The 254,696-nt window shown below is 40.4% G+C and overlaps 3 protein-coding genes across 11 annotated transcripts; 1 reads left to right on the top strand and 2 right to left on the bottom strand.

Annotated features, from left to right (window-relative positions):
* The first annotated feature begins 5,474 nt into the window (after positions 1-5,474).
* On the top strand, positions 5,475-98,162 carry LOC130161174 (guanine nucleotide exchange factor VAV3). 2 transcript variants are annotated; one of them, XM_056364229.1, is made up of 28 exons: positions 5,475-5,945; positions 20,038-20,154; positions 46,068-46,126; positions 46,328-46,393; positions 49,131-49,239; positions 49,910-50,011; positions 51,684-51,752; positions 52,313-52,416; positions 53,127-53,226; positions 53,552-53,647; positions 58,137-58,205; positions 59,098-59,184; positions 59,274-59,359; positions 60,134-60,266; positions 64,277-64,386; positions 70,190-70,291; positions 72,198-72,289; positions 74,310-74,332; positions 75,387-75,405; positions 78,049-78,179; positions 80,802-80,867; positions 81,541-81,575; positions 81,908-82,024; positions 84,614-84,701; positions 85,444-85,573; positions 90,256-90,336; positions 92,418-92,569; positions 93,930-98,162. In XM_056364229.1, the coding sequence occupies exons 1-28, from the start codon at positions 5,739-5,741 to the stop codon at positions 93,972-93,974; spliced, it is 2,595 nt and encodes an 864-aa protein (XP_056220204.1). In that variant the 5' UTR covers positions 5,475-5,738; the 3' UTR covers positions 93,975-98,162. The 2 variants fall into 2 exon arrangements, with proteins under 2 accessions (XP_056220204.1, XP_056220205.1); XM_056364230.1 differs by lacking the exon at positions 90,256-90,336 and having other exon boundaries at positions 5,476-5,945.
* A 27,054-nt stretch (positions 98,163-125,216) lies between these two features.
* On the bottom strand, positions 125,217-229,537 carry ntng1a (netrin g1a). Of its 8 annotated transcripts, none has more exons than XM_056364816.1 (8): positions 229,194-229,537; positions 218,086-218,768; positions 180,548-181,191; positions 155,602-155,774; positions 143,397-143,423; positions 136,193-136,360; positions 133,561-133,695; positions 125,217-126,952 (listed from the first exon to the last, which is right to left on the bottom strand). In XM_056364816.1, the coding sequence occupies exons 2-8, from the start codon at positions 218,332-218,334 to the stop codon at positions 126,699-126,701; spliced, it is 1,650 nt and encodes a 549-aa protein (XP_056220791.1). In that variant the 5' UTR covers positions 218,335-218,768; positions 229,194-229,537; the 3' UTR covers positions 125,217-126,698. The 8 variants fall into 8 exon arrangements, with proteins under 8 accessions (XP_056220791.1, XP_056220795.1, XP_056220796.1 ...); XM_056364820.1 differs by lacking the exons at positions 133,561-133,695; positions 136,193-136,360; positions 229,194-229,537 and adding exons at positions 137,984-138,043; positions 139,061-139,105; positions 226,611-227,381; XM_056364821.1 differs by lacking the exons at positions 133,561-133,695; positions 136,193-136,360; positions 229,194-229,537 and adding exons at positions 137,984-138,040; positions 139,061-139,105; positions 226,611-227,381.
* Positions 229,538-238,294: 8,757 nt separating this feature from the next.
* On the bottom strand, positions 238,295-241,278 carry prmt6 (protein arginine methyltransferase 6). Its single transcript, XM_056364951.1, has one exon. It carries the CDS (start codon positions 241,089-241,091, stop codon positions 240,036-240,038), a length of 1,056 nt encoding a protein of 351 aa, XP_056220926.1. The 5' UTR covers positions 241,092-241,278; the 3' UTR covers positions 238,295-240,035.
* Between the last annotated feature and the right edge of the window lie 13,418 nt (positions 241,279-254,696).

Here is a 254,696-nt window from a genome sequence, read left to right as displayed (position 1 = left end):
TTGTGGCCAAAACCACAGACACGAATGGATATTGAACCTCAGCCTTCTTTTATCCATGAATTTGCTCTTAATGGATTCTACTGAAACACCAGAGGGCAAATTACTATACGATATAAAAGTCTCCAGGTCATTTTGATCTGTCATGCTCTGTCTGTATGCCTTCCACTCCACTGCCTCCATCCGGACAGTTCTCCAGCTGCGCCCCTCCACTGTTCCAACTCTGATGAAACCCTGCAAGGCCTGGCCAATCACCACTTAACCCAGGCCTCTCATGGGTATCCCAGGCCATTGATTTCTCCTCTGGCCTCCTAAACCAGCAAAATAGAGTGCTAAGGGTAGGGTCAGACAATCAATAGCAGTTAGAAAACGATGAACAAAAGCTGCTTTGGTCATTTTCAGTGTTGCATCTGGGTTGTGGTTGTAGAATTCAAACTGGGAGAAGACTGAAGATATTTGCTGTATTTGTTCCAATGTCCTGCTCTACCAAATGTATTTACCAAATTGTACACCAATAGCAGAAAGTGTCTTGATTGGCATTACTGAATGGAAAATATTATCTTGGAGGTAGAAATCTTCAATTCAGGGTCTCTTAATGAAAAAAAAATTCCATTGAAATAAATGTATATACATGAGGTCAGAGATACAGATAAAAGAATCTGCAGGAAACAGCTGCTTTCTCTGCAGGGAGATAACATGCCCTTCACAGAGAGGAGAACAGAACTGCACAAATAGATCAGCCACTGTCACCAGATCAAGTGACACAATGAGCAGAGTGAAGCTCTGTAAATTACAGCTTGGCAGAGCAGCAGGAAGATATTGATGGAGTGCAGACAATGTGCCAGTGCCCATGAATTCAGGGGTCTGCTGAGCTTTGTGGGCTTTGATCATGTGGCAGGACACTGGGAGGGGGGGTGGAGGGGATGCCACTCTTTTATTTGATGCCAAAACTTGCCAAGTAACAGTATGTAACAAGGAGGCCATGCATGTTGACCTGCTCTCAGTGCTGTGGTTTCTTTCTGAACTCTAACATGTTCAGGTAACTCTTACAGGGATCATTTTCAGATTTTATCATTTTTAGCACCATGGCTCTAAAGACCCATCATTTTGATCCAGACTGAAACAGCTAAGTAACCATCGCAATGAATATTTGTCTACGAAATTCATGGTCCCCTGAGGATGAATTGTACTGCCCTTGACTTTTTCTCTCACGCCAACATTTTCTCATTTGTGGTTTTGTGTGAAATGTCTCAATAACTATTCAAATGGATTGCTGTTTGTGTGGTTCAGTCATTCACATCCCCCTCTTTGTTAGCTTTGTCACTGTGAAAATATTAGTATACTGATGTTAACATTTAGCTTAGCACTGCCCTCAGTAACCCCACAGAGTAGCCAGCAGGCCTGAAAGCTTTTACACTGTGTCCCAAATATATTTCCTTTGTGCACTGCATTGTGGAAGAGTATTGTGCATCACCAGCATACTATCTTCTTTCACTTTTCTAATGTGATCACATTATATCCTGTATTTAAAACCTGCTGGGAGTTGGTGTGTGATATGAATATAAGACACTGCCTTTGTCTTAAGTAAAATTCTTCAGAACATTTCTACAGAACATTTAGCTCCATCACTTGAAACACCAGAAGTCTTCCTGTTGTTTTACTGATTGGTGCTCCCCCATAAATCAATGTATCAATGGCTTCCATATTGGCTATAACCCCTTACATGTTATTATGGTGATCCAAGTAATATGGGAACATCAACGTTTGGTAATTACTCATATTCCAGGTGTTGACCTTTGAGCCCTATGAAGTAAGAAATGTTTGGAGTGAGTAAAACTAAAAAATTATAAATTTAGGGGTTCTGGTGCCATGGTCTGTAACGAGCCATTATATTTGATACTGTCATCATTTCCAATGTAAACCTAAATTCTACTACATGTACTTTATCATTCATAATTTTGGATGGAACTATTCACATCAATTCTTCTTCATGTTCAAATAGTTATTGTGAAAACACAATACTTTAACTTTAACACAGGCACATAAATGGAAGTAGTACAAACAATTTTCATTGGACATGGCTGCAGCGCTTTTAGGCTTACAAAAATCTTAATCTTCTATTTAACATCTTTTCAAAATTCTTCTCAGGATTTAGTTTAATAGACATGTTTGGGATATATTTACATACATTTAAATCTTTTGACCTTTTTTCAGTTGTTCCTTTTTTTCTTCAATGACCCAGTCTTATTTAATCATTTTAATAAAATGCTGTGAGAGTAAAAAAAAAATCTGGAAGTAAGATCACATCTGCCATATGTGTACAGACACAATCATGCTGTTTCTTGGAAGCTAATGTTGTTACCTTTCAATGCTGGTCAAAATCCATATGAAATAACCTAGAAATAGGCAAATCATTAATCTGTGTGCTGATCGAGACCTAAAGGTAATTACAGCATCTTTTGATGCAACAGTCCCCTTCAGATAATCTACCTTTTGGCAATTTCGTGTAAAAGCTGTTTTATAAAGAATTGAGAGTGCTGTTTCCCAATGGTATGACTGCAACTGAGCGGTTCATGTATATTTTGTTTGATAATGGCTCCACCACAGAGGAGCTATGATAAACCATCTTCAGTTTGTGTGTGTGTGTGTGTGTGTGTGTGTGTGTGTGTGTGCATGTTTCACCTAAGCCCCTGTACAGTATTAATCAGAGGAATGCTGATAATTACCTGGCTGTGTGGCCGTCCTTCCAGCCTGGGAGAGGAAGCTGAAACAGGAGAAGGGTGCTAAGAGGTGTGCCAGCATCCGGCCGATAGCCACCTCTCCTGTCATCTGTGCTATGCCAGCAATGGCATCCAGTGTACAGCCAGTGGAAGACAAAGCTGGATGCTCACAAGTCAACTTCGTCATCAGTCCTCATCTGCATACACTGTCGAGTCAAGGCAAGTTATTATATTGTGTGAAATCATAACAGCAGTTATCTCAGGGCACCTTTCATATAGAGCAGGTCTAGACTGTACTCTTCATGATATTATTTACAGAGACCCTGGAGGACACCTGCAGAAAGCAAGATAGGGGAGACAGCAGGAAGCACAGAATTACAGCATAGAAAGAAGAAGCTAGTTAGTAACGCACATTTTTATGGGATCTGAATGGGTACAGATGGAGAGGAGGAGGAGAGAGGAGCTCAGTGTATCATGGGAAGTCCCACGGTAGTCGAGGCCTGTAGCAGCATAACTAGGGGATAAACAAAAGAGTAGAAATGTTGCCATTACTTCTCTTCTGACATCCATCCAAATCTTCTGAACGAATATGAAGAAAAGAATCAGAGATAAAGAAGTGAGATGCAGAGAGAGTGAGGATCACAGAAGTATTTATAACTGCACATGCAGGAGACTAATCTTTACAGTATTGTTTGCACAGGCCTATGTGTTCAGTCACTGTATGTAAATGCACTCAAGGTGATTCATTCACATACATTCTGTGTATATGGTGAGATTCTTTCTCTGCAAATCTTATAGTGTGTGGATCTCATTTCCTTCTATAAAATTCAATTGATCAGGAAGGTGTTTAGTTCTCTTTCCTGCACATTCATACAGCTTCATATAACACTGTTAATGTGATTACCAGTGCATTTCTGGCCTGTAGTTATATTCATTTTCATTGGATTCCTCATCCCTGTCTTCATTATGCATTGTAGAGGTGCACTCTACTGCTTTTCATCCATGTCTTTAGAGTACTCACTGCAGTCTTCTGCTCTCATTTTGTGGATCTACTGGACCAGCTGGAGCTTAATTGTCTTGCTTAAGAGCAACTTGACAGTGACTGAGGAAATAGTTCAGTCTTTGCCAAGTTGTCACAGCCAGGCTGTGTGTTTGGGCACATAAGAAACTATAATACCCCACCTCCTTTCCATTCCCATTACTGAGCTGTATGAAACATTTAATTCACTGCCTATTACGTCCAACCAGAGAAGCCAGCGTGTATCTGAACCAGAAGACAGTTTCCTCATTTCACCCACACAGTAGCAATAAAAGATAAACCCAGTGTCAGTTAGACCATATATTGGCTCAGTTGTGCTCTCACAGAGATGATAAGCAGGTTTATGCATTTACAAGATTAATGTGTTAGAAATGTTAATGCATTGCTCTTTTTAGAAAAAAAATTACATGGTTGTCTCTCTTTTTGGGATTAGCACATTTGTGTAAAAATAAAAAAAAATTCTGCCATTAACGTAAAAACATTTGTCTCAAACCATAAAAGCAAACCAGTCTGAGTTATTCATTTACAGTAACAATCACATGTGTGTTGCTTCTACATTAGACAAAAATTGAATATTGATACTGTTGCATGGAAGTTGTAAAAACAGAAGTTGTGTTTTCAATCTCCAGAGGTAACAGCGGTTGAAGCTAGATATGGTTTTATTAGACAGAGCAAAGAGACCCAACTGGTGTTTAAAAAAAGGGACAGGAAGCGCAGAAGGTGATAATATTACTTTGAAGGAGACAATTTGTGAGACCACTGCTGGGCTGACACAGAGGAGGAAGAGGAAGCAGCCAAAGGGGACTGACTGAATGTATATAAGAGTGTTAACATATGAAAACATTCTGACACTGAATCATAAAGGACAATTAATGGCCTTTCTGTATCATTGTGTACTTTGACTGAACAGAAACACACTTTGTTTTTAAACTAGCACTATTAAATCCTACTGCACCAAAACCTCTTGAGCATTGAGTGTCTTTAACATATTCAACAGAAGCAGATAACACACATCTGCTTTTACAGGAGACACACCGTTTCCTGCCCAAACTAATAATTCACTCATGCAGAAACCCAGGCTGCATCACTGAACAAGAACATGCAGCCATTCATGAATATATAAATAACAAAGCAATCACACATTTTGGCCTATACATATTAAAGGTATCAGATTACTTATCTAAGGTGTTGATGCTGTTGATCACATATTTCTGGAATTATTCCTTACATATCCCAGAAGATATGTGGAAAATTATACAGGACTTAGTAAGATCTACTTCATACACTCATTTCAACCTAATGACTACTGTCAGATGAAAGTTGGACAGAAAGATGCACTTATTTGGTTTGTTTAATCCCTCATTGACAAGTTTTATCACTATACTCTGTGTAGCTGGGATATTTTCGTACAGAGAAGAGCCCGGACATCATACATGATAAAACTGTCTGTAAAAAATGATAATTTATAATAGTTAATTAACACTCTTTTATGTTTTGAAGTAGTAAATATTAGCTTCAGTGAAGTTAGCTGTCTATATCTTGGTATTTCTTTTACTGTTATTTCATACAGCAGCCAGCCTATGGGTGGCAAGCAGAGGAGGTGAAGAACGGGGCGAGGGGGAGGGAAGAGAGAGAGATGCAGAGAGAGGGAGCATGTGAGTGAGTGTGTGTGTATGTGTGTGTGTGTGTGTGTGTGAGTGAGAGAGAGAGAGAGAGAGAGAGAGAGAGAGAGAGAGAGAGAGAGAGGAATAGTGCAGGGTGCGCTCCATCCACAGCTTCAGTACACCGGACTGTCATCCTTGGAGCGGCTGCTGTGTCTACACAAGCTCTCTGTTCCTTTCCATCGGGTTTCACAGTCAGCGGATGTAACATGGACACTGTTTGAGACGCACTGTCGAGCCTTCAGCTGTTTCCCTTGCTCAAACAAAACAAAACAAAACAAAACAAATTATCTCAAAGCTCGTCCTGCTGAAGGCACAATAATGATGGAGTATTGGAGGCAATGCGCGCTGTGGTTAATAAACTGCAAGGTGCTTCCAGCTAACCACCGTGTTACATGGGAGTCTGCACAGGTATTTGACTTGGCCCAAACCCTCCGGGATGGAGTCCTCCTGTGCCATCTGCTCAACAACCTGAGAGCTCAGTCCATCAACCTAAAGGAAATCAACCTCAGACCGCAAATGTCACAGGTAAGACACTAATGTAGCCTACACATCCCCTATGTCTGTTACTCGCTTCGTCGCCAAACTACATCTTAGCCCCGATGTAGAGAGCGCAACCAGGCCTCGTTAGAATTATGCCAGTTTAAAGTTTTCTTGCATCTCGGGGGAAATGTTTTTAGGTGGTAGAACATCACCGAATCTTTTTGTGAATGAGAATAATTATGTATCAAATTCGGTGTGATATAATCCACAATTTAACACTTGGTCTTTAGAAAATTTCAACTTTTTAAAATCTCCGTTACACCGCTCGCTACCGCCCCCATCGTGTATTCTCTTGGCGGATAACCGTCCAAATAAGAAGTCCCAACAAATGATAATAGTTTAAATTTTTGTCACTCAAGTCCATGCTTGTGTGTGTAATGTATGCCGAAGGGTATAACTGTTCCTTACCACTATGCTGAGCTCGTTATTGTTGCTTTGTGACTTATGCATTTCTGTGAGTGAGAAAGGAAACTTTAAACTGCAAGAATCAGACGGAATTTTGAAGCTACAGAGCTGGACCAACTTAGTGTTATAAAAGTTACATTAGGAGTGGAAATGTCTGAAATCTGACTTCTTCTAATTCTGTTAGTTCATTTTGTAATATCAGCTACTTGTAATAACTGTTACTCATACACAATGTTGGTCAACACTGAACGGTTAAGCTATGTACTCAGGGCTCCTCAATCTGCCCTCTATAGGTGATGTAGACGTAGTGGAGAAGGTGAAGTGACAACAAAGGTTTGTTATGAACAGAGAAGTTGATTTATCTCATAGAAATAACAGCATGCATAAAACTCAGGTATTTTATTATAATACCTTCTTATCGAGCAATCCAAGCAAATAATGTAGGTTATTTGTTTGGCTTCCCTAGATAGATAGATAGATAGATAGATAGATAGATAGATAGATAGGTAAAGAGCTGTGGCCACGTGGCTCCTGTTTGTCAGATACCATCTGCTTCAATAACAAGACAGCCAGAGCCAGGACCAGATTAATATTCGCCTTCATAACAGTGAATCTAGGTGTCTGGCTCAGTGACAACACAGAGTGAGGTAGACCCTACCTACTGCGCCTGCAGACCTGCTGTAGAATAATTAGACTGTACCAGTAACACACAGACACACACACGCACACACAGACTACAGTACATTATTCTGTAATGGAGGCCCTAATGCTCTCATCTGATCCAAAACAGGTGATTAAGCCTTGAATATCAGTCCTGTGTTGTAGCTACTGTACAACTGATGGAGAGGGGGCTCAGGCTGGCTTCCTGGAAAACACACCCCAAACTCAATGTCACTGTGGCACAGTCAATATGATATGTTATTATCGCTCTTTCACAGTCAAAATGGGTATCCGCTGTTCGACTTGAGCACGCAGGTCAAGTGGACAAATTTAAAAAAGCATTGAGGATTCTAATGTCGTCAGTGGAAGTGGAAATCAACTGTCTCAGGATCCGTTTACTCGGAGATTTCAGAGAAAACTAGATTGGGTCTGTAAGAGGAGCTGATCTGCCCATTTACTGTTAGAAGTTACAGCAGAACCAATACAATTACTGATAAAGAGACATCAATAGTTCAGTGTTTGCTTTCAGCCATGACATAATGACATACAGCAGAGTTGCCATGTGTAGCAGGGTGTTGAACCTTACATATGCTCAGAGCCTGGCCTGGCCCAGACTGGGTTATTTATAGGCAGAGTTTGTTTTATGCTTGGCTGGATAACTTACTCACACTGAGCCGGGGATAAAACTATATTCAGAGGCAAATTAGCATTAGCAGTAAGCTCAGGCACAGCATCATATATCTACAAAGTACATGTGAGCATATGCTGTACACAAGTGCTACTTACAGTGATATTTTCTTGTAACTAGAATGTTTTTAACTGCATTTCCCATGAACCATCTTCCTATTAAATATTGTGTGTGGTGGGAAATGTTTTTCTTTTCAAATTTTGAGGTTTTTAGGTGGTTCCCATTTCTTTAGCCATCCAACCATGGTGGTCAAACTGTTCATGAAAACCAGCTTCTGCACTTTGTCTTTTTTATTGCAAAAAAACCCCAGAGATGAAGTGCATCACTTCCTGTTCACCCGAGGATAACTGAGAAAAACCTACTGGAATCTGCCTATAAGAGCAGTTACTGGTTTGATAAGTAGTTTCAAAATAAACATGTATCAATTTTGTGAATGATTACTTTCAATATTTACAGTGTCAGTAGATCACGACGCTTGTCTTCGCCTTTCACACACATTCACACTGTGTGACGCTTGATACCACCTCCCTGTATGAGCACATCACCGATAGACCCCCCCCCAAAAAAAAGGAAAAAAAAAAAGGTAAATTTACATAACTGAGGGTGGAGTTGCTTTCCCCTCTGCATAATTCATGAGGGCCGTGGCAGCTACTTTATCATTGGCCAGCATTAACACATGGGACGCCACTGTGGCCTCACCCATGGGACCCATGAGATGGAAAGACAAAGGCAGTGAAGGGACAGGGCTACAAAGAGCCTGTCTCGAGTCTCTGTGGACATAAAGGGCCCTGAAGGGTTAGTCCGCTGTGCTGCAGTTAGCTGCGTAATTAAAGCACATATGCATTAGAAGCTTTTGAGGGTTCACATGTGTGATGTTGGCTGTTTCTCATTCTGCAACAATAACTGTGTTGGTGATTTGTATGGGCTGCAGAGTGCGACACTTCTGTTTAGGAATGGACTCCTATTTGTATGCAGGAAGAAATAGCAGTAAAACGATAAGATTAAGTAGTTGGGATCAGTCTATTTACTGATGAAATGAGTTGATCTGAGCTGTAGCCCTCCCTCTGGTGAAAGATGAACAATGATGCAACAACAATGAGCAATTATTGGATTGGACAGCCCATGTTTACTCTGTGCATGCATGCATGAAATTGTGAAGTTTACAAGGTTTAAGATGAAGAGTTCAGATTTCCAGGTAAAAAAAAAAAAGACCATCTTTGATCATTGTTTTACAGTCCTGTAATGAACCAATTACATAGTCTAGACACAGCTCAACCACAGCAACTGCTGTGTTTTGCTTTTCTACCAGAAAAAAACACAACATAATCAGTGGGGTTTTTTTTTTTTGTCCCTGCCTGTCAAAATCAGGGGTCTAGCATAAGAGGAACTATTGACTACTTGTCAAAAATGAAGCATGCACTCTGTCCATCCTTCTGCTCCTTGAAATATTTGGGTTGATGTTGTGCTGAAACTCAGTTCTTAGAGAGAAGACTGCACATATGTTCCAAACACTGCTTGAAGAAGCATTTAGCTCCTTGAATGGGTGTTTTTCTTCCTCTCTGATGCTGCTAGCAAAAGGGTACGCTAACAACAAATTAGCTATCAGACAAGCAGAGTGTGAAAGAATGACTGAAGCAACATGCAGCTATCGATCCATCCATTTTCACACATACAGCTTAAATGTGTAAAAGTGAACTTGGGTTGTGGGTCAGTTTTATTATGAATTGAAAGGAAAAGGGAGGATTACAAGCTGCAGATTCAGAATGAGAACAGCAGCTGAAAACTTCTCTCATAGACCGACCAACCGTGAGCCTCAACATGCACAGGAAATCAGGAAATGGAATAGAGGAAGGAAGTGAAACTAAACATGCGCTTGATCAAGCTCAGACTAAAGCACTGAAATGTCACACACAATGAAGAGAAAAGCCGTCTCTCTCTTCTCATATAACCCCCCCCAACACACACACACACACACACACACACACACACACACACACACTCACACACTTTGGTCTTCATAGAGTCAGCTTTCAGAGAATTTAAGGCCCATTCCTCATTTTTTGAAAGTGAAAGTGAGGGAAAACAGAGCATGAGTAAGACTCAGGTCTAATTTTAACGAGCGTCAAGTGTCAGACAGTTGTTCACAAATTAACAGAGAACGTCAATACACAGAAAAAATGAGATTCTACACCAACATGGAGATGCCATGAAGACTTCATTAACAAAGTTATTAATGAATTAATGTAAAGAGTTATATCACTGCTGATACATGATGAGATTGATCTTGTATGCTTGAGCGTATTTAAATCCACATAGATGAAAAGCTGTCATCATGTGAGAAGATGACAGCAACATCATAGTGAAGATGGCATACAACTTTCACTACTTTTTATTATTTAGCTTCTGCACAATGAATAATGAAAGTGATGGTTAGAGGAGGATTTTTAATGATGGGGTTTCACAGGTTTGCAGCAGGTTAGACTTCAATTCACAAACTGACCTGAATGAAACCTCAGCGAGCGTATTACATTTGTACATACAGTGCACACAGAGAATACTGTTATGAATTATACATGGTATATGTATATTTTATCAAGCAGAGACTAAAGTTCTGTGATGTCAAAGAGTGAAGAGAAAAGCTGGTTTCACACAGTGAACTCTCCATACAGCCAGCTTCAAAGGCTCCACTCTTCACTCACAAAGACAAAAGTTAGAAAGAGATAGCGTGGGAGAATGAGAAAGACTGAGAGTACTTATTCTGCACAAGCCTAAAGCAAATCAAGATGTTCTCTCTCTAAGTCATATGGACTCAGGCAACAGGGTTTTGAACCTGCACCTACATAAAAGATTGTGATTCAGTGTAAAAAGTCTCGAATGCTATCTCGTAAAATGCTACTTTCAGGGCAAATTTTAAGGGCAGAGTTTGGGCTCAGATTAGTGTTAAAGCATATTCTAAATGAATTAAATATAGGATTGTCATAGTCACTGAAATTTAAAGTAGTTGATAATAAGCGAAAGTAAGGTCAAAGATAAGTGAGGTGTAACCACATTAAATAAGTGTGTGTGAGTGTGTGTGTGAGTGTGTTTCACCTTCATCAACACTGATGCTTGAGTTATAAACTTAGCATAATGTTCCAACTTGTGGTCTGCTGATCAGCTAATTTAACACTCAGCTGTCCTTCCAGGTGTAAATCAGCCTCAGATTAGGTGTTGGAAGCATAAAAAGCTTCCCCTTTAATCCAGAAAACAAAGTTAATTATTCACTTTTAGAGCAGGTGTCAAAAAAACTAAGTCCAGAATCAGTAAAGGAACAAACACTGACACCACATTTTTTTTTTTTTACATTAAACCATTGTTTTAGAAGTCTGTGGTTTGTTTTATAACTAATTAGTGAAACTAATTAATATAAGAACATAAAAAGAACTTTTTATGGATGTGACTACCATGTACAAGAATGCAATTTTTTGTAAAACTTTTATATTCAAGTGGATGTGACCTTCTAAATTCTAGAGGATGAAGCTATTTTGTTTCTCTGGAATCATATATTGTAATAATATATTATTATCCAAACATTTTCATAGGAGCATGATTTTGCTGCTGTTTCCTTTTTTGTTTTTATTGTTCATCTTATGGAAATGTTCCCTCCTTAGTTGTTTCTATGGGAATAATAAGGCACAAAGAATTACTGTTCATTTCATCAGTTACCATTCTTCATACCATCACTTAATACATTTAATATTGCACATACTTCAAATTGCATGTAATAGTGTGCAGTGTGTGAGTGTTCGGACACAGCTTGTGAGTCTCCTCATGACTACCCCTGGGCTGCTGTTGCTTGGCTGCTCTCGTGGACTCGTTTTGAAGAAAGGATTGCACCTGTCAGTGTGCAAACACCACATTACTGCAGCCATGCATGCCATGTCGACGCGAGGCACCGCAGCCCCTGTTTCCAGTGCAGTGTGATGCAGTTGCACTGGTTCGTTCCGCCGTGTCATCACGATGACATGCATATTCACATGCTGCTTCATGTACACTGACATGGATGCAGATATTTGCAAAGACAAGATTTATGTTGCACCTCACTCGTGCAGGTACACGTGCAGAGTGCACTGACCTTTCATTTCGTCACCAAGGTAACCAAGCCAGAACCACAGCCAATTGGTAAAGGCTCTGCTCCAGTGCACATTAAAGTATAGATAATGTATATGCTGATTTTATTAGGTGATATTCAGTGGTGGAGAATGTACCTGAAATCAATGTTTATTATGTTACTAAATTCTGGTGTGGAGGGTTGAGTTAATCACTGCTGAGTGCTCTGAAAACTCTGAGAAATTCAATACTGTCTATTGTCTTCACTGGCAAACTATCATCATCATCATCATGAGTGGCATTTTAAGTGTAGTCAGGGACTTGCCCACACAAGAGGAGACCTCTCAGCATACAGTATAATTATGAAAACAGTAACATCAACAAATGATAATTGCAGCCCCCTTTTTAGCCTGATGTAAATGTCAAGATGCTTTGTGGAAGACAGTGAGCAGTCATGAGTTGTACATATGTATCCAGATGATACCAACCTACAACCATGGTCCTAGCCAGCAGCAGTGTTTGTGCAACCTTTTTCTGTCTGGCTCGCTGTAGTGGAAACCTGGAGCCAAGCGAGGTGGATAGCACTATATCAGACTCTACAGAGTTCTAAATATAAGAATTCCTAAAACCTCTTGATGAAACATTGATGAACCTGTGTGTACATAAGATACATAGATTTTTGCGTTTGTGCATGTGTGAGGACCCAGTAGGGGTATAGCTAAAGATTGTTGAACCCATGTCTTATCCAGCAGGGACAGTTATGTATAAGGTGTCCTGTGCTGAGCTACTCAAGGTGGAAGTGATGGATGACTGTTGTCCACTGGAAATGGGAATATCCTTATTTGTATAATGGAGACAGAGAGGGAAGAAGTAAGAGACCATACAAAGAGTGTTGGGATACAAGGGATACGACCATGTATAGGCTTATACACTATGCTGTTGGTATTATTATATAGAGATTGACAGTACACTGGGACTTTTTTGCCAAGACAATTGACAAACTTGTAATTTATCATCTTAAATATCGAAGCACTAATATTGTGTCAGCCTTCTAAAACCCAAATTATTCAAACCTCACATCTGAGTGGGTACAGACACACACACAGAATCACACACACACACACACACACAGAAACACGAACACACACACACAGAAACACACACACACACACACACACACATACACACACACACACACACACACACACACAAAAGTCAGACAGCGGTTGACCAGCCTCTGTTAAGCAGCGCAGCAGAGCATTATTCACACTTTTTTAACATAAATCCAGAAGGTAGAAAATCAGGAGGAATGGAGGGAGGAGGAAGAGGAGGAAGAGGAGGAGGGATGCTGTCTGCTCAGCATTCATGCTTCACTGTTTTTGTATTCATACATGTGTCTACATTTTATTTAGTGCTTCACTCAATTTATGTGATTTCAACTCTCCAGTCACCAGGACTCTTTACCACCCTCAAGCCTTACACCCCTAATAAAGCGTCTTTTGAGCTGAATCCCCCTAATCTGTGTTGCTGTAGCCAGGAGGATTCATATCTCACACTGTAACACTAATTCAATTCCCTTGTCTAGTGGGGGGGTGGAGTAAGCTTTGCGTATATCTGGGGGTCATTGGGGTTAAAACCAGGATTTAATGGAAAATGGCTGCAGAGACACTTATTGGTGTTGTGGGGGAGGTACAGAGGTGGAATGGTGGGGGTGGAGGGAGTTATCCCTCATAGCCTTATTGTCATTCCATGAGAGAAAGTGAGCAGCATGCAGAACTATATGCATTTGTCTCTTACTGTGTAAAAACTGCTCAGACGTGGTTGGATGCCAGGATTTTTCATTTTAAATGTCACTACAGCTGATCAGCCAGTTTGGTGTTATTAACTTTCATTCATGTTAATGTTGTCAGATGACTTTGAAAACCAGACTGTGTCTTTTTTCTAACCAGATGGCTGTGATGCGGTTTTGTTGTTTGTCAATGCAAAGATGAGGAAGAGGAAGAGATTTAGCAGTCTTATCAAACCTGTGCTTGGACAACATGACCAGCAGCTCTTGGAGTAGATTATCTTTAAGTATCTGATGGTACTTTAACTTCATGAGAGGATATGGCCACACACGTCTGCTGCATAGACATGGCCAATTCTGTTGTATAAAATTTGAAGGACTACTTACACATTTTGAGAAATAGTCTTTCTGGTGGAGAGATAGATGAGAATAATATGACTCTAATATCTGTCTCTTAATGAATAAGAGGCTACAGCCAGCAGCTGGTTAGCTTAGCTTGGCTAGCCCGGCTCTGTCCTGAGGTAGTAAAATCTGCCTACCACTTCCTCTAAAGTTCCCTAATTAACACATTGTATCGTTTGTGTTTAATCTGTTCAAATTGACAGTGTAAAAACAGTTGGCTGTTTTATTGAGAGTAGAGAAACAAGAAAAAGTCTGGCAGTTTTATTTTCAAATTCAGCTCAGTGACACTACCCATCTCATTGCAACTAGAATTTTACAAGTGCCTGTAATCCACAACTGCCAGTTTGTTCTTTTCTGTTTCATTCCTGCAAATTTAAGATTTCTGATAGTTTTATGCCAACAAATCAGGTTATGCTTGTAGTCTTGCAGGCAGAGAAAGAACTTACCATTTGAACTAGCTTTAATAGTTTTTTTGAGAGCAGGACAACAAGCTGCAAACACAATACTGTCATGTTGTCATGCATGCAGCAGACTGCATGAAATATAGAACTGGGTGATAAATATCTGCGGGTTTGTCACGTGTGAGTGACATCTTTCACACAGTTTTATTTCATTGATTTAAGTGGAGTACAGTGTGAAATGATCAGCATAAGCACCTCATAGAGCTGTCTCCTGGAAACACAGGGAAGTGACCAGTGAGTCAAACTCCTGAAAAAAAAAACATGTCACCTACTAGCAGAGGATATTCAGTATGTGACTGGAAAAAGTGACTGGAAACACCATCTGCTCTGTCATTGTTTTATAGTCTTGTGCAGTTGTAGACCAAGTGTGTGGGTTATCATGCCTTAAACCAGAGAAACAACAGTATGAAATCTGTTACTATAGTATAAAAAGCTGTTGAAGGCTGCGTTATGTTGACAGCCTTTCATCAATAAAAGTACTCTGTCTGGCCAGGCTGTCCGCTGTGATGACCCCAACCTCAGACTGAGAGAGAGCATTGGTTTCATCAATGTCAGCAGACCTTCGCCTATGTTCCACCTCCCATTTCCTGGTTCCACAGCTGACAAAAGCTCCAACATGACATTGATGTTACCTGATCTCTTGAATTGCAATATGTCACCCACTGGTTATGACATGTCACTTACACTAGACTAAATATCTCAGTGGTGTTAAACAGCAGCGGTTTGAATGTAACATACATACTACTGTATGTCTTATTAGCATTCTCTTCCTTTACATTGCTTCTGCATTGTTCCTTTCAGTAGTTTTCCTCTTTGCTCTCCCACACTGCTATGACTAAGCACATGAAAGAGACAGACAAACAGACAAACAGATAGCTTTTAAACACCAAATTAGATTCTTTGCACAGGCCTTGGTTCCCTCTGCTTGAGACTCTTCCATTTGATTGCCATTAATTAATGCTCAGAAAGGTTTACACAGTGAGACAGCCAAACTCTGGCTGTGTTTCACTGCATAGATCTATGAGAGAACAAGAACAGGATTTCATTAAGCTCCACAGTACACACGGGGGTCATAAAAAGCTCCAGCTTGTTGCTATGGAGCTTTGACTTGGATACTTGATACTTATTGTGGATACAGAGCACGACCTGGCTCATATCAAAAAGCACAGCAGTCAGATGGCTTGTTTTAAAGAAATATTTTTTTCCATACATTCCAGATGGTTGGTCTTAGTGATGAAGTGCACTGGTGGGAGTTTAAATCCTCCACACACTGTTCTTGTATAAAATATGCAGTTTTATCTAAACTGAGTCTGTGTGTGTTTGGAGCTTCCTGCTGGGATGGTGCAGCACAATCTCTCCTTAATTCCTTATTCTACACAATTAGGTTATTTGCAGGTTTCGCTCAAATGCAGAAATAGGAACACTAACATTGGTGGTTATGTTAACCTTGGCTTTGATACAGTTTCACTTGGTACATTCACTGCAAGGCTGCAACTAACAATTATTTTCATTATCAATTAATGGACTAATTATTTTCTTGATTTAATAGATTGATTGTTAATTTTGTCTATAAAACGTCATAAAATAGTGAAAAATGTGTGTTGTAATTTCGCACTGGCAGTCCAACCAACAGTCTAAAACTTACAGATATCAGTTTACAGTCACCTGTCACAGAATAGCATAAAATCATCACATCTGAGAAGCTGGAACCAGCAAATCTAAACAATTATTTAATGAATGAAATAGTTGTTGATTCATTTTCTGTTGCTTGACTGAATGATTGATAATTTCTGCAGCTCTAATTTACAGTATAATTGGCCAGTATTCATTTTTTCTTAAACACATAACTTAAATATACAAGTTTGATAAGGACCCTTTAAATGAGTTGGATATTTTATAGTTGTCTGCACTAGTGAAGAAACTATGTAATGGTGACATTAATTACCTCAAACGTATCTGCACCTTAATAATTACCAGATGACAACACACATCTTTCTATGAAAAGCTAATCTTGGCCAATATATCATTTGGTGCTGTGTGTATATGTAATCATCAAATTCAGAACTTATCGTGCCACTACCAGCTTGTCTTAGAGCTTTCAACCACATCTGATGGTCTTCCTCAGCTGGTGAAACTGTTTTCTCATTGTCCTATGTTTGTCAGTATTCATCACCTCAGCTTTGAGCCTTCAGCAAAGGATTGATTCGGGGAGTCAGGGACATTCGTGCTGGGATTGCGCTGCTGTCTGCATATGAAACATGATATTACCACCAGTAGCAGGTTATCTTATCTTAGCTTAGCATAAAGACTGGAAACAGGACAAAACAGCTTTCCTGGCTCTGTCCAAAGGTAACAAAATCCATCCAACATCACCTCTAAAGCTCTGTAAATGAGATATAATTAATTAACACTTATGTCCTATATTTTTTTTTGTTTAATCTGTCTTTAAAACAAAAGACTCTCATTTTTACATTTCAGAGATCAAAATAAGAAAATATGTTTTAATAAGTGAACTTTAAAGGTGCATTCCGTAGAAACAGTCAGCAGTAACAGTTTGACATACATATTACGTGTCAATTTTAGTAATGACCTGTATAACCTCATCATACAACCATAGTGCATACACATGCTCACTCAAACACATGCTCAAAAACACACATTAGGCCATTGACTTTGTTAGCCTCCAAGGGTCAGTAGTGCAGGAGGAAAGCTGACAGTGGAGCAGTTAGTGGCTTCCTCATGCTGCTACAATTCCCCCTCTACTGTCTCCAGCTCAGCGCAGCAGAGACACTGTCTTTCATATATGCTGTGTGAAGCTGCTTCCCTCAGATAATATACTGAGGTCCTTTGGGACTCTGCAGAGACTCCAGGCAGACAAGATGTGCTCGTGTGATAAAAGAAAGTGATGTGTACAAGTGTAAACATTCAATATTATTCACTCGCTGCTCACTCACTGCTTTACGCTGCCTCTTATCTGGAGCTCCCTGGCTGGGGGCTTTTCTCTTGTGAAACCATCTGTGAAGCCTAATTCAATTGGAATGGAGAAGCATTTCATATTTGATGCATGGACATGAGCCGTGCAGACAAATCAGATCTTGCCTTGGACCATGAGGGTGAAGGTGTGTTATGAATAACAGAATAAGTTTGCCTGCTTTGCTTCCTCTCCTCAGTTTGTTTTTCAAGATGACACTGACTGAATTATTGTCCCATAGGTTGTCAAACATGATTACAATCAGGCCTCTGAGTCCGCACTCCACATGTTAACATTATGGCATGGAAAGCTACTCTTTTTAAGGAACAGGAAACGACTAATGAAATCGGCTCGCTGTAAAGCAGTTAGCCAATAAGAAAAAGAAGAAGAAGGAGAGCGTGATGATGAAGCATTGCTAAATGAAAACTTATCTCTGGAGAAGGTCAGATAGCAAGTGCTGTAGATGCAGGAACTAAACTAAATGCCATGTCGAGTTGCAGAGACAATATGACAGAAGACATTTAACAGCAAGTCTTCAGAACAGCGGCATTCCTCCTGTGATCTTCCCATTCAACTAAAACTTAAATAGTTGGATAAAATAATGTGATTTTCCAAACATCTAATTAGTATATCCTTCCTGTTTGGCTGTAAATTTAACAGCGAGCACTCTTAAAGTGCTTTTTCTTGCATGTTGCATCTTAGTTCTCCTCTGTATGCACTGTGTATTTCGTGCAGTTTCACTTGTCTTTGAGCATGTTAAATGTTGGTTACTCGTGCTGACGCAGTCACAATGTGTCTCACTACTCAAACGCACAGACCACAACCACACAGTTGGTCGTTGCCTTCTTGTTGGCTATCTCCTTACTCTGCAAGTAAGTATTGGCACTGATGTAACCTTGCACCAGCGTCTCTTTGCATGAGGCCACATTTCTCATGATTACAACAATCTGCTTGTTACATTAACATTAACTACTGCAGACATTTGCATGCTGGGGTAAAGGAAATGCTGCATCTGTCTAACAATAATCAACTCAAATACACATTTACAGATGAGGTCATCTTTTAAACCTGATCCCAGCTCTGTGGTGCACAGCGATGTGGCAAAACACATCACTTCCTGACACATCTCTTTCATCAGCATCCTCTTTTGTTCCATCCTGTATCAACTACAGGAAGGCTAATGGGCGTAAGCTACAGATACTGCATATTGGCTAACTGCCGTATGTTGACACCTTCCTCTTCCCTCCCTGCCAGCTGTCTTACACTCTTCATACAGACAGACAACCACCTCAGAAAACCTTACCTAATGCTGTGGCTTTATTTCTCAGTTTGTTTTGTGGGTGTTCCTGGGCAGTTTTCAGAGCATAATTTGGATAAATAGTTTCTGGATGAAGTCCCATGAAGATCATTAGCTTAAGGTTTTGGCTGCAGCCAAGGTGTTCTCAGTAAATGACCTTCTTTATTAGAGGAGTTACTTTATTGATAGTTTTTTACCGATTTGGCACCAGACAGTGTCGACAAAGACCCTTTTTAATGTCCGTGTGTTTGCCTGAACTGAACTGCTATGCTTTTATGCTGCTAAATTCAGTGTTACCACAACACCTGTCTCTGAGCCTGACTAACAGAACACAGTGGGAGTGAATCACAGTAAGACTGTGTTGAAAAACTGCAAATATCAGGACATAGATATTAAAAGGAAGTTTGATGTGAGTCCCTCAGCCCTTCTTGCAGTTCCTGTAAAAGTGGGTTAAACTTTGTTTTGAATGTTGGATGTGCCCAACTTGTTCTCTGTCATCTTATTTAGGTCTTCCGGTAAATCCTTTTTATATTGTCATAATTTAATTAATTTAATAATTAAATCATTTAATTTTATTTAAGTTTTTTTTTAAAGTTTAAAAGTTAATATTAGACTTCAACAGTTTGAATTAGACAAATCAACTTTCAGTTATTTAAATACAATGGGGGTTTTTTGTACAAAGTTTGTCACAGTTCCTCCACTGCAGCTCAACACAAACACAAGGAAAAAATGTAGAAAAAACACAAACTCTGGAAGATGCCCACTTGATTTCACTTATCAACACGGACGAACCCTCCTCTTAGCGCAGAGCGAGGACTGGATTTTGTCGCCTGTCACATTAGAGAGAAATCTTTTAATGTCCAGTATGAGCCACAGTCATAGATCTGTGTTTTGATTGCATTACTGTAGCGGTGACATCATACTGTATCAGTAGGATTAGACAAAATCTCTGCCTTTCTCTCTCTTCTTCTCCTAATTAGCCACCACTCCACTGGCCTATTTCTACAGGAAATACATCATATTAATGACCCAAGATGCTCTCATGGTGCCTATAAACACGGATTCATCCATCTTTCAGAGCTGTGGTCCTCCAGTGTCCTCAGCTGCACGGCCTGATTAGACAGCCAGAGAGAAAGCCAGCAGGCAGAATAGAGAAGCAGAAACACAGTCTAACCCATTCAGTGACTTTTAAGTCACTTCATTCCTTGAAAAGGAAAATGAAAGATAAAAACACATCCTATCATTCATGCATTTGGTACTATCTAGGCATTTCTATGATTCACTCACAGATGAACCCTTTATGTCCTCTTTAACACAGTTCCTGTGCCTGAAGAATATCAGGACTTTCCTGGCAGCGTGCAGCGAGACCTTCGGCATGAAGAAGAGCGAGCTGTTTGAGGCCTTTGACCTTTTTGACGTCAGGGACTTTGGAAAGGTAAGGCAGGACTTCTCAGTCACATGCAAAGAGATGGAGGCTTACTTCTTGCCTGCATCCACCCTCACTGTGTGTGTCAGCTGTCCCTCGAGAATGAACTGAATTAGTTGAGTGCGCTTTTACACCTACTTGTCTTTGTGTCTCAGTTATGGAACTTAGTTGAAATTATTTATAAGTTCTTTGTGGCATTGCAGGTGCTAACAAACACTGACTGAGGCCACAATGAAGCTTTCTTCAGACTCCTAAACTCTAAGCTGAAGCTGAAGTCAGCAACATGACCCAGCAGTTTAATTGCTTCCCCTCATTACAGTGAAAATGCCTCAGCATGACTTTTACGAGGGGTTAAAAGTCTGGCCTCGGGTTCATTACTTTGATAGGATTCTCAGTCTTTCTTTGTAGTGCTGTGAAAGTGTCTTTGGCTCTTTGACAGCCCTGGTGCTGCTCTCGTCAAGTCCCCAGGAGGTTTAATTAGAGACTGCAGTCTTGAGCTGAGAGAGGGTGCCCCCGGACCCTGGAGCTCATGTGAGGCGTTTATGAGACGACATGGTCGTGTTCTTCAGCTTAAAATGTGTGATTTGTGTCAGTGAGGAAGAAACATAGCAAGACAAAGAGTCATAATTATTGATTAGTTGTCATCACCCTCCACTGAAATGGCATTAAGAGCATCATGGAGAGTTGAAACCATACCCATAATTATAGTGATATCATTAATATTATAATCAGATTAAATCAAAGACCACCTCTATGATGTTAATCAGCCCTATAGTAAGCAAATTAGTGATATCAAGTCCATGATATCAGAAGTGAAACACAAAAACTGTGACAACTGTTTTCCAATAAAAAGAAACAATGCACTTGTTTTAGTTTGGTACTTACAAATGTCAGCATTTTGATGTGGTTATTATTAGAGAACAAAGCTGTCATCACAAAAATCACTTCATATGAAGAAATGTACTAAAAGTATTAATTAAATAATTAATTAATGTAAATCGCCAAATGGAGAGATGATGGAAAGTTATGTTTATCCAGTACTGGTTGTTTTTTCTCAGAAATCAATTCTTCTTCGCTGCTTTAAAACAATAGCCTACACAGGAAGTTGCCAACTGGTGTTTTAGAGTGTAACATTAGCCATTAGCAAAATGTCAGCAATTTCCCAGCAATAAAAAGGTAACTTCTACTGTATGCAAGGCTTTAATTTGTAGGGGTGGCAATAGTGTTAGGACAACTAATGTAAGAAGTATTGTTTATTTTGTTTTATATGTTTCACGCTCTATGACAGCCAAGTTAACTAATCAAAGAAAGATGCGATGTTATTCATGTATCTGTTCATATTTTACAAAGGGTTTAACCTGGGTCATGTCATACAGCAATGACTCCGGACTGTTGTTGAAAGACATGTAATGTAAGATGCTGTCTTGGACAATACCAACCATCCTCTCAACAACATTCTGGCAGGACAGAGAAGCAGCTACAGCTGCAGCCAACGTCTCATTTCACTGCGCTGCAGAACAGAGCGGTTCAGGAGGTCCCCCTGCCATCAGGCTGTATAACACCTCAGCCAAAGGAAGTGGCTCATGAACTGGACTAATTTAACCAAAAATTTTTATGATTTATTATTTTCTTTTATTACTATTATTATTATTATTATTTCTAATGAGCTGCTGGACACCTGAATTTCCCCTAGTGGATATATAAAGTATCTATCTATCTATTTATAACAGCAATCATATCACATACAGAGTTAGTAGTATACAGCTGGTTATTAATGCAATGGCATTGGATGGGTACTCAGCCTCAGCTGATACATAAGTTCAGTTATCAGAATCCTTATTAGAAAGGAAAAGATGGTATCGGAACAACTCTAATGGAAAGAAAACCTCTAACTTCCCCTTTCATGGAAAACCTGCAGGTCAGGGAGCAACACTTCTCTACCAGAGAAACGTTATGAAAGATCACTATTTGTGCAATGAAAACCTGTGACACTGAGGTGCAGTTGTACATCATCACTCTGACAGTCTGAACTTCACAATGACAAATGTTTGGAAGTAAAACCATCTCCTTACTTGACTGGACTTTTAATTGATCACAACATCATCAACAAAAACATCTGTATGTCTGCAGTGCAGGTTGACTTCTGATAATGCTGCTGTTTATGTTCTCATTATTGAAAATGTAACTTGACTAATTGGTCAATAGCCTCTGAAAAATATTCACTTAATGAAGGCTTTGACTTACAAAAGATATGTTAATACTGTCTCCCAGATGAACACATTAGTGATGCAATATGCAAGAAAAAAAGCCACTTTCACTGTAGATTATGAAAAAATAAAGAATATATAAGGATCCTAAGAGTAGAGATGGGAAATGAAAAGGGCTTTAGATATGGTCAACAGCTCATTTTTATCCCCACTTCAATGTTCGTTTTCGCTGGCGTGCTGAGCTGAATTAAGACGCAGAGAGAATTAAGTCATCTATTCATTAAGTCATCTATAATTAAAACACACTTGGACCGCTGGCAAGTTTCTTTATTCACCCTCTTAGGGAAATATTTTCACAGAAAATCTACAGAGGAACTAACAGAGGCTTGCTGAATTATGATATGCATGTACAAATCTTTGGCCTTACTGTTTGGAAAACAAAAAATGTTAGTTAGATTTGCTTATCATTAGGATTTTGTGTTCCTGTGCTTCAAATTGTATCCCCTGTATGCATTTTAAAGAACAGGGGGTTCTATAGACTAAAGCTACTACTGTAACAAAAGACCTTGATTGATCTGGCTGATAGATTTCCCAATCACTCGAATCTACAACAGCATCAACAACATTTTGTTAGATATAGACACAGATATACAGTATATAGATATATACTAAGCTAAGCTAACGGCTGCCGGTTGTAGCTTCATGTTTAGCAGACATGTAGCATTGCTCTTCTATCTTCATGTAACACTCGGCTAGAAAGCGAATAATTCAGCAGAATATTTCCCCTTAACCAATCTGTTTTTAGAATGTTACACTTAATAAGGCTTTAAACAGTAAATTATCTCCAATAGCTCAGAGCATGACATGTCACTAAATGGCTTAATGTCAGTCCTTGATAACTGGGTGAGGTTAAATTTATTTGCCCAGTTAGTTCCCCGCATTCCCCTCAACACTTTCAGATGAGATGAGAAAGTTTTATTTCAACCTTTAAGCACAGACTAGTTTTCAGTTTTTCTGATGTCCAATTTCATCCTCATTTTCCCCCTGTGCTTTCAGCTCGCTCGGGCTGAACACTGTGATGACTCTCCTGAGTGAATCCCACATTGCCCAGAGTGAATTTAACATCTCTGAAATTAGACAGCAAGCAGGCCCCGTAATCCTCGCTTGGCTGGCTCTGCAGAGGCTAATGGAGTGAGGAGAGGAGGGAATGGGCGAAGCTGCCACTCACCTGCAGTCCCAATGTTTTGTTTTGTATTTTTTTGGTGTTTTAAAAATAGGCGCTGGACTACTACTGAATAAAACATCAGACAGACATGCCTGTTTGTTTTAGGGTTTGTGTGGTAGTTTTCATAGAGTCTGTGTGAGGAAACAGGCTGGATATCTTGCTCTGGGCTTCAGCAGTTGTGCTGTGTAATCTATAGGTATTTCCCTGCCTGCTGCTGTTTTCAGCTGAACTCACCCCACACAGCCTTTAGCATCCAGCCTGAGAATTCTTGAACCTTATAAGCTGGGGAGATGGAAGAGTCCTTAGAAAACATTATTAAGAGTCAAAAGAAGACTTGAAAGCGTGTGTGTTTGTGTGATAACATTAATACATCTGACAAACAGCTTTTGGCTTGTTGGTGCTCTTGGATTGAAAATGTGGCTGCACAGAGCCGCGATACAGAAATACACTGACAAATACAGCAGGTCTGTGTGTAGCCCTTTCCCCTCAGTGCAGGAACATCTGGTTTGCACATCTGTCTTGTAGACACACAGTGGGTTGTGGGTTCTGTAGGGAGAAGAGAAACTTGGCTTCACAGGCCGTTCGCTCACACTGATACACACCTGACAGAGAGAGGGGAAGGTTGAAAGAGCAGCAGAGTTACTGGTGTCAACATCAGTCGTGTCAAGGAAGATGCTGAGAGCCACAATATCCTCTTGCTGTTTCAAGTGTGTGTGTTTTTTTTTGTTTTTTTTTTACCTGCAAGATTTTTTTCACCATCGGATGCAATGGAGAAATTCTGAGCACTAAAGTCATGGTATTGTGTGTCTGTTGTTATAAACACTGATACACACTGCAGCACTGCGGTGGAAAGCCTGCATGCAAACAAACAACGCTAAGAAAAACGTACCATGACATAACAGAAGTGGCACCATAAAGCTGCATTTTATCATCAGACACAGAGGTATAAATTAGTATTTTTTATTCTGTGAGCAAAATGTTTTAGAACTACAAATATGGCTTCCATATGTAGGCATTTATTCAACTGCATCAACTGAACCAAGGCAGTAGTGTAAATAGGCCTCCAGAAAATTATAGGTAATGTTCCAGAGACATTGATGAATAGCAAATGTGTTTTCTGAGCAGAACACATCAAAGCATCTGTCAGTCTTCAGTCTTTGGATAAAAAGTGTATTCTTTAAAACATTTTAAACATGTATTCTTCTGTTAAAAAATCATGTATCCTTGGTTGTAACGTGATTGAAAATACATCATTCTTGAGAGTGAGTGACTAACTGTCTCACTTCTATTTTATTGCTGATTCCAGTCCTATCAGCTAGTTTCAAAATAGAGACAAAGTGCTGACAGGAGCCTGCTTTACTCAGAGTCACATGAGGGACAGTTGCTTAATTCTTGGGAAAAAAATGATTGTCACAGACTGACGGAGTAAATAATTCAGCCAGAGTAGTGCAGTGTGCTGTTCTTTTCATTCAGTCAGTTGTTTCAACCCTCAGTCATTCTTAACTCATTCAACAGTGTATTAGATGGAAAATACACAATGCAGCTAATATAATGAAGCAAATTCAGATAATTATGCAGAATTTACTTTTATCATTAATATAAAAAAGAAATAGTGACAGCATCATGTTTTTTAGCAGCATAGAAGAGAAGATTGATACTGCTCTTCAAAAATATTCATTTTACAATGGCATGAAACAGAGATGAGGAACAAATGATCACATCAGAGAAGTTAGAATGGGAATTTTTCATTACACTTAGACTTAGAAATTGGCAATTACTTGTCAAACTATTGATTAAAATAAATTTCAGTTATTTTGTGAAATTGCAAAATTGTTATTTTTGCATTTTTCAGCTTTATATGTAATATTATATACTCAATTTAACATGAAAACTATGAGTCAAGACCCAACTTCAAATCTCAGACACAAAACAATGGATGAGTGATGAACACTCTGGGCTTCATGTGGGTTGATTGCTATATGGTTAAATGACCTAAGGTCAGTCGCTCTGTAGACTATGCAAATTTTGCTGCTCTGCAACTTCCTCTTAATGTGCCAGAAGATGCCACACCTGAATGTGTTTAACCGTATAATATGTAAATAACCTGGCAATAAAAGATTGATGGATCATGCTCTTGTTTTTGCTGCTGCATCCTATTCTGTTCATCCATTTGCAATGACATCACCACATGTTTAGTGCAGCTACTATGCTACATTTTCATGGTCTCTAAAGTCCTACCACCACTTGAATCTACACACATTTTGAAATGGTCGACCTCTACACCAGGTCAGACCTCAGCAAACAAAGAAAGCATCAACTCAACCCCAGCGGGATGTACTCTATTACCATCTTCTAACACTGGTTCTCCTGGGTTTTTAGGTGGATGAAGATGCTGATTATGTTTTTTTTATGGTGGGGGGTAGAAAACAACAGACTGGGGGAGGGGAAGTCAAAGGAAGGAGACAGACAGAGAGGGTTTATTGATTGGTGTCTTCCTCCTCAGTTGACTGTGATAAATTTAACTAAAACCCACTAAAGGCTGATACAACCCCCACCCACCCCCCACCCGACCCAAACTCCCTATCATCTCTCCCTCTCTGCCTCTTCCCTTTGTCCTTCAGCCGTGCTCTCTCCAGCAGATCTGTGTGGTCAGATATCAAATGTCTGCTACGTGCTAATGGACACTTGGCGTGTATCTCTGCACTGCATGGCTAAACTGCATTAGCAGTGGTTTTTAAAAGCTGCCATAAGGGCTACTGCAGTGTGTTGGGTCATCAATACATTGGGCTGAATGTGGCCTTTATTAAAAATCACATATTGGCCCATCACTGACCCCCCACCTCTGAATATGATAGAGGTTCTTTCTAGATGATCAAGTGGTTAACCATAGGAACCTGGCAATGGTCTGAATGGTCTCGTTTATGAGGTCTGAACCCATCTAGAATCTATCTATCTATCTATCTATCTATCTATCTATCTATCTATCTATCTATCTATCTATCTATATCTATCTATCTATCTATCTATCTATCTATCTATCTATCTATCTATCTATCTATCTCTCTATCTATCCTGATACAGAACACAAAACAATGCCAAGGAAACAGTGAAATTATGCTTTTGTGGTGGTGTTTTGTGGCTGTCAGAAACCCTTATTGGTCAAAATTGTTTTTTTTGCTACATAGAACTAGTTAGATTTTATTGGCAGGCAGCTGTAGAACAGACCTCTCTCTGGTCTCTGAAATTTTGAACAAAAAATGAAGGTAATCTGGTTCACCTTCTCTGCCTTTAGAAGTCTTTACAGGTCTGTGTAGTTGGCAGTGTAGTTAGCTGAAGTAAATATTTATGGGCATTAATACAGAGGTGTCATCTGCAATCATGTGTAGTTTGACACAGGAAGTCACAATATGACTATGGAGAGCTCAGATATTTCAGGGTCAACACACAGGGTGTTGGAGTGTGCAGTCCACCCTGACGTTCATTAGAAGCAGAAGGCGATGGAAGTAGAATCTACGTCTTTTTCGCTGTAATGCAATAAATTTTTTTTTTTGCAGTTTTGCAAGTTTTTTTACTGCTTTGCTGACTATGCATTAATAATATAATCAAAATAATTATATTGTTTAAAAAAAATTGTGTTTAATCACCTGGACTCCCTACTGATAATATCATTAATATTTGGGCTGGACTGTATTGAGATATTACATTTTGGATATCTGAGAAAGCCTAGTGGAGAACTTTCCTCTGTCTGGTTGTGGTCTTTTTGTGCTGTGTCTGAAAAAAGCTTCCCATGCTTCATTTACTTTCACTTACAATTCATGGAGTTAAAATCATCTCCAGAACAATTTGATGCTACTGAAAGCTCTGTAGATAATTCATGGTCTCCCATTGACTGACTGCATGATAGCTACTTCCACTGGAATCACACTCACCCTCATATCGACAGGATTTCATCAAGCGTGAATGTACACACACACACACACACACACACACACACACACACACACACACACACATGCAAAAACTGGCTTGCAGACGATAGCTCTGCCAGAGCTCTCGCTGCCTCTCTGCTTGCCAGCTGTAGAGATGCATGGTGTCTTTGATTGTTTCATGGTGTTGGAGAGAAACTTCTTTGATGATTGCAGACATCTGTTTGATCCCTGTGTGAGCCTGCTGGATGTCTTAGCTGTGGCAATGTCACCTGATGGCGAGGAGGGGGTTCTTTAGGGGTATTTCATCTCCACCCTTAAGCCTCACTGGTCTGCTTGTTACTGTTTACTGACAGCTAACATTCGCTTCACATACTGGCAGCACAAGCTGAATCCTGGAGGTCTCTTTTCAAAGCTTCAAAGGTCATATTTAAAAGTTTAATATTGAAGTTTTGATAACTCTATTCACCAGCTGTCTGTCATTTACATTTGATGACAAAAGCATATTTGGCAAAGTGTAAATAGTATAGACACAAACATTCAGAGATGCATATCGAACAGGTAACAGCCCTGAGTTTCTTTTTTGTTCCAGCTTGCAGAATTAATATTAATTATAACAGCTGACTACAATTGCAGGCAGTTTAGCTGGTGAAATTAGCATTTACTGCCATAAACATTTACTTCAGCTTATCCAAATTGTGATTTTCAAATAACAATCATTAATCCCCAGAACTTGTTTGAACATATGGGTAAAATTGAGAGCAGTGTAAAGCTGTGTTCACGTCATCAGAGTTACTGCAATTACCAGTTTCACACTTACAAATAGTGTTAACATTAACATCCAAGTTATAATTACCACTGGGACATCTATATATTAATAACATATTTGACGCCTGGAATCTGCAGAAACAAGTGAGAAGCAGTAGCACAAGAGGACTCACAGCTGCCACCCTGAGTTGTCTGATGACTCCTAAGTTGTAAACATCATCACCTTTGCTCCTACATGATGTGAACACAGCAACGTTCAGATATGCTTTCACTTCACTCACCATGTTGCTGGTGAGTGAAGTGAAAGCATATCTGAACGGACCGTCTGTATGGGCCACAAAGCATATGCTCATACATGAGTGAGGCATTCATCTCATCTTTTGTTGGTAACAAGGAGCTGATTTCAGACCATGTGGATGTTTTCTCTGTCATTTCCAGGTCTGAAACATTTAAGTGAACGGCCCACAGATTCAGGCTAAAGCCCCTGTGTCAAAGCACCTGTCGCTGTGAAGGCAGAGAGAGGACTGACAGACTGGGAAAATAAATTAAGATGAGAATTGAAGCATTTGGCAGGAACCTCTATATGACAAGCCCTAAACAGTTTATTGGAAAGAAACTGAAATTAGAGAAACATTGGCACCAGCTTGGCTTGAGGGAGGGAGAGGCTACCAGTCACCTCCACCATGTGTTTCCTATCGTCATACAAAAGGTGGAACAATTCTCCTGACATCGCTTCTCTGACATTTAAAATGCCACATGGACCTTTTAAATGCGAATGAGGGAATAAGATGTTTTCATATGTGTGTGTGTGCTAGCGTGTGGGCGTGCGTGTGTGTGTGTGTATGTGTGTGTGTGTTAGCAGTGACTCCCCTGAGGACTGACTCATCTGAAGTTTCAGTAAGCAGCAGGAAACAGGAAGAGGAAATGGTCACAGCAGAGCCCCTTTGGAGCTTCTGTGTATGAGTGTGTGGATATATTTGAATTTAGTTTCAGGTGTAATGGTGCATTTTCTCCAGTGTGTCTGTAGATGCAACTCAGACAGATGTGCTCCACTCCCACTCATGAAGTTCAAATCAAAACTCCCCTGGTGTGTTGTATTTCTAACCGAGGCCTCATGGGGCCAACAAGTCTGGCAAGAGCTGCATTGTGTGTGTGTATGTGTGTGTGTGCAAGTGTGTGTGTGACCAAGACAATTGGACTTCCCCTAAATTTCCTAAGTTTGCCTCTGTGTCGTCCTGTCAGGGACTCTATCAAATGCCTACTTTTCCTGTGACCGGGCTCCGGCCCCTGGAAGTGGAAGTTTGTTTGTGTATGTGCATTCCAACTGGAAAGCTTGTTGGGGGGGAAATTTATATGCTCGCTGCTTTTTGCTGTGCTGTGGTATGTGTGTGTGTGTGTGTGTGTGTGTGTGTGTGTGTGTGTGTGTGTGTGTGTGTGTAATTGCCCCATACCTGTTCAAAGGGAGCCTCCCATTGAGTGTGTAACACACAACCACAGCAGGTAGCCTCACTGTATATATACAGTGTATGTGTGTAGCCTCACAATATGACTAAATTTAAAGACTTGATGACTTTTGCAAACAGCACAAATATTGGATATATTTTTATGTCTTCCCCTCGCAATTCTTCCTAATGCATTTTTTATTATTGTACATGTATGTAACTCTCATTTGAGTTGCTCTGCAAACACATCACCCTGTTGATTGGCAGTATTCAGTAAACAGTGTGAGGTTGACAGTAATTCCGCTCGCAGGGTCCTCAGTGTGAAGCTTTGAATATCAGGCTGTTGCAGGGTATTGAGGTTACCTGGCCATGAAAACATGCCAGGTATTTATAGGCCACCGCTGAGTCTGGGCCAGCCAGAGAGCATGTGAAGCTAAGCCACTGTGGTCAGGATCAAAGACTACCAAGACAGAAGTGCAGGTCTACAAACCAGCCCTCCTCCCCTCGCTGTCCCACTTTCTGACAGCCTTTTTCTTTAGCTTCACTACTGAACGCTTTGCTACCTGGAACTACAGGGGAAAGACACACATCTTACTGTGACTTAAGGATACAGAACAGGTTTAGACTGATGTAGCATGATACTAGAGTAGAAGTGTGATCAGCTTAGTGAAGAAACTGTTTGATATAAAAGCAAATATATCAGCTTATTGAAGCAGGGGTGGGCAGTAATGAAGTACATTTACTTGAGTAATGTATTTAAGTATATTCTCCAAATATCTGTACTTTACTTGAGTATTATTTCTTGTGGAAACTTCTGACTTTTACTCCACTACACTTAAAAGACAAATATTGTACTTTTGACTCCACTAGATTTAAGTACTCCTTACTTTGAAGCAGCTTTTAGTAAGTGGAATTAATTTTATTTTATTTGTTGTTTGTATGTTTCAGAGTCATTAGGTTTTGTAAATACACCTCGGAACAATACATCAGTGTGTTGGAAAAATTCAAAAATGTACTTTTGAATACTTAAGTATTTTTAAAAGCAAGTACTCTAGTACTTCAACTCCAATAAAAATTTGACTGAACAACTTTTGGTGTAATATTTAACCAGGATTATCTATACTTTGACTCAAGTAATGGAGTTGTGTACTTTGTGCACATCTGACTATAGGTTTGTTGTCAGTGTTTTTGAAATAGCATGGCACTGGGTTGGCACTGGGAGTACAGGATTTGTGTTCATTTATGGTCTGAATGCTTTTTTAGATGCTTTTCCATCCTGACAAGAAGAAAACATTGGGGCTCCAAAAGTTTCTAAGTATAAGGAAACAAGACTAAATGACTACAGCCATGCTGTGAGGCATATGGTTTGAGCTAAATGCTAACATCATCATGCCACAGCGACAGTGCTAACATGCTGATGTTTAGCTAACATGCTGATGTTTAGCTAACATGCTGATGTTTAGCTGTTTTAGGCTGAATCCGAATGCACCCCTCCAGACTTGCAGACTTCTGTTATATGTATAGTGACATGTTCACTGTCATCACGTCACGTCTGTGCGGCTGCTGGATCTTGGGGGATGAACTCGGATGAGTGTGCGCTGTGAGACGGGACTTAAAGACCTCATGTGTTTCCATGGAGATGAACTGAAATCAGTAAATTCAGGTTATTCAACCTGTTCATATTTTACATATTCAATATAAAACCATACTACATTATTTATTTTACATCATTACATTCATATCACTATTGATTGCAACCTCTGCAGTCAATCTGGAGTTCTACAGAAATTCCACTTGAGGTCAAAGCCCAGACATTGGGATTCGACCATAATGTTACTTGCTCACCATTTTGTTTAGCCTGGTGCTAGATGAAAAGTCAGAGGGTAAATTAAAATGTATCCTGCAGGGACCTTGAATATCTTCAGCAAATTTCACAGTAATCCATCAGCTAAATGAAAAGTAAGGTGATCAAAGTCAGTGGGATTTAACCTGGGGAACATGAATGTCTGGACGGAATTTCATGGCAAATTAATCCAATAGATTTTGAGATATTTCAGTTTGGATCAACTGACAGCCGTGATAGAGACATGCTAGCATTGCTACAAATATTCTGTTCCACTAGCTTCAGTTAAAAAATGTTAGCCTCCAACACATCAGAAAAGTCATTCACAAGTATTGGACTGTAGAAACAGACCAGTGAAACGTTGCTCTGCAGCTCAGACATAAAGAGTCAAGCAGTAAAGCTGATCCTTCTTACACACGACTGTAAGAGGTGCATTTAGATTCAGAACATGAATTGCCCACGGTCAGTATTCTCTTCCAGATGGACAGCCATGCAGGGAGATGAAATAATGTTCAGATTCTGCATGTTCATTTCCTTCTTCTCCTTGCCCGAGGACAGTTTCCTTTGGGCACCTGCTGGCTTCATCCAAAAGGAGAAGAGTGAGGGAGATTTTATTTTCAACAAGTACACTCCCTGTCACTGACACATCTTAAAAAACTTTCCTCTAAACCTTTCATGAGCTGCCGGAGGCAGCATCTGTCATCTCACCAACATATATCAGCTAACAGCAACGAATGGGATTTCACAGGGACATTTATGTTCTTCTGATCTCGCTGAGATGTTTTGCTGTAATATAAAGATCCTGCAGAAGCCACGCAGACGACTGTATGTATGTCAACGATGCTTTTTCCAGATGCTCAAGGCTCCAACTATCAGGGGGGTTGGGGTCTTTTCTCTCTATTGCTTCCCAGAGGTGGAGGTGGCGTGGGTGGATGCGCCATCATTCAAAGTGGGGGCGATTCTAAAAGCTAATCTCCATCCTCCACAGTGCGCAGAAAATCTGATCCGAACTCACAATATACCAACTGCTGTGTGTTATATAATATCCAAAAAGAAGCGGTTTTGCTGAAATCACATGGACAGTTGGGGAACAAGTTTGAATTCATGAATTAGATGAAATAATACATGGTGGAGGAAGCTGTGTGATTCATCTTGCTCGGAGAGCTGTGGTTTGGTTTCGAGTTTGAAACTGATGGGGATTACAGCAGTACAATATTTATCACTTTTTGGTTCAGTTAATGAGAAATAATCCACAAATGGTAGCTATACACTGGATTGTTGACATGGAAATAAGGCTGGGTCAGAGATTATAATTTAGTCTTCATTTTATCTTCAAAACAGACAGTGGAGGTGTTCTCCAGTACAGCTACATGTTGTATAACAAATCAAAATCCTACACTTTACCCACTGGATCAGGATTTTTCTGAACAGCTTAGATCAGTAGCATAAATTACATGTGTTGTAACAACAACAGTATACTGTGGTATACAACAAGTACAGTCAAGATCATTCTCTACGCATGCATGTACCGCTATTAACGTACACAAAAACTTCAGTAGTAAAACATTAATAGCAGACAAGAGTGAACAGTGTGTAAATAGTTTCATGGACACACTCATGATGGAACATTGTGAAACGACTTCGAATGTCTCTCTTCAGACACAATCTTTAATGGCAGATAATGTGTGTTATTCATTTCAGCTTGTCTCCTCAGAGAAGTGTCGATCAATACTAATCTCTTCATCTACTCTGATGTGTGATATTGAACCTTATGATGCAGTATTGTTGTCTGGTATGATCCTCTGAACTTAATATGAGTGTTAATTAGGGCTGGGACGATTATCCGACATAATCGACGTTGTCAATTATAAAAATGATTCACCGTGGAATTTTAGTTTCGACGCGTCGTGTAAAACCACACAGGGTAAATGTTCATAGAACAAAACCAGAACTTTCTAATGGGACCGTTTATATCCATCGTCTTTGGTTTACCCGGATACAAGCGCAGCGCACGGACTGGGACAACGCGGTGACGTAATTGAAGTCATTGACTACGTGAATGATTTGCGTCTGTGTAATCTATTTGAACAACATGGCGGCGTCTACCAGCAGTACGACAGAGCGTGTGGAGCAAAAAAAAAGGCTCGCACATGGTCCTCCAAAGTTTGGGAATACTTTAATCTTGACACCTAATAGTCTGCAGACTCTGTGTGTGTTGGATGGGGCAAATTGTTATATTAAATGACTAACTGGAAAATAATTGCAATAAAATTACTGTTAGGTTAATAAAAAAAATAATCGTTAGATTACTCGAATAATCGAAAAAATAATCGCTAGATTAATCGTTTAAAGAATAATCGTTTGGGACAGCCCTAGTGTTAATTAGAGGGTAGAGTTAGAATCTGCCCATGGCGACTAAACTATGGTTAAGGTATGATAACTAGAAAACACTTGGTGAGGATTAGTGTAGTGAAGGTTAGGCAACTAAAGACTCAATGGCTTAACCAAAATGAATGGAAATTGTTGCTATTGTGGCAAATGTGAACGTTGATTGTGAGTCTGACAGAAAAGCAAACTCTGCATGAAAATCAGCGCACACCCTGCCGGTACAGTCATCTTACACTTCCATCTACCATTCACTCCTACTGAAGTGCGAACAACGGACAAATTCAGACACATTTCCTCTTTCAGTGTGATCTCCAGCAGCTCCAGTCTTGAATCCCACAGGTCAGCGTTTAGCCTAGTTCTCTGTCGGCCATTAGAAACACTTTGAAAATGGAGAAGTTAACATTCCAGCTTTTTAGGACATTATCACATTACCAGCCTGTAACATCTGTAACATCATTTTCATCCACTGCAGTTACATTTTGTTGAACAGAAACATAATGTGACAGCACCTTCACCTGATGCCTCACTTCACATACAGGGCACTGTATGACAGCGCAGGGACCTAAATTGTCAAGTGTGGACTGGCCCAATATCGATGTAAATCCTAGACTGGGCTGCAGGATTAGTTGGGACAAATTGTGCATGAACATCTGGTCGAAGAAGTCATATAGAGATAAGGTTTTCACTGCTGTTCCGACAGTCAGTTTCCATGTCCATGCAGCCAAACAGTCACCTTAAAGGTTTTTTTTAATATAAAGCAGATCAGGACTTCTTTACGTTTGTGATGTCACAACAAAAGTGCTTGCCAGCCATGCCCCAAGCCCAGCCCACGCGGACCCACTATGCAGAGAAATTACTTATTATTACTAGAGCTCCAGAGAGAAGCTTGAGATAAGAGATGTAAGACTACATTGAGATGGGTTCTGGTACTTAAAACCACAAATATATCTTCCTATGGATCACCACTTCAAATAAAACACTGGAATAGTGTTAAATATGGAACCAAAGTCTCAGGATATTTGTGTTGCCCTTTACTGCAATACAAACAGCAGCTATAAAAACATGTTTTTGTTTGTGGTTACTCTAAGCTGTTGTAATGGAACATAATGCTTCTAAAGTGCCATGTTTTACTCTTGAGAACTACGATAACAAGATTACACACAGCCACATGATTAATGTGCAGGATCTGCACAGTGAGACTGAAACAGTGTGTATTTAATTCTTCATGATTATAATGGCAACTCCTAAGGGTAATCTAGATGAAGCTAACCCACTTACGCCACATATATATATGACAAGCTGGCTATTTGTGGCTAGAGCTACGGATCCAGAAGCGGGAAATACATTTGTTGCATTATAGCGGGACAGTGGTTGGATTGGCCATGTCTGAGTAGAATGCTTGCTTGCTGCTGTTTCAGAGTTTTGGATTTCGTCACTTGGTTTTGATGTGCCATGTCCTGTATATCAACAGCATTTCCCACACTTACCATTACTTACATCAGAATTTTAGCGCAGCGAAAGATGATCAACATCAATGAGTGGACCCTCTTTTTTGCTGCAGCTCTTATTCATCTACTGATGAGTAGCTTTTGACATATGAATCCTGCATAGAGCATCTGTAATACACTAAACCAGATAATAAAAATAGACCAATAAAAGCTAATCAAGATGACTTCAAATTTAAAACCACATACTAGACTGACAGCCAGGACTTAATTTATTTTCCAGACTTTTAATATCTGGAGCCAGTGATACAGATGTCATTCTGTTTACCTTTTTTCTATGGAGATCTGGATTTATGGCACCATCTCTGTGAGTGTTTGCCGGTTATGGCGCTGGTCAACGCTATAATCCAGAAGGCGATAAAATGGTTGACATGTAAACTAACGTGATGAATAGTGGTGCGAGGTGCAACAAGATGGATAGCACTGCTTCAGCCTTTGTTTACCTATAGCCGGTGTGGTTGTAAATCAAACACAGCATAACCAAAGATGTTCTCTGTGTCTTATATTGGCCAGAAATCCACTACATTGGGGCTGCGGGATACCATAATTGATGAGGCACTTTGCTACTTGTAAGAGTTTTATCTAAATGTACTAGAGAATATTGTTTCTCACAGAAAGTGATGGAAACTTTTCTGTTTTTCATATATTTTATGTGAAAACCAGTGCAACATTAATTCCCTGAATGAGGTGCAGTCTCCCTCCTGAATGCTTGTCAGGCTTGGCTCTGGAGCACTTTGGACCTGCTGGCTTTTCTATCCTTCCAACCAGTTAATTACATTCACCCGGTGTCCCTGGTGTAAATCAGGTCCTGATTAGATGACTGCAGTAAGAACTAAAGAAGAACTAAATTCAAACTGCTTCACTGTCAGAAAGAAGAAACACAATAATTCATCCTTGACATATTTTACAGAATGTTTTTCCAGTTAGAGATGTCCTTTATTTATATTTTAGAGAATTAATGTTAAGGCTGTGGATATTTTTACCTTTGTTGACAGTAGTAACACCACTTCATAGTTTCAGCACTTGCAGTCAGTCCCCTCCTGTGAATCTTAGGGTCCCACAGGGTGGGACAGGGTTGGCTAAAACTGAAGCGTAGGGGTCCATGACTGACACAGCGGCATCAAAGGCTCTGGAGGAAAAAAAATCCAGAGGAATGTCCATATGGATTTTCACTGACCGCCTCAGGACATCGTTTACAATGCAGACAGCCCACTCAAACTTGCTCTTACACTTGGTTATGGTTTTGGCAAGTCTTTCAAGTCTGGGCTCCCCTCATGAGACCACGAGGAGCTGAAATCTCAATATCCTGGTAACTTCACTTCAGCAGTAGACTCTTAAAAGCAGAGTTTATATTTTGGAGTGAAAGACCCCTTGGGGAGACTAGTTTTCCCCATTTGCTTCATTTCATCCTCAGTTAACTGCAGGATAGTGTTTCGGTGGCGAGGGAATGAGATCGTCATGTCAACATGATGAAACAATGGAGATTGTGTTGTAGATTGGTTCAGGAGTGGGTGGAGAGTGGAGGTTATGTCTTTAGCATAGCTGCTACAATGGATTCAATGATAATAACAGCAGTGAACACAGTAGCTCTGGGATGCTTCATGCTATCTCTGTGTGGAGGATCCTCCTCAGTTATCAGCAGCTGAATTTAAGGAAGGTCCACCATTAAAAACAAATCAGTCTGTGACTGTTGTAAAACGCTGAGGTTCTTACAAGCCACATGCACAGATGTGTTCCGTTTAAAGTTGCAAACAGCTGCTTTTCTGTATGTGAACAACATGGTTCACTACAATGTGAATACAAATTTAATGAAAACAGTCAGTAATGCAAAGATTTGGATGAAAATTGGATTATACAAATGCGGAACAATCACCATTTTACCATCCATACTGCAGTTTGGTATAATTACTTGGAGAGACTGATCTGCAACATAATCAGCAGCTAATTTTCTTCCAGTGTTTCTCCCCAGTTTCTTTTGTACTCTCCTGAAAAAATATTGGAAACTGTCCCTGCAGTATGAGAACTCTGTCCACTGTAAACTACTGGGTGACGTTTTTGAAGAAAAAAAGTCAGGTTGAAAGTCATTTTAAACTGGTCTATTAAAGGTTCACTTCTCCAATTTTATCAGGATCAAATTAGGGCTGTCCCAAACGATTATTCTTTAAACGATTAATATAGCGATTATTTTTTCGATTATTCGATTAATCTAACGATTATTTTTTTTATTAACCTAACAGTAATTTTATTGCAATTATTTTCCGGTTAGTCATTTAATATAACAATTTGCCCCGTCCAACACACACACACTGCACCAGGGTGCTTCCTCTTTATGTGTTCGTGCATGACTGTCGTGCTACAGTAATATGCCAGATGCACTTTGCAGAGTCTGCAGACTACCACACTGTTGGTGTCAAGATTAAAGTATTCCCAAACTTTGGAGGACCGTGTGCGAGCCTTTTTTGCCGCGTGTTGCTCCACATGCTCCGTCGTACCGCTGGTAGACGCCGCCATGTTGTTCAAATAGATTACACAGATGCAAATCATTCACGAAGTCAATGACTTACATCACTGCGTTGTCCCAGCCCTTGCGCTGCGCTTGTATCCGGGTAAACCAAAGACGATGGATATAAACGGTCCCATTAGAAAGTTCCGGTTTTGTTCTATGAACATTTACCCTGTGTGGTTTTACACGACGCGTCGACACTAAAATTCCATGTCGAATAATTTTTACAATCGACAGCCATGATTACGTCGGATAATCGTCCCAGCCCTAGATCAAATTACTTGTCAGAAAGAGTACTCTTCAGAACTGTATGATGTCTTCTTTGGCTTCTCTGACTTCTAGATTTCTCTAACATATGTTTTCATGATTATTTCATCTACTGATCATTTTCTAGAACAACTGATTCACTGTTTGGTCTATAAAATGTCAGTTACAATTCCCTAAAACCCAAGTGATCATTAAATCAACACTCCCAAACCCAAATATATTCAGTTCATTCTCACAAAAGACAAAAAAGACACAAATCTTCATAGTTAAGAAACTTGAATGAGACTACTATCAACTAACAAATTAATCGACTTATTATTTTAGCTCTACTTCTTAAAAATGTGTTATTTAATTACACCAATAAATACCCTTTATGATATACCCATTGTGTGATAATGGGTAAAAGTGAAGAAGAAATTTGTTTTTGTTACTTTTATTCATGCACAAATCCATGTGAAAGCCACAGTGGTAAACTCTTACTTTACTGTGTGTATGTCACTTACTGTACATTTATGAGGCTTCTCGTGTGTGTACAGCAGAGACATGTGAATGTGTGTGTTGGTATGACTGACAGTGTACTGCTGGTCAGTTGTGAGCAGCCTGCTGATTCAGACAGTGTGAAATTCAGCTGGAGTTACCTCACCTGTCAGCAAAGTGAGGATCTGGCAGATCAGATGCGTTTGTGCATCAAGGCCCTGAGCTGCGTGGGAGCATCAGTATGCTTGTTGAGTGTTTGTGTGTGTGTGTGTGTATTTCTGTCAGCGTGTTAAAACCGTGCAAATGTGTGATCACTGGGATGATCTGCTCGCCTATTAATGTGAACATGAAACAGGATTTCGAGGATCTGCTTTGATTACTGGGGAGGGTGGTAATGCATGTGTGGGTGTGTGTGTGTGTGTGTGAGTATGTGTGTCCTGAGGGGCTGTAGTCTGTGCAGGTTGATGTGATTCACAAGGACAGCCAGGATGACCTTGCTTTTGACCTTACACTGTTGAGATGGAGCTATTTGAAGGGAGAAAGGATTTTGCACAGACTCACAGCTCATTCTGTGGTTAACTTTCCCTCTGGAGCATGTGAACTGAACTGAGATGAACTTCAGTCCAAGAGATGGAGTAAGAGTGTGACATGGTTAGAGGAGGACTAGGAGTATCCTCAGTTTCTAGAGGGTTTTGTTCCAGCATTTGTGCATGAACATGATTTTTAAAACACCAGGAATCTCAGCAGCTGTTGAGTCATTTCTGTTGACTGCCAAAGCTTTTAAACCTTACAAAATGTAATTTGTTCATTTTGTCCAGAAAAAGTCTGTCTTATCACTCAGTTATCAGCAGGTAGTTTGGGATATATTTCAGTCTTATTACTGTAATAGGCAGTTTCATCCATGAGCAAAAAAACCCAGAAGAACCCAAAGCTGCCTCTTCAAATGAAAATGTTTCTGGTTTTACTAATAGAGGTCGACAAGCGGTCAAACAGATGCCACATTAATAGCAGAATTAATCAGTCATTGTTGCTTGTGGAGCAAAGTTTCAGATCAATATCAGTATATTCAAATTGATATCTCCAGGTATAGGCAAAGAGGGGTAGGACTTTCTCTTTACTATGCATTTTATTTATTTTTTAAGAGTTAATAACATTCCTGAAGTTGTACGATTTCAGACTGTTTTGTCTTCTCTCCATAATCATCTATTATATATTTCAGCCACTCATAATACGGCTCCATTTACATTTGGTGTTACCATGTGATCTGTACCAGGGCTTTAACCTGGTGGGACAGACCACCTTCAGATGTAGTCTGGATTATCAGATTGCTTTCTGTTGATAGTGCTCTGCATTTACATTACTAGACTCCCTGTATGGATTATTTTTTGTTGTGTTCTGTTGTGTTTTTGTTGTCTGACAACTGAACAAGCCTAAAATAATAATTTGACTGCACCACATAAATACTCCCCGTTAAGCTGCTGCACTGAAATGTCACTCAAATCACTATTTTATGACCATGAAGTTGTCTGTCAAAAGAAACATAAACACATAGGCGACAGAGTTCAATTTTTTCCGTCCACACTAAGACACTTTGCCTGGATGAGTGTTTTCAGATTTAGCTATGGTAGGGTGGACGTGTTCTCAGTTAAACAGTGTCTTGTAGGAAGTTGTCTCTGCTGTCTTCACCATATGCATGAGTGTAGAAATAATGCATGTAAAGCAGTGTTTGATGAGGAGAGTGCTGGACTAAATGATGCAGGCAATGAAGACTGAGGAGAAATGGCAAACGTGTGCTGCATTCCAATCAGCTGTACGTCTCTATATCCAAACACACTAATTATGTATTATGGGCGTTAATGAGCCATGGCACTGATTGCCAAACATTAGCTAGTCACTCTCTCAGAGCCAATCAGGCTTTTACTGGCTCCTCTCGATGTGGACTGAATTTAACACTCCGGCTTCATCTGTCAAATAAACACACACAAGCGTGCTCACATTCATGTGTGTATGCATATATGCAGAAGGAACAATAATCAATCTCATGTGCAGCAACAGACGCACAGGAAACACAGGAAACAAGCTAATATCAATTAGCACACACTCTCTGTCACACACAGACACACACACACACACACACACTCTATTGTGTATTTTTACGTAAATGTGTGTTTTGGGGAGGTGGCTGTTCGATATTCACGTCCTTTTTTTCCAAACTGTTTCAACAGCAGAGTGTTTGATGGGAAAAGTGTTTGAGAGAAGAGCCTTTTGCTTTTCTGCCTGAAATACAAACATGATTCCAGTGACTCGCGTTTCTGCTTTCATAAATGTTTTATTAACTGTTGCCTGTAAAAATGAGCAGCAGAAGCGTTAAAAGGTTTGTGGAAAAACAACTTGTGGATTGATATATATTTGAAATAAAAAAAACACATTTGCTGGCAAAAACAAGTAGGACTGAACTGAATTAATCGAAATATTATCAAAATCGCAATATGGCCAAGTGCAATGTCCAATTTGCAGGAGCCTTTTTTTGGTAACGGTAATACTTGTCACAACATACCATAAATGAAGCATTATGGTGCTACAGAGATTCCTCCATCATACAAATCATATTGTCCAGACATAAAGGAACATGCTTGTTTGGTACAAGCCCCAACAAAAATCACCATCACCAAGATCATCATCATTTTAAGATTTTTTTCAGTGAAAATAAAATGCGAAAATAACCAATACAGCTGAAATCATGACTAATATTGTAATATCTGGCAAAATAATTTCAAAATGATTTGTTTTGCACAAGCCTTACAACAAGGCTTTATAATTTTCTGTAGGTGTTTTCAGGCTCCCATCAAACCACAGCAAAAACCAAATTACAACTTTTAGTTTCTTGGAACAAAGTTAAACAGAATGGAACGTTTTGAATTTTACACCCTCAAACTCATCCTCTTAGAGACAGTCTCTGGTCTATGTGCAGAAAACAAACTAAAGCAGTAAACATAAATTGTTCCAAGTACAACATGCAAGGTGTAAAGACTCTCCAACACTGTAAGTACTGCAATTTTTGAAATAACGGTTCTAAAGCAGTCGAGCAGGAGAATCCTCTGAAGTAACAGTGAAGGCTGCAGATGATGGTAGCACTGTCTGAAGGTCCTTTCACAGCTGCGTGTTTGGTGTGGTCGGATCAACCCCTCGAGGGTTTTCCTCCTGGTTTATCTCACATGTGGTGGTGAGAAAACCTCGAAGGCAGTGTTCGCCAAACAGCTGATCCCTGGTCCGTCTCATGTCATCTCTTCAAATGAAATCTGGAGTAGTGTGTTTTCAAAGTGTCTGGGGAGTGATGTAATGATCAGATATGTGACCTGCCCGATTTTTTTTATTTTTCCATAAACCTACATCTCTATAGAAGACCATTATTTTATTTTTTGTTGAGAAAAGCAGCAATTAGCAGCGTTGTAGCTATAAATGACAGCATTTAATGCATTTCATTTCAGATTCACAACCCCCCCTCTAACAAGATTATAGTCATTTTTAGGCTGCAGTTAAGTTTGTTTTCCAGTGAGCAGCAGCAGTTATGCACCAATGTCAGCACTGATTTCGGAATCAGTCAGTGGGTAGATGACCTCAATTACAATTTTGTAAACGGGAATGAAGTGCTCCTTCTCTTGGCTTGAAAGGCAGAGTCTTTAAACACAAAAAATGTATGTGTTCCGCTGGATTACCTAACTGATCTCTATTTTTAGCTGATAATCAGTGATCAGTGATTTGGAGAAAAAAGAGAGAAAAGAAAATGAGCCAGAGAAAGGAGGAGTAAAAGCAGAGTGCAGAAAACTGGGACAGCACGCTGGGTTGTGTGTGAAACCAGTGAGACCGTTGCCACGTTACAAATCTAAAATGCACCAGCCATTTTCCGGCCTCTGCCATAAGAAATGGTGAAGGATAAATACAGAGGAGGTAATCAGTGGGTTTGCATGTTGATAGCAGAACCATTCTCTTCTTGAAGCTCAAATTGTGTCATCTCTACATCTTTACCTGTTGTTCACGGTCCAATAATGGTGAGCACCTGATTTTATGTCTGTTATCTGTGAGAGAGTTTCAGCATCCTGCAATATAATTACTACATCAAAGGTGTTTCCAAGTATGAAATTATGATGATGAAAATCTAAATAGCTGATTTTTTTTCCCTTGACCTTCTGTCAGTATACAAATAGGTACCTGAAAGCAGACACATTGCTCCTGACATTAACCAGAACACACACAATCACAGCACACACACACACTGTGTACTTGTCTCCCTTTCATCTGGGCAGACACATCCCTCATCCTGCTTTAATTGCTCTGGTGTGAATCATTAGATCCAGCGCTGCAGCCGTGGTCAGACAGGTTTATTAGCCTCCATCACAGACCAGGTTCAGTCCCCCAGCACCACCACTTATCTTCGACACGGCTGCTGAGCCTTTGACCTCAGCTTTCTGTCACTGGACACCACTGGACACCAGATCTGTGGATTCTTAGATGTTGCGACTGGGCTCTTTTTGCTATTTCAGCCTCAGTCTGTGATTTTGGCTGATGACACAGTTGCTCACTGCAGCTTTGAAGAACAGATACTGTACCAGTCTTGCTCTGGAGTCCTTGTGACAGCTGAATCATGATGTATTTTTAAAGCCTTGCATAACACAGCTCTAAGAACAGTAGTAATCATCGATATTTTTGTTTTGCTGAAGTTTTCCAGCTAAAATTAAGTGTACTGCCTCTTGGAATTTCAACCTCTCATTTTCTTTGTGCACATTTTCTTGACATTTCTATTATTAGGGGTGCGGCCGGTGAGGGATGTAATACATGTGAGTCTTCTTGGCTGTGTGCAGATGGTCAGTTTTGTTGCGGATGTGTGTGACTAATGTATTCACTGAAGCCAAAAAGCGCAACACAACACGACTCGTCCCCAAAAACGCCTGCCAGCTACGACTGGAAAACCTCCAAATCTCTGTTCAGCACGCAGCGAATCCTCAGCTTTTGGACATGTTGTACCTGCCAACTGGCCTCCGGATGTCATGCCCTTCATTCATTAGTGGAGAGAGTGCACCATCAACTCTGTCTAACAACTGTGTCAGGATTAATAATTGGAGGGAGGATGGTTCTGTGTGAAATATCTGAGAATACACCCAGTAAAAAGATGAGTCACTTTCAGTGCATCCATCTGTGTCTGTGTTTGGACTGCAGCACTGACAACGACAACATATACAGCACACACTGTATATGTTGAGGTAACAGTTAATGTAAGGTTGACATGTTGTAAAAGCATTTTTTAGTTGTCTAATCACTGAATGAATGTGGTGCAAAAAGATCACAAATAGTCCCCACAGTTATGCTAAAAAAACTGCCAGAAGTCTGAATCTGTGTTTCCCTCTTCCTCGCTGCTTGCTGAAGGGCACACTGACAGCACAGGTGGCTGAACCTCCAGGCGCCTGCTTCAGGACCTGAACTTGTGCTCGGCTAAGTGTTTGACAGCTCTGAATAAACTCTATAGGTGTTAGTTTTACTTCTTGTTTCTAATGTATCATGGAAAAAAAAAAGTTTCCATTATGTGCAGCAACTCGTGCAACTCCTTTAAGGGACACTCCTTCTGAAGAAACTAAAGGTTTTGTTTGAGAATTGAAAGATGAGTGTAGAATTCAGCCTCTCAGTGTCCAGCCACAATAATCCAGATAAGAGAAGATCCCAGTGAATCAAAATGTTGCTCATATAAGTCGCCTCCAAAACTCAAAGCAATAAGCTTAAGAAGCAACAGAGAGCTTGACATATATTTTTCTTCAAAAATGAAACAAAAAACAAACAAACTTTCAATTTGTGTTTTATTCACAGTTGATAATTAAGCTAAATGGAATTATTTATTAGCTCTCATTAAGTATTTGATATCTGGGCACTTGAGGAAATAGGGTAGAGTTGTCGAAGCACGATAACAAATTTTATCATTATTTTTTATTTCCTATACTGATTGAAATGTGTAGGTCTGAAACTCCAGCACTGTTGAGCTGCTCACCACTAATATTTCCCTGTGACGATTTAGTTTGATGCTTTGATTTGTGTTTCCTGGCGTCAGTAATGCGACGCCGCCTCTGATGTGTCTGATCTCTGCCATTTAAAAAAGCCTTGCCAAAGTCAGACTTTGACATACGTGAAAATTCATTGTCCTTCTTTTTTTTTGTTGATGGATGATATGTGGGTTGATTGATTACACATCGTGCCATTGATCAATACTTGTCTGCTTATCAGTAGAGACCCCTTTAATACTGATGCTAAAAACAGTTTAAGTCCATCAGTCTTCAGCATTGTGCACTGGGCAAACATGAATTTTACATCAGTGACACTGTGCATCACGTTATTAGTCCCAGAGGTGTACTGTAGAGTTTAGAGTTGAAAGGATGTCAGCAGAAACAACCATGTCTCTGCTTTGCATGTCCTTTGTTGTCTACTGTTTATTCTATTTACTGGTGGGGGAAGGTAAATGCCAGTTGTGTGACCAGTATTGATCTGTGAGAGCTCACACTCCGGGGCAGACGTTATCTATGTTAAATCAGTGTTTGTGTGAATGTGAGAGTGCAGGCATGTTGTCCCCCGCATGTCCGTGTGTGATGTCAGTGATTACAGTACATGACCCACAAAAAGAGGTTCATGTGCTGTTTGCCAGGTTTCAAAACGTGAATGATCAGAGCTGCCTGCTGAGCTTTGACTCAGGTGATAAAGCCGTCTTGAGCAGGTGAGTTCAGCTGTGATTAGTCAAGCAGGTCACACGCACTCTTGCAGAGTCAAGGGCACTGGCAGGACTGAGCACAGCAGCGTGAAATTACTTGTCATACTAATAGCAATCATGTCACCCCACGAGGGCACGCGGTTTACTCCACAGCACGATTGATGACGGATCAGGTCATGTGTCTCTGGCCTGCTGTTACCGTACTGCTAACTGTTGACTGTGTCAGATGAGGGAGTTCTTATACAGCAACAACACAGTTCCCCTCTCATTCAACACCCCGCTCATTGTTTCCTTTTACTTGTTTATGGATGTTAAATCATAGCAAATGGATACTGATATTATTATATATTATTTCTTATATTTTATGACATATTTTGGCTTTTGCATCTTGGTTATCTCTGGAATGTAACATTGTGTGACTGTTATTACACACATACAGTTACAGTGTGTGTCAATAAGTGTTGGAGTGTTTGAGAATGCTGCCCTCATGTGATTCCACTTGGAAATGCAGCATACTCTACCGACAAACTGATATCAGTCACAAGTCTCCTCAGCTTTTCAGGCTGTGTATGTTGTGATACTGTCAAATATATTGATAAATAATAATATCCTTCTTTCCATTGCAGGTTATGGACACACTCTCTAAACTTTCCCACACAGTGATTGCACAACAGACTGGAATCAGGTGTGTTTCATGAAGTAACACAATACAATGTAATCTTTTAAGAGAGATGAAAAAATGTTGTATTATTATCTTTGAATAAACAATAAAATGCGACACATTATGTTGCAGTATTATATAACACAATACAACATGTATCTTATGGCAGGTTATAGGTTATAAAACAAGGTCTAACACAAAATGCTTTTTGTTTTCCCTTTAAAGGCCTTTTCCAACAGAGGAAAGTGTTGAAGATGATGATATCTACAACCACCTGGAGGATCTCATAGAGTATGTCTCCTGTCCTCTCCTCTCCTCTCCTCTCCTCTCCTCTCCTCTCCTCTCCTCTAGTCTACTCTACTCCCCTCTTACAGGGTTTTCATAAAGAACTTAATTTTTAAAAAGTTATTTGTTAATTTCGTTACCCTGCCACTTAAAAATCTACAGGCTGTTGTGGGCACAGGCAACATTTGTTCCTTGGATCTTGACTGAAAGACAGCCACCCCCTCCAAGGCTCCCAGCATGCACTCGTCCCCCTCTTTTCTTAGTCACCTACAAGTTGTGTGGGCTTGTGGCTTGATCATGTTTTCACACCCTATTCCCTGTACACTGATGAAAGTGTGGCTGATTTAAACCCTGTTTGAACTTGAGTAACCTGTTTTAGGGCATCAGATTAACCTGATTTAACCTTTGTCGGATGCTTAACCTTATTGCCTTTACCTTAACATATAATGACAACCAACCAGTTTATGAGTGATATTTTTATTTTATCAAAACGACAAATAATCCATTTAATTTAAAAGTGACGAGGAGCTAAATCATAACATTACATAATCCTCCCACACTGCAAAAAGGACTCTTGACACACGATGCCATGCTTTTCATCTATGAAAAACTGAATCTGAATCTGCCAATAATCTAATATCTATTCATAGCATTTGCTCACCAAAACATGACAGACATTCAGGTTAACTTCTTCCTCCTGTCAGCCAGCATTGCTGCCTTGTGATTAATAAGGCTTATATTTGTATATTGCAGCCTACACTGAGTCAAAAGTCACTTCTTGGATTTAAGAACAGTGTTACTGTAGGGTGTGTTGTGATGTAAGTCAGCAGAGAGAGATAATCTTCCAGTTCAAATAGGTTTTGGAGGCCTTGCTTTGACATGGTGCTCTGGTCTATGTTTAGTGCTGCCAGCTCCTAGAGTGGGAAGCGGCTCAGGAGTCAGCAGTGACAGTGGAAACCAGCAGCCTGACAGCAGCCAGCTGCCGATGGAAGTGGCAGCTTGGATCACACTGAACAGAGCTGTCTTCAGCTCTCAGCTCCCATCTGCTCAGTGATGGCTAAATGGACAGAACATGTACAGAAACACACCTATCCACCCAGGAGAAGAGCTTCCCTCCCATTTATCAGTGTAATTTATCCATGTCCATTCTGAGCCGACTGTCTCAACTCTATCTAACACTAAAAATCATGACATGAAATTAACGTTTTCAGGCTCATTATGTGTTTAACAGAGCAAATGTGATGAGTCAGATGAAGAGTAAATTCTTTAGATGACCTGACATGCCTCTCTTCAGTCTGTCATGAGCTTAAAACTGCTTCTTGATGTCCTGAGAAAATCAAATCAGTGGGTACATGCATTGTGGCAGCTTGATGCTCCATAGAAGCCTGTGAAATTTTGTTAAATGTGGAAATTTTTATTTAATGTCATTTCCTACTGCATATTAACAGACCAATGAGCATAAGAGAAAGTTGGAAAACCATGTAACCATGTAAAATTTGTCTCTGTTATTCACTATAAACAAACAATCAAATCAAACGATCTATCAGTCAAATGAGACCTCACAGGACTCATGTTTTATTCACAGAACTAAAGTGAATCAGTGAATCTGTTGCAACAGAGGAGCAGCAGAATGAAGCTTAAAGGCACATAAATACATATATAATGATAACCCCAGTGTTAAAACAGAAAACAGGCTTAGGATCTGCTTTCACTCTCAAAATGACTCACCTCTGACACCGTTTATGTGCATCTGTGATGTTTCATATGCTGGCCTCAGGTCACACCTCCTTCCTGTCCCGCGTTGTGAGATCATGAGGTGGGAAACGAAGGAAAAAAGAATAATATAGATAAAAACCACACTCTTTTGGAAATGTAAACAAACAAAACCGGCTGCTAGGCTGTAACTACTCCAACCCACACAATAACAGCTGTGTGGTTTCATATTTGATGGCTGGGGTTGGTAAGTCGCCGCAAATCGTACATCTCTCATTCTCCATATGTAAAAAGTGCAGTTTCCTGTACTGCATGAATATATCATTTAAAGATACTAAACAATGAGTTGAAGTTTTCTTCTGATTGTCTCTCAGTGGAGCAAATATTTTACCAGGAACATTTGGATCCTTTTACAGTCAACAGTATTTTTCTTACCAACCTCATATCGTCAGCCTTTTGTTATTTATACTGGACATGGTTCAGAGGCATCCTTTCAGACTTGTGTGTGTCGGGGTCCGTATGCAGGAGTTTTGTCCTGCCTGCACAGTCAGTGGTCAACCCCCACCCTCACCTCACCCTCTATTCCTCACCCTAATAAACCCAAACACCGCACAAAACTTGGTCCTTCAGATATTCTGTGTTCCTTTGGGGTAGAGTTGGTTCTATGGTACGCACACACACACACACACACACACACACACACTGACATGTCATGTTAGCAGAGTTGCTAAGGTACAGTAATTGGCTCAGATGTGAGCAGTCAGAACAAGGCCTGTGGCGTTACACATAAAAGTCTTTGCTTGTGTGTGTGTTCCTGAGCCACTTTCACAGCTATGGATTAAATGTTGTCCCTGACTAACAAGATTTGTAGCATAGTATTAAAATCTATGTCAGTCAAACCAGAGGTTTGTGTGTTTTTGTGTGAAGCTTTCGTGTGGTTGTCCTGAAGAGACTCACTGTAAAACTCGTGATCAAACAGTTGTGGGGGGCCATGTAATGTCACTAACGTGTTCTGTCATGTGTGCTGCAGTGAGAACGAGGTGGAGGATGAGGAGGATCTGTACGACTGCGTGTATGATGATGGAGATGGTGGGGAGATCTATGAGGACCTGATGAAGACTGAAGCCATCCCCCCTCCGGTTAGTCCTCTTCTCTGCTCCTTGATACAGGTGTCAACAGTTTGATACCTGAGTTAAAGAAAGTTCAACATTTTGGGAAATTTGCATATTTGCTTTTTTGCAAATCAAGCTTAAATCAAATGTATCAAGCATTTTTCTAAAATGTCAAACTGGCATTTTACTGTGAGTGTATCTGTGCATCAAAGTCATGAAAAAATTCAGTATCAACCTTGATATTCAAAGTATCTGTGACTTTGAACTGCTGATTAAATCTATATATATATATATATATATATATATATATATATATATATATATATATATACTGTATGTTTTTAATAAACTGTTCTTCAATATTTCTTCTCCCTTAATTGCACATTAAATAAATACAGTTCACAAAAATCTTGCTCATATTGAAACCTGCAGATGCTCTGAATTTTTTAACTTAGTAATTCCAGAAGGTAATTATGTTTTTACGCACATTATATCTGCTTTGTTTCATAAAAAGTGATGGTACCTCACAGCTGGTAGACAATCCAACCAGAGTGTGTGAATCTCAGACTTTTTTCAAAGGGTTGTACTGACAACATCTGGTTAACGACTCTACAGTTTGTCAGCCCACAGCGCTGACACATAGTAACAGGAGTGTGTGTGTGTGTGTGTCTGTGTGTGTGTGTGTGTGTGTGTGTAGGCGTTTCACAAGCAGGCGGAGATCGACATCAGGAGCTGCTGTTTAACAGAGATCAAGCAGACAGAGGAGAAATACACTGAGACCCTGGAGTCTATAGAAAAGGTACTGACTGACCTGTGGGACATTTCCTTGTGTGGATGAACCAACAGACTGAGGCTGAATAAGTATTGGAGTTAATGAATCTAATCTTATTCTCATTTATTTCAGTAGATGATTTTTTGTGCTGTTATCAACTGATGTCACATGGGAACATGTGAAAGTGCTGTATGCTGTAATAACAGCACCTGTATTTATCAAACTCGTAAATACTAAAAGTGGTGCTGAGCTATAAGACACATTCATCACCTGACTACATCTGCCATGTTGTTCGTTCTTTAAATTCATTACAGTTCATTCAGTGAAATGTTACTGTGCAAGAAAATTACACAACAACAAATGATGATGATGATGAAGATGAAGATTATTGTTATTATTATTATTATTATTATTATTAACAGACAGCATGGGCGCGTTCTGGTCTGTTTCTGTCAGATCCTTTCATTTCAAAAGTCAGAAAAACAGTTATTTGTGTGGCAGAAGAATAGTATATTTTTCATATTTTTTTCATATTCATTTTTTCCTGTCAACACTAATTATCTCACAACCCTTCAGATTAATTTTAAAGCCCCATAAATTAGTCCCCACCCCTGCTGAATTTGTTTGATCAAGTGGGTCCTCAGCACATATATCTGCAGTGTGAGTGTGGTGTGTTTAGAAGCAGGAATTTTTTTTTAAATGACTACAGTACTAATATCATTACAAAAACTACTCTGAATGAAGTTAGGAACATGATGTGTTTTTTCAGCTAATGACAGAATTAATTGTGTGCCAACAAACAGAGCTGGTTGAAATGATAATCAGTAATGTTACTCATCGCAATAATAACTATGCAGCTAATTTCAGTGTTAGGAAAAATACAAATTACTTAGTCAAAATGTTATTTCCCCTCCATATCTGACAGAGACTAAATTGTTCTTAATTCTCCGAGCTGACGAGAGCCAACAGTCAACTGCAGTTGATCAAAAAGGAAAGAAAAGTTTGATTTCATGCAGTAAAATGATGACAACAGTGGCCTCCTGATCACCTGCAGTATGAGAAACTGTAATCACCAGCTTTTGGGTGTAATGGGAAAAATAATGAGTAGTGTTACAAATCTGGGCTCTCGCAGAGAAATGAGGGGAAGGATGAATTTTTATTTTTGGAATTAGTGTTAGGTGATGAGTGATCTCTGCACTGCTTAGAACAAACTGCACCAAAAGACCAAAACTCTGAGGAAAGCCCCTTTGTCGTGGATGTTTTCCACCTTATCCTGCACTTTTACAGGACTGTGGGAGGCTCGCCGGCTCTTGCCCCCCCCCAGCCACAGCTACTTGTCTTCGCCCTCTTGTGTATGCTCACGTCTGGAAAAAGACCTTGCCTGATTTCCCAGCGGAGTGTCTCAGTAGATGACTTTCGATATGAAGTGGATGGTGGAATTTAGTTTGTGCTTGCCCGATCCTCTGAGATGTAGAGGTGACTATGCGGCAGCAGGTTTCTGAGAGGAAATCATTAAATTGCAAACTCTGAAAATGAGATTATTGTCGTGACCCAGACAGTCCTCCTTGTTTTTGCTGACTGCAGCTCTTTGCAACTAGGCCCCCTATAATATAACGGCCTCTCGCAAAATGACTTTCCCACTCTCACTCCAGAGGGACGAGCCTCATTCTTTTGCATTCTCTCTTTCTTTCCTCTGCAGCACTTTATGACGCCCCTCACCACGTTTTTCTCCACGGTTGAAATGGAGGAGGTGTTTGTGAATATCCCGGTAAGTCACTATCTCATGCTGGAGTAGTAATAATCCAACTTGCCGGTCAACTGGGGGTCACTGTTTGTTTACTGACTGTGAAAAAAAAAATCTATTTTTAATACACAAACTGAAACACAGCTGTTCATACATCTTTAAATGTGCATTCATTTCACTGATTGAGGAAAAAAAACGTTGTCGTTATACTGTATGCTGTCCAGGTTCACCATTAACTAATAATATTTAGTTAATGCTTAGTTTCAGATGAAAGTAGAGCTCGTTTTGAACATCTTTTCATACAAAACAAGACATTTATTATTTTATAGACCAAACAATTAGTGGATTAAAGGAGAGGTTCATATTCTTTCTAGTCTGTCTGAAACAATAGTCAGGTGTGCATATGAACATTAACACAAGTTTATCTTTGACATTAAAAGATCACTTCCTAAAGGACATAGTCTCTTTATGAGTAGAATTTAGAAGTAATTTCTAAACTTAAGATGAAGCTTTTTTAATTAATTTCCTCTGTTAGTATGAGCACCTGAATGAAATAGTAATGCTTGTTTGCTGATGTGTTTCAGGAGCTGGTTAAAGTTCACAAATGTTTACTACTGGAAATCCAAGACTCAGTCCATCACAGAAGTGCCCAGAACCTTTACCAGATCTTCATCACTTTCAAAGAGAGGTGCAGTATTCACTTCATAACCTCTCCTTCTTTTCTGTTTATTCTCTTCCGCTATAACCGTGACCCCCTGAAACAGGCCTACATACACTTACTTGTCTTTGCTCAAACTCTATTGATCGGCTTCAGACTGTGTAGAACTCAGCTGCTAGGCTTTTACCCAGGACGAGAGGCGTGACCACTTCACTCCTGTTTCAGCTTCTTTACACTTTCTCTCAGTATGTCTTAGAAAGGATTTTAAGATCGTATTGATCACTCTTAAGACTCTTCACTGCCTTTCTCCCAGTTCCAGCGCCAAACCTTTTAGTGCCATATGAGCCAGTGCGTAGTCTGAGATCCTCAGGCAGAGGTCTTTTATCTGGAGACCCGGCTGAAAACTAAAGGGGACAGAGTGTTTGCAGTGTTTGCAGGAAATCAGGCTGGCCGAGTCAATGACATCTGTTAAATCCCTTCTTAAAACATTCTTTTATTGGAGAGCTTAGCCTGACTATTTGAGTTTTTACTTTATGTAATTTGTCTTTGTATTCATTTTAAATCCTGATTTTGGTTTATTTTACTGCCTGTTGTTGCTCTAATTTGAGTTTTGAAAATTGTACAAGGCTGGCGGGGATTTTGTGATGTCATGTTCATGTTAAGAATAATACAATATAATGCAATGTTCAGCTAAATTGTTCACAATTTGCTGTTTGCTATGTTCAATGTGTCTGTTCCAGGTTATTGATCTATGGGAAATACTGCAGCCATGTGGAGACAGCCATCGCCACTCTGGATAACATCAGCAAAGACAGAGAGGACGTACGCATGAAGCTAGAGGTACAAGCTTCATTTTTGTTAGTTAGAAATTATCAATAAATTATAATTCACTGCAACAATGACAAGTGCTCATTTCTCAACATCTCAGAGTGGTCAGAGAACGCCCTCAGGTGGTGACCTGTGGCAATGCAGATGATGTAAAGTTTCCAATGAAGCTTTAGTAGTTTGCTCCTTCATAGTCCTGTCAGCCCTGAAAAAACAGCTCTGAGTCTTTAAGGAGAAACTGGACAAATGCTGTCACTGACTGAATTTCTTCATGAGTATATATACCTATATAATTTAAAAGATAATCTATTGATTTGCTGTATTTGCTATATCTGTACAGGAATGTTCAAAGAGAGCCAACTATGGCAAGTTCACACTAAGAGATCTGCTGGTGGTTCCTATGCAGCGAGTCTTGAAGTACCACCTTCTCCTGCAGGTAAAGTGCTCTAATATTTTCATCTCTCTTACATCTTTTTGCTGTATTTATGTGAATAAAGAGCAAAACATCATGTTTTTTCAAGTTTGAACAGCGCTACAGTAATATTAATACTAGATTTTAAATTTACAAAATGAAAAATCACGCTTTCGACTGTTTGTGCTATAAAAAAAAGGCTACTTTGCATGTAGGGTAAGGACAGTTTGATACAAGATGCATAGGAAGTCAGTCAATCAAACAGCACTCCTGGAGCCTCATGTACAAAGCCTTGCGTTGACTTTATACTGAAACATTGCATACGCACAAAGCTGGGAAGCTGCACATGCACCAAAAAATTCAGATGTATGAAACCGAAATAATTACAGAAAACAAACGAAGTGGGAGAGTGTGGCGGAGGGTGTTAATGTAGTTGGATCCTGACATGTTTTGCACCAGAATGGGGTATTCTTCTTGTGCATTATGCACGTTCTCTTGATTGAAAAGTATTTGGTTTATTTCACATGCTACTTACATCCACCATACACTATTTTTGACACACTCTACACATAAGTTCATTAATGGAAGTAAATAACAAGGGCTTGTCAGAAAGCATGGATTCTCTTATTTAAGAGGAAAACAGAAAACAGTAAGTCTGTAGCTCAAACCACTGAGGAGTAATGACTCTCTAAAGACAATGTGATATTTTGGGGCATATGCGCTCAGGGGAGTTGATTTTAAATTAATTTAACATTAATTACTTATTAAGAAAACACTCATCTTGCACCCTGTCAACTTGTAGCCTGTTCCCAACCATGTGGTTTGTTAGAATAAATGACTCATGGGTTGATCCAGGCCACAATTTTAGTAAGTTGGATTTGTGGATCACGTATTTGCACAAATTCATCCTCTGATGGTGCCTTAATAGCAATGTGTGTGCAGTCGATCGCTCCACTTCAGGTTCTTGGTGAAAACATAAACATATGGCGGTGTCTTTTCTATTGTCTACTCTATATAAATGACCTCTACCCGCCATCACTGCATCTTAGTACAAAACCTTCGATGGAAAGTATCTGAGTATTATTGCTCAAGCACATACGTGATACTATGTTTAATCAATGAATAAAATATGATGCTGATATAGATTAAACTACCCAATAGGATATAAAGTAGTTCAAATCAGCTACACATCGATCAGCTTCAACACTGAAAAGTCGCTTACATGTTAATGCAATATTTATCCAATATTCCAACATATACATAATAATAAATCACATATAACAAGGGGTGATTCAGCATAATGAGTACTTTTAGTTTTGATATTTTAAGTATATTTTGCTGATAATACTGCACTGTACTACTGTACTGTGGTATTACTTCTTTTAGGATCTCAGTGCTTCTTCCACCACTATGCATAACCAGCTGTGTAATATGTTGTCTCTGCTGATCTATCACCATATATTTCCACAAAAAGTCATCTGTTTGTGATGTCAGTTACTGTCATTGTAAATGATGAAAGCCGGACACAAACCAAAACTTAAAAGTCTTCACTGTCTTTGTAGATGACTGTCAGTAAGTGACAGAGCCCCATCAGGGAGTTTTTGGTTCATTAAAGGCTCCATCATTGCCAGACAGACTTCATGAGTGAGATGACTTCCTGTCACTGCCCCAGACCTGCAGCGGAGGCGCTGTTGTCCATGTTTCAGTCCTCCCTCTGCCTTTGTCCTTCAGGCTCTGAAGCTCCTCTCGTTTATTTCTGTCGCTTCTTTATGAATGTCAGTCTGAAATGACCCACACATAATTGTCATCTGATCGACACAATCAGGGGGGAGGAGAAAGAAAATAGATAAAGTGAAGTGGGGACTGAAAGAGAGAGAGAGAGACAGATGGAGAGGTGAAGTATTTTTGAGAGTGTAGAGCTGCACTGAGGCTGCTGAAACAAAGTGAGGGAGAAGTTACTCATGTGTCTCTTTGTGTCACATTTTAATGGTCTATGTGATAAATCTAGAATCAGCTACATTTAAAATTCTCTGATTTTAGATTTGTGATGTATTCATGATTTCAATTTGAATTTAAAATTGTTGTTAAATAGAACAAGTATGCTCAATTTAACTAAAGCTACCTTAAGTAAATGATGCGTTTGTATGTGTGTGTCGTCACACACACACACACACAGACACAGACACAGACACACACAGACACACTCCTGTTACTATGTAACACTCATCTCGCAGGAAGTAACATGTTGAAGGTGGTGTTTGTACAGTTCAGTAATTTGTGTGTGTGTGTGTGTGTGTGTGTGTGTGTGTGTGTGTGTGTGTGTGTGTGATAAGTGGGTGCGGAAATGACAGGAACACAACTGCCTCTATTTTATTTTATTTTCCACCAATGAGTGCAGGGTGGTGTGATTCAGGAGGTCTTAATTTGGAAGAAAAGAAGCCAAAAAAAAAATTAAAATGGTAATTTCAAGCAGGTGTCAAATACTTAATTAAATGTGATTCATTTGTTGAGTTCACAAGTTCAGATGAGAAAAAAAACATACCCTATTCAAGTTGCTCAGATTCAGATGGGTCATTTTTGTATCTAAAAACATAAGATAAAAAATACAAAACTGAATCATTACAAGCTGAATTTGTGAAAAGCATTAAAATGTTATGTGAAATTTCACAACTTGAAATTATCCTCTGGAAATTTTAAAAAGTGGGATTAAAACCACTCACATTCACATACCGTAGATGGTTTTCAAAGTAAATTTCATTTCTGCAGGTTCAATGATAGAGAGTAGTATTGGGTAGTTTTTAAATTTTCAGTTGGTTTTAAAATCAAAATGAATAAGGCCTTTCTTTACTTCCATAGATTTACACCTGTTTGTGAGGCACAACTTTGGTTTGCGGCAGAGCGTTTGCTGTATATTTTATCTGTGAATTTTAATGAATGAGGGATGCATGTCCACAGCAGGTTTAATAGAACAATATGCCTTGATGTAGAAGCCATGTGTGTTGTGGTCTTTCATTTACAGTTTCACAGCATTTGCTTGCTTTGTTAAGGCAGATGAGGCAAGGCAAATGAGCTGATTGTGACAGAGTCTTCCATAAAAAGGCTTAAATTAGGCTCTCTGAAAGCCTCTGATCCTACCCCCTAATGTTTGCATTAAACACAAATGTCCCACCAAAAGAAAGAAAGTGTAAAAACAAAGAGATTCTGTTGTGTCAACATGCGCCGAGATCCTTGCAGAACAGCCGGGTAATAGCTAGCTGCACTGAATAAAGCATCTGCAGGGTTACATTCCCACATGGTGACAGCCAGACTCCGTACGACTAATGTCTTGTCATTTTCTCTCGCTCCCCGAGAACCTCTCTCTTGCCGTTTCTTTCTTTGCGTCTTTTTTTGTCATCAATCTTTCTCCCTCTTTCTTCCTCACTGCCGCTCATCATTTCTCTTCCCTCCCTGAACCCACAGCAACACGTTTCCCTCGACGAGTCAATCGTGTATGGCCCAGCTATCAGCGTGACCACTCCCTTCCTCTGTATCTCTGTGGATGTGTGGGGGTGGGAGCGAGGCTGGAAAAATAGGACTCTGTCGTCTTGCAAGTGATAATAATGCCCAGGTTGAGCTTGACTGACACCAGGGATTTGAGTAGTGCCAAGCAGACATATATATCTCCCTTAGCGCCTCAGTGTGTATGTGTGTATATTGGACTCTGTGTTTGTGTGTACGTGTATGGGTCTGGGTTGTTTGTATGGACCTGTATGAAGGACATGCATGGCATCCTTCCTTATCCTCCAGTGCTGAGGTCTAGATGTCTTGTTTACGCTGCAGCCAGATATTGGCAAGCAATTTCAGATACACATGCGCACACACACACCTGCAATAGATGAGTGCGCAAACACACCCACACACAACACAACAAACACAATATCTGATTTACTTCAGGACAGGATTCGTTTCGTAGTCACCTTCTTTCATTTCATATCTTGAGCCACAGCTTTATGTTTTCATGTGTGTGGGATGTGGACTTACTGTATGTTGGAGCAGGGTAACAATGCTCATGCATGTTGTTTGTCTGTGATTGACAGATAGCCTTCTATTCATCTATACATACTGTCACTGTCTATATGCAACTAGTTTGGAACAGCATGTTTTGAAGGACATATAATGTCATTGTGTTGGGTTTTTTTATGTAATGAGGAAATGTTCACTTACATATTTGCCAATTACAAATACGTTGATCAGTAAAATGTTCACAATGTGTTTATTTTCCACTAGTATATCTGATTTTGCAGTACAAAATCCACTTGTAGTGACTCGAGAATTATTAAACTGTTTTATGGTTCTGTTTAGACTCTTGGTTAAGGTCAGGGCACGATCCTGCTCTGGTTTGATACAGTACTACTCCTTAAACTATATAAAATACTAAAAACATTAAAACATAAAACATGTGCAGCTCAGTATGAAAGAAGTGTTACCTTAGGAAACGCTTATATTTTGTGTGTGATTTGGTTCTGTCCAATAGGAGCTGGTGAAACACACTCATGATGTCACAGACAAGAGCAATCTGCGGATGGCTCTGGACGCCATGAAGGTACATTTTATATCAACCAACAATGTAACCTTTATATACGTCTTGTGTGTATCCCAGCAGATATTTCCAAAGGCACTGGAGCAGTGGGATAATGCAGATGGTTTACTAATGTGTAAATTTCCCAGTATCTGCAACAACAGAGCTTCATTGTCCTTTCTCTTCAAAAAGTGAAGCAGCTGAGGGACATTTGGGAAAACAGAGATCCAATAAAAAAACAAACAAAAAAAAAAAAAAAAAATGGAGACAATCTTTTATTTATCTGCAGTTTATTATAAACCATGACAGTCAGAATCATTAACATTTGTGTCATTTTCACCAGAGTCCAACTGATATATTGGTTGGCCGATTTTATTGGACAGTATTGGCCTATCACAGATATATCAGTATCGTTGTATATATCCTCCGATATGTGCTGAAGTGAATACTTTTATTAAGAAGCTACATATAAATAAATGAATCTTCCACTGAATGCAGCATATATATATATATATATATATATATATATATATATAACTCTGAAAGGCTTTTCAGTTGAAAGCTGAGAGCCTTGTTTTTAGTCAAGTTGGGTTTTTATTTCACTGTAGCCCCATATGATATACAGTTGGAATATGCATGCGCACATCAGCAATGGTTAAAACCTTTGCATGTAAAGGAAAAAAGCAGAAATTGTACTACTAAGTAATACAGGGGTTCCTCTCTGTGGACAGCTGAGGAAATCATAGTGCACGTGGTAGGTAAAAAAAGAAATGAAAGAAAAGTACTTGCTGCTGCACTTAAGCATGTAATAAACAAAGTAATTTATAGCAATTCAAAGCTTCTGAAGGTAAATATGTGTTTATCTAAATGGAATTACACTAAAAGGAAAGACTGTGTTTTTGGGATGTGTTTACAGGACTTGGCTCAGTATGTTAACGAAGTGAAGCGAGACAATGAGACGTTGAGAGAAATAGATCAATATCAAAGATCCATCGAAAACCTGGTAAGCCACACCAGTCTTCCAGATAATGACTTCGCAAATGTTTTTTATCGCTGTGAGATCACCGTCTTTCATTTTCTCCTTTTCTGCAGAATCAGTCGCTGAGTAACTACGGGAGACCCAAAGGTGACGGGGAGGTACGGGTGGCCTCGGTAGACAAACGAGCTAAACAGGACAGGTGAGATGTCAGGATGACACGCTGGTCGACTAAATGACTGAGTGACTGATGGCAGTTTAACTTGAATCAGGTGCTGTGCTTGGAAAACTACTCGCGTGTGTGTCACTTCAGGCCAAAGTGTGTTGTGAATTACATCACAATCAGTCAGCTGATGTCCTTGTTGTGAAGGATGTCCAGAATAACAACCAGCCAGTTGTACATTTTGTAGCAATTTTTGTTATCTCACTGATAAATTAAACTACATTTGCAAACATTTTTGTGTGTCAGGTACAAGTTTATCTTTCTGAAGCTGCACTGCAACTTTTTCATCAGAGAAAAAAATGCATTGTTAGTCTCATCCTTCTTGTCTAGGATTTTGTTGGCCGTACACTTGTCACCCACCTTGATGAGCTGTCGACTGTATCTTAAAACAGCTGCCTTTAGCTTGAGGCAAATATCTGTGAAGCTGGCACTGGAACTGGAGAAGCAGAGTTTTCTGACACACAGAATAAGACTAAAAATGTCCTAAACCTTGTTAAAAGTCCAGTGTCAGGTAACAAGGGTTTTAAATTATGACCACACAGAGTTCCAGACAAAAACTGGCTCATGTTATATAATGATGATAATATAATAATCAGTTTTATAGCCATTACTGTATCAGAACAAATGCATATCGCAACCTTAAGTTTTAGAGGATGCATCTAAAACAATGTTAGTGACACAGTGATTTCCAGAGTAACATGGTGCATCATGTTTTCTTTCAATGACTTTGACATTATGTGGTTGGAACCGCAGGCACATCTTCCTGTTCGATGCTGCAGTGATCGTTTGTAAGCGGCGGGGAGACAACTACGAGATGAAAGAAGTGATTGACCTGCACCTCTTCAAGGTCACCAACAACCCCACGTCGGACAAGGAGAATCGAAAGGTCTGCACACACACAGACACACACACACACACACACACACACACACACACAGATAGAACTGTTATTGCAACATAACTGTCGCTGTTTTTAGACTGGGTTTAATCTGATGGTCTGTTGCCTGAGTGCACACTTACAGTTATACATTTGGGAAGAAACAGTGGTTCAACCTCTGTAAAGCTACCAAATAGATTACGACTGCAACTTACATTTATTTTCATTATCAATTATTCTGCCAATTATTTACTTGATCAATTTATTTGTCATTTTGTCTATAAAATACTTTAAAAATAGGAAAATGCCTGTTATAATTTCCTACAACCCAAATAGCTAATTTTATTCAACCAACAGCCCAAAACACAAAGATATTTAGTTTGCCATCATATATTGCACATTGTATTATTGTGTGGTTTGAAAATTTTTACAAAATGCATATTATAATTTCCCAAAGCCCAAGATGACAAAATGAAATTGCTTGTTTTGTCCAAAACCAAAAGATTTTATGTTTAAAGAAAACCACATAATTTGTGGATCTGGAACCAGTGAATTCTTCACATTTTTGCTTAAAAAAGAAAATTAATCATATACCAAAATAGCTGCAAATTAATTTTCTTTTGATGAATTTACTAATTGCTTCAGCGCTACAATTTGCTTTTTTCCCTGCAGACATTTTGACTTTAAAGAACAAGTGTAACTAACAACTTTAATGATGGCTGTTTCCTGGGTAACTCAGAAGCTTCACAGATGTTGCTCTGTCTGTTATATTAAGCTACATCAGTGAAGGGACCTGGAACTGGCAGCTCTGCAGCCATTATCAGTAATTCTTGTCGGTTACACCTGGTCTTTACAGGTCAAAGTGACCACTGTAGGAAAGCTTTACTCTTAAAGAGATTGTTAGCAGTGTTTCCTGCACACAGAGTCGGTATATATATAGTCTAGAAAGTCAGATTATTGAAAGTCAATATAGTAGAACATCTCCGTCTGGATCCTCCCAGACTGCACATGAGTAGGTCTCCCAGGTGAAATATTGGCACAGTCATTTTGGTTTTTTGGCAGCAGCACATTTCTTTGTGAACATTGTGAACAACCCAATTCCAATTGTGGCATGACCACAGTGATGATGTTTTAACTCAGACAGGCAAAAACAAAAGCTTCAATTAAACCAAGCTGAAAAGGAACCAAACTGCCAGTCTCGGACACAGACAGTATATCACTCACATTTGCACAAAATATTGAAACACATTTTTCTGTCTTTGTCCATTTCAACAATGAAAACATTGGCCTTCAATTTTAATCAACTGAACAAAAAATATTATTGTTGCATTAATTCTAAAATTGTTTATTTTTATAGTCAACACCTCTACATTATCTCAGCTGAGAGGAAACAGATTCACTCCTCTAATTTTATTGTTCTTACTTACATCACTGATGCTTTGATTTCACAGTTTGAGTCAGTTCACTTACTGAAAAAGAAAATATGTCTTCAACAGTTAACTTTTAATTTTATGGTGTGTTAACACCACTATCAAAAAGCAATAACCAACTTCAGGCTGTGATTGGCAGCATCTTTAACAGCTAAAACAGCTTTTGATGACATTTAATTTCACCCAGGGCTCTTTGCTGTGTGGAGTCCATCCTAATAGGATTAGAATGGTGTAGCGAGCAGGGTCTGCTTTATCACATACAGCATGTCAAAGTGATGAAATAATAATAAATAATATACAGTATATGATAAAGTGATAACAGAACTTACTCATTAACATGCTGTGAAATCAAAACAACAAAACAAGCATCTCATATATCATCCAATCAGCTATAATGGTGGGAAGTTTTGCACTGTTGCATTCATTATTGCCTCTTTATGACTGACTCAGCAAACCTCAGAAACCATGTTGGACTCCTGACAAACCAATTAACAGCACTACTTCAGCATAATGAGCAGCCATAACAATCTGTCATAACTGCAGTGTCATAAAATTAAAGAGAAAAATTGATTTGACTTGCTTTATTTTATAAACATCTGTACTAACCTCTACGTCCCACTGCTGCCTTTGTGCTCTGCATCCTCTCATGTGCTGCTATAATGAACTAGGTGCAAAACTTTTCTGGCTCACAACACAAACAACAAAGTAATCAACAGAAAAGAGTCTTAAATAATTTGGTGCATTCTTGTTCTAGCACATGTTTTACGTTGTCTTGTTCATTTACCAGCATCGTACTGAAACAGTGGCAGACTAGAACAGTCTGCCTCCTCCCAGATGGTGTTATCATTAAACCTTGTGTTGGGCCTGATGACACACACACACACACACACACACACACACACACACACATACATACACACACAGAGGCGCACACAAACACACACACAGTGAATACTAAGTGCCAAGTGGTGAAAATATTGCCAATCATAATGAGGAATGATACCTAAGGCGTGCCAGGAAACAATGATCTGGGTAATAATGATGTTGTAAATAGCAGACATTAGTAGGCTTAGACCCATATGGGCTGTTAGAGTTATTTTTTTTAACATTGCTGTCAAATCACCACCACTCTCCTCTGACATGATAGATATGATGCAGTTTGTTTGATGACATATTTATTATGGAAATGCCAAAGATTACAATGGCTGTCTGAAGGCAGCAGCAATACAAGGAAGTAATGTGATCACATTTACATGCAAGTCACCTGGAGGAAAAAAACAAATCGTTTCTAAAGTGATGGACACATCCATGCAGCAGTAAGAAGCTTTTGTCTGACTGGTGTCATTATACTGAAGCCAGTTTCATGCTGTAGCTGTTTGAGCCTTTGCAACAGAGCCTTTTTGCTGTTTCCAGCTAAAAGAAAAGCATTAAAAAGATAATCTACAAAATCTGCACAACACCAGACTGCAGATGCACAATGTTAGTGACTACCTAGAGAACATGTGGAACATTTAGCAATTGAACAACCAGATATTTCCTTCAGGAGTTGGTAGAGATGAAAAGCAGAGCTTAAAGACCGGGAACATTGGCCAGAGCCACAGCCCCAAGTGAATGATAATGTTGCTCAGTGTCTGTTCGATGTGTAAATAAGTAGCTGTATGCTAACAAGCTCACCATCATTAACTTAAAAGGTGATAATATGTGATGTGTTCACAGATTGTTTCAACTTTTCCCAAGTAGCCAAAAATCCAGTTATTGAAGACTTCATGTTGATAATTTTTCTGAAATAACCCAGGTTCCCACATGGTGAAAGACGTATAAAACTGTATTTTTGGAAGATCAGCAAATAAATATGTTACATTATCGCTCTGAATTTGTGATCCTTCTAAATTCTAGAGATAATCTAGGCAAGAAAGACCTGAACTGACAGAAACAAAGACAAACACTTCCTCCCTGTGTACAAATTGGTAGCTAGACGATATCTTTGCTAAGCGTAAGCCTCTGTGTCCACTGGGAATGCCTCTGTGGAGTGCTGCTCTCCTTTTCTCTTTTCTCTCAGTGGAAAAGATGAGCTGCTCTGCTTCCCTGACAGCACCGTGAGCTTGGCATGTTTTCAGCCTTCAGAGCTGAGTGCTAGAAGTTTAAAACCACAACTAGGGGCCATAAAAAGTACGTCTCACTAGCATCTGTTTGATACAGGGGCTAATATACTAATATTTAGGCTTTGAAGTGGGTGATGGTGGGTGATTACAAGCCCACTCACTCCTTGGGTCTGTGCATGCTGTCAGATGCCCAGCAGTTCGATGGCACAGCTACCTCACACTCGTTTCCTCTTCTCCTTCATGCTCTTCCTCTCTGTTTTGTCTCTGTCTGTCAGTTCTGCCGCCCTCCAACCCTTCAGCCTTTGTGTTTACACTCCCTGAGGCGTCCCTCTTTCATTTTGCATCTCTTTGTCTCCATCTGTCTCTCTGCATCCTGTTTCGCTCAGCTCCTTCCACCTCCTGCTCCGTTTGTCGTCACTCGGTTTGTTTATTCACTGTTGTTGTACTTTCTGTTTCAAACGTGTGTGTTTTTTTTTTCCTGTTGCAGTGGTCCTATGGATTCTACCTCACTCACAACCAGGGACAGAGTGGCTTTGAATTCTTCTTCAAGACCAAAGAGTTGAAAAAGAAGTGGCTGGAGCAGTTTGGCATGGCCATGTGAGTGTGTGTTTTCTGTGTATGTGTGTGTCTGTTCTTGTGCGACAGTGTGATAAGAGTGTGTGCCTCTTTCTGTCAGCTACATTTTGTCACAGCATCAAAACGTGACACATGAACACCTGTTCTTCAGGTCGGGCCACATGATGATTTATGACATACGACACCGTGACGCAAAGATGAGCAGATAAAGAGATGCACTAACTTTAACATGGAAAAATGCACATTGAAACATATATACTGTACATGTATATATATATATATATATATATATATATATATTTATATATATATTTATAAACTTTCAAACTCACACATGAGGAGGTAAAATTTCAAGTGTACAGAATCCAGTACTTTATACACAGAAGACACCTGGTTACATTTAATTTAAGTATCAGATGTGTGCATTTAATGTGAATCACCCAGTCATCATCGTGAACTGGATCCAAATTCACCTCAGGTGACAAATTAGTGCCAAGAGTGACAAATGGAATGTTCGTATTTTGTAGAGCAAACAGTGACTGATCATCCCTCCGTTACACTACAGACCTTACTGCCTCTGACAGCACATAGCTTCATAGGGCAAAGTTTCATTTGTGTAGAACTATAGAAGCAGATATAGTTGGATATCAAACTATAGCTACTGAAGTCAAAAACACAATTTGTAGGAAATAGGAGAAAAGTGTATAAACAATGAATGGGTATAAGATACAGTATGTGGACAGTTAGGTGAACAGTAGGGGGCAGGAGTTAGGCAGGACTCTTCTCCATCGCAAAGCATGAAATAAAGCTGCAATTCGAATCACTTTATTAATACAGACCAAGCAGAGCTCATGAATCTGAGGGAGAGAGACACAGGCAGCTTGTACAATAATGACAATGTTTCCACTACATACATTGAGTGTCGCTACTGAAATTTCACATGGTTCATTAATATTCACGATATAGTGGACTTTCTGCACTGTGTGCAGTTGACTGGGGCTGGTGTGGAATGAAGGTGACCCTACCACACACCCACTCACACATACATGCACTCACAGGGACACCACCGTTTTGGAGTCCAGTAGAGTTTCCTGAGTGCGTGTGCAGCAGCTGCACAATTCATTTGGGAGAAGCGGCATGCGGCAACAAGGCGGACCTCCCTACCTCTGCTAACAGGAAATCTTTTACTTCACTAACATCTTTGGAGTAGGCAGTAGAAATATAACAGAAGGACCTGAACTGAGTTAAACAAAGTGAATGTTTCCAAATGTCCATGGTCAATAGACTGTTACAAGCCGAGCTACATGGTTACCAGTCCAGCCTGTCCCTATTCTGTATACCTGACCACGTGTACCTGCACATTTAACATTAATTAGATTGGGATCTAATTAAACAGACACTACCTAACCTTGTGCAAACATTGCACCTTTGTTAGTCCGGCACCCCGTTTGATCAGGATAGGAATAAAATTTGTTTGTTTGTGCACCTTGTGCATACAAAATACACATCTGTGCTCAAAACATTTTTGAAAAATTAAATATTGAAGGCTTAGGCATAGACCTGTTGTGTCAGTACCTCATTAATGCCCAGATGACTCTGAAGCGGTCTCATTCATCTGTACAGAAAAAACAAACATCTGTGCTTCATTATTTCTCGAGTTATCACGGGTTATTTATCTGACGTGTGAACCTTCGGGAAGTGTAAAATAATAAGCCTGCAGACTGGAGGTGTGGAGTTTAAAATATGTGTGCATTAACCCAGGCGCATCAGGGTCTAATAAAAGATACAATTTGCATCATGGAAAATGTAGGATACAGTTGCGTGACCCATGCAAGGGACTAAAAGTTAGGATTTCTTCCCCTCTGCTGGTTGGTTTCTGACCAGTATTTTTTAAATGTCTCTCAGCTCTTCCAAAGTTTGAAAATTCAATACTAAATTGCTGGGTTAATCCTTTAATGTGAAACCCAGGGTCATTGTAATAGGGAAATAGTGGAACTAAGGTACCAGTGCCCCAGCATAGGGAGGGCCCTCTCAAAGCCTGTAATTAAAAGAGTGTTTATATCTGTAATTTTTCCTTCTTACTGTTAATTAGGATGGACAAAAATAATTTCTATTCAAACATGGTAATTGCACTGATGCTGGTGGTGAGGACTTCATGAACACTGAAGCTATCATGTCACTCAAAAAAAAGTAATATCAGAAAGAGAAAAAAAACAAACTATCATGTGGAAAGCAGCTGAGACAAAAGTTCCTGTGAACACAGCTTGCTAGCAGAATTTCAGTATCATTTAAAAGGGGTATCTAACATGGCCAGCTAATATTATAACAGTTTCCATGCTGATAAATGAAGCTGCGTTGTCTTCAGTTTGGGAAACAGCCACAGAGAGTGAATCAGCTGCACCTCCATCATCACCATCTGTTCATGTTACTCAGGATGTGAAGGCCCAGTGAGCTCAAAAAGGTGTTAGTATAAGTCATTTAAAACCGTCAGCACATCTACAAGTAGTCTGTTTAATTGTACATTGTACATTTTGTACAAAACTCTTACAATGTTAAGAAGCTTGTAATACACAAATAATACATTTTGAAACATGATTAGTTCACTGTCATGTTTTGAGCTTTACAGATGAAAAGAAACCTGAATCATTATTTAAAATGACTCCTGTATTAAGACCAGCCAATCAGAGTGATAGCTCTCAGTTTTATTTATTCTCAGTCTGTCTGCTTTCTTGTGCCTTTAGATTTTTAACATTTTATTCTGCTGCTTCTCTGTTGCAACAGTCTGAGCTGCACTTGTTGGAAACTTATCACCTTAATTCTGCAAATAAAACATGATTCCTGTGAAGTCTTTTACTATGAAATATACTAGTCTTTTCTGAATTCAGGAGCCACAGTTAGATGGCTTTTCACCTTTTTCTTACACTCAAGGTAACAAAGACCTAAAAAAAAAACATGAGAGAAATTATGTTAAACCTCACAGTGAATCTTCACACTCAGAAATATGTTGAGACCTCAAACAGCACAGACTACTTGAAAGTACTTTAAAATACTTTAGTACTGATTATTAATACTAATAATAATATAATTTTGTGCTACGATCCTGTCAATATCATTTACATTTTCCATGGTCAAAATATTAATGTAAAGCCTAAGACACAACATTTAGACCAAACTCCAAACCCAAAATAACAATAATCAGCACCATTGAAGTGTGTTCAATGCGTGTCAGTGGAGTGATTTCAGATTTAAATCTTCTTAGAGACAGAAACCAAAGTCCTCCCAGTCCTCCTGGGTCTCCTTTAGTCCGCCATGAGAGGGTTGTTGGACACCTGACTGCCAGCCTCGGCATCAACAATTAGTTAAGAGCAGTGGGACTCTCAAGCAGGTGCAATTATAGTGAAAACACAGAAATAAAAATTAGGAAAAAAAAGAGTAATGAATAGAAAATAAATCTGTGAATCATTTTCAAAGCAGCGGGCTTTGACAGGAAGTGAAGAGGAGGATTAGAGATGAAGCTTGGTGTGATGAGAAACTGAGAAAACAGGAGCTTTGGTTGATTTACGTTTGGGTCTGAATTAACAACCTGCGAGAATATAGAGGCATTGCCAAATAATCACTTGCTCCCACAGTGCTTCCAAGTAGCTGATCTGGGAACAGTTGTTTTCTCATGTGCCACCTTTATTTCCAAACCACCCACTGTTTGCTGCTTGACTACGATCCAGCAGCCGCGAGGGCCTGGTACTGCTCTGCATGCAGGAAGCGAGAAATTTCAACTCCAGACAAACTGTTGCTTCAGTAGCAGTGAGTGAACGCTCCCTCCCTGAAGGTCAGAGGAAAACTTTAAATTAAGTCACATCATTGTATTTCTGAATTTTAAGTCCTTAAAATTCAAGCGGCTGCCTCTGTGGACGGTCAACGCTCCAACAATACACAAAGTGGACCTAGACGAGGCCAGTCACTCTCAAACAGAAAGAAAAAGTAAGCTCAGGGTTGTTTTTTATTTAACACACCACAGCGACATATCCACTATCTTTCATTGTGATTATTTTTTGATTTATTATGGTGAAAGTGGACCCTTTTTCTTCTTAAATGCAGATATATTGATTGACCCCAGTTCCAGAGGAGAGGACACCACTGAGGCTCTCGTCTGTTTTACCTTGATGGTCCTATTTTCCCGAGTTGTAGCCCTTCACTTTGACTAATTATTTCTCGTTCTCAGAAGTAGCACCTGCGCGTATTGAGCATAAAGCTTATGTAACGGTGTCATCATGTCTCGTTACTGCAGCACTGAAAACAAAGGAAGACCTCTAAAAATTTGAAATAAACACACCGTTGTGCTACAGGCAAACTTGGACGAATTCATCCTTTCTTTTTTTTTCTTGCACACACGCACACACACATAGAGAGACACACACATATGCATCCATGTCCCAAGGGGCCATGAACACCTCTTGTGTTCACTTCAAGCAGACCTTGCCTGTCTACTTGCAATTCTCTCCCTCCCACTTCAAAGAGCTGTATCAGTGAAATGTTTCTGTAGCCATGAAAAAGTTTGTTGGCTGTAATTATAAGTCAGCGTTAGTTTTTTTTTTTTTTGCTTAGAAATGAACATTTTTAGAAAAAAGCAAAGCTGTTTAACACCGAAACAAAGCGGACAGCAAGAACAAATTCATTTTCATTTGCTGATTTGGACAACCAGAGTTTCTTATACAGTTTGGTCAAACTAATGATGTAAACCCAAACTGTTAATGTAGTGTAGAACTCCGCACGTTATAACTTTGAGTGTTGAGCCCTAGATACAGTATGTCCCTTTGCACATTTAATTGTGTGGAGCCTTCAGTGTTTACATGATGGAGCTGACCTGAACCATCATGTAACAATATTTCATTTCTTATCTTACCATAAACATGATTGATCATCATTTCATCACATGGTAATGCAGGTAGAGACTAAGTTGAAAACTCTGGTGCGTTCAAGGACACTCTGACACTTGAAGTTTAGCTGCCAAATATTTAATGCAAGAAACAAGCAGATCTGCATTATTCCCTTGACAGGTTTGATTTTCACACATCATGGTTCATGAATGCTAAACCTTTTTGGCAGCTTTCTCTCAAATCCTGGATGTCAGAGCACCCTCAATTGATATATATGTTATTAATTGATGCTTTAAGCCTCTCTTCTGATTGGCTGAGTGATGGAATAAAAATATGTCAGGTAAACAAACTAACCAAATCCTGCAAGGTTGGATAGGGGTCTGGGTGGGTCCGGCTTGGGACATTGCTGAGAGAGGTGACTGCTTTGTTGTGACATCACAAAGTTACAGAAGTCCTGACGGCTTGTTTTAAGGCTCAGTTTCTGAATACAGGCTGTGTGCATTTCTCTGTGGACTGAGCGCTTTGATCATTTCACAGTATTAATATTAATTGATAAAGAACCTAGATCTGTTTTATAATCAAAAAAGACATGAAAATCTCACTTTATACAATATGGGACCTTTAAAAGTGTTTGGAGTGTGATGGACCAAGATGTTTCAGGTCTCTGATTGTTGATATTTAGGATCTTTGTATATAGGCAGAGTTTTTCCTGGTGGTAGGCACTCAGGCTCTTGGTGCCGTTCTTTCCTAGGACCTGGATGGTGAAAACAATCAGACTTGTGCAGTTTCTTCTTAGTACACTGAAATATGCTTGGCATTGCTTCCAGGTCAGAAGGAAGATTGTTACGTTTATTTGTTTGTTTACTTCCATGCCTGAAATGATCAATGTTTGTGCTTTGGATTGAGATTTTTCAGTGATCGATGTTTGGTGTGTGCTATGTCTTGTTTAGATCCAACATTCGTCCTGAGGATGCCAGTAACAACTTCCATGAGTTTCGTATGCACACCTTTGACCGAATCACCTCCTGTAACTCCTGCCACATGCTCCTGAGGTAAGAGGCCAGTTATTACTCACACACAAACACACACACAAACACACACACAAACACATACACACACACACACACACACACACACACACACACACACACACACACATAGGAAGAAGCTCAAAATCTCTTCAAGGCTGTCGTCAGACATAAAGACTGAGGACGAGATGTGGACTCTTTCCCTTCAAGCAACTGTCAGGACTCCTTTGAAAGCCCTCCGCTCCTCCTATTCCTCTCCAGTGTACCCTGACAATCTATTCGTCACTTTCCCTTCGCTCCTCTCTTCCTCTGCCCATGTGCCTTAGTTACACAAAGTTTCTTTAGAATTTTCTGAATGGTATCGATACCCAGAGGACCGTGCCTCATGGTCCTTCTCACAGCAGGTTTCACCTACGAGGACGGTGAAGAAAAATGTCTGTCACACTTCAGCACTTATTCAAGGCGAAGGATGGGGAAAAGGGACAAGATTATTGCACTGTGAATATACAGAGCCAGACACTGAGCTCACCAGCATTTTCTTGGGATAAGATTTGAGAAAATCAAGAATAAAGCAGTGCAATTTTTCATTACCTTCTTCAGGTTGTTTCTATTTTCTTGATTATTTCTCAGGCTTGTCTTTGAGTAGCCATTGTTCATATGTACTATTTCATTACGGCTATTCTCCTACTTCTGCAGCACATGAAGGACAATGAAACTGAAACTCAGCCTCTTATCTAACAGGCATTAGATCTCTGTTGACTTAACTGATATTTTAAGTTGTGTATGAAATTATGTTGTAAAAGTTTAAAAATCTCTTGGAAGAAAGGTATGATTTTCTGTGTACACCCTGTCTTGTGTTCTATATTGCTGTTATGAGGACATTGCATGCGTGAAAATGCATTATGGCTAAGGAAAATGTACAACTTATGATATATATTACAACTAATTCTTGTGATTTTTATGATAGTGGTGTATCCCGGTAGGTTACAATGATTCAAATGCATGGTTTCTGACTCCGTCCTCCAATGCAACTTACACTGTAGTTCTGAACTGGACAAAAAAACAATAATATACCAGCATGTTAACTCCATGCTAGTTTTCTCAGAGAGGTTAAAGAGACAATTAGCAGGGGGGCAGAGCAAAGCAGCCTTTTTTTTTCATTTCAATTTAATAAGGGCCTTTGAGATGGTTGTGTAAATGAAAAACAGAGTCACACACTGCTGTTCTGTGTGCATGTGTGTGTATGCCTGATTATTTTATACCAGAATTTTTTTCTTTGCAATATTTATTAGATATTAGTTGATAGAGTTTTTTGGTCTTGAATAGCTCAAAGTAAAACTTGTTAGAATTAACACCTCCCTACCACACCCATTAAGCTCTGATAGAAAATGTTGAATTCTGTTCTAATGCTGCCAAGGTGGAACATCCTGGATTTGAATTCAGTCTAGGACCTTTATTTGCACTGAAGCTAAAATAACTAAATAGCCACAGATGAAATGTTAAATGATCACAAAAGTTATTATTATTCACCCAGAAGGGGACAAGAATGTCATAGCCAACATAGCCAAATTTCATAGCCATCCACCCAGTCATTGTCTGGACATTACAGTCTAAACCACAAATGTCAACCTCATGATGACAAAAGAAGAAGTCCGGGGATCACCACAGTGATGAAGACTGTCTGTACAAAATGTCAAGGCAATACCACTAATGTGGCTAAAAACTGAACAGTACAACACAGTACCTTAAAATCAGGTTTACAAACTGTGATCCTGCTAAAACCGTCCCTGCACAACACTAAATCTTTAGACTGCCCCTCAAAATGCAGCTTTGAACCGTATGTTTCCATTAGCCTTGCAGTAATTTTGCAGTTCTCTATATTGATGTATTGCCACTACTGTCCTGATTTTTCCTCATGTTCTGTCTTCAGGGGCATCTTTAACCAGGGCTACCTGTGCTCCAAGTGTGGTCTAGGTGCTCATAAAGAATGCCTTGGCCGCTTTGGCTGCTGTGGAAAAACAGGTAACACACCACTGCTATACACAAAAATATCACCCAGTTCAGTCTTCAAAGTTATGACACACAGCCTCATCCTGTCTGCAACAATCCTGCACTTCAGTTTGTCACAGAGAGACATTAAATCTAATTGTATGAACACAACTGCACTTTTATGGCAGTGTGAACATAATGACAGATGACACATAATGGTACATAAACCCTAATGTATGAGTGTCTCGTGTGACTTATTATGGGTATGGGGGAGATTTGTTGCGCTGTGATTTAGAAAATCTGCACAGTGACATTCTGAAAAAGGAAGTGGAAAAAATGGAACTGTGGGAATCGGGGTTTGCTCAAAATAGATTAGAACTGAATACGTGCTCTTATGTCTGCAGACCAAGGTCACCCATGTATTCGATCAGCATTGCAGATATTCATTCACACGCTCCCACACTTCCTTGGGTGGTTTTGACAGTTCACAGCACCTTAAAGGCAATGTCACTCTGTACCATTGCACGGATCCCCAAAGCTTAATAGCAGTTTTACTGAGGAGTTTTAAGAAACTACTGACTTTTTTATTATGCCCCTGTTGTGTATCTGTCATTCAGCTCCCTGTGCAGGAGCACTGACAGTTCTGAAAGAAATGGAGGGAAAACTTCAGATGTGTTGAATGAAAAAGGGGCTTTCAGAAACCAGCTCCGCATGTCCTCTGCGTGTGTTTGTGCGTGTGTTTGTGCGCGCGTGTGTGTGTGTGTGTGTTTGAGAGAGAGAGCGTGAGGAAGTGAGAAAACTAAAGTCACACTTTTTGTTTGTGAAAGTTCTTTTAGGTCTTGAAAGCGCATGCTTGTGTCATATAGCACTAAAATTCTGCACAATGATAAAACCAAAGCAAGCATGCTGGTTTTACTGTTACAACCTGCATACACTATACCGCACTATAACACTGCGTGTCACAGCTGCGTGTGTGTGCTTGTATTCCCCATGGCAAGCTGCCAGCTCCTGTTGGACATGGCATCTGTCATGGTGCTATCAGGTCGCAGAGGCAATAACACCACTGCCAGGCCCACCTGGGCACAGCGTGTACCTGAGTAGATTTGGGCGACACCGGCAGCAGGAGAGTGTGGAGTTGTTAAGACCGGGATGTCGGTTTGAATTCCCCCACTCGTTTCTCCACACTGTATTCATCCTCTGCAGGAACAGGAAGATGTGTGAGGGGTGACTATTTAAGTAACATACTTAAGTACAATTATTTCTGAAACAGGGCCAAGTAGCCAACATTTACATTTATATTTACTGATTGGCTTTTATCCAAAGAGAGTATAATAGTTGACATTTTAGTTTGTTACTTCCTTTGTGTTTACACCTCTTTTTGCTGGTTTAAAGCTCAGAAAGCCACCATCATTATAGCAGCATCACAGTATAGGTTTATGTACGTGTGTGTGTGTGTGTGTGTGTGTGTGTGTGTGTGTGTGTGTGTGTGCATGTGTGTCAGAGATAAGCCATTGTTTACCTGCATTTGTCTCTGTTATCAGCTCCCTTGCTGTGTGTTTTTGTAACAGGTCAATGTTCACTTGAGGAACAGTAGGCCTGCTGTGTGTGTGTGTGTGTGTGTGTGTGTGTGTGTGTGTGTGTGTGTGTGTGTGTAGAGGTACTGTAGGTATGGTGCATATATTTGTGGCTTTCTGGCAGCTAGTGTGTGTGTGATGTGACTTTACGCAGGTATGTGTGTGGTTTTGTAATTGTTCTGTTTGCACAGGTACAGGAGTGTGTGTGTGTGTGTCTAGGGGGTGTAACCCGTTCCTCAGGGAGCCAATGAAAGAAACTGGTGGAGCAAAAACCTCAGGTCTGCCCCCCTCCCTCTCCACCCCCTGCCTCGTTACCTCCTCTATCCCTGCTGTCAGGTAGTGGCAGCGCAGCAAAACAAAGCGAACCACGGTCAGACACGAGCGTCCGCCTTCTCCACTAATGAGGGAGTGTTTGTGCAAGTGTTTGCGTGCACCCGCTAACCCGTCATTCACTATGCCTGTTCTCAAACTTCTTTCAGATCCTGGCTCCGTCAGAACTCAGGTGAGCTGCTGCTGTGTGTGTGTGTGTGTGTGTGTGTGTGTGTGTGTGTGTGTGTGTGTGTGTGTGTACTGTCTGTCTGTGTCTTCTGTTTGCCTCCTCTCCAAAGCTTTGCTGCACTTTGAAAACTGGTCTCTCCTGCAGCTATTTGCCAAAGAGTCTCTGACTCCGATTGACTTGACTTGCTGCAGCCCACCTGATGCCGGAAATGAGACTGTTTTTGCAGGTTCACCCTGAGCTGTGTGCTGTTTCTGAAACTGATGTGCGATCTACAGCTACAGTATCCCCAAACTGGAAATTACACTGGGCTACAACAATTTACTTAAGTGTTATTTCAGTAACTGTGGCTGAAATTGCACAATGCACAGTGACTTTTTGACACCACTGTATAGAAAACTTTTATGCAAAAATTCCATCTCAACAGCAAAAACACAAAACTGGGGTAAAATTTAGAAGAGTCCATATTGCATTATTGCCCTGAATAATTTTTTTGGTGTCAGGTACTGTGAAAAGTGCTACACACAAACTCAAAATGCAAAGTCCAAACTTTTGTGAAACTGCAGAAACATGTTCTGCTCTGCTGCAGTGCTCACCAAATGTGTGAATGATTACATTGTGTTGTATTGTTGTGACTGGTAGAAGCAGTTGTACAATTCTATTGTACTATTCCGTGTAGAAACATGCAGTTCTCCATCCTCACCAAGATGTTTAAAAAAAGAGTGCCAGTGAGTTTTCAGATGTTCTGTCGTATCGTGTCTCTGCATGTGGTCTGTGTACTGGAGATCGCAGGCCGGTGGTAAAATATTAATCTTGTGTGTGGTATATCCACTGCATTAGGGGTGTTTGAACATGTTCACTTCACTGCAACAGGCTAATAATTCATTTAGTAGGATATGAGCTAGAAGAGTAGCTTGGAGGTTGCACTGACTTGTGTTTTGGTATGTTTAAACCATGCACTTTCTCCATGGCAGTGATTTGTGTGTGCCACTGCACTCGTGTTTGTGTCTGCATGCCCATTGATGTGTCTGAGTGTCACTTTCTCTGTTTATTTTTTCAGGGCAAAGCTCGAGATCCAGGTGAGAAATTCAGAACACAACACCACACCAGACGTACGCTTCATCCTCTCCTCCTCCTCTGTTGTCTCTTTTCTCCCGTTGTCAATGTAAGACTGCTGCTCCCAAGACAAGTTACGAGTCTGGCATTTTATCCTGGCACACTGTGTGTCATTTTAAAAAACTGGCCCCTGCAAAAAAAAGTCCCAAATGTGACCAATTGTGGAATTGGTATTTTTTCTTACACTTAACACTTTTACATTTCTTCTTTCTTGTTAACTGTCTAATTAGCTAAATATTATAATTATAATCATCTCAAAAATAATTTAAACTATTACATCCTTTTAGGGCTTTAAATAACACAACTAACACTGTTAAAAATTAGTGAAGATGCCCCTCACACATTCGAAGGTGATGTCTTCACCTCACTTGTTTTGTTTTGAAGAGTCCAAAACACAAAGTGTTCATTTTATAATGATGTTCATTATAGGTTGTAACAATGATGACATTCATTATCTGTTGATTGACATTTTGCCTTAGTCCTGCACCTTTTGCATCTTTACACCTTTGTAACAGGATTATTATCAGATCCATCTCTTGTTATTGTGGTACTTTCATGAGATACAGTTTTCTCTGATTGTGCACATTTCGTGTATTAGCCCTGCACACATACCTGATATGAACAAGATCAAGCAGGAAAAGTGTTACATTTTCCTCTATCATGTTGTAGGTTTACATGAATTGCAGCTGTCATGGGGTCATATTTTCTTTTCCCGGTGTCAGAAGTAACCTTGCTTAATAGGAGAGAATGGCGTACCTGGTAGTTATTAACTGGTTTTATCAGTGCAGCCGAGACGCAATCTGTTATTATGAAAGGCTCATGTTAGCAGTTTTAGTTGAATGAAGCCAAAAGCAGAGCACATAAAATAGGTAAGTTACCAGGAGTGTGTAGAAATGCAGTAAATGTAGCTTTTGTATTCCTGCCTCTATCCCTCTATTGCTTTCTGTCTCTCAGTCTTTCTCCAAGAGAATATGACAAACATACAGCATGACCGTATGTGTGTGTGTGTGTGTGTGTGTGTGTGTGTGTGTGTGTGTGTGTGTGTGTGTGTGTGTGTGGCTACACCACAACAAAGGCCTTTAATCTCCCATAAACCTGGCTTCAACACTAATTTCTCCGCCCCTCCATCCATTATTCTGCAGAAAATCATTTCTGACTGAAGACGCATTAAAATCAATAGGCATTTGATTGCCCCAGCGCTTGGCGTTTCAAAATATTTCGACGCTGCTCTCTTTGTCTGTTTTCAAAGGTGCACTAACACACGGCTTGTCCTTGTGTGGATAGGAATGCAATTCATGCTCCCAAGACTCAATTCTCCATGGCCCTGTGTCTTTAGAAGTCCTATTCAGGCAAGCCAGCACACGTCAGGCTGCCTCAGTGCTACAGTGCTGGAACAGACCCTGAAAGAGAAGCAAGGCACATATAGATGTATTAACTTTCAATACAGTGCTGTTGACTTCTCTATTATTTCGTTTTAGCTTCACCATTGCCTTCTTGCTCTCACTTGAATTTCTTTTTCTCTCATTGTATTCCTGCACAACTCTATCACCATGCACTGCAGATAAAGATATGGACAGTTCATTTGATTATGTTGTGCATATGAGATACGAAGCCAGTATTTGTTTGGCATGGGTAGGTGCTTCATAACAGATGTATTACGATTCAATTTCAGTGATTTCTTGGTGAATAATGGGATGTTGTAAATCAGATCGAGGTCATTCCAGTAAACAAGTTCAGTTGGTTTAAAATGTACTTCCTTTAGTAGTAGGGCAAACCCATGTGTAATATGTTACCTGTGGAGCAGTAGCGTCCCATTAGTCCTCATATGAGTCCTAAGAGCTTGAGTGTAAACAAGAATCTGTATCTCCAAAGACAATACAATTACCAAACATATTACACTGAAAAACAGCAGAGGGGTTTTCATTAAATATCAATTGATGGAATTTTCCTTTTAAATTCCCCCTTAGAGGTCCTGAACACACTGTGCAGCTGTACTGCTGGTCTTTTCTCTACGACTCTACGACGATAAAAGATAAGGGCGGGTTATCTGTAATATGATAATGAGTTATGGGTCCAAATGAAGGGCAGCACACAGGTGACGAGGGGTGTGTATGTATGTATGTTTGTGTGAACACATGTATACTCCCTCTCATTACTGCCTGTAATTGGGTCATGAATAGTTTAGTAGAGCAAAGGCGCATCTTTAGAATGACAGACGTGCACCTTTAGACCAGCAGTCTCACACACACACACACACACACACACACACACACACACACACACACACACACACACTGTATAAAGAGGAGACTTTGTTGAAGTGTTGATTACATTCTGGACTTTAAAACACCCTAATAAAGGCTTTCAGTTCGAATAAACTCACTTTATTTCAAACCCCACAAAAATAAGGAACATGAAATATAAGTAGATAATTACAAAAAAGGTCTGTTTAGGTCTGTTTACAGTAAATGTGGTTAAGACCAGTTTGTGGCTCACACTTTCTTATAACTGTCACTATTCTAGGTGTTTTACTGTTAACTCTTAATACAGAAAGGCTCACAGACAGTAAGCAGGCTCTGACCCTGTCCGTCTCCCTGTTCTCGCAGGTCTGCCCAAGATGCTGGTGATCAGGAACTACTTTGGTGTGCCGAGCCCCACTTCTGGTCCAGCACTCAGCATCCAGACAGGTGACATCATCGAATTAATCTGCGCCGACCTTCACAGCCCCTGGTGGCAGGTCAGAGCTCACACTATGTCTTCATCACATATTTTACATGACTAACAAATGGAGCTGCTGCACTTAAAGCTCTCATTTCCTCTAATTTCTGTCTTACCCTCATCCTGACCTCCTGTTCTGTGTTAGAAGGATGTTTTTGCTTTTGCTTCATAAGTCATATGAGACATAGTCAGTGTGTTTTTTTCCCTTTTCATTTTATATGTGTAAGTGTGGTCAACAAAATTTTCACTCGTATCCCTGACTTAGTCCATTTAGACAGGTCTCACTAACAAGCTTCATGTGACAATAAAATTCTTTGTAACCTGTTTACACCCACAGGCTATTATATACAGCTCAATGCCTCTCATCAGGAAGTTAGACACCCATTCTCTGCAGCAAGTCAAGGAAATGTTTGTTTGTTTGTTTGTTTGTTTGTTTGTTTATGCAAGGGTTGTTGTTATGTGACACAACATGTGCTGTAATCCTCACAGGTAGAGGAGATATGTGATGTTTTCTGGAAATATGATGCATCGTTGTGTACAGAATGAAGGTCATCATAATAATTGTGTTTTTTTTAACAGAGGCCTGTATTGGCATAAACCTAAGTTGTACTGTAAATGGACATGTGATAAGGAAACCAACAAATCTCACAGTACTTTATACAAAACAGATAAAATAGATAAAAATTTCAATTAACCCTGTAAAACAGCTTAACCGGAGGCAGTGAAAGCCCCACAGTCAGCAAACATTCAATATCCATCTCCTTTGTAGCCAGCAGACCATAATCATTTCTGTTCTGGGGGTGCGTGACAAATAGAATCGATCGTCATAATTTCATTTCATTCAGCAGCAGCCATCTGTTCACTCTGTCAATGTTACCAGCTATAATCATTATCACACTCTTAGCAAGGATGCAGCAGAAAGGGCTGCTTTCCACAAGCACAGATAACATGTCCAGAGGTAGCAGGGACGTGATGGGTGACGACCGCAAAACCAACAAAATGGGCTTAAAATGGACGGGTGGCACACGACTCATGCCTCTGACACTCAGTTCCCGTAATGTAACACTTGTTCTTAGTGTGATACATACAAGGGGTCTTGGATCCCCAAATTAATGGCTAGAAAGCATGCAGTGTTCCTTCTGCCATCATAATTGGCACAAATGGGGCGTTGTGTGGCGTAGTGGTCTAAGCAGGCGCCCCATGTGTAGAGGCTGCAGTCCTCGCTGCAGTCGGCCCCGGCTCGGGTCCCGCATCAGACGGCCCTTTACTGCATGTCATTCCCCCTCTCTGCCTCCCTATTTCCTGTCTCTCTACTGTGTGCTATCAAATAAAGGCATAAAAGCCCAAAAAATATACTTAAAAAATTTTTTTTTTTATGTGAAATTATTTTTATCATTTTTTCATACTTCCTTAGGTTGTGTTCCACTACATAGCTATCATGGGCTACTTGATTAGCCTCAGGTCATGAGTCCTATATTATTAATACATGATTTACCTACCTACCTACCTGTGACCTTAATCATTTACAGACAGTTTCCAGTGCTGAACTGCAAACAGCATCATGCAGGGCTCTTTATAGAAAATACCAAACTTCTTCCATTTTTTAAACTAATTATTATTTTTAGTCATTAATTATTATTTTAATGTATATGGGATGAGTAATTGTTTTCAGTGGGTCAACATGTACTGTATGTATTTCACACATTGCTTCTTCTTATGTTACATAGTAACTAATTGGATTTGCCTACAGTCACTGTTGTTGACAGTGAATTACAGACACTATAGTCTTACATAATGCTCATTTACACATCCAGCAAATTCACACCACTGAATTTCATTAGACCAGGACTCGTAACATGTGGAGGAAAGTGTTTATAGACATAAAGCAGGTGAAGCCAGGGCATGTTAGCTGTGAAACAACAGCAATGTACTGTGAGTACAAACACTGCACATTTGCACTCAACCATGTACAAAAATGTATTGTGACATATGTGCATTTGACATTTTTATACAGCACTGTAAAGCAGGCCAATATACTCAAGAGCATTTCGGAGCTGGAACCTTAATGAAACAAACTGTTTAAAATTAAATTTCAATACAGTGTTTATTTAAGAGACTGCTGTTTTTTTAATTCCCCTCGCAAGATATTAATAAAAAACCAAAAACAGTCATTATACATGGATGTTAAAGCTCTTTATAGGCAAGTCACCTCTGTGGTGGAACTGTAACAATACATGTGCACAAAACAAGTCATTTTGCAGCCATGGAATCCATGACTGAATTATTGCCCCATATAAATCAAATATTTTCTCAGCTCACAGACAAAAACAGCATCATCTGCCCACAACGCCTGAGCCTCAGTCAGAAAGAGATAGCTACAATATGGCCTCTAGAAAACCCCTATTTATATGGACTGAGCCTCCCCAGTGTTGATAAATCAAGACGCTCTGCTTAAAGACTCATCACCACGGGAGGAATAAGGAAGTCGTCCTCTTTCTCTGTTCCTGCCAGCCATTATTTCAACAATGGTTAACTAGGGCTGTAAATTTGCTCTGCTCTGTGTTGCAAGCTAATTGTTCCTGAATTATGGAGACAGAGTCAGCCAGATGTACATAATGCAATTATCTCTCTGTGGTTTCAGGGCAAAATCCTGTCGAAGAAAGAGGTTGGCTTCTTTCCAAGCGATGCCGTGAAGCCGTGCCCGTGTGTAAGCAGCATTTCCTTCTACTCCTTTGCTACATTAGGGCCTTCAGTACCAGCTTGTAGTGGGCTATATGAATTTACTACCAGCTCAGTGACGTGGGAATGGCTAGGGATTTCTGAGGAGGGGGTGAGTCTTTTTACCTGGCATGAGAAGAAAAAAAATATGTCATGCTGTGAGCACAGGGAACCTGGCTGGTCTTGTGAGATGCTGGTAGTTCAATAAGAAGCAAAGAACAAAAGCATATCTTATGAGGAACAAGCTTCCTAAAGAAGAGAGCTGAGAGGAGAAATGGTTTGTACCTTTGCTGAGTGAACTATGTATCAAGTGCTTGTTTTTCTTCTCTCTTTTATATATACCATCTCTTCACCACAGGCTTGTCATGTTCAGTTTGATAAAATGAAATTCAGACTCCGGCCAGCTGATTTGCGAATATAAGACCTATCTGTAATCACCATTTCTACAATGTTGTAAAGATAAGATGAGCATTTAGCTGTTTTATTGAGGTTGTACAAGTGTAAAAGCACCTGCTCTATATGAGAGCAAAACATCAACTTGAAAACAGTGTACTGCAGAGCTAGAGCCAAGCACAAGACTTTATTGCAGTAAGTCATATTGATGTTGGATTAAAATAACAACAAAAACAATATCAGATGACCACTTGTACTCTTTGCTCCAGGTCCCAAAGCCTGTGGATTACTCCTCTCAACCTTGGTATGTTCACCAAACAGCCTCCTCACTCACAATGTCTTTTAATAAGAAGGTGAAAGTCTTCACTCACAGTGATTTTTGATGGCTTGGATGAAAACTCATTAAATACAGATGTAAATTAACATGTACTGAGGATCATATCACCCAAACCAGCTCCAGGGGGACAGGATTATTTATTTATTGAACTTTAACAATTAAGCTCTGAAGCTCTACTATGACCTGGAAGCAAATTACAGATCTATCACATAGATTTTACAGGACAAATGTGATCAGCCAAGAAATGTTCCATAATGAGATTTCAGGTGGTCAGGCTCCCTGTGTGTGCCTGGTTGTAGGTTTGCGGGGCCCATGGAGAGGCTCCAGGCAGAAGCAGAACTCATCAACAGGGTCAATAGCACCTACCTGGTCCGCCATCGCAGCAGAGAGTTCACAGAGTACGCCATCAGCATAAAGTGAGTCAGCTGTTTCTACCACCCCACTCAGTAAAGATTCTGCCTCGGTCAATGATGTCAGTGTTATTCAAACTCATTCATGAAACTAACTTGTGTGTGCTGTGTGCTCATCCATAGTACGAGTGCTCTTTGAAAATGGCAATCCTTTGAGAATTATTAGAGATTATTAGTTTGAACAACTTCAGTTCATGATCTGTTGCTACATTTTGTGAAAAAAAACAATCTTAAGAGGAAAAGAAAAGACAAGTAAAATTCAGATGGAGATCTTTATGGGGTGAGAAGTATGTGCTTGTCTTCGGGTTCAGCTGTCAACTATCATCAGACTTTATTGTTCCTCCTTTACATGACAGTCTCTCTGTCTGCTAGACTCATCAGGTGCCTTCAGCCAAACCACAGTATTGACCAGATGTAACTCCCACACATCCCACACGACACTATTCGACCGATTCATTTATAGTTCCTTAGCAGGATGAGGTGCTTTTCCTCTGAGGGTGAGTCTGTGGTTAACTACAGTGATGTGTGTGAAACTGACCAAACCAGATGCTAGTAATGTGGCAGCATCTCAAAGAAGACACATGTAAACAGTATTCATTATTCTCTGACCCCAGAACCCACAAAAACAATCTTAGCAATTTATAATTAGAAGCATACAGACATTTTGATCTTGGCAATGAGGAATTAACAAAGTAGATTTCAGAACCTTGCAGTGCTATTGACTTATCTCTGGGCTCAAGATAAATGACGTCAGTGTAAACGCAGGCAGTGAAAAGACACCAGTCAAGTCTCTGAGCTGGAGCACGCTTCTGTGAGCAATGGAAACTCTCCTTTAAACATCATTTAACTTATTTTTCAGCATCCTTTTTACCTCACAGAAAGGACCGCTTTCAGTGCCTTCGGGTTCCCTCTGTGCTGAAGTCTTAATTGCTGGCATCACACAGACGTGGAGCTCTGAACAGAGCAGAGGACGACTGTAAGACTGTTCAGGGTTATTAAAACCTCCCCATGAAAGAGAGAAGCTGAGTACAAAAGAGTAGCTTCGTAGCTGTGGGCACAACATTTAAAAATTATTATTCACAAATGAAAATGCCATCTAGCCTGTTCCTCTCAGCAGAGCAAGCAGACGTTTGATGATTGTGTCCAAATAGCCAAGGGACCAAAGATCTTTACAAATAAGCTTAGGCTTTGAACTTAGTGTATTTCTCAAACTGGAGGCAGCTTCCTGTGTAGCCACACACAATAGAGAGCATATCTGACTCTTTGAATCATTAAACCTTACACTTTCTAAATTTTAAAATCTTGAAATAAGTTTCTGGAAGTCTGCATTTTGTTTTATTTAGCAAAGAGAAAAGTTCAGCATTTTAGAAAAAATGCTCATTTAATCCACCTACCAGAATCTTTAAATTCACTAATGAATATGTTATATCTCATTTGTTTAATCCCTACGAAAAACCAGTTTGTGTTTTTATGGACGTCACTGATCTGATGCAAAATCCCTCATAAAAAACACAACTTCTCACTATTGCAGTTTGGTTTTTGAATAGTTTAAACAAAAAAAATACAACTTGTTACTGAGCTCAGAAGAGCTGGTAGGCTTTGGACACAGCTATGCTAGCTTCCCCCAGTCTTTATGCTAAGCTAAGCTAACCAGCTGCTGGCTGTAACTTCATATACAATGTGAGGTATCAATCTTTTCAACACTCAGCAAGAAAGTGAATGGAGGAGAGGATATTTTCCAAAAATGTTAAACAGTTCCTTTAACATTAAAATCAGCAACTCTTGTGCTGCATGACCGATATTCTGGTGGAAAAAAAAACACATCTCTGAACATTTTACCGATCAATATATTTGTGAATATGTAAACGAATAACATTTCCTCATGACGTTGATAGAAAACATATTCCAGTCGTAATTATGTTTACTACAAAACGTGTTTTCTGTTGCAAATGAGTTGGATATAAACTTAGTTTGTAGGAGACAGGATTGCTTCTTAAGTCCAGCTCATCTCTTGATAACCAAGACCTGGCCCAGGACCAGAGTCAGGCCAGGTGTCCAAACTGTATTCATCGTAACTGGGTCAGGTAGAGCCTGCAGAGGGAGAGTGGGAGCTTTGAAGTGAATTTTCATGGGTCTGTTCGTGAAGATCTCCACTGAAAGATTAAAGCCACTATATGTAAAGGATTTTAAAATGTCTAATTTTGGCTATTAGAATAATTTGATACTTACATAAAGAATCTTTCACACAGGACAGGAAGTAGCTGACTGGTACACTTTTGGATAATTACTAATAAATCAACTCTGTGAATGAATGATTTCTGTACTCTGACCACAGCTTTTCACCCATCCAGCCCCAGACCTTGATCAGCCACACTCTTAATGCAATTCAAGTATGGGGCCTGGAGTGGAGTAGGGAGGTTTACACACATGCGCACATTTTCTCCTGACCACCCATCATTCATGTGTCACACACCTTTGGGACTCTATGCATTACACCGACTGCTGTGTGCTCCACGGGGGCCAGGGGCCGGCCACCGATCGATGGCGGTGATCAGAGAGGGAAATTACACTCATAACTTATTCAATGGCTCACAGGTACAACAACGACGTGAAGCACATAAAGATCCTGACCAAGGAGGGCTGTTTCTACATCGCAGAGAACAAGAAGTTCAGAAGCATATTAGTGAGTCTGTTTTATTTTTCAAATTCCACCACTGCAATTCATAAATAAATCATCGTGTTCGCTTAATGAAGTGTCAAAACCTGAATTTTATTTTAGCTGTGTGCACAAAAATAGCCATGATTAGAGATGTGTTTATACTGGCCTGAGGGCTTCAGCATTACAGATGAGTCCAGTGCATATTGGAAAGGTTCACCAATCTTATTTATGCCAGGACTGGATTTTCTGTATCTCAGATTAGCTAAAAACATGTTTTTGAGTGTTATATTTGAATATCAGTGTGTGTACAAACACTTTTTATAACATTTAGTTTCAATTCATATTTTTATCCTGATCAAAATCTCTGTCTAATGTAAAGATATAATAACTCAAACCTAGAAACATTTAATTTCTTTCATTATGTTCATAGCATTTTTACATCTACAGCAGGTTAAAAGCAGTAGGTACTGTGCTAATAATAAGATTCAGTTTTCAAGCAGACTCTTCATGATTTGAGAGTGTATTCATGTAATATCTGTACTATTTACACATCTGTCTCAAATGCTGAAAATACATTTAGAAATGTGTCATTTTTACAAACGGGACAAATGTGACACACAGTAAACACAAATACAGTTAACAGTTATCTTATTACTTTGTTGACCTATTTATATCTGTCTGTATCTATGTGTGTTTGTGTGTGTGTGTGTGTGTGTGTGTGTGTGTGTGTGTGTGTGTGTGTGTGTGTGTGTGTGTGTGTATCCAGGAACTGATCGAATACTACAAACACCACTCCCTGAGAGAAGGTTTTAGGAGTCTGGACACCACGCTGCAGTTTCCTTACCGGGAACCGGAGAACGCTGCTGTGCACCGCCTCAACCGGTCGGGTGGCAACAGTGAGTAGACCTGAAGAGTTTCTAATAATAGAATCAAGCCACCATTAACACACCAGACTTTTTTATCCAGTGATGGTAGCAAATGATAGCTAGTATCACTGGATTAAAAAGTCTGGTGCAACAGTTGTTAATGTAAAAATGACAGACAGAAGATTAAAAACCTTTTTTTTCTCAGTGCGTAACAAGAAAAAAAAGCCTGCCAACGTGATGCATTTCTTTAAGTAAAAGCACTCCGCCTGCACTGCAGATACTGAGACCTTCATAACTAGTTTTATATTCCATATTTGTGTGTTTTAAGCTCATGATATGTTTGGACTCTGATGTCCTTATATCCTTCCCGCTGGTCGTGTTCTCAGCTAAATTACAGACAGCTTTTGGCCACTGCAACTGCAAGACAGTGAAATAATTTTTTTAATGACTTTAGTCCCCTTTGGTTCTCATAGAACTGCTCAGTTACGGTTAGTTTTCTGATTTAGATGGCCACAAGTCTAAATCAATTAAAGAACAACTGAAAACTTTAGACCGTGCCTTTAGATTCCCATTATTATAATTGGGCCATGACAACTAATGGTTATTTTCATTATTAAATAATGTATTATTTGTTTTATTGATTTAGGGATAACAATTTTATCTAAAATGTTGGAAGACTTTCAGAACAGATAAAAGTAGCAAATCATTACATTGGAGAAGCTGGAAACAACAAATGTTGTTACTGTTACTGGCTCTGCTGATTTCTCCAGCCACCTTTTCTGCTTTCTTATCTGTCATCCTTCCCAACTCTCACTCTGCTTTAATTCACTGGGGAGCGTCTTCACAGTTTAAAAGAGCTGCACAGCTATTTGTTGTTAAAAAACGCTTCATTCTCCACTGATGTTAATTGTTTTTGACTCAGCTGTCAGAAGGAGGTTGGAGAATCCACTAAGCACGTTATTAGATTTGATAAACACACTCTGGACGTTTTCCTGAAGATCAAATTAATTTGGGTTTCAGGGGAGTGAGATAATCTGAACCTTGAGTGAGTTAGCCAAAGTCAAGACCATTTATAATCTGATTTACAGTCTTATTTACTGCACTTACTGGATGTTACAGCAAATTCAAATAATACCATCCATTATTAGTTATGTTTCACATCTAACATGTGATTAACATTTAAATTTGATGTAGAGGCAACCTTTACTGCATAATTGACATATGGACATGTTACAACTATTTTTAGACTTTTTTATTCATACTTAAAAAAAGTTATTGATTTTTTTGTAAATTAACTGCCCAATATTACATTATAAGAGATTAAAAATGCAGTATTATTGAACCATCACTAACACTGAAAACAGAAGTTGAGCAGCAGAATGTTGCCTCAAACATCATTTTACACTTTAGGGAGCCCAAAATATTTTTGAAATAGAGGAAGTTATTGCAGAACTTTGTTGGCGTGGATGTTGTGGTGCACTGTCTGAATTAACATCTGAGCTTTGTGTGATTTTTTTTTTTTTTTTTTTTACCTATGTAAGAATGAGCTGTTTGTTCAGTTCTGAAGAAACCTGACAACACCTCAAGTCAAAGCAGCTGTTGTCACCCAACACTTTGAGCAACATAATGATGACTATTTATGCATGCAGCTGCTGCTCCTTCTAAACCTTGCAACTCTGTCAGTCATTACCCTTTCTAACCTGATTTCTCTCAATATTCAGGTAGAAGATGTTATTTATCAGGGCTGAATGAGAGGGAACACAACATCCACTGCGATCTTCCTGACCTGGAGTTTAACATGTGTGGGATGGCATTTCTGTGACCAAACTGTATCAGTATCAATGACGTTTATTCTTTGTTTTATTGGCTGGCTTGATAATGTCACGTGGGAAATAGTTTGAAAAACTGCCAAGAGGTTGAAAGACTCACATTTGATTGTCTGCCACCTCCAAAACTGAAGCAGAAAGTGCTGCTTGCCCTGTATAACATCCACACATGCTGAATGTTTCAAGCAACGCCAGAAGCAAAAGGTATTAAACCCAGTGTGTGAGCCAGGCAAAGCAACACCGCCCATCAGTTGGTAAATGGAAAATGTATGACTTATCACAATCAGTGGCAAAATGAGGTTTCATTTGAACCTTCTATGCTGCTGTGTGCAATGGGAAAAAAAGTCCTGGCTTGCTGATGAGAACGTGCCAAGCAGAAGGAATGTGAACAGATTGTAAAGAGCTGTTTGGTTGTCGTAGGGGAGGCCTGTTGTTCAAACTCTGCGTCACAACACAAGTGGAGACAGCTCCAATCCAAATCTGTTTTGTTCCGGTGTGGTCGTGTGTCTTGTAGGCAGCCTCCTCCTGGTGTGCAGACTTCATTTTCTCTCTTTCACTTTTAAATGACTCTTTTGTTTTGATTTCCATCCTCCTCAAGCGCTGCTGGAGGACGGCTAATTAATGTTTAGGCTTTGTTTCATGTTTTGTTGACAGTTTTGCAGAAGACAGAAGTGTTTGATTGATCATTTTAGCCAATATGTGAACTACAATAGCAACAATACCAGTGATAACCCAAAATATAAAAGAATATATAAATGTCCACGGAGCAGTCTCAGCTAACAGCATGTGTGGGACTCTGGTGTGTGTGTGTGTGTGTGTGTGTGTGTACGTGTGTGTGTGTACTTGGCTTTAGTCTCATATATTAGTCAACCAGCTCACATTGTGTATTCTGGTGTGGTCCACAAATCAGATTTTGCAAAAATGAAGCATGTAAAATGCAGCTGGTGTTTTGGTGGCTGTTTGAAGTGGAAGGCGATCGCTCTTCATATTGCTCATACCTAGACACCATTAGGGATTGCTGAGCTGTCTCTCAGTGCGCTGATTAGTATTCATTTTAAAAACCACTGGAGCTCTGCTCCTATTACAGCATATCAATAACCCAGGCCTGTTGACTTGCCAACAGTATTGTTGGGAGCGGCAAATTTTTCAAAAAGTTTGAGCGTTTATCTGCTTTTGTGGGGATTGGATTTTCTATTCCCAGTGGCTGAAGTGCAGACTTCTGTGCAAGGGTGGGTTGAGGAACTTTTGAATTGGGTGTTTGTAGTTGTTTGATTGACTTGCCAACAGGAAATGTCAACAGCCACTTCAGACAGAAGCCAGAGTTAATCTCCCTGATTTCTGACATCTTTCTTTATAATGTGTTTTGTGTGATAGATAGTGCAGTACATTCATTCCCACATCAGGTTTCCATCAGCTTCATTCACCCCAGTTAAACTTTTTCAGACAGACTCATTGGCATCCATTAGGCCTGCTACTGTTATTCAATTTATACCACAAAGCCTGTTTCTACTTCAGTAACACTGCTACCTAGAAAAACCTGTCTAGCATCAGCATTTTCTGCTGACTGTACTCATGCCATATTTGCTGTGAGACTTATAAAAATAACAATGAACTCAAATTTATCCATAAACACTAAAGTACAAATACTGTCAGGGTTGAAAGTTCTGTTCCCGAGAGCAAGGCACTAACTCTGCCAGCTCGAAGACGTTGCTGGAACGGGATCAATGCCTGTAGCTTCTTTCAGTCTCTGCCAGTAGAAATACTGGAAGACAGAGAGAAATACAAACGCAGTGGGCCTGAGGTGGGTTATTTCTCAGGCTGTTTGCAAGATAAAGGTACAGTTACACTTTCTAAAGCAGAGAAATCTGTACTGTTGGCATTGTGAGATCCAGACAAAACTATAGATAAAAGCAATTAGGATACCATTGGAAAGTACGGTAATGAAAGAATATGAAATAAGGCAACATCACTGATCAGTTAGTCTGTCAGGAAATTTGTGAAAGAGATGTGGAGCTGCAGTTGTGGCTGTATTACAGCTGGATGATTGTCTTTATGAATATGCAAATAGACATATATTCCCTATGCTGTAATTGTGAGTACATTGCATGCTCCTCCCTATTAAATGCTCAAGTGAAGATGTCGCCCTCCATTACTGATGCAGACATCCCTTCTTCATCACTTCATGTTTCGGCTAAACCTAGCAGGGGCATGGATGTGTTTGGACCTTCAGTGTTTGACATTTAATCTAGGTTTAGTCTTTCAGTTTATTTTTCTAGCACCAGAACATAAACTGTGTATTTTTTTCAAGTTTTATGAAAATGAGAATGAAAATGTTGTGAGATATCACTAACATGTTATCACAAGCATTATTTTTTAACTACAGCACTGCTCCTGCCTGGAAGTGTATTTTGTAAATGAATAATAGCAGATTTTGTTTCATACCAAGTGAAGTAATAGTCTTTCAATACTGGAAATCCTGACCTTAAGTCATAAAGCAATAGCTGTAGTTTTTGTGAAACACAAGCATTGAAATTTCATTTAAAGCAGGGGTCCTAACCCTCATTTGTGAGCGAAAAAATTGATTTCTAACTACAGTGCCCACATAAGGCTGATCAGTGTAAATAGTTTGTGGGGTACAGATTAATTAACCACTGAACATCAGTGGGAGAGTTGCCACTAGAGCTCGTCCTGCGCCTGTCGTCATTTATTCTTTATCAAACTGCGACTGTTCTTTTGTATCTCTGAAAAAAAAAGCTCAGAGTTGGTATTTTTTTAAAAACTGTTTTATTTTTTCTCCTTTGCTTCTTTCTCCTCCTATCATCCCCCCATCCCTGGCCTCTCCCCTTTCGCATCTCTCCGCTCCCTGCCTGGCCTGCCCTGCCATAGCCCCATTGCTCTGCGGCCTCTCTTTTGTAACTCCTGCCGGCTACAGCTTTGTACCTCCTTCCTCTGCTCCCTTCTGGTCAGGTACAGGTATCGCTTCTCTCTCTGCCTTTTCTCTGTATTTCTTTCTCTTTCCTTTCATGTTGAAGGCTGCTTAGCATGCTGGCTGTAGCTCAGTGCATTCACATCATCGCCTAAATCTCTGCCTTTATCTGCCATCTAGCTTCCCATTGTACCATCTCACCTCTTCCATAGTTCTGTGCACATACATGTCATCCTGTGTGAAGAATAGGGGCTGTTTATTTTAGCAATGCATGTACTCTATGTGAGGTTGTGTGTGTGTGTGTGTACATTTTTGCATGTAAATGCCAGTGTGTGAGGCAGACACAGCTTAGAAAAGAGTTGTGTTTGAAATGTTTTCAGCGGCATTTGTGGCAGAGTTTGGTGTGTGTGCTTGTGTGTGTCTGTCTGTCAAAGTAAAGGTGGACGTGTCCAAATACACAGATCTCCTCTATACTAGATATTCTACCCCCACAGCCAGGTTGTAGAGGTCTGACATTCCATTTCCAGCTGTCAGCTCAGCCCAGTCTGACTTACCAGTCAGTGTCTGCAGCAGGAAGAAAGTCGACAGGGTGGGATGGAGCAGTGGTAACTAGCTAACCTGCCCCACGTCTGTCTCTCATACCGCTGTCTCCTCGACAGAATGTCTACACGCACACACACGGGGCTGTCAGAACACTCTAGCTGCACTATCTCAACTAAAGTTATGGACTACACAACTACAAGTCCCTGTGGCAACTGGGCCATACTTCTCTTTTTCATTCGAGGCCAGATAATCAGACACAGGTAGAACAGAGTATGAGCAAAGACAGAATATAATGTATATAATTCCTCTTATTTTAAACCAAATAAACTGGGTTGCATGAGCTACAGTATTTCTAAATACAATTTTAATTATGAACAATATAGTACACTTAACTTCCGATCCTTTATAAGTATGGCTTTCTATTCTCATTTGATTACATGAAATGGGTGTTTTAGACCTTGTACTGTTCATGCAGTTCAGAGTAGCTCCCCAAGCTGAAGATGGTTATTGTATTTTTTTGGTTCAATGTAATATAGAAAATCTATTCTCAGTTTACATAATTATTAAACAGCAATTTATCATGTATCAGGTCCAATGTGTCAGCCATATAAGCAAGTTAACATTAGTTAATTAAATGACGTTAACCAAGTAACCATGGCAACTACTGGGTGTTAATATTTTAGTAGCAGCTAATCTCCATGAAAGAAGTAGTTTGTTGTCTCCACAAGTGAAGACCTATAGGTAACTGGTTAAAATCATTTGAATATTGAATTATTTTAGAAGCTACAGTATGGGAATGATAGCAGGCCATTTCCAAGTGAAACAATCACCACGGTTTACTTGCACAAAATAATTTTTTTTTGCCCATATTTCGAAAAAAAAAAGACAATATTCCTTCTAAGCTGTTTACACAGCTAATGACAATGAATATCAATGAATATTACAATGAAAGAATTGTGCATATCCAAAAACTTGTTGATATCCAAGTCTTTCAAAATGTTTAAAAAATAGGTGCGTTTCTCCTTCTGTCCAGAAATGTGGGCTTTTCCCTTATGCATGCATTTGTACCCCAGCTTTGCAAGCTGGTTTGTGTACAATACACAGAGCTGACCCTAAACAGGCAAGAGGCCATGTGTTGGAAACTGCCGTAAAAACCCCGACTGAGATGCGTATTCCAACTGTGCTGTATACATGTTCAAAGAATGCTCCCAAAACAAGAATATCGCCATGTCTCACATGACTTAATCTGAAAATGTAAAATTCGGAAGGGCCAGATTCAGAATTTCCAAATGGAATATGCTGTTTACATGATTCTTATCAAATTCCAATATTGTCATATTCGGAATGATAGTGGAATATGAATGTGCATGTAAACATATTTATTGAGATCTTGTATCTAAAACTATTAACTAACCACACATGTTAGTGGCTACTTGGCATCTCCATATATGTGTGTATGTATGTATGTGAGAAAGTGTTAATGCTGAAACTGATGTTTTTTTCTATGTTTGTAAATTCATTATAAAACTTGGATACGGTAAATCTCATCTCTTTGTTCACTGATTTTCTCCTTCTCCAGTGTTTACTCCCAAAGTGATTGGTGTGGCGATAGCACGGTATGACTTCAGTTCGCGTGACACCCGGGAACTCTCGCTGCAGGAGGGAGACGTGGTTAAGATCTACACAAAGTCAGGAGCCAATGGCTGGTGGAGGGGCGAGGTCAATGGCAGGGTGAGTGACGACACAGCCTCCAATCACCAAATCATAATCAGGAAGGAAAAATGCCTACATGGAGAAAGGTTTCAGAAGTTTAATTTGTTGTTTTCTCGTTTTGGTCTCTCTCATAATTCCAGTTTTAGGTAGCAAACAGGTTGAGGCAGATATTCTTGTCTACAGGTACCTGGAAGGGACTATGTCAGATTTAGTCTGTAATGTACACCTTTCCAACATCTCTATTTCCCCCATATCCTCACTTTGAAGACTTCATGTGCTGCTCTTGTATGACTTAAATGCAAAAAATGTTCTCATCCAATACCGAGAGCGCTCTGTAATCAGGCATGCAGCACGCAAAAGATCCTGGTTCTAAATGCAGGGAAATATACGTATGTACTGACTCCCACTCAGACACATTTCAGCTTGGCAGAGACTGAGACTTAGCGACAAACTAAAGACTGTGTGCATATTCTGTGGAGTGCTGCTTGTGTCTCTATAGAGCCTTCAGCAAGGAAAAACAACTGGCACAGCTGGCTGGAAAAACAGCTGGCTCTCTCTGTCTTTTATACCACCATCTCAGTTAAATGAAACACCAGAACTAGCTGACTGGCTCTCATGGGATAAAATCTGAAGATTTTATATTAACACAAGAGCTATGCAGCCATTATAAACGTAGGTTTTATAACATGTAGCACTTCTTTAAGAGAGGATATTTACCTCTAATATGTGTTTTAATACATTTTTAGATGGAAGTGTTTTGTTGAAATGTTTAAATTAAGCTGTCCACAGTTTAAAAACTTTAAAAACCGTCCCACTTGTTGGAAATGACAATTTTTCCAAGTTAAAATTTTTTTAACTTTCATTTTTAATTCTATCTATCTCACAGTTAAAGGAATAGATTCATGAAAAGATAAATACCACTCTCACATCTGGCCATTCAATATGAAGCTGGTCACAGCAAATGGTTAGCTTAGGTTAGCATAAAGACTGGAGACTGGGGAAACAGCTAGCCTGCTTCCGTCCAGAGGTAACAAAAACAATTTTTTGGTTTGGAAAATTTCTAGGTTTGGGCTCAGAGACATTTTTTCAGCTTGCTAAGGGAATTGTGATGGAACAAATCAGCTCAAAACTGTCTATTATTGTTAACCTGAAGTTGAAATGTTTTGTCGCAGCTTTATTGTGTTACATTGTGTTAAAAAAATATACTACAAGGTTATACATACAGTAAACTGCTGCTGAAAGGTATTCTGGTACATGTAGGAAATCCACAATTAGAAAAAGCAAAAGAGCCTATGGGAAGTGGGTAAAGTGGGTACATAATAAATTACAAGTGATGTTCAGTCAAACTCATTTACTTATTCCCGTCCTCTCCCCTCAGGTGGGCTGGTTTCCATCCACATATGTAGAGGAGGGTGAGGAGTGAAAGGTCAGCCATGGGAATTGGAGAAAGATAAAAGAAGAATGGAAGCAGTGGAGTAAGCAAACTGAGCACATAATAGTGACGAACAGAGTGAGCGTCTGCACTGCTGCTTGCTCCAGTGTTACGGTTTCATTCTCCTCCACGGAGCTCTGCTGCGTACAACCATCCCAGAGGCCTTTGGGAGAGAAAAGGGTGCACTATGCTGCAGATGCAAAGACGCCTGATCATTTCAGGTCAACTCTGTGAGGCTAAGTGACTCCACCAACTAGCAGCTTGCCTGTCAGCGGGACACAAGCCCTCGCCAGACAACCCCTTCCTCCCTCCCCGACTTCATCTGTCCATCCATAATTCACCCTGCGCTCCCTACTTTTCTATGCCCCAGCCAGCCCCCAACTCCCACCTGTTTCTGCTTGCCAAGTCGGCCGTCGCCAGCCTGTCAAAAGTAGATACTCAAATGCCAGTCTCCCATCCATCCATCCATCCATCCATCCATACCCCTGTGGAAATAGAGCCATCTGAGCTTGAAAAGACTCATACTGTAAAGCTTTTCTTTCATCCCCTTCTCACTCTGAAAGGATCTGTTAGTTTTGACCTTGCCTGTGTGTATGTTCCACTAATGCAGGTGGTTATTGATGACTTGATGACCCAGATTCACACATCCACACCACCCACCTCTCCTCCCCTTCAGATTATGATCACCACAGACTCACACACACACTTGCACAAAGACACACACACACGCTCTTACAGGAGATGTAAGAGAGGGATGGCGTCAGATAGCATCACTGCACACTGCCAGCAATTGATCGCTGTTGTTCCTATTTTCCTCCCACCTTCTACATTCTTTATCTGCAGCGCAGCCTCTCATGTTTTTAGTTGTCTTGGCTGTTAGCGATCCTCTGCTCTTATCCGTGGCAGCTCTGTCAACATGAGCCCATTCGCTGAGGGTTTATCTTAGTGGAGGCATTAGTGTCGGGGAACAAGCCACCTGCCCCAGTAACATAAAATGCAAGAAAAGAAAAGCAACCAAACTTTATTCTTTTTTTCTTTCCTTTTTCTCCACTGTCCATCTTGCTTTCTTAGCTTTTTTCAGCATAAGTTGTATTTTTCAGTTTCATTACCTACAGATATGATGCACTGGCTGTCTATGAGAGGATATACAGTACACCCAGATTTGTACTTTAGCAAACATTTTCACCAGATTATGCATCAAAATGTTTTAACATCATCTTCCTGGGGGTTAGTGGAGACTTAGTGTCTCCTGCCTTAACTGCTATTTCAGTCATTTTTCTTCTCAAGAACACAGTTTTGGCAGAAACACTGAACACTTGCAATTTGCAAGATTTGTTTTGGCAAGAAAAACATCAAATATTGAAAAGGTATTCAAGAATTCAGAACTTCAATCCAAAAGAACTCTTCAGAAACCACTTCTCACATCTTCCAGCTCACTGTCATAACTCTCACCCCCTCTCCTTCTCTGTACTCCACCCTCACCCCCCGTATGCATTATACACACTGTATCCTTAATCCCCAGTGAAAGAGGATTTTCCCACATTTGAGGGAATAAATACCTTTACAGGAAAATATGCTGTGCAACACACACCAATATATAGTCAGACAGAATAAGACAGCAGAGTACACACATCCTAAGTAGTGATCAAATCATGTCTGGAGGTGAGACTGAAGACTCCCTAACAGTTTGCTTTGTGCAGCAATATTTAAACCTCAGCCACAGAGTTTCTTTGCAGTTAAAAAAACTATAAACCACAATCCTTTTTAAAAATATGTACATATTGAATTTAGTATTGAATTTGCAGATGGAGATTTCTGTTCACACTGTGGTCGGAAGGCAGCAGTCACAGGGCTCTCCACATGTCCCAATGTCACATACACACAGTCCTTTCTATGAAGTGGTCAAAAAAACACTTTCAACTAATGCAGTAATTTCTTCAGTTTGAAGTTGTTCTGCTCCTTCTCAGATACTTCAGCACACCTACGCATGACATTTTAAAAATCACCCATTTCTTAACTTTTCATGGGAAACTATGTAATGATTTAAAATGCATTGTACATAAAATACAATATCTGTCACTGAGGCAGTTTACTATGAGGATGCGGTCCCTAGTTTAGCACATAAGTGAGAATGCGGTGTAGTAATGTGTTCAATTGAAGTTTAAATACTACAAGAGCCTTTGTGTAACTAACTGGGGGACCCTGCCTCTGGTAAAAGAACACAGGACATTGTTTCCTTCCAAATCCATCATCTTCCCCTGCCATGTCTTCAATGGGTATTGTGCCAGAAATATATTTTGTGAATCTCAGTAAGAATCTATTGTAAAGATATGCTTTTGTATGGACTTAATGGAGCCATTATGTTTGAAAATCATGAGTAACCCCCTGCCAGACCTGACACTCCATGCCTTTAAGGTATATATATGACAAAATATTTTTGTTCTCAGTCATATTGTTTAACTATTGGACTGAAGAAATGTGTTAGAAAAGGTCATATTAATAATGTGTTTTTGCATTGTGTCGTCTCCCTTTTCCTATTTCGTTCCATCAACAGTGTCATTAAGTGACCACTAGATGGAAGCATCCTAAACACATCTCCTCCTCCCCAAGCAGTCACCTTCAACATGCTGAAGTTTGGAGATGACATCATATGATTAGGAGGTGAACAATATGTGTGGAGGCAGTTAGCATAAGCCTCAGACTTGTTGCTGTGAAGATACAAAGAAGCCTTAAACACAAATCCAAGGTATCAAAGTACAAAAAATCCAGGCATAAACAGTAGGCAGATGGAAAAACATCTGAGAAAATTAATATGACATTTTTATTAAGATAATATATGGCCACAATGTTTATCCTGACTTCCTTTGAAAATTAACTGATATTCCAGAACCCTCATGTCCAGTAGGAACCCTGATGATTATGGTGATGATGATGATGATGATGATTCCCCTCCTGCTTCCTGAAATGTCTGCAGTCTCTGAACAGTCAGACAATACATTTATAACATCTTTAGGAGATCTTAGAGCGAGCTGCAGCGCAGCAGCGGCACAAATGCGATCCAGCACAAGTCCTGGGAGAACTGGAGAGGCAGAGTAGGCTTCTTTAATCGCAGACTCCGGTAATCCACTCCCGCACTCCCTCCTCCGCCCAGATGAACTCTGACAGCAGGGCCATTTACAACTGCAGGCCTTCCTCCCCTCCGACTGAGCTTCCAGATTTTTGTGTGCAGGAGGGACGGGAGGAAGGCTCAAGGGTATCTGTGATCTAATCATTACACCATCTCCTCACCTCGACGACCCGGCTGCATCCATCTCTCTGTCAGCTCCCCTCTCTCTCGCTCTATCTCACCATGTCACTTCTCTCTCTCTCTCTTTACTGCTCCCTTTCCCCATCTATCTTTCATCCAATCTCTGTCTTCTCCGTTTCTCTCTGTATTCTGTCCCTCATGCCGTTGCTCTGTAGGCTGAAAAAGCCGCTGCTGTATGTTGGCGGGAGGAGAATAGAAAATTCAGTATTATAAGGAGAGGAGGGAGAGAGGCGGTCTGAAACTCTATAAACAACCACAGCAAAATGAGGACTAGTTTAATTTTACCACAAATTAATAGACTGAGAGAAATGATGCCAATTAGAGGATGAATTAGAAATCGCTCACACCACTGTTATCTCCTCATATACAGTGTGTACACAGATTATGTCCACATGCGTAGGCACACACTGTGTAAGTGGGGAAAAGCGTTTGACAGGATTCAGGGCTGGGAAAGTCTTAGCCCAGCAGGGGTTTTGGGATGCAGTCTCCTGAACCAACACGAGGAAAGTTCTGTATGAACCTGAACAGAAACATCCCAGCCACCAATACATGAATAAAAAAAATCATATAATACGTCTTTCTTTCTGGGCTGAAAATCCATTAGAACCTGTCATCCACCCTCCTGCCCCCTTGTTGTCTGAAGTTTGTGTTCATGCTCCATGACCATGTTTTGTTATCCCACTGAAGCCAAAGATGTTTGCTGTACTTACTGTACACTCAGCGTTATGTCTCATAACCACGGTACCCAACCGCTGTGGCCTAACTCTAAAACCGTGCAATCCTGACTGTGTAGCATTACCATGTATTGTTGCTGTATCATACTGTAAAATATGTACATAGCACATAATAAAGATACATATTGCTTCTTCTAATGTATTGTTGTTTTATGTCTTGCATTCCTGCACATCATGGACCAATATAAAAACACCAGTAGAGCATTGATTTTTACAGCTGAAGTAAAATTGTAATTGAAGAAATTATGATTATGACATGAACCTAAATCTGAATCATTGTTCAAGTCTTTGGCAGGTATTTTTTAGGTTTAATGTTTCAATAAATAAACAGTTACATTTCACCACTGAAGGTTTGAATATGTCTACGTACATTACTGAAGTACTATACTAGAGTATTTCCAAGTTCAAAATTCTAAGTTCAAATTATTGTTCAATTATCTTGTTAAGAATTCCAAAACATATATCTACTCCTTCCAAATCTATGAATATGCCAAATTTTTCATTTTCAAACATTTAACTGTTGTACTTGAGATGTCTACTACTTCACTGAAACTTCATTCAGTGTATGTATATACGCTGGAGGTTTTAGGTTTCCGAATCACACTTGCATATTGGACCATGTTTGGACCACACTTGCATATGCAACCATGTAAGTTGCATATTGGACCGTAATTGGTTTCTAAACTTTGTGATGTCAGAAAGTCCTGCTTGTTTGAGTTAACTGTCCGGTCAGATTTAAGGTGAGCACAGAGAAACTTCAGCATATAAATGTGAAAACAAACTCATGCACATACATGATGATGAAGGTCAAACATCCAAGTGAAGTAACTATAAGCAAAACATGTTACTAAAATATACTATACTTAAGGATTAAGTACGTCAAGGCTGTCAATACTTCTGAATAGGAGAGTTTGTCTAACAAAGCAAAGCTGACAGCAACATAAAAATAGCTCCTTGTAAAGCAAATAACAAGAACCATGCATGTTACTAAATTAAAAAATCCCATGACTAACTGCAGAAACAGTGCATACAAGTGCAGAATGATGAGTAAGTTGTAGTGTGTATTCTAACCTTAAATGTCTTATTCAAACAAATAAAATATATACAATTTAACAGTTCTTTTGTAACCCAATTGTGAGACTGTGATCATTTCAAAGACACTGATTTTGAATGTTGAATTCATCATTGAGCGTAAGTGCTGCAACTGTGGGAACACACTGGACTTGAAAAGTAACCACAATTAACTCTTTTCCTTTGATTTATCTACATTAAAGAGTATAAAACATCCCACACCGTGGTCATTCAGATCTCTGTTAGCTCAGCTGGCACAGAAGTGACTTCCTGGCTAAAATTAGGACCTGGTCCTTAAAGTATAGTAGTGCTCATTAAATGGCTGTCATGGTGTAACTGCCGTGTTTTGTTGCTGCTCCCTCCACAGGACTTAAATAACCTGCAGCCAGTGGGGTGCTGTTTCTCGCTAGCTTATTGGCTAATAGGTGTGAATGAAAGTGGGGACAAGCGGTGGGTCTTGTTGCTGTTATCATGCTGATAATAATGAACCAAGTTAACTAAATTTCTAAATATAGCCAGTTAAAATGAATGCATAAAAAAGGTGATAGCTCATGGTACTGTGGGTGTGTGAAAACATGCAGTGAATTGTTGTACAACTGTGTAAAAGGTGGAGACCATATGGTGATGCTTACTGTAGCTTCTCTGTAAAAAACATTGTGCATGCATGTACAGGTCTTGTGTGGGTGGTGGTCTCCTCGGCCATCTGCTGCCCAGTTACCTGCCGTCACTGAAGCCAGACCGAGACTCGGACAGCAAAAGGATCCATGGTGCTGGGTTGTAGCAGGCAGTACTGCTGGCACTGCAGGAGTGGAGAGAGACGCTGTGCTAAATACCCAGTAGTCGGGCTTTGCCTATGCCAGGCCAGTCTGGATCACACCAGTCTGCTTCCAGCTGAGGCTCGACCACCAGTGTGACAGATGGCTTGTGAGAGGGTGACATCAGCCTTCTTCACAGCACTGCGAGATTATTAGGCCCAACTTTCTGGACTGCTGCTGTCCAGTCTGATGTCAGATGGCTTCTGAAGGACATATTTACGGAGTTCTGTGTTGTTAAGACTGATGAAACCAGGAGCTATTGTCACTAAGAGCAGGGGTGGCAGGTACTGTAGGTTTAATAATTTCAGTGAAGTTCGAGGGCCCCAATTTTCAGTGTGGCCCCACGTGTCAAGGCACAAACTTTAAGAACAGATTCTATATAGTACCCAATATTGTAAGTTTAGTGACTCACCTGTGCGGCTGCATGGTAGCTGTGAAACTTTGCTGGTTAATGGCAGAATTGCACAAGGTAGGTTGTTTAGCTCAGCACCTCTTAGTGACTTATTGAAATGTGTAAAAAATAGATAGATTGAATTATATGCTACTAATATCACATAACCTGAAATAGTGCACTCAAGCTAGCTGGCTATTGTGATAAAAGCTATGTCTTTTATACTGTGGTGAGTATGAGCCACCCTTAATCAGCCAAGCATATGACTGACTAGCAGTGGTGTAACAACGGACAAGCAAGGCAACCGGTTAAAGCTAAAAAATAGACATAATTCGTAACAATGGTGGTAGAGATATCTATCCTTACAGCTTATCTCAGAATAGTGCCCATTTCCATCCGTCATGTAATTTACTGCACTCTTGTGGCGGCACTAGGCTATTGTCTCGGGAAGCTAGCTACCAGCTGTTGTATCTATGCTTTCTGTCCTTTTTGTGGGCATGACCGTGACCCATTGACAAAGGCTGGATCTTGTTAAGCGGAGAGGGGAGCAGCATTGTTTGGATGTTTGTGTATTGAGGATAATCCTGGGATCTTTGACGGGTGACTAGCTATAGCCAAAGTGTGCTTGTCAAGACTCAGCTTCCACTGTTCTGAGATGATGTTGCGCGCATTATACACGTGCAGACGTGTGTGTAACTAAACCTTTACTTTAGACAACAAATTTCTTCATAAGTGGCAGCAGTAGCAAGTTAAACGAGCAAATTACACTGTAATTTATCATCTATGTGCAAGAGATGAGAAGTTTCAGACAGCAAATTATTACACAAGTAGCGCAGCTCCTCTCAGAAATAGCTCAGTACATAGGTTGTGTGTGTAGCAGGCAGGGGAGAGAGAGAGAGAGAGCGGTGAGGCTGGTGACCGGAGCAGAGAGTTAGAAGTTGGCGGTATAGCTGTGAACTTAGCAGTGTAACTTTAGCCTGTTTGCCAGTAAATGAATGCTACAATTCCTCAAGATCCAAGTTCCTATGTCTCCCCTGTGCTTCCCAACTAGCTACAATCACGACAATAATCCAGGAAAGGTTAACAATGTTGAGCCAAAAAATACAGGATTCTGCATTGTCAATGTCAGTTAAATATTTTGAACATCACCATAAAAGTGATTTTTAGCGATTTTTCCTCCATACTGCAGATTTGATATGTTTACTGTCAGTTCAAAGGAATTATCAGAATACCTCTTCAGCCAGGAAGGAGTGCAGGAAGGTGAAGATGTCCAAGCAGAGAGCAACAAGATGCAGGAGAGACTGTCAGCAGAGGAAAGACAGGCAGCATGAAATCATGAGACAGGACAGACCCTGAATTTAAGGGATTTGCTAAAACTACTACTGTCATGTTTGGCTCTGCTGGCCCACCACTGCCGACTAGCATATTCAGCTTCTAACAAGGGTCATATTTGGTTTTTTATTGGTTATATCTTTGCCGTGTTCTTGTGAGATTTGCCGCAGTGTGTTTTGTCTACTTATTCTGATCCTATCCAGAGAATAAATGGCAGCACGGTTACAGCATCAACAACATTACAGCAAAAGGCGTTGGGTAGAAAATCCATTTACATCTCATAATATGCTACAAAAAATGTTCAGCGCTAATGTATAAATATGTGATTTGTAGTTTGAAATCTAAAAACATGTGAGGACAACTGAAACAAAAACACCTGCTCAGCTGATGGAACTGTCATTTCAGTTTAGCACTGCAGTCATTTGTCTACTTTCCTCTCCATCTTCCTTTGCAAATCCCTGTATCTCATCAAATCTGCCATGTTTTGACTCCTCGACTGCACTACATATCCCAGTCTATTTCTCACTCTGTCTCGCTCGTACTTTCTCTGGGTTTATTGCTGTCTTTTCAGGCCATGAGGGAGCCATCATCATTGCCAGACGGTATGGCTGCTGTGTGTAAATATCAAGCAGCACTCTTTCCCCCATGTTTTCCTGGAGACTATCAGCATTGCATAAACACTGAGGTGTAGTCGGCAGAACACATTCTGACAGCTCATCACCATAATACACACACACACACACACACACACACACACACACACGCACACACATTTTGGCTGCTTGGCTGTCACAGCCTGCTTTGATTGAGGAGAACGTATGTCCTCTATAGCCCTGTAAGCATGTTGACATGGCTCTGCATTGTTCAGAAGGGAAGTGTGTGCAGGGTGGTTAAATTATTGTTAGTCTTAACTAGCTACTGCATGATATGAAGGCATACACATGCATACTCTAGTACGATATTCAGAATTGCAGCGCTCTGTTGTACGCCTCTTTTTCTTCATACATGCAAGCACAAACACACAAGGTGTAGAGATTGCGTGCCCCACACAGACATGCACAAACATTGCCTTCAATAATAATCTACATTATAAAACAGTTAAAAATGTATCATTTAATTTGCCAAAAGGCTCACTCCTAGTCTTATTTAATCACATTATACTTGCAATATTTAACTAATTTTACTTTCTGCTCCTGTCTTCTGAGATGGTTCATAAAGACTCAAAGTTTTCTGGTATTGTCCCTCCATACGTGCCTTCAGGGTCATCAGGTAAATAGCCCTCAGCAAGTTTGGTGCACAGCTAAAGCTGAGATAGACATATAAGAAAAATATCATGACAGAGGAGTCACCTGTGCAGATGATACTTGCAGCACTTGTGCTGTAAATAAATACTTACGTGTGATGTCACCCTGTAGGCCCGATACTTCAGTTTTTTTTCTTCATCCGTCCAGGAATTGAAAAGAAACAAAAACAAAAACAAAAACAAAAACAAAAACAAAAACAAAAACAAAAACAAAAACAAAAACAAAAACAAACAAACTGGGAGACAGAAAAACTTCTGTATCCTTCCCCTTCCAGGAATTGATAAGAAACAAAAAACAAAAAACAAAAACAAAAACAAAAAACAAAAACTGGAATTGAAAACAAAAACAAAAACAAAAACAAAAACAAAAACAAAAACAAAAATAAAAACAAACAAACTGGGAGACAGAAAAACTTTGCATTTGTGCTAATGCTACATATATCTTGGTCACGATCTCCTGCCTCAACTTAACTACCATTGCTAATTTAACTTGCAAAATACCTACAGTGCATTCAGAAAGGGTTCTGACTCTTCAGTTTTTTTTTCATATTTTGGTATACTTTAGTCTGGTTCTTACGGAACATTCTCCCATCTTCACACAAGATCTCTGGAGCTCAGCCAGACTGATCTTCAGGTTTTTGTCACCTCCCTTACCAAGGTATAACATAATTTGTGCGCATATGTACATGTCATATAATGATGCAATCCAGAAAACAGCTGGTCCCAGGCATTTTGAAAGGGAAACATATCTGCAGAGGTGCAGCTATTTTTTCATTTTTCTTTCATGGCCCACCAATGATGGAAGAGAAAACACTTTGATATATATAAAAAAGAAAAAAAAGTAAAGTATTTTTTAGGAATGGATCTTACAATAGAAATATAAATTCAACAAATAACTAACTTTAAGGAAAATTTCACTGTATCTGTGTAGTTTTTTATGTGCTCGTACTTAAAAATTAAATTAACTGTTTGACTGTTTCAGATGAATGGTATTGAATAATGTTTGTTTACGATTTTGGAATTTTATATTTTCAGTTTAGTTTTAATTTGACCTTGGTAGCTTTTACTGTATAATTTAAGATCACCCATCATCAACAAATCATGTTGTGCGGATGACTTCAAACCCAGAGAACATTTTTTTAAATGTGTAGTCACTATCCCACAGTTTCCACAAACACCGAATTTGGACATAAAAGACATCAAATTTTCCATTCCATGTAATGGTGGAGCTTTAAAAACATGGTGTGTGAGACTGGAATATTTTCCGTGATATCAATGTGATTTTGCTTCAAGGCACCACTGGGACACAGTTACAGAATATATACAGTATATGATGTTAGTTAAAAGTGTGGAAATGTGTTATCTAACTTTGAAGCAACCTTGGGGCAGATTTAAGAGAAATACTGGGAAAGTTCAGTTTAAACTGGGTAAATGAACTTCAACTGCCCTTTTATTTTTACCCCAGCATTCTGACTTGTGCTCAAGTGAAATTTCAACGCAGCAGAGGTACTTCTACATGTCCAGGAGATTCTGGAATTCTTACCTCCCCTGTGGTGCGCACAGGAGGCTGGAGCTCATACCGATCCACTGCAATTTGGCAGAGGAGATGAGGGAAACTATCAAAGTGTATGATAAGCTACTGTCTTAGTTACATTTCATTTGCCCCTCTGTTCCAACTGCATTAGCCCCTCACACCTTGTATTGAAGCAGGACTGGAGGGATTTTCCAGCAGCATAAACATTGTGTTATAGGATCTTCACTGCTGAAAAAACCATAAGCCTGACATATCAATTATCTATGTGTCTATGACATTTGTAATTTGGCATGTTAAATGCCCCAATGTCTGCTCGTGTATTTGCCCTGCTGTGATATTTGGTTTGGTCCCACACAAGTGATCTTTGATTCCTCAGTGTGCATCTTGTTTAAATGCTAGATACATTTATTTTAGGTGCTGCTGGGAAGCTTCACATTCATTATTTATCTGGATTTTTTTGGCAAAGCAGAGAAATGGTAACTTACAGTATCTTTGTGTACATACAGTTTATTGGCCGCCACTGAGCAAATTACAGATTTTCGTTTATGTCTTCATTGAAAAGACTGTGGCTAGATGTAGACTAGTTGAGAGTATATACCCATACAGTTCTTCATTAGGTATGCAGACCCCTACTTCCTCCTGCGTGGCAGAGGGATGATGGAGATGTGGGAGGCAGAGTTTCTATTTTGGGGTCTTTCAGTTGAGCTTAGTCTTTGCTTTGCCTCTCTTTCCCTCCTCACCTCAACTGGAAATCGTGCCATTCGCAAATGTGCCCATTCCCCAGTGTCCCCTGAAGCACCTCCAGCTTCCATTTGTCATTCCTGGGAATGTGGTGGCGTCAGCAGTTATGTCTCAACCTCCACCGATGGCACCGCACCACCACTACAAGGAGTTTCAGCCCCGCCTGAGGTCACCCTACTCCCTTATTACAGTTTTATATCTTCGACATGATGGATAATGATAATGTTGTTGCCCTATTTAGTCTGCTATGGCAACCACACTCACATATCAATTGCTCATTCAGTTGCATTTTATTTATGTGCTGGCTTGCTTCTCATAGATATGTTATCTACACTGGTGCATTTAATGCCAGACCTGAATTCACTGAACAGAGTTTCCATTTTCTGGAGAGTCAAGTGTACAGCCTGACTGGAAAAGACAGGAAGCCTAAATGCAATTTTCCATGGGAGATATTTTGACTTGTCATAGCAGGATAACCACAGGTGACACAAATTTTGTTAACGATTGCTCCATTCAATAGTCCAACTATAGTTCAATAATGAAGTTTAGCTTAAAGCAGTGCAGGTGGTGACTGACCACAGTTGACCATAGCTTTGTGCAGCTGCTGAAGAGTTCAGTCTTAAAAGCCCATACAAACCCATATACTTGACTCGAGTCAACTAGATTAGACTTGACTGTTGCTGATATGAGCTCTCGTACAAACTTGCTGACCTCCGCACTGGGCTCAACAGCTTCATCAGTGCTTGATAGCCTGTTAGCTTGTTAGCCTGTGAATATTCCTTATTTATGCTGCCTGCAGCCTTCACAGAGACTTACTACTGCAGTTTAGTTACACAACTTTTTAGTTAGTGTTAATAATGGTTTTACATTTTGTCTGTGATAAATAATACATACAAGTTGGCAGTTTTGTTTATTTACTGTAAAATACACACATAGCAAACTGACCCAATCATCTCAGTGAGTTCTGTAAAAACTTGATTTGCTAAGCTACTAATTTACTGCCAGCTTCACATAGCCTGCAGTTTCATATTTTAGGAGGATAATGAACATAGTTTTATTTCCACTCAACACTGACATATGATTTTAGAGTGTTTGAAATAAAAAGTTTGAAATAAAGTTTGAAATACTCATTAGAGGTCCAGATCTGGTATAAACGAAGGTAAAATAACACTCGACCCTCACAATACTAAAAATAAAACTAGATAAAAGAATCAGTCATTTTCTACATTTTGTGATTCTTTTACTGCCAAATACAGGGGCTTAAAGGGCAGCTACAAATACACCTCAGAATCAACTCAAGTAAATTCTTATTTATATAGTGCCAAATCACAACACTAGTTATCTCAAGGCACTTTTCAAATAGAGCAGGTCTAGACCGTACTCTTTATAACATTGATTAGAGACCCAACAATTCCCACCATGAGCACTTGGCAGCAGTGGCAAGGAAAAGCTTCCTTTTAAGAGACAGAAACCTAGAGCAAAACCACACTCAGGGTGGGTGGCCATCTGCCTCTGAGCCTATCTCATCATGGTTGGTAGGCCAAACCGAACTTTCAAATCCAAGCAGACTAGTTTTGTCTTTTTGTTTTTGTTTTTTCCCTTTTGGTTAGAAAAAAATCCCCTGTATTGACATCATATTCCAGCAAGAGTGTGTGGGACTATGTGAAAAAAGACACTATAAGATTGTGGATCTCTCATAATAGAAGAAAACATGCCTCAAAACATGTTGAGTTCAAATTTCCACCAGAAAACACTTCTTTGTTTAACTGAAAAGACTCACAAAGCAAGAGATGTGATTTGTATGAAAGGATTACAACATAATGAAGAATCACAACAGCTGGTGAAAGGATGATGAGGCCTCCAGTAACTTGTTGAGCAGCAAACAGTAGCCCTCATTTGAAACAGAGCTGACAGCTCTGCTCTCTTCCCTCGTAGCTACAACACAACCCGACGGAAACACAAAAGCCCAGCGGCAGCATACACTGACGACGATCTAATAAATTAAACTCAATTAATTACCATGTTTAGCATAATTCTGGAGTTTGGAACAAAGGTCTTTGTGGTAGATGTATGCATTACAACAATTATTCATTTTGATGAGCAGGGATTATAAATGAGGCAATTAACACACTGTCAGATTGGAGGGGAAAGAGCCTGGCTGCTCATTCTCTGAATCCTATTTTTTGCATGTAAACTTCAGACTTCTGTGCAGTGGTGGCGGCTGGTGTCAGGCTGTCAGATGGGGAGGGCTGAGGGTCAGCTGGGTGCTGGAATGACCGGGACAGCAGTGTCTCCCACAGTGGACAGTTGACCCCATCAAAAACACAGAGTGCCTGAGTAAAGTGGAGATGCTGCGTCCTTCCATCCTCTCAAGTTAACCTGATTTAACTCAACAACAACAGAGACACATCCACACACACACACACACACACACACACACACACACACACACACACACACACACACACATGCAGGCTGCCAGCGAGTTAAGTCCCCAGGCGAGAGCTGGGGCTGCAGAGAGGGGGAACACATTAGCCTAATAAGGGCCATCTGGTGGCCATTCATTAACTTGACCATCCTTGAAGTCCCCGACCCAAAATGTCATTTTTCACTTTGCAGAGGAATCCGTTAGGTGACAAGACGAACTTGGGCCAAATTACCAAAGATGGAAAAGAAGAGCGAGAGCCTGACAGAGAGTGGGTACATGAGTCATGCCAGAAAGGGAAGTTAATTAGCTGATATTGTATGTACTGTGGGCTGATCCAAAGCATCAGTGACACAATGAAATGGAAAAACACTTTAACCCAATTAGCTGATTCTTCATATCATCATACACATCTGTTAAACAATGGGGACCAACATTTGACAATTCTTAAGCATAAATAAAAAAAAAAAAAAAGAGACCTGATATGAGGGGGACCCAAGCACAGCTACACCTGACACAAATAGACCTGCAGAGATAATTAGACCAGGTCCAGAATGTGGTCGACCTAAACAGAGAGAGAAAGAACATAAACACCAGCAGCAGCATGATGATCGATCAATTAACTTAATCAATTAATGAGCAGCTACAGAGTAGTAAAAAGGAAAATAATTAGATAAATGAATTATGTCATATAACTATATGTAAAGTAATATAAACTAAAATTATTTGTTTATGCTTGAAAGTCCTGTTTCCACCTCCTGCACCAACAATAAAACAGGACGATATATCAACAGCTCTGCTTCAGTTCCCTGGTCAGAACATAGCTCAGTGAGCTTTGAACTTCACAGTCCTCATTCACCCTCTTGCCTTCAAACTCACTGTTTCCTCCCACGGTGATTGTGATGAACCATGTGATCAGAGCTGCAGGTACACTCAGGTCCATTCAGATCTGTATTGGACACACTGAGACACACAGACCAGAGACCTGCAGCAGCAAAACCAAACCTTACCTGACCTGATTAGACTGAGAAGAATTTGGACTGACTTAGGTCCTGGAGGGGTCTCAGTTCCTCAGAACCGAATGGACCTGTGAACAACTCTAAAAAAGGTACTGGTGGAAATAACAGCTTCTATTTTGACACCTTAATAAAAAGACACTGACAGATACTTACAGCATGTAGTGCATCTCAGACCTTGACTGGCATCATTTACCATGATAAGTGATTTGTAAATGAGTGTACGCTCACACATGTGAGCTGAAAAGCTCTCATGCAACAGGGGGTCTGCACGGGTTTAATCAAGCTGTCTGATTAGATGTGTGCACAGAGAAGCACCTTTCTGCCTCATACCAAAACACTCCACAAGGTCATATGCAAATGCTCCTATTATTTCTCCCCATCTTAAATTCTTTCAAGTGGTAATGTGAGTGATGTGTATTTTTTTTTTCTCTTTTTTGTAAACTTTAGTGGTAAGTGGTTATTGCTGTAATGTTTTTGCTCAACGTTCCCAGAGATCAGCAGCAAGGGGATATATGTGTTTTTATTTCAAACATCCATTGTTATTGGTGCTCAAGGTTGGTGTGAATTTATGGAACCATTTTTGGCACATTAGGCAATATAATTTTTGGAGTTTTACATCATTAGTGCATGTTGGAAACCGTATGGAGGTGAAATGTTGCACATCTTTACCCATTTTCATCTTTCTCAAGCACACACACACACACACACACACACACACACACACACACACACACACACACACAAACCAAATTGTCTTCTTGAAGTATCATATTCTATCAACATGCTCACATTAACATATGGTGTAAATTTCTCTTATCTTCATTTGGATAAAATGTACAGTTTGGTTCAGTGCTTCCAGTGCCATATAGTTATGATGTTGTGTGTATGAATGAGTGACAGTGAGTGAGTTGGTGTTCTTTGTGTGGTCTTTTATGTTGTTGGTGCATCTCTTCAGTGCCATTCAATATATGTTGGCTGCGCGTACGTCCTCAAAATGACATTGCCACCTCGCAAATGTGTAAAGGGTGAAGAAACATGGCTAAAAAACCCAATTTACATGTGGGATTAAAATGTGATCTGTATCTGAATACATTATCTGGAACCTCAAGTTGATGCAAGGTGTAAATGTGTACAGAACACAGTGGGATTGGAGTGTGATCAGTTCACATCTGAAGATTGTCAGGCTCAGTGTGGTCAGATCTTAGCAGGTGTAAATGCAGTCTGTAAGATCCCATCCAGAAAGGTCAGCCGTTTTAATTTCTTCCTGCTAGTTAAAGCTGCTTGGCAAAAGAAAAAAAAAATAATGATGTCACATCAAGATAATGAGAACACATTTTAACACCAGGTGTAGATGCAGAGCTGTGTGGATAATATGTCATTATCCAGCAGTGGCGCTAGCAGGACTAAATTTCATAGTACCAAGAACTGGCTGTCTGCTACCTTTAGGTTTCCCCACACATGCACATACGTATGTCTCCTCATCAAGCGAGCGAGAGAGAGGGAGAGAGAGAGAGAGAGCAAAAGAGAGACATTGATTCGTGTATTTTAGGCTAAAGTTATGACAGGACACCACAATAAAACTATAATTAGCCTATCACATGCATTTCAAAGACCAACCAACAGGCCTGAAAAACAATAACAGCAGCTAAATAACAGGCATACTATATTGAATATCCCTGAGAAATGTGCAGTAAAAGTAAACATTAAGCAACTGATTCCCTCATTCTGCATAATCATCATCATATGAACAGTTGCCTAACTAACTACTAAAAATAGTAATAACAATACACAACGGGAAAACCAAACCAAGTTGCTACAATAAACAATCAAAAATCCATGAGACAAAATGAAATGGTATTCCTGGCTATTTGAAGTTCATTCTGTGTCTGAATTTTACACCAAACTCTCGCAGAATGGCCTCTGCACCAATTCCAATACAATGATGGAAGTTCATCAGTGCACCACATCTGAAGTGTCACCACTGGGCATCAAAGCACCAAACTCCTCCTTTATCTCCTGCTCTCTCTTGAATCTAGACTCATAACGTTAGTGAGTGGATGCAGCTAGAAAATAAGACAGGATTACCGTTTGCTATAATTTTATTTTTATGAGTTGCTATTATTCATAACTGGTAAAAAGGGAGCCTGTTGCATCTTACTTTCCATTTTGTGTGTAAAATTTATATTAGGTAAGTGTGAATGTTAGCAACTCATTGATAAATTGTAATGAGTTTTACACTTTACAATAAGGCTCGATAGTAGTAACTCATTAGTAAGATTAATGAGTAGTAAACATTAACTTGATCTTGCCAAATAGTGAGCCTGCGTTAAAGTATGAAACTGTTATAACTTGTTTATTTATAATTACTAAAGTATTAACAACCAAATGAAAATATAATTATAATTATTATTATTAGCCGTAGTATTAATAATAATAATAATAATAATAATAATAATAATAATAATAATAACAATAATAATAATAATAATAATAAACCATTTATAAATCCTTCATAAGTCTTTCTGTTAAGTGGTACCGCAAAGTCCAGTCCAAATTCAAGTTTTGGTGAAGAAGAGAAGTTGCTTTGATTGATGACTAAGACACATGACTCTGTGGTTTTGTCCATAGAGACAAATATTGTTGAAGGCTACAGGAGCTCATGTTAGTGTACAGCTGTTTGAACTGCATGGTCAAAATACCTGTAGGTTCTAAAAGCCAGTGGACTTAATGGTGTGGTTTGATTAAAAGGTAGGCTTTGTTATAATGTAAGTGACAATCTTGAGTTGCTCCGGAGGGTATGTAGCTGATGTTTACTGTAATACAAACATGACTGAACTGAATTTATATTTTCTCCAACACAAACTTACATTGTGGTTTAATACTTGATTTCATTTTGACACTGCTTTAAAAAACAGGAAACAATAACCGTCACAATATAGGTTCAGATATATTTATATCTTCATCACTGAAGTTTTCATCACTGAAGTCTTCTGCACAGCAAGAAGAGCTGTGCAGAAGACTTTAGTGCAAACATGCCACGCATAATTATTCCACTCACACCTGTTTGTGTCCTTGGGGATATGTGAAAGCAAAAAAGGTATTTTCTACCGCCCCTTAATGAAGCTCTTCCTAGGCAACAATCTAGGTTACCAACTGCATTCCCTCATCAGTGGAAACCAGATGAAGGAGCGATTCTAAGCTGGTTGGACACGAGTTTCAGGAAACAAATAAAAAAGAAACAAAAAGTCTCTACTTATCCTTTTTTACTATGGGTTTCAAAAGTTCAAAGATCACCTTCACCTCCCCCACCCCAGCAGTTGCCTGGGCGCCTTTGCAATTGCCTCAGTTACCCCCTTCTCCCCAGCTACAGACACACTCTCTCCATTCTGAAGAGGGATGTAAACAAGCTTTTCAAGAAGCCGAACTGCCTTGAAGCAGCTGGGCCTGACTTTGTCTCTCCATCCACCCTGAAGCACTGTGCTGATCAGCTGTCTCTGCTGTTCACAAACACCTTTAGGACCTCACTAGAGATATGCCACTTGCCAGCCTGCTTCAAACCCTCCACCATTATCCCCACCCCCAAAAAACCAAGGACCACACGACTTACTGACTACAGACCTGTCATCCTGACCTCTGTGGTAATGAAATCATTTGAGAGCCTTGTGCTGCCCCACCTCAAAGCCATCACCGACCCATTCCTGGACCCCCTGCAGTACACATACAGAGCCAACAGGTGTGCAGACAAGGCTATCAACCCGGCTCTCCACTTCATGCTCCAGCACTGGACTCCTCAGGGTCTCAGTTCTGCCTTCAACACCATCATATCTGCTCTTCTGCAAGACAAGCTCTCCCAGCTGAACCCCAAGGCCATGTCTTTTCCCCTCTACTCTTCTCCCTGTATACTAACATCTGCACCTCCAGCCATCAGTCTGTCCAGCTCCTGAAATTTGGGGACAACACCACCCTCATTGGACCCTTCTCTGGTGGGGATGAGTCTGCCTACACGTGGGAGATATACCATTTGGTGACCTGGTGCTGGCAGAACAACTTGGAGCTCAATGCTCTAAAAATGATTGTAGACATCAGGAAGAGCCCAGCCCCACCATCAACCCGTGTGCCTCCCCTGTGGACACAGTCAGGTTCTTCTGCTTTCTGGGCACTTTCATCACACAGGACCTAAAGAAGGAGCTCAACACAATTCAATCATCAAGAAAGCCCAGAAGAGGATGTACTTCTTGCAGCAGTTGAAGAAGTTCAACCTGCAAAAGACAACGATGATGCACTTTGAGTCCATCCTCACTTCCTCCATCACCACCTGGTACACAGCTGCCACTAACAAGGACATCCCCCTCTGGCAGGAGGCCGCAGTCCATCAGGACCAAGACCTCACGCCACAAGAACAGCTTTTTCCCAACTTCAGTTGGCCTCATCAACACAGCCAGAGACCACCACTTACATTGACTGCTTACTTTTCTACTTACTATGTTTATTGTTTATTATACACCAAAACAATAATGTATATTCATCATATGTGAAAACCTACTTGGCAATAAACCTGATTTTGATTTTGAGATAAGGTCACTCTGGTGTCAACACTTCCTGTACTACTATTCTCTGAGAGAAGCTCCTAAAACATTCTCCATCCATCCATCCGTTTTTTCTGCCATTTATCTGGGTTCGGGTCATGGTGGCAGCTGGTTAATGCAGGTGTCCCTCTCACCAACAATGCTTTACAGTTCCTCTTGTTGGACACCACTGCCAGCGGTGTTCTCTGTGGCCTCTTATCAGTCGGATGTGCCTAACTCCTAGCCCTACGGGTGTCCAAGCGCCTTACCCTATGTATGTGGGTGCCACCCCCAATGCATGTTTGGGTTTACCAGGTCTGTCCGACAGCCTCCGCTGCCATCTTACCTGACTCCACGCTCATGCTGTACAGACTGCACCACCACATGGTCATCAGTTGATAGCTCTGCTCCCCTCTTCACCCTAGTGTCCTTACGGCTGCAGATCGGATGACATGACCACAAATTCATTCACCAATCTTGGGCCTAGGTTGTTCTGGTACCAAGTACGCTTATGAACTACCCTACACTCAAACAGTGTTTGTTGTGGCCAATCCATGAGAATCCCAGTAGCAAACACTGCATGGGTTCAAATCAGGCAGGCCGTTCCTCCCAATCACACCGCTCTAGATTTCTCCATTATTGCCACGAGTCCACAGATGGGGGCCCTTTCCAGAACCCCACCCTGAGATTCTGAGAAGGCCAGGTACTGTGAACTGCTGCTCAATGCATGAGCACAAACAACAGTTTCCAAGTCCAACACAGCAACGCTTAGCTAGGGGCTTGCGAGTATCCCCACACTCGCCTGGCGCCTCACACCGTGGCTACTATGGAAAAGGAAAGTCCAGCCCGTTTCCAGAATTTGGCTCAAGAGCCAGTGCTGTATGTGGAGTCCACTACCACTCCACCTCCCACACAAACACCAGCTCCTTCCCCATCAGAAAGGTTGACACATTTGAAAATATATATTTTTTTATCTTCGAACCATTTTGCACAGTACACAGCTGCCCCCTTTTTCAGTGTTAATGCTAGCGTGAGGCAGATGTACTAAAGCAGGTTGAATGTGGCTTGCTCACGGGAACTTAGTTCCTGTAGATGAGAAGCAAAGAGAGAGATTTTCATTTACTCTCCCTGTTTGAAGCTGCTGAGCTGCCAACCAACATACTGTGCTATCCAGATCCTGGAGGTTACCCAGTGGTCCAGGTGCCAGGCCAAGGAACTTTTGGCCACGTTTGTCTCTTTACGAACCAATAATGGCTTTAGATAGATAGATAGATAGATAGATAGATAGATAGATAGATAGATAGATAGATAGATAGATACATAGATAGATCCCCTAGGGCTAGACTACAATTCTGCTGATTATCCAATCCTTATTAGAAAACTGTATTCACACCACCAGAGATGCTCTTTTGTTCTCTAAATAAAGGCATTGTGCAGGAATGTTGGCTAATGATGGCACAGATGACCATCTTGGCCCTCATTTGTAGTTAGCAGGCAGAATGAGGCATCATTCTCTCCCTCAGGCCATCATTCTTTTACTCCCATCTCCCACTACATAGTGTACCTGCAGAAACATCAAAGTTAACAGGAATTAGCCCTCCTCTTTGAAGGTGAACAATGCTGCAGTGATGCTAATTCCCCAACTTCCATCTCCTGCTCCTTAAAGTCAATCAAACTTCAAATGAAAATATCAGAATCTGCCCAATGTGGCCTTATTTTTTCTCACTAACCACCAAAAGAAAAATTGTGAAAAGGGAAATTATTTAGTTAACATTGCCCAACATATGAAAATGTTTTCTTCAATTTTTAATTGATTTTGATTGATTGATTAATTCGATTTTTAATTTGTGCTTCAACAGCCAGTCTAGGCACTTGTTTTCTTTCCTCAGTGTGGTTCACAGAAGCTAAAGCCTCACATGTCTGAGACTGTTTTTTCACATCAGGTGTTTTGCCATATGCTTGGCACCGAATCGATTCTATTTCTAATGATACTGATGTCTCTGGTCTTACAAGTGCAACACAGACCGTGAACATTCATGTGACTGTAATGTGAATAAATACCTGTTGCACCAAAATAGTACTGTCAAAACAAATCCACTCTGAGTGCCAGTAATATGACAGATGACTTACATTTTTTGATTAATTTAATTAGTTAGTTACTGTGCAAAACAATAAGGGGTTTACTCACTTTTGTGATCTTAATGTGATCAAAACAGAAATAAAAGGCAGCAGAAGAAGACTAAAGATATAAAACAACCCAGTTTCACAGGACTTTTTTCCTGGCATCATGAGCTTTGTGACTTTATATTTGACCCTGTGTTTGTTGAGGCTATCAGTATGTCAGAGGGTTGATGCTGTGGTTACACGCATTGTTTGTCTACAGCACACACATCCGTGGACAACAGTGTGCTGATAGTAAATACACACACACACTCACTGCAGGGGAGAGCATGACAAACTGTTACTTCAAATCCCAGCACTTTTATATTCAGTCATTTGCTTTATTTCTGACTTTGACATGGGAATTGAGTGAAGTGTGATGTGAGACTGATTTGCTTCATCTATTCCCACAAAGCTTCAGACTGTAAATCCTTTTAGGGCCGTCGCTCTGTTCCTAAAAACAGAAACTCTAATCTTGTACATTTCTCAGTGAATAAGTACTTATGATAAAACAACTGAACATAAATCTTGTAATTAGAGGAATCAAGAATTGTGGCTCTCTCATTTTTGTCAAACATACCAACTGAAAACAGCACACTCTAGACTTGTGTGTCTTACTTTGATACGTGAAAAGTCTGAATAAATTACTTCTGGGCTTATTAAAGTGCTCACCAGGGCTCCACCCACACAGGTGTTTCCACTTTCGCCTGATTACACCTCTTAACACATCCTCACTCTCCTGTTGCACATGTTAAGACGGGACCATGTGCACCGTTATTATTCTTACTGGTTCACCGATAATTGTGACCTCATATTCCAGCAGTGAGCGGGAATCTAATCAGCCAGAATAACTCACAACACCTGTGATGCTCAACCTCCTTTGAGCCACAGGTCACATACAGTTGGCTGTTATTACCAGGAATTAGGTTAATTGGTGAGATGGACATGGTGTTACAGATGCTACAATACACAGTCCAAATCAATATATAAGTATATATATTAATATATAGTATGTTAGTTATTAAAAACAACAACAACAACGACAACAACTAAATAGATTCTAAAAAATCTTCCTATTCTAAGTCTAAGTCTTTCAAGTCAAACTGAACTAAAAATATATTTTTGAAGAAGTCAGTATACACTGTATATCCTTTGTGATTGGTCATAATCATAATTACCAAAACAAAGAGAGAGAAGAATGTAATGAGTTAGTAAGGTTTGTTTTTCTGCAGTGATAGTAGCCTGTATATTTGTGTTTGAGCTGGTTTAGCCAATAGAAACACTGCAGCAACAGCAGAACACAAACTGGAGTCCTCATTCACTGTGTACTGTTTGTGATCACTATGATTAGTAATGTCACATCCTTCTTCAGGGTTGAATACAGGTAAATTTCATTGAACAAAAACATAATGTGACCATGCCTTAATAATATTGATGCTGCTTCAGTTCAGGTTCCTGGTGTTGTTCATGGCTCGTCTTCTTTGTTGTGCAGATCACACTCACAATCAGAACCAAGTTTATTGATCAAGTATTATGACACATTTGTGGATTTTGACCTGGGTTTTCAGATGAATTGAATTATAGAGTCTCAATTAAAGCAACTGTGCAGGAAATGGGAACGTAAAGGCATATCGTATCTCAGAGTATGATCGCAGAAACTGTGGGGTCTGTTATTGTATAGCAAGTCTACAGGCAAGATTGATCAGGTGCACTTCATGAAAACATACTGTATATTTATTTACCATGTCTCCACAGTCAGGGCTGTAAGTATTTACCATAATATCAAATGCTCTGGTCTTCATTAATATTTATTTGATTTGATGACCCAAGTCATTATATGTTGTTCTCACTTAGTATATGTGTATGCAGCTATAACGTTACCGAGGCATTTCTTGCCCTCATGAATGTGATTGTTCCTCAATCCTATTGTAATTCCATTCACAGAATTACCAGCTACATGTGGCTATGGTGTCCAGTTACAGGTCCATATAACAGTGGCACAGGAGACGGTTGTTGCTGCCGAGCTGCAGCATCAAACCTGCTCTGCTCACGTGATGGTGGCTGATGATGGTTCCCTCTCACTCCTGACTCTCCTGCCATCAAAGCCATATTTGACATCCTTCAACCCTGTTTAGCCATGATGGGATTTCTCTCTACATTTTAAATATTCCTCTGCACACAGCTAGAAAATCATTGTGAGTGAACTGGGGAAAGTATGATAGCAAAAGTTTATATTCCAATGGCTTAAAGCTGTACCACTGCACAGTCTTTTCACTTCAACAAGATCTCACCCCTTAAGTCTGACTACTCACTTTGTCTCCCATATGCCGTCTCACTCTGCTGATATGACGGGGCCCAGCACTGAGTAAACAGACTGAACCAACATTATGTGAATCTCAAGATAATGAAGAAGTCTTTCATTTTTTTTCAATTCTACACAGTTCTGGTCCTGCATACAGAACAGAAACATCTAAACCTAGACAAAATATATCACAATACCCTAATGCTGGATTGGTTTATATTGTGAAGTGGATAAATATGTTTGTCACCATGCCTTTTAAATACATATCAAAATTATTTAAACATCTATAATATGTAATAATAAATCTTCCGTAATCATGGTGTGGTAGAGATCTTGTGAGGTCACCAGGAATTCAGATGTCTCAGGCAGAAGTATTTACTGTAAGCTGTAAGCGCCAAGGAGAAAATGATGAGCAGCACAAAGCCAGCAAGGGACTCAGAGTAGTTCCACATCAATTTCTGAGCAGGTGATGTCCAGCAGGGCATATATATGTCCTTATCTAACTATTGTTATGTGTCTTGCCTGTTGTCCTTCTTTACACATGTCTGGAACTGGATTTGGTCAGTCTCCTCTAAGTTCTGCTTCTCCCTACATTCTTACCTATAAGACCTTGCTTACCCTAGCTACAGAGGATAAAGATGTTTTCATCTACGCACCAACAGTCATAATAGAAGCTAAACAGTGAACCATTGTATAACAATGTGAGGTTGTTATGACCTGAACTCCTGTGGTGTGAGTAAAGCCTACAAAATAAGATGGAAATCAGAGGTAAGAAAAACTCCTTCACATGGAAATAAAAGCCTGAAGAATAACCTGCAATTCAAAACACTGTGGAACAACACTCCCCTCCAAGAAAAAAGGATGCAACACAAAAATGTTCAAGCTATGAAATGGATGTGGAACATTTAGACACCAGCAGAGAGACGTATTACCCTGGTAACATAACTGTGGAAACTCTCAGGTGTCCTGGGGCCTCATTTATAAAACAGTGCAAGGATCTATAGATTTATAAAACTTCAATTTCCCTTTATACTTCACAATCAATTGAAAATGTGGGCCTCATGCTCTGCCAAAACACTCCCACAATAAACAATAATTGGTCAGTGAAAATCCCTAATGTATGTTGATATACATATTGTTCCTGTGAAGAATGGAGGCAGTGTTTATGGAATAGTTATGGCTCACTAGCACAAGAACAAATAACACTGCTGATTTGAATGTTTATGATAAGTGAAATTTAATTTAATTTCTACAATCTGGCTTCAGTCCACCACCTCACCATCTGCATCTCCAAAATGTTTGTAGAGTTTGTAGGCTCAGAGTTTCTGTACAGGTGTGCACATTCTCCCATCAAGTTTGTTTTTATCGATCCCAACTTTTGTGTCGGAGGTGACATACGCCTCTTTCAGGTCCCATTTTGTGTGGATTATAAATGAGGGCCCTCGTCTTCAAAAACTTCTATACCTTTGAAAAAGGAGCCTTGAAATTATTCATTGGTTAGCCCAGTATTGAGATTACCCTGCTAATGCCTGTGTGATTTAAAAGGAAAGATGTGGGCCGGTGTCAAAAGAAACATTCGTAAAGGAAAAAGGAGCGTGGAAGTTGAACAGTTTCAGTCAAGCTCTCTGAAGGCCTCTAGCTCAGTGGCAGCTTTAGTATCCACGGGCATATTGTCGGCCTGTGTCCGAACACTTAGCACCCACTGTAGGAAAAAGAAACACTGATCAATAAGTGCTGTATGTGGTTCAATAAGTGCATTGATCATCACACAAACAAACACATCACAACCATAGCGAGAATAAGAGTGCTGGGGCAAAGTCAATACCTCTCAACCCGACCTAACGTAAGTCTGCTTAGCCTTGTTTCCACTTGTCCTTTCACACAGGATCAGTCAGCTATCATCTGCAGTACAGGGGAATACACACTTGGATTTCATTTTCAACACGTCTGATGTCTGCAGCTGCGTTTAATTCTTGAAAAATAATTCTGATTTTGTTCTGACTGTGGCAGATTATGTCATTAAATTGTTAAAAAAAAATGCAGAGTGAAAGAATTTTATTAATTTTCCATCTGGGGAAAATTAAAGACGCAGCATGAATCAATTGATATCTACCTTTTGACGCCAGCTCTTGATATGTCACATGAAAAGTCATTAATATCATGAATTGCTGTTAATTCTCTGATTCATCCTAAAACAGATAAAGGATAAAAAAAAAGGCAGAGCAGTCCCATTCCATGCTGTTATCAGGTAATACTTTTTTATCTTATAGAATGACAGCGACAGCCAACAGATAAAGCTCCAGTACATTTTTTTTTTTTTTTTTGCCAAATAAGGAAACATCATACGATGACTTGGCTGACCTACACCAATAAGAAGCGTGGATATTCATAACGAGAGTGACACTGAATATCCAATATGTCATGGTTTGCTATGGCAGACACTTTTTGTTGGTTTTGTTTTGGAGTTTTTGCACTTCCTGTTTTATTTTGTATTGGTTTCCTTGAGTGTCTGTGTGTTGCTTCTTGTCATGGTCCTGTTTCTGTGTAGTGATTGTCTGCCCCGCCCTAATGTGTTTCACCTGTGTTCAATCATCCTTGCCTCCCTTGTCTATATAGTCCTTGTGCTCCCCTTTGTCTGTGTCGGTTCGTCCCTTTTCAGTTCCGGGTTTGTTCACGTCTGTTCACGTCTGTTCATGTCACGTTCATGCCATGTTCATGTTTGGATTTTTGTTTAATAAACCTGCCTGCACCGTCTCCCATGTGTTAGCTGCATTTGGGTCCTACTTACCTCGCAAAAACCCTGACAGAACGAACCGACCAGAAATGGACCCAGCGGTCTACGCCAGCCTCATGGCTTTTTTGAGTGTGCATCCATCCTGTAAGCAAGCGCCCTCGTCGGTCATCAGATCTCTGTTCAAGCTGCCTGTCCCCTTCTCGGACTCGGACCTGGAGGACTCTGATCGGGAGGACCCTGACGAGTCCCCTTTCAGGGGAACTCACCTGGCAATTTTCAGGGGATCTCGTGGAGGCCAAAGAAGGCCAGGTAATCACGGCTCCCGTCGCCATGGGGAGGCTCGGCCTCGGCCCCAGCCCCAGCCCCAGGTTTCTCGCTTCCAGCCCAAGCCAAAGACCAAGGTCCACCGCTTCCAGCCCAAGCCCCAGCTACCCCAGTGTCCAGAGCCTCTAATCCCCTGTGGGCAGGAGCCTTCACCAACCACCCTGGCTGATGCATCAGCTGTTCCAGCGTCGGGGGTTCCAGTTGGCGTTTCGTCGGCTCCTGCCCCACCTCCTGGGTCGATCATCCCGGCCGGCGCATCAGCTGTCTCAGCGTCGGGGGTCCCGGTCGATTCCTCCCTAGCCCCTGAATTGGGTGGGGTGGGCTGGACTGGACAAAGTCTCCCCTGCTCCTCCTGTCCTGTCGCCGGTCCAGCTGACTCCAGACTCTTGTTCCCAGTCAGTGGTCCGGCCGATCCCTGCTCCTCGTTCCCTGCCGTTGGTCCGGCCGAATCCTGTCCCTCATGTCCAGTCGGCACTCCAGCTGACTCCTGACTCTGGTTCCTGGTCAGTGGTCCGGCCGATCCCTGCTCCTCGTTTCCTGTCGGCGGTCGCTGCTCCGTGTTCCCCGGCGGCGTCGACGACTGTTCCTGTCCCTCCTATGGTGTCGGCGGCCGCTGCTCCGTGTTCCCCGGCGGCGTCGACGACTGTTCCTGTCTTTCCTGTGGTGTCTACGGCCGCTGCCCCGTGTTCCCCGGCGGCGTCGACGACTGTTCCCGTCTTTCCTGAGGTGTTGGTGGCCGCGGCTCCGTATTCTCCAGCGGCGTCGATGACGGCTACTGGTGTGACGTCACCACCTCTCCTGGTTCCTGATGTGAGGTCACTGCTTCTCATGGCTCCTGATGTGAGGTCACCACCTCTCCTGGCTCCAGCCATGACATCACCCCCGCTCGTGGTTCCTGCCAGGGCACCACCCCCATTGATTCTTGCCCTGACTCAGCCCATGTGGCTCCTGGTGTCCTTGACTCCTGCCAGGGCGCCACCTCCAGTGGTCCCTGACTCTGTGCCGCCTCCGGTGGTCCCTGACTCTGTTCCGCCTCCGGTGGCCCCTGACTCTGCGCCGCCCCCGGTGGCCCCTGACTCTGCGCCGCCCCCGGTGGCCCCTGACTCTGCGCCGCCCCCGGTGGCCACTGACTATGTGCCGCCCCCGGTGGTCCCTGACTCTGTGCCGCCCCCGGTGGTCCAGCCGATCTCTGTTCCTCGTGTCCTGACGGTGGTCCAGCTGACTACTGTCCCTGGAACCAAGTCAGCTCCTGTTCACCTTCCAGAGTGGCGACGCCATCCTCCGGAGAGACCACGTCTTCGTCGCCGTCCTCCTGCTCGACCTCCGGAGAAACCCTGTCTTCACCGCCGGCCTCCAGAACGGCTCTGTCCGTTTGCCCGACCTCCGGGTCGCCCCATTGAACTGCCAAGCCTGTCCATAAGGCCTCCGCCTCGTCCCCCTGAGTTGCCATGTGTTGCCCCTGAGCATCGGAAGATGCTGTCCACTGGCCCCTGGATCCCCCCTCCCGCCCGAGTTTATGTTTTTGTTTAGGGTCGTCTGGGATTCGACCCTTAAGGGGGGGATTCTGTCATGGTTTGCTATGGCAGACACTTTTTGTTAGTTTTGTTTGAGTTTTTGCACTTCCTGTTTTATTTTGTATTGGTTTCCTTGAGTGTCTGTGTGTTGCTTCTTGTCATGGTCCTGTTTCTGTGTAGTGATTGTCTGCCCCGCCCTAATGTGTTTCACCTGTGTTCAATCATCCTTGCCTCCCTTGTCTATATAGTCCTTGTGCTCCCCTTTGTCTGTGTCGGTTCGTCCCTTTTCAGTTCCGGGTTTGTTCACGTCTGTTCATGCCATGTTCATGTTTGGATTTTGGATTTTTGTTTAATAAACCTGCCTGCACTGTCTCCCATGTGTTAGCTGCATTTGGGTCCTACTTACCTCGCAAAAACCCTGACACAATAATATCTAACAGCTCGGGTTTGACTCCAAAACAAAAGAATGAAAGGATGGTGGATGGATAAAGATCCCTAAAATTTACTTGGGAACCAGATGGCAACTTGGCTCCACAGCAAATAGGAAAGTCCCAAAGATTCACTGCAGGAGTGACGCACTGTACAGAACAGAGATAGCAGCTTTGCATCTTCACTGAATGTACATGACAACAGTAAACACATGGTGAACCTCACAGCATGAAGCTGCCGATTTCTACAGAAGTTATGACTTGAATGTTGGTTTTGGCACTCACCTTTTTATCTGCACAAGTCGGACAAAGAGAACTGTCCCCTCGAGCTAGGTGGCCAGTGAGTGACACACACTGTTGTTATATTACAGGAGGATTCTAGCTAATTACAGCATACATCCGAAGACACATTCATTGCCTTCCTAGCTGAAATGCCTTTGATGACTCATTGCATCCCCACAGATAAATTCCACACAGTTTTTGCTACAGGGCAGAAAAAAAAATAAATAAATAACACACACGTTGGACCTTTAAACACTTTTCACCAGTCATTTCCACAAAACACATTACAGGGAGGAGATAATCCAGTGGCAGTGGATGGTTTGCTCCGAGGTATTTCGGCGATGCTTCATGGTTGGGTCAGCCAACAGCTGCTGGAGGTGAGATATCTAGGATGAAGTCCTCTCCCCAAACGACATCAACTCTATTTTAATTCTCCACACAGCATGGTGCATTGACACCTGGGCTGAGCACATGGTGAAAATTAGGGCCACTGTAGGGGACCTTGACAAACAAGTGACTTTGACTGAATTTATCAGGGCGCCCCCAGAGTCAGACGCTTCTCACACACACACAGCAGAGGAGGTTTGTTTTAGTTTGTACCAGTTCCAGCTTAAAACCCTACTTATATACGGCACAATCCTTGTTGGTCATCTGGTTTTATTTTATCAGTGTATATGTATAGTATGTCCATATCAGAAATTGTACAATGTGAAAAATGATGCGATCTATCTTTATGAGAAATGTATTTAGGTATGCAATTAAATGATAATATTGTATTCTCCATTAAAAAAACATAGAAATGTGCATATTTTTTTATTCTTCAGCATTACAGAAACAGAAGTCACACAAATTATGTAATTTAAAATGAATAAAATATAGAAGAAATTTAAAAAAAAAATGTATATTTTTAAAATGTGCCGCAGCACCCCACCCCACAGCTAAAATCTAAAGCCAGGACAATAAAGATAGTCTTTTATTTTCATTTTAGTAAAGGTGCTAAAGTGCACTGAAGATTTTCAGAAAATATGAAGTTTAAAATTAAATTTGTTCCTGGGTTTGGATGTGATCTGGTGGCTTGGGATCAGACACAAAACATTATATGAATATCTGAATCAATTGTTTTGGCATATAAGAAACAAAAGGAAACAAAAGTCTGTTATTCATTCTTGATGCCCTATTAAATTTGTTCCCAGGAATGACAAAAAAAAAAAGAAAAAAAAAAGAAAAACCCTGAACAGATACAAAACTTGTAACCAACTAAGTTTGGGGGAAAAAAAGAAAAAACTAAGGAGGAGAAAACATAAAACAAACTTTCATTTTTTTATCATTTATTGGGCCTAAAAGTTAATAAACTTGTAAAACAACAGAGGGATGGAAAATGTTTAGCCACAGTTCGGCTTGAATATTTCAGGTTATAGATGAACTGCCGAGTGTCTGACAAGACCCTCTATATAAACTTTGAACACAGTCTCTCCGGGAGACATCGATAGTTGTAAATATTTAATTCAGTGCCTCCGACAATGCAAGCCACTGAAACAAATCTTCACCAGATTGAATTCAAGATAAATAGCACGGAAATATCACCAGAGCTGATACACAGATTTTTATGCCATCATTTTGACAGTGTGGCCTTGTTGGGGGGTTTTGTTCCACTGATCATGTATTGGTTTATCCAATGTGCATGTCAGCAGCAATACAATATGTATAGACACTTCAGGTGGTTAGTGAACTTTCATCTTTCCATATTCAAAGTCATGTATCACAGGAAGACTGGTGTCGGACCCTGAAAATGGGATTTTAACACAGTGATCACTTGGTTTAATCTAATTAATAGTCCTGCAGATGAAGAATCAGTATATGTACTCTTGATTGTTTGTTACCTTATTATTACAATTAATTTTATTAGTGGAGTGAACTCAACTTATCAAAATAAAATTGTAAGTTGAAATTACTTTTAATTTAATTTGACTGGCCTGTAGTTTTATAATGATTTTCAAGAAGCTTCCTGGAAAGTGTAAATGTTATTTGGTACAAATTACAATAAGAATATCCTTGAGAGAAAAGCTGCATTTAAGCCCAAGTAGATATTCTTTCCTTATAGGTAAGTGAGAATTGACACAAAAAATGAAACCACCAAGTTAAAGTGTTACCAAAGACAAATATGTTTTACGGATACTAAATATCAATATCATCCTTTAAACATGTTAGTAGCAAACAGTACACAACCTGTGAGAAACAAATGATCCACACAGTTTAATTTTTTAACTTTTATTCACTTAAAGTCTCAAGTGTTAAAGCAAGAACAAAACATTTATAATGTCCTTTGGTGGGATTTTATTACACTTTATTAATACTGTATATGTAAACTGATATTCTTTGATGCCAGCACGTTGCCAATACAAAGGAAAATCAACTGCACAACTAAAAGAAATAATAACAAATAAAATAAGTCAATGAAAGAAAAGGAGAATGAAAGAAAACAAAACCATAAACAATTGCTTCTGCATTTGGATGTCTTAAATAGATACATTAAAGGTTGCCTTTTTTCAATCACAGTTCGGCAAAGATACAAAAGGACTATATGATTCTTTTTTTGTTTGCTCTGTCGAGAAAAAAACTTGCAAATACACTGATGGTTTTCTATGCACGTCTTGTCTGCTCAGGTGATAACTATCCTCTGACCATGATCGCAGGGAGCGTGGTGGCTCTAAGATTGAAAAGAATCAGACAGCTTTATTGGAGTATCTTTTTGGAGGAGGGGAAAAGGAGGCAAGGGAGGAGAGGGAAGGGAGGGGAGGGGAGAGGGCTTCGTACACATGTGCATCACTAACATCGGACAAAAGAATCTTTCAACCAACAAAGGTTTACAGAGTAACGTTCACGAAAGCACAGGTCAGTGGCAGGATGGCGAGGGGGCTCAGCATGGGGGGAGAGGGAGGGAGGGAGGATGAACAGGAGGGAGGATGAGATAGAGCTCGAAGGAGAGACAGAAAGCTAGAGAGGGATCGACGTGGGCAAGGTTTGTGTGTCACAAAGTGGCAGTCCGGACAGATTTCCTTCTATCCACAATGCACTGACAGCAAAGAATGCGTCCTGTCTTTGTCCTCTTTCAGTTTGTGGGTGTATTTAAGTATAATGTCGTGTTTCAGAGGCCAGTCTTTGCCTTTCAGCAGAGACAGTTTCTTTGAGATTTCTTCGGCGTCAGTCCAGCCAACATTAACTCGCAGAGGCATCCCGGGGGGATCGGTGGCCACTGTCGGCTCGTGCGATAGCTGATTGGTCGCAGCTGTTGTTGCCGTGGCAATAAGAGAGGAAGTGAATGAGTCTGTCATCTTCAGTTATCCCTCCTCAAACTGGAAGGAGCTCAAGTACCTGGTATGGCTTAGAGGGGGAGGGAGCCTTACTGCTGTTTGCTCATTTTACTCTCAATAAATAAACACTCAGTTTCTCTTTCTTTTTAATAATATCTGGCATTTTTAGAAGTATACGTTTGTTCATTTCTATATATTCTTTGAAATTAAATGAAAAGTTTTTGCACTCATTTGTCTGGCACATTCCCTTTTCATCAGCGCGAGTATCCATTGAGTCTGGCGGCGGAGAAGCTCAGTACAGTACAGTCCAGAAAGCTCATGGTTGTTCTTGTTTAATGGTTGTTGATTATTTGAAAGGTGGGATGGGCGGGTTAAGGTGGAGAGGTTGGGGAGTGTATCACTCCCACTAGGTCATGGGTCTCTTTAGAGCACAGCGGGCCTGCAGGAAGCCTCTCTCAGCAGTGCCGAGCCCAGCAGCAGCAGCAGCAGCCCGAGGGAGGACGGAGGCATCAGGGGGGACTGGCCCGAATCGGGGCCCCTGCAGCCCCCAAGCTCCGACTCGCAGCGGGGATTCTCACACATCAGGCCTGTGTAGGCTGAGGGACAGTTGCAGCGGACGTTGTTGACACACACCCCGCCATTTTGGCAGTGCAGGAGTTCGTTGTTACAGACCTGGGCTGCGGTGGGAGCAATGTAAAAACAGGAGAGAGGGGTGAGCATCAAACATGCAGGAGGGTTTTGGGTGACACTTTACTTGAAGTGTGTTGTGCATCAAAAGCATATTCTACATTGCCGTCCTAACAGGATCGGATGAAATTCAAATGATCACTGTGAGGAAATTGATCTAATGGTTTTTCTTCAAGTAAAGTGTTTCCACAGTTTATTCTTTCCTAAAGGAATAGTGAAACATCCTGGGAAATATGCTTCTTGACCTTATTCCCGAGTGTTAGGTGTTCAGAATGATACCATTCACACACCTATACAGTAAATATAAGGCTGGAGCCAGCAGCACGTTAGCTTATCATAGCATAAAGACTGGAAACAGGGTGAATAAGCTAGCCTGGCTCCAAAGGAAAGGAAACAGAATCCACCTGCTGTACCAGCTCCTCAAAAATCACTGACTAACACAATATATTTAATTTGTTTATTCCATGTACAAAAAAAGATTCAATAAGTAAGAGATGATGTGTTAGTCACTGAGTTTTTTAAACAGAGCTAGGCTAGCTGTTTCCAGTCTTTGTGCTAAGCTAAGCTAACTGTCTACTGCTTCTCGCTTCATATTTACTGTACAGATGTAAGAGTGGTCTCTGCAAAAATTGGAATCAGTTCATTTCTCAAAATGTCAAACTATTACTTTAATATTTCATTAAGCAGTGCACTGGATTTGCATAAAGTTCTGGATACACATAGTAGTAAGTAACATGTATGAAATTATTGATGTATTGATTTTTAAGACAAACACTGCAGTGCATACATCATCAATTACACCTGGTAAAATTTGAAGTAATCATGTTAGTGTTGTTAGTGTAAGTTTGTACCTAAGAGAATTTTATTTTCCCGGGGATTGTCTCATCTTTCTACAAAGGCAAATTTATTGCATCAGGATAAAGATGACATAATAAAATGAAAATTTCACACACAGTGGCTTCTAAGGGCTCTTCTGTCACACCTAGTATTCTAGTTTAAGGTGGTGACAAGTCCTCTATATTTTAAACGTCCCATAAGAATTTAATACCACTGTTTCACATTTTCATAGTGTGCAAATTCTTCCTTGTTCTTTTTTTTTAAATGTAACCTCTATAAAGTTCCACATCCTCCTCTAACAATATGACATGCAATTGAACATTATGGCACCTGACATTTAAACACGACAGATGTGATGACTTTTTTTTCAATAGAGACTAAAAATACACATTAAACACTAATGCTTTGATAGTCTGCAGTTATAACATAATTGTCTGTATCTACCAAGACCAAAAACCACTTTATAGACACATGGCAACCAGAACAACTTCAACTCATGTTTTGCATGTAAATGTGCAGCAATCATTCCGTGTGAGTAAATTACATTTTAATCATTTCCATTTCTGTAATAAAATATCATTAAAGACTAAAAAAAAAAAACTGTTATTTACTACACAGTTTCCTCAAAGCCTCAGAGGCTTTCCCCCAAACAGCACTGACTTTAGACAAACTGAACATCAGGTGAAAATTGGTGTATATTTAGAGCTGGGACACCGAGGCCACTCTATTCCCAGCGGAGGCAAGCTGTCAAGCAAGCTGGAGGCAAACAAAGCAGCACGCACAAACTAATAAACCAACAGAGACAAATAAACAGTGATAAACACAGGGGCCACTTCTGCCCATTTCAGTCCTTTATGAGAGTGGAAAACAATGTGTTGAGCAATCTATGAACTCTATGGGACATAAATATCACAATAACAAATATCAGGCCTCTCTCCTAATACTCACAATAGGATGCATGCCGTCTCCCAGGAATTGCCAAATAAGGCTCTGATGGGAGACTTGTTAAGAAACATTGACTCTCTGAATCCCATTTGTGCCACGTCTGTTTTGTTGGAAAAAAGGGAGCTGCTTTTTGGCTCAGTAAGTTTTGCTTCCGGCCACCGCTCACCAATTACCATGCACAACTAAATCCAAATAAGACGTCTGAACTCTATCTTTCTCTTTTTTTTCCCCAGCTGAAATATCAATTCCATGACCAACTCAACCACTCAGAAGAGACTCCAGTAATAATAACTCAATAAACAACCTCTTCTTTGTTAGGAAAACCTGACAAGGCAGCAGCTAAACTGGTGATAAAAACGTCTCCTCAAAGAAGACAAGAAAGAACAATCAAGTGTATTAATGAAAGAATCATGTTCTTCCCCGAGAACCTTGATATGATCCTGTAATTAGACAGGCCTTTCATCTCATCCATCTTAACCCTCCTCGCCTTTATGATAAAATGTGAACATGTTGTACATTTCTAACAATAATCAGAGTGTTTGATATTTATCAAGATACTTGAAATGATGCACAAGGTCAACCATACACAACAAGCTAGAGCACAAGAGACATGGAGGCTTTGCTGAAGCTGTGATTGTTGGGACAATAATGGCAGCTTTAACTGTGCAGCTCAAAATAAAGGTGATGTGACACAAAAAGACTCATCTGAGTTGCACTATATTTGACTTCCACCATACTCGGTACTTGATCTCTGTTTTCCAGTAAGTAGGCTAAGCCCAAATACAGTAACATTTGAATGTCTATGTGTAGATATTTTCAAAGGAAGGCATCATTTAGAAATACAAACGTTGTAATTTCTTTCTGACTCTAATAACTCGATTTGTGTTATGTTTACATAAAGATACTGAAAGTAACATTTTGTTTTAAGGTAAACCAGGCCTTTAAAGGTGAATTCTGCCTGATATTCAATACTGCATAGCAAGATGAGCTGACTTCAAAGGAAAGTTCAGGTAATGGTCGAGGCCTACAGCCCTCATCGGCTACTGAAGCACAGATATCGATTATTTAAAAAGAAGCATCAATAACAAGTTGTGTGAAAGATTCTGGGTCAATAAGATTAAAGATACTGTGGTACTTTGAACAGATGAGTGTAACAGCAGAGGGCATTATGGGTATGATCTGGTCCTTGTACTATTTGTTTGGTCCTTGTTCCATGGAAGGGCTGGCACTGAAAACAAGTGTAAAAGTGTTTTTAATACTTTAAACATGATTGTTTTTAATATGAATAAAGAATTGTGTTGGGTCAGTTGAGGTAAGAAGAATTATTCTGTGAACTCTGCACCTTTATCTCGCTTCAGTCCCTCACATTAACCATTTCTCCACATGTAAACAGAGCCACCACAGGCAGGAAATAACAAGATTTGTGGCGTTTGCTTTTGATATGAGTGATAATATTTAGAGAGGGGACCGATGAACTAGGTGTGCCTGTCTGGTGCTGTGATGTGTTTGACGAGAGATCTCAGTTTTAATTGCATTCTCCAGTCTGAATGCAGATAGAGTCTTGTCCACGCACATAAATACTGCAGTAGCAGGGAAGCAAGGGGAGGTCAGGATTGCAAAGTTTTCAAACTATTTCAGATGTGGAATAAGTAAAAGCAGAATCTTCCTGGAAAATAATTATTTCAGATTGTTTCCCGTTTTAAACTCATAGTGGAAAACATTATGTGCAGCCAGTGTGAGAATGAAACAGTAAAACAGTTGTATGTATTATCCACTTTGTGTCCATTTGTTGTTCAGGTTATTTCTCTGATTCCTGTGGAAAACTGGCTTTTTAAGTTATTGCAAGAGCTGTAGAGATTTTTATTGCTTCTAAAACATCAACAGCAATATATGGAGAAATCCATAGTAGAGGCAAACATACTCATTTCTCCACCATAGCCTCAGTAGACCAGAATACGCTGGCTTTTATCTTTGCAGACTGTACAGCATCACACCTAGTGCACCAGGACCAAATATAACACCACACTGTTCTTCACACTAGCACACTAACTGAAATAAAAGTGATTAAAGAAAGTGGGTACACCAAGAGGGTAAATTACATTTTTAGTACACCCAAAATTGGATTTTTAAATCCTGCACATTTCCTGGTGTTCAGAATAAAAGTCTGAGCCATGCTGACTTGCAGGTTTTGAAGACAAACAAATACTTTGCACAATGTTTGATGTTTTTAATCACTGCTCCATAGATAATCTGACAAATCAAAACTACTAATCCATTATGTTATGTCTCTTACTGTATGCCACTCTTTTATTCCACTTTCTTTTTTACTTTACTTGTTACTTGGAAACATTTAATTACTGCTGTTTTACAGGTCAGCATTCCCAGTATGTGGTAAAGCCTCAGGGTTTGTGTATGCACTCATGACAAGGTGACGTGGGATGTGAGCCTCGACGAGCTATGTCTTCACGCAGGCCTTTTGTGTAGAGATAGATGCACATATTGACAGTGTGTATTCACACTATACACGCTGAATATATTTGTTGAAGAACAGTGCATTTTAATGAACATCCATCTGCATCAGGAACGATGAAAATAAACTGTTTATTCATTTTACACTGAATTTAAATTATAATGCACTGAGTTTAAAGCAATTTAATTTATACAGTAACAAAATCCAAATAAATACTGTATAGTTACAATACTGGTATTAATCCTAAAAATGTGGTGTCAAGCTACTGAAAACTAATATTGTATTCCATTTTCAGGTTAGTGCAGGTGTTGCACAGCTTTCAGATGAACAACCACATTAAAAGTGCATATTGATGTTAGATGATTTTATATTTCATCGAGATGATCACATTGATGTTGTATTTACTTATTTACTCTTTGATGAAGCCCTTCTCTCATCTACAACAGCCCCATAGACCAAACACAGTACAATTTGTGCATTGCCTTTTAATTGATTGGATTCTCATGTCTACTGTTGAATACAAGAGACAAAATGCAGCTCCTGCAATTTGGACTCTGACTGACCAAATCAAAACCTGGCATTCACCAATTTAGATTCATACCTGTATACAGATTATACTGTATATAATTTGCAGCTTTGAAATGTGCTACACATGAAGACAGCATATTAAGCCCTGTCTAGATTCTTAACCTTTAAAGCCTGTGCACAATGAGGTTCTATCTAAAATGGCTTTGCACTTTTTCTTAATTGATTTATTTTAAGCTGGTGTTATGGTGGACATTGTCCATGTTTGTCCAGTCATCTTAGGAAATATGCACCAAACAACAAAACAAATTAATTTGAATTTAGTTTCATTGTAGTCTGATTTTTTTTTTACCTCGGAGAAATCCTCTGGTTAATTATAGTGGCCCTTCCTTTTTTCAGTAAGCATACAATAAACTGCTGCAGGTTTAACTCATTCAGATAATACCATCCATTGTGGCAATGGCCACGTGATTCTTCTTCTTTACATTCGTCCTGCTAAACTAATTTTCCTTCAACAGAAGCTTTCTCTTTTTTATTTTGAATAATTCATCACAAAAAATTTTGCCATGATCTATCTTTTCTCAAGGTTTATGTTTTGCAGTTATTAGTGTTTTCATATGAAGAATCTCATTCAGAGACTTGACGTGATTGAAAATATTCTCACATCAACAAGAGGAAACAGCGGAGGAGGAAAAAGAGGCCTCCACTAGAGATGAATCCCTCAACATGATGCCACTTTATAGTGTTGAGGTGCTTAATTTAGGACACCTTTGTTAGCCAGGACAAAGATTAATGTTGAGCTACAGGAGGCAGGCAAATAGATGTCACCACCTTGTGGAAAATATCTATAAATCTAAATCACAGTCATCATCACAGTCACCAACAGTGACGCAAAGGTGAGTCATGTTTGCTCAAATGCAAATTGGCAGTGATTATCAGCTGGTCAGACAATAATTAGTGAAAATCTTTCAAACCAGCACAACACTAGTCAGAGAGCTCCAGTTTGTACCTAAACTGCTTGTGCATTAGTCAGAAAATATAAAGAATAACCAGTGTTTGCAATGGTGGTTTTATATATTCAAAGTTCAAGGAGTTCTTTCTTCAACTTGTCAAAGAGAAGTAAACACCTCATCATGAGGTGTGCACTTTAATTTCTCTACCTCCTGGAGGTTTGTCACTGAAGTTTGCCTTGAAGAAAACGTTGAAAAATTGGTGACATTTGAAAAAAAAAAAAAAAAAAAGACTTCACCGGGCATGCATTTCAAAATGACCGGGGGAAAAATAAAAGGTAGACAGTAATAAATGGGCTGAAACTCAAAATGACCTGCATTCCCCTTTAAAAATATTGGATGACATTGTCCTGTTGTGGACAAGCAAGGGGGCGATGGCTACTCAAACAGATCACAGGCAGCCTGTCCACTGGTCAATATTGACTCAGCTGTTATGTTGTTGATGTGCGACATGCCTGGATAACTGAGTTACTGAGCTGCATGCATCCGGCCATGCCATTGCTTTTTCTCTATTTGGCCCATATACAGCACCTGCTGATATTACATAGTTAACGCAGCTGCAGCAAGTGTGAAATGCAGGTTCAGTTAGTGAATCCAATGATTTAGTACATTGGCTTATGTCATGTTGTGGGTTATGTCTGTATTTGTCAAAACAGGTGGGCAGTCCTGCATATGTGCAGCACACACACTTCCAGCCAAAGCTCAGGAATCACACAAAGAGAAAAGAAATGAGAGAGAGAGAGCAGAGAGAGACAGAGCTGACGGGGAGGACAGTCAGGAGCTGCACAGGGAGGGTGGTGGTTCTACTTACATTTGCAGCCATCGTCCCAAAAATAGTCGGGTAGACACTCCTGACACTTGGGCCCTGTAGTGCCCTCCTTACATATACAAAATCCTGTGCCATTACAGCGATCACTGACTGAGCCAAAGGGATTACAATTACACTCTGGAAAAACAAGACACACACATACACACACAGGCTGGAAACAGGGTGGTGCTTTGACTTCTTGCCACATATTTTCACAGCGTGGACCACAGTCCTCGAGCTCGACTAGAAGCTCAACAAGACATTTTGTTATTTTTAACTGGTAAAAAAACGTGAAAAGATTTAAAGACTCATACAGAAAAAATGCTACCATTTCAACTGTAATGGAGACAGAATGAGAAAAGAATGAAATTGATTCTAGATGCATGAACTCATTGTAAATTACATTAAAGCATATTTGTAATTATTATAAAACATATTTTACTGTTACATAGGTAAACAACATGCAATGAGCAAATATGCAAAGCATTAACATTAGCTTTGATTTACAATGGATATAATGGGCAAATCTGCACATGCTCTTCTAAAATCTGATTCATTCATATAGAGAAAGAGAGAGAGATGAAAAGAAGAGACAGGAAATGTTATCAGCACATATTGGATGGATAATGGCAAATGAAACAAAGACAAAGAGTGAATGTGAAGGTTTTAGAGGAATGAGAGTGCAATACATTGAAATGGGCATTGTTGTAATATGTTCTTTAATTCTCTAATTTTAAAATGGATGTACATACTTCATGTTATCCCTCTTAGTTCAATTTGTGTCTATAAATTTGATATAACCTTCAAATGCCTTTTACAGTTAAAAGAAGAGAAGGGTCCTTAGCTGTGATTAGTACAGAATATCTTTTAAAAAACCTACTAAAAAAAAAAACAACCTGTCAAGTCTCTAGTGTCCTACACTCAACCGACCTTCCAGCTTTCCACAGCGGCTGGAGCACTCTGCAGTCAAAGTGACACCTATTTTGACAGTCCCTGACCATCACATTGCACCTTCTGTGGCAGTTCTGGCTGCACGTGGCTGCACCCGAGTGACATTCGGGGGTCAGGCAAGAGGAGAGAGGAGACGGCAAGTGACAAACGGAGGGGTCAGTGAGAGAGAGGCAGGGTGACGGCGAGTTTGGCACGAGGTAACGCCTCGGTGACTCTTAACGCCTTGTGACGGGTTTCAGCTGCTACTCCTGAGGCCGTTTCATGTATATGACATATGCACTTCGTGGCACCTCTGACTGGCAGTGTGACTTCCCTGCGACATTTCTCTCAGAACTCTTGTTGCCTGTCAAACCCCCCAACCCCACAACTCACAAATGCACCTGGCACTGAGTGCTGTGAACTCACACTCCACATGCCAGCTAAAGAATCCAACAGGGAACCAAACTATTGCCTTGGGATCTATGTGAAATGCAATTTTCTCACCTTTTTTACACATAAGAAAAACAGAACATGCAGCGTATGAGTGCCTGCATAAAGGTCATGGACAAAGTAACAGAAACACCAGCTGACAATGGCCTTCAATGGACTTCTAGCTGACATCACAACCAGTACAAGCAATTCAAATTCATTGAATTGCTTGCACTGAATATCAATAAATAGTCTGTAATTTATATGTCAGTCTTTAGAGAAGCATAAGGTCACACGCTTAAGAGTAAAAGTATATACAGTTACTTTAAGGAGGACATTTTTGGAAGTATTAGTATTTAATATATAACACTAATACTTCTAAAACAGCTACCCTGTCTCTGTCCAACTTTTACTATTCAGTTCTGGTTAAACATAGGAGATGTAATGTGTTCATTTGTACGTTTTATAGGTGCTGGTTGGTAGATTTGTTTCCTTTGGGCAGAGACAGGGTAGCTGTGTCCCCCTGATTCCAGTCTTTATGCTAAGCTAAGCTAATGAGTTGTAGCATCATATTTACCGGACAGACATGAGAGTGGTATCGATCTTCTCATCTAACACTCAGCAAAAAAGTGAGTTAAGTGAATTTAACTAAATGTCCAGCCACAGCCAGATAAAGATGCACTTCAAAATTAGCTGTTCTGTCTATAAATTATTAGCACATTTTTTTAAATGCTGGGATTAATATATTCCTGTTTCATTAAGGTGTTTCCATTAGTTTGTGCTCATTCTATATTATTCGATATCAATCTACAAATCAGATAATTCTAGCTCTAAATCAAGCTTTGTTCACTTTGTGCCCCTGAAATACAACCTAGCAGCTAACATAACATTCTATTTCAGTAAATACAACCTAATTATGATATTTGACATCAACCGCAAATCAGTCCGCAGATACTAATACCATACCTGAAATTAAGACAAGAAATCACTTGCTGTGTGTCTGACTGAAACTGAGTGACTGGTGTCCTCCATAGAACACTCATTCTGATGGGGGAAGTTAATGAGTGACACCATTGTGCTTAAGCAGAAGAAGCAAAAGAGGAAGATGTGGACTCCACTAAAAGACATGGAGGCAGGAGGATGCACAGATGATGAAGCTGTGGGGTATGAAATGGGATACTTTCTCTGGTGACAAGTCAAAGACAGGAAGTGAGGCAGGGACAGAGATTGTGTGAAAGCAGTGTGGCAGTGAAAGGGGGCCAGGAGGGGGACTAACCTATGCACACATTTTCATCATCCAGTTCTGCCGAGGCATTGCGGTAGTAGCCCAGCTTGCATAGCTGGCAGTGCTGGCCCCTAGTGTTGTGCTTACAGCTCACGCAAATGACGGTGTTTAGCAGCTCGATGTAGCTGCATCGGTTGGAGTGGCCAAAGCATTCACAGTCTTGCAAAGAGAGAGGAAGTGTAAAGAGAGGAGAACAGAGAAAGAGAGAAAAAGAAAGAGAGAGACGCGGTGGTAGCGTAGAAACTGTTGCTGCGAGTGCTACGGCGGTGGGGTTAGCAAGAACTTGAGCGAGGCGCCATGGCATGCGAGGTTAAAAATGAGGACTGTGTTATGAGGGAGGAGAGGGAGATGTCTGGGAAGTGATGACAGGGGAGGGTAACTTCATGATTAGTCTGGCATTGGCACAGCCAGAGTTAGAAAAAGACATCACATAATAAAGCACAGCATTAGTAGGACTCGGAGAGGTCACATCACTTCAAGCACACCATAACACGAGGTGAGGAAGGCTCCGAAATGATAGCACAGAGACACGGTCACATCTTAACCACCACACAGCGTAAGACAAGTCAAACCATGAATGAAATGGATCTTTCAACCCAGGGATTGGCGTGGTGGATTTCTTGATGTTGTTGTGTAACTGAGCTCTTGAATGTTGTGGTTTATCTGGTTCGAAGAGACGAGAAAGGGAATGAGATGAAACTTTTAATGCCGCTTCATGTCACAAACCCATGTAATGAAATGCCTGATAAATTTCAAGTCCAAACCCATAACTCATCAAACAAATATGACTAAAGCAGCTATGGAGTTGTTTTTAAACCTTGTTGGAGCTGAACTTCTTCAGACAGTGGTCAGTAAGGCAAGTGAGCGTATGGTGAGTTGCAGTTGGAAGACTGTGTCATTGCCTGTTATGCAGTGTTATGTCATGCTAAATTTGTATTATAGAGGTGTAGCTGGTCTGAAAAACCTCATGCTGCAGTCTCTGATAGTCACTGGCAGCCCTGCTCTAAGGGGTGCAGGATGGGAGGGGGCAGCCCCAGCTCAGCTCTCTCTGAGTGAGGATCAGTCTGCCATGCTGAGTGACCACTGACACGATGTGTCACAGTGCAGACAGATGTGACCCTTAAGCCTCACTGGTAGCCGCTTGGACAGAAAGCCCACTCACGGATCCAGAATAGTAGGGTTGGCGGATGGGGCTTTCGTCCAAGGGATTGTGGTTATTAAGGATCTGTATTGAGGTCAGGTCTCTCTGTCCGGCCACTAACAGCCTGACAAGGCTTGGAAATGAAGGAGCAGCAAGTCTAGTCCACTGTACCTTTCACCTAAAGCAGAAAGTCTTGCCCAAGTGTAAGCTATCTACATTAGATACCTCACTCTCACAGACATACTCTCACAAGACAAATAATCTCTCCTTTCCAGAAATAGGCTAAGGTCATAAATCATGCACGCATGGGGAATAAAAAGTCTTGAGTCTTGGAAACACATTCCCCAAAAATAGTTGAGCCTCAAACACCCACTTTATTTGCACTGAAAAAGATATGATTCCAAGGGACATTTATAGTGTTTAGAAATGATTCCATAGACGAATGGATCCTCAGTGTGCGCTTTACAGTGAGAACCATCAGTCCAGTGCTGACTGGAGATATGGATACTGAGTGCTCTTGCATTGGGTTAGTGTTGCAGGGTTATGGGGCTTACAGTTAAACAGACACATCAGTTCATACATTGAGAAGGCTCGGGGGTCATCTGGGGGGCAATGTATTCAATGAATTCCAGAGCTCCTACCTCGCTTGCTGTTTGCAACGTGGACAGAAGGGGCAGTGGACAATGCAACTTGAGGAGCTACTAGACAAATTAAAAGAAGAAACAAACAACAACAAAAAAAAAAAAAAAAAAACATGATATTGCAATTAAAAACAAAACATGTCTCTCATGTCAGAGAATTAGGAATAATGAGCATCACGTTTAATAATAAATGTTACTGTAAAAAAAAGAAACATACGCAATAATGATGAATGATGGCACTGGGAAATAAGGAGTGACATTGCCAAGTGAAGTTGGCTGCATGAAGCAGCATCTGTTACAAATGCCTTAGATGCCGAACAATTCAAATATTATGGTTCCTCTTTTATGCTTCATTTCATTAACGAGTGCTTTATATAATTCAAAAGCCACTGCGTGTTTCCCCAGACAGAAACTGTCCCCTGACAAACTGCTCGCCACCTCGGTGGAGGCCAGCCAAGAATTTTCACCATATAAATTTGTGCACGGGAGCGTTGGTAAGGAAACTGGCTCACAGTGAACACATCAATCCCTCGATTCCTTTCCGGTCATAAAACAAACAGTGGGAAAAAGAAATAATAGGCTCAGCCTCTGCCATTGCACTGGGTGACATAAGCCCCTGACACATACACTGTGTGCACTTGGCTGCAGTCATGGAAACACGGAGCCGAGTGGTTGTGAGCTAGGTGTTTGTGAGGTGGCTGCACATCACAACTGCAAGATGGATTAAGCTAACCTAACATCAATCTGCATAAAACCACCGTGAAACCTCCTGCTTTCTTCCTGATGTGCTCAGATGGGTCTGAGAATCTCTTCACTTATTTAAAATCAAGTGTGTATGCATAAATGTACAGTGCACATTGAATGTTTGAGAAGATAATGCGCAGCACTGCAGCATGTGGCAACATGAGTGCCTCATGAATACACAAGCCTCCGCTGAAGGAGCCAGAGCCCTTTATCATGAGCAAGACAAGCAGGTTTGTCAGGAAAATAACCAAGACCGGAAAAGGGGGAAGATGCTACCCACAAATACTCTTGAATCTGTGAAAAAACAGTTGTTGCATAATCTTAGATGCCTACCTTCTTTTCGGTTAGCGACACCTAGGGATGACACATTCGGCCGAACTGCGTGCAATTGAGAGAAACCAGGAGTTATTCATGTGCACTTGTGTGATGCACTTTACAGATAGTCTAGAGGGGGGGTCTACGTGGTGGTAGTGGAAACACACAACTAGAGACACGAACATGTCCAGCATGATTCAAATCAGTAAATCAGGAAACAGCAAATACAATGGGGCAGGGCTGACATGGACGAGCAAAGAGAATGCATCCAAAGACCCATTAAAAGGACATTGGAGAGACGTTGTATGTAATTTGTGTGACTTCCATGACCTCGTTGTGTATGTGTTTGTTTATGGCAATGACAATGATGAGTGAAAAACTGAAGAAAAAAAGATAAAACCCTCTTAAACTTAGTATTTAAGTCATGACTTATGCAAGCGAGTCTAAACTATGTATAGCAAATTAAGTCGTTAGGGGGCATTTTGTTTAATTCATCACATCGACTATATAATCAATATCTAATTACAGTGTATTTCTGGTGGAGGAATAACAATGAATAAATAATGGCAGGTGTTGGGACTTGGAATGACGGACTGCTGTGGGTAGCATAACCTCATAATTACATACAAGTTGGTATTTCCGTGTCAGGGAAATACTTTGTGGTTGGAAATGGAGAGGACTCAAGCAAAGGGAGGAATACGGATACGTTTCCTTATTGTGCCCCTTCATCTCTTCACTTGATCTTTCTGTCCTTTTTGCTATTGACTCCATGAATCATGCAATCTTGGGTAATTAACGTCCAGTGGTGTCTTGGCAAGAAGCCTATTACCCTGAATTTGACTGCCGTTAACAACGGCTGAATGATAATAGAAATGGAAGAATTCTTTCAAACCTTTTTTTTTGTTACTGCATTGGAATTGAATAACATATTAGCTTTGAGCTTAGCATGTCTACACACTGTGCCTATCATTTTAAACCCACCTAACATTGCCAGTCATTGATTTGAAAACTGTTTTAACAAAAGACATAATATGCAGTGTCTCCTGTCTCATCCTTTTCTTTCATTTTTTATTTCCCTTAAAAAAAAAATTGTGCCACACTTGATCCTGCTTGAGGATGTGCAGTGGGTTAAAGTCACCTGAGTCACTTGATGAGAGGCTCTTTGAAAATGACAGATTGACAAATAAAGAGCCTAAGAAAAAGGCTCACTTCTCACACTCACAGCTTATCGCTTCAAATTTGTGAAACATTTTGTTTTGTTTGTTTTTTTATCTGCATGTCGATCGTCTTTTTGTTTCTCCGTTAAGCAATTTGTTTACTCAAAAACAAAACTGACTTGTGAGGACAATGACAATCTGTGAAAACCACACAATGTAGGTGTTATCTGATAAAAACACACAAACAAACTGTACTCTCTGGATCTATAAAGTCTAATTGGTAAAGTAAGTTATTTTTTTAATTATTCCATGTTAGCAATTGATTGGACGTAATACACATCTGGGTTCCATTAATTATTTTGTTATGGGGAATATTCAGGTACGGCGAGCTAAATGAGTGGTGACGGATTTTAATCAATGCCATACGCATAATGAAATGCAATCTTGCAGAGCCAGAATTGTTTTTTTAAAATATTAATTTCACTTTAATGGTCCACATTAGGCAATTCTGCCTGGCTTAATAAACTTGAAATAGAATTGAGAAAAGTCAATAAGGAATTCAATTACCTTCAAACAACAACATGAAATGTGCAGTGCTTTCTTTTTTGCTCACAATAGCTTGGATTCTTGTCCGTTTAACAAGATCAAGGACATCCTAACCTTTGTTTTGTCCGCATTATTCTTACTTTTTTAGTAACACAGACATAAACTTGGTTTCGGCCTCATCCTCTTCAGTGAGTCTTAAAAAACAGTCAGTGTTTAGTTTTTAGTGTGAGAGGCTGCTGTGACAAGACAGCCACTCGTGAGAACTCTAAATCCCTGTGGGCCAATCTGGATGAGAAGTGAAGACTTTGGTTTGTCAGAGTGTCCTTTCTACATCGCCCACCTCCCCCACCCAATACACACACACTCACGCACACAACCACACACTTATCAGCATGCACACTCTCCCCGCAAAGGATTTGAGGACAGCCGTTGGACATGGTCTGGCCTGGCATTTGGATGGGACGAAGAGGGCTGATGTGAATATGTATGCATGTATATACAGCATGAATGAAGAGCATGCACACACACATTAAGCTCTAGGCAGGCCATGCATGGGCTAGAAGTATGATTTCTATGGTGTGAGGAGTTGGTGGAGGAGGCAAGCAGTGGGAGATTAGCAGGGGGAGGAGGGTGATGGTTTTGTCTTCTTGGCCACATGTCCATTTCTGATTCATGACATAGCATCAGACTTTACAACCAGTGTTCACTTCCTGTGTAAGCCACCACTCTAAAGCCTGATTAAAAACCACCGGGGAACAATCTGTTTCCACCCTACTCCTCATAGCACGTTTTGGGAAACTTGCCCAGCAGTCATCTTAGCCCTTAAATGATGAAAACAAGACAAGTGTGCATGTGATTTGCATGTGTCCTTTGGTAAAACTTGACAAGGGCAACACCTGAGAATAAACTGGATGCTGGGTGAAAGTAAGCCACTGGCATTATTTTTGAAAATATGAAAATCAGCGCACATAACAGAGCTTAAAAATAGTTTGGCATTTTGGGAAATATACTTCTTGCTTTTTTTATTTTATTTTTTTGCTGAGAATGACCTGACAGGATCGATACCAGCAGTTTACTCTGTCAAATATGAAGCTGAAACCAGGAGATAAACATTTAAAACAGAGGGTAGCAGATAGTTTGTCTCTTTTTACACTTTGGTTCTTGCTCAGATTTAATAAACAAGATATAATGTGTTAATAAATGGGCTTTAGACATGCTGGCAGAAATAGTTATTTTCACTTCTATGGACAGAGCCAAGCTGACTGTTTCCCACTGCTGTGGCTCAGGAAGTAGGGTTGTCCACTAATCAGAAGGTCAGAGGTTCAATCCCCGGCTCCTCTGGTCCGCATGTCAGAGTGTCCTTCGGCAAGGTAATGAACCCTAAACTGCCCCTGATGGCTGTCTCATCAGTGTATGAGTGTCTGTACGGGTGTGATGTATGAATGTGTGAGTGAATGGGTGAATGTGACAAGTATTTAATTTGTTGTTAAGATTAGAAAAGCAGTATATAAATGCACTTAATTTGCTTTAAGTCTTTATACTAAGCTAAGGTAACAGTATCCTGGTTCAGCTTCATCTTTAACAGACAGATATGAGAGTGGTATCAGTCCGCTCCTCTCAGCAAGATATTGTATTTCTCAAAATACTGAACTATGTATTTAAGCTAAATGGTAATTAATTTGAAATTCTATGGATTTGGAAATGTTGTGTTTAGGTGATTGGTGAAACTTACACAAACTATGACATGAAGGGAAATTGATTTCATAATGTATATTTAAATGATATGTCTAAATCTACAGACAGTTTCATTATATCCACAAACAACAGCTTACTACTAAACGTTGGCCAGTGGATTAAAGTGTTAGCATGGAGCACCAGAGACAACAACTGCAACAACACATGGCTTTGGTGTTTATCATCACTTAACAGGTACGTTTATCACTGGGCAAGTTTAAACTTGCATGTCTCTTTAACCAGCCTGTCTATGTTTGGATTGGGAGGGGGCATTTTGCTGATCATTGTGGTGCCCCAGGAACAGAGGAGACTCTGTAAGAACAGGGCAATGAGAGAAATGATTTAGGAGAATTGAGCCAGGCTGTGAATGCACTTTGACTTGTTCAATACAGCCCTATGGTTCCTGCATCACACAGGCTTCCAGGCAGCGGTAACTTGACTCAAGGCACCTCTCTTCTTCCCCCTCCTCCTGAGGGGCTACTGGTTGACGAAGATAATACCAGCCGAGGCGCTTGCGGCTTATATTAAAATGACCTCCTGTGACATTATACTGGCAGAGAGGTCTTGGCAGTTTAATAAAGTCTAGATGCCATTTATTTATAATGCATAGGAGAGAGGGGAAAAAAAAACAAATGACATTCAGCATGCAGAGCCAGGCAAGTGTTATCTGGTTGAGTTGAATCTGGATAAAGTAAATTAATATGCCCACATCATGAAAATATAACCCCCAGCTACTCCACCCCGCCCCACCTCCCAAAAAAAGGTTCATCAACAACTGTTGAGCAATCCTTCGCAGGAAGATTGAAATCAGAAATGAACACTTGGCATCAAGTTCAGGGGATGTATGGTGAACAGTGGCACAATAGGCAAAGCAAAGCATCAAGCATTCATATAGTTCTTTGTAACAGTTTACTTACTAACTGGACCAATGTTATTAGGAACACCTGCAAGAGAGGAAGAGAAAGAACAACTTAAATCAAGGCATATGACTGAGTTTAAGGCAACAGCTGCAGCATTTCTCCTTGAGAAGGGAAGTATACTGTCAGTCCTGATTCATCACGATGAGCTGGCTACACATGACATTTAGTCTGAGTGCTAGTGCTGGTGTTCACTGTGATTTGAAAGTGCTGTCTGCTGCATGTTTAGCTTCACACTTGTTTGGTTTCTTCTGGTTTCCTCCATTATTTCTGCTTTGATGTCCCTGCTGTTAGTAGTGCCAGAAAAGGTCACTGCTGCCTGCTCCCGCAGCAAAGGGTACAAAATGTCCAAACGTCACTGAAAAACTAATTCTGGGCTCACAACAGGCTCACTGACAGTCAGCGAAGGTGATATTTGAGTTATTTTAAAGTTTAAAAGTTGTATACTGCTTTAAAATGCTTCTCGGCACATCAGCCTTTAAAATGTGTTGCCAAAGACATAAGGCAGAATTCTCATGCACACACACACGCTCACACAACATATCAAATGGCATCATAGATGGCAAACTCTGCCTCTGACGCCAGAGGACATGTTTTATCCCACTGCCTGCCTGTCTGTCCCTCCATCAAGCAATCCCTCGTGCCAAACAGCCACTGAGCAGATAATACAGTCTGTCTCATCCCCATGGTGACCAGATCTCTCCCACACCAGGACACTGGCTTGCTGTTTGAGAAGATGGTGGAGAGGGAGACATTCACAGACTTCTTGCACCAATCACTTCACCATCTGATCCAACCACCAACATCTTGGTTTGGATATTAATTAGTTGTGTAAATATGGCTGTCACACTCGTTCACATCTGCGGCGACTTCACACATTATCAAGCTCAGACAATGTTAGAAAGCTCTTTGCCATTTTCTCTGTTTGAAATCTGTGTTCTTCAAAGGCACGTGAACACGTTTTTTTGATCAGTGTTTGTTTTCAGAGGAATTTGCTTCCAGGACATAGAAGCCAGTTCCACTTTTTCTAATCATCCGTTTGAACAGAGGCGCTCCCATTCACTCTACCTCCTGCCCTCAATAAGGCAGTCTGCCCACAAAAACAAACAACCCCCTCACCATGGGAGGGGAAGCATGCTGGGCAACAGGAGAAAAGCACCCACATAAACTGGAGAAGAAATTAAATAAAAGGAGCTCTCTCTTCCCCTCTCGCTCACATCTCTCTCGTCTTCCGCTCACCACCAACTTACGGCGGTGGAAGCTGAGGAGGCAAGCAGGCATCTGTGCAGGATTTTTGGTGGGGCCCTTTCATCTAATGGAGCCATCATGAAATATCTCCAAGTTCTCAGGGGAAACATGAGGATATCCTGAGTGTTTGTGTGTGTGTGTGTGTGTGTGTGTGTGTTTGTGTATGTGGACTTTGATCAAACTCCTGTCATTCAATCACTCTTCCTCTGATCTCCTGCCTGCCAGCTGTGTTTAGGAGCCAAATCTGTGACCTGTCTAAGAGCTGTGAAGTACAGGAGGCTGTGCTGACACACGGAGGCAGAGCGTAATGGATGTCAAACCTCAAGGGGGTGAGCAGATGCTAACCAGGAGACAGGAAGGACAAGGACAAGGGCAATCTGAATCACAATCGCCTTAATCACCAAGTACAGTCTGATTTGGCAACATTGGTGTCACAATACTGATACAATAGTACAGTGAATGCTCTATCTAACTTAGTTCACATACATAATGACCAGAGTGGGACAGTTATGTGTTATTGAATAACACCACTGTTTGTTTTATTGCAGCTACCTGTAGCCTCTCTTTTATTTGACCAAATATCGCTAATTAAGTTAATTAATTAATTAATTTAAAATTTAATTAATTTATTGATTTTCAGAATCTCATTATTTTAATTAATTTTACTTAAAGCCAACATTGTTTAAATATTAATATACTTTCTATACTAAAATCCCTAATCATGTGTGCCTCTTTGAGATCTGATAAAATGTCTAATTTATTTGTCTAATCATAGTTTAGTGTTTGTAATTTGCCCCAAAAGCTGTGCATGACCATAGTATGAGTTTGGGAGGTTCTTTTAACCTTTCTAAAAGAGCAAACGTGTAATTACTGGATTAAAATGTTTGCTCAAATGTAATCATTACTACTCACAGCAGTAACCAAGTGGTAATGTTACCTCCATGGCAAGTGGGCGCATAATTCACTAACATAACTACATTTATTTATGGAGGTTACGTTAAAAAAACCTTGTTCATAACTAGAATGGTGTAAGAGTTTAGGGTCAAGTTAGCTGCTCTGACTTTGGTCTGACACTGCAGCAATCCCAGCCAACAAAACCTGAGTCAATGCTGGCTTTGCCAAACACAATGTAAGTTATTCCATAAATATAAATTCTTTAGTAATGTTTAAAAACATACTGGGTTAAACAGGGTTATGTTTCCTTTTTCCTTATCATACCTGGATCTAGTTATCACCATTTCTACCTTAAAATTAGTCAATCTGCATGATTATAGCAGATATGGACACCATTATCATCTACTTTCACCTGTATTACAAACTCTATTCATGCATACACTGCTGAGCCAAACATACATTTACAAAGGTCCTCCAGTAATTCACGAAGTTGAAAATGTTAGACTGAAAGTGTTTTAGCTCTGTAACTGAACTGCAAAAAAAAAAAGCAGTAATGCAGTGCTAAAAAGGGCCCGGTTAAGTAGCTGACAGAGCAATAATACACAGGCACTATCTACATCTAGTCTGGAAGATTAGCAAGGGACCCGCAACATTAACTGGATAGGGATATAAATATAAAACCAGAGGGAGGGAGAGGTGACTTGCTTCTGTTATTATGGTGCAGACTTCTGTACTGTGAACTGTAAGTTTGAACAGAGAAAAAATTCTTCATATTGTGATGAAAAATGTTCAAACAGGGTTGCACTGTATGTGACTCTTGTTTGCCCTCAGCAAAATATCAGAGACCTCAGCCGTACTGTTGTACTAGAGGGGTGTGTTGAACCCGTCACACATCAATAAGATGATGCTTGTAACAATGTTATGAAGAATATCTCGTAATTACACATTGTAAAATAGTTGTTGCACTTGTATTCAATGCACTGTGGTATGTTGTCCCTTCCTTTCCTGATGTAAATGTACTTGTAATATCAATCATGCTTTATACAAACAAATTAAGTGTTAATCAAAGTGACTGCTCATTTGACAAATTACACTTTGTCACTCTGTTGAGTTCGGGGCCAAATAACCTTATCTTCCGGGTCATGATCTGGAACACCAATGGCCTGTCAGGATAATTATTTGCTGCTTTATGAACAACCTGTGGGGTTCGAGCAGATGTCCAGGATCCCATGTCGGGTCATTCGATTAATTTTCAATCACCGTCATTTCCAATCCCCTTCACCTGCCTGGCCCCACCATTACAAGGCACGGCTGCGATCTAATTCTGTCCTATCACACAGGAAGAACATTAGGAGCCGCTTATGTTGACGGTGTGCTCCATTGATTTTTATGAGCTGTGCAGGGATCATGCGAGCTGCTGAGTGGTGAACATGATCTCAGAAGGGGTGTGTGATTCACTGAACATGATCTGTGTGCATGTGGGGTCAGCACATGTGACACACACACACACACACACACACACACACATGCACGTGGGCATTAAAATACAGTAGAGAGCCAGAGTCATGAGGGGCATCAATGGAGTTACAATAAATGTCACTTCACAGAGCAGCGTTTTTCAAATCCTACTACTTGATGCTCATACTTCACTGGTTCAGTTCCAGTTATGCCGTCAACCATCCAGGATCACTGTAAATGGATTATTAGACACCCTTAATGAAATGTTCTCCCGTGGTTCTATGGGCTTTAACTATTTGGCATACATCCCATTTCCTCTTTGAACAAACTCATCTGTCATTTATTCACCCTCAGTGTTTCCACACATGTACAGAAGGAAAGGACAAATGTGCCATATGGTTCCTAGATTCTACTGTCAAGAGCACGTTCAGTTGCTGGTGTGGAAGTCAGATTGTGTGTCTTTTTTTGTGTGTGTGAGAGAGATGGGGAGATGCGGGCGTCATTACATTGTTTCTGTCAGTATCCATTCTGCGCTGACCTTCGATATGTCTCACCTGTTTGCCTTGGCGCTACCTGGGCTACTCTGGAAAGGGGCTTATCTGCTGAATTTCCACAGCAAGCAAAGTTGGTAATTACTTTCCTGGCTGCCATCATTTTATAGCAATCCATCATCATCTGGAGCTCTTTGGCTATATAGAGCCCGGTGATGGTGACAGGCATTGCTAACTGGTTAGCAGCAGAAAGGCTGCCAAAACCAAGCACACGGCATGCAACTTGATTGAATTCCTCAGGAGTAAAATTACGGCTTGCCTTGCCAGAGTCGTTCGTTCGCTCTTAATGTGTAGATCTGAATTGAAGGTGGCAAGTCTTAAAGTGCCCAGGAGCAAGTTGGAAGGAGCACAGTTTAAGGTTTCAGGGATGGAATGAGGTGTACGTCGGTGGTGGCAGCAATGGGGGAAGGAGGGGGAAAAAAATCTGGAGATGGAAGAAACAAATATTTGAAAGAAAGATTACCGTCACAGCCTCACAGAGCCGAGATGTGGAAAAGACAGAGTAAACAAGCTTGGTCTCTGGGGTGGTTGGGGGTGTTGTGGGGGAGAGAGAAAGAACACGAGCATGAAACAAATCAAGAGATGGAGCAAAAACAGGCAGAGGCAGAGAAGAAGAAGAAGTAAGGGAAAGAAAAAGAAAGGTGGTGTGAAAGGAGGGCAGAAGGAGCAACAGAATGAGAGGATGCAAAACAACAGGTGATGAGTTTTAGAGAGAAAAAAAGAAAGAGAATGGGGATAAAATGGAAATTCAAATAGCTGTGGAGAAAGGAATAAAAGCAGAAATGAGTGGGTGAAGGTGGAAGTGAAGCTATGTGTGCACAGCAAGCGTGTTTATGTGTGTAGATGCATAAACACATGGCAGTCAGTGAATACACAGAAGAGCTGTGAGCCTGATGAAAAAACTCACAAGACACACTGTATTTAGATTTAAAGGGAAATGACACCCAAATTAAATACCTTCTATTTAATCAAGCAATGGTTAAAATTAATGGAACCCACTGTTTATATTCATATTTGCACCAGTTTAATAACAGTAATGTGATTACATTAGTGCTGCATTACCGCTTCATTAGTAAAACAGAGTGTAGAGTAATGTGATTACACTGATGCATTAGTTAGTAATGTGCTACCCAGGGCTCATTTAACTATTTAATGGATATAATGCATTTTTAAAAACAACAGATTTTTGAAGGCAGTTTGCTTTATGTTTGTGCAAACCATACAAATTAAATCAGAATCTCTGTCGCCAACATAATATAGGGAGCACAACTTGGAGATGTGTATATATATATATGTATATACAGTAATGGTTGTTTGTGTTCACTGATAAAGGAATAAGATTTATTCCACAGTGGCATTATCAGTTCCTCTGGGATTTCGTCTTGCCATTGAAATATATATATACTTCCTCTGCAAGAGGGAAGATTAATCAGAGAAATCTAAATTTGTGTATGTGCGTTTCTGCAAATGAGTGTGAGGTGTTACGTTTGTGTGTGTGAGTGTGTTTGGTGACATTTCTATGATCAGCACCTCACAGTTGGACTGCAGGACTGATAATCAGGCTGAAGCATCTGCTAGCTCTGCATTAATGTACACTAATTAGAGAACAACAGCAGAAAAAATGCAATTTGTAAGTCATATAAAATGATACTTGTTATTGTTACTGCCACCTCCTGATGTGACAATGCTCCTTTCATCTAGGATACAGGATTTTTCAGTGGGATGGAGGGCTGATGTGGATCTTCATTCCAGGCAGGGGATGAATCATTACAGTGAAATCCACTGCATGTCCATGCCTTTCACTGCTTTGATCAAAGGAGATCCATAAACTCTGAGGCTGGCTCCAGCTAAATCTGTACAAGTGTTTCCTAATCCTGCCCTGACAAGGAAATCTATTCCTCTTATCAAGATACAAACGGAACAAATGAGGACTTTTTCCCCTGAAAACAGTTATATGGAAAAAAAGAAGGAAGCTATTTCAGTACTACATGATTTAGACATATTTCGGTTAAATTATCTCTCTGAATATTGGCACCAAAGACAGTCAAATAGCAGTGTAGTCAAAATATCACAGCACAAAAAAACTCTTCTGCTGCTCAACATGTTTCACTAGATGCTGTGGAATGACCTGAAGAGAGCAGCTCACACCAGACATCCCAAGAATATGTTTGAGCTGAAGCAGTTTTATTGGAAGAATGGTCCAAACATCCTCTGAATATTGTGCAGGTCTGAACAACCAGTTTTGAAATCAAAGGGTTCACTTACTTTCTCCACCAGCACTGTGCTTAATGAGTGTGTTCAATAAAGACACAAACGAGTTTCACTGTTTATGTCTTATTAACTCAAGCACATTGTGTTTCTCTTCACACTGACTCAGATGAAGATTTTCTGACCAGTCAATGCAGAAAACTCTTTTCTTTCCGCTGCATATAACTTCACTGTTCCTGTCACCACAAACAGAGAGGTCACAACCTTCACAACCTTAAATAGCTTCTCTCTGTTCTTTTTGCACCATGCTAGCTTGTCATTCCCTGGTGATCATTTTTTCATTTGCGCAGATATAAAGAAACTTTGTCCTTGATGAAATCAGAAGTCAGAATGCAATTTCAATCTGCAGAGGGATTTGACATGAATCAGTTTCCGTACATATAGCTGTTTCAAGTTTTCATTAGTCTGTGACATAAGCCACATTAAACTTACAATACTAAAATTTGTAATTATCAAAAATGCTGTCAAGCAGCTTCAAATCATAAAACTCCTTGTTTGTGGATTAGAGTCAGATGTGCCCCAGCCGGCATTACTCTATAGTCAACAAATCCCATAAAAAGACACAACAATGTGGGTTGTGTGTTCTTCTTTTTTTTTTTCTTTTTTTTTCTGTAAACATTGTTTTGGACAGGTTGTCCTCTTCTCTAATTACTTTGACTGAGATGGACAAGACAGTTGTATTGGCTCAGTTGCGTGTGCACTCACTGATAACTGACTGTCAAAACCAAATATCATTTCAGTTTATTACGAATAGGTTGAACCTTTTTTTCCTATTCAGTTTATTATTCTGTCACAGTTCAATGATGAAAAACTTTTAAGGTCTCATCCAAAAACATTGAATTATATAAAATTATGCAAATACAATATTCAAATATTTAAGCACATATTCAAAACAGCTGGACAGTCTTTTAGCAAATATTACTCAAAGAGAAATAAACAGTGCATTTGGTGGGGACTATTTTCAGCCTTATATTTCTGGCAGCAGAGCAGTGCATAAAATTTGACTCAAAATAAACCACAGCGCTTATGTTCATCAGTAATTATGGAACATGTCACCCAGTACAACAGTGTGATTATAAGCTCTTAGGTACAGAGGAATATTGTTGATAAGAAAAAATAGACTTATCCTTTAAAAGCAGTTTTTAAGAAGCATTACAAAATTCCTGTGGTTGAAATTTAGTGGATTGCACTGCTTTAGTTGAAGTATGCACTGTCTGACTTCCTGCTGACAATAAGCTAAGCTAGGCTTGTCTCACGTTCACTTGGACTCAATATCTAGTGAACTCCTTTAGAAAATCCCTTCAAATTTGTCTCAAATATCCACTTGGACTTAAGGATGAACTGATTACATTTTGGTGGTCAAAGGTTGGTGGGTTTTTGGCCATAACTCAGGAATTCATATGCGAAAAATGTCTAATAGGATAAAATTAAGTAATGAAATTTTATATCCAAACGGTCAAAGGCCAACCTCACTGTGACATCATAATGTTCTTTAACAACACTTCTGGCCAATATTCAATGCTGTAACTCAGGAATAGAAGGTTAGATTGTGACCATATTTTCTGCAGCTTGCCTGGTTGGCTGAGGCATACAATGCAAGGCGGTAATTCTTGTTCAACATACAGTACTGGAATACAGGAGTGAAAATGTTAAATTCTCCAAATCCAGTTATCCATGTAAAGTGTATTTTAGGATTTTGCCTTTTAATATAACATCCAGGAAACATTTTCACTATTTGAAATGAACTTTTCAGAGGCCACACGGCTCTGCCCACTACCCCGCCGGCCTGTATCTCCTTCAGTATCCCTCCGCCCTACAGTGGAATGAACTGCCATGGTTAATTCTCAAACTGATCCTTCTCCTTCTGTCTCCACACGGAGAGGAAGCGAGAATGAGTGAGGCTGAGAGACGGTAGGGGAGGGAGGGAGTGAGAGACATAGATGGAGAGAGGGAAAATGAGAGAGACAGAGCCACCCCAGAAGGCTGAGTTAGCTGTGGCAGAGAGTGATGCCCACTTCCCCTCCTTCTATCTCTGCCATCCTTTTCTTTCTATATCACTTTTTAAATTCTGCTCTTCTTCTCTGCTCCCAACACAGCGCCACTGTAATACGACATATCATCCCGCCTAACTCCACACCCCCACCAGATGATGATTCATCGATCTCCTTATCGCATCAGACGACTTGATGGGCATAGTAAAAAGAAATTAAATCTTAATTAAATTTTCATCTTTGACAAATTTGTCTCCACAGAGCTGCCATATGTTCACTGAGTTTGAGGAAAAACACTGAGAGGGAAGGAGACTTTGGAATTGGTGTTGAATGAGCTTCAAAATTACAAACAACAGCACAAAGGTGCATTTTTCTGTCAGCCTTGTGCATTTCTTTTCTATTCAGGAGGGATTGCCTTGAATTCCTATAGATTTTTCACAGCGTTATTACATTATGGATTTTTTCCCTCCTAGACAAAGTATAATAATGCACTTTATACTAAGACTGTTTTTCATCACCTGCAGGGAATGTGAGTGTATGTGTGCGTATGTCCCCTTGTGTCGTTATGAATGTGCGTGTGAACATTTTAAGGAGTGTTTGTGCAGGTTGAAATGAGCACCCGTGTGTGTTCGTGTGTGTTTGTTTGTTTGTGTGTGTGTGTGCATGTCACCTTTTTTAATAATGTGCTGTCAATCTGGGCTCTGGGGATGGCCATTTTACTAACCCTGCCTAACTCTCATAACGCTGATCCTCTGGGAGGGAGAATAAGTCATCAGACGGTGACCGAGAGTCCTCGAGCACCGTTGAGAAAAGCAGAAATCACAGTGGACGCAATAAGGAGACAGGATGAAACTGGGGCTTTTAAATTCAGGCCTGCACACTCAGACTTATGGCCCCCCTCATCACTTTGCTGTTTTAGGTGATGTATGGAAGCTGAACCTGTGTTCATGTGGTCTCGTAAGAGACGATAACAAGACTTGGATGATGTTGACTGTTTGTATATTAAACGTAAAAGCTCCATCTACCCATCCACTCATTCATTCATTCATTCAGTCATTCAAGCAGACAGCTTAACTGCCTCTTAGTCGCCATTAACAAGTATTGCAAAGTTTACATGTGAGGCATTAGACTTGAATCATTGCTTAGCTCCTTACTTCAGTGCCACTAAACTACTGCACATGTTGGGAGGACTGTGTGACACTGTGTCCTTGTTTGGTTCATTCCCCAGGAAGAGCAGCTGTTGCTTTTTCTGTTAGGGATCCAAATAAACAATGATGTTAGAGAGGAAACCTTTTAAGAAAATCAGGAAATGGATATTATATATTATTATTATATTACAATTTTGTATGACTTGTAAAAAAAAACAGTGCATTCTTGCTTCTATTCAAGACAAGTTGATCTGTAAAACCTAATATCACAAACACTGCATATCATTCAAGAACATTTTTCTATTCTTATCCTAAACCTCGCCTAGTTTGCTCAAATGAGTCAGATTCAGGGAACTCTCTTAAGTGCACAACGTTGCTGTAAATCACTTGTTTTATGTATATGAAAGCCACCTGTTTGTGAGGAGGTGTGTGTTCATGAGATGTGATCATTAGCATGAACAACCCCCCCTACATTGCAACAGAGGGCTGTTAGTTCTGCCCTTTTTGTTTTGTTTTTTAATTGACAAATACATATTCAACAATGGTGGTCTTATCAAATATAGGCCCACATCAACAAAGGTGCACCACAGCCCAAGCTGACAAAGAAAGATTCCACATGTTATGTGATATCATCACAAGACATTAGATTTCACCACAAGACACTTGGCCCACTTTCTACAGCTCAAGCGGGAGCAAATAATTGGTTCTATCCTACATTAGCATTGCAGCTGCAGCTGAAGAACATTACTCATGAACTGCAACACATGTAGTGGACAACAGCAACAGTCTACTGCTAGTTTGAATGAATAGATCATACATGGAACTATGACAACAGCACATATATGCAATGGAGTAGGTTTATTATAGACCAGAGTGTCCCCAGTGGTCATGATTGGGAACCATACATATTGCTTTGTGTAACATCCTTCACTGAAAAGACCCTGGGGGTCGATGTGGGGGTGGTATGTATCCCAAGTGAATGAACTGCATGATGTAGCCACTTGGGCTTATTTTCCACCTAATCTTGTGAAATGCCAAATAATTTGTGAATGAAACAGTCTAATCATTGTTTAAAACTATGAACAGGAAAGCAGGACCTATAGTCCCGGCCATACGTTTTTGGACAGCTGCACATTTATGTTCTTCAGGCTCTGAGCTTCTGCACATTCAAGTTGAAATAAATTAATGGATACATTGAAGTGCTAAGTCTCAGCTTTAATTTGAGTAGGTTTATATCAATAGTGCCTGAAGCTTCAAAAATAATTGGAGATACATGTGAAGTGAAACAAAATCATCATATTTAATATCTAGTGGAAAATTCTTTGTAGTCAACGACAGCCTCAAGTCTTAAACGCACAGACATAGCAGGTGGTTTGAATCTTCCTCCTCATACTGTAGCTGGAATTCCAAAAACTGCATTGGGATAAAAGAGTAAAACATCTGCTCTGCACTGTCCATTCTAGGTTTTTTACTTTTTTTTTAATACAGGTTTTCACACGCTAAAATTTGTATTAGTCCCACCACAAACCTTTAGGACTGCAAAACAGGAGACTGAGTCATAAGATTTTTAAAAAACGCACAAAAAATCAGTCATAAATAATCATTGCTTTGTTTATTCTTACCTCCTAGAATATTGTTCTCAGTTACTGCTTTTGACAGTTACTACTGCGTCATCTATCTAGACCTGTTTCAGGAGGTCTACAAGTCACTTCCCTAACTTGAATCCAAGTCATAAAAACTTGAAATTGAAAGGTAATGTGAAATGAAACCCTGACACACACGCTCAGTTTTCTCCCACACAGAGGGTCTTGCGTGGTCTTGTCAGTCAAAGCACTGACTTGATGTCAAGGGTGTTTTGTAAAGGATGGGAAAGCAGCTGCTGCTGCTGCAGATGCTACTGGGCAGCCTTTACTTAAACTTGTGTTGACAGGGGGAGTCCAGTAGAAGGACTCAGGGACACAATAAACCTACTGTACCTGCTGTATCCTCGTCTAATGCTTGCACTATATGCATGTTTAGAGAATTGTGTGCACGGTTACATTTAGTGACTGTACTGTGCTGTGTGGTTTCTTTATCACCTGCCAACACTATTCTTTTTTCAGTTTTCCCATATTTAACATGAATTAACATGATTTTGCAAATCTTTAGTCCAATTTTCAACCCAACTCTTACGAAGACTTTCATGTCCAAATAAAGCTGTTGGGCTAAGTCACAACACTAAATGAGACTCAGGTCTTGTATTTGGACACATTTGTTTCCACAGAATATTATACATCAAAAATACAACAGTTAGACTCCTGTCTTTGCTTCTGAGCCTTTTATCTCTTTGAAACATTGTTAATTGCTTCACGTTGCTTTGAAACCTCACAACTCTATATCTCACAATTAATGTGGTGATTGTCAGAACTCTCAAAGATGACACACAGGGTACTGCTAATTGGGATTCGACTTTTATCACTTGTCGGTGCAGTTGCCTTTGTTATGTTGAGTCAAAATTTCACAGGAAATCTCAATTTTTTTGTCAAGACCTTGTATTTTTGTTATATTTCTTGCTCTTCCATGTGACCCATCCTTGTCACAAGTCTGTGTGTGTGTTTCTGTGTGTGTGTGTGTGTGTGTGTGTGTGTGTGTGTGTGTCCGTACTCACAAATATTAGCCGTGCCCTTGGGGATGGGCAGGTAGGAGCCAGCACTCCATGCTCGCCCCTGGTAATTCCTCTTACAGCGGCCACAGTCGGGCCCAGTGGTGTTGTGTTCACACTCGCAGCTCAACTTCTCTTTGTCATACACACAGCTGTTGGCGTGGAGGTTGCACTTGCACCTGTCAAAGAGGGAGGGGAGGGCGTTTGGGAGTTGAGAGAGGACAACCACATCAATATGAGTGAATTTTTCTACCACTGAATTAAAAACACGCAGCTTTCATTTTGTCGGACAATGCGGCTGAAGGGCAGTGTGTCCTTCACTAGTGGTGGCATTGGAACACAGGCAGAAAAGCTAGTTGCTTCTTCATCTTCAAGAGAAGCTAGTTCAAAAGGAGGCAGGCCATTGCAAGAACAAATCTGACATCTTTATTTCCTCCCTTTTCTTTCTGCCCTCTCCACTCGGGAAGGTATAGCTCCGATTTAATTGTCCCACTGGAGGATGCATAATTGTAGTAAGGCCACAGTTGATGGACGAGGGAAGAGAGCGCGACAAAGAGGTGCGAGGGGAGGCTGATGAAAACAAGCCAAGTTAAATTGTGGAACAAGCAGTGGGAGAATGAAGGCATCAAGGCTTCATTCTCAGAGAATAGCTCAGAGTTAGCCAGAGGGCGGCACGGAGCAACAGCACGGATACGTTCTCTAAGACAAATTAATATGAGATGAGAGCTCAGAAGCATATTTTCAGTCTGGAAGGAGGGACTCCCTTAAGGTACACTAAATCCTCATTCACATCCTCCTCACCAGAACCTTCATTTAACAATAAACTCAGCAAGTTCATTTTCTGCTGTGGCTCGATGAGTACTGAGGGGATATCTATCTGTTGAATTAATTTATGGTCCTCATGCAGCATAATGTACTCTGAAGAATACAGAGAACTTTGAATTGCTAGACCTCTTTTTGAAGAACTTTGCAACAACATGTGTGAGTGCAGTAAGGTTGTGATGAAGCTTTGGGACAATGCCTCTCAAGACAGCCCAGTGGGATTTGAATGGTTTATTCAATATTAGATGTAGGCTCCTTCCTTTTCACACACTGTTTCAATTATTTTGTCCATCATCTACCAATTTACAAGACACAACAACCGAGCTGGAATCACTCACTGCTTGAAATATAATATGACGTACTCTCAGCACGAGGATGCTTGATTCTCAAAGACAACCTAACTGTTTGCAAAGCATACCGTGAGTCATGATCCAGAACCAATGCCAACACTGGCTGCAACTTCAAATACAGACTGGAAATCTGACTTCCAACCAGCATGACTCATCATAGATTAATGGCCCTGTGGCTGTTTGTTTATTTTAGGAAAAATGCAGAGAGGCAGACAAAACTATTCAAGCCTGCCCAAAAGCTGTTTTTTTTTTTTTTTTTTTGAGACTGGGAGCCAGGTGAAAGGTATCTCTGCATTGGTTCTAGTGGCACATGGAGGGAGACAGAGGGAAGGTGTTGAGCAGGGAGATGACACAGATAGCCCCACAGTTGTGTTTGCTCACATCTCACTGAGAAACTCCGGTGACAGCTGGCCTCCGTCACCCTGTCCATTCTGCTTCTCCACAGCTTAGCCTGATCCTCGAATTAATATAATCATCAGGAGGAAAAGCACAATCTTAAACCACTCACTGCTTCTTGACCTTGATACTCAAACTATCTGCTGTTTGCCCCAAATTCAAGAGCTGTTTGCTGTGACTGGGTTAGTTAGAGTCTGATAGCTGGTTTTACTTTAGATCCAGTTGCAGGTTGATGAAATACCTGGATTCACAAAGCTCAGAGGCTAAAATCTTGTTGCCCCGCAATAAATCTGCAAAACATTTCAGGCTTCTCATTTCTATTTAGCACTGATAATAGATTTCGCTCAGTAACGCTTTGTAGACATGTGATTAATTGTTTCAGTAACAGAAATCCAGAAATTACATTGTATTTACTAATCCAAGTAATACTCCATTACTTTGACATTTTGAGAATTGGTTGTCATACCGGGAATTTGATAGATGGTTGATATCAGTGTGGCCTCTGTGTTCAGTGCGGAGCACCTTAGGTTGGTGCAGGGGATGAGAAGGCAGCTACAGTGTTGCCAGCACAAGAACTATATTTCTTTTACAACCCCTTTGGCAACTTTTTTTTTTTTTTCAAAAATGCACCTAGCGACAAATATAGGGACTTTATAGCCAGACATTAAGTCTGCTCTCTTGAGAGTCACTAATATTTATCAGCAAATGTTCTTTCATGTGGCTGTGGCTCCCAGGACTGATGTGTAGTGAAGAGAAGCAGCATGTTGACCAATCAGCAGCCAGACAGACATGTGAATGAGCTCTGAATGTGTGCATCTTATGACATATCACTGATTCCCATTGTTTGTCCTTTTTTGCTTTTGCTCTGAACTATTCAACTTCACCATTTAAGTTTTATTATTTACAAGAGAGAATCATTCCAGTGTCTGGATCTGTTTTTATGACACTTCAGTTCCACGGTGTGTACAACCTTCAGGTAGATAGATGTTAGCAACCAGAAAAATAATTACAGCTAATGATGAAGTTAGCTAGAGTCAGTTGTGTCTATTTTCTATGACAGCTGGTCATACTGGACAGAAGAAATGTGACTCCTGCTAACAAAAATGCTCCCACTGCCAAACCCAGGTTTGTTTACATATTGTGTGGTATTAGCTGGCTTTCTAACATTGCTAACAGTTGATGGTAAGCTACATTCAGCAATCTCCTCATGTTCAGAGCCTTGGGGTGTGTGATGGGACTTTTGGAGAGCTGTGTGCAGTTGTCTGCATTAACATTGGTGAACACTGTAGGCTGCTGCTTGTTAAACCACAATGTCTCATTTTCTATTTTTACACTTTTTAATCTGGAGAATTTGGAATTTAAAGGTACGTTTGACTGGGCTGAGTAACTAAAGCAATTTAATTATGTAACAAATTACTTTTGCTGTTCAAGTCTTTTTAATTCAAGTTAAACATATCATGCATATCATACACATGTATAGCTTATACATGTGATAGTTCTGATCAGAGACTTATTTTGGAGGAAGTATCTCATGAGTAAAAGTATGTAAATGTAAGTAAGCAATACCTGTAACTTCAGCATCTCAGATACATTTTTTATTAGTATTTCACATCTTTTGATGCACTTCTTATTTTCAAGTTGTAGCCACAGGTTGTCAACAGTAATTAGACCAACAGTGGTCCAGCCAACAGGAGCTCAACTGAATCCTTGTGTTTCAGCCAAGCAGTTAGTTACAAATGTTGAACGCTGATGTAAAAGGATTCAGATCAGATACCCTTGTGACAACCTTCGTGTTGAGCAAAGCCAGTATGATACAAATATATCTGGTATGAAGCTGTTATAGCAATACACAATAAAGCTAATATTACTGCCAAATGTCCTCAGACAAAAGTCAAAACCTCTGATAATAATACAAAATAAATCAATAAATCAATAAATATTAAAATAATAATAATAATAATAATTTTAGTGAAGGGAAACATGCAGACAGTCTAATTTATTTCACTTGTCCACATTTATCTGGTGTCTCTATAACTGATGTTTGTTTAGTCATATCCTAAGAAGGTGCAGCTGACATTTCTCATTATATTTAAATCTTAATTTAGATACTGAGGCTCTCATGTTAAACAATACATGCAGCAAGCACTTTATTAGGAACACCTGCACATTTGCTTATTCATACAATTATGCAACAAAGAACAAAGGCTGTTTTTAGAGAAAAGGGAGGAACTACCCAGTGTTCCTAATAAAGTGCTCTCTACTATCATGTGGTTTAAATAAATAAAAGCATAAACTGTTTTCCATTTCACAGCCACAACTTTGGAGCCTCTCAAAGAGTCCACTTTGAGTTTGAGTGTGACATTCTTTAGAAACACTAAATTAAATCTTCAGCTCCAACTATCATAGTAATATCCAGTCGACACTGGGACATAGTGGGATTGATTGAGGAAAAATTGGTTCCAGTTGAGTCAACGTCCATGAGGAGCTGAAATCAAGGCAAGATTAGAATCAAGTCCCACACAGCCCTGTTCCACGAACTTCCTTACTTTCTCTGTTACACTCTGGCTTGTTAGTGTGTGGATGTGTGTGTGTCAGAGATGCGGGTGGGGGATGTGGTGTGAAATTACTTCACATGGAGCCCTTAGTGGTTTAACCTTCAGCTTCTTCTAACATTGCCAACATTTTAATCAGTGTCCAGAAATGATAGCGCTGCCGGCATAATGATGGAGACCGCCAGTGGGGCCCGCAGGGGCTCATGCACACCAGTGCTGTTGTGCTGCCAATCAGCAGTGGCTCCTGAATGTGGGTATCAGGGGAGGCTCCCTCACTGCTGCACCAGCAACAAGAGCTTCACAGGAGGAGCCAAGTACATGTGTATTTAACAGCATTTTAATAGCAAATTTCCTCCAGGGTTCCCCATGTCTACTATATTGTGTCTTCACTTCCTACAGGGCCTGCTCAGTGGGTTGTCTCCTCCTGACTTTCCATCAGTCTGTGTATCATTCTTTTCATATCTCTCTTCTCCATCCACCTATTAGTCTGTAATTTTATCTCGGCCCCAGTATCTCCTATTCATAAATATTCATGAAGCTATGGCATCTTTGTTTTTGTGTGGTGTTCTCAGAGCGATATTGCTCATGGTATTATTGAGTGTGCGAGCCACTGCCTGTGAGCTAAAGGTCCTAATATGTATTCCGAAAATTACCCATGAGGCTATGAGCTTAAATTGCTAGATTGACAAAAATAAAAAAAATAAGAAAATAAGGAAAAAAACTCAAATGAAGTTTTGATTCTATTTTTTCTGAGAGAAAGGAGGAAACATGTTTTTATATCTGACAAAGGTTTAAAGTTCTCCTTGAAATGTTGGAGGCAGACAATATTGTTGGGTGTAAATTTATTATTTTTCTTTATCCTGGTGGAAATGCAAGCAGAGTAGCCCATTGAGACTTAGCTTACCTGGAGCACTGTGTCTATGACCTCTGCAGTAATGGGATTCTGATTGACACTGTGGGTGCAGACGACATATTGTGCCTTCCCACTGATGATGCCAGCAACAGACATAAACAAGGCAACCTCAAGCCTCGGTTGTCTTTTCCTATTGCTTCACATGTTATCGACAAACTTCCATTCAACCAAGTTCATTCCCCGGCATCGCTCCATTTTGCTCATTGTGGCTTCAAAGCCAAAATGTAACAGCCACTAATTAATAGTAATTATCTGCAATCCAAGCCTACAACATCCGCGATGCACAAAGCTGCTGATCCCAACAAATTGAGCAGACTACACTCAACATGGTTCTTAAGTGGGTTAACCAAGTGAAGCAGCAATTAAATTTCAATCTAACGCCCAGGTGTTTTCATTTGCAAGCCAATTGGGTCAAACACTTGGTTAATAAACCTTTTTTTTTTTTTTTTTTTGTCTGCATTCAGTGTATGCTGTAAATGAAGGAAAACACACCAGGGGTTGCAAGGGGCGGGCTGAGGGGTTGTTCAGAAAACACTGGATTAATTATGTGTGATGAAAATGAAATGGGAACACAGGAGTGGCATGGAAAAGGCCTTGAGGCATGTGTGTGTGCGCGCACACATGCGGGTGTGTGTGTGTGTGTGTGTGTGTGTGTGTGTGTGTGTGTGTGTGTGTGTGTAGATGTGTGTGTATGTACATGCAGGTGGTTTGTTGTCGGTGAAATGGATAATAGCACAACACACAGACACAAAATAAAATGAAAAGAACAATATATTTGGTCCCACACACACGCACGCATGCAGACACACACACACACACACACACACACACACACACACACACACACACACACACACACACACACACACTCACACACACACACACACACACACACACACACACACACACACACACACACACACACACACACACACACACACACACACACACACACACACACACACACACACAAACACGCTTCTATAGTGATATACCCTACTGGGCTCTTCCCCACTGACTTGCTTGCAGCTGCTGCCTGTGTTGGTTTAAAACAAATCAGCCTGCCTGCTAACGTGCTGCCTGCTAATTGCCTCCTCTAACTCTTTCCTCCCAGTCTGCAGTGCATTGTGGGAAGTGAAGGTGAGTGAGATCTCAGCAGCAGCTCTCCTGGGATGGACCTCACCCCCCCAAACCCCAACCCCACCCCCCTTCCTGACCTCACCCTAATTATATCCCTCTCTCCTTCTCCTCTCACTGGAAAGTGGGCAGTAAGAGAAGAGAAGAGGCAGATTGTCTGTATCCCCCCTCTTAAATGTCAGGATTTGGTTCAGTTAGTTGGTCTTAGAAAAATAAATTAACAGAGACACTGCAGACTGGTTCAGTATATACAGTGAAGTCCAAAAGTCTGAGATGTGTTTCCCAGTCTCAGACTTTTGGACATGTACGTTTATGTACAGTTTAATCAATTAAATAAGTCAGATATTAGTGCAGAACTTGAAAACATGAAATATACACACACACAACTTTTACTTCTTAGCAATCACATGATAAACTCTCCATCAATTTGTAAGACTGTCTGTGAGCCTGAACTAATGACAGAAAAACTTGTATGAAGAAAATGCAAGAAAATCACAAAGAACAGCCATGCTGGGCATAAGTTGTGTGTGCATATGTTGTTGTTTTTTTGTTGTTGTTGTTGTTGTAATTTGTTTATATTTTATAACAGGTGTGCTGTCAGCCCAGGAAATGACTGCACTTGCAAACAACAGATTTCATCACATTTGGTAAAGATACAACATACATGAAGAAAATTACCTCATGCAGGGGAGTTCAGTCTCTACGGAAGCTACAGTCATAACTGCTTAGCTGCACTGTCTGGCTGTGCTCATATTAGAAAAGTACATACTGGAAAAGTGATATGATTAAGTAGCCAATTAAGCCTTGGACTAACACACACAGTAGTGACCCAGGTGCTGAACTATGGCAGGTAGCTTAAAAACTGCAGCACTTGAAATTATTTTAATGACTGTTTTGTCGAGCCGATGAATGGTTCTTGTTTCTGTTGTTGTTCCTTGCAATGAGATCCTGCAAAACTAACAATGAAAATTTATCTTGAACACACTGCCAAGATAACATTATAGTATATTTTGTCATGACCCTGTGAATTCAGTTCATGTCCAGTTGCTTGCATTGAGGTAAATGTACCACCTGCCTACATCAATCCACCCAGGCTATCCATCTATTGAATCCTCAGCATTACTAATGTATGGAGTTGGACATGCTATCCAAGCAGAAGTCAATCAAGAGGTCTTTACTGCCTCTGACACACCAAGCCAGTTCAATAGAATCGACATGCGGGGCCTCACTGATACTGCTCTCAGCTAAAGACTATTGGCGACAGAAGATGCACTGCGGAGGAGTGAGATAGCTCCACCACTGGGAGGATGGTGTGATACCGATTCAGGGTGGGGCCAGGTGGAGAAGTGACCATAACTGATCTTGTCATTTCATAAGCAACATCACTGATCGGAGCCCTTAAAGGAAGTAACTCCCCAAAGATCCTGCAGCATTGATCAGTTTGGATCTGAAGCTTGTCCGGAGACTGCCAGAGGTTAGACTGTATTTGACCTTTGTGTGTGAGAGTGAAAGAGAGGGCATGTGTATTGCTGCAGCATCAAACCTCTCCCTTATCTTCAGCTGCTTATTCATAACCTGACCTTTCTGTACAAAGAAGTATGTTTTCTACTCAGCATCACCAATTTATGTAACCAGTGCAGCAAAAGGAAGAGTGTGTTTGTTTCATATTTATATGGGAAAAAAATTAATTCATACTGGTTTCACTATTTGCTTGACAGTAGAAAAAACACCACAAAATGAACACAGTAGGAAATCTAGAAAATAATGAAAACCTTTTACTTCTTAATTTTCTTCTGTTATGTTGTTGCCTCTTGCTAATGTCACCAGCCATTAAACTTTGGCAAAGCTGTCCCTTGTTACTTAATCCCGATGTCTGGAGCAGACATTTCCCATGGCTACGCCCACTAGGGGCCAGAATCTGAAACCAGGGTAGGACCCAAAGAGCAGGTGTAATTACAGAAAACGTTGGCAGCTTCCCAGCTAGAAGAGGGGTTAACTTTTAGTGATCTCCTTTCCCTCTAAAACTCCGGGCGAGGGTCATTAGCATGGTAACAGTGTTCACTGCTGTGTTGAAAACAGACAGACCAGAGGGGGCAACGTTTCAACTAAATTAAATGAGAGGCTGCATGGCCTCCCAGTGACTAATGAGAACGCCGTCAGATGTAAAGAATCGCTTGAAGGAGGGCGTGCAGGTATGTGTGTGTGTTTGTAAGTGTGTGTGTGTGTGTGTGTGTGTGTGTGGAGGAGAGAGGAGAAGAGATTTATAAAGAAGAAATGGGTTTGAGTGTGTGTTAGGTTTTGTAGGTTTTGTAATTGTGCTGCTTATAAGTGCATTTCAGGTCAGTATTTCGAATTACTAAGGATTTGAAGCTTAAATGATTCGGACAGCATTTGACTGACCAGTGATGTCAGTTTTGCACAAAATTACACAAAAGCTTGTGTTCTTCTGGGGTAATGTGTTGGAAGATTTTTTTTATAAGTAGATACACACACATACACACACGTTGTATATATATTGTATATATATTTTACAGTGAAAACTATTTAAGTGACAGAAACAAGAATATTGCAGAACAGCAAGAAGCCAAAAGACAAACAATGCAGTTATAAATGTATGTAAAATAGTGACAATGTGCCAGTTTTTGATTCTAGTGTGTGAGACAGCATTTGTATATAATTAGTTTGAGGAATATGGAAGGATGGAATGAAAATTTAAACAAATGGTCACTGAAACTGATTTATTATTGCTGTCCACTGCAGCATGGGTAATGTAGGCTATTTAACATCTGGGAAAGCAGGTGTAAAATTGGGAGCATGTAGTTGTTTTCTGGGCAGACAGAGAAATATTACTATACATATATATAAATGTATAAATATAATAGAGTGAATATACATATATATTCACTGTATAACAATGAAAACTGTTATTGACAGAAACAAAGAATAAAAGTGTATAAAGTGTACTTCGCGGGAGCTGTCCATTCAGGACCACAACACAGGCAGCAAAAATCAGGGACATCAACATGTTCTCTACACATATTTAAGAAGTTTAAGAATCACAATTCATATTAAGTTTTTTACATCAGGAAGCCTCTTAAAAATAACCTGAGTGCTGACAGCAATATTTAAGTAATGCACACAAAACAGCGGAGAAGGCTTCCCGAACAGATCAGTGATAGAAACAAATGGTGGCAGCTGCTGAATGCTGAAAAGTAAGATGGCAACTATGTGCACAAATACAGTCACTTATAAAGACATAAAGAACACAAAAAAACATCCCCCTACTGCTGTCTTTCTTGCACTGACATATATGATACTGATTCCAAAATATGTTTTTTAATCTGATATTTCTGTTTCAGCAGCAGAAAACGTTTTTGCACAGTTTCCCTCCAATTATAACTATTATAATTAATTAACACATCTCAACGTTACAATCCTTAAAGTTTTCATCATATCAAGCCCATGTTTTGTACTGTTTATGGCTGGCATTGATTCTACTATGTAGGTACAGTAATTAGTGTACTGCCCTCATCATACGTGTGCTGTGTACAACTTGACAGTCAGATAAACGCCTTCCTAACATCAAAACTCTGAAAACAGTTGTCCCTTTATCCACAGGTTTATTGACGTTGTAAGGAAAGGTGAAACTAAAACAGAAATACAAAAATATAATCAACACTGTGCTTGCTTTTAACATACAGATATACACAATGTAAATGTAACTAACTCAATCTTCAATATGCATTAATCCACTTGTTTTTAACTGTGACAGCTTTTATGTATTTATTATCTCTTTTTTAACCTCAAACGTAATATATGGAGTAATATTTTAACATGTAATCAATTTCTCGTTTTTAAATTGTAATTATGCTCACATGAACTTTCTAATGACCCAGTAACAGAGTGGTAATTGGTGATAGTAACTCGGCATTAAATTTCACAGAATGTAACTTCAGAATGTCACATAACTAATGACCTGAGATTGTAGATAACAAATAAAAAAACTAGTACATACCCACGATGCTACCAAAGGCATAAGATGTATGCAGATGTTGATGAGTTAAAAAAACAACAGCTCTCCATAACTCTCTTGTTTACTTCCTAATTACTGGTCACATGACACAACTCCCTGTAATTTACTTCCTGGGTTTCTTAACTAAACAATTAGTTTCCTGTCTTTATAGTGGTTTGCATTTTCAGTTATACCATTTCCATGTAGGGTTCGTATGGTGTACACATGTAAAACAGATTCACAGGAAATGACACATGCTTGTGCTGGACGAAAGTCAGAAGACAACAGCCACATTGTGTGTTATTTGTCACATTTGTCTGGAAAAGTGGAACAGCCAGCCCTGGTCATTCTGAAGAGGAAACATATCTGCCGCAAACTAGGGAAAATAAAACAATCCTCCAGTGATTGATAAACGTGTCATTTTGAATGGAACTCTATTATTAAGACATTCTCAGTGTTAATACCAGTTACTGCTGGTGTCAGGTGGCAAGTCAACCACATCTGAACTCTTGAGGATGTGGTTTAGGAACTTTAAACAGATCAGGATGAGGTCTTAAATATTGTCAGTTCATTCAGATGAACTCAGCTGCTATGCTGCACCAGTGTCAGTAAATACCTGCTAAAAAAAACCAGCAGTGACACAAATTTAGTGTGTCAGCCCTGCTGCTGATTTGTGGTCAGGTCAGTAAGTCAAACCTATTGAACTCTGCCCAGACCAAGTAATCACTATCTCCTAACATCATAATCACCATCATCTTAATAATATCCCCACATCACCACTGAGTCATCGTGCTTCAGTAAGTTACATTACCTTGCTAAAGGAGCAAAGGTCTGGAAAATTCAATACAGCACTTTTTCTTTGTGTGATTGTTATTCTTTTTCTCTTTTGTCTGTTGCAGCTCTATTGTGTGCTCCTGTTCTGCTCGAAGGCTAAAGCACCATCCAATGGCCACACATAATGAACGCCTGCATTCATTGGCTTCCGCAAAAGAAAACTCACTCAGAATTGATTTTCATGACTCAATGATCCCATTATCAAGCCATTTTTATTCATCACTCCCTGTCGTCTTCAGATCAGAATCAAATATCTTGCTTGGGGAGGTTTAGGATCTTACCACGTCCAGTGTTGTCACTGTCTATGTGTGTGTGTGTGTGTGTGTGTGTGTGTGTGTGTGTGTGTGTGTGTGTATGTGTGTGTGTGTGTGTGTGTGGTGAATTAGACAAACAGAAACAGTATGATGACGCTGTCAACACTTCACCCTCTGTTAGAAATGCTGTATCTGCTTCAGCTTGTGAGAGGGAAGTACTGCCATATGGTGTTTTCTTCACTGACGAGGCTCTCTTCTCATGTCACCCATGCCGATATGGCCGGCTCAGTGGGACGTCTGACTCATAAGAAGATGGCCAACTTTTTTTTTTTTTTTTGGTATTTCTGATAATGTACTCCTCTAAAATTAATCACTGCCTTCTTTCACCTAGGTCAAGCTGAGCTCTATACTTGTACTTCAAGTTTTGGGTTCATTGCAATTGAGTTGTCAGGACTCACGCACATCAATAAGTTGTTATCACCTTCATTTTGAGAAGTATTAAGTGCTGTAATGAGATCATGGATAAGAAGCCTGTAATCTGTTATTGGCCTATACACACTGTTTTAATCCACTGCATTGCTTTAAGGTACACAAGGCTGCTGGCAACCCTATCACAAGACATGAATGTCAGCATTGGACAATTCTGCAAAACCCTGCATTAATCAATGTTGTCTTTTTGTTATGCATTTTTTTTTCCCTGTTCACTGCCATTTGTTTTTAATTCTTCTTTTAACTTGTAGATATTGTAAAATTATATGCTTAGGTTTAGGGAATGATTGTGTGTATGGAGCACAGGAATAAGCATCCAGAACAGGCAGGCAGGAATGGTTCATTGATTTTAATGGAAGAGATGGTGATAGTAGGCTAAGAGGCAGACAGATGCAGGAACAGGTAACTGGAAGAAAACAGGATAGCAAGACCACAGCAACAAGTAGTATATGACTGACAGGAAAATGTGGTAAATGACTGGGGAAGGATGGCTGGTATATCAACTGTGAGCTGATGAAGGAATGGGAAACAGGTGAGGTGGGTGTGGGAGTCAGGACTGGGTGATTAGGGAAAAGGGAAATAGATGAGCAGGTGAGTGTGGGGATTCAAGTGACTGAGACAGGGAGAAAGTCAGAGGAAAACTCAGATGTGTATCATGTGCATCCTAGGATCTAGGATTTTTTTTTTTTTTTACAAAATAATTTTTTTCATGCAAGACATGATGGTCTGCGAATTGTTTTTTTTTTTTTTTTCATTTTTACTTCTCAGTTGTAGTGGCAGTCAGCCTCTTGTTGCTAGTAATACTATATACTGGTTATTATCACAATAAATATAGTAAAGGTCAACCAATTTGCAGTCACATTAATGTGTTTATTTTCCTCTCAAACACAAACAGGAAGATGTATTTTTTCTTTTTTTTAGTTTTTCTGATTTTCTTTTCCAATTTAAATTAGCTAGCTAAACCATTCCACAATATCTGTAAATACCCCCTGAGCTCCCAATCTTCCCTGTATTGATTACACATAAAATCATATTTCAATTAATCTGAATTAATACACTGGTTTAAAAATGCTATACTTGGTGCCTTTTCAAATAAAACAGTTCCACTGATAAATTCTAACACTACATAATGATTTGCAGTATAAGAAACACAGTTCAAACACACTCTTAGATGTGTGTGTTCGGTTTTTCCAGATGCCATTGACTATGCAAGTGTTGCCAACATCTCCCCCTCCCTCTAATAGTTACCAAATCTTCAGTGAGGTGGTGGGGGCTGTAAGTGAAGGAGAGGTCAATGAGGGGATTAGTCATGAAACCCTGACAGGAGGGCCCATTATGCGGGTGGCTGCAGCCAGTGAAGATGGGGGAAGACATGTCGAAAAAGGCCTCTCCATTAATGAAATGGGTCACCACATGAATGTTGAATGTGCTCTGTGAGGAAGAGAAAAATACCTCGATATGGCTGGTTTCTGTGCCCACGACCCCTTTTCTACACAATAGAGAGAAGTGGCTGCCCGAACGTGGAGATAAAAAGGCTTTATGAGAAATCAGATGGGAAAATTACTCATTGTACCCAGTGAGATTGTTGTGATTTTAATGTAAATCCATGGTAAACAGTTGGAGCATAATCGTTCGGCCTGTCTGGTGGTATTAATGTATAGATCATGAAGGGAATCAAAGATGCTCCCTGCCTGTGTGTGATTGGGGGCGGTGTGTGCACACACACACATACAAGATGACACATACACCCAGCCTTAGCTGCGGATATACTGCATATGGTGCTACCACACCCCATACAGTATATACCAATGAAGCGTGACTTGTCTGGTGATGCAGGGCACATCACTAGTGCATTCTTCCAGTCCAAGACATAAATTCAATTTGTTGTCTGTGCTGGCTGCTAATAATGGCAAACCCATTGGGAGAGAGATCAATGCTCAAAATATAAGATCTGCATTATGCGACAATGCAGCACTTAATAGAAAAACAATGATATTGTATAAAGTTGAAGAGTAAGCTTCAGCTTCTGAAGTGAAAAAATGAATGTTGCACCATCCCTGAGAACAGGAAAGGGATTTGTTGAGGCAACGCCTCCTGTCCTCTGCTCTGCTGATAAAATCTTCATGTCACTTGTAGCTTTGCTCCTCATATCTCTGGACCCTGTCGATTCTTCTGGCCTGTGATAAATAAGAAGGGATTGGCTTGTACACCTTCTGTGGGTTCAATGTCAGTGACATGGCAGCTTATCACTTGATTTTATTTGTACATTAAGCTTTCAGTGACTTGATTTTATCTTACAACTGAGCTGTTCTGTACTATTGACACTGTTACCAGGATAAGATTTTTATTTTCATCATCTCTGAGGAGATGTGGCACCACAGGTGATGTGAATTATATTTTTGAATTTGGAAAAAAATGCATATTACATACGCAAAAATGGATTTAAACTACATAAAGATTCAAAATATTCAATCAAAAATCAACTTTGCAAATGTTTTATGAGCAGGGAAATTAACAAACTAATTTTTCTTAGCCCTCCGTGATAAACACAGTGCACACTGGTAAAAACACTGAAGCTCAACACCATAATTAAAAGTCCCCCCAACCCCACCCCCACAAAATACCAAACAAAGCAAAAGAAATGACATTTTCTCACACATTACCAGCTGTATTTGTAGAATCTCTCCTCAAATTGTTATGATTTAAATAGCTGCTAATTTATGTTTTGTAAGGTACTTACTACTGATATGGTTATAAAAATGGTGATAAATTTGACTGTCAAAATATCTTTTTATATATACAGTATATTTTGAAATGAAGTCTATCTAACTAACTCTAACTAACTAACCTGGGAAAAATAGACATTTTCACCTCAGCAATCTGCGACTAAAATCACCAGTAATTTTGAAGTTCTGTCTGTCTGAAAAGCAAATATTGCCTTTTTAACCTCAATTGCTTTTCTCACACAAACTACACCTACAGAGGTTCTACATGCTGCCTTCTTTAGAAATACTGTTTCAGCTGCAGCAACTTCATTCAGGCAAGAAACAACTAAAAGGACTCACTCTGTTTGTTTGTTATGAATATAAAAAAAAATGAAAAGTCAGGGGCCTCATGAAAGTACAGTACAATAGGTTTAAGCTGGATTGTCTATGGAAAGGGGCAAAATCAGCAAACAGAGACTAAGCAGTCAAAATCCATCCTTCTTTCATCCTGCCATTTGTATGTGAGAGTGGTCGGCAGCGCAGGGAAAGACAGAAGGTTTTGAAAGACAGCAAGAAGAGCCTGTGCTTGGCAAAAGGTAGTTTATACTTGGAAACAGCCTGGGACTTAAAAGTCCACCTTAGCACTCACACTCATATTCACCTTCTAAAGATGCACAGAATGGATAAAATGCACTATCAATAAAGGCATAAAAAGCCCGAAAAAAAAAAAAAAGTGCTGCTCAGACAGTTGCCCTTGAACACCAAGAGTGACGTTTCTCTGAGTTGTAACAAAACACATTCAAAATTCAAACAAGTGATGCCTTTACTCTCATAAACACAGACACACACAGAACACCAAACAACTTGTTTTGCTTAATAAAGAACCTTTCATTTTCTGAGGCTTGGATATAATTTTCTTTTCTCACATTTCCATCTACATTGTACAGGGTCTAAATGGTCTGAATGTTACTCATATGATAGTTTTCCACATATATATGTGTATATATATATATATATATATATATATATATATGTGTGTGTGTGTGTGTCTATGAGGCATGGTACTTTCACTGCAAAGATAATAAAATGCCCATTTTCTCTTAAGATTAACTTCAATCTCTGTGTTGTTTACACTTAGGGTTAGGTATGATTCCTCTCATAAGCTCAATTTTTACTGTGTATCTTACAGAACCAGGCACACCAGGCAATTTAAAAATTACATCTTAGACAGGTATGTTAATTATACTAAAATGTAAATTGGTTGAGAATACAACATATGACTGCTATGGCAAGGTTACATGCCAAATGTCTTTCGTGAAATCATGCGCTATGTTATTAAATCACTATAATTCAAAAAGAGAGAGGACAGGAGACAGCTGAGCAGTAAGTTAAAAATCTGGTTAGCAGCTTAAAAAACAAAACAAAGCTACAAGTCCCTGATGAAAATATTTTTGGATAGAAATAGTAAAATGTCGAACTTTACAACAGAAATAATCATGCTTACAGCCTTGGTCAAAAAAATGTTTTTTTTAGTCTCTATAGCTAATTTCCCCTACATGACACCTGTACAGGGAGTGAATTTTAGCATAAATCACCTGAGGGTACGGCTACTTCTAGTGACAAGTGGGTGCTGTCACAGCTAGCTGAGCTAGCCGCTCAGTGTCTAACCAGCTGTTTGCTGGATGTCACTTCAGCTAATTTCAGCTAATTTAATCAATGAATGTGACCTCTTGGCTGTGTTTGTGATGTTGGTGCCTTTTGGAGGATTTTTCATGCAAATATCAGATGAATATAATACAGCTTGCTGTGTGGTTAATTGACAAACAGAATGTGAGGAAGTCAACGTTTTGAGGTGAGTGAAATTCTAGCATTATTTTATTTACGTGTTACCACTAATTAGCAGGCCTCATGCTCATTATACCTTGCTTGTTAGCTTAGCTCATTAGCTAGCTAATTAGCAAGCAAATTAATTAGCCTTGGGTTAGCCTTCGAGCAAGCTGGCCAGAGAGGCTCAGATCTGCTAACAATGTATGCCACAGTTATTAAAACAGTATGGAAGTCTCAGCTCCATGTGCCCCAACTCTTTGCCTGTTTTTGGTATAGCCAGGAGTAAGGCAGAGTCAGGCTCTGCCAGGAAACAGTGGTGAAGGCCACTCTGAGCTTCAAAACCACTCTTCAGAAAATCTATGGGTGATGTCACAAAGGCTACGCCCATATACATTCTATGCTGTAAACCTCAGTCTATCACATATTATGCAAAATATATAGATACATACAGAACATTTTGATATTTTCAATTTGCCATTCTACCAAACAGAATGTCTTTGCCATGACTTTGTATTATCGTCACTTATTAAATGATGGTTCAAAAACATGCCTGTGGTGCTGTAGGATTACAAGTCTACAGCCATGCTCGCAGCTCCGTGAGGCTGCACTTAGGAACAGCAGTCATTTGAGCCACATGCCAACATCAGCATTCTAACATGCGCGCAATAATAATGTCACCATGCTTATGTTTAGCAGGTTACTATGTCCACCTTAGTTTAGTCAGTTAGCATGGTAACATTTGGTAACTTCCACAAAGTACAGCTTCAGTTGCCGTTAGTTTTGCATATATTTGGTCATAAACTGACCTGATTTCTGCTCCAATCTATCCAGTAATTGTTGAGCTATTTCAGTCTTGACAGACTAACTGACATTGTCACCCACAGAGCATTGCCGATAGCATGGCTTCAAATGTAGGCACTCTCCTTAATAAAAGCTAATTAAACATCTGAACCAAAGCTTGATTGACAGGAAAATCATCACCACGCAGAATATTTTTGTCCCACCATCCAGGAATATGCTCCATTTTAGTCTTTTGCCATAAAGGACACAGATGATGCGACGATGGTCCGATGTTGCCAGCAGCCATATGCAGATGACTCTGCACAGGCAGCTGTGGCTTCTAGATACGGTGCACTACGCTCTGCTGCTGCCAACGCAATGCACTTCATATACTGCCTCCGCCTATGCACTACAGCATTTTTCAAATCCCTCACCTCTTTTTTTTTTTACCTTCACGGTTCACATGTGCATTGCTCGGGGAGGTTTTTGCTGCTGGGAATATCCAATTAATTGGATAGAAGGGGTCATTTGATATATTAATACTTCCTCACACAAAAACACACCCACTACAGATGGCTTTAGATGGGTAGATGTTTGAGTAAATGACTGTGAATGGTAAATGCTCAGTGCAAATAAACCACTGGCAACAAATCCCACATTACACTTCTCATTTTCTAAAGTGAGAAGTCAAAGCAGAAGCTGCATGAGGACAAGAAGGGGACTGCAGGTGGCTTTGTGTTGAGACCGCTTAAAAAGCTACAAGGACAGATGGAACTAATACATCATATTAAAATGTATTTATTCTTCTTCATTTTTCTTTGCCAGCTTGTCTCTGCTTGTCTGTAGCTGGAGGTTGGTCCCAAAAACTTTGAAATGCTGTTGTTCAAACCTATTCATACTTTTGGAAGACCTGTTAGTCTCATCGAGCAGGCATTTCCAGAGCACAGGAACAGATTGAGCATAAAGTTCCCGGCCTGACTGATAAAAATTTCTTTTGAGCTCCTACACCTGGAAGACTCAAGCAGTGAGGACGTCAGCCAGAGACGAACCCAGAGAGGTGGATCAAAGGCAGAGAGGTGGGGAAATGGCCTGGACAGAAGTCTGGAGCGGCAGAAGGTGTAGGTGTTGATGGAAGGAGGAAAAAAGAGACAAAGGGAATAGACAGGCAGCCGAGGCTGTTGGGTAGTGTCTGAGTCTGACTGAGTTCTGTCAGTAACAAGCAACACAGATACAAGGAGATACAGATCGGCTGAGGTAAAGTGTCATACTGAGAGAAATGAAAGTTCATAACCGATCAAAAGCAGGACACCCTCTCAGTGACATCAACTAAGGTCTGAAATGTTTGCTCAGGTCAATAGTTACTCTTCTTTTAGTTGCCAGATGGGGTAATGACGGGTCTCAGCCCTCAGATCTGGAGTAAACCAGCACCTGTAAATATGAGGCTAGTCAAAGCTGAATAAAATCTTGAAATGAAGATAATAAATCTTAGCAAGTAACCATGAACATCAATGAGAACAGTTCAGTTGCCAACCAGAGGTCACCTGTTGATAAACCATCCTACTCTTCCTCTCCCGGTGGACTAACAAGCGTAGAAGGGCAGCTCAGAGCTTTAGTCTGACCTGACTCAAACATGGAGGAAATAAATAAAACAAATATCTCACAATCTGAAGTCAGAAGGAGGATGAACAGGACGAGGAAAGGCAAGCCAAGTTAAAGGACAGACTCAGGCAAGAGAACAATTGAATTTTTTTCTTTTTTCTTTTTTTGTCTATCTGATCACTCTATTCACAAAAAGCCAACATCACACAGAGAATGAGGATGACTACAATACAACTGTCAGAATAAGCATGACATAAAAGCAGTTTATGTTACAATTCATGTGCAGTGGTGGAAAGTAACTAAGAATATTTACTCATATACTATTAATGAGTACAATTATAAGTAAATTGTAATTTAATAGACTATTCCACTACATTTCAAACAGAGATGCCCTTCACTTCATTACATTTATCTGACAGCTGTGGTTACTAGTTACTTCATAGAACATAGGTGCCTGTGAGGTATTAGCAATTGCACCAAAAACTGATTTCAGCAGCCGAAGAAATACAATTACTTGAGATTTTCCAAAAGTAAAGACTGGAGAAAATGAGATTTGTAAAGGAGAGCTTTGTTTTTCTTGTTTTCTCCCCTATTAATCTCCTGACCCTCCCTATAAATCTTGTGAACCTTTGGTTGGAAACTACTGGACTAAACAACTGAACTATATATAAAGTAGTTAAAACAAGACTAAAATTCTATTCATGCATTAATGCGTAAGTATTAACAATCTAATAATGTCATATACAGTCAGTACTTTTACTTTTCTTACTTTAAGTACATTTTCCTGCATATATTTTAAATACAGGACTTTTACTTGCAGTTACTTTTGCACTGTGGTATTACTGCTGTCACTTAAAGGATCTTCCCACAACTGCTAACGGGTTAGTTGATGGAACATTTACCTCATTACTTTACTGCACAAAGTGAAATTTCTTTTTCACTTTTTCTTGGTCATGGTGGTCTTATAATGGCGTCATCTTTGCATGAGCCTGTCCAGTATATGGACAGAGAGGCAGTGTGGACAGCAGAGTGACAGAATGATAGATCGGAGTGCAGAATGAATTAGATCTATGATTACACCCACTTTACAGCTCTGGCCTTCAAGTGGCAATTATATCACTACTTCCTGTGTTTCCTCTTTGATGAGTCACCCCTGGACCCTCCGCTGTCATTCCATCATTCCAGAGTAAATATGACAGAGACGTATATTAGACATTTTGACTTATAGCCTCATTGCCTTTTGAAATACCTCACCTAACTCATTTTTGCTGGGCTAACAAAAGGGTGCGGGTCATTTGATTACAGCCATTAAACTAACATGTGGTGTGGTTGTTGACAGATGGCCCAAGTTATCTGGACCAATCACTTGGCCTGTCCATCAAACATGGCATTCTCCCACACAGTGACTAATGTGGACTGCTGATTCAAAAAAAGGCTCAAGTGCAGAGCATAGCGCAAGGTAAATAGATGCTTATGGTGGCACAGAGAGAGAGAGAGTGAGAGAGAGAGAGAGAGAGAGAGAGAGAGAGAAAGAAGAGCGTAGACAAGCGGAATGACTTATTCAAGGGGGAAGTGGGCAGCAAGAAACATGAAATTAGCACAAATAGATTATCTGTCGACTACAGGCAGACCTAAGAGCAAGCCAAGCACTGTGGAGGGAGAGGGAGAGGGAAAAAAAAGCAGATCGACTTCGTGTTTGTTCCTCCCTTAGGGGAGACCCAGTAGAGCCATCACTCACCAATTTGCTGATCTGTAGTTGAAACAGCTGTATCCAGAGAACACATGCACTGAACTACACAGCAATAAGAATGCACCCAACAGCATGACCCATGCACTGTGGGACAGATCAAGTGTCTAATCTCTTACAGATGGTATATTTTGTTTGCCTCAGATAAGAGCTTCCCTCTATCGCACTTTTGAATGTTATTGATTTGTACTGGCATGGATTTGATCCAAAAATATACAGAGTACAAGCGGTGCTTTAGTAATGATAATTCCCCAGAGTTAGTGCAACATGCTATATTGCACTTGATACAAAATATGCAGTGCTCTTACGATAAAACATGCAATTTTCATACCAGTTTATTACATATTTAGGTCAATTTTCTCATATGATTTAATACATTTTGGTGAATTGATCTCAATCCAAAAAGTGCTTTTTTAAATTTACTAATTTTTTGCTGGTCACCTACTACACTGATTTTAGCTTTGCAGAACCACAGACATGTTCTTGTTTATTCCATACATTCTTCTTACCTACAATGCAACTTGACTATCAACAGTTTGGTTAGAGATTGTGGTGTGATACAGTGGTAGCTGCTAATGTACTCTACCTTTACCTTTCAAGCTTGTAGACCCAACTGACTGTTTATCAGATTTTGCATAGCTCTGGAAACACAAAAATCTTCATTCAACTGTGTTCACATATGCAGGAGTATACACATCTGTAAACATCTGATTACAGCAAAACCAGTGATTTAACTAATGGTCTTGGAAATAAAAAATTTTCATATCCGATCTTTGAAAAGGGGTCTGTTGGTGATGATGGATTTCAGAGACAAGCTCAAATGCTTAGCAAATACTTCAGGGATAGAGGAGAAGGAAATTAATCATATTAACAAACTTTTTTGACAGAATTGGTCAAAATCTGGAGAGGAGATTCTAAAAGAAAACCTGGACTCACACCAGAAACATTTGTCTCTACATTTTCATGGACAACAATTTCAAACAAGTCCAAATCAGCTTTTTTCTGCCATTGGCATGTGTTGTCAAGTGATCTGAAGCTGGAAATGGTTGTGTTTGTGATGGATTGTTGTCAATGACTTAATGAAAAGAAAATAGTGAGAAGAAAATGTATACCTGTTCATCGACTTTTGCTCCTGACTGGTGGATTTGAGGAGACTAAAGAAAACGGCAACAAGTAGAGACCATTCCTCCCATTGTTTAACAATCCAATGATCTTTCCAAGAGTTTTGAACAGGTGAAGTTATACTCTGTGTGAGCTCAAGCATATAGCAGCAGTAGCTGGGACATTTAAAACCAGACTGTGCGTCATCCACAGCAATATCCTGAGAGGTTGAGGTTCATCATCAGCGTGGGGATTCACAGTCACTGAGCTGGACTTTCTTTCCATGAGGCTGGGGGAAATCTAGACCAGGAAAAAGGTCGGTGCATCTAATAACCAATTCGCCCCTTCAAGTGAATTACCTGTCTACCCCGCAGTCAAAGTGACTGTGAACCCTTGAGGTTGTTTCTGACCTTCCCTGGTAATGTCCTGCGGCACATATATGCTTTGGAAATTGAATCACAACTCCCACTGCTGCAAGTATAAATTGTGGAAACAAACTTTCCTTTCCCTATCTTCTGTTTGCAGTGCCCAAAACAGGGTAGAGACAAGCTGGAAATTTAGCTCACAGTTATTATTAATGCACTGACAGAAACAGGTTTGGAAATAACAATACAAGTAAAAACATGTTGCCAGATTGGGAAGTTGTTGAAAACTTTGGCCAATAAAATCACTGTTCTGGTAGATTTCAACAATTAAAAACCATGACGGCGATAAGAAAAAAAAAAGTGCCAAAATCTCCACCTACAGTTCTTGCTATATGTGTATTCTTTGTTTTGTGGTGGGTAGTGTTTTTTGCAGCTATGTGGTTGGTCTTCATCCCTTGACTAATAGTACAGGATTGAAATGGGGCTGGGTCTTCTTATATAATTCAAGACAAGGACCCAGAGACAACTCTTCTCTGCACAGGAGAAATAGACCGAAACAGGGAGCAGGGGACAGAGCCCGAACAAAAAAAAAACCAAGAGCCGGAAGGGGATCCTTTAGTAGCCTGAATCTTCTCCAGCTTTAATTACACTGTATTGATCACAGGCGGGAAGGTGGAAGAAGAGGGGGGAGGTTGAGCAAAGGGGGGAGAGACAGTTGGTGAAATTGCATGCTGTGGTTACTGTAAAGCATGTAAAAAAAGAGAGGCAGAGCAATTATGGCAAAGTCATACAGTTGATAATTAGAAAATCCTCCTAAGTCTCCATGCTTTCTCTCTCCACACACCCATTTAGCACTGCTGATACAGTGGAACAGTGAGGGTGTCAAATTCATTAAAGTCACCAGGCAGTATGCATTGTTCACATCCATCTCACTCTTCCATGCTTGGTTTGATTTGAAATTCTTTGCATTGATTTTTTCCCCCCAAGTGCCTTTGGTCCAGGCCCTCCTTGTAATGAACCACAATTGAATGGTCATGCATGACACCTCTGGCTTCACTGTAACAACTTTAGCTACATGTAACAGATGCAGAGATGAGTAATTCTGCAAAGTTGTACCTCTTCCCTTCCCTCGCTATCTTTTCTAGGTTGACCTACTTTGGCAAAGAGCTTACGTTCCTTTCTTTGTTTCTCACACTGTTGTGGCACGGACAGAAAAGCTGCGAGCTCTCCTACTGTATTTCCCTCCACACCCTCTCTCACTCCTGATCCAGGCCGATGGCAGCCGAGTCCAGCACACTGAAATATGCCAGATTCAACCTCACTGCCCCTGCAAAATCGCTCCCGCCGAGTCTCACAGAACTGTATTCTGAGGGTTAAGGAGCTTATGTGTAGTATACGACGCATGGAGAAAGGGGCTGAGCAGTGATTCGCCATGGGAGGGGGGAAAGGAGAGTGAAGCCTCTCTGTGTAGAGTGTATCTCATTATGGCTGAACTGTGTGTTACCTTTGGTAAACAGTGGGGAACATTTCTCAGGCGAGCGTCACTCTAAAAGCAGCGGGCTGGTAAACGACCGCTGCCCGATGGTGGCGCACAGCCATTGCTCAAATCTACAGCCCCACAGGGATGTATGAGTTCGGTCATGATTAGTCAGATAGAATAAATAATCTGCGTTTATGACAGCCCCCTTCATTTCAGCGGGTGTTGAATGGATGTTCCGTCCAACTCTTTTGTGTTAGTAAATTCCCTCCAGTTATTTTTGCTGAATGACCTTCTCAATCATGAGAAAAGTCAAAAATTCAATTTCTGAGCGAGGCATTTATTATCATAGCTCCTTGTGCTCAAGGGTACCTGCCCATTTACAGTGCACTCCAGCAATGTGCAGAATGACTATACTTCATTTTAATAGCATATTAAAGAAATCAACAAATTAGAGATTCATTAAATAGCTTGAAGGCATTTGACAATATTCATGTATATAATGTCATGGCAGGAAACATGTTATTACAATGTGTTCTATTAGCCCGGGTGGCATTAGAAAGACTATAACTGAAGTCCTTTTTTAACTTTGATCTATTTTTCCACACAAACACATGGTTATAATAACTGATGTTTGCTGCGACTGGGCGAGACACTAGTGATGTTTCTATTGGCAGTCATCTACCTAAGTCTGTTTGTGAAGAGTTACAGCCAGGCAGCCCGACTAAAACACTTCTACCCATATCCTTGAATTGTTGTGACGTTCCGCCACTCTGCACTTCTGTACTGCGACCCTCTCATGTGTGAAGAGCAAAACAAGAGTAATTAAATCTTCATTCCTTCACCCCTTACAACCACATTCACATCTGTTAAATTGAAAAACCACACAGTGTAAAACAGATCCACTTAAGTGTATGCCCCAGTGACTCTTGTAGTAGCGTCAAGAAGCGGGGGAAGCTTTTGTCGGCCTTTCCTCTAACAGTATAATGGCGTCTTGTTTGCATGTTATATGACCCTGTGTGGATTCTGCAAATGAAACAGTAATTATAACGTGCAGTGACCTGACGGCTGAAATGCTACCTCTAACGTCTTCCACAGGCTAACAAACAGCTGAGTGAACGTGGCGTCCAAAGTATAGTGCTTCTGCAAACTGGAAGGAGCTTGGTTAATTAAGACATGCTGACAACTGGTGAACTCTGCACATCATTATGGATCCGCTGCCTAATTGGAAAGAGTGGTAATGGTAAACGCATTTTTCTTCAGTACTGATAGCTGCACTGTCACTGTAGTAAAACCACAGAAAAAACGCTGAGGTATCAGCCTATAGAATCATCATTACATTATCTATCCTAAATCCTTTAGAGAATTAGTCCACCCATGGCTGGATTAACCTGTTAGGGCACACACGGGTCAAAAATCTCTTGTTGGGCCCCTGATGACCTCACTTTAATTGATTGGTGCAAATTCTCTTACAAATTTGCCATTAATAAAACTGCCAAAACCAATTGACATGCACAGTTGCCCACTTTACCCAGTTGGTAATCCAGCCTTGAGTCCGACACATGACGTGTACTGATGAATTCAGATCTTACCTGCCCTGCACTTTGATGTCAGAAATGGCATAGAAGTATCTGGACAGGTTGTTCTCATCCACCATCGTAGCTCCTGTGGCAGGCCGGAGCAGGCGGATTCTCAGGTCTGTGATGGTAAAGAAGTCCCTCAGATTCTTGGTCGTGTCCAATTGGCCATAAAGCGAGGCCATGTTGTGGAGCCGGGGCCCAGCAAACAGCGCAAAGCGGTCCTTGATCTCAAAGCGTACAGTTTTATCATACTTCCACACATAACCTCGTGAGTAGTCCTCAGTGCAGATGATGTCCAGCAGGGTATGCTGGGTCAGGTCCTGCACCGTCTTGGGCTCCATGGTGAAGGCGTCCAGGCAGTCAGTGGCATAGAACTGGTAGGGCTGCCAGGTTCGTCCATAATCCAGTGACTTTTCCAGGACCATTTGTTCAGGCCGGCCTGATTCGAAAGTGAGGACGATGTCGTCGGTCAGCTCAATGGTCTTGTTCCAAGAAAGCGTGATGTTGACCAGGAGGGCCTTTGGGTACTTCTTCCAGGATGTGGATTGCCAGAAGGTCGTGGGGTTACGGCCCTCAGTGTCAAACATGAGCTCTGGAGGGTGGGCAAGCTCCTCAGTGCTGGCATCACATTCATTATTACACATGTAAGGGTTCTCCTACAATAGACAGAGACAGCAAAGACAGAAAAAAGAAAGAGGAAGAGATGGAAAGGAAAAGTTGTTAGTCATGGCGAGCAGTAAGATCAATTAGGTCATTTTCTTATCATATCTCTCATATTCCATATTATGAGAGTAATTTAGGGATTTGTGAAGCCCTAAACCTTGCATGAAGGAAAAGCTTCACCTCAGTGAGGGTGCATCTGCATACATGGGTAGTAGTCTGTATCTATATATGAATATGGATTATTTCAGATTGCCACTACAAAATCATCTCATCTAATCTCATTCCTGGTCTGAATTAAAAACATTTTATTTCCCCTGATGACAAATGCCTTTGTGTGAACTGGCTAAAAGGGACACAAAACTTTCTAAATGTACCGTACAAACTGATTCAAACTGATAAATTGTGTCTTTGCAGTTGTATATTTGCAGAGTGAGCTTGCTGGATCTACAAATGTCTGCAAATATCTGGGCTCGCTGTTTTTTTAATTATTTTTTTAGCCAACTTGATTCAGTAACATTGATCACATTCACTATTTAAAGCAGGTTGTGCACCTGACTTAATCTAAATCTTTTGCACCACTTAATCATTTCCAAGATAACTTCATTCATGAAGAGCTCATAGAGCTAAACTTGACTTGTGGTTTTCATCATCCCCTTGCTTGAAAGGGGTCTTTCCAAAAACATTTGTCCGATTTACCACAAATCATTACCAAGCGATGTTCTCTCCCTGCTCCCTGTGGGCTCGATCTAGCTGTCAGGGGGAGGGGGCACTCCTCCAAGAGGACCTTTCAAGTGCTACAAGCTCCAATTTATCAGGACAAGATAATCCACTACTTGATTAGGTGGGAGATGTCACCCTGTGTGTGCGCATATGTGCGTGTGTGTGTAAGTGGTGGTGAGGAAACACGGAAAGGAGCGGCCTTCTGATGTAAGACAGTCTAATGAAGCGCTGAGGCAGAGATGGAGTAAGTTAGCGGTAGAAACTGCTCCATTCGGCTAATAAGCTTTGCAAGTTTTTCCTCGTCCTCCAAGGCAAGGTGACAATGAAACAGGGCTCTGTCAGGCCTTCTGACGGTTGGAGGGCCCCATTAATATCCTGTCTGGACCATCCCCTACAGGCTTCTCCCAGCACTGGACAGCGGTGAGACGGAAGAGGAAGAAGGCAGTGGAAAATTCCACTTGGGTTTTAGTACACCAGCTCATGGTGGGAGGTTAGGTGTGCCATTAACTGCAGCATCTGGCGCACTGTGTATCCACACACAGATGTGTAATAACTCATATGCGACAGTTATGCCTGCTTAGGGGTGTGGACACTCTCTAAAAAACACACTTGGCATGCAGGATGGCTGACTTTGTCACTGTGGCTTGTTAGCAATGTACATTCATTGAGGGAGACCTAAAACTGTTCAGTGAATTCAGTGATAGTTGAAGGCTGAGCTTGGAGCACAGGTGTAGATTTGTTTCTTTTTTCTTGCCCTGTTAATTACTGTTAATTACACTGTATTTTTTTATTGTGACATACAAACTGAACTGCAGTAGAAAAACTAATACTAAGGCTCATTCTTGTCATGAGCACTTACGCTTTTACAGTGTTGGGGAAGGTAATCTTTAACAATTTAATAATTGTAGTAAATTGGAAGACTCAAATAAAGTACAAGTACCTCCAACTTTGGTACAGTAAGAGTGATGAGTTGTGTTCCAACACAGCTTATAAATAGGAAATGCACTTATTCCACCATCAGGCCACAGTGAGCTGTGTGAGTTTGAAACAGACAGCCCCAAAACGTCAGACTGTAAACACACACTCACACACAAACTGCTGTGCTCACCAGTACATCTCTGTAATCAGACAAAGATGTATCCCTATTGATCCCTGTAGCCGAGCTGCTGAAAATCTGCTGCGTGCAGCACCTTGCAGCCTTGGCCAGTTGTCCAGCGCTCCCCCCCGAACACAGAGGTTAAAAACCTTTCATTACTGTCTCCTCCGCTTCTCGCCTAATGACAAAATACTGCCTCTATGAAGAACCTCGCCATTCAGCCTGGAGAAGAGAAAAGAGATAAAATGCTGAGTGTTCGGCCTCATGAAACTAAGATTTCTGTGTTTTACTGTAGGGCACTGCCAAGGCTCTATAAAACTGGCGCTAATAGAAATGCCGCTGACCCACCCTCAACACACCGGCTTAATCCGATTATTAGCATTGTGATGCAGGGAGATAGAGCAAGAGTGCATGTGTGTGTGCAGGTGGGTGTTCATGTGTACCAACATGTATGTGTTTGTTGGTGGATTTCACAAATCATCGGGAAGCTGCTCTAAATTCCTTTGGCGTTGTCCCCATTATTGTCAAACTGTTCAGGCTAATTTTACCAGAGGAAAAAAAATCAACAATGCAGCAACATAGGGGATAATGAATTTGACTAATTCCATTCAGCTGCACTCAACAGACCAGCATTATTTGTAGTCTTTAGGTCACGGGGAAGTGTGATAATTTGCCTGACGCACCACACTTTCAAACATGTATAAATCAAGGCTTTATTTTGGCTGCATTTCTTAGTTGTGAAATATTTGTGCCAGTGTAACTTCCATGTTTTAATGAGCAATGATCAATTAAAAATATCCTCCTTTACTGTGCCTTCTCTAGTTATCCATTAGAAAAGCAGGAACTTACTTTTGTGCAAATTCTCACATTTTTATGATTATCAATTGACTTAAATATGTGAATAACTTAAACCCTATCATGCTACATCAATTCTTTTTCTATCTGGTTACATGTGCTTTCTTACTGAGGTGTTTCATCTGAAACAGTGTGTTTCGACCTTCAACCTAACAAAAAACGTCTTCCTCTTGATACAAATACAGAGATCACTGTTGGTGTACATGAAAAATAGATAAAGGTATACTGTACATATACAAAAGAGGTGTAGAGCAGGTAAGTTACTGATGTCATGACTGTGTCGAGGTTTTAAAATAAGATATGACTGCGGTGGCTGACAGCCTTGGCCAGGCCACACCATAACCGCTGATGGAGGATGGGACTTGGGGGAATATAAATTTACTAACTGCCGACAAGCCATCTAGATTGATGGGCTCCCACCAATCAAACTGATCTGTTTGTGTGACAGATGTCTTGGACTTGTAACCCAGATAGCGATTGAGTCCAACCTCCATCTATTTCCCTTTTTACCTTTCTACCCTCTTCTCTTCCTGGTCTTTATTTTTGTTATCCCACAAAAACGTTTTATTTCAAACATGATAAGAGAGGACAATGAAAAGAAATAAATACACATGTGATTTTATCATGTTTTTAAGTTGAAAAAGGAGGTTTTAGGTATTTCCTATCACTCAACAGACATCCTTACTGAAAAACTTGCTGTGCATTTTGGATGAGGTATCCAAAATCAATACTGCCCCATTCCACCGTAATGTTTTAATCTGTGAATGTAAAACAAGAGGATTGAACATGTATTAAAAAGTATTACCATGAGATCTGGAGCTTCAATACCTGTCACAAATAGAAATACACAGAATGTACTTTACAATACAACTGCTGTGCAGATCCTCCATCATCTATATTGCAAAAAGTAAAAGTTGAGAATCAACTTCTGTACCCATCTGTCATTGAACAAGAATAATTCTGCTCACAATGTCACTAAGATGCTAAATGATTCCTCTTGCGTTGGTGAACAGTACAAATAGTCAGGAACAGTCAATAATAAAGTTTCTGTAGATATTATACAATAAAGTTATTTGAAATAAGACATGATGCTGAGCCCAATCCCATATTGTACATAGTGTCTATGTCTCAATATAAAGTCAGTTGTCAGTTCAAGCATTGACTTTGCATTGTTGTTAGGAGAATTTGTTTATGAGGATTCTCTGCCACCTATTTACACCTTTTGATTTAAGAAACTTCTTGAGATGAAATTAATTTCTGATTTGCATAATGGCAATGCTGACATATTTAAGACAGGTATTGTGCCTATAGTGTTAGAAAATAAATGCCAAACTACTAAGCTTCTCTTATCACATTTTGCAGTGATCTAGATACTATGCCAAGAACACTACACATCATGTGAGTGACAAGATCCCAGCCTCCTGAGAGAAGTGGTCTACAGGTGATTTGTTTTATTTATGCTTTTTAAGGCACAAAATAGGAAGGGAGCATATAAAACATAGCCTAGCCAAGAATAAAACACCCAGAATTCCTTCCAGTAAAAAGTTGTAAATGTTTATTTTTGGTTATAATTATTCCAAAGAAAACTCCTTTTTTCTATGTGAAGATTTCATTGCATCAACAGAGCAGAATTTCTCCCAGCTTCTCCCCAGAAATGCATCATCTCTTTTCTTACATCTATCCGTTTCTCTTCCATGTTTTCACCTCTCTTTATTCAGTAAGGTGTGTGTGTGCGCGTGAATATGTCTGTGTTTGTGTGTAAGATGGAGGTGGGGGTTAAAGCTATCCCTGCTGCATTAATGAGACCTTGTGTTCCACGATAGATTTCTTCACCCCGACCCAGCAGCTTGATTGAAGCAGTGCTCTCTCAATTTCAAAACCTCTCTCTCTCTCTCTCTCTCTCTCTCTCTCTCTCTTGCTCTCTCCAGTCATGCCAACACCTTCAGTGGATCCCCTCTCCCTCTCTCTCCCATGGTGATGGGTGGAGCAGACAGAGAGAGGGGCTTAACCTGGACGTGGGATGAATATTGGATGCCAGTGAGACAGATTACAGTGGTAATAGACACCCAGGCCAAATCCTCACATGGATTACAATCACATTTTCAAATGGCTCAGGGTCAGCCGGAGGTCGACCAGCCGGGACCATGGTCAACAAGGCAAAAAGAGCCCTGAAATCACACACACACACACACCTTCACACACACCAGGTTCTCTTGCCAGTTGTGTCTGAGATCAGGCATTGTTTAGCATATATTTTCATAGACTTTACTGTAATATAGCATTATGACAAAGCTAATTCTTTACAATTACATCAAGTTCAACCTGCTTACAGCAGAAGATATGATTTGATAATTACTGGAATAAAGAAATAGGCTGAAGAAGGCATTAGACTTTTTAACAGAGATGAAAGTTTGAAGTCGTAATTGCTGGAGCCAGCAGCTGCTTAGCTTAGCATAAACACTGGAAACAGGGGGAACTGCTAGCCTGGCTCTGTCAAGCTGTAACCAAATCTACCAGCTCCTCTAATAGTGTCACACTAAATATACTCACATACAATAACAAATGAGGAAAAATAATAAGGAAGTTATAGTTGAAACTACAAAGTTAGTCTCAGCATGACATTTGCTGCCCCCCCACAAACAACCGGTTACACATCAACTTGAAGTGGACCGTGGCCTCACAGCTCAAAGAGACCAACACATGTAATATGCTGTTTTGTTGCACCACAGGGGGAAATCCAATAGTGATCTGAAGCAGTGAGCTGCAGCATTTGACCACCTTAAGCACCACAGTGCGGGCCGTCCAGTCGCCTGAGGAGAGGTTATGAGACGAGACGATGTGTAAATGTCCTCGTGTTGCGTTCATCGGGATCAGTGGCGACGATTTAGAAGATTCATGAGCACTAAAACAATAGCAGGGAATGCCTTCAGCACGTAGCTTCTGCTCATTCAGAGGATATAAAAACTATTTCATATTCCATTATCTTTTATGTGGCAGTGCAAGCCCCACTGGGTGCCACTGCTATATGGTTTGGAGGACAGAACGATATCCCCTGTTTAAGAGATGGTATATTTGTGAGAGCAAGGCAAGCACACAGGGCTCCAGCCAAAGAGGTTTGATGGCTGTAAGTATAACTTCAACGCAGGCAGTTAATGTGACAGGTTAATGGTGCAGAGTAGTACTTAGGCACAGCCAACACTAAGTTAAGGAAACTTATTTATGCAGCACAAAATGTACAGGTCACTGCATTTTTGTCTAGAAAGCATATAGTTTTTTTTTTTTTTTTTTTAGTTTCAACTGTTTATCAATTATGATTTAGCTAAGTCAATTTTTTTTTCTATTACTTTTAACAGACTGTTTTAACCATTTACCCATTTAGTAACTGTTTAGATCTCTCTGCTCACTTAATAACTATTTCAACACACTCTCAATGTAGGGTATGTGTTCAGTTGTTACAGCTGACCCAGTATGTGGATACACACACACACACACACACACACAAACACACATAGCCTAGAAGTGTTCCTGGTTGGTAACCACTGATTTAGACTATGGTGTCTTAAAACAGAATATCCGTAATAACAATAATTATCTGTGAGGAATATATAAGTATAAAAAAAGTGGTGGTGGCAGTTAAAATTAAAATGGAAGGAGAAAAAGTTTGTACTGCAAATAAAAGCCTAATCCTCTATTCCAATCTATAAAGAAACATTATTAATTTACGAGCAACTTAAACAGAAACGTTAAAAATTATTTTTGCTCAGTGCTGTCTGTAACTGGTCAATAGCATATAAAATCATGCATTATACTTGTAAAATAAAACTATGACTGTGAAAATGTAACTGCTCATCTTGCAGTTATACAGTATATTTGGTTCTGTGAAGTTTCAAATAAAAAAATATTTTTTCATATGGCTGCTACCAACTCAGAAATGGATCACTGTTATTTTCAACCATTTTCAAGGCAAGTATCATCTATCTTTTATTAAGACGTGATTTCTACAGTGAGTCAATACACCAGAGCCTAATCGATCTGCTGGCTGCCGCGATGCTACATCTCTCAATCAAACTGTCCTGTCAGATAACATGAAGACTTAGACATTTTTCACTGTACATTAAGACCAAGACTAGCCTGTAGCCGTGATCACTCCTTATCTTAGCTGAGAAATCCCTCAGGAGGTGAAGCAGAGGCTACATCACACACTCTTTGCCACTCCATCCCCCAATGCCATTCCTTTCCCTGTCACAGTCTCTCCATCCACTGGTATTTTTAATGGTATAATAATGCAACATGTCCTGTTTTGAAGCCCTCCAGAGAGACATGGATCAGTGTCACCTTGACCAAGTTAAGAGGCTAACCCCAGTGCTGGGCGCTGCCCCAGCTTCTTCCCCATGGATACAAAACCTCGATCTCCTGCAACAACAATGCTACCATACAAATTAGTGCAAGATCATTTGCTTTCCTGCTGCCAGTGGGGAAAAATTCTAAAACACAAAGAAATATCTGAGCTACAGCAATGGGCAAGGATGTCAATTATCGTTAGTACGGCAAAGCAAAGCGTGGTACTGACCATACGTTACACTTCAAAAAGCCTAATTTCTGAGTGTGTTGTGGTCTTCAAGAGTCAAATTCAACTGCTACAGCAAAGACATTTGAAATTCTTAAAACACACAAAACTGCAATGTTAAAAATAAACTTATTTTTTGTGCACCATTTACACTAAGCTGTAGTACTCCTAGCTGAAACTAAGGCAGGGTAATACAAGAATGCCACAACAAAATCTGTCCTGGAGTTTGTGTTGCTGTTAAAAAGTTGTGCATTACACACCTATTAATATAATATCCTTCAGTTAAAACTGAACTGAACTGAATTGAATGGATTCATTTCGGGGCATCGGACTGCATTAGTTTTAATCTTTCATGTGCTTGATGAAATTGAGCATGAACAATGGGGCAGTTACACCACAAACTGTTTCATCACATTAAATAAAAATTGGTGAATCATTCAGTCATTTCTATTTTTATTTTCAACCTTTATTTCTCTTTATCTATGGCACTATATGGGTGACAGTGTTGCCAACTGGTCTAGGCTAAAATATATCCACACCTACTGAATGAAATGCCATGAAATCTTATACAGACATGCATGGCGCCCAGATGATGAATCCTAATCATTACATTAAAATTAATCAGTACAGGTTTAAAACTGTAGATTACATACTCAGGTTTGGTGACTTTGAGACATTCCAGGCCTTTTGAATGTTATACTTTAAGGGCCAATAGAGAGGTTTGAGTTTCTGCATAGATTACTACAGTTTTTAAGCTCAGATTTGGAAATGTTGAGAAACGGATTGTTACTCACAAACCCTGGAAAATTAGGAGTCAAGAAAATAAACGCGATCAGGAGAAATCACCTCTCATCCGGGCTGTTGCCACTGAAGAATAAGCATAGTAGCATAGTGTCCATCATGTTTTTTGCTCTGAAAGCTCTCACACTCATTTAAGGGCCATCACATTTTACTCAGAGTGAATCCTTTTCAATCAAGCCCCTGTCATCAAGCTTCACCCCTCATTAGTGGCTCTACGGACCGCCGTGAGTACATGGAGAATCTATTTCCGTTAATGAGCACTTCTGTGGCTCGGTCAGCAGTGGCCAGAGCAGGGGTTAAATATAGCACCCTTTAATTATCTCAAAAGGGTCTGCAGGATGAGGAGAGGGAGCTGAGGGTGGTGGAGATGTAAAAACACCAAAAAAATAAAAAAATAAAACAACTGATTGTCATCTTCTGGATCCTTAGAATTTCTATTTTCCTCACTCCCGTCTTTAGGGTGTCTTATTTTATTTATTTTTTAAAAGTCAGAGCTTTTAAGAGATGATTAAAATCAATAGTGTGGTAAAGCGCGGCATTCCCACTGTGGATATTTAACTGTGCAGAGCATATTTGGGATTCAGCTCCAGGTCTCTCTGTCAGATCACTGAAGGTCTATTTAGTCATTCTACAGGGAGACTCTCTTCTTTTTCTTTTTCCCTTTATTCTTCTTCCTCTGTCTCCTTTCCTGCCCGACATTTTTTTTCTTACCACTGAATCTGAGAAATGATTGGCAGACGACTCCTGGGAAAAAGAGCGCGGGCCTTTTCCTCTCACCGAGCTCACAGGATCACGACACTCAAACACACTGACAGGCGAAGTGGGGGCGCGCGCACACAGACACACACACACACACACACACACACACACACACACACACACACACAAATTCATCTTAAAGGCAAGTCACACAGAAGACTGAATTTAAATAAGGACAAACACACACACAGAGGCACACACAGGAATTGACTTGGCACTATTCCTATGATCCTTGACAGCTTAGTATATTTACAAAAATGAATGAAACCTGGCCAATAGCTGACTTTTCTCCTTAAAAAAGGCTTAATAACCCAGTATCATCAGCAGTTGTGTTGTAACCATAGAAAATCATTTTGTCCCCTTGCAGTTACCACTTCAAAGTTTTGCTTTTTTTAAATGACATCACTGTAACATTCCAAATTCTTTCTTCAGATTAAAGCTATAAAAAACACTCGTGAACAGTCACCAGACAAAGGACGCAATCAAAAATCCCATGAATAACAAATCAAATACTGAATGTAATTCTCCACCATCATATATCATTAAAACTTAGTTAAAGGAACTCTGAAGTACCACCAGCAGCGATGCAAGAGGATACCCTTGATACACAGATTCTCTGAAAACATGTCGCACTTCTCTTCATAACCTGTCAGGCTAAAAAAAGGCACCGGTCCAGAAAATAAAAGCTACAGTAATTGATTCTAACAGTCTGCAGCCAGCAACGAAGAAACACAAGTGGATCCACTTGATTCCACAACAATAACTTCAAGCATCCGCCGCCATCGTAATGATAACCCTCAGAAGGGAGTCAAGGGTGCTCTGCCAGCTGATTGTCTTGGAGCTCTTGATGAGCCGCCATTATACAAAATGAGAGAGAAGTGAGGGATGGGGATGTGGGGGGTAAAAGAAAAAAAGGAAATCAAAAAACTTTAACAGGGCCAGAGGGAAATACTACAATAATCAACTCCACTCTGCTGAAATTACAGATGAATTAAGCACTCTGTTAGTGATTAATTAAACCAAGAGATTCAAACTAATGAGACCACACAGAGCAGTGCGTGTGTGTGTGTGTGTGTGTGTGTATGTGGACTGTACAATTGGTTGTGTACATTTCTGGCACCAAAAACTGCAGAAACACACCAGTTTCCGGCTGCAACACACTTTAAAGCAGGATTAGATGCAGTGGTTGATCTTGTGATCTCTGCACACAGGCTGTGCTCATTAAGTAGCCAACAGAAATAAAATAACAGGCTTAAAATAGCTGAAATAACGTGATACTGCAAACAATCTTGCGCTAGAACGAGGAGAACCTCTTCTTTCACACTTAGAAGAAAATAAAATATAATACCTACTGTACCATAAAGTGTTCACATAAATGTCAATATGCATATTCATACCCAAAGGTGTTCATGTTCCGGTAAGCTATATTTAATGTACTACTATGTGGAAGGTTTTCGGCTCACTTCATTTCACACAGTGCTACTACCTGAAAGGGGCAGAGGACACACTTTTAACTGCCATTTTAACTGCCTTTATACTCCCTATAGCAAAGTATGTTCATGTTTAGCTGAAGCCATGTATCTCAAGTGATGAAATAACGTAGCAGGATTTGTATTTGAACTCCACCAACAAAACAGTATCTCTACAACAGTGGGAAAATTCAGGTGAGAACAGCACTGGTCGGTTTAAATTGTCTGTAATGGAAGTTCATTGGGCTTAAGATTAAATAAACTGGATTTTTAGTTTTTATGAAGAAAAAAAAAAAGAAAATTCTGTTGAATGTTGAAAGATTTTTTTTTTTGTAAAAACTCCACTGATATACTTCATAGTTTAGATTTTCTTTCCTGGACCCTTTTCATCTACAGTTCTTCATATGAGGAGCTTATCTGCTAATGAGCTGCTGCTCTGATTGGCCACCATACAGACGGGAAGTTGAACTAAGTTACATGATCTAGATCCACTATCCTTACAGACAGTAGAACAAAACCAATTCAAGTATTTTTTTTTTTTTTTTTCACTGACATTGGTGAAACGGATGTTCACTGTTTCAGAGCTCAGAGGACTAAAATCAACAGAAACATGAAATAAATGAGCTGTCCTGGAAATATGCTGTCATCACCAACACTTAGGGCTTTTTTCCAGCTTTTAAACTATAGATTCAATAACTGCTACCATTGTTTTTCTTACAATGTTCATTATGATCTGGGACACAGAATTAAGTGGTATCCCCTGGACATACCTTTCCCAGTTGGTAGAAGTGTTAGAATTAGGTTTTTGTAAAATGAAAGAGAACAGTGCTGACTGCAGGTTCCCATGTCCTATTTTGGTGCCTGACTATTTATGAACTCCTACAGAGATGTGTGCAATCGAAACTGAATTTGTGCAATCACACTGAGATTTCACCTCACATTTCAAATTGTAAGGAAGGTTTGCTCATTAAAAAACGGTTTCCATCTTTCTGCCAGGTTTAGTTTTAATTATAAACACTGAAAAGAGGAGAAGTTTATTTGAGGCAGCCACATGTGTTTGTCTTGAGAACTAAAACGAATATGCACGGCACAATGTGATATCCAGGGCCATGCACACATTTTCAATTCAGGCCATGAAGAATGGGTGCAACCATAGTTGGAGTTGTTCATTATTGTAATCACATGCTATTGAATGAAAGCCAGAGTTTCGTAAAGGCAGAGGGACATGGGGCCTCTTTCATCTTTCATATGTGCAATTTTGTGGGCTTTTGTTGAGACTGTGGGCACACATGACACACTCCTGAAGATGCATACCAACAAAGCCCTGGTTTTACACAGGTGTGATCACAGGTAAACCAGCTCCTAAATTACAAACAACACAACCCCCAGTGCTACTCCAGCCATGTTAACATGAAAAATAAATTGTAAACTATAATAATTTGTATTTCTATCTTTATTTGGAAAACATTGTTATCATTTCTCTCAACTTATGTTCTGTTTATTTTGTCTATTATTTTTCTAGTAACACATCACTGTGCACCTATGGCTCCATATGGGAAATATAGAGGGTCTGTTGATGACATTCAACTGTAATTAATGTAATTACGAATTAGTATGCTTTTTATTATTTAACTTGATTTAACTTTTGAAGACAAGCCACTTGTGAAAGAGTCAGTGTCAAAAAATAAAAATAAAAACAACAACAAAAAAAAAGAACAATTTTCATTCTGGTGATCCAGGTTTCTCAGCTCTAGCACACATCGATGACTTATTTTACACATCCTTTGATAAATGAGATCCCTGGTTTGTTTCAATTTGTTTTCAATCATCTATCATTAAGGATGCTCCTCAGCTGGTTTCATCCAGGTCAGTAAATATAAACTGTGTAACTCAGGCACTCAGGCACACTTACAGGATCATTGTTTCCCCAGTCAAGATGGTGATTTATTCTTACGCTTGACTTCCTGTTCTCTCCTCTGTACCTCCCACACATCCAATCACCCCAAGTTGAGACTGGACTTTTCTGCCTGTGACTGACAACAGTAACAATTCATGCTGAAACTAAGGTGCAGCACCTGTGTTTCCAACCCCAACAATGTCTCAACCCCCTACTTGCTGAGGAGAAAAAGATCTCTCTTACTTCTGTTCCTCTCCCTGTCTCTTCCACCTCTCCCACCTCCTCTTTTACTTCTCTCCAAAAAGTTGATTTCATCTGACATGACAGAGTTGTGGAAGCCATGGGCGGAGGTGTTACAAATGCTTTGTCACCACACTAAACATGGCAGGAAGCAAACGCCTCGACAGCTCTCAGATGCAGCCTGGGAAATTGGCGTTGATGCTCTGCCTCGCCACCGCCTGTTTGACTTCAGCCTTTATCTTTCATTTCAACTACACTGGCAAACTGCTCTGTGCCTACCCTGTTCAGCTGGCCTAGTTTTGATTCTGGCGAGGGAGAACGTGCTGACGGGGAAACGGGGTGGCAGGGAAACGGGAGAGGAAAGGCGAGTGCTGGGGGCTAAAGGGAAAAATTTATGGTTCAAATGATGCATAGAAAAGTAAAACAGTTCAATGTTTGGTTAAACAGAGGCTGTATGTTTCAGTTAAACACTAAAACACAATCTACAAACATGACACACGGAACTGTGCAGCGCAAAGCAAATAACAGCAGCTTTTTATGATGCAACAGGGATCGACAATGTCAATACCACTCAAACAGGCATTTCATTTCAACGTAAATAAGGTGTCACTGAAGCGGTGATGAAAAAAATAAAGTTAGTGCATACCACTGCAGAGAATCAAACTTCCACCTTTCCTCTGACTCAACAATATTGGGGGGCTGGGGCTGAGGGCTGGCTGCAATTCAGACTTCCTCATAGATCTAATCTCTGTGGCATTATGAGCCCACTGCGTGGATTTGAAAAATGTCTGTGTGTGTGTGTGTGTGTGTGTGTGTGTGTGCGTGTGTGTGCGTGTAAATTTTCTCTAGTGTATGTATGCAGACAATCTCACATTGTCACTTTCATGGGTTAAAATGACAAACATCACCGATGACAGGTCACATCAGCTGTCGCTAATTAATGTTAAGCCTGTGAGGAAGATAACAAGACGGCATTGAACCTTCCTGTTATCTGGTTAATGCGCTCTCCGCAGCCAGTATCTGTAGTCAAACAGAAGATCTTCTGTGAGGGAAGAGCCTCCACTCTACCACTGTACAACAGAGTTTTGTGGTTGCCACCACTCCAACAGAGTGACATCTCTTCTCTCTAGTGGATTGCTTAATGGCACTTTCAGGAGTCAAATCATCCCAGCTAAACTTCATCTCATAAAGAACTTATCCATATCATATCAATAATATATGTTTAGAACTTTACAATTTTGAATCAGACTGGATTTGGAATCCACAGATACACAGATTTTGATTAGGGCCAACAGAAAAAAAAAAACTTTACCAAGACAGTAATTTCAAAAATAGTGTGTTTGCAACAATGTGGCTGAGTCTGTATTGGTACCTTTCCTATTTAAACATGACAGTCCCCTTGTGCACAAAGCCAGGTCCCTAAAGTAATGACTTCATGGTTCTGGTTTGGTTTGGAATAATTTAACTGGCCTGGACAGATCCAGGTCTCATCGCAAAGCATCGATGCCCAACCTCACTAATACTATTGTGGCTGAATGGGAGAAAGTGCCTTCAGCCAGTTCTAAAATCTTGTGAAAAACCTTTCCAGGGGAATGGAGGTTTGTATAGCCCCATACAGTATATGAAAAATCAAATATGGCTGTAGTATTTGGGTGTCCATGTAGTTGTGGCTATGGGGTGCAGATTGAAATTTTGGAAATATGAGAGAGAAAGCAGAGCATTTCATTTGGCAGCATTAGGTTTTTTTCCCCCTCTTTTTCTCTCTCCAGCAAATGTGGTTAATTGAATCATTCTTGTCTTTTAGCAATTATTGAGACAATATACTTAAATGGACAACTGACAATTCACTAAAAAATTTTGAGTTGTAATGTTACTTTAATCCACAAAATTATGCCTGAGCACATGAGTCTGCTTGCACAGACACACGCAGCGAAGCAGTCTCATTTCACTGGCTCTACACTGTGAGTGTGTCTGCCTGCAGTTCCAGACTGAAACCCTTGGAGAGAGTCTGTTGGCAGCGAGACAGAACAGCCTTGCCAAACCTCCCTCCAGTTTTAACTTCTTAATGGGAATATGGCATGGAGTCTACCTGAATTAATAAACCTCCTAAATATCAATAAACCCCTGAAAGCAAATTGTGGTGCTGTGTCAAAATTTAACATAATTGGAAAGTGTAAGTGTCAATTTAACTTGCAGACAGTGGGTGTTCTAGTGGTACTGTTAATGTTAACAACATCTCTCTGAGTCAGACCAGTTGTTTTTAATGTGAAATTCAGGAGACAGAGTGAACAAACTAACCATTATAGAGGCTGAAGCTTTGCAAGCTGAACAACTGTTGAGCTGATTCAGATTTTTCACCCTATACTTTCACCAAGACAACACATATGTCTCCTGAGATTAAGGTATTTGATGTTGTACACACTGGAGTTTCTCCCAAAGGTGTCTCGACTAGAAGTTGGGAATCTTTGAGTTGATGCTTGTTGTCCACTGAACTCCAGTCTGGTCTGTGTACAAAAACATAAAAGCAACCATGTAACAAAGTGCACTTTCATGTAGGAGGAATAAAGGCTACTGTGTACATATGGTATATTGCCCATCTTCAATTTAGTGTAAAGGCCTTGAAGTTCTTTGTAAACAGCTATGTTCTGTACTTTGTAAGTGACACATGAACACTAATACAAAACGGAAGTCACCTCAAGCACAATAAGTCTATTATGACAGGATAAGAAAAGTCAACCTTGAACCTTGTTAGAATGTTATATCATCAGCGTAAAGCTTTATCAACCACTGAAGCTGCACTGGAACAAATGTGACCAGATCACAGTGTTAGAGAGTTAGTATACTGTAGAGAAGTGTTGCTCATCTGCCCCCAATCACATTTTCCAAGCTGATCCAGGGAGATGAACCAGAATCACAAATCCTGCTACTTTATCTAACAGACTTTCTAGTCTAAGTACATCCAAAAATATATGGTGCACAATTAACTCCAAATACATATAGTTTACATTTCTACAGTTTGTAAATATACCACTAGACACACACAATACTATAGCATTTCTTCCAAATTGCAAAAGATCATTAGTGTATTTTCATGGAGTTATTAGTCTCTTCATTTGGCTTGTAATGTTGAAAGAGGCCAGAGAGGTGACCTGAATGGATTCTGGAGGCTTAGCTCTCCAGCAAGGGAAGGTGTGCTGTTCTGTGGGGTAACAAAAGGTTGTATGCTTGAGCTCAGGAGCAATTCAGATGTGGAGGAAAGAATACAGATAAAAGGAGACAGAGAGTGGAGCTTCACAGTGTGTGATTTTCTGCATACTGTACTGTAGGTGTGTGGCTGTGCATTGATTTATAGTAGAGATATGCATGTGTGAAGCTGGATATAAAAGTACAGCAGAAGAATTGCTACTTTGCTAAAAGTTTAGACCTTAACCTGACTAGGTAAAGCCTGTGTTTGGAATAAAGTAAAAACTGTCGATACATATACATATATAATAGTTTAATAGCTTTTTTTTTATGGAAACTGAATAACAAAAAGAGATGCAGAGGAAGAGGGAGATGGGGATGAGTGTTACTGAGAAATCCTGGTGTGTTTACCTCAACCTGAATCTCCTCACAGCAGGATCTCTCTACCAGGGGAGGAGGGAGGGTATGATCAGCAGCCAGGCTGGATCTCAATAATTCAGGCTGGTCTGCTCCTCACCGCAGCCCGCTTCACACCCAGCTCACTTCAAGAATGCTCAGCTGTGGCTGATGTACTGTGCCATTACCAGACAAGGTGACATACTGTACATCCATTTAGCCTTTACCTGCCCACTCTGTACACCTCAACAAGCAAAGCCACAGGTCACAGCTACTGTTACAACAAATAGTGCAGACCTGGTTGGCGGTAATCACAGATGTGAGTGATTACAGAGTGGCACGCCTCAGCCTTCCAGCTCTGTCAGCCGATTTAATATTATTGTTTGTTGCTTTCAGAGCATTAGCTGATTACCCCACAGGCTCCACTTATGCTGTGCTTTATGGCCCACAATAAGCTTAAATCATTGCCATAATGCTGATATAATTTAATGTAATGATTGTTTAGCTATTTTACATTGCAGCTGAGGTATGATACTATAACTAAGTATTGTTATGTCGAACAGATATTGATATGACAACCGCTACTTATGCTAACATGTGAAATTAATTCAATATATATGAATGCAGAAAATCACCTGTCTTACTGGCCTATATCAAAGCTTGGTTTCAAATCAGACATTTGGCCAAATGGGAATCTGGCTTCATATGTGGACAATGCATGAAGCCGTCTCCAAATCAGCTGCGCAGAAATAACACTTTGTCTCTGAGAACTGTGTCTTTTTCTGCACCACACAATTTTTGTTTCAGAATGAGATTGAAAGCTTTATAGTGTCTATAATGTACTGGATGAATTCAGATATGGCAGGAGGCAGTTTGTGCCGTGTACAGTGTACAACAAACATGATTACGTACCATGAGTATCTACCAGACAAATCCAAAGTGAAACACTCACAACTTCAATAATTGCAGCAGCAAACCAGAGAAAATGTTAAATCAAACTGCCTGTCAATTCTCAGCAACATGAACAAAACTCGCTCCATGCCTGGTTGCATTCCCTGAGGGTGTATTTTTCCTTTTTCAGAAGAGGAAAAACAAAGACCACTGTGAGAACATCCACTTGCTAATTTGAAAAGCAAACTAAACAGTGAACACGGCTGACTTGATGACAGCTGTCAGTGTGACAAGAGGTATTATCAGGTGGGATTTAAATTGTTATGCTGGAGGCAGCCAGGCGGTGTCCAGAAGGGATTTGAAAAGACAAGGTTTGGGAGGAGAGGGGGTGTTTAGTGGCTGTCACTCAAACATATATTGTATCTCTACCAGGCCTTTATGTAGAAGTTTCTGTGCTGAATATTCATAAGGTAACTTATAACTGCCCCCCCAAAAAAAGGCAAAAACAAGAACTATGCCACAAGCAATTATATAACAAAGGTAAACACTGGTTCAGTGTATATTAGCCTGAAAAACAGCAAGTTTTAATTTTCATATCCACTGTAATTGCTTCAGGGAGCAGTCATGGTGGTTAGAGAGGAACAACTATGTTTGTTATGATTAGACAGATGCTGTAAGCTTGACACATTAAAGTTTAAAAGTAACAATGGGAATGCTCAACCTGAAGCAATAATATTTTTAGCTAGTTTAGAATGGTCTTGCCTGGCACACAACTAACAAAGATTTGTTTTTAGCTAGTCAGTTAGCATGATGTGCTACAGCAACAGGTCATCTATTGTAGCAGGTTTCCCTTGTCGCCTACCCTGTTTGTGGTTTTCATGGAGAGGATTTCAAGATGCAGCCGGGAGGAGGAGTGTGTTCGGTTTTGGGGACTCAGATTTTCCTCTCTGCTATTTGCAGATGATGTGGTTCTGTTGGCTTCATCAGACCGGGACCTTCAGCATGCACTGGGACAGTTTTTAAGGTAAGTGCAAAGTGGTTGGGATGAGGGTCAGCAGGGCTGGGGGGAGCTGAGCCAGAAGGCAAAGCTTTTAATTTACCAGTGGATCTTTGTTTTGACCCTCATATGGGCATGAGCTTTGTGTTATGAGATATTATATATCTCATCTGGCCTGGAAACACCTCGGAATTCCCCAGGAGGAGCAGGAAAACGTTGATGGGAGAGGGACGTCTGGATGGATAGACGGGTGGACGAATGGATGGATGGATGGATGGATGGATGGATGGATGGATGGGTGGATGGATTGCAATGTATTGTCCTACATTTAATATCATCATCAAATATTCTTAAATAGGATAAAACCTCTACTAATAATTTAAACATGATTTTAATATGGGATTAGAAATCATTTAAAACAGCTTTGGAAAAGTGGATTTTAGACAGAGTTGGTGAAATTAATTACATAAATAAATAAAACAAAAAGGAAAACTAGATGCAAACATGTTGCATTCTTGTACTGAGGTTCTACTATGTGGATCATCTGTCTACCAGTCATCAACCCTGTTGTCAGAAAAACAAACACAGAACATGAACTAACATGAATTTCACAAAAACATTCATGTGAATCTTGTTCTAAAAAGTCCTTTATGCTTCAAACAGGAAGCATTACAGCAGATATTCAACTCTCAGATGTCGGATCTTCCCGAAAACACATCACAACAGAACACTGCAAATCACTAATTGTAAATTGTGGAGAGGAAGTGATGAATTCGGAAATGTATGGTCAAGTCTTTAGCGGGACTGGGGTGAGGTAGGTAAAGCAATCAAATACTGACCTGAATCAATCAACCAAAGTGTGAGCATCATATTTGCTGGTGGTCTCACAATGTACTTCTTCAACCACAGACACTGTTCCTCAGAGGTTAGTCAGCAGATGTATGTGAAAGAAGCACAAGCTCAGACATAACAGCTGAACGTTCAAATTAGTCATCACACGCTGAATATGCATGTTACCAGGACATCAGCAGATATGGACCAAAACAGATAAATACATGTTAACTGGATGAAAGCTTCTTTATTAGAAAGAGCACCATGTTTACTGTCTTGTCTTTGACTGATGTTGATTTCTAGTGTCTTTTTAGGAGAATATGAATACGCAAAAATGAAAATATTAAACAGAAAGGAAAGTTAGCAGTACCCTTTTCTCAGCCCTGAATAGTGTCTGCAAGTATTAATACAGCCCCAACAAACTTTACCAACATGGTCGTTCAGCCTGTCCAGCCAGAAGTCTGCAGAGCCGTCACTGCTGCTCATTGCTCTGAACAGACAGTAATATCTGAAGGCGACTCAGAGTCACTTCAGATTGTCTCTCATCTGGCCGGTGGTGGCAGGACAGTAAGAGGAGGACAATGTCCAGGCAGACTTTAGTAAGATATCATGAAACATTAAAAGCGAGGGGGACAAGATTAGGATTTCGAAAAGTGAAGAGGGCATGTCGCCGTCCAGCCAGTGGAAATTACGCCCTTTAATACATAAGAGGAAGTCAGGAACATAAGAAGGACAAGGTTAAAATTTCCTCAGTGAAAAATACAAGACTCAAATCCATTACTGACCCAAAAATAGACATCAGATACCAGACAAGTTGGTAACGACTTCCATAAATGCCACATTTCTTGTTATCCAACCAGCTTCTCTCTGCAAATACACTATTATTTTTCTTTCTATTTATCAGATACTATCAGATACTCCTATTCCAGCTGACCTATAATGAGCAAGAAACCACCTCATTTTAAACAACCACAGTCACTTATTACGTCAAAGCTCAGTTTAAACAAATCTGTGGTTTCATTGCTGGAGAAACCACTGGCATGACACATATTGTTGGACAAAGAGGTCAGCGACCACACAGCTTCCACAATGCAAGCCTCTAAATTAGCACTGCGGGACTGAATTACTGTATCTCAGTTCTGCACACGTGAAACAAGCTAAAAAGGCAGCCTAACAAGGGTAAGCACTGGTGAGGCAGGAGCCTGTGAGCACCATCAGCCATATGCCAGCCTCCGCCTACACTTCCCAGCAGGCACTGCCCTCTTGTTGCAGACCTGTTTGCTGACTGCTGCCAACATTTCACTGGCATAAATCTTCTTCAAGGCATGCATCCAGTCCGCACAACAGTCTAACACCTTTACTTCAGGAGCCAGTCGCCCTTTATTTCACTGTACACTGATCTGCAGTAACACACTAGATTAAACAGCATCTCTCACATAATCTCTGGTGTTTTATTAATAGTGTTTAAGATTAAAGTACTTACATAATCAAAACAATCAGATCAGCCTATTACATAGTAATATTCATAATCACCATGCGAAACTGTCCTCCATGAACAATGCTTTAACATCCTCACAATCTCCAGCCCTTGCAGGATTTAACTGCTTTTTTTTTGTCTCTCTCAAGTGCTTTGTCATTAATAATCTATTTCAGATAGGTTCTCACACTGAGCGTGTGTAGCATATAAAGTCACTATAGTGCTTTGCAAGAACTGTCACATTAGAAATGGAGCAGCCCTACAACTCCCAACAAAGACGATTCAGAGGTGAAATCCAGTAGGCTGGCGCAGCGAGTGGTTTACCCTGTGTTCTTATCTCTTGGCAGAGCAAAGCTGAGTTGCTCAGTGCCACATGGCACCCGGATACACGGTGAGACACAGTCACACACACCAACACACATATAGACACACATTGGCTTCTATGATCTGTTCCCCAAAAAGCACTTCCGCAGGTTCAAAAGAGCCAGTAGAAATGAATCAGGAACTCGAGCCAGGTTTTCTCCGTTATATCATCAACTACAGAATAAAAACTGGAAATATTGTTGTTTCCTCTTGGTTTTGTCATCTGATCTAAATGTGTGTGTGTTTCCACTTTGTAAACTCATATATAAACTGCATAATAGTGAACAAAGACAGGTTGTCTAAAATGACTGAAACTCTATTAATCGTTGCAGGCTATATAGAAGAGGAACAGGCTTAAGACTGGTTTAAATTCCAAGAACTGCTGGCAAAATAAAGTGGATGGGTAAAACGCTGCCTTTGTTCAGCAACTGTATTGTGTTTGTGCTCTTATCCAGGCATTTAATTCAAGGAGGTTCAGTAGCAGATGGAAAAGTGATTGAAATGAGCAGCTTACACACCTTACCAGACTAAATATCCAACTGAAAAGTTTTTTTTTAAATTAATAATAACAGTTATTACATTATTGGGCAAGTTGATATCAATCCAATGTCATCCAATGAGACATTGTCACTGAGACATTTCACTAAAAGCCACAAGTGGTGCTAGAGGAAAAATTGGGAAATCACCAAAGTCATCTGGAAACCATGAATTTCAAGTCTGGACCAAAATAGTGGACAGACCAAGACCGCCCTCCCCAGAGCCACACCGCTAGCATGGCTAAAAGTAGAAATATTATAAATCGTTTAACAAATCGACAGATATGATGTAAAATTAAAATGTTTAGTCCCTGTAATATTCATAGCTGCTTTCATAAAAAAGCCAATAATACATCAGTTGTTTGGTCCTAATGCTGGTAGTTAAAAATAGTCCTAGGTAGGAAAGCTAAAGCTGAGAGACATGGTGGTAAAATTATGCCTGGTGTGTAGTGGGATGCTCTGTTGACCGTCCATGAATGGAAAAAAAATCATGGTTATTGTATTAGATACTTCTAGAGCCTCTAGTAACAACACTGGTTACATTCTTATTTGACCAGTAGGTATTCAGTAGGTCATGTATCCTCCTCAGCTCCCCTGCTACTGTACTGTGCGCTCATGGAGCAGAAATATTTGCTGCTCGGGGATCTGTTCCATGCGCTTACATCAAGCAAATGCACTTCATTTTTATGCTCGCAACTTTTGAGACTAATTAAACGACATATGTGGAATCCCTCAGGGTTCGATTCTTGGGCCTATCCTCTTCTCATTGTACATGCTTACTCTGTGTTTTTTCTTCAGCCACTTTCTAGATGTGTCATATCACTGTTATGCTGATGATACACAGATCCATTTCTCTGCTAAACTCAATAACCTCAATCAGCTGTCCTTGCTCCACCTAAACCCTGATAAAACAGATTTTTTTAATTTGACCTTTGGCACTGTAGTTTATCAGTTTTTTGGTCCATTTCATTTATCTTTATATCATCTTTGATCAGCATATGACATTTGACAGTCATGTTACTAAGCTCATCCAGTATTGTTTTCTTCAGCTAAGAAATATAATTAAAATCAGATGTATATCTTATCTTGAACTAATAATTCAAACTTTCATTTTCTCACATCTAGATTTCTGTAACTTCCTCTACACAAGCCTCAGTCAAACTGCTATATTGGTTAACAGTTCATCCCTGTTCTTGCATTCCTCCACTGGCTTCGTGTAAAATTTAAAATATAAAATTCTACTATTACATATAAGGTAGTGTATGACCTTGCCCCCACTTACACTTCTGATTACTTCGTTGCTCATTCCACTTCTCAACAGATCCCCAAATCTCGGATTTTATCCATCCCCCGCTTTAACTTAATAACAATAGGTTATAATTTCTCTGCTGTTTTAGCTCCAAACGTCCTGAATCGTCTTTGCCATTGCTGAATCTTTGGTCTCTTTTCAGCAGCTTCTAAAAATCCAGCTTTATAAGCTAGCCTTTTTATAGACCTCCATCCCTGTTTTATGTGTTTTAATTTGGTCTATTGCTCACAGTGCTTTGTTTTATATTGAAATGTATTACTTTATTTGTGCATGTTTGTAAAGCACTCTGTAACTGCATATGTTAAGAAGTGCAATATAAATAAAGCTTTACTTACTTACTCACATAGTGGCTAAAAGTCTCACCATAAGTCAGACAGGCAGCTGAGAGGTGGAGGCAGGCCTGAATGAGCTCCAACCTCAATTGCACACCAGAGGGAGAATTTAGAGGAGGAGGGGCAAGTACATTAGGGGAACTAATTAGGATTATTAGCAGGACGTATTTAATTCAGCTGGGACTAAAACAAATTGCTCAGTTGTTGCAGAGCAAAATTGAAAAGGAGTATCAGAATTATTCAGATCCAAAGTGCACTTGCGCTGTTTTGTACAACAAGTATGTGATGTGAGAGGCCAGTGATGTCACGTGTGTTTCAAAGTGACTGTGTTGTGAAGTGTATTCGGCAGCTCAAACATCAAATACAATGATCATGCATGATTGACACATCATTGCAAGTGTAAATCCTAGGCATTAACAGCTTAAGAAATATGCTGTCCTTCCTGTCTCTCTCACTTGTCTCTCTCTCAATTTTCTGCTATGTTGTTTCACCCTGATACGGCCGCAGCCTTCAAGAACTTTGTTCAAATTCTTTCATATTTGTGTTTCATATGTCAATATTTTTTAAAGGAATAGTTTGACATTTTAGGAAATGCACATATTCATGCTATCTTCTGTCTGCTTTATATAATGCTAGCTCATCTTAGCATAAAAAAACGTGTTCTTGTCCTTGTGCTAAGTTAAGTGAATAAGAATGTTTCTCTAAATGTTGAGCTTTAATCAAATAATGAATGAATGTCCTTGACTCCCTCACTTGTCAAGTGCTCCAAGTGGGAAAAAAAAAATACACATGACCAAAGTCTGATGAACATAAATGGAACAAATCATCAAGGCGGGAGGCTATTGACGTAGCACTTTTTTCCTTATGAAAGTAACACCAACGATTGTCTGACCAACGACAATTTGGTTGGATAAGAGCTTATCGACCAACCAATTAACCAGGTTACAGACTACAGCCCATTATTTTCTGTGAGGATCACCAAAAATGAAGGCAGCAGAGTCTCTAGAAAAGGTAAGGTAAGGTAAAATTGGACCATGCAGAGCAAACACAGCTACCAAACTGACCAGCAGGTTAGTGCTCAGTCATCATCTGCATTACCCTTTGTGGAAAGTGTGAGATAGAGCATTTTGTCAGATTGTAAACTTGTGCAATCTTTTGTTTTTGCGTCTGTCCAAAGTAGTTTTTGTTGCCTCCCCTTTTTTTCCACTGTGGCTCAGGAGGTCGAGCAGATCGTCCATCAGAATCAGAAGGTCAGTGGTTTGATCCCTGGCTCCTCCAGGCTGTGTTGAAGTGTGCTTGGGCAAGATACTGAACCCCACGTTGCCCCTGATGGCTGTTTGTTCCATCAGTGTATGTATGTATGTATTGGTGTGATATATGAATGTGTGAGTGAATGGGTGAATATGGCAAGTATTGTAAAGCGCTTTGAGTGGTCAATAACAAGAAAAGACAAGAAAAGCACTATATAAGTGCAGTCCATTTACCATTTACCACTGCAACGCACCATCGTGTTGACATACATGCAGGCAACAAACCACCATTTCAGTACCACTGGAGCATGAAAAGAGAGATATGAAAACACCACAATGCACAAGGCAGGCCAGAGAGAAATGTATCACCCATATAAAAATCTGGTATTCATGTAATTGACAACTGATCTGTAAAAGTCTGCTTCTCAGTATTTCTCTGGTATTTTCTAAAGCAGTAAGGGTGATGGCAAGACAGCAAGCCAGTTAATAATACGAGTAGAAGAAAGCTCTTGATGAGATCCAAGGGAATTCAGGCGAGGAGGGGGTAGCAGACTCATATCAAACGCCAACGCTCTCTGCCACAGAGTCTGCAGCTTGGCGTATCGCCCCCGTGTTTACGGTGGGGGAATAGTCTGAAGCCATGCTGAATGTCGTTGAAAGAGAGCCTTCAACGTGACAACAATGTGTGTCCCAGAGTAACAGCTAATGCCTGGCCCCTCTAACTAAATCATTTCATTTAGAGCCTCTGATGCGCAGACAGAGGGGATGTAAAATGCATTTCCACGCCAAGCCTCTCAATCGCTCGCTGTCCTTGCGAACATAATGAACAGATTACCGTTTGCACCCTTGTCACATCATGCTTTGCTGACAAGTGCCTGGCACCTAGTGGGAGATGTTTCCATTCCCTGTCCTCTCATTCCAGACAGTAAGGCCTGAACAAAATGACTGAAACTAGTTTAGCAGCCACAGGAAATAAAACAACTTGCTAATTAGTGGAGAAATGAACTGAGGCAGACAGTATTGCCTGAGTGGATGGCTTCGGAGATGGAGAGGTTGAAATGCCAAGTGTCTATATCCCAGCACCCTTAGGCCAGCGTCCTGCAGACACTGCAAGTCTACACCCAATTTACCAATTGCTCTCTCTCTGTCCTGACTCGGGTTAATAAAATGCTAACCATCTCAATATCCATGACAGCACTTTGCTAACCACCTCCCCTCTAGTTAAATTCAGCTTCTCTTGTCCTTTTCTCTCCCACAGAAAGAGACTGTAACTCTTGCCTCCGCTTAATCAGGAGGATTGCTTATTAAGGAAAAGCTCTCAGGTCCTTCCTAAATTGGGGAGAGGACAGTCTCGCCAGTGCGATAACTGCAGATTTATGTCAGAATTAGGTGTAAATAGCTGCACTGGTTATTCTCCTTCTTTAATTAAGCAAGCACATTTCCCAGGCCTCTGTTGTGCGCGCTGACCACTCCAGTTCCCTCTGCGGGGCAGACACTAGCTTACAAAGCAACTCCGTCATGTCTAGGACAGTGCACAGAGGAGCCATTTTAGAGCTCTCCCAAAAGTTGAATCTCTGTGACAGCTCTTATAGTTGTGTGTAATGTTTAAAATGTGTATCCCTGTATGGGTTTGATAATGTTTCTCACAGAAATATCACTTCATTTGACTTGTTTTGTTGTCTGCTCTCTTGTTGAACTTGTAATCCAGCCTGTTTGCAACTTTCAGTGAGCAGTCATCTGAAATGACACATGGCAGCAAATGTCAAATTACTTCTCGGTGTGAGGATCAAGCTGAGCACACAGGAAAGTATAATATCACTTTAAATGACTGTTGACTGGGCTCTTTAAAGACAATTCCGTCTGTGGCCTCTCATCTCCCTGAGTTCTATTTTTGATGCTCCAGAAGGGTGCACTGCCCAACAAACTTACACTCTCTTAGCTGCGTCTGTACTCATATCTGCCAGGGAGAAAAATACCTGAGATGATTGCAGCAGAAAAATGCTCTTATGCAGTTCATGAGGGGGTACTCAGTGTTCAGATTCAGCATTCAATTTCCATCACTGATAGCGTTGCTATTGATTCAGAGTTTGCCCTATGCTCAGTGCGGGCCAGACACAACAGATCTCATGGTTTGGGAGCTGTCAGTCAAGGTAATCCAGGAGTCTTTTTCCAAGCCTGTCAGGGTGACGGCCTCACATTTCCCTCAAACAAGGAGGAAGACTGAATGGGCCTAAAAGCTGTCTGAGAGGAAAGAGATGCTCCACAGAGGAAAGCCGCTGAGACCAAACAGGCAAGAAAAACATTAAACTTCTGTGAAAGTGGCTTCTACTTGAAATATTGTGCATCATTCCTCTGAGTTAAATAAGTACTCATTAATGCTTTGAGTCAACAACAAGTATAATGTTTGGCATCAGGTCATACCCCACTTTAAAACCGTTAATCATTTGATGTTCCTCAGCAGGTTTCCTGTCCCTCTCTTTGTAAATGGTTTTGTTTTGACGTCAAGAAATGACACGCATTAAATCTCTTACTCTGCTTTTTCAAAGGCTGCAGCTGAAGGTGCCACATTTCCCAGGTTTTATTCCTTCTTTATGATTTGTTTCTAATGTGTCTGAAATGGGAAAAAAGCTGCATTTGCAGTTTTTCAGTTCCAGTCAGGGTGACATGAATACGTCATACAAAACTGATCCCGAGGTACGTGGCCTACATGTAACTCGTATTTGAATGCTGCAGTCTGGATTTGTGAGCGTTGCCATGATAGTGAGTAAATGTTTCTCACCTGAGACAAACACTGGTGTAATTGTAGTTTGGCTGAGAAACACAGTGATGTTAAGAAACTTATTTTGCACACCCTTGTTTTTTTTTTTTACACCAACATAGCAGTTCACATTAACCTGGCATATAAAGCAGCTCACATCCGAAAATAGATGTGAACAGTCATCTGAAACAGTAAGATGTGAGCTGCAGTTCAGAAATCATGAAAGCCTTTGGTGTGAATGTAGATACACACACAAATAGAAACAGACAGAGGCAAACGCATATGCATACACATACACCAGTCAGTCCAAAAAAAGGTATTTATTGTGCTGATAAGGGACGGGAGGCCCTGCTGTTTTGAAATGCTGAGTAGAGGTGGGAGAGCGTCTGCCACGGCTGTGGGGATATCTGACCCCCCACAATGGATAAAAATGAGGGATGGGATTACTGGGATTGCTCCATTCAGAACACCCCCACTTATCTGTTGCAATTAACATTAAAAGCCCCCAACACAAATAAAAGAAATCATGAGAGCCTCTAAATATGAATGCCACCGTATGCCCTGCTTGAGGCTCTGTATAAGCTTGTCTGTATTGGCCTGTGTGAGTGGTGTGCTTTTCATTTGCTAGCCATCTCCCAAAGAGGGAGGGGGATATTGTGAAGATCAGTGTTCAAGCAAGGGAACTCTGGGAAATCTACCCCAGAGGTTCAAAGAGCAATTAAAAGTCAACAGATTTCTCTAGCAGCCCACTACTTCTATCTCCATCTATTCCCGAGCCTCATGCACGGAGGTAAAAGGAGTGGAGGGGGATGATGGGAGGGGGCTTCCAGACCATAATTTTCCATGAGTGATGAACTGTGAAATGTAACAAAAGTCCCCATTGCCACATGAGGATTTAGAGCCCAAAGAGCAATAGAAGAGAAAAGGGAGTAAAAACGCCTTCGTCAAATAATAGCCTATATGTCTGAGAGAGAAAAAAATCCCTGTGTCATAGAAATCAGACTGTGAAGATACGGTTGGTTCATATTATGCACAGGTCCTCAAATCCAGTGAGCATTTAACAATGAGACAATGTGATATTTCTGGCTGACTTGTAGTCAATAGCGAGAGCCTTTAACATATTCAGAGGCTAAATCTGAGCTATGAGAGATCATTTCTTTCTTGACTTATATTCAATACTAATTTTCTGGGAATTCATCATTTCAGTACCTGGAAACCAAAGCTGGATAAGAGTGAAATACAATGTTTTTGTTTCCCAAAATGAAACAGTAGCCCTTCTCCTATTGACTGTGCAAGAGAATATTTTCCGAGTGGCTCTTTCACAGTCTAACTTATAGTTTCATATGTAAACACGTACAAAAAAAGATACTGAGATTTTCCATTCTTCAGCCTCTCCAAGCTTTCCTCCTCCAGACTTTATGGGAAAGGAGGAAATGTTTTGCTCCAAACTTTACAAAAAAAAAGTTAACAGAAAACCCTGTGGGAGGCTGGAGTCAAGGAGGCCCCCTGTTATCTTGTTATGGCAGTGTAAACGGTGAGGCAACACTGAACACCTTGATGGAGCCCAGATAGACGAGTCACACACTCACAAAGCGCAACATCACAGAGCAACACCTGATGTTGTCTGCATACCAACTTTTCACTAACTTCACTTTTATAAACTTTTCTCCCAGGAAGTAAACACATCCTCCTGTTTGTTTTTTTGGTTTTTTTTAACAGAACCCTCATTTCCATTCAAACTGAAAAATAGGAAAATAAAATGTCATAATAATGATGTAGAGACAGAGAAGGTAATAGGTGAAAAGGGTGCTGATCATGTTAGAGGTGATGATGCTGATGATGATGATGGTAGAAAAGAGCGTTGCTCTTGTTTTGCAGTGAGCTAGTCAGTGCCACTTTCAGTTGCTGTCCTTTAAACCGTAATTACAACCAGATGAGTAGGACAAACCATTCACATCAGCCTCTGACTTGTAACTCTGAGTTGGAGATATTGTGAATTTCAGACAGCGATGATATCTCCCACTTGGTGAAAAGCACCACAGACACGTCAACAGACTGTTGGCAGGACGGCTGCTAATGCACCACCAAAATAAAATTCAATATTAACACTTATACAATCCGTTCAGCTTGGATCTGGTAGAACTGGGTAACAAACAACAAAATTTATTCTGCCTATCTGCTGTGTCTTCAAGGTTAGCACCAGGGCTAATTAACCAGCTGGAATAATGTGCCGACACATGCTGAATAACCCTCGCCAAATAAGAGTCTGATCATAACATAACCCTGTTTTGCTGCTTAGGTTACACACTTCAACAAAGAAGGCAGATGTGAAAGTTTTGTTTTCACTGTTTCTGTTTTCACAATCAAAGTAGCCCTATCTCTGATAACATGTACCAAGCTGCTAACATGCTAGTAATTTTTTGCTTTTTTAACCTGTAATCCAAGTCTGACCAGGTCCAAATTCTACTCAGTCCAAAATCAGTCAGGTGTGGCTTTACTGCTGTAGGTCTCTGGTCTGTGTCAGTTTGTCGGGAACTGTGAAGTTCACAGCTCACCGAGCTTTGTTCTGACCAGGGAACTGAAGTTTTAGGAAAATCAGTCACCAACAAGATTTTTTTTCTCTAATTTCAGGTCAGAATATTGTCTTTTGTTCAATAGAAAAGACTGACCAAATGTACATCACCAGCTGACATTAATAATAAAATTTCCTGGAGGTTCTAGAGGTTTCCAAAAAAAAAAAAACACAAAACCACACACTAAGTAAATGTGTCACACATATACACACACACAAGACTATGTAGCAGAATATGTAAGGCTGGATGTTTCCTCACTCAGTCTTACGCGGTCTGTGGTCTATGCTGAGCCACAACATGCCCATAACAGGAAGTGTGGGATTTTCTGCCAACACCTGTTTAATGGACTTCTCTTGAGCCCAGTCTGGGCTGGCTGACAAGTCTGTTTGTGTTGGCGCTTGAAGGCCTGGAAGAACGAGTGGTTTGAGGAAATAAGAAAATGATAAAAACTCAGACAGCACCCAATGCTCATGCAAAGTTTATGACACAGGATGGGTGGGAGAGAATATGATGAGATCCTCCTGTGACCGCAGTGTGTATAACCTTCACACTGCCTAGATAGATACAGTCTGACTGTCCGACCGCTCTGTGCTGTGTTAGACAATATTCAACCGATTCTCAGTGCACTGGTAGAGTTTCAGCTGAATGTATCAGGCTACAAAAAGAAAGCTTGTTATGCTGCTGGGTTCAAATTAGGGGAACATGGGAAAAAGGTGAGCAGGCTGCAGGTTGCAATGAATCTGATTTGGAGGTTACAACTATAGGACCTGCAGGAGAATCTGATTAATGTTAGTCTGTGTTAGTTAGAAAATATTTGATTTGTATAGTCAAATTATTGTATTGTAAAGTTGGTTTCTTGGGTCAGGAGCAGCATAGTGCTTTAAAACCCTTCTGGGGTTGGTCCCAGAGAAGCACATGTATGTGTCCAGCACATTCAAAAAGTATTCACACCTCTTCACTTTTCACATTATTTTATGTTGAAGCCTTGTGCTAAAATCCTTTACATTAATTTTCCCTCATTAATCTACACAAACCCCTACTAACATTCAATGACAAAGCAAAAATATCATTTTAGACATTTTTGTAAATGTTTTAAAACGGAAAAACTGAACTATCACGTTGACATAAGTATTCCGACTCTTTACTCAGTACTTAGTTTAAACACCTTTGGTAGCGATTACAGCCTCAAGTCTTCTTGGGTATGACGCCACAAGCTTGGCACGCGTGGATTTGGGGATTTTCTGCTGTTCTTCTCTGCCGATCCTCTCAGGCTATCTCAGGCTGCAAGGGTACTGTTGGTGTACAGACACTTTCAGGTCTCTCCAGAGATGTTCGATTGGGTTCAAGTCAGGGCTCTGTCTGGGCCACTCAAGGACATTCACAGAGTTTTCCCTGAGCCACTCCTGTATTGTCTTGGCTGTGAGCTTCGGGTCATTGTCCTGCGATAAGGTGAACCTTCAGCCCAGTCTGAGATCTTGAGTGCTCTCAATCAGGTTTTAATGAAGGATATTTCTGTACTTTGCTTTATTCAGTTTTCCTTCAACCCTGACAAGTCTCCCTGTCCCTGCCACTGAAAAACAACCTCACACCCTGATGCTTCACTTCTTGAATGATATTGGGCAGGTGATGAGAGGTGCCTGGTCTTGTCCAGACATGACCCTTAGACTTGAGACCACAGTTCAATCTTGGTTTCATCAGACCAGTGAATTTTGTTTGTCTGAATTAAGGTGTGTTTTGCGAACTGAATTCACTGAATAATGCAATGTGTTCTACCTTAGCTTCAAATTGAAAATCTTTGTTGTGGGTTGATTAGGCTAATTAAATCACATAAAAGAGTTCGCTTGAGCACAGATTAAGACCATGAGTGAAAAATTCAGTCATGTCTCAAACGCTGCCTGTTGGTGAATTAGGCTGAAATGATAACACCAGATAGCTATCACTAATCAAATAAAACAACAATGAGTTATGCTGCACAGATTTTGGAATTACCTATGTCACGGATTTCAATAAAGCTTTGAAATCTTTTGACATTAAACAGTTCTATTGAAGGAGTAATTTGTTTTTCAATACTGGTTAATTGCAACTACATTCCTGAAAACTGACCTTTTTCAAAGTCAATCTGAAGTTCTGTAAAGTCACCTTTCTGCTCATTTTTGAAATCTCACCCCCTGACAAAAGAAAAGCCAGGTTGAACAAGTTTATGAGACCGAATGTCACAGACAACAGTGCAGCCTGGAGAAAAAGCCGACGTCTCTTTTCTCTCCCTCTCATCTCCTCTAACCCTTGCATTGACTGAGTGTTACAATAAGAGATGAGACATATTGCTGCTGACAGCACACTCGTTTCTCAAGGAAATGTCAACGTGGAGCCTGTTGAGAGGCGGCACAGTGTGTGAGTGTGGGGTGGGTAGGGTACGGGGGAGTTAAAACGCCTTGTCTGTCTGAAACCTCTAATCAGGATCAGCTTAGGAAAAGGTCAGATTTGTATATCACACAATGTAAGAGGGAGCTCACGGCACCCTCGCTTGCATTTATTGTCCAACACACCTAGAAAACTCTTTCCCGATGCCTGAACAGGCTCTGGGATATTAGACAGCAAACACATATCAAACATGTTGTGGCTCGAATTTATCAGCGTGAGTGTTGCTTGTGTGCTGGAAATCTCTGATGGGTCTGATGAGCAATACACCATCTATTGACAAGATTTAATGTTCTAATCAAATATCTAATCACCACTTCTTGTAAAGAATCTTGTTTTCTCTTAATTAATGCTGACTGATTAACTGTTCAACAGGGCTGAAATTACACAGCTCTTAATAATAACTGAAAACACTGGAACAAGGACACAACCGTTTTCGGTCTTTGTATCTCTTTGCAGTATCTTGCTGTATTTTATTTACCTCAAATGTGTACTGCATAGCATAATGCACCATCCATAAAACTTATGTGCTACATGCAGTAGTACTTTCTGCATGAGTAAACAGTATACAGTGTGACTCAAACCTTCCAAACATCATCATATGACAATTGAAGTCAAACAGAGATTTAAACATGTACACACAGTAGAATTTTGAGAGAAAAATGAAAACAAAGCCGCTTTAGTGGAACAAATAAATACCACATGCTCCACTAAGGCTTCCTTTACAGGCTCATCCAGCTTTGCTAATGGTTAGGAAAGAGCCAGGCGTCCATTTTTTAAAGCTTCAGTCAGTCCATCACATTACTTGTGTCATTAGCTAAGCGGAAGAATTAAGACAGTATTGGTGATTTACCTTTTCTTATCATGGCACAGCTTTAATGATCTCGCATGCTAAAATGGGAAAAAGCCACATGCTGCACTGCCTTTTTAATAATCTTCCTCGTTTCCTCATTTAGAGTTGATTGGCTATGAAATGCACCGGCCTGCCGGGACTCAGGTTTCAGCATTCATCAGCATTTCCTGGTTGTAAATTGATGGCACAAATAGAGACATTCAGCACTTGCATGAGAATACAAGAAGACATCCACACAGACACACACACACAGACACACACACACACGCACACACACACACACACACACACACACACACACACACACACACAAACACACACACACACACACACACACACACACACATTCAAGTATGGTTTTTAGTATAAATTATGGAATTACGCCCATAAAGGTAGTTCTTCTATGTTTAATGCCATGTGCATCAAAGAAGAACCAACACATGAAAGTTTTGTATTGGTGTGCTGGAGTGTTGGATTGGACGTCATTTCAGTTTAAACCACATATCTCTGCAGGATAGTCAATGAAACACTGATAATACTGTTGAGAGTCCTTGTATACACTGTATGGGTGAGGAGCTAGACACAGAGAAAGCACAATTGCTGCTCAGTTTAATCTATCTGCACTGGCCAGCTCATCTAACTGTAGCGTCATTATTCGCATTGACTACCAGGAAGTGTTTGTGTTTTCAAAGGTTGAAGGTTTTAAGAGTGCACAATCAGAGCCGTCAGTTAGTGATTTTGGGACAAGTTGGTAAACGAGAATCAGTTTCTTCCTCAGTCATTTCTGTATTAAGTCAAAGCTGCTCTCCTGAACCCTGCACAAACTCAATCATCACCGGGTTGACTGTGTGCGACCTGTCCAGGTTTTTAAAGGCCAGTCAGAGTCTAACTGGAGGGGACAGTGAAATCTCATATGATGGCAGATTCGTGTGCCAGAGTTCAGTGAATGCCAGCTTATTGCTATCGAAAAGGTCACTGGGCTAGAAGCAGAATGAAAGTCTTTACTGGGGAGAGTGCTGTGTGTATGTGTGTACGAATGTGTGTGTGTGTGTGTGTGTGTGTGTGTGTGTGTGTGTGTGTGTGTGTGTGTGTGTGTGTGTGTGTGTGTGTGTGTGTGTGATGCTGTCCTCCTTTATCTGTGACCCTGGGATGAAGGCCGCAACCTGAGATAACCATGCTCATATAAGCACCACGCCCTCGAGCTGCTGCATCTCCCTCTGTCTCTCTCTCTCCTCTCGTCAGGCTTCGGTGTCTGTTACCTTCAGCACTCCAGGAAGCAGACACTAGGCTTTAAAATACACCCGCCTCTGTGAGTGCAAAATCAATTACCAGAGAGATGAAATTCTCCGATAACGCGGCCTAATGATAATTGCCCCGAATTTGCAACGATTTGACTTATGATACAAAGCACTATTGGCATTGCAGCAGCATACTGGCAGTCAGAGTAGCTGGAATATCAATGATAATTATTCCATTGTTGATTTGGAGCCACGTTACTGCCTGGGGTAAACATAAACCAATTGCAGTGAATTGGACTCGATGTTAAGCGGCAGGGGTCATATTTCACTGATGTTTGTGTGATTTGTGATGAGTGGAGTACAGTAGAGAGAGGAAATAGTTATGTGGGAGCTAACCACGGCCTGTTTAATTGAAGCACTCCTATCACATTGACTGCCGGAGACATGAGGGCGGCATCGCGGGGCAAACTCCCACTAATTCAATAAGCGATCATCAGACTGTTAAAAGGCTGGCAATAATAATAATAATAAACCCAGTTTCAACTGTGCATCTAGAAATGGAATGACTCCAGTGAAGAATCAGACATGGCTGACCGCTGTTCACCCCAAACTCAGCCAATTTATCCACAACACAGCTGCTGCAAAGCTCCACCAGACACACTTCAGGTTCAAATGTGGATCAATCAGAGGTCACCGGGCCGCCTGGAGGGAGAAGGGAGTGTGACCCCGTTTTGAACATGACCTCCCATCCCGTCTCCGCCGCCAAACTCACTGTGCTTTCAACCAACCTTGGCCGATCATGGGAGTCAGCATTTTTCAAAAGTGCCTGGGAGATGTCGGTCTGAATAATGTGTCCTATGAATAAAACACATTAGCTACAAAACATGTTGAATTATTCACATTTCGGAGCCTCCATCCCGCCCCATGCAGGAGATATTAGTTCTTTAGTCACAGTATGCTTTGCACAGAGTCCTCTGAGGCTTTGTCTCCCCCCATGTTCACTCCTTCTCACTTCTCTCTTGATCATTCACTCACTCTTTGTCATCTGTATTTTGTTAATCCCTCTCTCTTCCTCTGTCTCTCCTCTCAGCTGACTTTCTGCTGATGGCAACTGTCTATTTATACTCCTCAACTTACTACTTTTCCTGGAACATCTCACTATTTATCTAAAGAGCTCTTGAAGCTGTTGAGAAGTGCGTTTGTTCTGAGAGAATCTTTGATGACTTGATAATAAACGACGGCCCAAAATGGACTCATCATGTAGCGTTAATCTGAGGCAACCAGCTGTGAGTTTCAAAGTGGAAAGGACCCGGAATAAGGAGGAGGACGATTTGCTAATTAAATACTTGACCCAATATGCATCTTTTGCTCATTTTATTTTCAGCTCCACAAGGAATTTGTGATTTTCATGATTGCAATATAATTTGTAGAATCAACAGCATCAAAGGGTAAACCAATCAACCAATCACTGCTTATTATTGCGCTGTTTAAATATAAAATCCCTCTCACTCTACGAAACATCACTTTGAAGTCCTCATGATTTTACCAGTGTGGAGCCCTTTATTAGCAAGTCAGTCATGGCAAATCTGCTCTTTGATTCAACAAGACTTTCACATTCAGTTTTTGTGGAATTTAACAGAAAAAATAGCTAATTAGTTCTTTATCTTAAAATGCCTCTTTGGAAGTCAAGTGTTTTTAGTCATAAAACAACTTTAAGCAAAACAAAATTTTAAAAAAGCTAATTGGACCAATTTTGTAACGCAAAAAAGGAAATTAAGATTCCTTATCTCTATGATTGAAACTGTAATGATTGGACCTGTTGCCAGTTGAAAAACATAAACATTCTTTTGCACAGGAAGTTGCATTATTATGTTTCTGGTTTGTTTAATAACAAGACATACAGCCAATAGCAAGAGTCTGCAGCCTGCACAGTGCTGCTTTGAGCTAAATGCTAATGTCAGCATGCTAACATTTTCGCAGTGACAATGGAAACATAGTGGTATTGAACAGCTATAATGTTTACCATGTTTACCATGTCAGCAAGCTGACTTATCAGCTGAGGCTGATGGGAATGTCATTAACCAAAGTACCGGCCAAATTCAAATTTTGGCTGTACAGGAAAAGCAAAGGGTTGACCAAAGGATTTTTTGAGAAATTTCATGGCAAATCCATTCAATAGATGATGAGATGTGTCAATCAAAACCAAAACTTTGAGTTCATGGTGGAGAAAAAGTCAGAGGACCATGAATGTCTGAAAAAGATTTCATGGCGATCTGTCTGATAGTTGTTGAGCTATTTCAGTCTGGACCAAAGTGTTGGACTGAAGGTCCAACCAACTGACACTGCCATCCATATCAAGCCACTTGAGATAGAAGTGAGCACTGATAAACAAAGTGACTGAGGAGAGACAACTGTGTCCAAAGTAAAAAGTAGCCCTAGATTCGACGAATACATTTTAAGTTTGAGAAATGATCAATGATGAATTGAGTCTAAAAAAAAAAACAGTACTACATTGGGAAAAGAAAACTAGCCTCTGGGATTTTGCACTTGAAACAGTACTCCACTTAAGTTCTCATGTTGTATTTTTAGTTCACCTGTGCACTATTTCATCCAGACATTGTTTGAATTTTCAGGCCACTCACTCATCCAACTGTGGCAAAAAGACACACATTCTCCCTTTGAAACACACAGTGACTGAGGCAACTGTATTTTTTTGCAACTCTGATGTGTGTGGGGAGCGAGATGTGTGTTTTCATTGGTGAAGTCACATTACACAGTGTTTTCTGCAAGTAAGCATCATCAACAGCACATCAGACAGTGTTTGCAGTGCACACCGAGAAGCAGCTCTCTAAACAGCAGAACATGACGTCAATGGGCAGAAACCTCTATTTCTTCAGTTGCAGCCGTGTATCTGAGTCACACAGGCTTTGAAAGTGTCTGTTACAGCTCTGGGGTCAGAACAAGCTGAGTAGATACAAGATACACAGATACAGATAAGAAAGCTGCCTTAGTTTTCTTTTTTTTTTAACTAAGTGTAAAGTTTTTTTAAGGGGAAGATATTTGGGCTGTTGTACTCACCAGGGCGCAGTACGTCTCTGGAGGGTCTCCACAGGTTATGTTGGGGGGATCCAGAGTAACTTTCAGGTACTGGGTCATATCTGCCGCCTCTGGCTGACAGGCCATGTAGTCCCAGGTTAGGCCTTCATCTGAGAAAACCTGGGACTTACATACATCGTAGTGGCCCCATGCTGCAGGGTAGTGCTGCATGGCCGCCTGGCAAAGAGCGGTCCACAGCGCCTGCAGCGTCAACACGAAATTGAAACGCATGACTGGTCCTCTCTCAGCTCCTTCTCAAGGAGCTGTATCTCCTTCTGAAGGTTTATGAACAAGGGATCCCTCTGCTACTTCCACTTACTACAACACACTCAGCTGGAGTGAGGAGGCATGCCACACTCCCTTCAGGTGGAGCAAGGGTCAGTTCAGAAGTGTCTTGTTTTTTTTTGTTGTCTTTTTTCACTATTTCTCTCTCTCAGGTTTCTGGAGTGGTGGATAACTATGATGATGCTGAGGTTACCAGCCCATTGAGAAGATAAGAGGAGAGGACTGAGGGAGGGAGGAGGACGGTGCAGGAGAAGGTGGAGGAAGAGGGGGGAGGTAAGAAGGAGATAGCCCCCTGACACGCTGATAGGAAGATGAGTGACAGGTCTCCTCAGCTTGCCTGGCTGTCAGTCATAGTCCTCGTCCTGTGTGGCGATCTGGCACTGCGGAGAAACAAGAAACAGAGGAGGGAGGGGGTAAATATACTGTACCTCCCTTATGGAAATAGAAACCGACAGTAAGGAAACATTAGGTGGTGCCATGGCGTGGTTAAATGGTGTATGTGTGAATAGAAAGCTGGATGCGTGTAAGAGAGAGGTGCCATGTTGGTGTTTGTTGTCTATCAAAACACAGAAAATCAGTAAGTGAGGCCATCAGGGTGAATTGGATCCTGCTGCTTTCACACCAAATCCTCATCTCACTCAGCAGTATCAGGCCTACAGTGTTACAGCCGTCCCCACAACCTCACACCCCCTCACACCCCCTACACACACTCCTCACACTCCAAACTGCATGGGCTGGGGTGAAACCTCAAGATCATGAAAACATGAAGAATTGTCATAAGTCATATTCTATTCAACCATGGTTATTTTTGACCAAGACGGTTTGATTTCTCGCATCAAATGAAGCTAGACATCAAAACACGCAGTGTTAATCATAGATACTGAACAATACTGTAGAACACTCTGCTTAATGCTGTAAATTTCACTCTACATGACACTACAACTGGCCATGTAACATATCACAGTTTAACGTCTGCTTTGGCAGGAAGAAACTACTTTCACTGTGTCCATAACAAGAGGGATGGTGGGAAAGAAGAGACTGTATAGTTGCAACCACTGCACAGTAAATGAATATAGCCGTACCGGAAGTAGTTCAAAAATAAAAAGCTGGCTACATCAGCTGTATTGAATTCTGATATCTAAAGTGCTATCATGGAGCGCTGTAGTCAGTAATCCACCAGGGACTCTGGGGTGACCTTTAGTGTGTGTGCTGTCTTTAAGGATATATATTTCTTTCCAGTTTCATAATGACCTGTTGCTGCTTAGTGTTTTCATTTGAACATCATGAAATATTAAGCTTGTGCATTAATTGATTTTTTTGGCCACTTCAAGGCAGCGCAACAAGCTTTAAACACTAAACCAACATAATATTCCCTCATGAAGTTGACAGAGCAAACTTGTTAGCAGATATGAAGCATCATTATAATCACTCTGTGGCCACCTGATAAATGAAAATGTCAATGTTTTCTCTCATTTCAGCCATAAAATCAAAACAATGAATTGAAAGACACTGAAAGCTCAGTACAGCTGAGGGGAACAGCAAAGTTCAATGAGGTTCATCCATACAAGCAACACCTTTCACACCTTTCATATAAAAATATTGGTTACAGCTGCTTTAATTTCCCTTACACGAGAGTGAACAAGTGAAAACACCGACACCAGAGTTTCTTTTTTTTTTTAAGTATATTTTTTGGGCTTTTTATGCCTTTAATGGACAGCACAGTGGAGAGTGACAGGAAACAGGGAGGCAGAGAGAGGGGGAATGACATGCAGCGAAAGGCCGTCCGATGCGGAATTCGAACCGGGGCCAACTGCAGCGAGGACTGTAGCCTCTACACATGGGGCGCCTGCTTAAACCACTACGCTACACGACGCCCCCGACACCAGAGTTTCACTTACTTACATATAAAAACATTATCGTAAATTATGGCTGCTTTTCAAGTTTCATATCATCGGTGGTAGATCTGTCCATGGCAGGAGCCACAGCACTATATCACATACAGTGATTCACTTTCCAGGGTACAAAGCATCCATTTATAATTGCCAACCACTGTGCGCTGTGGCCTCGCTTTTCCTTTTGTCTAAAGTTTTTGCATGAAAAACCTTTAAACACAGCTGAGCATCAGGCTTGAAAATATCTAACCCCGCTGTCTGTTTTTTTTTTTTTTTTTTTTCTTTCGCAGTTAATTTCACTGGCATCAATCTGAATCACAAATTGTCTGCTTTTACAGATATTTATTCCTCCTTTTTGTTTTTGAATTGAGCCTCAGAAGTCTGTAAAAAATCAGGCAGTACACATCCTGCGTGTGTCTTGATCTCTCTTTGGCCAGAGACACAGCAGTGAGCCAGTTGGCTGAACCTGTACATACAGTTATGTGCAAACAGCAGGTGACTGATGGAGACCAGAGACAACGGTTAGAGACAGGAGGGACAGACCGGTAGACATATTAGTAATGCTTAACCAGTCAGCTAAGTCAGTCTGTGTGTGTGTGTGTGTGTGTGTGTGTGTGTGTGTGTGTGTGTGTGTGTGTGTGCAGCCAAACACATTACTGTTTCAGCGATGTATACACAGTTCAGATATCAGCATCGACAAAAATAAGCTGCTGAGCGTATGCTGTTACAAATTGAGGAGGTGACACGTGTGTAATTGTGACCGACAATTAACAGTCTATCTGAATCCTGAAGACACGCTAAAACACACATCTTCCATATAGAGAGAGAATGACAAACTGTAGGCCTAAAGATGTGAGGATTTGCCATACAGGGTTGTGGTAATAATGATATCTTTATTTGCTTCCTCAAAATGTAAATGTAAAAATTTGACGCATTGTAAACCAGGTATAATAGATCTGGAGCTCCATCTTTGTCAGATATTTTCAACCTGTGCCATTCAGAGTCATTTCAGTCTGATAGAATGTAAATCATCATTTTATGGAGCAGCCAAGGTCAGGGGCAAAGGCTCCGTAGCATACAAATACACCATGTCCTATACAAAGCAGCAGGCACATGAAAGAAAAAAGATGCTTTAATACTACTGGAAAAAAAGATATCACAGAAAAAAAAACTGAAAAAGTGAGATTCTCCAAACATGACGTGATAAGTTAAAAAATATTCTCTAAAAATAGATTCAAACTGAAATATTACGGCATACACTGTGGTGAATGTACAGAATTTAATATCAGTCATTCTAGTGCAAAAGAAAAATCCATCACATCAATCACAACGAGCCTTATCCACGGATACGGTCGGAAACTGAGATTCAATTTTGCAGATGATCGAGAAAGACAATGTAAAATCAGTACAAAAAAAAAAAAAAAATACAAGAACAAGTATTGCAAGTCAGAGGACAGAGGAAGGAGGATGAGGTTAAGGGGGAAAGAAATAAAGCACCTTAAATGTAAAATGTAAGAATGTCAAAGGGGGAGATGTCACCAGGTGAGGAGGCAGCCAATTATCCAGAGGAACTCTTGGCACCGAGCTCCCTGTTCCCATTAAGAGACATAATATTACCATGTTAAGGAGGAGACTAAAGAGATGGCCAGAAAGTGTCTGCATGTGTGTGTGTAAGGCTGTGTGTGTGTGTATGTGTGTGCTTCACATGCAACCTCTGGATAAAGAGAGGTTCGAGTCATGGGTAATGAGACAACAAGCACTAGCGAGGCTTCGACAACAAGCAATAGAGATCACAAAAGCAGGGTCATTATCACTGCACCGTCCTGGACACAGTGGCCCATTCCTCTCATTACTCCCTGCTTATAACCCTTCGTCGCCCCGAGGAGACAAGGTGAGGAGAGAAAAGGAGAGCAGATGGAAGAAGTGTGGATGTGCATTTTAAGTGAGAAAAAGGTTTATTTTAGGGCAGGTTGCTTCCTCCAACCATCGATCAAGGTTTGAGGACATCAGAGGAGGCGCACTCACAGGAAGTCTGAAATTCTGCCATGTACAGGAATATACAGGCACAGAGCAATAAACACTTACAGTAACAGTGGGAGGTTGCTGGGTGTGAGGGAGGGTGATGGCCAGAAAAACTACTTTGGTGTTAAACTTAAAAAAAAAAAAAATGGATTTTTTGTCTGCACTGCTGTGAATAGAAATGCCTATAATGTAGAAACATTTTGCTCATTACTGCAAAAATATATTTATCTAGCACCATTTATCAGTAAGTACAAATATGAAAAAATATGAAAAAGTCAGATATAAAGTATGAAACATTAAAACTGAAGTTTTAAGGTGTAACAACAAGGGAAATATGGTTACTTGTTAAAACTATTTTCAAAAGGAAAATTCACCTGTTTTTCACCTGTGTGGGTGTCAACCATTAGAAACAAGTAAAATCACCTCAAAAATCTTCACCAGACATATTTTAAAATCCATAAAAAATATTCAGCTTTGAATGTTCATTTGTGTCTGGTGTGATTTTTTTGAGAAAAAGTTTAATCCCCTGGTTAAAAATTCTTATTTAATTACATCTTCTCCTCGACAAAAGATCCAGAATCTGCAAAAATATGCAAATATTTTACATTTCAGAAGTTTAACCACCGGACAAGAGACGTCTCCTGCTTCATTTAATGCGCACTGAAGGTTTTAAGTTTTCACATAACACTTGCATGCTGGACCACAGTAGCTTTTCAAACTGGCTGTGGGGTCACAAAATTCTAATTTAAAACACAGAGAAACTCTTCTCCCGTGAAAACAGCCTTCTAGTGTCAAACTTTGCACAGAAATTGTTCTGTACACTGAAGCTCAAACATTCATGTGAAGTAACAATGAAAAAACACATTTTTGGTGTTTAAAAATACATACATTAAGCCAAAATTTGAACACAGGCAATTAAATAAAAAAGTTGGCTACTGGCAGCTTTTAGGGCAAATATATTAATATAGACTTTCATATAATTCTAGTAAAGTACATAGAGTACAGCAGTTTGTGATGTGTGCACTCACAGTCTGCCTCAAACGAGGGGACTGTAGGTACCAAGCCGCCAGTGCTGCAACCTGCAAGCTCAATTTTATATTCAAACACATGAATCTTTCACTAAGCCCGAGAGGGTTTGTTTGCCTGGCAAGGCCGCCCCACCCACCCAAACAGCCACCCATTACACCCGACCTCTCTCCTGTCTCTGGGCCTGAGAAACAGCCCCCGGTGTCCACTTCCATTTTATCCCCGGGGCCACTCGAGCGTGACTGAGTGTTTTCTCCAAATCATGGGGGAAATGTTACACGCACGTCCCCAGAGCCGCTCCCTTCTACTATGGGGAGTCACTTGTAAATCGTGCATATCATCAAATGAACAAACGACGGAGCATACCCTTCCTTTTATGCCCTGCATGCTCTTCCTCTTGTTACAGCTCCTTTTTCTTTCTTTAGCAACAATACATGCTATCCTTTACTTTTATGTTTCATACAGGCAAATAAACAGTTTGTTCTTTTGACCCATGTTTCCTTCCTCTGTCCCCAACCAATTCATCTCCCATCCTCAATTTCTGCCCATTGATTGTTTCATTTTTTGTTGACTAGTGATTTCTGTGGGTTCAGCATTTTCACCTGCTGCTGGCTGTGTGTTGCCGACATTATCAACTGCTCCAGACTGCATTAATAGTTGTTCTTTGACCAAAAGGCCCCAATTTCTCTCACCCAGGACACAATAGTATGACATGTGAAGTCATAACATCTCAGGATTCACCTGTGGTGGCCCACAGCGGGCAGTACTTTCACACCTGCCTGCCTCACTGTTTAACAATTCAACGAATTAAAAATGTCCTAAAATTTAAAGAAAATATGTCAACTTTAGTTCTAAAGGATGTGCTCAGCCCAGAGTACGGTGGCATAATTACAAGGTTACCACAGCTATCTGGACTATTTTTCCCCCTTTCATTTTTAATTTCACGCATTTTATGCACTTTCAAGGGCAGTTTCTGACCCTGCTTCTGTCCTGTCGCTACCTACTTTCATCTTTTCTGACTCTACCTGTTTCATATTCCTCACCAGTGCCTTACTAAAAGAGAAACAAGAGCGCAGGAGAGAGAAGGGCAGAAAGACAGGAGGGCAGACAGTCAGAAACAGATGAAAGACAGATAAAGATAGAAGCTGGCCGGGCTTCACAAAAAAAAAAAACTCCTGCCTGCTCTCTGTGCTCCACTCACCAGATTTCTCCACCTGTCTTTCCAGAATCCTAATCTTGCCTGTTAACAATCTGCCAATAGGGCCGCTGTCCTCATGAATAAACATATGGAGATTGGAGCATGGTCCTGCAAACATGACAGCCAGCGTTCCTGTAGAGCAGCGAGCATGTCTATAATGCATCCCTGGGGCTCGCCTCAGAGTCAGCCCATCACTTAGAGCTCTTTCCCACTTCTTAAAATGTCGCCGCCTTCAATCGGCAGGCTTATGATCTTTTAATAATGATGACAGGTAGCGAATGGGTGGAGTGCTGACAGCTGGTTAACTGACTGTGTTGGAGATGGGTGGGCAGATTCGGAAAGAATCAAAGCTGAGGATCTGCTCCAGGGTTAGAACAAATAGTTCACCTGTTTCATTTATCCAAAACTGGGCTTGTATTGGGTTTTGATTTCCACCTGTGATGTGATGAATTATGACTTGCCTGCAATAAAAAACCCAGACCATAACAAATTTCTAACCCTGAAAGAATTTAATTAATTGAGAGTTTTTGTTTCTCCTGTTTGAGATCTTTTCTACCTTAAAGATTAACTGAAAAATAAAAAATAAAAAATCACAAATGTTTGCTTTAGTGTTGGCCGTGCTCTAACCCTTCTGAGGTAATGATTCCACTAACAGGACGTGTCTGCTGCCTCTCCTCAAATCCAGACTCTGCTGGAGCCAGACAGGTCAGGTCTCTGAAGACAAGCAAGTCCCTGACTGCTCAAGACGTGCTTCACTTGCCTCCACCAGCTGCATCTGCCACAGTCCTATATCACTCCCTCTTCCTGACTCCATCCACCCCCCCACCCCCCCCACCCCCACCCCGAGCAGCCAAAGCTACCACGTGCACACTGTGCGTGCGAGAGCAGCACTTTTGACAGGGTGACTGTGGCAATGCTGCCCCAAGTCGAGCTGAACACCCTCGGGCGTCAGTTACTCCAATGAGACAGTGAGACAAGATCACGCCTACACCACCCTCCCTCCCTCCATCCCTCCATCCCTCCCTCCCTCTGCCTCTCCTCGCCACCAAGCATGCTTCTCTTTGCGACACAGGAACACCTTATGCATTATTAAAGACACTTTTCCTAAAAGGCTGCTAGCACATTATTCTGCAACCACAGTGACATGTCTAGAGACTCAAAATGTCCACTTTAGCTCTAAAGAATGTGCTCACCCAGGTAGCTCTCTCAAGATGGAAATATTGTGAAAAGGCTGGAACAGCCACATAGTTTAAAGCGACAGCTACTTCAACCCCATATACAACGACTTATTATAGGCCAACCTGTCATTTTATTAAAGCAGGAGTATGAAATATGAAATCAAAGAATGAAAACAGAGGTTTAGAAGGGACCTAAAAAAGACTATTGATTGTTGCAATGTTGAGTCTAATATGATCATTAACTCATCTGTTTCAACTGCAGGTGTAGTTAGAGAAACAGCTGCAATCTCATTTTCTAAATACTACTGTTCATCCATCCAGCACGTGCCTTCATTCTGAACTCTGAGGCAATCATCTTTAATGATAATGGTTAAAAGCAAGAATAATTGTTTATTATCCCATACAAAGCATAATATAATATCATGCCTGAAGTCTAACTCACTGCACTTTAGAGCACAAATGAGCATTGAAATCAAGCAGGTCTGAATTCAATGAGAAACTAATTCATGTGTAGAGTGAACCACTACTGAGACCATGTACCAAAACTAATCTAACTGAAGGCTAATAGCGTAGACCATGACACAAAATGCGTGATAGATTGGCAACGATTAGGAAACAAGTTCCACAAGGGGGCGCCTCTAAAAAATGACCTGAGGAAATGGTGTTAAGTTATAGATTCATTCAAGGTCACTTTATTTCTACATTTTTATAAAAGTCATTCTTTCAGGTATCTGGAAAGTTGTTTATGTTTTTTAGAAGTTAAAGACCCACAACTCTGTGCCCGCTCCGCATCTGGTCATTATGTGAGATAAACGCATCCAGGCCGAAGCCAAGTAACTCCCAACAATGACAACCAGCTACTTTAACTCAAAAAGTAAACTTTACAAGTGAAAAGGTAAAACTTACATCTCTTGAATGCCCCTCTTGGACCGGGCTCTCCGTGTCCCTCAGCTCTTTAACGCCGTTCAACAAGTTCAGAGCAGCAGAATGAACATTGATGAAGAAAGAAGCTCTTTAAGATGCGCTCCTTAACGGGAATGTGATGAGTACGCACGTCAGTCTCTGAGGAATCGCTTTGCGCACCATCTCTCACTCTTGTTTGGTGACCGAGGGGGGAGAAAACGATCAAGAGGAGGATATCCCTGCCACTTCAAAACAAATGACTTATCACCGTCCTGAGGGCTCGGTCAGCACCGCGCCTGGTGGAAACGGAAGGATTTCTGAGCAGGAGCTCCGGTGCCAAAGTGTCCATCATCCTCTCTCCAAGTGTCATTCCATCACGGCGTCAATCTGAGGCACAGTGATGTCCGCAGAAAAGAAAACCCCCACTACTGCAAAACAAACTTTGACCTGCTGGCGTGCGTCCCTCCTCTTTTCGTCCTGTTTATAATTCCTTCATTCCCAAAGACTCCAGCGTGCGGCTCTCTGCGCGAATCTCGTCCTCACTATCTTCTTTCTCTCTGAATTGGTTTCAGCCACTCAACAGGGACATGAATCACACCAATTAAACTCGGCTACTGAGAATATCCTTTCGCATCAACGCATCTTCTCCTGGCCGTCTCCCCGGCACGGCGCAGAACCGACCGCCCAGACGGAGATGACGGGGAAGAAAATGCGCTCCGAGGCTCTATTAGATGAGACGCACACTCAGCTTGTCTTTCCCCCACCACCACCACCACCACCACCACCACCACCCCCAACACACACCTATGGTTTCTCTCCCCACCCCTCTAGCCCGTCTCCAACACCCCCAACCCAGCCCCCACCCACACACATTCACATCTACACACACCATCCTCTTTCGGGACCCGATAAAACTCAGGAGGGGGGGAAATCGCCTCTAGTTGAACCTCTTTTGTTGGAGTTAACCCGAGTCGCCTGACTGCGTTAAATTATCCAACAAATGCGGGTTTAATATCCTCAAAGGAATGATAGTAAAACAGAAAGAGGCAAATCTCTGAGTCTGGACAACCGAAAAAATATTTAAGTATTTGATGAAAAGTGTTGATGTTTTGTTTTCCCGTCATGCGTGGGTCAAAATGTTACATCTTAGTCGTTAATTCCTTTTATTGATAATTGTAATAGGACAAATTTAATATTTGAATAATTTGGAACGATTGAGAATGGTGCGTAATTGTTCCAAATTCCATCTTATGTGAATAAAAAGAGGGATAGATAGTTTTAATAGCCGTGTCTCACCCAGTATGTTGTTTAAACTCCAAATAGGTGTAGTATATGAAGGAAGGGTGAACATCTAATTATCTACATAAAAAAATAACAATGATGGTGGGAAGAGGGCGTCTCTTCAGTGCGCCAGCGAAGGTCCCATTCCAAAAATTAAGCGTTAAATTGACCGTGGTTCATTGAGCAATAAATAAATGTCTATCTGAGAACAGTTTTGTATTTATTAGGATATAATTTCAAATCCAAACTCTCAGATCTACTATTGTAAACTCACTCACGTGTTTTCTATTTTATTTTTTTCTTCATGTGCACCACAAATAAAATTGCTAATAAAAGGAGATGTGTGTTTTTTCAAGCTTGGAGAATGCGCCACATTCTCACACCTTAATTGATTCCCACAAACAGTGAGAGGTGGGGGAGAGGAGGGTGTGAAGAAGTCAGGTCGTGGCACTTGGCGCACAGGTTAACCTCGCAGCGGGTTGACAAGCTTCTACACAGCTGAATGTGTGGATGTTTACAGTCTGTATGCAGCATCTATAGGCCCAGAGAGGCCCTCATCACCCCCGCACACATCACGCTGACCTGCGCTGATGCTTCTAATCTTCAAGGATATTGTCGGAAAGAAAGAAAAAGACAGACGTGAGAGAAAACGCCTTTTAACCAGATAGAGTGAGACTGTTTTTTAAAAGATGATAAAGATAAAAGATGAATGTTTATCCAGCGTGAGAGAAAATCCAATTGGATGGCAAGAACGCGGTGCTCCGTGTCATTTACAAATGACAAGGAATCATGTGTGTTATTATCTGCACATAAGCATGACTGATTCATTTCAACAGACTCACTGGATGTGAAAATGCAGAGCACAGAATCTGGATCTGTGCGCACAGAGCGCGTTCCATGTGTCCCTTATTTCCCCTTGTATACAGGTGAGTTATGCACAAAACTGAACAGAGGCAGTTTGCTTAAAGAAAGTGTGAAACAGCTATTTCCTGTTCAGCGTCTTGAGACAACAGCAGTTAGGGTTGCACCTGATTTCTTTTTGGTTATCGCTTCAGTTGATAAGTCAATTTCCGCGCATGGAAAAGGTGAGGTAGGACACCGAATGAGAGCAGAAAAAGATAACCTGAAAAAAATGCAGGTAGGCCTATCTGTTCTCAGAATACTCGGCTTACTTTCTCTAATCACGACGCACAATTTGATAACCCACTCGGCGCGCGTCGCAGCAAAGCTTCAAAAGTTTACGCGCCGCACCATCCACTTGGAGATTGATGAAATCAAAAGAAATCGGCTGTCTGAGCCTCTCACCTTGGTCTTTAGTGCTTCATACTGCCGAGGACAGCTGGTCATGTCGCCTGTTGCAGCCAAATAAATCCGCTTTGAAACGGGACATCTTAACACGGCGCAGGAACAGGAGACTCGCCGTAGAAAGCGACCTGCTTGTCTCCGCCGCTCCCGGGGAATGGAGGAGAGCTCCCGGTACCCACACAACGTCACTTAGAGCAGGACGCACAAGTGAAGACAACAAGGAGAAAATCCGTCTAAACCCAATGTAACGTTTTTTTTTTTTTTAAACAGCAGGTCAAAATGAAGCGATGGAATAATAAAATAACTCCAGGTGGCTCCTGAAAAAAGGAGCCTGAGAGACGCAGAGAGTGAACAGACTCACTGCTCTCAGACACACTGAGGCTGTGAGGCTCTGACAACTGACTTTCACCTGAAGTTTATTTCTTAGCTGAAGCCTGTTAGCAGCAGCTGAGTGTAGACACAAGCAGATAATTCATTTGTAATCACAGGGTTTAGCAGGTTTTTTTTTTTTGGTTCATACATTAAATTGTCTAAATATCATTCAGATCACATGCACGTCTGATCAGCAGCATCAATAATAGTAGCTATTTGTGGGAATTGTGTTATGTTGCTTTATGGCAGAAGGAGAGATTGATTTGTTGCACAAAACAGTGGAAAAGGCCGATGGTTTTACATTATAACTGAAGTATGTAAAACCAGGAGCACCGAGGGTTCTGGTAAATGTGGTCTTAATCATAAGCAACTGCTGCCATTGAGGAGTATGACAACTGATCTGGCAAAAAATATATTAATGTTTAAAACTTTTACACATAGATATTTTAAAGTTACATAAAGTAATTTATGATATTTATTCACGTCGTATTAGTGCACAATTGGGGGTGGAGCAAGCAAATCAGTGGAGAAATCAAACAGAAACATGTAGTGAAGAGGCTACTGGCCAATATTTCTTGTAATTTGCTTTGTAAAATAAAATAATATGTTGCTAGTTGCTCACTTGTCCCTATTTCTGAGGAGTTAAAGCTGAGAGGATGAGCAGAGCACATGATTCACTGTGGGTTATCAAAGCCAGAAATCTCAAAAACAAGCCAAGTCTAGTTGAGTCATTGGTATCAATCACTAAAATCTGTCGAGCCCTGCAGATGTAAAACACAGCATCATGGCCATTTTGCTTTATGAGACAGTTCAGTTAACTCATCTTTAAGTTTATTAGTGACCCAGTGGGGAGGTTAAGGATCTCAGCTGCGGAGCCAGCTCCTCACACAGCTGCCTGTCTCCCTCTCTCTCCTCTCTGAGGCCAAGGGCAACTTGCTTGACATGAACCTCTTCTTTTAATTCACTCAGCGGCAAGAAAGAGGAGTGAACAGTGGGAAGCTATCAAAGAGCACATTTAATTCCCACTTATTGACTCACTTCAATGACACCGTACAATATGTTTACTTATAATACGTTTCTGGAGCTCATCTGCACACTGCTAAGCTCTTTTGTGTCTTTTCTTCATGGCCTAAAAAACCACTAAGCTCAGGCAGACTGGGTTTGCACAGTGAGTCTGTAAATGAAAACAGGCACCGACAAAAGGCTAAAGTACTTCAACACCAATAGATGGCTTGTGTATTAACATGTTTAGGTAGGACTGTGTCAAATAGGAGTTTAGCAAGAGGAATGAAAAGAGGATGGGTTTGGATGATACACACACAAAGACAAACACACACACACACACACACACACACACACACCTACACACACACACACACACACACACAACAAGACCATGTGCCTTCAAACCCATCAGTGGGTTCAATACATGGCTCTTTCCTTGAGAGACCAATAATCACGTGGCCCCATCTTCCCGATATCTCACCTCCACCCTTGTGTATTGTTAAGTTTGCTTTTTTCCCTTCATGTCATATCTCAGGATGGTTCTAAGAAAATTGATGGGTCAAGCTCTTTTTGCACATCCCTGTCTGCAGACGCCAGGACAGAGGTATTGGATTTTTACGCCTGTTCAATGCAGGGTAATGTTGCATTCATGCGGAGGAGTGTGTTTGTTAGTCGAAGGAGTGGAGGGAGGAAGAGGGGAGGGCAGGTTATGCATAAAGAACTATTGTGCACTCAGTTGAGCACTTTATCGGGAACACCATACTAACACTGAGTAGTTCCTTTGCTCGAAAACAGCCTCAGTTCTTTGTAAGATGGATGTTGGAAACTTCCTTTTGAGATTCTGCTCTGCGTTGACATGATCGCATCACATCATTTCTGCAGATTTATCAGGTGCACATTCATGCTGCCAATCTCCTGTTCTACTACATCCCAAAGGTGTTCTACTGGATTCAGATCCAGTGACTGGGGAGGTCACCAAAGTTCACTGTTCATGAAACCAGTCTGAGACGACCTTTGCTTTGTGACATGGAGCATTATCCTACTGGAAGTAGCCATTAGAAGATGGCTAACTGTGGAGGATTCACACGATCAGTAACAATGCTCAGATAGACTGTGACATTCAAACCATGATCGATCGGTATCAAGGGCCTAAAATGTGCACACCACCACCACCAGCCTGGACTGTTGACACAAGGCAGGTTGGGATCCATGGATTCATGCTGTTGATGCCAAATTCTGACGCTACTAACTTTAGATTCATCAGACCAGGCTACTTTTTTCATTCTTCAACTGTCCAATCTTGGTGAGTCTGTGCCCACTGCAGCCTCAGGTTTCTGTTTTTGGCTGACAGGAGTGGAACCTGATGTGGTCCTCTGCTGTTGTACCTCAAGGTTCTGAGAAGCTTTTCTGCTTACCACAGTTGTAAAGAGTGGTTATTTGAGTTATCGTAGCCTTTCTGTCAGCTCCAACTAGTCTGGCCATTCTCCTCTGGCCTCTTTGATTAACAAGGTGTTTCCTCCACAGAGCTGCTGCTCATTAGATGTTTTTTTGTTTTTGGCTCCATTCTGAGTAAAAACTCTAGAGACTGGTGTGTGTGTGTGTGTGTGAGTGTGTGTGTGTGTGTGTGTGTGTGATGTGAGCTCAGCACTTTCAGGAATACTCAGACCAACCTTTCTGACACCAACAATCATGCCACGGTCAAAGTCGTGGAGATCACCTTTTTCCTCAATCTGATGTTTGATGTGAACATTAACTGAAGCTCCTGACCTGGATCTGCAGGATTTTATACACTGGATAACTGCATGAATAAACAGGTGAACAGGTGTTCCTAATAAAGTGCTTGGTGACTGTATTTATGATTGTGTTTGATAGACTTGTAAAATACAGCTGTGTGCAGGACCGCACACAAACGAAGATCAAAGTTTGTCCAATGTGGTTATTTTATCTATAAATGGCTTCTCAATATAACCTCAGCTGAAAGATATATTACATTGTTATATACTGTATATCAATATCATGATATAACTGTTGGGTATCTGCAAAAATGCATTGTATTTAATGAACTGGTCTGAAGTTTTGAATGTCATATCTTAATCTCTGAAGTAAGTTAAGATGTAAAGTAGATGTTGAGGAGTAAATATTGTGGAATAGAAGTATAAAGTAACATAAAATAGAATTACATGTACTCCGAAATTAGCAAAATCAATAATATTTAAGTCACAGAAATATTACACAAAAATACGAAAATAAATCACATCTCTGATTTATTTCCTCCTTTCTTTTGGAGATGTTGTGAATTCAGTTTTTTGGACAAAGTGAAAGCTGCAAAGAGAAAAATGAAAGGGATGTGTTTTCTTTGGAATCACTTCTGTGCAGCTTTGACTTTGTTGGCTTTTGATCTCATGCTATGGACAAGGTGAATCAAGATGGCGTCTTCAGAGTCAGTATCTTTACTTCTTTCATAAAGTGTCTGACTACACAAAGCTTCCGAACTTCTCTGGGGAGGCGAGACACTCAGAGAGAGACAGGACAAATACAGGGTTCACATTGCAATATGGGATGCCTCAGAAAGACTGAATCAGGTCAGTCTCACCACCTTTATGCATCTGCTCCATTTGGACTTTGTGTCAAAGGTTTATCACGCTTCTTTCAGCGTGGCACTAACCTCTGCTCCAATCTGCTGCCTGCAGACCTCCGCTGTTTATCCAATCCTGCACGGTGTCCTAAACCCATAACCCAACTCACCCAAATTGAAATATCATATTAAGTTATAAAACAATACCTGAGAAGAATTACATAGAAGCATAATCCAAAAAGTGCATGATTGAAAAAGGATTAGTGGGGGGGCAGAGGAGGAAGAGGAGGAGGAGGGAGGATGTGGCCACACAGTTTGGTGGATTTGTACTGTGGTCACAAGCTGAGAGCCGTCTGCCTCGGGCTGATTGTGAATCAGGGCCATCCCGGTCAGATTTACGTGGTCCTGCGAGTGATTTGGGATTTACTTTCTTAACAGGCACCATCCAGATCTGTCCTTGTCATACAGTGTGTGTCCGTCCATGAAGTCACACCTCAATGCTTTCAGCTGGATGCATTTGTGATAGGCAGTGGCTTTCTCTGCTGAGATTTGCAGCTCAGGGCTAGAGTAAACACTGTTTCTCATTTAAATAAGTGTACTGTTTTATTACTGTTGAGAAAAAATACAGGGACATATAGTTAGACAGAGTTATTTTGGGCTTCAGCAGTAGGCGCTTGGGTCAGGTCAGGTAATGATAATGATGACAAAGGATCCGGCCTGCTGGGCCCCAGAGAAATGAAGTCCACATCTCTGGGGGCTTGGTCCACAAATTAGCTTTTGTCAATACCATGTTCCTAATTTGTCATCACAGGAAATGCTGACAGAAATATCAGTTACTGTAACCGACTGTGGGAATTGAATCCTATTGGTTTATTCATGGTGTCATTAGCATACAGGGATGAATGAGCGGCCATGATTAGATACTGTGTCCCACCAGAGTCCAGTCAGGTTTCAGCAGCGATCGAAAATGAGTTCTGCAGAAACACATTCAAAGATTTTCCAGTTTTTATGTGACAACTGAAGTTTAACATTCACACTGTACAGCCCACAGAGAGTAAAAGCATCAACAGGAACAAACTGCAGGGACGGCGGGAATTTAAATGGGCTTCCATCAATGTTTACAATTATCTCCAATCAAACCAAATTACATTATGGAGATTCACACTTTTCTTATTTTACTTTTAAAATGCATAATTCATGATTTGCGTCACAGAGGGTACTGTTTCATTTTACTCAGGTGACAGTGAGGTGCTGAATGTTTTATACAGTGAAACCTGCATTTTACAATGTGTGAACTGGTTTACATATTTCCACTTTCGTGATAAGGTAAAAAAAAAAACAATAAATTATATATATAAAAACCTGTGGGGTCTGTCTTTCTTTAACTTAAACACTCCTGTGTGATCACAGCAGTCTATTGAAACCCTGGTACCTACAGTCAAAATCCACAAAATGTGGTATTTTTTTCATTATTCCAACATTTCTGAACTGCTCTTAATGAATGCACCTTCACAGTGTGGAAAGATGCTGGATACTGTGTACCACTGCGCTTTGCATTGTATTACTCGGTGTGTTGCTGCTGAGTGACTGTGTGTGCGCAGATGTTCCCCATGGTTGACTTAAACACATAAATCTCTCTTTGGGCTGGTTCTTCCATACCTGTGTACCTGTGTACACATGTAGAAATCTAATCGAATAGGACCCATGTTCTCGCAGCATCAAGTAGAAACCTGAATTCTCGTCACAGACTGTCTGGCCAGTCAATCTGACCGTCTGTTTCACAAGGTACTCAACCGGAAACATTTTCATATCAACAAAAGGATATTTTCACTATCTGATAACATCATTTTATTCTTGCTCACTAACTGACACTTTCATTGTAAAAAGTTGAAACACAGGCTAAAGACAAGCGCCAGTTCACCGAGTCCTGGACTGTGTTGTCTTTCCACCTCGTTCAGCCGTCCTCCACTGAACAATGAGTCTTGAAATCAGTTAGATTAAGCACATTGTCTATTGATTGGCTTCTAAATTGCTGTGTGATACAAGACAAATAATTCCATTTCAAGTTTCAACACTTATTTCTAATGGTTTCCAAATCATTTCAGGCAGGAATGGATCACAATTAGTTTAGCATTTAGCAGCTGAGTGTGGCCATGCATGCATGAGTGTGATTCTGGGCTTAACACTGGCTCCCTGCACTGCATTTGACATTTCCATTCTCTGGACACTCTCCTTTGTTCTGCCTGCAGGACTTTCTTTTCAGGCACCTGTAGAAGCTGAGAATAGATTCAGCCACTGTGGCTGCACATTAGGGCTGCTGCAAGAGCAGAATCTAATTTGAGTGAAGTGTGTGGATTTATAACAGTGTTTCTCTGACACTGGAAAGTACCACCTCATATATCCCTTTCACAACAAGGCGATGATGTCTGACATTTGACAACAATAATCTGACCTTGGTCTGACCTGGTCACAACCAGGGATTTTCAAATCAACACGGTTTACATACTGTAGATATGTGACTGCAGCCAATGTCTCGCAGCATTTAAATTTGAAGTACCTGATTTCAAACATCATTTATCTGATCATTCACACCATTCGTGTTGAATTTCTACAACTGCAATGACATTAAAAGTCATGTTTAGCAAGGACACGCATGAAACAACAATTACAGACAGTTGGACGTACCAAAAGTGGGATGGTCCCATGTTCAATTATCCGTACTTAGGCTACGTCCACACTACTACCTTTTCGTTTTAAAACACATCTATTTTGCTATGTCTTTACCTCCCATCCAAGCTACTCTGGAGTTTCTTCTGGAGACTTTTGGAAATGCTGCTGGCCCCCTTTTAGTTTTAAAAATCTGCTGTTGCGTTGTGGTCTGAACGAGTGAAAACAAAGACCTTTGGAAACGATGACGTTGCCCCCCCCCGGTCGCTCCCTGTTTGGGTCTCATCTGCCTCGACTACCAGTGGTGAGAGCAACATGGATAATGAATTACAAGCATCACTGACCTTGTCTTGTTGTCTTTGCTAGAAGCTGTTGTGCAGTTAAATTCTGCATTTTAACACTGCAGCTGTCTTTGCTGTTCCTCATTTGTAGAATATTTTGCAACTAATCAACTGCACAGAAGACTTCCTGACTGCTTCCTGTGATAGAATGGACGTAGATCGTTTCTGATGTTTGCAAATGCCGATTTAAAATGAAAACGTATCAGTGTGGACGTAGCCACAGACTGTGATCTTACATAGCCCTACCATTTGGAATTTGACATTCCAGAAACTACTGCCCATCCTGACTCATTGTTTTCATGGGGCCAGGAGATATAAATGATAATTCAGGTATGTCAACCAGCAAAAAAGATGAACAGTATATAAGGAGCAGTGAATAACTAAACTTCCGTTTTGCTGGCTCCATATGCTGTCCACAGCATGCTGTGATAGTAGAGACTTAACAAAGACAAGTCCCCACTGTGTATGTGCTCCTTCTTTCTGCAACTGGATCACATGCATCATCAATTTAATTGCTGCACTGTGTACTCTGCACTTACACCATATTTTGGCACACTGTGGTGTTAATGTAACTGTATGAGTGACAGGGCATCAGGTGACTGAACATTCTGTGGAAAGTTAACTTGAAAAAAAAGTTGATCAAGTTTTTCATCACATCATTATCAGTGGTGAGACAGAGTCATGTGTTTGGTTGCCTCATGTTTCAGTACAGAGCTGCGATCTCACATAAACTCACCATCATACTCAGGTGGATGATTTGGCTTTTTACTCCCTAAATGAAGTTTAAGTGTCAAATCTTCTACATTAATAGAAAAACTAGGGCCAGGCAAACCAAAGCCAGATTTAGACTTCTGATTGTTCTAAGGGGCATTGATTTAACGTTTTTATTTCCTCCATTTATTATGATCAGAAAGTTTATCAGTTTGTTTTATTTCATAGTGAAAAGTCAGCAGTGTGTGTATTTATCAGCTTTCTGATGATTTATACAGTCTGTGGATGTGTATATTTATTTTTCTCCTATTTGTAGGCTCAGAATGCTCCTATAGTTACATTTCAAATTAGCCACATTTGTCTCTGAAGAAATTCCTTTAATGGTGTATTAACACAAGCTCTTAAAATACAAAATGATGAACTGGGAGGTTGAGAATGGACAAATTCTGTGATGGTATCTCATCCAAAATGTCTTCAAATCTGTCTAATCAGTGAAGTGAGGCACGCTGACAGCCACAAAACAAATGGAAATGGAAACTACGAGTTACACAAATGCAGGTCAAAATCAGCCACTATTCTCTCTGTATCAACCTGACTGACAATGCCTCTGATTTATAGCTTGTGATTAATTCAAATGTGTTCATCAGAGAGTGGGTTCACATCTGTACCGATGACACTGGAACAAATGAAGACCATGTTTCAAGTGAAGATGAGGCGAGCTGTCAGATAACACTTTGAAGCATCAGCCGTATAATTATAGTGCAAAAAGGTGCTTTGTGCTATAATACTGACCCACAGCTCAGGGCCTGAAGTCAGTGCTCTGGTCAGCACAGTCGACAGCATCTTCTTAATGCTACACAAAGATAATAACCACATTGTATCTGGTTTGACCTGGAAGTAACATAATAATTATAATACGCCCACAGGATGCTGGAAAACATTTTGTGTGTCTTCTCATTTAGGAGTGTATTAATTATTGGTATTTAATCTAATGTGAAAATACATATAGCAAATACCAGTAGTATGTTATGCAACATATTTTTGTTTTACATACATGTACATATTTTCTAACATTATACTTATCTCTTTAAGTAATAAAGGCATGATAAGAAATCTTTGTTACTGTTTATAAATATTTGGTATTTTATTTGGCTTTATTTTGCAATAAAGTTGTTACGGCAAAAACAAAAACCCTAATATCTGCATTTGTTTCATCAGCATCAGCACTTGTAATACTAACATATATAAAAACTTGTATTTTGTATCTTATTCTGAAGTTTTATCATCAATCCTTCAGATAGAGTTAGTAAAAAAGAGAGCTGCAGATTCATGCAGCAGGTTGAAGAATTGCTGCATGAATGTTGAGACAGAGGATTCTTCCATTGCATATTGGTTACTATCCAGTTTTTAGTCAAGACTCAAGACACATGAAAAATTCAAACAATTTATTACAGACTAGTTCCCATCTGTTTAGTAATGAACACAGTTGGCAAACAAACATTTTCTCTTTTACACACAGAGGTGTTACTTCACTCAACTCTGTCTCTGTAACATAAGCTGCAGCAAACCCACTCACTGTGCATTGACTCTGGGTTATGAATCAGTGACTCATCGGTGACCAGATACCATTTTGGCCAATAAATTCTCAGTGATAAATTATTAAATGGGGCCATCAAACTAATAACTTTTATAAAAAAAAAAAAAGACATATGCTTTATTGTTACTGCTCTCTTGGATATAGCAAGGCAGTGCCGATGATGGCCAGAGAGGAAACACTGTTGTACAAACAATATAACCCTTGTTATCTTGCAGGATGTTGAAGAACAAATGTAGACTAAGTTTTAATTAGGTCAGTAGTTTCTGTCAACAGATGACAGTGAGCCAATTTGGTCCTTCATTAAAAAGAAACTGAATAGCAGCCAAAGTCAAGCACCTCCTGTATGATGCAGCCTCTTGCCTCACTACAGCAAGTCCAAGTCAATATATTGGTCTAATCCTCATCTGAATGCAGCATTTTGATCAGATTCCACACAATATGCATGATTGAATTTATTAGAATATCAGATGTCTACAGCGTGGCGTTGAATTTATTCATCAGCTTTGTAAAACCTCCAATAAAACCTGCCTCAAGAAGCTCCACGCCCACCTAAAACTATTCCACTCATCTGACTTTCAGGAAACTTTTAGTCTCTTGTGAAGCTTAAATACGGTTTCAAATGCCATTTCCACTGTGATATGAATACAAAAATGTTCAGACTCAACATGACAGCAGCGTTCTCACGTAAAAACACTTATGTAAGCACTGCAAACACATTAGTAGTGACTTTCAAAGCACTTTTTCACCTTGTTAAATGAGGTTAATAAATATGCATAGAAAAAGTGTTACAGATGTACACGTCTTCTCAGTTTAGGTGTCAATAGAGTTGTTCCATTACCAATACTAGTACCTCAAATACTGCCTCAAATACTGGATCAGGTGTTGTTGAGTACACAAGTCTATGCACTGATCCAAGTAATCCAAATAATTTATTTATAAACTTTATATTTTCACACCTGGATAAAACGTTTTCCCGGAAATCAATTATTCTTCAGTAGCTTACACAGGAAGTTGCGCTGTGGCACCACTGGCAAATACAGCTCTAGAGCAGCAAAAAATAATTAATTTCTGATGAATAGTGTAACGTTGGCTGTTAGCAAAATCTCACCAATTTGGCAACGTGTTACACTGGACAGAGGCAATGTTTTCAGTATACGAGGCTTTAATTCAGAGGGGTGGCACCAGTGGTTGGACAACTAGTGTAGGAAGAGTTATTTACTCCTAGATTTATTTTTTTTTGCGTGACTGACAGTCAAATTTGATAATAAAAGAAAGATTCCATGCCATTCATCTGTTCATGTTTTACAAAAGGTTTAACCTGAGCCATATCGTAGTACACGGCTGTTCTTAAAGCTATGGATTGGTTTCAACTGATACAGCTGAGTTCAGGTATGGGGAACATCTCTAGGTGTGGTTGTCACAACATTGTCATCTCCAAACTGAGAACATGTACTGCAATTCACATCTGTAACGTTTGTAGAAGCCATTGTGTGTTTGTGTGTCTTCTCACACGCACTAAATGTGACTTTGGAGAGAGGAGTCGAAACCGTTCATGTTTGAATGTGAGTGACATGTTACGGCTGAGCCTCACAGCTCCAGTCGGGAATAGTGAAAGTCTTGGATTGTCTTTTCTGCTCTCCTATGGTGTAGTCCACATGGATACATATATGTCTGGCGCTTTCTTCCGAGGGATACATGCTGACCTCTCCGGTAACCACGGTGTCCTGCACCACATCCACCGGAGCGTCCATGTACAGCACCGCCTGCTTCCAGTGCGTCTCCGGTTTGAACGGGGACGTCGAGAGCACGAGCGCATGCGGCTTGTCCGGGCAGTTGAAAGTCACCGTGAAGTAAACACATAAAGCATTCACCGCCGCCGAGCCGAACGACTCGCACCTGAACTGACCTTTCACCGAACGCAGCTCCTCCGTGGTCACCGAATACAGGTCGAGCTCAGCGAAGCGGGCAGGGTGCGAGAGCACGTCCTCGACCGACACCGAGTTCACGGTGATGTCGGAGTTCATGATACAACTCCGGGCGAAGTCGGACATGCACGACATGTCTACGCCGTACTGGTCTTTGACGGTGTACCAGAAGTGTAGGCGGTCCTCCACCACTGGGTCGCTGACAGGTGCGATGTAGAGCTCGGCTTTGCTCGGCAGGATGAGGCCGCCCGGCTTCAGCCACTTGTCGCGTGCATACAGGACCGAGTTGAGCATGGACTCATGCAGGAGAGCGTAACCCATCCATTCGCTCACTATCACCTCCACCTGCTCTGGTAGGTCCACGGACTCTACCGTGCCCCGGATCACTTCTATTCGGTCCTGGAGGTTGTTCTGTCGGACTATCCTCACAGCCTGCTCGGCGATGGAGCAGGCCTCCACAGCGTACACCTTCTTGGCTCCGGCCTGTGCACAGAAGACGCTCAAAACGCCGGTTCCTGCACCGACGTCCAGTACGACCTTCCCCCGAATGGACTCAGTGTTTCTCAGGATTGCCGTCCGGTACATGTTGGTTCGGACTTGGTCCGCTATCATTTCCTCGTGGATAGTCACATCGGAATAGCTGTCAAAGTAAAGTCTGTCCTGGCGGGTTTTGTCTAATTTTCTTTTCTTCACAACATGAGACATCTTCACCACGGTGCTGCTGCAACCAAGCAGTGTTTTGTTGCACTACTTCCGCAATGATAAATCTGGAACTTGTAGTTCCCCGTGACAAATAATACCAGAGGCTTACAATTGAAAAGACTACAATTCCCACAACCAAAGGACGATGACGCATACGGCGGGTTGCTGCGTTCCAGTCAGGGGCAAGATGGTAAATATGAACTTCTATTCATTAATGAAAGCGATATTCAGAAATCTTTGAGCAGTCTTAAAGCTGCAGTGAGTGACTTTTTTTCTTTTTTCTTTCTTACTCGCATCACCTGTCACAGCGAGCATGATGAGGATGTAGATGAGGGCTGGCGGAGCGTAACAGAGCAGGGAGGGGGAGGGGTGGTTTGCTTTCCAGCTTGACTTCCAGAATTTGCATATTGCAGAGTTAATGTCAAAAAAGCTACAGGGACTAACGACATTTAAGCAGGTGAAAGTTGTTCCTCTGAACAAAAAAGGAGGAAAGGCTAAGATGGAGAAAGCTGGAGAATGCTCCGAAGTCTCACCTTTATGTAAGCACAATGTTTACCAGCTTGGTTCTCCCAGGCAGTGTTGCTGTTTATTTAAGAACAATAGGCCTACACTGAAATCCCCTAAAACTAATTGGACAGTGAGAAACTCAAACTTATTTATTTTTTATTTATACATTATTAGTATTTGAAACATTGACGCAATATTCAGAAATAGAAAAATCAGACCTCTGCCGAATGACAAAAAAATATTTGCTTCAATTGTATGAATCTGGCATTAATCTGGTGTAAAAATTCTCATTCATTGTGCTTCTGTTTGCAAAAGAATCAAATCGTTTTGACAGTATGTTTTCACAAAAACCTCCTCGCTCGGTTCAGTAACAATGAAGAGTGTTTCCTCAGAAACCTTGGAAGGGTTTTTTTTTCTGGCAAGTAAGAGTCAGTGTGGTTCAGGTGCTCTAGCCATTTCAATCTGTGTCAACCATTATACATAAAAGCAAATTTAAATTTATTAAGCTGTAAATGTGCAAATACTGACTCACCCTCACATACCTTGTTTATTATCACTTAGATATTACTAACTCACATATTGTATAAATGCTATCTGCAGAATGCTGGAGTAACCTGAACCTCTTCAGCATCATCACCTCACGCACCATATGCTAAAGATAAGGCATTTTAGTTGTAACCTGTAACTGCCATTTGGACTTGAAAATATGCTTAGTGAAACCAGTATTATCAGATTCTGGATGTGGTATTTTCTCTCGTCATTCGCCTTTGCAGAGTTTTACATTTCAATATACAGTTGTGAGAAATCAACCACAGCAATAAATTGAAAGCAGTGTTTCACTCTCTATAATTAATACAGGATCCAGTCATCTATCGCACTTCAGTGTCCATCCTATACACAACACAACATGGCCATTACCAGTTTTGAGCTTTCCCAAAGTTATGGCAGGCAGAACACAGCTGCTTGAGGCTGAGCTCCCCCTCTCTTGTAGACAGTCCTATGGGACCCTGTCCACTCTGTTTCAGAGATCTTTGGCAAAAGATGTTGGACAAATGAGCAGGAGCTGTATCTCATTTATAAAGATAAAAGATACAAGGAAGCAGTGGTTTGGGAAGACAAACACAGCAAGTTGTTTTCAACACTGCTTTAAAACAAGAAGACATAAAATGTGAAATAATAGCACTACAGAATAAGGACAAAATATTGCAGGGGAATTTGAGTGTGTGTGTGTGTGTGTGTGTGTGTGGGTGGGTGGATAGGTGGGTATATGTGCGTGTATGCACATTTACATTCTTCTTCTAAATCTGTATCTAATGCTGCCTTTAAAGCACTGATACTCCTGGGAAAATGTGTGCATCTAATACTTCAGTCTATACAGAGAATAAAGCAGGGAAATAATTCTGCATGAACGGATATGTTTTCAGCTTGAGTAATGGAAACAGCAACCATCAAGGGAAAATGAGCCATACCTTTGTAGTAAACATTGACTTTATATTCATAGCTGCAGTTTTCCCTTTTGGATATATTTTATTTATGTTAAACCAGAAACACAAAAAGACCAAACATTATCTAAAGATGCAGTGTAATCCTAAAGTGAGCCAAATATCAAAGCTGGCCACCCACAAGTATTCGGTCAAAAGGGAAATTGGACTAAGTGCAAAGGAGGAATATAAATATACAATAGGATAGATTACTGGACTGTGAAATACAGACAGTGGAATTTAAATTGTGATTCTATGCACTTGGCAGGAGGGTTTGCAGGCGTTGTAGCTGGTAGACAGAACAGACAGACAAGCAGCTGTTGGCCATGTTGTCCTCTCCTCCTCCCCATCTTAAGGTGATGCCAGGGCCAGACACAGCCAACACCCACCTCCCACTGAGACTTTTGGCACCATGTACTTTTATCCTTAAAGAGAATAAACCACAGTGTGTGTGTGTATTCATGCACAGACAAATCTGCTTTCCAATACGGTGCCTCAGGTTTGGGTCATAACATGCAAAGATCATAACTGGGTTAGAAAAATTGGATTAGATCATACACTGGTTAAGAGAGAGCAGATTATTATTATATGGGCATCAGGCATACCACTGTATTTGTAGTTAAAGAAGAGAGGCAGATATTCTGTCAGCTGATTTATTCATGTCAACAGGGAGACTTGGATTACACTACCAGTCTTAAATGACTTATTAAATGTTTGTGCAACCTTAGGGTTATGTTCGAAAAGAAGTCGTTAGTATGAATTCAGAGGGCAAAGGTGTTTAATCTGTTCTGAACAACCACACTTGCCATACAGAAGGCGGTAACAGGAGGTTGCTTTAACATGGGGATAATGGTGCACATGTCCCTCTTGGATGGCAATCATAGTCTTGCACCTGGTTATACGTGTAAGTGCCATATAACTTCTACTAACTTCCTGCCTTCTTCTCTTTGAATTTGATGTCAGACAAGGATGCTTGTAGGGTTATTATATTGCCATTGTCAGTCACAGTGGAATGGTTCCTATGATACTGTAAAGAAACAGTTCCATCACATTTTCAGAATTTAGGCATCGCCTTGTTACCAAAGTATCGGTTCTCATGACATCCCTAATTTCTATCATTTCTCCTGCATGCGCCACCCAGGCACCAGCCCTTGCCTAATCCAAATGGAGTATTTCCAATAAATGAGAATGTGTCTGACAGGGACAATCTTCTGTTGCATGCTACATGTGTGAAAGGGCAATTTTGGAGTTCTAGAGAGAGAAGTTCAAACCCAGTTGATTTTCTCCCACACAACATGGCATGAGGTGGGTGTCAGTGTCAGACAACAGTCCAACAGTGTCCAACAGTGGAAAGGTGTTCACGGATAGGGTACTTCCAAAGCTATCATTCAACCAGTTTTGATGAAGTATACTGGCAGCTTTACCCTTCATATTCACTTTAATTCAATCTTAGATTAAATTTTTTCTACACCCAAATCATAATCCTCAAATGTAAGGGTCTGTGTTGTTGCGGGTGCTTTGTTGTTTCAAGTAGCAGTGACATAATTAATGTAATCCAGGAGGGCCAATTGAGTAGTAAATCCAATAGTTTGAAGAGTTATCAAATGCTAAAAAAGAATATAATAAATGCAACAATCACTTTATCCTTCATTGCAAGGTAAATGGTAGAATGAATCCATTCACGTTACAAAATAAAAGTTCAGCTAGGTTCAGTTTTTTTGCTGTGTATCATTGAAATGAACGAAGGGGCTAGACGATTCTGTGAATCCAGGATCACACAGAGTTCTTGTTTTCTGTAAAATCTCCACATGGCAAATATGGTAAAAGTGAGGTTAGGGAAAGATTGTTTATGGTAAATAAACTACAGCTTGGATTAGGCAACTAAACACTTAGCTAGGTAAACGTTAGGTAAACGTCCAAATTAAACAGTCAAAGTTAATTGCAGGTTTGGAACAGGAGAAAAAGTCAGACTTAAAGCATTAAAGTCAGACTTACTACATGTCCATCCTTCTCCTTGATCTCCACACTTTCACCGTATGCCACTGTTTAAATATAAAACATAACTACATCTAGTAAACGGCAGCTCCTTCCTGCGTTGGCATTAAACCTTGATCATGAGGTAAGAATCGTTCAATATCGACAGTTCTACTGGGATCCTGCACTGTTTTTTCTCCATACACTGCTGCTGTCTGAAAATGTACAGAAACAGGAGAATGGACAAACCTACTGTACATTCACACCTGTACACACACCTTATACTACCATCCAGTCCCAAACACCGCCTGTAAATTCACTCCTTTAAGCACAGGCCTACTTCCTCACTCTCAGATGAGTGCAGGATTTAAAAAAAGCCACATATTTGCACAGATATGCACAGCTCATCCTCTTTAATTAAACTTGGCCAATTCCTATTTGCACATCTAACGCATAGTCGCATACAACTGATCGGGATTATGATCAGGTCTCAGGAAGGGCAGAGGAGTGCCTGAGCTTGTATGTGAGCCAGCACCCTTTTTGTGCCTCAAACATCTTGAGTAAAACCAGAGATAATGCTGAAAGCTCGAGAGATGGTGGAGAAAGCAGCAGAGATGGTCAGCCGTGGCAGGACGAGTGGACGCCCAATCACTTCGGACAATGAGTGGTGTCATGTAAAAAAATCGATAACCAGCTCTCTCTTTCTTCCTCCCCTCCCTCAAGATCCAAAAGTTGTGTGTGGAAACTCAATCATGGTGGTATGTGTGAGTGTCTTGAATGTAGATAAGGACTGTCTCCACACTGTGAAGAAAGCGAGAGAGGAAGTGGAAGTCTATATCAGTAACAAAACAAAGACCTGAAATAAACAATAAGAGAAAGTGAACAGATATCTGAAGAGCGATGGAGAGATGAAGGGAGAACACTATGCCGGCTCTTTGTGTTGGAAGTCCATCAGCAGCTGTTCTTCCTGGCCAGCTGCTGTCAGCACGCACAGCCTCATGGGACTTGCCTGCGTCCTGTCAGTGTTACTGGACCTGTCAGCTACTGCAACACACACACTAACACACCTGCATACTTTGATATGCATACACACAGGCATAGCAACCTGCACAAGCATGCAGAGGCCATCAAAACACTTCAGCCCACAGTGGTCTGATATACATACACATACGCATACTGTACAGAATATATACGTGCACAAGCATGTGCAAACACTGCCTCCAGGTTTCGGTGTCATGATCACCCATTTCAAGGGTATGCAGGCTGCTGAGCAACAAACACTAAGGTGCAATGGCTTCATATTGATTGTTCCCGGGGATCAATACCAGCCTACTTTGATATCTCACTCCCAGAGAAAGAGCCCACATCTGTGAATGCTGGTGTGTCATAACACACTTTCCACCTCTTATTCACCTCCTTATTCATCTGTTTCTTATGGCAAATATAATTCATCTCACCCAAAAGACAGTTTCACACATGGATCCATCTGGATGCCTTTTCCAAGTGTGTGTTATCTTGTTTCATGCTTTGACATCTCCCTATATGGACACAGTGTGCGCCAGTACTTATCAGTTGAAAAGTTATAACAATGGCCAGAGCAAAATTTCTTGCCTCAGGCGTTTTCATTCCTCTTGTTTGCACAGTCCACAAACCACCACATATACACACACCTCTCCCAAACCCACCTCCTCTCAGTTGCCCCAGCCAATCACTTCACAGGATCTTGGCCTGTCAATCCACAGCCCCGGTAATCAATTCATTAATTACATCCCTTTCCCTGCAGACTCACTTCCCCAGTATCAGTTACATTACACTGCAATTAGATTAAATTACTAAGTACAACCTGCATATGACAGCCGTTATGGCGGCGTCAGGGGAGTATTATGCTGACTTCACGACAAACCCACTGCGCAATTTGTAAAATGGAAATATTGTCTGTTTGTTAATGGAGGTTATTTGATAAGTACATAAATGAGGAGATACTGTATTAGTCCCATGACAATTCCACAAATAAAAATCTGAAGTAGTCGGAAGTAGTTATGCTGCTTGAAAATTAAAATTTTCCATATTCTGCAGACACAAAATACATCCCATAATGACCAGTTAGTAAAATATAACTTCATTTATCGATCAAGCTGTTGTAAAAGATCTGTTAGAGGAATAGTCTCACATTTAGGGAAATACACTTATTCACTTTCTTGTCAGGAGTTCAGATGAGGAGCTCAATAACACTTTTATGTCTATACGCAAAATATGAAGCTAGAGTCAGCATAAAGACTGAAAACAGACACAAAAACAACAACAGGATACATTAAAAATAATGGTAAAAAAAAAGAGTTTTTTTTTAGATTTTAAAGAGTAATAACTGTGGCAGTGATAAATTAAAATAAGAGACAGATATTCCCAAGAAAAGAACGAATGGCAGTGCAGTCAAGAGAAAAAGACAACCATCTGCAAAACAAACCATTATTTTTGTATTGTATAGAGCCATTCATTTCTTCTACCTAAAGATGGCCTGCTCCAGGTCCAGTGTGGGATGGGGGAGAACCCTTTTTGTTAAGGTAGTCCCCTATGGATACAGCAATGTCTGACCATGCCTGCATAATGGCGGGTTTGGCCATGTTGAACTGTGCTGTGGTACACTCAAGAGAGGCTATACTCTGGTAGGATGCCATTCAGCATTGAGTCAGAGGGAGATTGAGATTAAACCACAGTTTTCACACTTCCTGCTGTGAGGCCTGCCAGCACCAGCCTACGCTGGTTTAAATTAAGAGTCAGAGACGAAGCATCATTGAGCAGACAAAGGCAGGGGTTATGCGATACTGTAGATCCTAACTCTGACAGTGTCAACATAACATTGAGTCCAATGAGTCCAATGTCCAATGAGAATTCCCAAAATGTTTGTTCATAGATTAAACAACTATTATGATATTAATTCATGAGCTATTGAACCAACAACACAAGAACACTGAGCTACGGTAAATAGATTATGTCAGCGTACTATTAATCTATGTATACATACAATGATAATGCCTAGTAATACTCTGTATGTGGTTATTAATGCTTAATGTATACTGGATATTGTCTTATGTTGATATGGCAGGGTGCTACACTGGAATTGTATAGAAGAAATAACTACAGTGGATCTATATATATTTTTTTTTAAACTGGACAAAATGAGGCTAGCAAGTTTCCATTTTCCAATTTTAGGCTAAACTAATCACCTGCTGGCTAGTTTCATTCACTTTCTCTGCAAGAAAGGCAATACATTTCCCAAAATGTCAGGAACAATAAAACAAGAGTCTGTCAATGTGTCTTCACGTTTCAAAGCTGATTTATCATTGTTAGGAGTCAACAGCTACGCTATAGAAGTGACTCTGTGAAGCTGTGATAATCTTAATGCAGAGAAAACCAGACTTTATATAGATAAACATAAATTGATTTGACAATCAAATCATTGGTAATTTTGACCTGATGATCGTGCAACATGAAACTTAGAGCTTAGTGCATCAAAGTCACTGGACTTCTTCCTCTGGGTAACAAAAACAGGTACAAAATATCACAGAAAGTCCATCCAGTCTGGAGCAAAGTGGTGGACTGTCTGACTCAGCGACACCACCATCCCTGGAGCTGTGCCACCAACATGGCTAAAGTCCAAAGGCCCAAACCTCCACCTCTGGAGACAGTAATACACTGTGAATTACTGTAAATAGAAGGTGCTTAGTACTCCAAACAGCCACACAGCTCTTTCACAGTGTCCCAAGAACCGCTTCACCTATCAACACCTGCAACTCTGTGAACAGAACCTGCAGCCCAGTGATTTCTATTGGTAGATGTATGTTAAAGTAAAGTTGACATAACTGTGCTCGCGAAAATTCTGCACATTACTAGGTCATTTTAGATTAATCATAATTTCACTGGCAACCAGCTCTCTATTGTGACTTCCTAATAATGGATGAGTGAAATTGTGGTGGGACTAATATATGCAGACACAGGTTTGTAGTGGGGAGTCTGACTACGGCTCATCAGTTAGCCACACCAACTGCCGACCACTGAGAAATCAATTCTACCTCGGTTCTTTTTCTGTGAGAAGCAGGTAATTCACTTGTGGTGCAAAGCAAGCATGACACATGAGGCAAAAGGCAGAAGAAGAGTTGAAATTTCAGTAAACTTAATGCAAATATGGACTGTGTTTGCCATGAGAGGACAGCATTTTGTGTAACGCTTCTAGCAGCTTTCACACACTTTCGAATGATGAGGGCAGCAGAGCTATGCAAGACCTGTCTCTCTTGTCTCATCAAACTCACAGCATGAACACATATAAACATATTTTCCAAATTGTTGAATTATAAAGAACTATATAGTGAGGGTTGACTAAAGTTGATTCCCTTAAGTTGACATGTCTGTTAACAATCATGGGCTTTATGTGGCGATATGACCTCTTTCTCAGCAGTCAGTCTCGTCTCTCAGTTGTTTACCCACCCGTCCCTCCATTTCAGCCATTATGTCACTAACCAGGAATCAGTTTAAGATAAAATTTTGAAAAACCATCCACGTCACTTCTGTATTTAAGGTTTGTTTCTAGCAGGACAGGTTATTTAATTCATGTTGTTTGGCTTGATTGTAAGACTGTTCATGAATTCAATAAAATGTCACCTTACATCTATGAAAAAGACTATATGCACCATGTCACACTTTCATTTGATGAAAATATAGAAACAAAGCTAAATTTGGACTTTGAAATAATTTATTAAATCCATCATGAGGATGTTATTCATGTGCTAATTTTACTGCAAAAAACATAAAGGAAAGCAACTGGTGTGATTCATACCACATAGTGGTACCGTGTGTGACGGGGAGTTTCCATAATAACATCAACACAACCATGTAATGAGTAATGTCTGTGTTTGGTCAATTTGCATCCTCTTCACTCCTTTGATGCAACGTTACCTCCCGTGTTCTGCTGTCAGTTTGAATTCTGCTCATGTACTTTGGGCCAAGTTTAAGTCATTCACTGGGAAAGAATTAATTTGGAAGTGCTGTCACCAGCCGTGATTAGGCCCATTACTTGTTTACTGCCTGTGAGAAAATGTGTGTGCGTGTCGCCTTTTGTAGCGTAAGTATGTAGTATCACAAACAGCCAAGGGAATGTTAAGTCAGGGGTTACGAGTAGATAAACAGGCATGGAGCAATCTGAAAACAGCAGAGGCCATAAAAGAGATATATTGCATCTTAACAAATTGATCATTTTCCTTTTTAATTCAAAACAAAGTTTAAACATTGAGTTATTGGTTGCTTTGCTATTATGCAAGGTCATGATAAGTCAGACAGCTGTGTTCTCAACTTCATTTGTGTTTGTTTTCCTTTCACTAAATAGACTGAGAGAAAGGCCTGTACTTCTGAGGTGATAAGATCCTCCCTGCTTGTTCTTTGCACTGACCTTGGGTACTGCAAAGTAAAAATCAATGCTCTTTCAGAGGGACAGAAGGCTGTATTCACTTTCTGTTAAGATACTGTGCATCTTCCGCAGAGGGCAAGACAGAGGAAAAGAAAACCTTTGGTGTTAGTCAGTGCGTGTCAGTGGAGGGTTTATCTGAACAGATAGACACAGACACATACTCAGAGAGACCCTGGTATAGATATTAAAGGATAGGGTTGGAGTTTAGCTCACCAATACTGGCACGCAGGTATTTGGTGGTCAACTTCATTTATCTCAAATCAAACCTGCTTTAGAGTTTAGACTTTAGGAGCTCCTGACACACACAAGATAAACCTCAAAAGCAGCTTTAAATGGTTTTAAAGCTGCTGTAATAATCATTTGTCATATTAAAAATGGATAAATTGACTGCTTGTAGATTTAAAAATAAATATTGGTTCTATGGAGCTTTGTAGTCTTTCTACTCATTGTTTTGGTTTCCTCCAACTGCTCTCATCAGTGTCATGTCTAGACGCTGCAGGCAGCTCAAAGGAACCCACTGTCCCCTACCTGCCCAGCACAAAGCAGCAGACAGACAGAGTTAGAGACCAGCTAGCAGCTAAACAGCTAGATGTTTCTCTCAAGAGTTGGTGTAAAAGGAAAGTGTGTATTGGACACCAAAACAAGTATTATGCTTCTTTGGGTAGAACATAGGCGAACACACACGCATTAGAGTTGCTCAGACATCCTTGGGTGGCTGTTGTCTTTGATTGTCGCTATCCTGTGTTTGACCCCTGTATCATGCAACATGGAATTTAGGCCGACAGCAACACGACGTGTCCTCCTTCCCTCAGTCACAGTTTTCGCAAGTTTGAAAATACATTGGTGGTCCCTCCCACCACTCTCCCATTCGCTATGTAGCCAAGATGGCCACCAATGAGGGTGAGAAGTATCTCAACTCAATTTTTTGACCATTTATGCACCATCGTGCTTATAATGCACTGCATGTTGACATACTTGCCAATGTGAACACACTTAGGTTGGGAACACACTGGCTGCATGGCAGCTGCACAACGTCTTGGTTATCATTTCAGCGCCCATCTTAACATGTTAGAATGGACACACTGCCTGTGTGACAGGCTTGAGAATACAACTCGCGGCTGCTTTGCGTGATCTACAGATTTGGCATCTTGCCCTATTTTTCACACGTGATTCCCAGCAAAAACAGACAGGGAAAAGACGTGTTGATGTCATATTGACATCATACAAGCAATGTTAAATAAAAACTGAAAACTAATAAAAACATGAAAAAATGTAAATATATTTTTCAACCATTTAAGCAGCGGCATGTGTAGACAGTGGCATCTTAGTGACATTTTTCTGTCAGAAATAAATCAGAAATTAATTTTTAATGACAGAAATCCAACATTGTATATCCTGCAAACTCTGTGTAGAAAGATAGAGCTGGCAGTAGCAGCAATGCAGCTGGCATGTGTATGCAACCAGTGTTTTGCCAGTTCACACTTAAAAAGAACTAGTTCAAAGTTCAGTTCATACAGATGAAAATGAACTACTTTATGTTCATAGTTCATTTTCAAAAATTCTGACGTTCACAGTTAAAAAAATAAACTAGTTAATGTTCATTTGTTCAGTTCTTTTTTATTTTTTTTAAAGGAATAGACCGCTATTCTTTTTTAATAGAACCTCCTGTTATTATTGTGAAATAAAAAGAGATGGGGAAAAAAGAACCTCCTTCTACCCATCCATCACCAGCCCCAAATCATTGCCACTCTCAAACTAAATGTATTATTGTATACCACTGAAGAATCACAGACATGAGTTACATTTAAAATCCATTTGTAAATATAATCCGTCTGAGTCTTCACTTGTTTGTTCATAAAACGCTGCTCAAACAAACTGGCTTCAGCAGTAGTAGATGCATCTGTACCTTCTGTATCGCTAGCACCAGCCATGCTGGGCCATGTCTATGGAGATGTCAAACTGTAAAACTGTCGTAAAACGTTAGCAGCGTTCACTCTCGCTAACATTCATGTTCATCATTTGTAAACTTATTCGTTCAGTTCAGCGTTCACAAAAAATATGAACGTGTCATGTTCATTTTTTCACTGAAATGAATGAATCAGTTTACAAATGATGCACATGCACAACACTGTATGCAACACAGGCAGTGTGTTCCCGGCGTTACACATTCAAAATAGCAAGTGTGAGTACACTTGTCAGTATTATATTTAAGCTTGTTTTCACTGCCCTCAAGTGACCAAAAAATTCAGTTATCGCAGGTTTAATTGGAGACTTTTAATGTACCATAATGCTCCTATCATCACCAAACATCTGCATAATTTTTTTTAAAACATGACATTAAATGCAAATTTGCTGTTGTTAGCAGTCTCCCTTCAAGAAAGCTGTTCAGGTAGAAATTCACTAGACCTAATATATAAGCCCTAAATCATAATTTGTTGTATCCTGTGCACACCAGTGCTATCAGACACAGAACAGTAGGACTCAAAATGCAGAGGCAGGGACAAAGAGAAGGAGAGTTCGGTAGTCGTTTTATTCAGTCCAATTTAAAAAAAACAGGAAATCCAATCCACAGGGCAGAGGTACAAAATCACTAGGCGGGTACTCGGTATCCAAAAGGCAAAAACGGGTCAATATCACAAGGGCTATAGATATAGATATATACGTGAAACAGACGCTGGCGCAGAAGGGAAAAACCCCACCACATATATACACTGAATGATAACGAGACACAGGTGTATCACATTAGGGGAATGGAGGCAATCAACAGGAGGGAAGGAAGTTAGACAGTACAAGGAAGAACACACACCAAAATAAAACAGGAAGTAGACAAGACACAAACGCTTAAACCTACCAAAATATATTACAAAACTACCCGGGCCCTGACAAGTGCAGAGATTTTGCATTTTTCATTGTATTACTTTTATTACACTGAAAGACGTTTGATATTTTTATAACACCTCCTTTATTTTGAAGTGGTTCCTACCCTGTCCTGGCACAAACCCATTACCTGGAGACGGCTGTTTGGTTTCCTACGACCTTGGTATTAGACAGTTTTATATATTCTACATATGTAGTTAAAGGTTTGAGGTTTGAGCCTGTTTAGGAAATCTCGGGTGACTGCCTTTCAAATTCACCAGCTTCTTGCATCACTTCTTTCAGGCCGCTTAAGTCCCAGTAAATGTTCAGAGACTAGCTAGATGAACGACTGCATGTATAGGGTTTTAGGGAAAACTGGTGGTACATGAGAAATACGAAGGCCTCAAGCCTGTGTTGCAAGTCTCGCCTGGTTTAGAGAGGCAGCGTCAGCCTCTATTAACCCCAAACCGCAATTTCCAAAAAACTCCAATTCACCTCAAAAGGGGCATGAAACACTTTAAAACAGTTTAATTCAAACTGGAACCCAGGAGCTCAAACCAGGCAACTTCAAATTAAACATCATGAATATAAAATGAGTGCACTTCAAACCAAATCTAAGTAGTTTAATTTATGCACTACAATGAGTTAAACGGCACAAAACACTTTACAATTGGTTTAAAAAGCACAAGCACTTTAAAACACGATCAATCAAGCCGAATCCAACGTAGTTTCAATTAAATGTGCTATAAATTGTAACTACAGCACAATCAAATCAAAGATATCTCAACTCAAATCAAAGCAAATCCAATTAACCTTCCTTCAATCTGTTAAAGCAGTATATTAATCTCAACATCAGCTCACATTAAATCACAGCAAACCTATTCAATAAATGCTCTTAATCTGTCAGAATATCTAAAAAACTGTAAATTAGCTTTTGTCAGACCTACTCTAGTAATTAATTAATTAATGCACATTAAGAAGTTACATAGTACTAGCAACTTATATAACCATCCACACAAAAGCAAATCACATTATCACATTATTATCTGATTTTGTAGCAGCACATATTAACCTTAAATTAAACCAAAATGTATTCAAATGAAATAATTTGGCACTAGGGTTAACCCAGTTCAAACCAGACCAAAGCTAATCAAACAACACAGCTCTATAACTCAAAGCAGCTTAAATCACATTAAAGTTAGCCTAATTCACACCAAACCACATCTATACAATTAATACACCTATGTGTCAGAATATCTTAAACACTTTACAACTCGTTAAATTCAATCCATAATCTTAGCAAATTCTATCAAATGCATGTGTTGAACATAT

This window comes from Seriola aureovittata, chromosome 20 (genome assembly GCF_021018895.1).
Source record: "Seriola aureovittata isolate HTS-2021-v1 ecotype China chromosome 20, ASM2101889v1, whole genome shotgun sequence".
NCBI classification, from domain to species: Eukaryota; Metazoa; Chordata; class Actinopteri; order Carangiformes; family Carangidae; genus Seriola; species Seriola aureovittata.
This window is presented reverse-complemented; position numbering and strand designations above follow the sequence as displayed.

Coding starts and splice junctions, on each gene's coding strand:
- LOC130161174 (XM_056364229.1), top strand. CDS start 5,739: ATGATGGAGTATTGGAGGCAATGCGCGCTGTGGTTAATAAACTGCAAG. Junction 46,127..46,327: donor GCACAACAGACTGGAATCAG/GTGTGTTTCATG, acceptor TTCCCTTTAAAG/GCCTTTTCCAACAGAGGAAA. Junction 90,337..92,417: donor CTCTGCTCCCTTCTGGTCAG/GTACAGGTATCG, acceptor CTCCTTCTCCAG/TGTTTACTCCCAAAGTGATT.
- prmt6 (XM_056364951.1), bottom strand. CDS start 241,091: ATGTCTCATGTTGTGAAGAAAAGAAAATTAGACAAAACCCGCCAGGAC.
- ntng1a (XM_056364816.1), bottom strand. CDS start 218,334: ATGCGTTTCAATTTCGTGTTGACGCTGCAGGCGCTGTGGACCGCTCTT. Junction 181,192..218,085: donor CAGAGACGTACTGCGCCCTG/GTGAGTACAACA, acceptor TGTCTATTGTAG/GAGAACCCTTACATGTGTAA. Junction 136,361..143,396: donor TAATAACATTGGTCCAGTTA/GTAAGTAAACTG, acceptor TCTCTTTGCAAG/ACTGTGAATGCTTTGGCCAC.